We start from the raw sequence: 288358 nt of genomic DNA on the forward strand, positions 1-288358 counted from the left end.
CTTTTTTTCTATAAAAAATAAAAAATAGGAAAATAAAGAATTAGAAAGACTATGTGGCTCAACAAGATTCTGCTGGACCAATAAATCAGACTGGTCAGAAAGGGCAGAGTCAACTTGGACCTGATGATAATACAATGAGAGAACTGCCACTTGCAGTTCATTGGCTCACCACATGGAGCAGCCATGCACATACTCAGCCCTACCAAGCTATGAACATGATTCCTCTGCATTATATTTTCTCTCTGGAATTTTCTTTCTTCTCTTCCTGACTCAGTCACTTGAATGACCTCATTCTATCAGAGACACAAATGGAAGAGGATGACATCACTGAATAAAAGAACAGCCAAGCAAATGTGGCTAGATGATCATGTTAATTGAGGGCAGCTTTGAAAGAAATGAAAAGAAAGGAATGGAAACAAGTAAAGCTAAACCTTTTCCCCAAGACATTAATGATCAAAAAGTGAAGCATTTTACAGCACTATTAAAAGGCATGCACACACACTTGGGTATTTTGTCCCATCCCTATATTTCCCCCTCTGGATTGTTATTTCTAAATGAATGGGGATTTACAGCTTTCTTTCTCCCCCATCTTTCTCTCCCTGGCTCTTATGATGTGGACTGCTGCCAAACTGTTTCACAAGCTTTGCTGCTTTCTGCTGGAAAGTCCAAAGTGCTTTAAATACTTCATGGTGTCAGTTGCTATTAAGACGACGGGCCATGATTTGAACTTTCTTGATCAATTCTATGCTTGTGCATGGCATTCAGCCACATTTTTGCTTCTGTAAATACTGTGCTGCTATAAAATGTGGGAAATGAAAATTACTGTCCAGTGAACAAGTGGCTGAAAACCCCCAGTGACCATTTCTCCAGACTGTGCCTATTTAACCTGATGCTGCTGAATTAATAACCATTCTGTAGCTTAATCCAATCAGTACTTAATTTTGCCCTTTCCCCCACTTCAGGTTGATTGAAAACACACAGTGCAAATCACATTAAAAATGCAGGGATTTCCATCTGTATTAATATCACATTACATTTGTCTAGTGTTGGGGCAGAGGCATGGGTTGGATGCTTCTGTCAGTGGCTTGAAAATACTAGCATTTGTAAATATAAAAATATAATCAAAAATTCAAATTAATGGATAGAATGCCATGATTCTAAATTATCATGAGCATTACAGATTGTGGGGCTTTGAATCAGAACTTGAATGAATGAATGAATGAATGAATGAATTAATTAATTAATATCCCACCTTCTATCACAATCTGATGAGAAAGGTATATATGGTGACATCAAATGAAGATGGGGATATTCTATGGACATTTCACATGTCCAAAATTTGAAGTCTCAACGACTTGTGTTTCTGAGGTGTTTGGAAGTTGGTGCTCATCTCACTTTCGAAGCCGAAGAGCTGGTGTTGTCCAAAGACACCTCCAAGGTCATGTGGCTGGCATGACTGCATGGAGCACCGTTACCTTCCCGCCAGAGCGGTACCTACCTATTGATCTACTCACATTTGCATGTTTTTGAATTGCTAGGTTGGTAGAAGCTGGGGCTAACATTGGGAGCTCACCCCACTCTTTCGGTCAGCAAGGTCCACAGCTCAACAGTTTAACCCACTGCGCCACCAGGGGACCAGGCCCCTTCTACACTGCCCTATATCCCAGAATCTGATCCCAGATTATCTGGCGGTGCCGACTCATATAATCCAGTTCCAAGCAGATAAACTGGGACCATATCTTGGGATTTAAGGACAGTGTAGAAAGGGCCTGAGAACCTTGACATCGCCATTACAATTACAGAGAACAACAATGATCTCTGCATTGTTAGTAGAGACCTATAGATTCTCTGCTGGTGCAGGAATTTATAGATCTCTACTAACAGGAAACTGCCAAGAGATCACTGTTGTTTTCTTGGTGGTTCCCTGTTAGTAGAGACCTATAGATTTCTGCAGCAGCCCAGCTTTTCTTCATCCTATTTCTCTTTGTAACCTTGCTTCACTCTGAACATAATGCCCTTTAACAAAACCATGAATTGTGTGACCATTTTATGTATTTATTTACCCGTCCAGTTTGGGAAGGGACATGGGATTTTATTCTGCTTTGTTTACTTATTTGATCAGTCCCCCAAAGATTTAGAAGGCTGTCTAGAAATTATAATGTCAATATAAAGAAGTTATATTGGAACTTGATTTTGAAGCAAGACTAAAAATATCCAGGGCAAAAATAGAAATAGCAGTGACATGTAATCAAATAACTGTTCCAACAGACCGATCCCAGCCAGCCTATACAATAAGGCAATTTGTATGGAACTGTATACAGAAGCAGATCCATGATACATGAAGCAGATCCAGGGGTTTTCCAGGACCCATTTCCCCCATTTGGTGCCTTTTGCAAGGTTTTAGGGTCTCTTTAGGGTTGTCCAGGACCTGTTTGGCCCATTTGGTGCCTTTTACAAGTAATTTGGGGTCTCTTTAGAGTGTTCCAGGGGGTGTTTTGCCATTTTGGTTCCTTTTACAAGTTGTTTGGGACCCTCTTTTGGGTGCCCCAGGGGGCATTTTGCCTATTTGGTTCCTTTTACAAGTTGTTTGGGGTCTCTTTAGGGTGTTCCAGGGACCATTTTGCCCACTTAGTGCCTTTTACAAGTTGTTTCAGGCCTCTTTAGGGTTTTCCAGGGCCTGCTTTGCCCATTTAGTGCCTTTTACAAGTTGGTTGGGGCCTCTTTAGGGTGTTCCTGAGGGCGTTTTGCCCATTTGGTGCCTTTTACAGGTTGTTTGGGGCCTCATTACAGGAGTTTTTTGCCCATTTAGTGCCTTTTACAATTTGTTTAGGGCCTCTATGGGGTTGTCCAGTGTCCATTTTACCCATTTTGTGCCAGATATTTCCAGAAGACAACTCTATGAGCAATTCCTCTTTGCTCTAATTTCAAGGAAGAAGACTATAGTGATGACTAGGTTGTATCATTTTGATGGTAGAAAGAAATATTTTGGTCCAACAAAAACATAAAGGGATTATTTTTAGAAGATTCCCCTCTTTCAACCCCTTACTAAGTGAGTCATATTCTCCCTGAATGCCTGAGTGATTCCTTTCTTCTCTCTCATCTCCACTTCCAGCCTTCTGTTCTTCGGCTTCACCCAGGGGTGTTTCAATGTCACTTTATTAAGTGCACATTCAGTAGATTAACATCTTGACATAGTTTTGAACCATCTGCTGTTGAGAAACAATATTTGGGGCAATTGTCAGAGCAAAGATATGTCCAGGGGGATTTTTTTCTCCCTGTAATAGTGTTTGCACTGTTAATATTAGCATTGATCATATTACCATAACTAATTAAATGGAGATGACTGAGGAATGCTGCACTGTTGGGCTTCATTGTCCTTTTGTTGCAATTGTTTAATATAATGTTGAAGGGTATCAGTCAGTCCTCCTCTTTGCAGATTCAACAATTTATTGGAACTCTGGCTGAGGGAGGGAAAACAGTTCTCCCCTATTCTGACTGGGGCTTTCTAATGCTGAGCAGAATTCTAAGAAATTCTAGGAAATGTAATTTAGGGCAGGGCCCTTTGAATTCTCTGGTATAGGGCTCCTCCCCTTCCCAAATTGCGTTTCTCAGAATTCTGTGCTTTCTTTCCCAGTGAACCCTGCTTTCTCCCTGTTGCTTCCCTCTCCTAATGGCGAAAGCGGAAAGGCAGCCTTTTTGGCTTTTCTTTGTTTCCTTGCACTGAAAATGAATTTGTCTTTGGGAGGTTTTGTGTATAACCAATCACAATGCATATGCTAATAGATAAGACATTTAAACATTTAAATGTTGTTTACATTTGCATGCTTTGGCAAACTGGTATCTGGAGGATTACCCCCCAGTTCGGCCAATTCTGCAGAGTGCTTAATAAAAGCTGTTGAGTGACTTCTCAGGGTATCATTTTCTGAACACCAGTTCAGCTATAACACCATCAATAGCCCATGATTGTGATACTGGTGAGATGATCCCAGTTGCTCTGTGTTGGCACGCTTCAGATATTAGGAAGTAGGATTGCCCCCTTCTCCCTCTCTCCTCTTACTGTACAAGAAAGTTTTTTTTATTTCTACTTTATAGGAATTGGAATGTTTCTTTAAAGAGATTTAAAAATCATAATAAAACTGGAGAAGCAGCACAGCGGAGGGCGGAGTTATGTCACTCATATGCCACTGTGGCTACAGGACCTCAGAGTATTGAAATGTTGCAGTTGCATACCATTTGCAGCAGAGCAATATCAAGGGTCATCATCATGGCCACTTTTCCTGATAGCTCAAATGGTGTGAAATAATGCCATCATGTGATAAACTCCTAGATTTAAGAAAAAACTTGCCAAATCCATTTGTCTTTGATGCCATTTTTTAAAAAAATTGTACAGAGTTTTGTAACTTAATCACAGAAGAATATCTAGCATCAGAAATGCTAAGCTATCTAGGCAGTGAAGTGGCGTGAGATAGAAGTGGCATCAGACACATGAATAACTAGGAGATAAAAGAGGAAGCAATAATGCTGCTTCCACTCTGAATGCATGTGTGTCTAGTAGAAAATGGTTGTCAGTTTTCCTGTCTTGTATCCTGGTTTTGAGCTATTCAAATTAATTTAGATTACTTTTGAGTTCTGTTTTGGTTTCAGTAGTGAAAAATGCAAATCTCCTGGGTTTCTGGGCCAACAGTATGAGTCAATTTATATAGGCTACATAATACTCAAGGGGGCTTGCAAATGCTTATTCCAAAGTTACAACCAGTGAAAAATTACTATAAGCAAGCTGACAAATTAAATAGTGTTGTTTAAAGTTTACACACAATAAATGGACAGGTAGACCACAACAAAGAAGATCAATTTGTTTTAGTTGATACAGTTTTTATAACCCATTTTTTCATGCTTTGTAATACTGTTTGCTTTTGTGTTTGTAATTTTTTTGTAAATTATATTTTATCTAAATAGCCAATGTATATTTCATTTTATTATAGAAAAGAGGGATTACATCTTCAAATACTCAGGGCTAGATTCTCATTGGTTGAGTCGGTGCATTTTTTAGACTCTTCACTAGCTAGTGATCCAGTGGTGAAGGCAAAGAAAGAAGGTATAACTTCTTCTCCAGCCCATTCCTGAATTTTCTAACATTTTTGGATATCACCAATATCTTAAGGTTTATTTGAACCAAGTGTCACTACTCACTCAGTATGATCTTGGATTTTCTACATAATTATCTGTTTGGTTATCTGCATGAGTCTTGCAATCTGCAAACTATTCCTTCTCTCCATGCAACTGTACATGTGGCCCACCATGTACATCTTCTGCCATAAGTGAGTTACCAAGTGCCATGTTTGTTTCACTTTAACTATTAGCCAAAAGGAATCAGTTTGCTGAGATTGTTCATGAAGCTATCTAATTGGTGGTCTAAAAGACTATTAATAAAATCATACAGCCAGCCTTCTGTATCAATGGGTTGTACATTCACAGATTCAGCCAACCATGGCTTGAAAATGTTTGAAAAAATTCCCCAAAACAGACCTTGATTTTGCTATGCTTTGGGTGTTATATCAATCTGTAGACAAAAACTGCTGTAGCATCCCACCATTTCACAGATTGTCAGGCTCTCTAATTGTTCACTATTTTATACAAGTGACACCATTTTACTACACCATTGTATTGCAATGGGACTTTAACTGATTTTTGTATCCACAGCCAGTGCTGGAATCAAACTCCAGCAGATACCAAGGGCCCACTGTACACTTGTATCTTTAGGTTTCCTGTTATCAGCACTGGATTCTAACAGTATCTTTCCTACAAAATCCAAGTAAATGTACACACAGACAGACAGACAGACACACACACACACACACACACACACACACACACATATATATATATATATGAAATATGTATATAGAATTTGTACAAGTTACACCAGTTGTTAAAGGGAAAATGCATAAAATTGTCTTCATTAAATATATATGAGGGCTATCTGGAAAGTAAGATTACAAGATTTTTTTTTAAATACAAGGAATGAATATATTTTAATCAAACTTACATGGATTATAGCATAGGTATTACATGATTTTTCCACACAATCACCATTCAGTTCAATACATTTTGTCATCTGTGGGGAGAGTTTTTTTATGCCAGTGTCATAGAAATCTTCTGCTGCCTTTTTTTAGCCAGTTCATTACTTCAAGGAACTGCCGGATCCCGTCTGTAGGAGCTGGAGATGGTGAAAGAGGATGATGAGGAGGAAGAGGCAGCAACAGAGTTGGAGCTGGGAGTGGGTGGCAGAGGCAGAGGTGAGGTCGAGACTGCCTCTCGGCTCGAGGGGCTTCCCGACCTTTTGAGCCCCCTATGAGCTGTTCCATGGCCGAGCACACCCAGCCCAACATACTGCCACCATAGCAAAGAGAAGGAGGAGGAGGAGGAAGGCGATTGGGGGGGGGAATGAGGAACTGCCACTTTGGGGAACTTCACACTTGGCAGGAAACTGAATGAAGACGCTAACCTTCACCACAACACCAGTCGATGAGCTACTGATGACTGGCACTGCTCATTCGATTCTGCTGGCTTTCCACTACACAGCAGTGATACCAACTTCCCCTGCAAAAATTCCCTGTGAGAGCTATGTGCCTTGTAACTTTACTTTCCAGATAACTCTCATACATAAACATATTAGAAAAGTGTGTGCCAAAGTATTGGAATTTTTTAAGGAAGAAAGGACATGGACAATGGTCTCGCAATCCAGTAGACAATGCTGGTAAAATTCTGTGGAAAACAACAAAAGTAAAATTGACAGATTTTCTCATCAAGATGGTAGGCAAACATCAGATGTGTGTGTATGGATCTGACATCCGTCATACTGGAAAAAATGAGTTGTAGTTAAAACTTTGGAGAACACCTATTCTCAAATTTAAAATTATAAAAAGATTTGGAATGAGCAGGTAGATAAAAAGAGAGCAATAGAGTGTAAGAGAATGAATAAAAGTAACTAACAGATAAAGCAAATTTGGACTTGAAATAATGTAAGAAATTTGAGTATTGATTTGATTTGTCTTGAGAACCTTGGAAAAACAAAGCATCAGCCTCTGTAACAGGGAATGAAAAGATGATAATGCCAATCAGTTGTTTGGTGATGCCAATTGAGTGGATGATAAAGTAATGAAAACTAGAAAGCAGGCATCCTTTTGAGCAGGAAGCAGCACTCATGATATATGCATTCAGGATCATTCCTACTCTGGCAATCCCTGCCCATGTGGATGCCTGCTATCACACACAAATTGCCCTCACTAAACAAGATACAGAGGAAGGAACTTTTCAAGATAAGAATTTTATATTCAACCTTGTAACACTTGCAGTCCTGTTCACATTTGTAGCATTGGCACAGTCATACTGGCTGATGACATCTTAATGAATCTATGGCACTTTCCCAATTTCCAAATGACATAAAAAGATACATTCCCCCCAAAAGTCTGACATAGTTCATCAGAATGATAAAATGTTGTCATGCAGGAAAAATGTTGGTAAGGTTGCAAGCGATTTTCATTCAGGTGAAGTTGTTTATTTTCTAGCATTAGCAACCTTGTATGCAAGAATGCCTCAAGCAATAACTGCTCTTCACTTTCATTCTTCAGAGACCCCCCAGGGACATTAGCTTCCATCTGCAAGCATGTTAGGTATCCATCAAATGTTCCAGTTTAAACAAAAATTAGAAGTTTTTCCTCCCTTTGGCTTTCCTTCCATTTCTTCCCTAGCTGCTTTCTCCTCCCTTGATACATGATATTGATGTCAAATTAGGCTAGAAAGACAGACCTTCTGCAATTATCTCTTATATTCTTCAAGGTCTGAAATTGGAGCAAAGGTATATTGGTCTCAGATGAACTAATATATGCAAAGTGTCATCATGTCACTATACTTCTGAAGGGAAAGGCATGCATTGAATACTGCTGGGACAGGATTTGAGAACAATAAAATAGTTCTAGGATGTGGACTTTTATGTTGGAGAAAGACATCTCCAGCTGAAATGTAAGAGATCCTCCTTTTATCAAAGGTATTATGCACAGTGCTGTCATCATCATTACTGTAATCATAACCATGTAAGAACTTTTATCACACAAAGCCAATATTCTGTGGCAATCAAGCTATAATAGACAGCAAGTATATATGTAGATGAGCACCTTCGTTATCATATCTCTCTTCATCCATACAATTGTACTTCTTGGAAAATCCATGGTCCTACAATTGTATTCCTTCATTCCCTCACAATCCTGCCTTTTCACCCTCCTGCTGCACAATACGTTTTTGAGCAATTTCACAATTCTAGCAAAAAATCAAAAAGGTAAATATTACTGTGATTTTTTAAAAAAAGAAACAAAACAGACAGCTCAGGAATAGTAGGAGAGGGAGAAAGGAGGAGAATTCCATTCCCTGGCATGACTTTACTCCTATCGTGGTGGCACAGATATGGACCCACTGCCAAGGAAGATGATGGGAATATTGTGGGACAGTGAGTGATTTACTTTCTAATTTACTTTAGCACTTTATAATTCTGAGATTGAATACTGCTGTTTTACCTACAGCAATTGCTGTATTTTATTGACTTTACCAGGGGGGTATTGTGAGTTTATGGTGTTGTGTTTGACTGTTTATTGTCTATGTTTTGTTTTGCACTTGTTGTATTTTGTATGTCAAGCTTGAGTGTTTTGTGAGCCACCCCAAGTCCCTCTGGGAGATGGTGGCGGGATATAAATGAAGATGATGATGATGATGATGATGAAGAAGAAGAAGAAGAAGAAGAAGAAGAAGATTATTATTATTATTATTATTATTATTATTATTATTATTATTATTATTATTATTATTATTTATGGATTTTTTCCATCAATAGCACAGATTAATTACAGGGAGAAGGCAGACCAGCAGTGGGATGTGCACAGTATTGTGCCAGTTTATCCATCTTATGTGATAATGTTGTGACTGCGCCTTCGGGGATTATGGTTGATGGGGATGGAATTCGAAGAGGAAGAAAAAACCCTCGTGATGAGGGTTCACTGGAGGAGTTGCGCAGGAAGTGACTTAGAGAGCTATATGGGGGATCTTCTGAGGAAGATTCAGATGGGGAGATGGATGCTGAGGAACAGGTGGTGGCTGGGGAAGCGGGCACTGAATGGGCACAGCCACCGGAGATGTCTGGGGATTTGGGGTCTATGGATACTTCTGAACCTGGGGTTTCTGCAGGAGCTGATCCCAATTGGGATGCTTGGAGAAGGGAAGATGGTTCTTTAAGTGTTCATGGGGCTAAGTGTGGGCAGGATGATTGGGACTCCGACAAATTGCTAGGTACTCCAGATCCACGAGCTCTAGCTGTGTGGAGCTCAGACTCTGAGTAGATTTGGGACACCTGGTGTTTGGGTGTGAGTGTTTGGTCACCCAGGAGGAAGGGGAATAAAATGGGAATGTTTGGCCACTGCACTTTGTGTGTGGCAAGGTGTTGCTGAGGCGCCATTGGGATCTCTGTGTTTCCATGAAGACTGGACTTGGACTATGATTTGAATCTGCTGTTATCACCTAGCTTGGCTCTCGCTGTGTCTTATCGTGGACCTGTTTTGGATGACTGCACCCTCTTCAGACCTTGGATCGGAATTTGACCTTGCTACTGCCTTCGCCCTGTGATTGATGACTACTATCGGCTTTTGACTCCTGGCTTGTTCTTTGGACACCGCTGTTATCTCCTGACCTGACCTTGGAATCCCGGACGACGTCTTTTCTCCATCCTTTTGGAGCCTTCGGCTTTATCCACATTGTGGAAGCAGTCTACTGCATTCTTAGTTTGTTTGTTTGTTTGTTTCCTGACCAATTTGGTGTTTTCTTTTGGGAACTGTTCCTTTGAAAACTACAGAGCCGGCTGGCAGGGCTTGGACTCAGAAAGTGCAGTTTGCACTAAGTTTGTTTAGCTTTGTTTTTACCTGCTTGTGTTGCTGAATTATATTTTTGTTTGAACTGCTCTTGAAGCACTGATAGTGAAGTGTTTCAAGGTTTTTTCTGTGTTAACATTACTTTTTGGCTTATCTGCTGAATAAACTCTATTTTTGTTCGCTAATTGGCGTCTGACTCTTGACAGATAAAGTCCTTAGAATGACTGTAATTTAGTTATAGGTTGTTTATTAAAGTTTTAATACTATAGATAAAAATGGATATTCAAATCACTATATTAAATAGCTCAATTGCCCTTGCATAGTGAGGTATCTTTAAATTGACTCTTTGATGCTACTTTCCCTATTCCTTGCCCTTTGATACATGCAGGTTGTGGTTTGTTTGCCTTTTCCTTTGCTTATAAAGCACTTGACATGTTTTAGCTCATCACTGAAACAAGCAGTAGGGATACGTATAGTCTTACATAGTTCATTTCAAGCCAAGACTCCAAGGAGATCTGCAGACAGTCTAAATTGCTTAGTTCTACATTGCCTGCAGGCAGAGGTTTATCTCTGCAATGATATCATCATCTGCTCTGTGACATCTACCAAATTCTTTGGAGTTAGAAGTATCTCTTAGAAGAAACTGATCAAAAGCCTTATAAGACAACCTATTTCTGCTTCAGTCTTTTACATAACTAGTCTCAATCTAAACTTAATCAGTACCCCGTGAGCCAGCATTGGGGCTAAGTGAAGTGATGTCTTCATCTGCCTTAACTAGAGTCAGTGGAGTAATGTTTCAATCCATAGCATAAATGTTGAATAGTGGCAATGCCAGATACCTGGAAAGTTACTTTTTGGGCTATAACTCCCTGAATTTTCTAATGAATAATGTCTTCTCGTGATACGACAAAAATACAATTGTATAAGTTTAATCATGTTTGTGTCTAGGGACAGTCCAAGCTTTATCTGTTTTGGGACCTATTTCATTGTCTTTTTAGCAGTATTCATAGAACTCATATTAGATGTGATTTTCCTTCCTATCAGATTTCTTCACGGTCCAGCATGCACAGCCATGCATAAAAATTTCAGAGTGTTGACAAAATGAGACTTCTTTTTTGCCAGAGTCATGGTCATTATTTCATATGCATCGGCATTGTATTCATTTCGTTTTGGGTCACCATTCACCTGCTGGGGTCAAGCTCATATGTCCTGGCCTAAGAAAGATCAGGACATATTCCACCTCATACCTTTTCCTCTCTGATTCTCAGTAGTAGAGTACTAGGTACAAGATGGGAAAAGGCTCCCTATACAAATCAGACTCATAAAAAAATCACACACACAAAAACTAGCAACACGTTTCTAATGTATACTTTTTGATATTAAGTTGAGTAATGGTGAGAGAGAGGGAGGTCTAGAAATAATAATAATAATAATAATAATAATAATAATAATAATAATAATAATAATAATAATAATAATAATAATAATAATTGTTTAGGTTTCCATTGATGAGAGTGAGACAAAGCAAAAGGATACAGCCTGGCAGCAAATTCACAGCTTTCCCATAATCTTTCCTTATGATTGTCTGCTAGGCCTCCCTTTTAAAGGCTACTAAATCTGAGACTGGAGCAAAGGAGATAGAGACAGGAAAGTGCCAGTGGAAAATGCACAGTTTCTCTCCCCTTGCTGCCCAATCCAGGATATGTTTGCAGCTGGAACACAAGCTGAAGCTAAGTAAAGATCATCCTAGCTTCAGCCACCACCTAGACTTCCATAACCAATGCTGGGTTCAGGACATGTATTAAATCCTGTTTTGATTAATCTTTGCACACTAAATGGGAAATATCAGCATTTCCCCCCTCATAGTGGGTTTTGAAGGGCTAGTCTCAGTGAAAATTTGCACATTGGTGAACAATATTTTTGTGCATTTGTATAAAAACCGTGTCAGTGAAAATTGTTATATATTTGATTAACTAGTAAAAACAGTAGCATTGCATGGGTTATTTGTGGGTTTGTGATCAATCAGTCTGTAATTATTGTGTATGAGCCTACTTAGTTCAGAGACTGAAAGAGAAATAGAAGTTGTCCACAAAAGTTTTGCACAGAAATCAGAGCCTGTACAAACAGAGAAGTTCATGATGGAAAAATGATGTTTTGATGTTAGACTGCTAAGATCTGTCAAGGAAATTCTTGAATGCTCAGAGGGCATTGGCAATCATGGTATGTTGACGTGATTCCATTCACATAAAATTTCAATATATATGTGGTCCAGGAGCATTTCCAAACTCTGCGACTGAACCCTTCAAGTGGAGCATATATCCATTTAATACAGGCCATAAATCCAAGTACTTTCAGCTTTCACTGATCAGAAGTATTTCTGGATCATCTGGATCAAATTACAAGTTATTAACCCATATCTAACCTATCACAGTCAGCACACCAGCATTTTCTAAGCCTAACACAAGTATTTAACTTACAGAGAAGAGGCACAGGCAGGAACCTAAGTGGGCTCATATGAGGAAACCCCTTGTTAATTTCATCTGTATCCTTCCCATATCTAGAATGCTACAGACCATCTTTCAGCCATTGCCATGAGAATTCAGCTATGTAGATGTATAGAAGAAATGAAACTGATGAAGAATTTATCCATATTTTGTCTTGGCATCAGTCAAATTCAGCTTGACCCCTTTAAGATTAAGTGCTCTTCATCTTGTAGGCTGGTGTTCACAGTGCTCAGCAAATGATACTGTCATATGTATTGTTTCCACACACAAAAGCAGAACATCATTCTGAAAGCCAACCCCCATATCTATTATGCAACACTAAATATATGAGTAAATGTATGCTAATGCATGCTGCAAACCTCCCACTTCATAATTACAGATTGTTTGAATGTTTGCTTATTTCATTTCTCATTCCACACCTCCGGATGGCTTAGCTTGAGTTATAATAACTTAAACACCCACACCCACCCCACTGATATGAAATAATCAAAGATATTGCTCAAAAGACCAGTTTTCTAAACATGTTGCTGGAAAATGATTGCAGCAGAGACTGTATGGCACTCAGTTATTTACACTGCAGCCTCCTAGTAGTAGTACTTTTGTCTGAATATATTTTTAAATGACATTCATATAAACTGATAGGAGAGGAATGATAAATCATGATGGACAGCTTAAATGTGTACTGCAGACACTGACCCTTGGTGTACATGTCTCACTCTGTTAAAACTACTAGAGCATAGAGAATCCATCACAGGCATCTTTGATGCTGCTGTCCACAGCTTGAAGCAAAAAAGATGACTAGGCAGGGTTTCTGTGCTTCCTTCAGTTCCACTGCTTTGGAAACTAATGACCAAGTTACATTCTACGTTATCTGATTCTCCTTAAACTATGGGAAATAAGGAGTGGAGTATATGGTGCAACTTGTGTTGTTGGAGGGGGGAGTTATATAAATAAGTCTGCTTTATATAACATCAAATTAGTCACCAATATTATGATAGTGATATCCTTATGGTCTTCTCATTTTCCCAGAAAATCTATGGAGTCTTTGGCTAAAAAAGAAGTCCTGCCACCTTTCGGCACCACACAGAGCCAATACAATTACCACCAAATTTTAGAAAGAAATTTAGTAGCTTGCTATACAATGTCAATTTTTTGGGAGGACAGGAGTACCATCATAGCCCTATAGCCCAAATAGTAGTACATCTAGTGGCAGTAGAGCCCCAATGGTATATTAAAGTTAGGAAACTACCTAGCCCCTGATTTAGCTCTTGCCCAAACTGTACATTCACAGCCTGATTTTTAACGAACCTTCCTGATTTATTTATTTATTTATTTGCAATATTTATACCCCGCCCTTCTCACCCGAGGGGACTCAGGGCGACTTACAAAAATTGGCAAAATTTAATGCCCAAAAATGCAATCATAAAAACAAAACAGTACATACAGATCCATTAATAACATTGTTAAAACACATTATGATTGACAGCTGGTATTCTGTTTAGTATTTACAATTTCATCAACTAGATCTTATAAATGTTGATGTTCATATTTATGATCATAACACCACTGGTACAATCACAATTGCTCCTTAAAATGTACATTAAAACTCAGACAACTGCATCAACTAAAGGAGACCAGTACCACTGATAGTTGAGGAGCTGAAGGATGAAACATCCACACTATTCCCTCAAGGACACAGTGGTGTAACAAGGAGTTCAATGGAATTCCATGGGAGTCACTGCCACCGCTCTTCACATCACAGTTCACTGATGGGAGATGACTAAATGTGCAATGCCATGCTCAGCAGTACTGTGGAATTGCTTCAATTAATATGACTGTCTTGTTTTAATGTGGGTTTTAGGGGTCAAATCAGGAAAGGGGTCAGGATAGCTACATCCTTGTAGTTACATCTTCCATACAGGATCCTGGTTGATATTTCAGTGTTTTCTCTACCCCTTCAGAACATGATTTCTCCATATGTTCAATACAGTGGCTGTTAAAGAATATCTTACCACTAAAGTACCTAATTGGTACTGAAATTATTATTTTTATTTCTAGAAAGGAAATACCCACAGGCAGAGCTAAATCTAGTTCCATTGTGTGCTTGATCGGCAGCCAAACATCCATTCAAGAAATTCAAAACGTTTTTGCTTTATGTGGTTTGCACCAAAGTGCCTGCATTTTTAATCTGCCTTCACCACACATAAATTATTTCTTTAGAGATGTTGTGGCCATTTTACCATGTATTGAACATTCTTTGCACAAAGCTTAACAACAGCCTGTTGTAGACTCCTGATAAGGAAAAAATGCTGCTGATTGTGTGCAAGTATTTAATAGAAAAAGATGTTGAAAAGTAGGTACTACGTGAAACAGCCCAATTCCTAAAAAATATTAAATATTAAAGCCTGACCTTCTAAACATGTACTTTTTCACATCAGATATGCCAGTTTTTCAAAATCAAAAGTGGAACTCCACTCCTCTCTCTTTCTCCCCCCTTTTTTTGGGAATGTTTTTCATTTTTTGGGCATGTTTGGCTGCCCATACAGCAACTGGACAGGCTCACCTGCTCTTATTTCATGGAAAGTCCAAGGATGTGGAGCTGACATTTGCAAGATGCTATCTTATATATCCATGTACAACTTTAGAATTTTTTTGTCAAACAATCAAATAAAAAAACCTGTGTCAAGTGATCTATGGATCAATGGAAGAACTGAATCTTAACTTGCATAAAAAAAAAAGAACCATCCCCTTAGCTGAGCAGGGTGCAAAAGGCAAGAGCTTAGTTCATCCTGAGAGAACCTCACAGAAGCATTGACCCCTACCCTCACTCTCCTGTGTGATGTTGCTTCCTGCCTTTTCCAATACATCAACAGGAAAATGGCAGCAGTGGCCAGGACTGACTGTCCCCAACCCCTGAGGCAGCATGGGTGCTTTCCCCTCTCCAAGAAAGGACCCTTGACTTATCCATGGGTCATATCAAAATCTATAATTTTGGCCCCTAAAACTTCTCTCTACTTACAGATGAGTATGTAAGTTAAATTATACTCACTGTAACATCAGGGCAGAGCCATTCAATGCAGCAACATGCAGACAGCAATCCTAAAACTTGTGCTTGTCATTCTGAAACACTGACCACTAGTATTACTGTATGATAATTTTTCCAGTAAGATTAAGTCCACTTTTTTCAGGGAACGAGCCAAAGAGCTTTCCTGTGTGTCTATGTCAGGGGTGGCAATTGAGGAAGGCTAGATGATTGTATTAATGAAACCTTGAAAGATTGCATCCACCACTGCACCTAGTGCCACAAAATAGTTTAAAAAAAAAAAAAAACCTTCACATGTCTTATGTTTTGGGGCCTTCCTAGGTCATTCTAGACCCAGGAGAAGCCTTTTCAAGTACTAAAAGTGAGTAGAAATTATTCCCTGTTCACTTTAAATTTTTTAAAAGGCGTAAATTGGACATAATTTATCCCAGGGGCCCACAATATAATGGAAATACCCTCCATAACCTCATGAGAGCTTTTTGGATTAAAACAAGTCTTTTGAAAACTCTTGCAAGAAATATGTTTCTTGTCAGGAGTTTTTCAAATGTGGCGAAGAAGCCTTCCACACCCCCTAGAGGTAATTTTTTTTGCACATTTTGCTTCTTGAGAGGCACTGAATGACACACAACCTTGCATGAAGTCTGCATGCTGTACTTTCCTACCCCTAGTCTACACAGTTTATGCTGAGATTAAAACTCAATAGTAGAAGGTGATGGCGATGATGTCAATTGGATGTTGAATGCACTCTAGGTTATAATCTGTAAAGGAACTATCCAAGGTGCTGAAGATTTCTGAGGCATAGGATTCAGAACCTTGGATAGATCCTTTAACATTCAGATTATAACATCCCACTGACACTTTGAAACTTCCAGCATGGTCTTTCTGTAGTAATGGCACAGTAGCAACATTTCAGGTTCTATGAATATCCTCCCACACACATAATTCTCAATTTGATACCAGGGGAAACTGAGTAAGGCTTGCATCCAATTAATCAGAAAAGAACAATCTCTTGGGACTTTAATGGATTAATTTTGGCTAATGAGAATCCATTTTCCAGTTATCGTTTGGAAGAATTCTCCAGGCTCTGATGATTCATGCAGACAAAAATGTATGAAAATCAGGGGTAATGCAATATGAGAAGATAAAAAGTGACCAATGTACATGTTAAATTATATAGCAAACATGGTAAGGTAACATTTTGGTCCAAATCACTCTAGACTGTCCTGGGTTAATACAGTTGGGCATGTCAAAGATGTTTCTCCTTCAAATAGCATAGGTGGATTAAAATGCCAGTGGTCTATTTTAAAATCTGGTTTTCTCTTGTTTTGTTTTTATTTGAGAACACAAAATGTGGAGGATTGAGATTGGTTTGTTTCAAGATTCTGCGCCTATATTCTGAAAAAGCACAAACACCTGTTTCCTGCTTTGTGCAGTCGCCTCCCAGAATATCATATTTTCTAGGGCAGTATAAAATGTTTAACTGTGTTTTTAAACTTTAAAGAAGTAGCAAATGCAATATATATGAACATGTTAAATTAGTAATGACTTTGACACACAAAAATCTACATGACAATAATGTGGAGAGTGTGGCTTAGCCATCAACATGTCAGAGGATTGCACGCTATTAAGGATGAAACCTTGTCCTCGGTTCACCCTGTGGTTTTTCAGCATTAGGGCACAAAACATAACCTACTGTCCCAAATCTCCTAATAAAGGATCATATCAACAGATATAAATCTGTCTGTGTCAGGCTAGTGCTTGATAGAATCTGGTTGAAGGAGGCGAAGTGGGATAATACAGCTGTATTATATACAGATAATAAATATGGGACAGTTTAGTGGAAAGAAAAGTATAGGACACATTTATTTATTTACTTGTGATATTTATACTCTGCTCTTCAGTCCCAAAGGTTCTAAAGGGGGGGGGGGGGCTTGCAAATAGTTTATTTCACATGGAGTGGTTTACAAATAGTCCGTTCATCCTTGGGCTTACCATTTAAGATAGGACACAAGGAAAGGGGAATGTCAGTGGGGAAGAGGATTAGGTTCAGCAGATACTGCCTCTTCTTCTCTTCCTCCAAGGCCAGGGCAATGGCAGTTGGGGTGGATGGATAGTCGTTCATTTGTTTCTGAACATAGGGATGATGGAGATGTACCTGCTTTCTCCCCCCACCTCTCTCCCTCCCTAAGACCAGGGCATTGGCAGTTGGGATTGAGGTGGGAGGGTCATTCATTTCCTTCTAAACTTATATATGTTGGCACTGGGCCTACCTCTTTTTCTCTCCCTTTGTGGTCAGGGCAGTGGCAATGTGATGTATTACAATCCCAACTTAATAAAGTGTATACTATTGGTTTCAGTGGGATTCCCAATAAACATTAAAGCTGTGCATTAAAAGCTGTCCGAACGTATCACCCTTTATGAGTCAACTGGAGCTTTAAGATCTGCTGGGGAGGCCCTGCTTTCGGTCCCACCCACCCCCCCCCCCTCGCAAGTGTGACTGATGGGGATGAGAGACAGGGTCTTCTCAGTGCTGACCCCTCAGCTGTGGAACTCCCTCTCCAGTGATATCAGACTGGCCCCATCCCTCCTGGTCTTCAGGAAAAAGCTAAAGACCTGGCTTTGTACCCAGGCATTCAGGGAGTAGGGTAATATGGAATTCAACCTTGATCTCGCAGTTTGAATAATGACTATGGGAAAACCAAGACATATGGAAATCAAGACTCGACACTGTATATTTTTAATCTGTTTTATTGTATTTATATGTTTTAACTGTCTATATGTTTTGACTGTGTATACTTTGATATATGTTTATTGTTGCATGTATGATGCGGCATTGAATTTTTGCCATAGTTTGTAAGCCGCTCTGAGTCCCCTTCAGAGTGAGAAGGTCAGGGTATAAATACAGCAAATAAATAAATAAATAAATAAATAAATGACATAGAAGACCTATTCTTCTCTAAAGATCACTTCATGACTGGGTCAACCACATGTCATAGCAAGATTTATTTCTGATGGTTGTGTGGTAAAATTGTAGCAATTGGTACTCTCGTCCTCCCCTTCTCATTCCAAGAAGAAAGGACAGGATAAAAAAAATGCCACCAATGAATAAATAATGCACAAATGATTTTAATTTAAAGATGGCATTGTGATGCTCTTCAATTCTAATGTGCAGAAAATTAAGAGATAAATTCATCCAGCAAATTGCTCAGCATGTTGTTGAATTCACCGCCTTAAAAGTGTGTAGACAATGAATTGTAATCCAGTGGATCTGCAGTGACTCCTTTGAAAGCATGTATGAAGTGCCTTGTAAATCCATGGGGATGTATTTCCAAGGTGATTAGCACAGAGTTTTTGAATGGGTGTTTGGTGGGGGGGAAAGGTCTAATAGGAATGTTGACAGACCATTAACTAGAATATCACTAATGGGTGCACTAATAGATAGAGATGTTTTTTAATTGTAAGGAGGTTAATTGGTATGCTACATTTGCATTCTTTTCTTCTTTAGTGGTGGCAATTTCAGCGCAACCATTGATAGGAATGGCTATTATCTTAAGAGGATTCAAAGGATCATAACATTCTCTGAAAGAAACAAGTGGAACATTATACTATTAATGAGGTCTTCTTTAAAAAGATGCATTTCGTACAGCCTTATTTACACAGTACGGAGGGAAGGCTGTGGGAAAGTATGTCCTATTTCTGTTCTGTTTTGCATTGTTGCTATTAATAAATGTTTTACTAGTGTAAACTAGCTGATTTCTTTTACACTAAAAAACTGTGTCTCTAGAGATGTGCTAGAGAATGTGTTCTGTTAAATATGTGATATTTTATTTTATTTTGCTTAAAATCAAAATGTGTGGAGGAGACTTCTAGAACATCCAGCTCTCTGAATGACAATAACTCTTTGAAACAGCATATTAGGCATACTCTGGTTTCTCTTTGGATTATATAAATCTTTCACTTTTAACTAAACAGCACATTAGGATAGTGACAACATTAACATGATTTTATGCTTTTATTGTTATAGCCTGTCAGTCAGTTATTTCCAATGTCTTGAACAGGTTCAAGTGGAAAAGAAGGTGAACTGAAGAGAGTATGGAAATGAGGAAAGAGACAGAGGAATTAAAAACTTTTGCATTTATGGTTACAGGATATCATGTACTTGTCAGAAAAACAAGGGATAATATTTATGTGTATATTGCTGCAAACTATGGAGAATTTTTTTTGGCTGAGATCCCTTATGATACTACTGGACAGTAAGATCATTATAACATGGGCATGGACAAACTTTTGACACAGAAGATGGGTTGCATTTTAAAATTTGACAGATGGCCCAGGTCAGTGGCAGTTGGATGGAGAGTGTTTGTGTGAACTAATTGAAAAAAAAATAACAGATTCCTATGCACACTGCACATATCCCATTTGTCATGCAAAAAAAAGAACAATTCTGAAGAACAATTTAAACCAACATGAACTTAACAGTATTTCAATGAAAAACCCCAGAGGCCATCCAGTCCAACTTCCTTCTGTCATGCAGAAAAAGCACAAAGCATCCCCAAAAGATTGCCACCCAGCCTTTTTAATAATGATGATGATGATGATGATGATGATAATAATAATAATAGCAGAAACTCCAGAGCCATCCAGCTCAACTCCCTTCTGCAATGCAGGAAAAGCACAATTAGGAAACAGTGGGTAGGAAACAGGGTTTTGAAAGCAAAGAAGGCAAGAGGGAAATGAACTGGGCAAGTGAGGAAGGTGAGGAAAAAAGGCTTTTGGCAGCAAAGGAAGAGGAGGAAAGGCTTTTGGCCACAAGGGAGATGTGGAAAAAAAAGACTTTTAATGGCAAGGGAGGTGTAGGAAAGGCTTTTGACGATAAAAGAGGCAAGGAAAAGGCTTTTCGCATCAAGGGAGGCAAGGAGAAAATGCTTCTGGTAAGTGAGGTGAGGAAAAAGAGTTTTGGTGGCAATTGAAGCGATAAAAAGACTTTTGGTAGCAAGTGAGGCGATAAAAAGACTTTTGGTAGCAAGTGAGGCGATAAAAAGACTTTTGGTAGCAAGTGAGGCGATAAAAGGACTTTTGGTGGTAAGGGAGGCATGGCAAAAGGCTTTTGAGGAAAAGGGGGTGAGGGAAGGCTTTTGGCAGCAAGGGAAGCGATGAAAAAAGGCTTTTGGCAGTGAGGGGGAATGACGGAGGCAAGGAATGATTAGGGGGTGATTTAGTAATGAGAAAAAGCAAAGAAGTATGCAAACTCTGCCCTACTTGTAAAAAGTTTGCAAACAACACAAGCTTCACAATAAACTGCACCACCAGTCCACTTCCCCAGCTGGGACCTACTTCCTGCACCCCCTCAGTGGGCTCCTCTCCTCCTATCTTGGCCTCTTGGCCTGACATTAAGGCAGGCCTCCCTTACTCAGTGCCACCACTTTCCTTGTCTCAAGTTTCCCATCAACCACCCCTCAGAGAAGGGAGAGAGAGAGAGAGAGAGGAGCTGGATTCGCTCCTAGAGGGGGAAGGGTGTAGAAGCCTCAGAGGAGCCACCACTTCCACAGAGGAGCCCAGTTCTCATTGCCCTCCGTGGCTTGGAGGAAAAGGACCAAAGGGCCCGATTTGGGCCCCATGTCATAGTTTGCCCATACCTGCTAGAACACTACAGTGTTGAAGCATTATCAGTCTACTTTACTAGCCATGTCAACATCATGCACAAACTGGAATTTGTAGTTCAGGGAGGGGCATTTAGCCAAAGTGGTTCTGGGTCAGAGTGGTTCAAATCCTAGCAGTCCATAGGTTGTTGCTATGGCAGTTAAAGTGGAATAATAGCCCTTTAATAGTCTAACGTGGTAAGGCTACTTCAACTTTTTCTCCTCTATCATGCTGTGCAATGCACCTTGCCGCTGCCAGGACTGACAGCCCTTGTGTCCATTTGCTATCTGGAGAAGAAATTTTTGTTTGTACTGTTTTAATGACAGTAATATTTAATTCTATTTTAATGTTTATATTTTGAAGGTTTTTATATTGTATAGTTTTCAAAGATTGTTAGCCACTTTAGGCCATGGTTCTTGGAAAAAGGGTATAAAAAGAGGAAGGAGAATAAGTGGTGCCAAGGCAGCCTTTGCTGTGTTTCCACAGCCAGACACATGAAGAAGATGGCTTTCTCCCATACTTTTTTGGGTTCAGAAAATGGACCACCAGAGGTCTGAGAGGATGATATTTCTTCATGCATCTATTTGTTTCCTTGTTGTTGTTTATTCGTTCAGTCGCTTCTGACTCTTCATGACCTCATGGACCAACCCACGTGAAAGTTTCCTGTCAGCCGTCACCACCCCCAGCTCCTTCAAGGTCAAGCCATTCACTTCAAGGATACCATTCATCCATCTTGCCCTTTGTCTCCTTAAAAGGAATATTTATACAAATGTATTTCAAATTGATGTTGTTTTTTTAAATTCTGTGAAAGATTGGGAATGGGCCAGTAACATCGTAAATATATATATAATCTTTTTTCTTTTCTTCTTTTTTCAAAAATTAAAAAGTCAAATATAAATGAATCAAGCTCTATACTAACAACTTGCCTTTGTTTAATTTCAAAATAAAGCTAAATACCAATTGAAAAACAGATATAGGAAGTGGATGTATTAGCTACCAATAACAATTTAGATTTAAACATATTTTAAACATCGTGATGGAAAATGGAACACAGTGATAAATAATGTAAAAGCACCTCTTGGTTGCAATTCCTTTCTACAGTATGTTAGGAGAAGAAGAAAAAAATCTCTTCATGTCTGTGCCATCTACCAGATCGCCTGTTGGACAAAACAATTGACCTGGAGGGATTGAGCATGTGTCGTTGTATCAGAATTCCATAGCAGAGAATCTAGTGCTACAAAATATATCCAAATGTATAATCATGTCAAGAACAGTGGAAACATTCTTTTTGTTATTTCAGTTTTTGTAGATTCTTTGATTTGAAGCTGCAACCCAGTTTTGGTGAGGTGGATTTGTGTATTACTCTATATAGGTCAACCTCTGGAGCTAGGCAGGTTTATAGAAAATGGTATTTTCCTCTATCTTATTGGATATTATTGCTTAGGCTTATATGAATAAAGATGGTATTATAGCTTTCCAGAAATAATATCTCTTTATTTAACCCCTCTGATTAGCCAACATTTCTGATGTTTTACAACTGAAATAGTACTGCATTAATGTTCCAATCTGTCATCTACAAATTACTGCTATCTGCTTCCAGATAAATCCTTGAATCACTAGTGAATTTGGTAGGCTAAATTAAAGTAATTGTGATTTTATTTTTTGAACAAGCGGTAGTCTAGTTGAGGAATGCACTGCTTAACATCAATGCTACATGTTTTAAGTTTTATTTTATTGACAACACATGGTTGTTCAGGGGTAGTTTTGATAATCTTTTCTGCCTCGTTTCTTTTGTAATTTTTGTTTAAAATATACTTTATAAGAGTGTATCAGCTAGTCAATTTATCATCTATCCAGTGCAACATTCTGTATATGACAATATAAGATGTTTTTCTAATAACTCTAACACTACTGGTTTTTGATTGAGTCCAAATTATAACTAACCCAACCCTAACCCTATACTGCCAGAGAGCACAGACTTCACTCTCCTCATTTAGAAAAAAAAACAACAGTGTTGGTAGTTGCTGGAATTTGCCATTTTAATCTCCTCTCATCTCTCCCCCTCCCTGAGTTGGCCATTGTGTCCTGAAGAAGCAATGCTCTTATGATGCCACATCTAGGATGGACATCCAACCTCAGTTGGGGGGGGGGGGTGTTTAGTGGTGAAGAGAGGTTGTTCCCAAACTCTGGTGGGAGCAGCCAGGGTAGGCTTTTGTGTCACCATCTCCTTAGATCCCTGACTACACTGCCTCCTTCATAGCTGCTCAGTTGAATGCCTTTGCAATCATTTCCTTAGACAGACATTCTGATGAAAAGTATTCTGGACTGATAAGACTCACAGTTTTAGATTTGCTATATGCAATATTCATGTTTGCTTATTTTAGGCAGAAAAAAACATTTTCTATGCATAAACCTTATCTCTGTAGAAGAATATCATTTTCCATGCAGAAAGTGCTGTTCATGCAAAATTAAAAATACCAAGAGTGAATTTTATGCACAATAGGTTGTAAACCACACAATTTCTCATCGTGAGAAGAAAATTGCTAAAATTACTTCCCTCAAAATGAAAGTTAGTAAGCTTTTCTTCTTTTCCATATTTTCCTTAAATGCCTGTTCTATCCTGTCTGTTGCCCATCTAGTTGGGTGTCTTGTGCGGCCACTAATAAGTGGGTTTGCTACTGCTTCCTTCTCCACTTCTTGCGTGGATATTAGTTTTGGTCCCACCTCTTTCATTTCTTCCAAAAGCTGGGAGGTCATGCAGGGGGGCTGCTCAGAATCCCACCAACCACGGAATCTATCCTGAATATGACTGCGCTATATGGTTGCTTTCTTAAGCATGCATGCATAGAAATAGGTTCCCTGGACATATGCTGGATTTGTTACAAAGTAAATATAGTTAGAAAGAATTAGAGAAGCCACCTTGATTTAGCAGTTTATTCTAGGCTGCAATATTATTGCTTTTGGAATGAGATTTGGCACTTTGTGGAAAATTGTAGCTTTTACAAACTTTAGTAGATTAAAGGCAGGGGTTGACAGGCTGTAGAAGCACTTAGTTAAATCAGAACATTTTCATTTAGGTATACCATTCAGTAATTAAAGATCTTGGAAAGCTGCCAAAATCTTTTAATCTAATCTCCTTTTGAAGAAGCAGCCCAGTAACATTTCCTGAAGAATTAAAGTGGTGAATGCAGGTTAAATATTTGTGTGACTTATGTCAGCATCCAGTAAGACCACTTATAATTTTATATACACAGGTAACTTAAGATCCCATGTCAGAAGCTAATTCCTTGCTTAGTCACCTTTAAGCAATCCGTTTCACAGATCCTTGAACTTTCTTGCCTGAAGTGTGAGCATTGGAAAATGCAACTGTAAAGTGGAATGGCATATTATATTTAAAACACCATGTTTGACTTGCAGCAGTGTGGGTTAATTCACTTACAGGGGATGCCATTTGGCTTGGCAGGGGCAATTTCACCATGCTTCCTCCCCAACTCTTATTCCTGGAGAGGAGGGACTTTTTTCTCCCATTTGAAGAAAGAATAGGAAAGGTGCCAGTCAAAATTCTTTGGGAAGAGAGTTCCAGAACCCATGGGAAGCCACTGAAAAGGCCATTTCCTATATTTACACTTGATATCCAGTGTGTGGGGGGGGGGGAGTGTCAGAAAGAAGAGTTCCCCAAGAAACACCAAAATATGGGCATGTTCATAAGAGAGAATATGTTTTTTCCCTAATAATTTGAACAACATAGTGCTTGATAGGCCAAAACAGCACATTTAATTGTGCCTGGAAATGGACTAACAACCAGCAGAGCAGTTGCAACAAGGGAATTGTGTACTTCCTGTAGCCAGCACCAGTTAACAATCTGGCTGCAGGTTTTTGGACCAGTTGAAGTTTCCAAATACATCATGTAGAATGTGTTAACAGAACGTCCATTGGGATGTAACTAAAGCATGTGTCACTGCAGCCAGATGTAATATCTAAAAGAAAAAGCACAGCTGATTTACTAGCCTTAGCAGTATAAATACACTCCTGATCACTACCTAAATCAGAGCTTCCAGGATCAGATTTGAATCCAGGAGCACACCTAAATATAAACCTATTTCTTGACCTGCCTTTAGAGTAACCAATAACACCCCAATCTTGTCTGAATTGACTTTCAAATCATTTTCCTGCATGCAGTAAATGATTGCTGGAAACTCTGCAATGGCTTATTTGGATTGTGATAGTAGATAGTAGGTGTAACCTACATGTTAGTAGCACCAAACTCCAAAACTTCAGGCAATTTCTCCAGCAGGGCTCATGTACATGATAAACAATAGTTGGGACGGACCGAGCCCTGAGGTGCCATTGGCCAATTCTCAAGGGGTCAAACATGTGTCCCCTCAACATTACTATCACCTCTAGGTAGAATCAAAGCCACTATAAAACAGTACCACTAGTCCTATTCCAGCAAGGACAGAAGAATGCCTTAGTTGAGGATGTCAAAAGTTGCTGAGGTCCAGAAGAACCATCAGGTACACATTAGCCTTGTCTAATTTCTGGTGCAGGTCACCAAGGCAACCAAAGCTGTTGCTCCCATATTCAGACCTGAAACTAGTTTCAAATGAATCTAGAAAATCCATCTCATCCAGAATTCTCTAGAGCTGGGAGGCCACTACACACTCTAGAACTTTGCCCAAAAATGAAAAGTTAGAGACAAAGCTGAGAGAGATTACCAGCACCAGCACCACCTCATCCAGCCAAGCTGTGACAACCAGATATCGCATACTATTAAAGTCCTAGAAGACCCCAGTCTGCATTGCCAGTGGCTTTACTGGTTGGGGAATTCGACTGTAAAGAAGCTTTTCCTTGCTTTGGTTATTGAGAAATATCATTCCTATAATAAGGCAGGAAGTAATCTTAATCAAAGCCAGTTGAGATATAGAATCATAGAATTGTAGAGCTGGAAGAGACCTCGCGGGCCATCCAGTCCAACCCCCCTACCAGTGCCATAAATGTTTGGAATTTTTCCATGAATGGGAATGAGGCACAGTATAGAAAACACACATAAATAATTCCCAGTAGTTTAGATTGTGACTGAGATAAGGAAGATTCAATCAGTGAAGAGCACTATGGCGGTCTGAGCTGAGTAACCTCTCCGCTCTCCATCAACATCAGCCCCTAAACCTGAAAGCCCTGAAGAACCACCTTATCATCTGAGACCACATTAATGGAGCATGTGCATAGATAATTAGTATCAGGTTGAATGAGAGGTGATGGATGTTAGGTTCTAACCAGATTGGTCCTTGAAGCATGGTGAGAACTATTGTTTCAGAAGTTCAACTTGGGCTTTGTCAGAACAAGTTGCTTCCTGACAGTATTGCATAGCAAAACTGATTTGCTGAACCTATCAGTTTGTTTTGTTCTACTTCTGCTACTCATTTTTAAAATTTTGTTAGTCTGCTTCCCACTTTGTTGAGAAGTGGGAACTGAAGCTCTTGTCAGGATTTGGAAATTACCTGGCATTTTCTAAGTGATAGCAGAGCTAATACATCTGGCCTAACCACTTGTAAAAGAGTTAATCCACTGTAATTAGGGTGTTAATGCAATGGGAGTAGTATACAGGTTGTAGTTATACTGAGTAAGTTTGATGAGGGTTGATGAGAGATTGATGGTGGTTTGGAGAATTACTGCTGTGAGTAGTGAGGAAGAAAAAGTTGTAAACTTTGTATATTTTATATACACTTTGTATACTGCTGCAACAAAAGAGAAAGAAAAGCCTTCTTGCTTATTTGGGAAAGAACAAAAGTCTCTGCGTTTTGGTTATTTGAGTAGAAGTCCACCACAACTGTGTTTTTAGAGATCTGGTTCCTTAGCTGAAACTAAAGTCACCTCTGCATGAACAAGAGTGTTATGACTGCAGCTCTCAGACCTAACCAATTGGCAGGACAGAAACTAAACAATAACCAGACTTACGCCTACCCACTCCTCCCAGTCTAGTAAAGAAATAAGCTTAGTCTTCTTGGCTGTAAAATCAAACCTTGTTGTTGTTTATTCGTTCAGTCACTTCTGATTCTTCGTGACCTCATGGACCAGCCCACGCCAGAGCTCCCTGTAATCCGTCACCACCCCCATCTCCTTCAAGGTCAAGCTAGTTACTTGCTAGTTACCATCCATCTTGCCATTGGCCGACCCCTCTTCTTTTTTCCTTCCTTTTCCCCCAACATTATTTTCTTCTCCAAGGTTTCCTATCTTCTCATTATGTGATCAAAGTACTTCATCTTTGCCTCTAGTATCCTTCCCTCCAGTTAGCAGCCAGGCATTATTTCCTGGAGTATGGACTGGTTGGATCTTTCTTCAGTCCAAGACGCTCCCAGAATTTTCCTCCAACACCACAGTTCAAAAGCATCTATCTTCCTTCACTTAGCCTTCCTTATGGTCCAGCTCTCACATCCATAGGTTACTACAGGGAATACCATGACTTTATCTATGCAAACCTTTGTTGCCAGTGTGATGTCTCTACTCTTCACTATTCTATTGAGAATGGTTATTGCTCTCCTCCCAAGAAGTAAACGCCGTCGGATTTTCTGGCTGCAGTCTGTGTCTGTAGTAATGTTTGCGCCTAGAAATACAAAATCTGTCACTGTCTCCATGTTTTCTCATATATGTTTTGTCATTTATCAATCAGTCTGGTTGCCATAATCTTGGTTTTCTTGATGTTTAACTGCAAGCCAGCTTTTCCACATTTCCCTTTCACCTTGGTTATAAGGCTCCTCGGCTCCTCCTCGCTTTCAGACATCAAACCTATCAGCATCCTTACTGAGAAAGAATAAACATTATGTGATATCAGGAAAAATTGTAATAATCTTATGGACAAATCCTTGGCAAGAAGCCTGTTCTTAGGGAAAGGGGGGGGGGGGAGAAAAAATGGCTACAGCTTTGCATGATACAGGAAGAGAGCCTGTGTGGTAAAAGAAGCAGAGAATGTCAGCATAATGTAAACTAGCAATCAGTGAGTACAGACATGCAAAAGTTGCATGCAAGGGAAAGCAAGGAATTCCGTTAGATTTACTACTGTAGATCTAGTCCCATTTTAGCTCTTTAGGGAGATAAACTGTCCCAATAATCACATTTACCATGGGCCCAGATACTACTGCAGTGTGAATATAATAGTCCTTGGAAAAGCTGCATTTTGGAGGGACTACTTGCAGTCTTATAGCCTGACATACAACTAAGCAATATACTAAGCACCAGAGGTGATGTAGACAGTATTGTAATGCTTCATGTTTTGCCTCCACCAGAGTGGCAGCAGTAAGCAGAGTTGAAAGGAAAGTGTGGCAGATTTGGGTCCATAGGTTAGATATGTGTTAAGAGACAAGGGTTGAAAGAAGAGTCCTCTCAAGCTCAGATAACAATGGGATCTGAAGAAGAATTAGGAATCCTAATAGAACACTCAAAGATGAGTGCAGTATTACATGCCTGCTGATCTTTCTGAAGGAAGAGATGGAGATGTTACATGACTGTAAATATGCTTCACTTTGTTCTGAGGAAGAATGAAGGTGAAGTTGAAAGTGAGAGCATTTTCACTTAATAAACCCAAGAAGTACTTTCTCATAATGCCAGAGACTAGAAAATTTCTATCTACCTGACAGCTGATTTTCATATCTGCAGAGCTGGGTGACTGACATCTTATTTGGAATGCCCCTGTGTGTTTTTAAAAATGACCTGAGACATGGCATTGAGATTCAAACTGAAGGCTGCTTATTTCCCCAGATAAAGGACCTTGCCCAAGGTGAAGCAGCAATGTGCAGAGGGGAGGGGAGTCTGTGAAAATATACTGTTACACAAGTTTGTTTGTTTGTTTGTTTGTTTTTTTAAAAAAACCTGCTTAGACATATTACTGAGGAACATATCAATCAATCAATTTAATGCTCCGACCAATGGTCATATGCATTTACAGAAACAACATCAAAAAAAATCTACTGAGGAACATAGAAGCTTGCCTTATCCTGAAACAGACCATTGGTGTCTCTAGTCCAGTACTAATATCTCTGACTGGTGGCAGGATCATTTCGTAGCCATACTTGAAATCCTTGGTATTTCCTGGTGATATGGCATCCAAGTACCAACGAGGCCCAATCTGTATTACCTTCCAACAATCAGATGAGATTAGGTATGTTAAGGGTAATATTATGGATGTTTGTTAGGAGGCGTATAAATAGAGCGGAGGAAGTGGAGGCAGAATGAAGGGATTGTATCCCCCAAATAAGAATTATGCCCATCCCATTAAATTTTCCTCTAGTGTCCATGTTTCTACAACTGCCGCAATTTAGAACTTCAGCTGAGCATTTTAGAAATTTATTTGAAACATCCAGAGCAAATCAGAAGGTAAAGTTATATGAGGAATGTGAACATAGTAAATATCAAGGTTCAAGACAGGAAAAAAAATCCAGGATATTGCCTCCTGCAATTATAGAAATATGGGGACTGAAAGAAAATGCCATTTAGGGAACAGAAATATTGAATGGTTAATGCTCTCATTTTGCTCCCCTCTAAGGTCACCTTTGCTTTCTAGAGTCCTTTGTGCACAGATATCTATGAGATATTTAAAGATAACTGTGTAGAAGTTGTTCTGGATGGATTCCTGGAAAGTAGCAACTGGCCAATTATACCACTCCTTATTTCTCATTCATAATTGATAAAAGTATTATGCTATTTTACTCACAAGCATTTTTCTCAAACTGGAGTATAGATCAAACTGTCTTCTTCCCTGCATTGCACTATGTCTCCTGAGTTACACATCTGATTTGTGTTGTGATATATGATTTCATAATAACAAATCCATAATGAACCCACCCACTCCCTTTACTTTCTGATTTTAGAACTATCTTGGCACAAAGCAATGGAAAGATGCTATGTTACTGTCACTGCTAAGTCTGAAACCAACCTTAATCAGGGAAATTCTGGGAAAAACTTTCCATTCCTGGAGACATCTGGTGAAATCTTCTCTATTTATCTACAAAGTAAAGAGGCTAATTATGCACAACTGTAACACCAGGAAACAAACACACGAGGAACAACAGCATTATTTGTTTACCTGCATTGCCCCCATTCCCAGGAAACAGCATTTAGGTCCATCCTATATTTGAACATGTACAAACCATTGTGTGTGCATGGGCCACATGCCTCTGGCCAGTGGAAACCAAAGATGACACGAACACAGGGTTGGGATAAAACTAGGCCACAACTCGTTTATTGGTTACAAGAACAAGGGTTGACCTCCATGCATGGGTCCTGGATCAAGGATCGGGAAGCCTGCTGCTGGCCGATACTGCTAACCAAGCCGGGGTGCTACCGGAACCATACTGAGCAATGGTACCTGCGCACCCCAGGAGACCACCAGATGTTCCCCCTTCCTACCAATGAGGTGGGGAGAGAAGCAAGCTAGATCCAGGGCCCATGCCAAACACCACAAAAAGGGGGGTGAGGGAACCCACTCCCCTTGCTGCCAACCCTAGCCTCTTGCAACCAACAAACCAACCAACTGCAGAGTCCAGTGCCTGCAAGCTGATGCGTCCCAGGGTCCTGCATCCAAAAGTCCACACACAGTCCCGATTGGATAAGGGAAAATTCCAGTGATGTCCACACATGGCTAACATATTACCTTGATAGTCTGAGCTGTGATTTCATTTTAAAAGACCCAGGGTGCATTATATTTCTTCTGGTATCCTTAGAACAAAATACCATATGAGGAGAACTAGGAGCCAACAGGAACCTTTGCTGTACAGTAAAAAAAAGTTGTTTCCTGCCTGGAAAATAGAGGACAGGAGAATGATGTTATATGACTTCTCTCAATATGAAAGAATGGATTTTAAAGCATCCCTTCCAAAATAAGCTCTCAAGACATACCAAACAGTGTTTTAGGGTCTTTAAAATGAGAAAGAGATTTTCCAACTGTGCAAATGCCCCAGTACATCTTAAACAACATCACTCTTTCAAAAAGCTAAACGTATTTTGTGGTTTGCTCCTTGCTTACACCTATCCCAAAGCAGTGATACTCTCCCTACAGAAATTAGCAATATATTATATTAATGTGCCTTAGTCCAGTATAGGTCAATTTGAAGTTATTTAAGTTAAAACGATCTCCAACCCACCATGTAAGCAGTGCTGCTCCCTTAACACAGCCACACACATGACCACTTCCATGTTGTGAGAGAATGGAGTAATCAGAAGAGATCCATTTGTTATTTTCCTGTAGCTGAATGTGCTGCAAGAACATAATTTTCAGAGACCTTCTAAGTACCCCCAGGGCTCTTGCAGATGCCTGTTGCTCCCCATCCAGCTTCAAGAAAATAGATGAACGTGTTCCTGCCACACACACACACACACACACACACTCCCTGATAACATGGAAATGGCTGTGTTGGGATTCTGTGCTCTGTAGAAGATAAGATTTAGGAGGCAGAGCTATGAATGTGATACATGTATGTTTCCCAGTGCAAGATCTTGGCTACTATCTCAATTGAAGCACAAGCTTTTTGTTCAGGCATTGAGCCAACTCTGACTGATTTATAATTTGTGGCAATTAATGACTATGTGAGGGCTTAAAAACAAAATAAAGGTTTCATTTATACTTAACATTTTGAATGCCCTTTGAGTGGAATCTAACTGGATTGGTTTAATTGTTTGTTTGTTTTATGCCCCATACTTCTGGGAGAAATGATATTGTGGTAGTGAACAATGATAAATGATGATAAAGCACAGATTCAAAACAAAATTTCATTAAAACATAACCTATATATAAAAGCACAATTGAAAACAATTACAGACACAGCTGCCACCCAGCCTAATACACTCTTTTCAGCAGCAAGGAAGCTTGCATGTTAAAGGTTTGCCAGGATGTGAATGTCTTTGCTCTTAGTAGAAAAGGAAATGGAGAGGGAAATATTTTTGCCTTACTTGGTAGGGAGTCCCAAAGTCTGGGAACAAACACTGGGCCTTTTAACTTTGTATAGAGCAAGGATGAGGTAAACAAACCCCCTGAATCCCATTTTTTAAATTAAAAACCCCAAAGTCATCTGACAAATTACCCCAGGCTGTCTTGAGGTGTTATATTATTGTGATTTGTGGGCGTGTCTACATTTATGTATCACATGAAGACCTCACACATGCATGATGGTTTGATTTCTCCCCTCTCCCAGCAATCCCAAGACGTTTAAAATTAATTTTCATTTATTTATTTTGCTGCAAACCAATCAAAAATGGCAACCAGAGATGACATAGCATCACTTTTGGTATGCTGCAATTCATCAGTGTGGCCTGTGGGGGGCATTGGGGTGAAAAATGCTCTCTGTCATGTGTAGTTGTCCATCCTTAGTCTAAATCTGAACTGTGTTCAGTCAGTCAATTCTCATGTTCCCCCCTAAAGTAGTAAGGTAGTTTACAGAATAAGAAAAAAACACATATAGCTAAAATGTACAAAAGGTTAAGATTAAAATACAGTAGAGTCTCACTTATCCAACGTTCTGGATTATCCAACGCATTTTTGTACTCAATGTTTTCAATATATCGTGATATTTTGGTGCTAAATTCATAAATACAGTAATTACTACATAGCATTAATGTGTAATGAACTACTTTTTCTGTCAAATTTGTTGTATAACATGATGTTTTGATGCTTAATTTATAAAATAATAACCTATTTTGATGTTTAATAGGCCTTTTCTTAATCTCTCCTTGTTATCCAACATATTCGCTTATCCAACGTTCTGCCGGCCCGTTTATGTTGGATAAGTGAGACTCTACTGTAATATTAAATGGCCAAGATATTTAAAACCATGCAAAACATGAATTTAAAAGCATACATTAAAACCAATGCAGTATTACACCACAATGATCTTTATATAAAACAGTCACTTGTCAAGCATTTGCTGGAGTAGAAATTCTTGTATGTAGGAGCAGTCATGGAGAAAATCCACTTTCCCATTCCCACCAAACGTGCCCATGAAGATAGTGGGACAGAGAGTAAGTCCTGTCCAAAAGATCTGAGAGTTTAAATGTGCTAATACAGCCCTTCATATAGCATGGAGCAAAGCCTTATAGGACTTCATACATTATAACCAGCTCTTAGAATTCTGCCCAGGAATAAACTGACAGCCAATGGGGCTGTTTTTAAAAGGGATTTGAATGCTTCCCATTAACAATTTGATTGCAGTTCTTTGAACCAGCTGAAAATTTTGAATGTGCTCCAAACCAGCCCCATATAAATTGAATTACAGTAATTAAAAGAGAATGTAGTGTCTTACTGTGGCCAAATCAGATGTCCCAAGGAACAGACACAGTTGTCACATTACTTTTAACTGTGCAAATACACTTTTAATCACCACCAAAACCTGAGCATCCATGTTCAAGGCTGAGTCCAGGAGTATACATAAGCTTCAAATTTGCATTTTCAGAGACAGCATAACCCATTTAACACATATTCTGTCCTTGCTCCCTCTGTTACCTTGTGACTGACCAGGAGCACTTCTATCTTGTCTAAATTAAGCTTCAATTTGCCTTCATCCGATCCATTACCATAGATAGGTAATGGCTTAGATCTAAAACAGCTTCCTTGGAGTGAAATGGAAAGGAGAGCTAGAACAAAGCAATGGTATTGCTTGCCAAAACTATGGACAACGTTGTTGCACCCCAGACCTGAAGCCACCTATGACCAGAGCATCACACAGGGGGTCCAGAATAAAGGCAAACAGTTTATTGAAAGAAACACACAAAGACATAAAACCAGGAATAAGGAAAGCAGGTGTAAAATCCAAAATGTCAGCAATCAAATGTCTCGTCTAGATCCAAAAGCAAGGCAATTCAAGAATAGTCCCAAAATCCAAAAGCAACTTGAGTTCATAAGCAAAACTTGAACAAGGATACCCAACATGAACATGGAAAAACTCACAGAATACTGAAAACCCAAACCAAGAAAAGAACAAGAGAACTCAGGCCTGACTGTAAGTTAAAAGCCATGTTGCCTGAACTGAGGAGCAAGGACCTGTAGCTCCTAATTTATAGACATGAAAGCATTACGATTCCCTTGGAACTTTTGCTTCCCGTGAAGGCGTGTTGAGAGGCGTGCTGCTGACCTACGAAACGGGCTATCTGCTCGAGTTTGCAGGCGAGCCTCATGGCTTAGGTCAATGTCACCAGGTATGTCCCCATGATAATTTTTCTTCAATTTGCCTTTGTTAGACTCTTTATCTGGATAAGGTGATTCCAACTCTCAGGAACAGCCTTGGAGGCCTAGAGGACCAGAGGCAATTAGATTCTCAGGCCCCTTTTTGCCTGTGTCTAAAATAGTTTCACTTTCTGGCTCTGCATGAGAAGGGCCTTCTGCATGAGAATGAATCCCAGAAAAGCCCACAATCCTATCTGATTCTAATTCATAGAATCATAGAATCATAGAATCATAGAATAGTAGAGTTGGAAGAGACCACATGGGCCATCTAGTCCAACCCCCTGCTAAGAAGCAGGAAATCGCATTCAAAGCACCCCCGACAGATGGCCATCCAGCCTCTGCTTAAAAGCCTCCAAGGAAGGAGCCTCCACCACGGCCCCGGGGAGAGAGTTCCACTGTCGAACAGCTCTCACAGTGAGGAAATTCTTCCTGATGTTCAGGTGGAATCTCCTTTCCTGTAGTTTGAAGCCATTGTTCCGTGTCCTAGTCTGCAGGGCAGCAGAAAACAAGCTTGCTCCCTCTTCCCTATGACTTCCCTTCACGTATTTGTACATGGCTATCATGTTTCCTCTCAGCCTTCTCTTCTGCAGGCTAAACATGCCCAGCTCTTTAAGCCGCTCCTCATAGGGCTTGTTCTCCAGACCCTTAATCATTTTAGTCGCCCTCCTCTGGATGCTTTCCAGCTTGTCAACATCTCCCTTCAACTGTGGTGCCCAAAATTGGACACAGTATTCCAGGTGTGGTCTGACCAAGGCAGAATAGAGGGGGAGCATAACTTCCCTGGATCTAGACGCTATTCCCTTATTGATGCAGGCCAGAATCCCATTGGCTTTTTTAGCAGCCGCATCACATTGTTGGCTCATGTTTAACTTGTTGTCCACGAGGACTCCAAGGTCTTTTTCGCACACACTGCTGTCAAGCCAGGCGTCCCCCATTCTGTATCTTTGATTTCCATTTTTTCTGCCGAAGTGAAGTATCTTGCATTTGTCCCTGTTGAACTTCATTTTGTTAGTTTTGGCCCATCTCTCTAGTCTGTCAAGATCGTTTTGAATTCTGCTCCTGTCTTCTGGAGTGTTAGCTATCCCTCCCAGTTTTGTGTCGTCTGCAAACTTGATGATCGTGCCTTCTAACCCTTCGTCTAAGTCGTTAATAAAGATGTTGAACAGAACCGGGCCCAGGACGGAGCCCTGCGGCACTCCACTTGTCACTTCTTTCCATGATGAAGACGACGCATTGGTGAGCACCCTTTGGGTTCGTTCGCTTAGCCAATTACAGATCCACCTAACCGTAGTTTTGTCTAGCCCACATTTTACTAGTTTGTTTGCCAGAAGGTCGTGGGGGACTTTGTCGAAGGCCTTACTGAAATCCAGGTACGCTACATCCACAGCATTCCCTGTATCGACCCAACTCGTAACTCTATCGAAAAAAGAGATCAGATTAGTCTGGCATGACTTGTTTTTGGTAAATCCGTGTTGACTATTAGCAATGACCGCATTTGTTTCTAAGTGTTCGCAGATCACTTCCTTAATGATCTTTTCCAGAATTTTGCCTGGTATTGATGTGAGGCTGACCTGATGGGATCATCAGTGATCCCATCAGCCCCTGCCTGCTGTGACTGAGCTACAACAAATGTCTCCCAATAGTTTCATGCAGATGTTGCTAAACACATGAGCAAAACGGAATACTATGAGATCCTATGGACCTCATCACACTGATGAGGTCTCGTGGGCCAATTTGCTAGCCTTTGTGGCAAATCAGCAGGGTAGTGACCCTTCCCCTTCACATGTGGGGAAGCATCACCCCACTGCCTCCCCCCACAGTGGTCACGTAGTTTCTAATGGAACACAGGAAGCTTCCTGTGTTCTGGATGCAGTGTTGTAGGACGCTTCCGCCCCAGTTCACCAATGGAGCTGTAAGTCAGCCTACATCATGAGATGGGTGGTGTGGGGCTCCATCAATCAGCCATGTGATGAAGTGGCCAAGCAGTTGAATAGGCATCTCTTAGCACCATCTTCTATTCCACCATGTATTAAGTGGAAACATAATGAGATGATTACCTAAAGATAAAATATTTGGTCATTTTCATTTTCTTACCATGGTGAATTCCAGACATTTGGACAATCTCAGTAAAAAGAATGAGCCTGGACATTTATATACTGTAAATATATTTCTTGGCCAGTCTGCAGATATTCCAGAATTATTGCTGAGTGGAGCTCTCCCCAGTATGCAATATATAATTTATATTGTATGAACAAGTCATTTTAAAGGCAAAAATCAGTCCAATTTTGTCAGCACTGATTGGTACATTCATAATTCAGGCTCCTATTACCTACTGCATTAGGTTTTAACAGGTCATATGAATTAAAGTTTGAAGGACTATATTCTCTATCTTTCAGAAAGCTTTGGTTCCATTCTAATTTCATTTAGTGGAATGCAATTAAAAGTGGATAATAAAATCTATTGTAACACAGTTTGAGCCACAGTATCTTAATAAGCTTCTCTATCAGCTTATCAGAACAAAAGAAATAGAGAGTGAAATATCTGGGAGGAAACCTAATGCTCATATGTTTTGAACCTAAATTCCAGAGGAGGTACCATTTTGAGATGATAGCAGCTTTCCTAATCTTATATCAGAAAAAAGATGTGTCTCCTCATTCCCATTCACACAATTGTTGTCAATGTTTCTTCTTATAATTCCAGTGCATTGAGTATTGCTATTCAATGCAAAGTGCTGCTATCATTAGGTTTGCACTGAACTATATAATTTGGTTAACATGATCCAAATTATGAACAGGAGACTGGTGCCAACTGCATACGAAAGGCATTTATCAGAACATCATTTAAATTCAGGCCACAGCTGAGAAATGTTACTTTTTTGAATTACAAATCAAACATATTGACCGTGGGTTTTCTTAAAGTTGTAGTCTAAGAAACCAACTTTTCAAAGTTTAATTCTGAACATGCATTATACTCAGGATGGGTGCTTCTCTATACACATGCACATATATGTTCATACACACACACATTGAAAAATAAATAAACAAACATGCCTGTTCATTCTAGATCAATCTAATAAGGTAAGAACCATTGTGGTGTAGTGGCTTAACCATTGAATCCACAGGGTGATCTTGGAGAAACAATACTCTCTCAGCCACAGAGGCAACCTACTGAACATATCTTGCCAAAAACACTCTGTAGTAGGCTTGCTTTGTTCATCTTAGGGTTGAAACAACTTGAAGGCACACAACAAAACCTACGGTAATATGGGAAGGAGGCACCCTAGTACTTGGATAGAAGACTACCAAAGAATACGAGGTGTTGTAAGGTATATTTCAGATTAAGGCAATGGCAAGCCATCACTGAGTATTCCTTGCCTAAGAAAACCCTATGTGGGACATTGGACCACCATAAGACAACAAGTGACCTGAAGGTGTTTGCGCACATACACTCTCACACACAAATTAAAGGAGAGGTTACAGTTCATTTTGGAATTTGTTTTGCCCAAAGAACATCCCATTTTTGATCTCCAGCATCTCCTGGCTGTCCTGGGAAAGGTTGTGGGGCCGAGCAGGAGTCCTCCAGTGACACCATCTGGGACCGACCCTCCAGGAATGAGCGGAGCCACTGCAAGACAGTACCTCCAAGTCCCATTCCCATGAGGCATCCCAGAAGGATACCATGATCGACGGCATCGAAGGCTGCTGAGAGGTCCAGCAGAACCAGCAGGGACACACTCCCCCTGTCCAGCTCACGGCGTAGAACATCTACTAAGGCGACCAAGGCTGTCTTGGTACCATGCCCTGGCCTGAAGCCAGACTGTGCCGGATCTAGATAATCAGTGTCTACCAAGAATGCCTAGAGTTGTGCAGCCACCACACGTTCCATGACCTTGCCCAAAAAGGGGAATTGGAAATAGGCCGAACGTTCTCCAATTGAGTGGGGTCCAGTGATGGCTTCTTCAACAGCGGCTTGATCACAGTCAATTTAAGGCTCGCAGGAAATATGCCTTCCCGAAGGGAGGCATTCACCACCACCTTCACCCACTTGACCAATCCCCCTCTGGCTTCTCTCACTTTCCCCTCTTCTTCTTTGGCTTACTTCCGTTGTTGCAGAATAAGTTTAAAGTGAAAGAGTAGTTGATCACTCAGACCCCTTCTACACTGCACTATATCCCAGGACCTGATCCCAGATTATCTGCTTAAACTGGATTATATGAGTCTCCATTGTCAGATAATCTGGGATAAAAAGATAATCTGGCATCAGATCCTGGGATATAGGTGTAGTTGTAGAAGGGGCCTCAGTTAACTCAGCAGAGGAGAGAATAATGGAGGGGACAGAATTTTGTCCTTCCCAATCAGCTCAAACAAAAGCATCCTACTACAGCCTCTCCTAGCTCATATCTTCTTCTGTAATAATAGCTTTTACTATCTGATGTTCTAATGTTCCTTGGCCACATATATCCTAGTTTCCATCTATTAAATGTTAGAGGGTATAAGCTAAATGGGCCAATGATTTGAGTCGATATTGAACTGCCCCACTTAATACATTCAGGTATTTAAAGGCTTTGGGAACTTCTGCTTCCTTCATTGAGAAAACTTTGTGTGTTGAATAATACTTTATTACTTTTGCACATATATAAATAATAATAATACTTTTTTGCTGTGAATAACTAAAAAGAGTGATGTGGTAAAATACAGTGGTCCAAGCTGTAAACAGAAGCTTTCGTTTGTTTCATGCTTGCTGACCGATAGGAAGCCTTACTGTAGTCTCAAACACTTATTACCTCAGTATGAGATTGAATGTGATCAGAAATAATGAACACCTTTTCCCAATGCAGGAAGGCTTGGAAAAGGGTTGGTCATCACCAGGAAAGAATTGCAGGCAGAGGTATACATGTGTTATGCTTAAAAAGACATCTAACAAGGCAGGTAGTATAGAAGTCTTCATTTCTGTTGAGTATAGGGCATCTAACTGGTATTGTTCAGTGGATACTGAGCAAAATATTTTTACCAGATGTCACTGCCCCTCCCCCAAATCTCCCAGGCTTTGAAAGAGAAAAAATAGAGCTTGAAGCTGATGGAAATATGCCCACAGATCTGATTCCTCTATTCCAGACTTGTAAGAGATTGCTGTAGATACAGTGTGGTGTGGTGGTTTGAGTGCTGGATTAGCACTCCGGAAAACAAGGATTCAAATCTTCACTCAGCCATGGGTGACCTTGGCAAGTCTCTCAGCATCAGAGGAAGATAAGGCAAACCCCCTCTGAACAAATCTTGCCAAGAAAACCTCATGATAGGTTTGGCAGAAGGTCACCATAAGACCGAAACAACCTGTAGGCACACAGCAACAATCCTATGACTGTCTATTGGCGATATAAGATCAATTTGAGATTTTATGAAGCTGGGGAATGTGGACAAAGTGCTTGGAAAGATTTGGTTAATCACCTTGTCTATTTTGGTCAAAAATGACATCTTGTTAGAGAAAATTAACTGGGTGGGTTCAGGAGATAAAAAGAAGATGTTGATGTGCAACCACTATTTCATTCCTTCCTTATTCAGGGCCCTTCCACACAGCCATATAACCCAGAATATCAAGGCAGATAATCACAATATCTGCTTTGAGCTGGGTTATCTGAGTCCACACTGCCATATAATCCAGTTCAATGTGGATTTTATACAGCTGGGTGGAAGAGGCCTCAGAAGATTTTGGAAGATTGCAAGAGATGTTACTTGGTCAGAACTTTCTTGCTTTGTGCTAGGGATTTGAGAAGGTAGTAGTTGTCCAGGTCCATGGAATTTGCATGGCAGCATTTCAGTCTGGATTTGAGCAAGAGTGTGCTGCCAAAATCATAATCTTAGAATCATAAAATCATAGAGTTGGAAGAGACAATATGAGTCATCTCATCCAACTCCCTGCCATGCAGGAAAAGCACAATCAAAGCATCCCTAACAGATGGTCATCCAGCTTCTATTTAAAAGTCTCAAAAGATGGAGCCTGGGCTATCTAATGCATGATTTTTATAAGCAGAAATACAAAGAAAGTGCAGTTCTGTTTGTTGTCTTTGACATGTTGGTAAAACTCATCAGATATTCTAATTCATTGTAACATACTGGATTGGTGGCTTGGGTGGAGGGAATCTGAGTGGATCAGGTTCAGAAAGCACTGTGGAATCTCACAAAGTTCCATTTCGTCACCCATGCTTTTTAACATTTCATGCAATTGTGGCATCATTGATTTTCCCATTATAGTAAGCCGTGTTACTCTCTGTCATCTGAGTCAGATGAGGCTGTGCAGGAGATGAAACAATGCATGGATTGGACAATGGCTTGGATGCAGGCCAAAAACTCTGTCTGATACCTGACAAGATGGGAAGGGCTGATTCTTGGGTTTGAGAGATTGGTATTCAATCTGTTCTGGATGGAGTTTGACTTTCTCTGAAAAATGGGTACATACTTAGTTTATGGGACTTCAGATTTTCTCTAGTAATATCCCAGCTCTGAGACATACTAACTGGTACTGACATTACAATATTACCAGCATTTAACTCAGCCTTTTCTTTTTGTTCTGGAGTGTTAAATGATCATGTTCTCTCTATCAGTCTATTGTTTTGTATGTCTTTTTCCTGTCTTGTAGTCTGTACTTCTTATAAAGAATTATTTATTGCAAATGGATTTCTAAAACATATTTTCAAAAAGTATACCCTATGTATGACCCATGTACACTATCCAGGAATCCTATAAATTGAAGTTACGCTAAGCATCTTGCATAGTTTGGTGAAGCAGAAAAGAAAGTTCCAGTAACAAAATATACTTGAAATCTTCTTTAGAATGACCTAAAAGTTTAATTGTTTTGGTGTACTATCCTTGCTTTCAGCACTGGAGTACATTGATTTGATGTTGTGTATACCAATTCATCATTTGCAAGGTTTTCATATAGCTGGAGTATATAATTAGAGATCAAAATAAAAATAAAAAATATTTTATGATTTTCTGTACCTATGTATCAGTTGCAATTCATTGAAGTCAGGGTTTGTTTAGGTTTGTTTTTGAAGATGCATGCATGGAATCTCTCCAAATTTACATGTGTGTAAAAGCCACCCAAGCAATTCAACCACTATCAGCAAAACAGGAGGATAGGCTGGAATTAATCCAAACCACTGCTCCCTATCCCTAAGAGCCAATCAAACATAGCCCTCCTTGGTAGGATAGACAGGGAAATCTGGCTTACATCTGAGCTCAAAGCAGCAGTTTACATCCACTTCAGGATACACAGATGGATACCTGCTTTGCATGTGTATGGTCCCCATGAATGATCCAAGATATGCTTGTATGCTTGTGACATAATGGCAAAAGGCATCCCCTCCCACCTTAGTCAAGGTAATATAGCACCCAACCAGAGTATTTTAGCCATGAGGAAGAAAATCTTTGAACACTGATGACCTTAAGATTTCCCTTACATACGTTTGAGCTGTTGAGTGACTTCAGAACTACTGACAAAATGCCATGTTTGTATACAGCTATATTTGCCCTACATCAAACATTTGCCCCACGTCAAATAGTTGTTACACTTCTTTCATTTCTCCTATTTAGATCAATAAAGTGGATGAATGAGTTGTAGTTGTTCTTTGGAGGTGGATGTCTATAATACTATGACTTGGCTCACTTCCTAAATCTTTGGAAACTCTTACTCTTCTGGCACATTTTCTGCACTCCACCTGCTCACAGAACAATGTGGATGGCACAAACATGTATATGCTTTTGAGCGAATGGATGATTATGCCATCTACCAGGAGTGGCTTGGACTAGAAGAATTGTAGGTCATCTCTCTCTCTCTCCCTGTGAATTAGTAAAGAGGAATGAAATGGTTTGTACAAGAGACTAACGTGGCATCAGAGTCTTTAAAAAAATAGCAGGGCTGTGTCTTTCAAACCTTCCTGCTGTCGAACGATGCCTTCTCTGATGCTGCTTTGCCTTACAAATCACATTATTCTATGGGTATTCATTCCAAGGAGGGGAGATCTGTTCTCATGCAGTGGGAGCAGGTGGTGGGAGGTTGTTTTGATGAGGTTAAAAAGCTCCTCCTACCTTTCCCCAAGCAGCAGCCTAATCTGCGTCAGCAGTAATTGTGAGCCCGGCACGGCTTTTATGGGGAGGGTGAGTGCAAATGATACATCAATATGAGGTCTCAAACCGAGACTTAGATGTTCCCTCTAAGTGGCTCCTCATTTCCCGGAGCCATAACATGGGCTAAAGGTTAACTTGCCCATTCTCTGTGGAGGGACAATTCTTTTTTTAAAAGGGGTGTCGGAGGAGAAGAATGGAACAGGCTTGTTTCCTATTTTGTTCTACCTAGAAAGACTGCATTTGCTTGGATTCCCTACATTTTCTCTCTGTCGCACACACACGAGTGGATTATTTTGCTAATCAGACTTCAGTGCAGCGAAGATAAAAGAGAGAGAATCTGTTGCCTAGATAGGAGGCTTTAATGAGCAGCTGCGCCCCTGGGGACAGCAAGCTGAAGTCGAAGGCTGCTGCTTTCCAGTCTCTTGTCATTTCTTCACTCGGTCCTTCACCTCCTTTCCCCCCCACTCTTTCGCCTCCAATGGGCCTAAGGAAGGCAAACGGGAACTGTCCAAGGTGCTAGAATGCTGGCTGCTTGGCTGCTGGATGCAAGCGGATTGCAGAAAAAGAGGAGCACCAGATTACTGCTCATAGCTGAAGGTAGGCTTGCTCTTTGTTTGAGAATCCCTGATTAATCAACAACAGCAGCAACACAGAGAGAGAGAGAGTGAAGGAGAGAGAGAGAGAAAGCTCCAGCCTGCTTGTAGTCATGGGGAGAGAGTGAGAGAGACTATTTGAAACCTTCAGTGTCTAGGTGGCAATGAGAGTGAGCAAGACGAAGAGCATCTTTTTTTCCTGCTGCAAGAAGCCATTTGGATAGGATGTTTGCCATCCTTTCTTTTTCTTTCTTTCGCTCTTTGCGCTATTGACTCCAATGAGGCACCTTAGCCACTTCTCTGTCATTGCATATGTTGGTGCTGCAATCTTCTGCGTGGTGAAGTGGGGTGGAAACCCTCCCATTTCCTTGCTGTTGGACTTCAAAACAGGATGCCATTGGTGCCCCTTGATACCTTCACTGCCCTTCCTCTCCATGTGGATTGAAGATGCCCAGTCTCCTCTTTCCTCTGCTTAGTTCCATTGCATTTGTGACAGTCAAACTTTAAAAGGCTATTTTTAATCCTGTACTGAGAAGAGATTTCTTTCTTTCCTTTTTCATGGCAACCCACTTGTTTTGAGAGATACAGAATGCTACAATCTGGATATCTTTGCCAAGAAGATCTCAAGCACTTTAATTGAAGGGAAAAAAATCAAAACAAAAACAAACCTGAGCCAATCTGCAAAACCTGTTTTGTATGGTGCTGAAATATCCCTTCAGACTGCACTGAGATAAACCCCAGGGAAGGGCTTTTACAGACAAAAGTCACCTTTAATCATTGCACTTAGCAGTCCCTTCAGGACTTTAATCTTGGTATGTATGTCCATGATATTTTTTTTTGTTAAAAGAAATTCTAAGTCTGCTAATGAAATATCATGCTTATCCAAAGGAATATATCCCCAGATATGAAATGATTTAGAACCCATCAATGTCTGAAACGAACTTTGTTTTGGTGTTATTAATCAAATTGAAGGTCAGGGTAACAATGGTATTTCGTATTTGGAAGTATTTCATGCTCTTTTTACACATTAGACTACCAGAAAATAAAGAAAAGAATTGGTAGGGGTAGTTTTTGTTTGCAAAAAGCAATGTTAAATTATTAAAAGGCTGCTTGTTATTTTTCTGATATATTAATTGATAAAATACATAACAGCTGTGTTGGTTACTTCTTAGCCTGTCACATCATAAATATTTTATGACATTTAAATATTGTTTTCATAGCCAAAAGATCTTGACTGTATTCCACCACCCATCCCAAGCACACCTTCAAGAATGAGAAAAAATATAACTATATAACTAAAATATAAATATAACCCCTAAGTTAAAGCAGAAATTGAACTAGTACTGCTGTGATAACCTTCTTATCCCAGTTATGGGTAGTGATCATTAGACTATCTATTTTTCCTTCTGTCTATCATCTATCTATATTGGAAAATTTGTATTGAGGATCAAAACACACCAATAAAGATTTTCTAGCAAAAGTTACACTATGTCAACAAGCAGTCAACAACAATACCTGTAATCAAACTGCACATGTTAGCAGTTCTGAAAGGTCTACTCATCAGGAGTAGCCAATGTGTTCTAGCCAATGTGTAAAATCAGACCAGTTCATATTTAAAAAAATTGTAAAGTTCACATACTTTGTTCCAAATCCACCTTCATAGACAGGTCAAGTCAAGGGGTTTCCTATTCAGGTACACAGGGCATGCCCCTAATTCATTTGAAGGACCTGCTTTTACTCTTTGTCATGATTAAGATATGCATCTTTTTTACAGTGGGGAAGAAATGATGCCCATTTATACAGCACAAATAATGAACAACAGAGATAAAAGTTTCTGGAAATCTTGGTCCAGTGGAAAAATGCCAGAGGAGTACATTCATTCAGACTTGGCTTTAAACGTAAAATTGCCTTGGTGTCTATATTTAAAAAGCAAAGAACCTGTTTCTAGACATGTGGACCATGTGGAGGAGGGAACAATTTTATTTTTTAAAAAATAAAGTCTGGTTAAAAATTAACAAGGCTGGAGCCAGAGGTAATATGAGAGATCCATTGACAATGTGCCTATCTGAGAAATAATTTGTCTTCTAAAAGCCATTTCATAAAAGGCAGCAACTCTGGAGGGGGTTGGAGAGATCTGGTGTATAATACACCAATGCCATTAGGTTTTTCACAATGGTGCTGAAGTCAGCAGTCTGCAGAAATTGGATGTGGCCTAGCTTCTATGCACTTACTGTCTTGTGAGTAGTTCAGCACCAAAGGGAAAGGAAGCCCAGTTACTCTTACCGGAATGATGAGTAATACTTGTGGTTGAAATAGTGGATTTCTAAAAAGCTAATTCCTAAGACAAAAATGCACATGCTAAGGAGAAGACATAGGAAGAAACCAAGTCTTGTAAGGTTGAAATCTCATCACATAATGCTCTGCATGGCTCCTTTAAATTTTTCTGTATTGCTGAAACATAAGCCTTTGAGTGATGCTATGTAACCATTCAACTAATAGAAAATGTGTTATTTATATCAGTGAAATGGGAAAGGCACTTATCATTGTCTTTGTTTTGACAACACCAATAGTAGCACATTTTATACAGGAGGATTCACACATGCAAAATGCAGAATAGTAGACACTTGGAATACAACTATTGTAGAGATAGCAGTATATTCAAGTACTATGGATTATGTTCATTGTATAAATATAAACCTGAAGGAGGAGCAAAGAAAAAAAAATTGACATTTGTACTAATGCAGTGAGATAAAAATTACCAGAATATGTGTGGAGAGTTGTTTCATTCAGATAGGCACCACATTACAATTTGTATGTCTAAATTGAGTTTGAGGTAGAGCTTGTCTAAATTACTTTTATGGAGAATGAAGACAATGTCCAGCATCCTATTGTTAATTCCCAGTAGAGTAGACATGTTAAAGCAATGGAATTTGTCTATGTTTTGACTCACCATTTAATAATTAATTCAGTGGGTCTGCTCTTGTTGGGATTAACTGATAGAATTCAGGCCAATGACTTGCTAAAGTCATCTGGAAGTGAGCAGTCTAGGGGATGTTGGATCCCATTGCCACAAAGATGGCAAATAAGTTTTCAGTTATGTGGCTAGCATTCCCACCAGTTTTCTAAGGAACTCTCCTAGTGCTGAAATCCTATCCTGGAAAAGATTTATCACTGGGGCAGCCCCTCTACAAATAGGAGCAGATGTAAAATGTAAAACTAAGAGAGTATGTGCTGCTTCCATGGCAACAGATTGACCACTGCCCTTGCCTGGGTCAATCCAGACATTCAGAAAATTATGGAGTATGGTCCTTCTGGGACTTCAAAAAGCAGCAGAACCTTCAGGAATCCCTTTCACATAAGATCTAATGAACACAATTATGCCTCACTTATGAAGAGGTTCATCCAGCTCCTGCAGTGGAAAAGCTTTGCTTTCATATGATCCAGTTGATGAAGAATTTTCATTTTTTGTGAATCGAATGAGTAAGTCTTCACACATTAAAACTTTAGGAACCTACCAGAACATTCTCCTTCCTAATCTAACTATGTGCACAACATCTTAGAGATCAAATGGAAGGAACACCTCATCTGAAACCAGGGGAAGACACCCAACCCAGCTTGCTTCACAAGCCCTCAGTGCATTTCGCATATGGTTTCCATGATCTAGGTCAGTGGTTCCCAACTTTTTTTTGACCAGGGCCCACTCTCCAACATTAGTACCAAAAGGGGTAGGGCTGGTCAGCTCTGCAGAAAGGAGCAGAAATAAAATAAATAAAATAAATAAAGAGGAAGGAGGTTTGCAGGGCCGCAACCCACAGGTTGAGAACTACTGCTCTAGGCAAAGCATGAACAAGAATCCTAATAATCAACTTAAGAAAAAGGGGAGTGAAGTAATAATGGTTGATGTAATAACACAAAACAGCTTGGGGCATAATTACCCCCCCCCCACACACACACACACACCATCTACCTGCATGAGCATTAAGATCTGCCGTCACAAGCATGGTGCCCCCTCCCCGGGCTTTTGAATGCCCTCCCCAGGGAGATTAGGCAGGCCCCCACCTTGTCCTCCTTCCAGAGTGAATTGAAGACTTCAATGTTTAGACAAGCCTTTGAGAATGTCTAGCCCAATGGTCTGCAATTGTGATATAGCATAGCACTTTCATCCCATGCCCTTGTTCCTTAGCTACAACTTGCACTATCCCTTTTCCTTCTCCTTGTTTACAGTTGTCCATGTTTTTATGACAATTGACTCTATAGATTACCGGGCACTGTTCTGAGTTGAAATTGTTGTTTTAATACTACAGGTTTTATTTTGTATTGTACTGTGTATTTATTTTATGTGTTGTTTTAGGCACTTTGTGCCATATGTAAGCCACCCTGAGTCCCTTCGGGGAGATGGAAGTGGGGTACCAAATTAAGTTGTTATTATTATTATTATTATTATTATTATTATTATTATTATTATTATTGTTATTATTATTATTATTATTACCTGGTTAATCCTGCACCATAATATAACATACTGGAAGATGAGATCTGTGTCCACAAAGGCTGTTCCCAGTGTGGTTCCCTATCTGGCTAGGCATAGTACTAACTGAATCAGGCCATTGGGGAATTCAGTGAGGTTCAGTTGCTCCAATGTCATGAGGAAAAAGAAAACAAAATGTGGAATTCTGCAATTTTTTCAGCACAGTCAAGTGAACATTTGAAAAAAAAGGGTTGAGATGCTTGATTGCCTCATTGCTGGATTGAAAACTTAATCAATTATTTATCCTCATTTAGAGACATTATGTGTGAATTGTTATAATGATATTGCAGGTAGTCGTGGGAGCACTCACAGGAAAATAAACACCCACATCATTATTATTCTGTGAACTGTTCAAACTTACCACAGACAGAATAAACTGTCAGGAAGAGTAAAAGTTAAAAATAAAAAAAAATTGTGGCTGAAATTCATTTATTCTCTGTTGGAGAGATGATTGCAGACAAGATGATTCTAAGGTATTTTTGACTTTGCCACAACTGCATTTTGTCTCTAGCTGAGAGATGAAGAGAAAGTGGTGAGAATTTTAAACTGTGCTGTGCTTTAAAGAAAGGGATGACCTTCTCAACCTACAGAAACTGCTGACATTGCCATTTTTAAATGTCCAGTTCCCAAACTAATAAAACTGCAAGGAGGTTATGTAAGCAGTATGTCTTGTTTACCCCTTTCATTCTGCTTCAAATCCCAATCCTAAACCTTTAACCTGTACATGTTCAGTGTTATGGGTATATAATAAGTATTCTGTATAATAGCTAATTCCTGTGGTGAGTGTCACCCAAACTGTGGCCGAAATGAGGTGGTGGTGAGGGAGTGTGTTCATGAGAACCACTGAGGTTTATTGGAAACTTAAAGATTAAAAGGCTTAAGGTGGAGAAAGCCTTCCAAACACTCCACTAAGGACTCTTGAGGATTCATCATAGAATGCAGAGTGACAATTGGGATAGAAAACATAAAATATGATAGTGAAGAGGAGAAGGAAGAGTGGTATAGGCTGTTTGGAAGGGGTGAATGTTTGGAGTGTTGAATAGGAGTACTGTACTTATTTCAGTACGAAGGATATACTGCAACATTTTGGTGCACAACCCATTTTCTACCAAGTAGAAAGCAATATAAGGAGCCCCGGTGGCAAAGTGCGTTAAAGCACTGAGCTGGAGACCGAAAGGTCCCAGGTTCAAACCCCGGGAGCAGCGTAAGTGGCCGCTGTTAGCTCCAGCTCCTGTCAACCTAGCAGTTCGAAAACATGCCAATGTGAGTAGATCAATAGGTACCACTCCGGCGGGAAGGTAAGGGCGCTCCATGCAGTCATGCCGGCCACATGACCTTGGAGGTGTCTACGGACAATGCCGGCTCTTCGGCTTAGAAATGGAGATGAGCACCCCCAGAGTCAGACATGACTGGACTTAACGTCAGGGGAAAACCTTTACCTTTTTACTAGAAAGCAATACAAGATTAAATACAATAGCACATCAACAACAATTTGTATATAAAACACCTTAAAAGTCAAGTATATCTAAAAATAACATAAGTAGCAATTACTCTAAAATAAACCTAGATCATTAAAATAAACTGATTTTGACCCACTGAAATGTGTCTAGAGAAGGGTGACCAAAATGGTAAAAAGTCTGGAAAAAATTATGTCCTATGAGGAGTGGCTTAGGAAGCTGCATATTTTTAGGCTGTAGAAGAGAAGGTTAAAAGAGACATATTGCCATATTTAAATATGTGAAAGGATGTCATACTGAGAGGAGGGAGAAAGCTTATTTTCTGCTGCTTAAGATACTAGAACACATAGTAGTGGATTCAAACTACAGGAAAACCATCTAAACATTGGGAAGAACCTCCTGGCAGCAAGAGTTGTTTGATAGTAGAATGGGGTCTCTGGGAGTGTGGTAGAATCCCTTTCTCTGGAAATGTTTGAAATAAGGAAACAAGGCATCTATTGGGAATGCCTTGATTCCTGCATACAGAATGGTGTTGGGCTTGGATAGTTTTCTGGTCTCTTCCAACTATGATTCTATGTTATAGAGCAGGGGTCCCCAAACTAAGGCCCGGGGGCCGGATGCGGCCCTCCAAGGTCATTTACCTGGCCCCCGCCCTCAGTTTTATAATATAATATTTTTATATCAGTTTTAATAATATAATATATTGTATATACATATAATATTGATAATAATCTTATGTTATACAATATAATACTAATAGTAATACCATATAATAATATTAATTATATGTTATATATTACATATAATATAATAGTATAGTGGTATAGTTCAATATAGTAATATATAATGCTAATATTGTGTTAAGCTAATAATATAATATAGTGTATGTACATATAGCTGCTCTGAGTCCCCTTCAGGGTGAGAAGGGTGGGATATAAATGTAGTAAATAAATGCAGTAAATAAATAATTAATTTTAGACTTAGGCTAGGCCAAAGTCTGAAATGACTTGAAGGCACACAACAACAACAATCCTAATTAACTTGACTATCTCATTGGCCAGTAGCAGGCCCACACTTTCCATTGAAATCCTGATAGGTTTATGTCGGTTAAAATTGTTTTCATTTTTAAATATTGTATTGTCCTTTCGTTGTTGTTGTTGTTGTTGCACTACAAAGAAGACATGTGCAGTATGCATAGGAATTTGTTTGTATATATTTTTTCAAATGATAATTCGGCCCCTCAACAGTCTGAAGGATTGTGGACCGGCCCTTTGCTTAAAAAGTTTGGGGACCCCTGTTATAGAGTGTATAATGATTCCTATATTATATTTCAGAACTAGTGTAGCATAGCAACTAAGAGATTTAACTGAAGCTCCAGTTCAAACCTAACATTAACCACTAGGTAGGAAATATATACACTCTCAATCCCTCATCTGTAATATGGGTAATATGATAATATTGGCCTACTTTAGGTTAAAACTTGGTTGTGGGGCCAGGCTTTCGAATAAGAATCAGCAGCATTAATTACTATTATGTATACTGGAACTCAATTGACAGACCCAGTCTTTTAAACTTGAGCACGCCTATCTGTATTTTATAATGTGTTTTATGAACGTTTTATGTAAGTTAATTTTTTAAACTGATTTATAGTGTATTGTACAGTTTTTATATGTGTGTTTTATTGTAAGCCGCCCTGAGTCCCCTGTTGGGTGAGAAGGGCGGGATATAAATATTGTAATAAATAATAAATAAAATAAATACTTTGTGCCAAGTTAAGTGAGATAACTTGAAGACAGAAAGAAATGTTCCATATAAAGCCTATCTGTGTTGTTATTCTAGAGATAAGGATGCTACATGCATGAAATGTTTAGTGTTCAAGGTAAGGGATGCTATAGTTAATTTTGAATCTTTCTTCTGAGCACTAACTTATTGAGTAGTTACTGTCAATCCCATTGATCCCATATTTATTTCATCAAACTGATTGCAGTGAGACCTAATGGTCCAGTTTAGCTAGCACGCCTGAATTTATTGTTGCTTTGATTCTCACAGACTCAAGATCCCCCTTTTTATCCTCATGGAAATGGCACTTATTAGAACCAACATGCCATAGCAGCTTGAGTGAATCTCCACTTTACCAAATTAGGTGACACACTCTCCGACCAAAAAACATTATGCTGCCATAGGTCAGAAAATGACTTGAAGGCACACAAAACAAAATAACAACAGTGACACATTTTCTGGGAACAAGGCAGAGGACTTCTTTGGTGGCTGCTCCCCAGCTTTGAAACTCCCTCCAGAGGGAGGCCAGGACTTTGCAAGTCAAAACATTTGAATATATTTTAGAAACTGGCTGAGATGGGCTTTTATTAATGTGATGTATTGTTTTGTAGTTTGTATATAGTCTTTTAATGAAGTTAATGGTTTTATTAAATACACTGGTAAATTACCTTTTAAATAACACACACATATACACGTTTCATTGATGTTTTTGGCAGAGCTTTTTTTATTCCTTTTAACATGTTATAAGCCAGCTAGAGTCCCACCTAAAATATGGGATATAAATGAACTAACTAACCAACTAACTAAATAACCTGGACATAATCAAATTGGTGTAGGGATTAGAGGAGGTGGGAAAAAATGTTTTACTGCTACAGTTGCAAATTCTGCTTTTAGTCACAGTCATAAGATGCGGTGTAGGGGAAAATAGCAGCCTTAAATTAGGACATGCTCAGTTCGGTGTTATGTATATATGGATAACTCCAGAAATTTTATTCAAAGATTAAAAGAAATTGGGTTGACTTATCCACAGGTCAATGTGAATATTGTATCTCAACTCCTATAGAAAAAGGAACCATCTCATTCTCTGGGTAGTGTGGCAAATGGTAAACAGTCCTTTCAGGATAACTGAAAAGAAGCACAAACACTCTCTCCTCTGTAGTACCACTTCTGATCTTTTTGAATGGCTGGGTAGGGAATTGGTAGGGGCTATTGTTTCCTTAAGATGACATTGGTGCTTTCCCCTCTCTATGGAATCCTTGACATATTCTTGGTCATATTAAAGTCCATAATTTTGGCTCTAAAACCTGTCCTTGACTTACATATGAAGTTGACATATACATGAGTATATATGGTTCATTTTATGTTTGAATCTAGGACTCTGACCATTATTTGGAGAAAACATAAAATCCAGCAATAATCTAGCCTTAAGCAATATGATACTGGGAAAAAGTTGAGTTGTTTCAAATATATTTCTTTCATAATAAACTAAAAGTTAAAATAAAATTACTAATACACTTCAGTGATTGCTTTCTTCCAAAATAAAGTTATTTCACATATAACTCTTTCATATTGAGCTAAAACAGATAAATAAAACAAAGTAACCCATAAAGTTGATTTACGTGTATGGACTTCATTGTTTTTTTCTTTTGTCAACCTACAGGAAGTATTTTGCTCTGTTTATTATCTCCCACAAGATGATGGGTTCTAATCAAGAGGAGGTAACTTTGGGCACTTTTCTCCAGTATATTGAAGACATGGGCATGAAGGCCTATGATGGTTTGGTTATACAGAACGCGTCCGACATAGCCCGAGAGAACGATCGCATGAGGAATGAAACAAACCTGGCTTACTTGAAAGAAAAGAATGAAAAGCGCCGGAAACAAGAGGAAGCAATAAAACGGTATCTATCACAGCTTTTCTTTCTTTCTTTCTTTTAAAAAAAGTACAGGAAGCTAAACTTGTTGAAAAAATGGTGCTGACAGATATATGTAAGATGGGTTCAAGACCATACTTTCGCTTGTATCAGATTCATGTGGCTGTTTCCATAGATTGATGATGGATATGAGAGAAGGCAGAGCAATGAAAGTGATAGCTAAGAGAGCAGCTTTATCTTCTTGGGGAAAGAATGACTTCTATTATTCAGTCTGATAAATTATCCACTCTAGCCCTCCCATAGAATTCAATGGAAGAAATGAATTAGGATTCTGGGCATCAAAGTGGCAATAGATATGTTGCATAATGCATACATACCATGATATGAAATAATAAAAGAACCAGCATGGCATAATGAGCAGAAAATTGGGAAATCGGAGGTTCAAATTCCTTTTCAAAACCCACTGAGTGACCTTTGGCAAGTCACACCCTTTCAGTCCAAGAGGAATGTGATGGCTACCGCTTGCCCTCTGAGCAAACATGGTCAAGAAAACCAGGCCATAGATCTTTGAGTCAAAAATGACTCAAAGGAATGCAACAAAATCAACCAACTTATAAATTAAGGTTGTTCTGTTGAACTTAAACCCCCCCCCCCCCCCGCCCCAGTCCAACCAGGTGCTATATGTCACTGTTTACAGGGTTGAGTATCTGAAGATGAACAACTGGGACAGATTAGAAATTCTGATGGTGTATAATCCAAATCATTGCACAGCAATTTCCTTTCTTGAGATACCTAGGGTGATCTTGGCAGCGATGTTGGAGTTCCACTAGTATTGTTGTGCTGAATAACTGCAATATCAATGCTGAGGATGCCCTGCTGGAAATGACTCAGTACTTTATTTTTGCCAAGACAAGCAGAGGTCTATCTCCATTGATGCTTGGTCCCATTCATGCAGCTGGAAAAAGTTTGTTGTTTTGAGTGCTAGATCTTCTGATAGTGGTGTGGAAATGGAAAAATTTTCTGCAATTCTATTGCTGCGGTTTGGACATGTTGTGATTTAGTGGCTTTCTTCCTTCTAAGCACAATGTTGTATGCATACCAGTTTCTTCATGGAAGGAAACTAGTAGTTATTGTTGGAGGAATAAGTGAGTGAACATGGTTAAAATGTCCCTGCACTTGTCTAGCCAGAGGCATCATTCATTCCAGGACACTACCCAAATTTCACATCAGAGAAAGTACATTCTTATCCGAAATAGCAATATTTTGTTTCAAAAACTGCATAATAAACATAATACTGACCCCCAACTATGCCTCATTTTTTTTGTGAGATGTGGGAATTATATGTAGTTTAGTCTAATTTTACATGTAAATTAGCCCCTGCCCTCGGGCTAGTGACATATTTCTAAAATGGCCGTCACTGCTGAGGACATTGCCTATTTTGATCTAGAGGTTATGAATAATTGCAACTATCACGCTAACTGGTGCTTGGGCCGAGAAAGAAATCGCTTTCTCCCAAGCATATTGGAGAGCTTCGCTTGCTTTAATTATACTGAGGACATGTTTTTGAGAGCTTGATAGATTAGAAACAAAACAGCAAAACAGTCTATCTATTAATCTCCAGACACTGCTGTCTGGTGCACCAGTATCATTGTTTCCTATCCAGCAGCAATTCGGAGGGCGGAGGATAGAGAGGAATTAGAAAACCTCTTCTTTGACTGTAATAGAGAAAAAAAAATCTTGCAAGAATCTTTAGTAGCACACGGGCTTTATTTTACAAAGATGCAGAGTATTTATTTTTAAAAAGATATTTGTTAGGCTGCTATATTTACATATGGCTGTACATCACTCGGAGACTACAATGTCAAGGCAGATCTTCAGTCATGAAATAGACACCATGCCTGTAGCACACCATGAGTTCCATGTTGCATCACTTCACTCGGGGCCATGTTTACATGGGACAAATAACCCTCACATATTTTCAATGCTGAAAATGTCAAAGATAGGTTGACAGGCAGACACATACATACATACAAGCATTATGTTTCTTTCAATATATTGAAAAGACTGGTTTTTCTCTGACTTTACATAGTAGTAGCAAATGGTAAGATGAACATGATCAATTGTGACTTGGCCTCGAGAAGTCAGATCTGGCTATGGTGGTCCATGCCTTAGTTACCTCTAGACTGGATTACTGCAATGCGCTCTACGTGGGGCTGCCTTTGAAGACGGCCCGGAAACTGCAACTAGTACAACGCTCGGCAGCCAGGTTTCTAACAGGAGCAAATTAAGGGCGCGTTCAACGCCACTGTTTAAGGAGCTCCACTGGCTGCCGTTTATTTTCTGAGCCCAATTCAAGGTGCCGGTTATCACCTACAAAGCCCTAAATGGTTTGGGACCCACCTACCTTCGAGTCCGCATTTCCCCCTATGAACCTGCACGACCTCTTCGTTCGTCGGGGGAGGCCCTCCTCTCGCTCCCACCACCTTCACAATCACGGCTGGTGGGGACGAGGGAGAAGGCCTTCTACATCGTGCCCCCCCGGCTCTGGAACTCGCTCCCCGGGGAGATTAGGCAGGCCCCAACCCTCCTTTCCTTTCGGATGAGCCTGAAGACTTGGCTCTTCCGAGAGGCTTTTGGTGACTGATCTCTGTATGATCGACCTGTTTTCCATTTGACAGTGTATGCCTTCCCCAGTATTATAATGGCACTTTATACCCATCATAGCTGAGTGGCCACCCTTCCCTGATGACATGATATATTTGCACTTTTAGCACTTTGGCCTAGATCCTTTGAACCCAAGCCATGATTTTAACTCTTTATCTTGTATGTGGTTTTTTATGACTTGCTTCTATTGTCTGATTGATTGGTTTTATCGTTTTGTTTTTATATTGTTCTGTTCGGGCTTGGCCCCATGTAAGCCGTCCCGAGTCCCTTCGGGGAGATGGGGCGGGGTATAAGAATAAAATTATTATTATTATTATTATTATTATTATTATTATTATTATTATTATTATTATTATTATTAGATTTGCCCTCTTTGTTGAAAGAAAACTAGGGGGGAAACTACACATATGTTGTCCAAGTTTCAAGTGTATATCAGTAGAATTGGTTTTTGAGTCTCATAGCTGTCTGCTTTCCAGCTAGATCATGGCACAGATAAGATGTTTACAACCACAGCCTCCTACGTTCTTCAGAAGGACCAGACCTGGCATTTGTTGAGGCTCACACTCCAGGGGGCTTTTTTCTGCTCTTGCCCTTGAGCTTCCTTTCCCCACTTCTCCACTTTGTTATTGTTTATGTACCATTTCTAAACATGGTAAATTCTCACTGACTCTGCCATCCTGCAGAAGGAAGCAATCAATCTCATGTGATACCAAGTTGTACTGAGTCAATAGGAACTGGTGCCTACAAAGGGCAGGCAAGCTTTCAAAAATGTTGGCCTATGCAAAAATTGGACCAAGAGTGGCCCAATTTTGCTGTTTTGTTTCTAATCTATGCACACACACTCAAAACATGTCCTCAGTATAATTAAAGCAAGCAAGTCTTGATTCAGCACTGTCTGTCTAAGATGATCTTCATTGAGATCATATTGCACAAGTTTCTGCCAAAAATATCTGGAGCTGTCAGTGCTGTTTTATTAGGCATTCTTAGGGAGTTGAATACAGCTCAGCATGTGTTTTGGCTCATCCATTTGCCTAAGGAAGAGTGCCCAGCAATTTGTTTTTGTTTACTTAAAAGAATGATAATCACAATAGCCACAGTGCATCTCATGAACTTATTTCATTTTAATATGGATCTGGATAAGAAGTATTCCCCTGGTTTTGGCAACATTCCCAATCCGACTCCCTAAAAGTGAGCCTATGTGTATGACTTGTGGCCCTTGAAAGAGAGCAAGTTCAGTGGCAAATTAGAGGAAGATGGCCCTGCTTCTGATGATCCCACAGTTATGTCCCACTAGCCTCAGTTGGCACCAGCCACTATAGATTTATATGCATAAGATTGTGGCTAAGGTTTGTAATAGTACTGACTTTCTTTGATGTCAAAAATGTGTTATCCTTCAGGGTTTTCAAAAATAGATATAATGTGCTGAATCATACAATGACTGTCTTATGTCTTAAAGAGTAATTAAAATGTTTTAAGGCAATCAGAAATTCTCACAAGCCTCATGTGCAAGTAGGCAGACATGGCATTGCAGATTTTCCCCAGGAGGAAAATGAGAGTGCTAGGAATGCTTTCATTAAAGACAAGGGCATTAAGAATATTTCTGGTAGGGTGGAATTAATTGTAAGGGAAGAAATACTTGAGAGAAGCCATTTCCTAATAAGCATGTCTTAAGCTATCCCACCTGTGTGGATAGATAAGTCGCCTCTTCCTGGATGAAGTGAGCTGATGAATTCCTGACCTAATTTTTGGATAGCAGGCTACAAAGAATAGCAAGTTAATGTGGTGATTAAGAATAACAAGAAGAAATAATTATATTAGTGTTTAGCTGCATGTCTGTGACTAACCTATGACCATTTTACTGTTAGCCTTTGAAACGCTGAAGATGTAACAAAAAAATCAGTAGAACAACAAACATCATTACCATTCTAAAATTTCTTTGGGAGCAAACCCTAGTTTCACAGTACACCAATTGCTGGAGGGTTTTGGATGTTCATTTCATGGAAATCCCATCAATTTATGGTGCTGTTGGGAGGACTAATATTTTTGGCTTACCTATAGGCACTCACAGCAATAGATCTTTGTCTGCCAGCATATTTATGAGTGAAGCCAAATCCAAATGTTCCATTTTGTATTGCATTCAAACCTCTCAATGGTTCTCTTGCAAACATTTATCTTTTAAAGTAATGTCTATAAAACTTTCCCTCACAATCCAGTGAATGCAGAACTTATTTGTAGACGCAGTTCTTTGTGCAAAAAACATTATTGTACAGAAAATGTCATATTTTACATGAATTAAATTTTTTTAGCATAAACGTTAATTGCCTGAAAAACTTACCCTCAAATTATTATTTTTTGCAAAAGGTTCTGAAGGGGAAAATTTAAAAAAACCCACCTCTCATGAGGGAAAAATATATGAAATTATTTACATGTAGCAAAAGGACCACATTGTTTAAGGAGAGAAGCTAGATACTATTAAGCTGTCCCATCCAAACATGATTTATAGATCAGAAGCATAAGAAAGGAAATATAAGGGATTACAAATGCTTATCAGAAGTTACAGGCTGGGCAGCCAGCTAAGAAATCATGCAGGTCACCTTCTGACAGATCTCTCTACAATGTATTGAATTTCTATTTAAATCTTGGGAACTATTTCTAAATTTGCAGCTGTACATATGCAATATGATATACAATTTTATGTAAGCATGTGGCATTTTAAAAAATCAAACCTGTGTCTGCTTTGGATTATTCAAATGTGGTTTTGTTTCTACCACAGCAAGTCTTCTATTTAGGAAAAAAAAAAAACAATCCTGACTGGAGACTTAAATGAGGAATCTTTATACACCATTATCTGAAAGTACTTCTAGCTTTGTTCTACATAGGTTAGTCCTGTTTCTAGCCCTGAAATGGCTTTGCACACATCTTTGTTTTGCTCATTCCTGGGAATGTGTAGACAGATGTTGCCAAGTAGGTGGAGCATTTCTGTAGGGTTAGTTCTGTGTTGGAGCAAACAGAAATGGGCCAGCCGGGCAGTAGCAGAGTTAAGCTCCTTGTAAAGAAGGAGTAATTGTAATGAACAGCTGTCATCTCAACCTCTTATGATCTATGGTAAACCAAACACTGGAGACTAACTCTTCAGCAAATGTAAGAGCAATATTTGTTTTTGTGTCTTTTCTTTTTCAAAAATAGCTTTTTCCCCACGTTCTTTTGTGTATGCATTTATATGATTGTTTCCATATAGAATTAGATATAATATAGAGAAAAGAAGGGAGAGAGAAATATATATTGATGGAGAAATGTTTGGTAGGGGGGTACTAAAGAATACAGAGACAGTTAACACTGCAGTACCATATGCACTTCAGAGAAATAAGCCCAAATGAACTTTGTATGGGTTACTCATAAGTAGATATGCTTGAGACCATACTATGATTGTCTTTGATGTCTTGTGAACTATATTTTTAAGATATAAAAATCAGGATTGCTTGCAGCAGAAGTACAGTACTATAGTATGTAGATTTTTCTTTCAACAGCAATCCAAACCAAGATGTTGAGCATGCAGTGAGGTGTGCTCAAGTCAGAGAGGATGCATGACCCAGACTATTGGAATGAAAATAAGTGTAATAGCATTTGATCTAGAGATGATTCCTCATATCTTAAATGTATTTAATTATCACAGTATCTAAATCATGAATATTTTTATGGATATTTATTGATGTTTAGTAGGGGATTGCATCAGGCAAAAAACATAATAGGACAACAAGCATGATAAGGCAAGCCATCTTGTGTGTTATGGGGGGGGGGGGAATTTGACAAGATAGTCATCTAAATTTCTTTTGATATTAAAGATCTAGTTGGAATCACTAGTAAAAAGCAAAAATGTGTATAAATTGAGATGCTCCAGTTCTTTAGCTGTTGCTTTACCAATTTTATGCTCTTCAGGCAATATAATAGAGGATTTTCCAGTACTGAATAATAGCTGGCTTTAATGAAAGGATTTATTTGGGTCTATAGAAGAATGTCATCATGACGCAAATAGAAATGTTAAGTTTTTTAATGGTTGTCCTTGATATATAACAATATGGATTCTGCTATATGCACAGTAAATACTAAATGCATGTGCCATTATCTCATGATCTTGCTGTAGCCAGGTTAACATGGAGAGAGAGAGTGCCATTTTCAGCTTTTCTTTCAATTGTCAACAAAACGGTTGTGAAAGAGATGCCCTCCAAACACATTACAGTGTATTTATAAATAATGGAGAAGATCTCGACAACAAATCCTCCTTCACAAATGCTTGCATCCATATGGTCACCCATATGCAATGTAAAATGAAGAGCAGCAATAGTAGCCATTTCATCATAATTATATTCTTTGGATGCAGCCAAATTGTCACGGAAATGTACCAGCCTGGAAGCAACAAGCACTAACTAGAAACTATTTTTATTTATACAACTAAGGGAAAAAAGAAATAGGACAAGTAATACAATTATGTAATTCCTCAAGAATGAGTTAGATCAAGTGAATTTCAGTGTGACATGAAGAGTGTGATCATGGACTTTGTCTGTTCAGAATTTTTTTAAAAATGTATGAGATGATAAGCTAGTTCAGTCTCAGGAATATAGCCTTGCCTGATATTTATTGCAAGACATATTGTGCCATCCAAACCACCTTACTTTGTGCAGTAGAAAAGAGTATTTCTGATCTATACAATTTCAGGGAGTGATCTGGTAGAACTTTAGCATTTTCCCATTGGCTTTGCATAGAATAATGCAATTGTCAGGCAAGGTTAAGCATTATAAAATGTTTTATAAAGCTACATGATGGGTAACATCAACAGGTATTGCTGCTGAGCTGAAGCTTACTTTACAATATGAGTACTGATAATATCCTGAACTTTCAACTCAAGACACATTGTAATCATCTGTCATCATCATTCTTAGACACCACATCCCTTTTCTTTAATGATACCTGATAAAGTTACTCTTTAGCAAAGGTAGAAAGAGCAATAGCAAGTTTACAGCTGAATATTAAGAAAACAAAAATAATGATCACAGTTTGTGTTCGTAATTTTGAAGTAGATAATGAAGACATGGAAATAGTTCAATGTTTTCCATATGTTGGCTCAATCATCAATCACAATAGAGACTGCAGTCAAGAAATCAGAAAAATGGGACTTGGAAGGGTAGCTATGAAGGAACTAGACAAGATCCTCAAGTATAAATATTTACCCTTAAATACTAATTATTGGATTATTCATTCCATCATATTTCCAATTTCTATGTATGATTGTGAAAGATGTGAAGAAAGCTGATAGAAAGAAAACCAACTCACTTGAAATATAGTGCTGGAAAAGAGTTCTACAGAACTCTCATAGACTGCTAAAAAGACAAATACATACATCAGCTAAATATTTTGATTTTGCAAGAGTTAAGAGAAGAGAGTTGCCATAATTCATCCTAGAAGACCTTGTCTTGAGATCGCTCTTACCTGACCCTTTATTTTCGTTTCTGATATGATTTTACCAATGTGAATCAATACCACCTTTTGACCTCCATCTTTGCCATGCTTTTGCCTAACTTACTGCTTATTGTTTGAACCTTGCTGGATGAGACACATTGTCCTGGAGCTAACCTAGCTACTGAAACGGATCACTAACCAATTTGCCTTGAATCCAACTCTTGTGAGTGTTGAATTTAATGTGCTAACTCTGGCCTACAGTGAAAAGAGGCTGTGCATAAACAAGGAAAAAATGTTTGCAAGAGAGAAACTGAGTCCAGAACAAGCTTCAAAACAGGCAGCTTGAAGTGGAGAAATGTGAACTAAGGCATGCAATTTTGGTAATTTGTTAAAAATAAATAAATTAAAAGGTAGCAAAACTTCTTGATCACATTTTAAAAAATAAATATCAATTTTCTCCATCTCTGAAACACTTGGGTGAAATTTAATGGGCCAAAAATCTATACAGTAGGTCATTAGAAGCTATGCCTCCACTTTAATGTATGATTAGAATTTATAATGCTAGATGAAGGAGAAATGCTACTATAAGTATATATAGATCTCACAGAAGCTTTAGTACCTTTTGCATTAAATATATTCCCAAGAGGAATTAGGTTTTATTGACAGACTAGGAGGCCGAAGAAAGAATCTCAAAGGCTGACCAATGGGGTTCATTGAAAAGGTTGCATCTCATTAATAAGAGTTTCCTTCTAGCAACGTGGTACCATCCATTTGTTATGTACATTAGCAAAGCCTCCTCTCATTCCTTCTCCTTGTGAAATGTTGGTTTGCTGCCTTCAAAAATGCCACAGCGGTGCTCAGCAAATACTTTCATTACTTATGAGCGGCACGTTAAAGGTTAGGGGAAAGCATAGCATGACCCAAGGGAGTGATAGTAATGAAAAGGACAGGTGCAAAGAACTATGAACTCTATAATCCTGAAAATATGCCTGCAGTGACACAAACTCATAAACATGCTTTCCAAACACCAACAAATCGGTTGTTAATCTATATATATAAAAGAGTGATGGCATCACGGCAATTCACAAAACAACAAAAGTACAGGCCCCCCAACCTCAAAATTTGACAACACAACCCATCATCCACGCCTCAAGGTTGATACAACAAAAAGAAACGAAAAACAAAGTCCTAATTAGAGGGAGAGCAATAATTTTTTTTTATCCAATTGCTACCAGTTTAGAGGGCTAATCTCTGCCCACTTCGTTGCCTAGCAACCAAGGGACAGCCAGGTTTCAGTTCGGGGACAGGCAGATTTAGGCCTTACTTAAGCTTCTTCCACAGATTATCTAATTTGCACTGGATTATATGGCAGTGTAGACTCAAGGCCCTTCAACACAGCTATATAACCCATTTATAATCTTATATTATCTGCTTTGCACTGGATTATCTTGACTCCACACTACCATATAATCCACTTCAGTGTGCATTTTATACAGCTGTGAAATAGGAGCCTCATATAATCCAGTTCAGAGCAGATAATATAAGATTAGAAATATACAGTAGAGTCTCACTTATCCAACGTAAACAGGCCGGCAGGATAAGTGAATATGTTGGATAATAAGAAGGGATTCAGGAAAAGCCAATTAAACATCAAATTAGGTAATCGTTATACAAATTAAGCACCAAAACATCATATTATACAACAAATTTGACAGAAAAAGTAGTTCCATGCGCAGTAATGCTATGTAGTATTTACAGTAGAGTCTCACTTATCCAACGTTCTGGATTATCCAACACATTTTTGTAGTCAATGCTTTCAATATATCGTGATATTTTGGTGCTAAATTCATAAATACAGTAATTACTACATAGCATTACTGTGTACTGAACTACTTTTTCTGACAAATTTGTTGTCTAACATGATGTTTTGGTGCTTAATTTGTAAAATCATAACTTAATTTGATGTTTAATAGGGTTATCCTTAATTCCTCATTATCCAACATATTCGCTTATCCAACGTTCTGCCGGCCCGTTTATGTTGGATAAGTGAGACTCTACTGTACTGTATTTACAAATTTACCACTAAAATATCACAATGAATTTAAAACACAGACTACAAAAACATTGATTATGAAAAGGCAGACTGCGTTGGATAATCCAGAACATTGTATAAGCGAATGTTGGATAAGTGAGATTCTTCTTTAATATGAAATAATTACTGGGATAGAATAATGCAGAACAATATAATCTCTAAAACCAGGACAGTAAATAAACAGGGGAATTCCACACAGGAAACAATCAGGGCCAGCTAACACCTCCCAACCAAGTATTCCCATCATCAAAGTCTGGAAAATCCTCTATTTTCTCAGGGCCACAGACAGTAGAAGCACATAAAATATCGCAAACAATACCACTCTGAAAACAAGGGAATTCCAGACAGGAAACAATCAGGGCCAGCTAACACCTCCCAAGAAAAAATTCACTTAGGGAGGAAACAGCCAGGCTTTAAAGCTGCAAGGCCATTACATCCTAATCATTTTTCCTAATTGCAGCATTCATACTTGCCTCCAACAAACAAAAAAAACCAATCAGAAATATTGTATATTCACAACCTTTAGGAAATAATATCCCCTGATGGCGCAGCGTGTTAAAGCGCTGAGCTACTGAACTTCTGGACCGAAAGGCCACAGGTTTGAATTGGTGGAGCGGAGAGAGCCCCCACTGTTAGCCCCAGCTTCTGCCAACCCAGAAGTTCGGAAACATGCAAATGTGAGTGCATCAATAAGTACTGCTCCGGCGGGAAGGTAACGCCGCTCCATGCAGTCATCCCACATGACTTTGGAGGAGTCTACGGACAACGCCGGCTCTTCGGCTTAGAAATGGAGATGAGCACCAACCTCCAGAGTCAGACACGACTGGACTTAATGTCAGGGGAAAACCTTTACCCTTGACCTTAACTACCACCAATTCCTCAATACTTTATTTCCCAAACCACCATGTTTCGCCACAGCAACGCGTGGCCGGACACAGCTAGTCTATATATATAAAAGGGTAATGAAATTTCGGCCTAGGACAAAACAACAAAACTACACATCCCAGAAACACTAAACTTGGCAGCACAACCCCTCATCCATGCCTCTACGTTCATACAACAAAAAGCTCCAGCTACTCCAGAAAATGGCCAGGCTTTGAGACTGCAAGGCTATTCACTGCTATTCCACAAAGGATTCCCATTAAGCCACAGCAACGCGTGGCTGGGCAAAGCTAGTATTGTATATAGTAGGTAATGCACAGTTTGATTTAGGGGAATGCAGAGATAATGGTAAATATGAAAGCTGTTGGATTGGAGGGGAATCTATAAGTTTATTTACATAAAAGGATACAGCATATCATAAAATCTGTCTGTGATTGTTAAGATTACCTGTATTTTGAGAGGAAAATATGAATGAGTCAGTGGAGAATTGTTCTTTTGGTATTTATTACTTTATATTTCACAAATGTATATATCACTTTGCAACAGAGTTATGACATTAACAAGAAATAATAATTCTGACAGTAGGCCCTCAAGGCAACCCTGAGTTAATAACCCCTCCCCAGGGGTTGATTCCACACATTGGGATGGCTACTGCTATCAACATTGAACATATCTCCCTGAAAAATAAAGCAATAGCAATCATATTCCTTTAGAAAATATGTATATATCATACCTTTTGATCAAGGAACCCAAGCCTTATATAAGGCTTGTTTCCTCTGCAGGTAATGCTCACAACAACCCTGAAAAGTAGATGAGAGAGACTTGGCCAGCCTAAGGTCACCTGGTGAGTTTCATGGCTCATTGGCAATTTGAACTTAAATCTAGGTCTCAGCACACCATTAAGGGACAGAGCATCGGAGTATGAGAAAACAGGGATGAATGAATCAACATGTTTCTGGTATGAGTCGATAGTGCATATATTCCTTCATGTGCCTGCTTCATCTTGCTTATCATTCTGCAATTTGATCAATCAGATTGCGAAAAAACAGACTTAAATGAAAAGTGCATGTTATTGTGTGCACTTTACCTTAAACATGTATTTTGGTATATATCTTACATGATATGTATTTTAGAACGCTTTGTACCCCCAAATAAATACGTTGTAGGCATTTCGATACTTGTTTTTGAGTGGAACTCTATTGCAAAATTCAGAGCAGCGTGGAAACTGAACAATAAACTACTTTCTGCTTCACATATTAGTCACGAAAGTGCAAATCAAATTGGTTCACTTAAAAGGCAGACTGAATTAAATCCTCAGGAATCCCTAGGGAGAAAGAAAGATGCAGTTTTGCAGAGCTGTCTTGCTCTGGTTACGTTATCTGGACAGAGCATCTTACCCAGCAGCAAGATGAAATTATACAATGGAGGTTGATTCCAGAAAGGCAGTAGAAGCTGATGAAGCAAGTATGTAGGCTTAGATGCCTGTAGTAGAGCTGGAAGGAATGAGAAGCCTGGAAAAGATTGCATGGCAAGAAAGGAAATGAATAGTAGAAAGGGGCAAAGCAAAGAGCGGCATCTGTTTGCTGACATAGTCAATGCTTTGGTGCACAAACAGATTTTCCCCAACAGCAAATAGAAGGGCAATGACCAGTTACCTGAAAGGATGTGTGGAGCAAGGCAGAAAGTAAATTGAACTACTTTGATTCAAATGATTGATTGGATGTTACAGAGATTCAGAGCTACAGTTTGAACCTACATATACCTGATGACTGGCCAATGATACCTGGCTTAGCTGCTACTGAAATACATTAGAACCAGCAGGACGTTATCATACCATTCTGTTATACCAATTATAGCAGTGCATTAGTCCTATTTGTGCCTTATCCTTATCACATGATGTAGTTGCTCTCCAAGCATTGTTGTATTGCAGGGTCATTGTAAATGTTTTTCTTTTCTTTTCTTCACATGTGAAACAATATGCTAATAACTTTTTTCTCACAATAGTTCAGTAACCAGTTTGAGCGTGGATACTACATATTCCTTTTTTCTATGGATGATTATTTAGGTTTTTTAAAGTTTATTTCGGTCAAACATACACACACACACACACACACACACACATACATATACACAATTTAACAAAAAAGAGATACATAAATTTCATGTGTAATCATCCCCTACTTGTATCCATCCCTTTTCCACTATTTTTCCTCTCCCTCCTCCCTCCCCTGTTCACCCCCTCCATCTGGGAACAGTTGTGCATTTACTACTATTCATTCTGTTAGTAGGATCATAAGAATAATCTGGTTTAATGTCTTATATTTTCTGTTGCCCTTTGCCTTGGCTATCAGTTTTCTGATCTAAGAATACCATAGACTTGTACTGGGGGACCTTAAAAATGCCTAGAATTGACATATTTTGTCAGCCATAAATGAATAAAACCGTGGGCACTTGTCAGGCAGATAAATGAAGTTGTATGGTACGGATGAGCAAGTACATTTTATGCCTGTTCTATTAGAGGATCAGTTGTGTTGTTATAATAGTAAGTGGATAGGGCTCCTATCCATGGCATGTGCCCTCCCTCTTCTTGTTGCAGTGGTATTTCAGGCAACAGAGTTTTCAATTTGTGAAGTATGCAGCCAGAAGTGTAACTGGCAGTGTTCTCATGCACACTGACCTTCCCACAAAATGAACATTATTTCCTATTGTGTCCATCCATTTTGACTTCCAGGTATGAGTTGAATCATAATATCATAGTAGGGATGGCTGAATCTGTTAATTTCTTCTCTCCTATATTTAGAAGAATAAGTTTTTAAGGGCCGTGTACATGTGGACACAGTCTGACCATGAAATATTGTTGGCCATTCATGAGTTTCTAGCTAGATATGAAAGTGGTGTAAAACACTGACAACAGCAGAAGGAATAAATGACCTTTGGTAGAAATGAGATTATTCAAATCTCAGTTTTAAAAATATTGACAGTTGCCTGGTGTGCTGCAAATTAATATCATTTAATCCTTTCCTTTTTCTAGTAGATTATATAGGGCATCTCTCCTCTGTGGATTCTGTGCTGGCTGAGGGCACTTTCATTTATTAAGTTGAGATCACATGTTTGGAACCATTAAGCAAATTGTCAAGAACAGCCTTTCCTTGAACGCCAGGGCAAATGCAATATTTCATACCTTCTGTTAATGCTATGCCATAATTTAATTTCTGAAGCTCCGTTTTAATTGAAGCTTTATAGGCTATGTAATATCTGGGGTTGCAGATCAAATGGTGCAGTAGGATTGTTGAAAAATAAAATACTTCAAAAGAACTTCTTTGTCATACTGTTTAAGGCACATGTTGCTCTTACTGTCCACATGCTGCCCCAGAGTAGACAGCAAACTTTGTTGCTAGTGGAATAAAATGTGACATTGGAATGATTATTTAGCATACTTTAGTTTATTCAGTATTTAAGTCAATATTGGCATGTTTGACATGAATGGCTGCATTTGAAAGATATTTCAATCCATACAAGAGAAAAACAAATTTGTGATTTAATGCTTCTAGATTTTGAACTCTGACCCCTTCTTGTGTGCTCTTGGTGACTGATACCAGACAATGTGCAGAGGGTAGGTATACGTGATAAATCTTATAATTTGTGGCAGAAGCCTTTTATAATATCCTTCCCAGGGCATTTGTCTCTTTACTTTCCTGTGAACTGAGGTAGAATGTGGGGCACAGATTGAAGTGAGACAAGGTTGCTCTCTTCAACTCTCATTCCAAAGTACTCAAAAATCCAAAGCTGTCCACATGGATGGCTGAGATAGTTGCATCTTTGCTTTTGAATGGTACACAGACTTTGTTTCAAGCACATTACTTCAGTAAAATTAACTTCAAACTATGTATATAAGGTGCATAGGAAAGATCAATGGATTTCATGTTAACATTGGTTCCATCTTCAAGACATCTCATAATGTACATATATGCAAAAAAATTGTTTTCTAAAATCTGTGGGGGAGGTTAAAGAGTCAATGCACTTTTGGTTAATTTTGCATTTTGGGTAACGGATATTCAGTCTGTAGTCCTCTGTTGGGGTTTATTTGGCTGCCTTGGAGCTCAGATATTCACCAAGATGAATTGGTATGATTCAGAAAACTTCCTTTTTTCATACTGGAAAATCGATGATAGATAGATGATAGAGTTTTCATTAATGTATTTCCCTTTATTGATAATATAAGTTGTTACTGTTGCAGGTAAAGGAGCATATGCAGTGTACAAAAACATCTGCAGAAGGGTGTAAATTTATTCAAAATTTGTTATAAATGTTGTACAAATCTCTTGGTGTAGTGAGTGATATCAAACAACTGTTTTTCCTTTCATGTTGTTGGGAAATTGTAGGTAGACTGTGCATAATGAAGGAGATAATGTCGCAGTGTAGAATTAGGAAGGACATGATAAGTAAGAGACAAAGGGGAGGGATGTACTATAATTTCCATAGAAAAACCAAATCCATTTGAAATAAATTGATCTTTTGCCATTGCCTTCAAGACAGGCAATTTGAGCTTTCTTCTGTAAATGACAGAAAAGTCCAGTGGGAGCATCTCATTCTGTTGGGTTTACAGAACAAAATAGGAAGGGGGGAAAATCACAAGTTCTCCCACTGAGTCTTTCATACGGTTATTGTTTCATGCTCTGGTGGTAAAATTGTATGCTTATGACTCATTGTAGCTGCATGTATGATTACTGCAATCACAAAGATCAATACAGAAGAGAATACCCAGTTTATTAAGATCAGTATGTTGCAGCCCTATACAAAAAGAGCTGTACAAAGAGTTGTATATACTTCTGATTGTATACTGGTATGTGAAGGGGAGAAATGGGGGGGGGATCTACATTTGGGAATAAGTTATGGGGGCATACATAGTAACCACCCAGAAAGGAGCACACAGAAGGATGCAGCCTTTCATAAAATATATGCAGAGGTGAAAATTTCAGAAAAAAATACTGTAAAATATATCTTACCATCGACAGGAAGACTGCGGTCTGGAGATTTGTCTGCCTGCTCTGTTTGTTGCTCTAGTTGCCAAATGTGGATAGGCAAGGTTGATATTTCTTATGGTTCTTTTTTATCCAGAATTGGATTAAGCAGCTCTTTAGCTAAAATGCAGAGAGGATATTGGTCAATATGGCTGTCTAAAAGTGTCAGAGTTGTTAGTGTATCAGAAATATACATGCTTAAACAGTAATGGGCAAAGAGCAGCCTATGGGATGTATGTGATCATGAAGATGCCAAAATATGGCCCCTGAAGCCCTCCTTAACCCCACTGAGTTTCCAAGCGTTTTGTCACTACAACTCCACCAAGCCCTCCTAAGACTTCAAAAAAGACCCCCCCCCACACACACACCAATTGGTCAAAAATTGGCCTTCCACCCTCTATACAGTTGACCACCCCACTGCTTATCAAAGGACCTATTTGCACCCAAAATGTAATAACCAATATTTTTGGTAGTTCTGTGTCTTAGGTATATAGATAATGGTATATATCAGCATTACACATGGGGCTGAATGATCAAAAGTGTGTGTGCATTTTGTTGTAATAAAGTAAGAAAAGTTATCTTCATTCTTTCTGTTTGTATTTGTAGCTGATATGCCCAATTCCATAGTTACAAGCACAATACAATGCAGGACTCATAAATAAAATAAAATGAAGGAAAGCATAGATAAGAATTGGTACAGGACAAGAAAGGTGGATGTAGCATATCTTGATTTCAGTAAGGCCTTTGACATGGTCCCCCATGAACTTCTTTTAAACAAACTCATAAAATGTGGGCTCGAAAATGCTACTGTTATGTGGATTTGTAATTGGTTAAATGACCGAATCCAAAGGTTGCTCGCCAATGGTTCCTCTTCATCCTGGAAAGAAGTGGCTAGTGGAGTTCCACAGTGTTCTGTACTGGGCCCACTTCTGTTCAACATCTTTATAAATGACTTGGTTGAAGATTTAGAGGGCATGCTTATCAAGTTTGGAGATGAGATCAAATTAGGAGGGATAATACTCCAGAAGACAGGGTCAGAATTCAAAATGACCGTAACAAATTAGAGCAGTGTTTCTCAAACTTTGCGCCTCCACGTGTTTTGTACTTCAGCTCCCAGAAATCCCAGCCAGCTTACCAGCAGTTTGGAATTGTGAGAACTGAAGTCCAAGACATCTGAAGGAGCAGCGTTTGAGAAATGCTGAATTAGAGAGTTGGGCCAAAACTAACAAAATTAATTTCAACAAGGAGAAATGTAAGATACAGAAAAAATGAAATGCAGACAGAAAAATGAAATGTAGACAGAAAAAAATGAAATGCAAAGATACAGAATGAGTGATGCCTGGCTCAACAACAGTACATGTGAAAAAGATGTTGCAGTCTTCGTGGACAACAAGTTGAATATGAGACAACAGTGTGATGTAGCAGCTAAAAAAGTCAATGGGATTTTGGGCTGTATCCAAAAGGAGTAGAGTGTCTAGATCAAGGGAAGTCATGGTACCCCTCTATTCTGCTTTGGTCAGACCTCACCTGGAATACTGTGTCCATTTCTGAGTCCCACAGTTTAAAAGAGATATTAACATGTTGGAAGGAGGCCAACTAAAATGATCAAAGGTCTGGAGACCATGCTCTATGAGGAGTCTCTTAAAGAGCTGGGTATGTTTAGCCTGTAGAAGAGAAGGTTGAAAAGAGACATGATCACCATTGTTGAAATATTTGAAAGGATGTCATAAGGAGACTTCCTGACTGTAAGAGCTGTTCAACAGTGGAACTCACTACCTGGGAGCTCCTTCTTTAGATGCTTTTAAACAAAGGCTGGATAGCCATCTGTCAGGGGTACTTTGTGCTATTCCTGAATGGCAGGGGGTTGAACTAGATGGCCCATCTGGTTTCTTCCAACTCTATGATTTTATGATTCTATTAAATACAATGTTGGTTTAATTAATAAAACATAATCAATTATTTGGCCTTTCTCTTTCTCGTCAGCTAGCCTGACACCATTTAGCTTTTCCATTATATCAAGAGAACCCATTTTGAAAAGTGCCTGCACGCTAGAATTAATGGTTCCTGTGATTTGTGATGTAGCATTTGAACTTCAGGAAAGCCTTCTTTCGATTTCCAATTCAAATCAATGAAACTTTCATCTCTATTTCTCTGGCAATCACATTTACTTGCAAATGTCATTGAATATAAAGTTACCTATTTTTAGCCTGTTTATTTTACAGTACGCCACTTTCCTGTGTGTTGGATGTGGGAGAGGGAGGGTCCAAAGGGACAAATCTGTTTTCATGTTCCCCTAATTAGTTTGCAGATGAGATTCAGCATATGCAAGGTCATTTAAAGAGAAACAGTAGAATCATATTAGCCATTGAAAGAAATTTTAAATCAGAAACCAGGAATTATTGTCTATCATCCCTGTTCTGGAAGGGGGGGGGGGGGGGCAAGGAAGAGATATAACTAGTGTTTATAAAAAAAAAAGCTGTGATATGTTTAAGGTGATCTTTCAAAGCATGTGGGGAATGCCAAAATGGTCAAACTATCTGGATTCACTTACCTATAGCTATCTGCTAGATGGATATATTTAGGAGAGGGGTTGTTCCCCGATGACATTCAATTTCCAGATAAAACACTGGATTGAGCTTTTTTTAAACTAGTACTTCACTCAAGAATCTAGACTCACTCCCATTCTTCAACACTTCTTTATCATCACACGAATGACCAACGCTTGTACCTCCCTTGTGAGCCCCTCCCAAAATTTGGAAAAAATACTTTTTTGGCCAGGTTTGGGGGATTCTGATAGTTTTAGACTTAAAGAATAACTTTCCCAAGCTACAAAATCCCCTATATCTGTTAGGGCAGCATGCCACACAACAGTGTGAATACATTTTCTTTTTTCATCATACCAGAATGAAAATAATCACCCTACTATGGTATTTCTACCTGTATGTAGATTTAATAGAGTTGTGCTTCAGACAGACAACTTCAGAAATCCTGAATATATTCATCTGAGTCAAAAGACAAGTTGCATATCAGATGTGACAACATGTGAAAATTTTCTGGAGAAATATCCATGTCCAGAAAGGCTGCATCCTTGCCCTTACCTTGCCTTGGATCTCTCTAGCTGAGCATTTTAAAGTCTTTTCCCCCCTAAACTACAACCCCCAGAATTCTGCAGGTGGCACCCACAGGATTTCAGATGAAATGCATTCTCTTTGACCCCTTCTACACTGTCCTACACCCCACGATTTGATCCCAGGTTATCTGCTTTAAACTGGATTATATGAGTCTCCATTGCCAGATAATCTAGGATAAGGAAATAATCTGGGATCAGATCCCGGAATATAGAGGCAGTGTGAAAGGGACCTTTGCCTACTCTTTCGGCTCAAAACCTGAAATATCCTTGCCAATTAAGAACAGTGTGGCAGGGCTATGTAGTTATTCTAAAGTGAAACAAAACACAGCATGCTTTCTGGATGCTCCAGTCCATGTTCCTCTGTCACTTCATTGTTCCATTCATCACTGTCCTATTATTCTTACTGTACCCTTGATGCCAAATGGGCATCAAATATAATAAAGTAGCATCAGATTATGTTTATTAACTCTAACACCCATCTTTTACAGACAGCCTTCCAGAAATATTGCAGGAATTTGTTTTGGTTTGGTTTTTTTTGTCTAAGGTCATATCTATAAAGAGTTTGATCTCCTTAGAAAGGCAATTCTTCCTGTAAATTTAATCCAATGCAATGCTGACATTTTTAAAGCGATAGTTTCCCTTTTTATATAAAAATAGATTGTTTTAAAGTACATTGCACTCCCCCAGTGCTATTTGTCTGTTTTTATATGAATAAAAATATCATAAAAATACTAAACCTAATTCTGATATGGGGAGTAGGGAGAGTCATAGCTACATGCAAGAACTGTTAATAAGAGGCATGAACACCTGGATAACCAAATCAAATTGAAACATAGACTCATGTTAAATCTGGCTCTTTTCTCAATCAAGTTTCAATTCAAATTTTGTACTTAGATATGTATCTAAATATGAACATTTGTCATTAGACTATAGCAGGCATGGGCAAACTAAGAACCGGGGGCCAGATGTGGCCCGCTGGGTGCTTTCCTCAGGCCCTCATTTTTCCTGTCCTCTTAGCAGAAAGACATAGCAGCCTGCCATGTGTTACCAGATGAGTGTATAGCGGAATCAGTAGCGTCCAGTTAACACCATGTGCAAAAGACTCAGACCAGGCAGAGGAATTTAAAAGAACAAAGGAAACTTTACTCTTGCTTGTTGAGTTGAAATACAAAAACAGTTCTGCAATCGTACAATGTCCATGTAGTTGCATAAGATCAATAACCAATCAATCAGCATCAATATATACAGCATAGCATATTCAAAAATGCTACTTGACCGTAGCTAGAGAGAGCATGTCTTTTCTGTGCTCTCTCTTGAAACCCAGATTTCCAACTGACATTCTCAGCCACCTGCCATCAAACCGATACATTGTTTTAGGCGTGGCTTCTCTCTCTGCAAAAAGTCAACTCCCTTTTTGCAGAGCTCTTTCTTTGCAAGAATCTTTCAAGGGATTTCTTTTACACACACACATATAGCAATTTGGCGCAATACCATGTCCTTAAGGCAAAAAGATGGGGGAGGAAGGAGCAACTGAGAGTCCACTGGAGTGCTCTCAGCTACCATGTGTCTTGCCCTCCTCCCAGCGGAAGGACAGTGCAAGAGGCCCTATCGTTATGCCGGAAGGACAGCTCGAGGAAGGCACACGGAAGCTGAAAGCCCCCTGGAGCACTCTCAGCCACCCCCGTCTCACCCTTCCCCTGACATAATGCCAAGAGGACAGCCCAAGGATTGGGGGAGAAGGTTTGGTGCATTTGCTGTGTGTCTTGCCTTCCTCCTGGCATAAGGACGGGGTGAGCAGCCCTGTCCTTATGCTGGGAGGACAACCTGATGATGACCCAGGGCTTGCCCTGCCCTTCCTGGCTCCATTCTCTTCCGGACCTTCCCCACCCAGTGTTTGCCCAGCTCCTGGCCCACCCCTCCCAGCTGGGCCCACAAAGCAACCCCCAGGCAAAAAAGTTTGCCCATGCCTGGACTATAGTATAATACTGAGCTTGTACTTTTACAAAAAGGTATTCTTGGATTCATGGGGATTGTTTTATTGATTTAAAGTGCATTGTAAATGTTTGTGCTTGTGTTTCATGCATAGGCCTTTAAGAATAAAGTAGCACTTATTCATTAGTAATTTACTACTGTGGTTATATTTTCCTTTCTGAAAGCTTTATGGTTTGTTTACACTACATCAGGAGTGCCTATCTTATTTCAAAATTGCAAAATGTATATCCTAAATCAGGCTATGACTTCTGTCAGAATCAGCCTGCATGGCCAGATAGCAGAGATGATGGGACTTGTGGTCCAAAACTGATTCCACACAGGGGAAGCTGGCCTAAATCAACAAGCTGGTATGCTGTGTGTTTCTAATAACTAGCTATTTTAGAGCATTTAAATTTATAGTCCACCTCCTGAAGCACCCTGTGCCTCCTTCAGCTTCTGTGGATAATTTAAATCTATGATATTGAGCTGCTGATGGACTAGGAAGGGGCTGCTGATTGACTGGGAGAATCACCTCCAAACTGGGAGAAGTTTGCTTGCCTAGTTGTTGGTGGTGATAATGTTCTCTTTCAGATTGCTGAAAGCCAGCTGCGAGATGATGACTCGGTTATACCCTCAAACATTTCACTGATGAAAACCAAGTGTGTTCAAAGGGGGGGGGTATTAATGAGGAAGCAGAGAGAAATTAGGAGATGCTGCAGCATCTTGCTTTTGTCTGAGTTTATTGTGAGGGGTGAGATACCACCCCAGGTAATTGAGTGCAAACTACTTTTGGACTTTGAACTCACTTTGCAGCAACTGAATTAAACTGTGGTCAAAAAAGGAAAGTTGAAAAATGAGGGCAAACAAGGGACATTTTAAACACAACTACAAAGTGAGATGTAGCACAGGGATGAATTAGGCTGTTCTTACCAATTCAGAACATTGAGAGGATATATGTAACAGAAAAACTAATTATAATGGGGATTTTGTCTAGATATACCGTGTTTCCCCAAAAATAAGACAGTGTTTTATATTAATTTTTGCTCCCAAAGATGCACTAGATCTTATTTTCAGGGGATGTCTTATTTTTCCATGAAGAAAAATTCATATTTATTGTTGAACAAAAAATGAACATTTTTATATACTGTACAGTACTTGTCATCACAAACCAGCATAACCAGACAAACTGTGAATCCTATCAAGAATTTCTTGTTACAACCATTATTTCCATGTACAACAATCTATGGAACGTAGATTGTTTACCAATCCCGCATGCTCTGGTGTTCTGTTTGGCAGGCATGCTTCCAAACAAAAACTTTGCTAGGTCTTACTTTCAGGGGAGGCCTTATATTTAGCAATTCAGCAAAACTTCTGCTAGGTCTTATTTTCAGGGGATGTCTTATTTTCGGGAAAACAGGGTATTAATGTTGATATTATGGCAAGGGCAGGCAAGAGTTGGATACATCTTATTGGTCGATGCATCAGCATGGTTACGCAGCCTTTTTGCAGTAGAAATGTATCCATTTTGGAGTGGCTAGCAAGAAAAAGGGTGGAGCTAGCTGGGAGGAAATAGAGGGAACAGTGTGAAAATTAATCAGTCTCTAGCCTGGGAGCTAGAGTGGGGAGGATCTTTGTTTAAGATCAAGTTTTCAGTTGTAATACTGAAGGAAAATTTTGAGTCTAAGTCTTTAGTCAGGTGAAACTGAGAGACAGAGTGTCCTATGGGACTAAGTTTTCAATCAGGCTATCGATGGAAAAGAGTGATATAAGTTATCCAGCCGGACGGCTGAGGAGAAATATGCATTAGAAAGAGAAGAAAGTTGCATAACCAAGTTGAAATAAGTTAAACTGTTCTGGAAGTTATATAATAACAGTTTTATGTATTCAAAAGAGTGAAAGACAATAGCAATAATATCCAAGTGGAACTGAAGTAAAGTACTTTGTAACAAATACACTTTATGTACAAAAGAATTCATAAATAAACATTTCAACTTATATATTAAAGTCTCGTGTCAATTTACAGGACTGAAGTTACATATCTGAAAGTTGGCCAGAGATTATATTGATGTAACCTGTTAGGAGAAGTTGGAAGCTACCCTGTTTCCCCAAAAATAAGACAGGGTCTTATATTAATTTTTGCTCCCAAAGATGCACTAGGTCTTATTTTCAGGGGATGTCTTGTTTTTCCATGAAGAAGAGCTCACATTTATTGTTGAACAACAAAATGAACATTTATTATATACTGTAAAGTAGTTGTCATCACAAACCAGCATAACCAGATAAACTATGAATCCTATCAAGAATTTCTTGTTACTACCATTATTTCCATGTACAACAATCTATGGTACCTCTTGCAATTTAGGTTTCACAAGGTTTCCACGCTGATTTCTCTCTATTCTAGTTTCAATGTAGTCATGAATGATGAATAATATAATATACTATAATAATAATATGATAATATAATAATAATATAATTATATACAATATATTAATGAGATAATATAATATAGGATATAATAATAACAGAAAATGATAATAATATGGTATAAATAGGATAATATAATAATGGGATATAATAACAGAATAGCATAATAATATAATAATAATAGGATAATATAATAGAATAATAGAATGGAATAGAATAATATAAAATATATTAATAGGATAATATAAAATGGAATATAATAATAATAACAGAATATGCTAATAATAATAAAATAATAATAATATGATAATATAATAGAATAATAGTATAGAATATAATGATATAAAATATATTAATAGGATAATATAAAATGGAATTTAATAATAACAGAATAATAATATAATAATATGAAAATATAATAGAATAATAATAGAATAATAATATAATGATATAATAATAATAATAATAATAATAGAAAAATATAATATAATGATTTAAAATATATTAATAGGATAATATAATAATGGGATATAATAATAGTAACAGAATATGATGATAATAATATGGCAATAGAATAATAGTATAAAATAATCAGTTTCATGGCATAGGATAGGAATAAGGATGAGAGGAGAATCCCAATGCGTCCTGTACCTTTAAGGGCAGAAGCAGCAGGACGAAAGCCCTCTTCCTTCCTTCCCTCCCACCCTCCCTTGCCCGGGCTCCAGGAGCCAATCAGAAGCCTCTGGGAAGAAGGGAGCATGGCCAGCATGGCCTGGACGGAGAAGGAAGAAACGGCAGCGCAGGCAGCAGCCACGGAAGGTTTTTCAAGCCTCGGCTGGGGGACAGGCAAGGAAAGGCAAGGCAGGGAGGGAAGGAGGGAGGGAGGCACAGAAAGCAAGCACTTTCTCTCCCTCCCTCCCTCCAGTGTGTGTATGAATGAGTGCTGCTTCTGCCCTGCAGCCATGCTTCCCAATGGAACTCTGCTGCAGCCTTAGTTGCTAGGTCTTACTTTCAGGGGAGGCCTTATATTTGGCAATCCCCCCAAACCCCTGCTAGGTCTTATTCTTTGGGGAGGTCTTATTTTCGGGGAAACACGGTAGCTACATATTGACTACAGAATTAAGTTACACATCCAAGAGATATATACAAACATTTAAAATTGAATCCTGTAACAAACATATAAAGAAAGGTGATACAGAGACAGCATATTTCAGGCTTGAACTGCAAGTCACTGAGTTTGTGAGAATTTCCCTCTCCCCTTATCAGTTGCATCACCACACACACACACACACACACACACGGAATAGGATGGTGTAAACACACGTGTGTGTGTGTGTGTGTGTGTGTGTGTGTGTGTGTGTGTATATATATATATATATATATATATATATATATATATATATATATATTGGTGGCAGCGGTGGGATATCAAAATAAAGAACCCCCCTGCCTGAAAGGGTTTTCCCCATTACAGTATGCTATTCCTTCCTGAGCCAGTTATTCTATGGTGAAACCAAGCCAAGGGAATGTGTGTGTCCTCTTTTGATCTACCTTAAGAATGAAGACACTATGACACATCTGTTTTAAGCTCATCTGACAACTTTGAAATCTCTCCTGTAGCTGCTTAGTGCTATCTTCTCTCTTTTATTGTTACAATCTTTGGAGCATATAAACCTGGGTGGACTTACATAAAAACTTTTAATATAAAAATGCCCTGATATTTCACTTGGGTGAATAAACGAGAGTATATTTTCATTGTTTTTCACTTGACAGTTGTGGACAGAGGCCCCATCTACATATTGCAATATGATGCAGTTTGAAACTGTGTTATACTGTCAGTGTAGACTCATTGTTTAACTGCATTGAACTGCATTATAGATGGGGATTATCATGCTGGAACTATTTGGCCCCAAAGTCTATCAATAATGTAGACATCCAACTTATTCGGCATTCATCCAATGCAGTCTACATTTTCACCCCCTTTGCTAATCCCCAATCCTGAAAATTTTGTAATAGACAGGAACAACAGTGGATTTTTCATGTTTGTAGAATCCAATATATAAAGCCTGGATTATGCCTTGCTATACTATATTCCATTTTACAGATGTCTGCTTTGCAATATGAACTGGGGAAAATACTCATGCACATCAGTTATACTGGATGGACATCTTGTTTCTATTAAGTGACATCAGTTCAGCTTGGACAATGGCAATCCTAGGTGTGAGAAATGTCTAAGATCCTTTGTTATTAACGACCCTGGTCAATTATTGCAAGCTCAGGGCTATGCTTTCTTTGATTTAATCTATCCATCTGTAATGCAGTCTTTCTCTTTTCCTACTACTCTCAGCTTTACCAGGGATGACACTACTAGTGAGTCGTGTCATCTCATGATATGCCAAAGTCATCTTCCTCAGGTTAATCGTTTTAGCTGCTAGGAAGACTTTAGGATTAATTTGGTCTCACATGCATGGATTATCTTTTTAGCAGTCTATGGTATCTGTAGAACTCTCCTCTAGTACCATGTTTCAGATAAATTGATTTTCATTTTTTTTCCTATTTCTTCACTGCCCAGATTTTAAAACCATACATAAATATTGGAAATAACGTGATCTTGAAAGCAGTTATCTGTATATCTACACTTGAGGGTCTTTATCTAGTTTTTTTTAATTGCTCCCTTTCTGAGTCCTAGAGTTCTTTTGAAATCTTGACAACCATCTCCATTTCGTCACTATATTTCTTAGGTGTGAAAGCAGCCTCTTTGCCTTCACATTGATCATGGAAACACTGAAGGACAGCAGTCCAAATGCAACTGTAGTTTTATTGCCATTTCATATACTGTTTAGACCTTGGTGAACAACATGGTGGCAAACTTTAAAAAAACAGAGAGAAATCCACTTTGTTCTCACATAGGTCACATCAAATCTACATTAGTTTGAAGATAAAATAAATGAAGTGTATAAAAGAGGATTTGTCCTCATTTCCCTTCTTCACACAAGCTAGATTTCTTTTTTATTCCTTGCTGGAGAAGGAAGTTAGCTGAAATTCTAATTAAATCCATCTTTTTGATGGCTCCATCACAAGCGACAAAGCTGCAACTATGTCGACCCATTTTGTGTATAATCGTCTCTCTAACTTGTACTGATAGAAGCCCCAGGGTAGACTTAAACCTAAATAGCTGAAGGATGTGGTCCCAGCCGGCCTATTATAGTTGATGCCCACCAACTAAGTGTGTTGCGGCAAATTGTCTTGTACACCAAAAGAACTCAGAGGGGGCTGGTTAGACTTCTCTCTCTGGGACCTAGTCATCTCCTATCAATTGTTCATCTGCATAGGCAGGCACATAGACAAAATTGCCTACTGTGTTATATGCAGACAACAAAAAACAAAGATTCACCTAAAGATTGTTGAAGAAAAAAATATAATCAGTTACCTTGAATAAAATCTCAATACATGTTCCTGTGTAGATGGGGGTGAAAAAAAAAGGGAGAAACAGAGAATACAACAGTGGTTCTCAACCCGTGGCTCACCAGGTGTTTTGGCCTACAACTCCCAGAAATCCCAGCCAGTTTACCAGCTGTTAGGATTTCTGGGAGTTGAAGGCCAAAACATCTGGGGACCCAAAGGTTGAGAACCGCTGCTCTACAACAACCAGAACCAACACATATGCAGGAAAAAGTGTATCTAAATCTATAAGGTAAAGGTAAAGGTTTCCCCTGATGTTAAGTCCAGTCATGTCTGACTCTGGGGTTTGGTGCTCATCTCCATTTCTAAGCTGAAGAGCCGCTGTTGTCCATAGATACCTCCAAGGCCATGTGGCCGGCATGACTGCATGGAATGCCGTTACCTTCCCACCGGAGCGGTACCTGTTGATCACATTTGCATGTTTTTGAACTGCTAGGTTGGCAGGAGCCGGAGCTTAACAGCAGGCACTCTGCTCCCCGGATTTGAAGCTGGGACCTTTCGGTCAGCAAGTTCAGCAGCTCAGCGCTTTAACACACTGAGCCACCGGAGGCTCCCTCATCTAAATCTAAACACATCTTTTAACAAGATGCCAGCCAAAATACATTTGATTGAGAGGAAAGTGTGCTTTGAAAATTCATTTGCAGAGAATAATTGACAGGTCCAAAGATCATGAGGGAATCCTGATCTCTGCTATCCCCACATTTCTCAGCAATTTTGCATTGCTGGAAATGAGCTCTAGCTGAAATATGGGCTAGTTTCTTCCAAGAAATGTAGCAGCAAAAACATTAGAATTCCCTGCCCTCTTAAGGTAACAGATTGTTTGCCCTTACTGCACATACACAGAACACTTCTCTTTTTATTGTTTACATGTTTTTCAAAAATAGACAATAAAATAAAGTATTGGCATTTTAGGTCAAAAAATAATTATCACTGATGTAGCAATAAACATGATAGTAATAATGAGATGGTGCTCTGTTGCTTTCTTTTTGAACCTGTGTCCAAGAACACATGATTTTGTTTGAAGAACGCGAATGGAACTTGGAATATTTTTAAAATCTTATATTCAGTCACTGAGTTGAAAACAGCTTGGTTAGAAGCAGGAGTGCTAGTGGAGGGGTGAGGGGCACATTGCACCCTGTGCTCTTTCTTTCTGTGTAGTCTCTGCCCCTTCAAATGATGCTCTGTTGATTAAATGACATAGATACATAAAGTATCCTCCTTCCCACAAATAAGCTACAGTATTAACAGCATTGAGGGATGGGGCTTGGTCATAATGTGGCATGCAAGAAGATGAAAACAATCCTTCTCTCTGCACCTCCTTCCTAGTCAACTTTGCTGCCCCTTCCCCCACTTCATTTATTTTTAAAAGAATGGAATTTACATCCACATAAAGTACTATAAAAGCAATAGCAATAAAAGCAAGGGCATTAAACAACAGAAGTATGGGACCAGCATAAGTGCTACAATCCATTAAAATAACTTAGCAAATAAAGATCACTTGTTATGTGCTATCCAGTAGGCTTCAGTGTAACCCTATGAGACAGCTGGAAGAGCTCCTTTTGAAAGCATTCCTGCATAGCTCTTGCAAACTCAGAGCAGCTGTGGTCTCTTTGACTAAGGACTTCATCACACTAGAGCCTCTACCCTGAGCAGTTTAAAGACCCCTCCTTGAACTACAAACTCCAGAATTCTACATTAGGCAGAAACCAGATTTAAAGTGGATAGATTCCCTTGTGTGATGAGATCCTGAGTCTATCCATCAGTAATTCCATTTTCCCTTTGTCCTACTGTTTTCCTCTTTACCAAGCATTATTATCTTTTCTATGAGTCATGTCTTGTCATGATATAGCTAAAGTAGGACAATCTCAGTTTAGTCATCCTGGCTTCTGGGGAGAGTTCAAGCATGATTCGCTCTAGGACCCATTTGTTTGCCATTTTAGCAGTCCACAGAATCTGTAGAACTCTTCTCTAGCACCACATCTCAAATTTCTTTACAATGAAGCTTTCATATTCATACATAAGTACCAGAAATAGTCTGGCATGGATCATTCTGATTTTGAAATTCAATTAACTTTGCACTTGAAGACCCTATCTCCTGGTAGTTCCTTCAGAACTGGTTTTTCAGGACTTAGCATAAATCTGCACTATAGAATTAATGCAGTTTGATGCAACTTTAATAGATATGACTGAGTTATTTTTCCATTATACCACTTTTCTTCAGTAAAATTGAAGGCAAGGTCCTTAGGCAAGGTTCTCAGGCCCTTTCTACACTGCCCTATATCCCAGGATCTGGTCACAGATTAACTTTTTATCCCACATTATATGGTTGTGGAGACTAATATCCAGTTCAAAGCAGATAATCTGGGATCAGATCCTGGGATGAGGGTAGTGTAGATCCAGCCTCAGGGCCATTCCAGACAGGCCCCAAACCTGTGAGAAATGGGTTTTTTGAACCCAGTTCATCTCAGGTTTCTGTACTGAAACCCTCCCACAATCCTGGGTTTTCCCTTGGGCGGTGGAATCCAGCCCCTCTCCAGTCCCCCATTTTTCTTTTCAAAACTTAACCAAGGAACTTGCCGGCAGTGCTGGCCCCTTCAGAGAGTTCTCCTGATGCACAAAAATAAGATGCCAAAAGGTAGTGGGAAGAGGGATCCCCCCCACACACACACACACCTCCTGATGCATCATTCCTGCACATCAGGAGTACTTTCCAGATGGGCCTTCACTGCTGGCAGGCCCCTTGAGTATATTTTGGAGGGGAAAATGGGAGGTGGGGGAGTGCACCATCCTGCTCCTTCGGGCTCCAGGAACCTGAAGAACTGGGATAGCTGTGGGGATTGACTCCCAGGACTGCTTGCGTAGTCACGAGGGCCAGTCCCTACAGGGCCCCCAACTGGAAAGATCTAGTCCGGATCTTTCCAGGTGCTTAATTAGTCTGAAACAAACTGGGAAATCTCTGTTTTCTCCAGCTTAATTTGGTTTTACCTGTGGCATCATTTGAACAGGTTCTGCATTTTGGGCCTGCCTGGAAAGGCCTTCAGTAAAGATGTGAGATTGTTCAATTCAAGAGCTCATGTACTGTCTCTCACATTTACCCCCAGTACTCATCATTGCTAACTGGTAGGAGCCACAGCCTTCACTGTAGCATTTGTGGCATAATTTTAAAGGGAGCCATCTCATATGCCATTTTCAAAAGAAATGATGCAAGGGAACTGAAAGATTTAGCTTTATTGCAAAGACATTATTCCTAAGGATTCTCATAATCTGTGTTAAATGGAGCAAGTGGGAATAGCTTTTGGCAAAGCACTTCCTAGATATCATATGAGATCAGGTATCTGGATAATACATATGTTAATAGAAATGTTAGTTTCTGGTTCTTACAGGATGAGTGCCCGGAGTAGAGCCATTACAATCAATTGAACATCTATAAGTGATGGCTAGTAGGTCTCATTCATTTCAATGGGTCTACTATAGTAGTTAGTCCTAAGTAGCCAAAATGTCTCCATCCATGCATTGGAGTGTAAAAATATTGACAATTTTTAGAAAGAAAAACTCAATGCATGTGAGCAGAAAATTGCATGTTGTTGGCAAGCAGAAAGCAGGGCTGACAAATAAGATGGAACAACTTTCCATAAATTGGCTGCTTATAGAAATTCCAAGGAGAAATTAAAGTTGTTGTTTGTTTTTAATTTGACTATGACCTCCCTCTTTTGCCAGGTCTCAGCATTTTGTTTTTGGTTTCAGTGATATATACTTTGAATCATATTGTCAACCTAAAAGTTATTCTCTGCTGCTCTTTAGCCTTGTTCATTCACCTTCTCATTGTACTATTTAACCAGGAAAGGTTATTCTAGGTTTTATTTTCTTTTTAGACAAGATTCCTGGAAAAACATAATAATATTTCAGCTGTTTTTCATATTCAAGATTCTTACTTGGTTTCTCATTTACAAGCAACCAGATATTTAAATTAATTCCTTTGAAAAGAATTTTATTTGAGGCTTTCAAAGGAATTTATATGAGCAAAGTGAACCTTTCCTCTAGATTGACATTCATCTATGAAGGTTATCATTAAATGTTGCTGTGATCCAGTGATAAGCATTATACATGTGCAAAATAAAAAATGCCTCTACCTTTTTATAATCTATTACAAGCAGAAATATCCCAACCTTTGCATTTTTGAAAGATTCTAACATTGAAATACTATCAAATTACTTCTTAAGTGATCGATAAATATATGAAGGAGGAAGCAATAGCATATCAGAGCAAAAATCTTTTGTCTCTGGAATTCAAAGGAGGTCTTTTAAAAAATGTTTCTGTAATAGGTAGCATAAAATGCTTCATTTATTTTTACTGGATTGCACTATGTCATCTGAAGGAACAAGTGCACTTAGTGTTATTAAAAGATATAATGTAATTGAATATGGTTGGTAGAGTTTCTACAAGTATTGTTGAATGCAATTTCAAATTTGCTAGAATAATTGTTATAATCCTTGCATGTATTTGCACCTTCTGTGGAAAATTGGCAGATGATATACCACTTGAAAACTCCATATTGCTCTCACAGTTTTCAATCTTTCTTTATTATGGTCTATGACCAGCACAAAGTGGGGCACAAATGTCCTGGAAAGGGGAAACACAGTTCCTTAGCGAAGCAGTTATTTATTTATTTTTAAAACAGATTAGAAAACAGCTTGAAATCACAGTTTAATGTAGCAGGTATGGTACAGGGGGGATTGACAGGAAGGGTCAAAGCACTGGGGAAGGGCACTAAAGGGGACAGGAGGGGCACATTACAAGTCTAGTAGCATTTCAGTTGTAACAGGTTGCTCTAGCTACATTCCTGACTGAATATTGCCTTGCAGGGTCGGTCATCATCCGTCTAATTTTAATTGCTGCAGCACAAAACTTAGCATCACCGTAAATTATTGTAGTACTAGAGTTTGAAAGCACCAGGGTGGAGTAATATTTTTCAGCGTGCCCTGGATATTTTAGAAGCCATGATGTAATGAGATTAGTTCTAAAGTCAACATGCTCAGTTGTTTCTGTGTGTCTGGACTCACAGGAGCATAATCTCTCCTTGAAGGGAGCCTTCTGATACCTCCCCTCCAATACAGCCAATGGGAGGGCATGGCATCTTGCCAGGGTAAAAGCCCTTCAGTGTTTAGGCACCTCCAGGTTTGTTAGATAAGCCATGGAGGTGGTGAGGTATCTATTAGCTTCACTAATGATAAAGGCTGGGGCACAGGCTAAGTCCAATTGGTGCTCTATGTCCAGGATTCATTGCTTAATGAGATCCTTGGCTTGGTCCCATCCCATGCTTAGCAATTGTCTTTGGGAGACACCTAGTGTTGCGATCTTTCCTGCCACTGTTTTAGTCTGTGTGGACTGGATGTCATCCTTCATAGTTAGGAGGACAAGACCACGTGGTGAGAAGGACAGATATAGCCAGTAGTTGGGAATTGCTGTCTATACTCTCATCTCCACTTTCACGAAGCTTGTCTCCAATTGCAGTGTGGTATTAGAGCCACATCACAATTTTGAAACACATTCATAATTATTATGAATTTGACTTTTAATATAGCTAAGGGGTATAATTCTATGCATGCTTTCCTAAGGTGAAGTGTATTGGACTCTTTGGAGCTTACTTCTGAATAGAGATGTGTAGAATTGTACTTTAAGGCATATAACTATGTATTCATATTTATATTTATACTATTGAAGCAGTAGATACATGTGACTATCTAGGCTCAACTTGTACAATGAGTTGTGAAATATTTGCTTTTTGGGGGAAATTATAGATGCTGTAACCAAAAAAGTAATTTATCTGAGCTCTGATTCTTCTCTGTTGATTAGATATGGATATGAAAGATATAACTACATGTGGGTGAGTCAGGAATAATTTGATTTTGAGTTTATATTTTTTCTTTGTTGAGTAATGCACTGAAACTGAAGTCACTGAAACTGAAGACAATACTGGAAAATCCAGGAGTGCATCTATATAGTACAATTAATACAGTTTGACCACTTCAGCTGCTTTGGTTCAATGCTGTGGAATCATGGGCATTGTAGTTTTACAACACCTTCAGCCTTCTCTGTAATAGAATGTTGGTGCTTCACCAAACTACAAATCCCATGATTCCATAGCATTGACCAATGAAAATTAAAGTGATATCAAACTGCATTAATTGTACAATGTTAAAACACCAAGAAAAACTGAGGTTGAGAAATCTGCAGTCTAAATGCATGGGAACAAAGTTCGGTTAACTCAATGACATTGACTACTATCATCTACAAAGATTTATATTCTCACAGGATTGCATTTTTATATTTATATTATTGGGTTCTATCGGTAGTCACTTGTTAGGAACAAAGGAAAGGGTCTTCCCAGGAGGCTAGAGTGGCTCCCCTTTTTCTGCCCCTCCATGAACAAGTAAAAATCTTTCAACAGACTTGGAGGAATGCACTTCGGTTGACTTTTTTATTTCTGCTTTTAATTTAGCCTTGCTCACTAACAGCAGTACAACACCTACATACAATGACACATACTTTCTATTATTTCACAGATGAAAACTAGGACATGTGTGACTAAGCAACATCAGACTGTGGTCCAGATGGCAAAAAATGATTAATGAAGAATACACAAACTAGGAGAGGTTGCAGGAGTCTGTTGTTACCTGGTTGTAATGGGAAGGGCAGGGAGAGAACTTGCATGGTGTAAAAGCTTGATTGTTGAACTAGAACTATGGAGACTAAGGACCTCATCACACTAGAGTACATGTGTCAAAGGCAAAGTCAAAGCTTCCAGGAATATTTTCCCAGTATTTTATGTTCATTTCTTGTAGGTTCCCTATAAACTTAATAATTTTGGTGGGGACCTTCCATGCCTTGCCTAAGAATGTTTGGCGATTTGCTTTTTTATTCAATCCAACAACATATTTTAAAAAAGAAGAAGATATATTTTGAACATTGTTTAAAAAAACCCTTGTAACATAAGAACCTTTCTGAGATATTGGAATAAGTATAGGAATGATGTTATATGATGTTTTTAACTCAGTTGTTAAAAATACCATCTTTCTCACTAGCTCTCTAGAATGGAAAGAGCTTCTTCTCCAAAATAACTTTTGATGTAAAATTTGGTCTCAGTGATTCCAGACCTGTTTGTAGATCTAATTAATCTTATGATTAAAGCTTCTAATCTCCACTCATTATTCTGGTATATAATCTTCCACATACTTACCGGGGAGTAAGATCACTTAAATTCAAATATTAGACATGCATAGACTTGCATTGTTAGCACAGTCAGTAGAAGGGAGATCATGAGGAGTTGTCTTATTTAATTCAAAAGGATTTCACAATTCCCTTTTCTTTTTCTTAGTATACAAATGCAATAATGAGATAGGAATTTCATACCATGTTTTATCATAGGATTCTGAGTAGAATTTACCAAATTGTCACAGAAAATTTGCTATCAGCTTGCAAGGTATATATAGTAGGTGGCAAGGTATGTATATAATAGGCTTGCATATAACAGGACACTTTTCTCATGTGTGGCAGGGATGCCCCAAAGTTAAAACCTGTAAGATTAAATATCCACATTCTGTATAAAATCACAGTAGCTGGAGAGCTATTTATATTATCTCATATGTATACCCAGCTAGGATTTAAGCAGTACTCTGCTGATTTTAAGCCAGAATCTCTAATCCAATTCTTGATGCTGACTGTCCGAACTGTAATCATCAGAAAGAGGCATTAACCTTAATACACTGCTGTTGCCTAGATGAATTTCAAAAGCCTTTGCATCCCTCATGGTGCAAAAGTTCATTGACTAGACTTTTCCCCTGAATAGCATACTCTGGATCATCAAACAGTATAACAATAGCTAATTTTTATGCTTCAAGTGTCCTAGCCATAGTGAAATATTAACTAAGACTATTTCTATATCCTGGATAAAATAAAATTGAATTGCCACATTTTACTCATCTAGTTTAATTACACAAATATATGCTTTCTTTTACGTGCAGCACATCAATATCTATTGCATTTGTTTATCATAGATGATTTGTTCTATTCTCTTGAAAATATCGAACAATGCTTCCAACAAAGGTTTTTACATATCTGCTCAGATGTGTGTCTCACAGAGTACCACAAGGTTTGTGTCCAGCTTCGTTTGTGGTTCTTTTTTCCTCCTCTTATAACATGGGCAGACTAAGTTTTACTCCCACTAACATGAGGAGAGTGTGTGTGCTCCCAACCATTCAAGATGAAGTGTAAGTTATGTGTAAATTGTCACTCCTCTGGAGTCCTATACAATCTATGGTGACATAGCATCAGGACTGCTTACTTCTATGTAGACTAATTTTGAGTCAGGCACAAAAACTTTCTCTTATTTTGTTCCCACACAAGCATAAAAAACACCACATTTGCTTTTTAATGGGAAAGGGCATTTTTTCACCAAATTTTATGCAAATAAGGTACACTAAAACATTATCAATTTGGGCCCCCTTTTTGCCAATGAAAAAAAGGTTTAAAAATTGTACTTTGAGCAAAAATGACAAGAAGTTTGTGCAAAAACTTTGCATTTTGTACAAATGTAAATATTCTTAGCCTCCCTGCTGGCTTCAGGGTTTGGTTATTGATAATAGTTTAGTGTACCTTTTGGATAAATAGGAAACCTATAGGTCAATCCAACTTGAGTAGACTAATGAATCAATTGCTAAATGGTAAATCAACACATAGTTTATCCAAAGAATCTAATTCTAGTTTGAACTACTACTAGACTTCAAGCTAATGTCCTTTCAGTGGTAGTGCCATGCTTCTGATTCTTCTCCAGCTTTGACACCATATTAACGGCAGTCTCCGATGATGTAACACGAGCACCTGCTTGTCCCATTTTGATGGATTCTTTTCAATTGGTTCAGCCTGAGGATGTGGACAAGGTGCTTGGAGAGGTGAGGGCTACCACATGCATCCTAGACCCCTGCCCATCCTGGCTGATAAAGGAAGCCAGAGGGGGTTTGGCTGAGTGGGTGAAGGTAGTGGTGAATGCCTCCCTTCGGGAAGGCATTGTTCCAGTGAGCCTTAAATTGGCTGTGATCAAACCGCTGTTGAAGAAGCCATCACTGGACCCCACTCAATTGGAGAACTTTCGGCTTATTTCCAATCTCCCCTTTTTGGGCAAGGTCATGGAACGTGTGGTGGCCGCACAACTCCAGGCATTCTTGGTAGACACTGATTTTCTAGATCCGGCACAGTCTGGCTTCAGGCTGGGGCATGGTACCTAGACAGCCTTGGTCGCCTTAGTTGATGATCTACGCCAGGAACTTGACAGGGGGAGTGTGTCCCTGCTGGTTCTGCTGGACCTCTCAGCGGCCTTCAGTACCGTCGATCACGGTATCCTTCTGGGGCGCCTTGCTGGGATGGGTCTCGGAGGTACTGTTTTGCAGTGGCTTCGGTTCTTCCTGGAGGGTCGTTCCCAGATGGTGTCATTGGGGGACACCTGCTCGACCCCACAACCATTGTCTTGTGGACTCCCGCAGGGGTCAGTACTGTCCCCCATGTTGTTCAACATATACATGAAGTTGTTTGGAGAGATCATCCAGAGTTTCAGGGTGAGGTGTCATCTGTACGCAGATGATGTCCAGCTCTGTCACTCCTTCCCACCTGTCACTAAGGAGGCTGTTCAGGTCCTGAACCAGTGTCTGGCCGCTGTGTCGGACTGGATGAGGGCAAACAAATTGAAATTGAATCCAGACAAGACAGAGATCCTTTTGGTCAGTTGCAAGGCTGAACAGGGAATAGGGTTACAGCCTGTGTTGGACGGGGTTGCACTCCCCCTAAAGACACACGTTCGCAGTCTGGGTGTTCTCCTGGACTCATCATTGAGCCTGGATCCCCAGGTCTTGGCGGTGGCCAGGGGAGCATTCGCACAACGGAGACTTGTGCACCAGCTGCGCCCGTTCCTTGGGAGGTCTGACTTGGCCACAGTGGTCCACGCTCTGGTTACATCCCGTTTGGACTACTGCAACGCACTCTATGTGGGGCTGCTTTTGAAGACGGCCCGGAAGCTTCAATTAGTACAATGGGCACCAACCAGATTAATAACTGGTTGCCACAAATCCCATTAAACGAAGCATGACCCATTCCATGGGTTGTCCATGGGATTTCATCTCCACAGTGTGTAGAAATGGCTGGATCTGAAAGATGGTCAGGTCACCATAGTTTAATGCAATCTTTCCCAAGCTGATGCCCTCTAGATATGTTGAACAACCACTGTTTCCACTGGACTACAATCGCCATCACTATAGTTGAGTTCATTTGGGGAACACCAAACTAAGCAATGCTGATATAAATACCATTTGACAAATATAATGTAAATGGTTTTCTAACAGACTTCATTGTGGGGGAGGAGTATTAATTCTATTCACCTATTATTTTGAAAGAGCCACCAATAGACAAACTACATCTGATTCTACCACCACTTTTGAAATAATTATAATTTATCTTGTAATTTGCTGCAAACACTTTAAATGTACAAAGAAAATGAATAAGTTTCTTTTTTAGATGGGAGAAGTTTGTGTCACTATCAGATTCTCTCTGCATTTCCTTAAAAAAAACATTGCACATATCTAAATTTGCCATATACAGACAAATGTCTGTTTCCAATTATTCATGGCTTTATAGATTAGTGTATTATCCTCTTTAGATTTTTGCTTTTTAAGCTGTAGTTTCTAGCCAAGCTTCTTAATTAAAATGCTGAAAATAGAGATTTATTTTATTTTGATATGTTGTTGTAGTTCACTTTGCTATTTTTAAGCAAAGAGGGTTTTTTAAAAAAAATCTATACTCCGGCCTCTCCTTTTAAAAAAGAAGAGGAAGAAGAAAAGTAAAGTACAAATGTCACAAATACCTTAGGTTTCCACCAAATGAATTTTCAACTTCATTGAGACTTCATTAACTCATACCACATATGGTAGAAGTGTAGATCTTCGCTCCTTTTTCCTAATACGTCCTGCAGCATGGTAGAATTACTAATGGGTTTTGCACAGCACAGAGTCAAGGTGAAATTATACCTAGAGAATACCTCCTGCCTGATCTGATGCAGGCACCAGCTGCTCTGCATTTCATCTCCGTCTACATGCGACAGGCTATGAAAGAACAACCACAGGGACTGTTGACATTGCGTGCGATGGCCAGCATGATTTATGCATTGTTGTGTTGAGTCAGGAAATCATGAACATCGAATTAATGCAATGTGCAAAGCTTGCCATATGACAGAAATCCTAACCTACATCAACTCTTGTGCAGACAAAAAAGAAAAAAGAAAGTAAAGAAAGAAATCTGGGCTAAAAGGAACTATAAAAATCTTTGTGCATGAGGGAGGCAAGACTATACAGAAGTGCTGTGCTACATGTTTGCTTATTTCAGTTTTCAGGAGCTTAATATAGGCTTAGAATTTATTCCAGATTGCCCCACGCAGAACCCCTTTTTGTTACTATAGCCCTTATTCTTCCAGTCAACTAGTATTTCACTCTTGGTGACCAATCTTTTCTCCATCACAACACAATCCCAAACAGTCCAACATTGTATTTGGGATACCAATACTCCCCTACCTTCAGTAGTTACAGTTTTAACTTGCTAGGTCCTTCAGACAAATCTATGATACACTCCTGCATGAAATTAGCCTAGAGTTTTTTGGTTGGTTTTTTTTGGAGGATCTAGAACATTCCTGGAGAGAATATTTCTCTAGGAGTCTTCTAAATCCATCATGCAATTCTATGATATGTTCCAACTCTATATTGCCACAGACTTACAGTGGGACCTAGCAATTAATCTCATTGAGTATGATATGCCCGTGAAGGGTTAAACAAACTTTTTTAAAAAGCCAGAAATGATCTTCCTATAAGTTTCAGTTGCATTTGAAAGCCCAAAGGATTGTCCAGGTAGGAGCCATTCCTAGACACTCTGATGCTGCCAGTCCCTATCCTATAGTATGTCCAAGTGAATGCCACTTTCAGTCTCTTTTTAGAGAGGAAAAATGATATATACAAAACAATAATAACAACAACAATAATACAATCTGGGATTAATGACAGGCTAATACAACCAAGAAAGTAGTTCCCTCCATTGTATATATAGGGTGATGTTTTATGATTCCTTGCCAGGGTGCAGGAAAGAGAAACAAGGTGAAGATATTCTTTATACTCATTGCTCCTTTTTCTTGACTTCTGAGCCACAGTATAGTTGGAATGGTCTGACAGTGCATCAAGTCTTGGAAACATTACTGTTTTGATATACAAATTCTACTGCCATAGCAAAGGGAAAAGGTTCTGGTTGTGAATGAGTTTTGATACATTTTCTGACTTGCATATGTTATACATTAACACACTATTCTGCTTTTATGATCACATTACCTTTTAAAAATATATATCCCAGAGTCCCCATAACCTATATAACCAAGCTCTGCAGTGTGAGGACTATTTATTCTTCCAGTTTTCACACACTTGCACAAGTTTTATCTTTTTTTTTTAGCTTCTAAGCATGTGAGGCAGAGATGAGAGAGAAAGCATTCCACATTTTTTAAACTGGAAAAGATTTCTTTTATTTACACATTCTGAATGACGATTCTGTACTCTGGTAATGTTTGACTGGTGATTCATCTCTTGTATATATTTTGTACTTTTACTGTATGGTTGCTTAGATCCGTTGCTTAGCTACATATGTAACTAAGTAACATCTCCTGGCACAAACCACCCACAACCCACCTTAAGAGCCAGCTGATAGATTGGACAAAAGAGGTCTCTTCAGCTTCTAACGGGGGAAGCAAGGAGGAGGGTATTTCCACTCCACTCCTGCCAGTGCACAAAGATACAACAATTAGGTGGACACCTGTCTTAAGGCTTTCTTATGACCTTGGTCACTAGTGGGAGGAGTGTGGGAATATCATTCTCCTTGGAAGGTGAATAGATCATTTCCCCCCTATGTGGTTGCTGGTTCTTAAAATGGAGTCAAGGGGCACTTACATAGGATTCTAGCAAGATCATATATACTTACTGAATACAGAGTCTTGGTTGTGAATACTGAATACCAGCCCCTTAAAAACATTTAACTTACAAGAGTCTACAAACAAATCCACAGTTGAACTATATCTTCATGAGAAGTGACCAAAATGCCATCAACATGTGTAGGCTTTCAGGCCCCACCTATACATTTTGGTAGATCCTAATAAAGATTTTTCATTTCTGTAGAGTTTGACTTCACCCATGCATCAGCATGGCTCCCTTTGTTGGCTTAAATGCATAATAGGTGTTGGGGAGAAATTACTGGAGTTGCTTAATAGTGGCACTGCCATAAATAATCTTAAAATAGAAAAGAAGTATGTGAGTAGTTCCTGACAGCCTGTCTTTTCATGGAGCTAACATGCAAGTTAATTCAATGGCTTGTTGACATGATATTAACCGGTTTGAAAAGATATCCCATAAAATTTGGCATTCGTTATTAGTTACAGATCTAAGCTGGTAGCATTCACAGTGACGTGTGATTTCAGAAGTAGCACAGCCACAAAGGCACTTCAAAGCACCTGAGTCACATCCCCCCAGCTTTTGTATAATTAAACAAAAAGATTTTGATGTAGGCAGGCAGTTCTTGATCTTTTAAGTATAAAAACAAGGCGACCAAAGCTCTGTATTCTATATTCATCTTCTCTAAAAGATTAACTGCTAACTTTTCACATTTTTGCTATCCACTCAAACCAGCTTGGGAACTATGGAAAGTGCATGACTCTTTCTTGGTAGTGATAGTATTGTTGAAGTGAAGCTGGCATTAAACACTGCTGGGCTACAGCAAGGCCCCCTTCTGAAGAGATGGTGAATTCTTTCTCTCTTTTAGGATGAACTTTAAAGGAGTTGGAGCCCCGGTGGCAAAGTGCGTTAAAGCGCTGAGCTGCTGAACTTGCAGACCAAAAGGTCGCAGGTTCAAATCCTGGGAGCGACTTGAGCACCCGCTGTTAGCTCCAGCTTCTGAAAACCTAGCAGTTCGAAAACATGCAAATGTGAGTAGATCAATAGGTACCGCTTCGGCGGGAAGGTAAGAGCGCTCCATGCAGTCATGCCAGCCACATGACCTTGGAGGTTTCTACGGACAACGCCAGCTCTTCAGCTTAGAAATGGAGATGAGCACCAACCCCCAGAGTCAGACATGACTGGACTTAATGTCAGGGAAAACCTTTACCTTTACCTTAAAGGAGCTATCCAAGGTTCTGATTTTGCCTTTACATTCAGGGAAAAATATGGATCAGATTATTTGGCTCATTTTAATGGAAACTGCTAGATGTGGCCACTTATCTTACAATGAGATAAAGGGCCAAGGCAAGAATTGTTTTTCCTCTGAGCAAATAATTTTATCCTCCCATACTAAGCAGCCAAGTTAAATTATACGTGATAAGAAGATTCTACAAGCATTTTCCCCCGATTCATGGTATTTGTAAATTGTTAGAGAATGTAGTTTTGAAAATGGAAATTCACACATTAAATTATATAAATTATGATATATGTTTAAGTGATGTAAAAATAGACTACATGAAGTGCAAAGTAAAGTGAAATGTATGTATGTTTGTTAACAGTGGAAATTACATTTACTTTGCCTAATATAATGTGTACAATAACATAGGAAAGTATTGTAATAAATAAAACATTTTGTTTGTATTAAAAAGTCTATGGAGACCTCAACAGAGTAATGACTTCTGAAGGAGAGCTTATGAAGAGAGAAGCCAGGTTGGTGCCAGCTCAGGGAATGCTGTGAAAGTGGACCTATGGGAAAAGAAAAGATACAAATGTGAGACTTGCATAGGGAGAAAATGGCCCAGAGGGATGGGAAAAGATAACCTAGACATAGGGGGAAGCTGTAATAGAGATAGGACGATATATTGGGTGGGGGTGGGCAGTGGAGAATAGGGTTTCAGGATTAATGTTTGATCCAAATGTGTCTTAATAAATTTTCCCTTATTTATTCTTTTTTTAAAACTGTATCTAGCTGTTCTGAAGTGGACCAGAAGTCAGTCTTGGATGTCTAAATGATTTCCGAGGTGTTCCAGTCCTTAACATAGGATTAACCAGGATAAAATGGTTTAGCTTCACATTAAGTAAAGTCAGAGAATGCTCTGAGTTTCCCAAAAATTCTGGTCATGCGGGGACCTTTACTGATATCAATAAAAGTGATCAGTGAGACCAAGGAGCTCTCCAGGAGCTCTGCAGCCATCCAACACCAGTAACAATAATAGGAAAGGTAAAGCAACGATCCAGAAAGATTGAAACGTTTTGGGCTCTGGGAGCCATTTCTGTTCTGAACTGGCTCTGGTATATTTAGCAGGTGTAGATTATCCTCCTATTAAGTGTTGATAGAGAGTTTGATCATGCTTACCACAGAGAAACCACTGAATAAGACACTCCTTGGTTCATATACGAGGAATAACCTTAAGATCCAGTTACCCAATCCAGGAAAGAATATTGTGGGGCAAGGTGAATGACAAGAGTGGAACTGTGGTCCAGCCTGGAGAGAGGATATGTCAGATAACCATAATATGTGGCACCCACTATCTGCTTCCTAGGGCATCTACTACCCCACTAACCAGTTGCTCTGGCCCTGATTACATACTTTGTCCCTCTGTGTTTCCACCTCAGCCCTATTTTCTGTGGTAGTATGGAAAGCTCTTTATCATTGTAGCACAGTGAAATGTGAGGAAATCTTGGGTGCATTCATATTAAGCTGTTACAGAAATATGATTCCACTGTCACTGTCACGGCTGAATCCTGGAATTTGTAGTTCATTGAGGCACTCCTGAAGAAGGTTTTAGAATATATATAGGGTGAAACATTTAGGACTTTTTTACCAACAGCAACAACCGCAACCATCAAATGAACCCTTCGAGATGTGTTTCCAGTTTCCTCTACAAAGAATTCAAAGTACCCTTTCCTAAATTGCAAATCCCCAGGATTACATAAGGGTATCACAGCAGTTAGTGGAATCCTAGTGTTATAACTGTTTATTGTGAAATGGCCCCCTATGAGTTGAGACGGGCTGTCACGGCACAGAAAGGCAATGCTTTGAAGACTCCTCGGGAGATCTGTCCTCCATCCTCAGAGCAAGATGACAATTTCCCTTCCTTTTGCAATTTGCCCAAAATGTACCTTACACTTTGCATTAAAACGATAAGCAATGGAAGTCAGGAAAATCTGTAATTTCTTTCTGAGGTAAATAAAAAAAAACCTATTATCTTGGTATGTAGCCAACATCCCCTCGCTCAAGTTGTCTTGTTTACAAGGATGAAGGAAACCAGGATTTCCTTTCCTAGAACACATTTGCTTAAGGCTTCTAAAGCAGATTGTCTGAAATATATTTGTCCTGCCTTACAATGGATAAAAACAGCCAGGAAGCTACCTCTGTTGCTCCCTTTTTATCGGCTTACATCAGCTACTTGAGGTGACAGCCTCACTTTTACTAATGGCAGGGCTGGCAACAAATAACTGTTATGTATGCCTATTATTCTTACTGTCCTTGTGTTATGTATTGGCAGGATATTTTTTCAAAAACTGGATTTTTTTCTAGGCATTGAGGGATAAGGTTCACCTCTCAAAAGAAACACAACAAAAACTCTAAGAAAGAAAGAGGATCGGAGAAGACCACACTGTTTATTTGTAGTTTAGAGAGGAAATGAGTTTGTGTTATTGGCAGGTTAAAACAGGTGTATGTTTGGAAACAAAGAGTTGACATACGCATTGCTTGCTGCTTTGGTTGTCAGAGATGCATACACATCAGTTCTATGTTCTGATGAGAAGTGGTGTCCATCAAGAGATATGTTCAACCTATTAGTGATGGTGTTATGTACACACACCTAAACTACTTACATATCTTACAAACACAACACTAACAAAATAAAAGAAAAATGACTTGATCTATGCATTTAATTCATAGTAATTAACAAAACTAACTATCAACAAATCATAATATTTTTGTTTAAAAAACCATCGACTTTGATGAGGGCTTTTCAATTTCTTAAAAACTCTCTATGATTTTTTCTTCTTCAATCAAAGTAGACCATTTGTTCTGCTGAATTGTTTATTTTCAATAGCCAGTCCTCTTTAGTACAAGTCAGTCTTCCATTTCTGAGCGTACAGTATTCTTGTAGCTGTTATCAGAGAATGATAAATTATTCCATGGCTCCTTTCTAATTGATCATCTATGAAACCCCAAAGAAAAAGCTTAATGTTAATTTTTACAAAATGTTTTAATAATCCAGCAATCAGACAAGCTATTCCATCAATGTCAACTTTTGTTGTTGATGGTTTCCTCATGAGGAGCATGCATTGGAGCTCCACAGCTCCACAGCCAGCAATCCCTGGTGGAGCCATTTCTGAGAGCAGCATGTTTTCAGGAACATTTGTGCCAGACATCCTGTCCCCCAATAATATTTAATTTGATTTTGGCCCTATCTATAATGCCATATAATGCCATTTAATGGCACTAAATTGCATTATGAGTTTACACTGACCATATAATGCAGTTCCAAACTGTATTATACAGCAGTGTAGATGGGGCCTTAGAAAAACCTATTCTTGCTAAGTAATATTTTTTTTCTGAAATAAAGCTTTGTCTTGCAAGCTTCTTGGCTTCAATTGAACTACATCTGTACATCCCATGCCTATATAAACCTTAACAGCTCACAGTTTCCTGGTAATATAACTCCTGATGACAGGATAGAATTCAACTGAGTAATGCATTGAATAGCTTTTCCATTTCATAATGACAATAAATCTACTTTAAATCATTCCTCCTATCTTAAATAACATCATTATCTAGTTTTCTTTTAATTACTGATTTATTTAAAAATCCTGATGAATTTGCCACCATCCTGAAAGCTGAGAATTCCATATTCCTTGTGGCATTTTCAAAGGTGTCTGGAAAAGAATGCTGGACTCCTGGATAGAGATATTACTCTTAGGATCAATGAGGTAATGGCAAAGATCTTATCTTGAAGAAGAACGAAATCCTGCGAAACATTCCTCTCCCTCTTCCCTTTCCCTTTCTATGGGACAAATCTTTCTTCTGTTGGAATGCCTGCCTACAGCTCGTTAGAGAAGAATGGGGTGATGTGGCCACAGGCAATGTCAAAAATGGGTGTCATCCTTCCAGACCTCTCCGATCTTCCTGAAGATGAATTGCAATACAGGGTATCACTGTCTCCCAAAGCAGCTACAATACTTCCAACTCAAGAATGGAAAACAGAAAGTTGGTGGACAGGAAAAGAGATTTAAAGATGGCCTTAAAGCCAACCTTAAAAACTGTGGCATAGACACTGAGAACTGGGAAGTCATGGCCCTTGAGCGCACCAACTGGAGGTCAGCTGTGACCAGTGCTGCGGAGTTCGAAGAGACACGAATGGAGGGCTTAAGGGAGAAACGTGCCAAGAGGAAGGCACATCAAGCCAACCCTGACCGAGACCACCTTCCACCTGGAAACCAATGTCCTCACTGCGGCAGAACATGCGGATCAAGAATAGGTCTCTTCAGCCACCTACGGACATACCCCCAAGACACCAAGACACAAGATGACCATCATCCTCGGCCTACGAAGGATCGCCTAAGCCTAAAACAGGGTTGGTGACCTTGATCATACATAGTTGACAGAAATTACAAGTGGTACCTCACCCCTTGTGTGGGTTCCAGTATCTTCCTGTCCCCATTGATTTTTCAAGATGCCACACCACCTCTGGAACTAGTTTCAATCCTCATTCCTGTGAATTTGACTTGGAATTGAGCTGTAAATCCCACTTCTATGATGTGGTAGTCTGACTTCACTGTAGCATTTACTAGCATTCTGATAAAAAAAAATGTAGTGCTATTATTTTCCTTGTCTTTGAATTGTATTGTTTGGCAAGATAGAAAGGATCTGCAATACTGATCAACTGATCTCTTCTTTGTTGTGATATTTATTTGGATTGAGAAAGAGATTAATAGGCAGTTCTAGCCTAGTACAAAAATATCAGCATTGATTACCTGGAAATTAATATCAAAGCACTTGATCCTAATTAGGGATGCTTTTGCTATAACATGGCTCCTAACACAGCTGCCTCTTTGAAAACTAATCAAGATATTCTTGGCATGTCTCTTATGTGTAAATGAAGGATCATTCTATCACTAGAATTTCTCTAATGTAAAATGGGCCCCAGTGAGAGATATCTCTACTATCACTCCAGCCATTTATGCCACTTTCAAATTCAGTTAAAATTATATCTATTGCCTTATTTTAAAAAAGCACATATATACTATCAATCATTATTGTACAGTATACTTTATACTGTACAGACAGACAGACAGACAAAAAGAAAGCTTTGTAAAGAAATAAATAAGAGCCTGGAAAGGAACCAGATATAAATGTTAAAAACATGAAGGGAACCAGATTCAAATATTTTAAAGATGGACTTGAAGAAAGAGTGGGTTCCAGTGCATTGATGTCCTGCTTACAGACTACAGATAGGAAATTGTTTGGCCACTGCATGAACAGAATACTGGAGTAGATGGGTTATAGGTTTCATCAAGCATCAGGATGCACAGAATATTCATTGAAATTCATTTCCAGGTAGGAAAACAGGCTTCCTGAAAGTCAGAATGAATAACAGACTATCTAACATCTTGTGCAATTTTCTCCTGGTTGTTGAACATCCAGAAGTATCACACAGGAAATAATCTGCATTGAAAAAAGTTGCTTTTTCATGCAAAATAACTGTTTTCTGTGTAGGAGGTGTTTTCTCTGTACAAAAACAGTAGTTTTCCACACACACCATACAACTTTTCTATGCAGATCAAGTCCCCTGCAACGCTTTGGGACAGGCAAGATTCTGTGGATGGAATATTTATTTTCTCTCACAAAAGGGAAAAAAATCTTAGTGATTCATTCTTGAATGCTAGGGTGATACAGTGAAAAATGTATACCCTCCAACCAGCAGGGCTCCTTTTCAGTTCCTATATAAAAGTAGATTACTAAAGAGAGTTCCCGCCTACTTTCACGAAGATTAGACATGATATTGGCTAACATGATGTAGTAGATTGAGTGTGTGACTAGGAATTTGAGAGAATAGGATTCAATTCACATGATCTTAGGTGAGTCACGCCCTTTCAGCCCAAAAGGAAGGCAATTGTGAGTTTCCTTATTGATCACCAAACCCTATGATACCAATGGTCAGACACAAAGTAATTACATTTTCTTAAAATTCTTTCAGGATCCTTCAGAAATCTCAACAGCTTATGTTATCAGTTTGCATCAAGTTGTGGGGACCCAGCCAAAGGTTTCTGTGTTTTCCCACCACCACCGGATATTTGGGTGGATGAGAGGTTTTTGGAGATTTGGGGGTGTAGGTGGAGATCTTTGCACATTTTGCCATGGTAGTTTTAGGGAAAAATCATCTAAATTGTGCACAAAGGGGAGATTTAAATAATTTAGATGACTTTGTAGGACTGGTAGGGAACTAATGGCCCATGGCTTCTATTTTCCCAAACTCAGCTCTAAATAAACCATTGGTTGCTTTCTTTCATCAATGTCTCTACATTCTGATCTACCATTGATCAATCTATCTATCTATCTATCTATCTATCTATCTATCTATCTATATATCTATCTACTTATCTATCTATCATTCCACTATGACATCTGTTTAAATTACAAACAATTTAATAAGCACATATTAAATGTCAATGCATTTAACAAGTAGAAATATCCTGGCTTTCATTACAACAGTCGTATACTATTACACACTTGAATTATGGTAGTCTCAAATTGACATTAGCGCCTGGAATTCTAGGGCAGCTATAGGTTCTCAGCACATTGTCAGCTTTGAGCTATCCTTTTAATTTACACAATATACTTGTCCTAGTATTATTTGGGGACATGATAGGAAACTGAAAGGATAAATACACGGGGCCATATTGTGACACCAACTAGATAGGATTATCAGGATTAATTGATATATTAACTGACAGAGAAGAAGAGGATGCCCATCAGGAACATTTTGCGCAGCCCCAGTCCCCTAAACAGATATTTGTTCTAACTAACCTTCTAACCTGTAGCAGCCTCTGTTGAACCAAAGTAAGATACTTGTAAAAAGGAAATAATGGTACAATGCAGTTCTGAAATGGCTTGTATTGAACTCTTTCTTCATGGTACTTCTGTCCATCCTGGTTCAAGAGTGCTCCACTTCTGAATGCAAACCCATGCTGTTATAATTTTCCCTGTTCTCATCTTGTAGGTATATATCTACACATGTTTTGTGGGGAGGGAAGAAGCTGTTCTAAGAAGACTTTAATATTCATGTTTGTGACTGCTAATTAAACTTTAAAATTACTCTAAAATACTTGAAGGCATATGCCTTAATGCAGTATGCTGGGATTTATCTATGTGGGTCAAGTTACGTTTTAGTCTAAAATATATCATCAGCCTCTCCCACTTGGATTCTTTCACCATGAAGGAGTTCATACTAGGAACAAAACAAAATAAGTCTGTAAGGTTAATAGAGAGCAGGACTAACAGAGAGAAAGGGTATGACAGAAAACAGCCTTTAAAAAAACACTCAAGAGTAGAAATAAAATTTGAGATAACGTCATCGCACATGCTTTGGCACAAGTGCCAGCATTAATTTTACAGTTTTAGTTGCTGAAGATTTAGGCACCATTTTTGTAATAAAAAATTCAACACAAACCACTCAACACTTTTTGCATGAAACGTTTCCTGGAAAGTTACAATCATGTGTTAAATATTTATTAGTTACTTGAGAGACTGGACTAAATTCTTGGCAGCATTTTTAATTATTGAATCAACCTTCCAGTGAGGAAATAGTCATACTAGATGTTAGACAGTAAATGGCAAGGAATTGTGTGTCTCAAACTTGCATGACCCACATTATGCTAATGTTAGGAGTGTCAGGTGGGTCACTTACAGGGAATGTAGACTGAGGAAAGTCTCCTCTTCCAGCCAAGTAGACTGGAAGTCAGATGGAACCATGGCTGGTGGGGGCAAAATAGCCTCTGGGGTATTGTTTGCAAGAGATGAACTGGGAAAAGGAAAAAAAAAATAAGCACCCTCTCTCTTTCTCTCTCTCACGCACACACACACACACACACACACACTTGTTGACAAGCATCTCCCTCCCAGAATTTAGCAAACTGAACTTCAGGCAATGGCTGCCATAATCTGTTGGCTATCTTGGGAGCCATAATCCAAAAAGTAACTTTTACAAGCACTGCTCTAACACTGATCATCTTAGCAAACACGTATTTACAAATCCACACTTGATGTGGTTGCATCTTCATTTCAAGTTCTCTGATTGCCATAGAAGTCCAATTCATCTATCACCATTTTGTGGTTTTAAGAGCTGTTAACAATCAACTAGAAGATAAAAGGAATGGCTTATTTGTGCTTCTGAGTTTGTAATGCATTAGTTATAACAAAACTAGCTGTGCCCGGTCATGCGTTGCTGTGGCGAAGTCTGGTGGTATGGGAAATAAAGTATTGAGGAATTGGTGGTAGTTAAGGTAAAGGGTAAACGTTTTCTCCTGACATTAAGTCAGTCATGTCTGACTCTGGGGGTTGGTGCTCATCTCCATTTCTAAGCCGAAAAGCTTACGTTGTTCGTAGACTCCTCCAAGGTCATGTGGGATGACTGCATGGAGCGGCGTTACCTTCCCGCCGGAGCAGTACCTATTGATGCACTCATATTTGCATGTTTTTGAACTTCTGGGTTGGCAGAAGCTGGGGCTAACAGTGGGGGCTCTCTCCTCTCCTCCAATTCAAACCTGCGGCCTTTCGGTCCAGAAGTTCAGCAGCTCAGTGCTTTAATACGCAGTAATGCTATGTAGTAATTACTGTATTTATGAATTTAGCACCAAAATCTCACGATATATTGAACACAATGACTACAAAAATGCGTTGGATAATCCAGAACGTTGGATAAGCGAGTGTTGGATAAGTGAGACTCTACTGTAGTTACTACATGGCATTACTGCGCATGGAACTACTTTTTCTGTCAAATTTGTTGTATAATATGATGTTTTGGTGCTTAATTTGTATAACGATTACCTAATTTGATGTTTAATTGGCTTTTCCTGAATCCCTTCTTATTATCCAACATATTCAGTTATCCTGCCGGCCTGTTTATGTTGGATAAGTGAGACTCTACTGCATATTGATAATCTTATATTATCTGCTTAGAACTGGATTATATGAGGCCCCTTCTTCACAGCTGTATAAAATGCACACTGAAGTGGATTATATGGTAGTGTGGAGTCAAGATAATCCAGTGCAAAGCAGATAATATAAGATTATAAATGGGTTATATAGCTGTGTGGAAGGGCCTTGAATCTACACTGCCATATAATCCAGTGCAAATTAGGTAATCTGTGGAAGAGTGTGGAAGTGAGGCCTAAGTCTGCCTGTCCCCTAACTGAACCCTGGCTGTCCCTTGGCTGAGTTGGTTGCTAGGAGACCAAGTGGGCAGAGATTAGCCTTCTAAACTGGCAGCAATTGGATAAAAACAGTTATTGCTCTCTCTCTAATTAGGACTTTATTTTTCTTTTCTTTTTGTTGTATCAACCTAGAGGCATGGATGATGGGTTGTGTTGTCAAATTTCAAGGTTGGGGGGCCTGTAGTTTTGCTGTTTTGTCTGGTGCCCGAATTCCATCACTCTTTTATATATATATATATATATATATATATATATATATATATATATATATATAGAGAGAGAGAGAGAGAGAGAGAGAGAGAGAGAGAGATGGCACATTTATCTTATTTTAAATATGGGATTAAATTTGTGTGCAGTGTTACTTATTTTTCTCAACTAACTTTGCTTTCCAAAGTCCCAGTCTCTTGTCAGCTGTTTCTTCAGTAATTAAGCCCAGTAAATTCTTCCAGACTGCAGAATAAATACATTGCACCACAGTACATTAAATGAACTATTCCAGCTCCTGCATTTGAAGAGTTCTGGAACCATTGTGAACTAAACCCTTTCAGGTTTGATTCACACTGGATCTACAAATTGCAAGCTGCAACTGTCCTAGAAAAGTACATGGTTTAGGCAACTTATAGGGGACATAGGTTCCAAGAGGGAGGAGAAAGGAAGCAGAAGGCGAGTAGATATTAGCCACCTTGAATCCCCATGGGGAGAAAGGTAGGGTATAAATAAAGTTAACAACAACAACTACTACTACTACTACTACAATAGACAATATAAATGGTCCTAAAATACTTTCTCACCACTGTTGCAACCACCATCAGCATTAACACATCTGCAGCCAGATAAGTGCCAGATAAGTGCACAGAAACATTAAAGTGCCTTTACCAAGTCAGATCTTTTATTCAGTTTAGTTCAGAACCATCCCCACTGAAAAAGTATTCTTCCAGGATTCCAGTACTTTTTAACAGCTTTACCCAGAGATGCAAGGAATGAACCTAGCATCCTTTGCATGCAGATCATCCATCCAATCAATAAACTGCAGCCTTTCTTTGTAAAAGTAGATAGGAATGAAAAAAGAGAAGGAAATAATTTTCCAGTCAAGTTCAGGAACATCACTAAAAACAGTATCCAACAAGAAAATAAAAAGCAACCTGTGAAGAGGGTTGCACATAATGACACAAATCAGGAACATAGATAAATAAAAAGCCTGTTGGAATCCTAATTAATTTGCCGTAATAAAAATTAATCATAGAAAACTGGACCTTGGACTATAGGTTTAATGGGAAAACTCATTTGGTTAACAAAAATGAAGCTCATACTTTGAATCTAGATTTCATAATATTTTGTACTCATTTTTGTTATATTAATCACAATATTAGCTCTATGGTGCCTGAAAAAGCCGTAAACCTTTCTAGATTTGTGGAGAGATGTTATTACTGACTGTTTGTACTTCCCTTTCGATGTAAACAATAGAAGCCCCCAGTGATGCAATGGGTTAAATCCTTGTGCCAGCAGGACTGCTGACCGAAGGATTGGCGGTTTGAATCCAAGGAGCGGGGTGAGCTCCCATCTGTCATCTCAAGCTTCCCATGCAGAGACATGAGAGAAGCCTTCCACATCAAACATCTGGGCATTCCCTAGGCAACGTCCTTATAGACAGCCAATTCTCTCACAACAGAAGCAACTTTCAGTTTCTCAAGTCACTCCTGACATGAGAAAAATGTAAACAATGAAGTGAAAATGTATCTCTTTTTGTTATATTTTAGTTTATGTAGAACTATAATTATGTCCCATCCATAGTATTAATTATTTAATTTTTAGGTTTTTTTTCTTTTTATTGACAAAAGATTTTGTAAAATTGTTACCAAAACAATTAAATTAATAACAAATATTGCATTGACACTTTTTAAAAAATCCTCAACAACTGGCAACTTGGTATATAAAGTTTGGAAATTATAGTAAAAAAAAAATCAACCCCCAAAAACTGTATTAACTTATCATTAGTCTTTGTAGGCACCATATTTTAACTCTTATCAAAAACGAACATTCTCTGAGCGGAGAGGCAAAAGGCAAGAGCTCAGACCATCCTGAGAGAACCTAAAAGAAGCACCGTCACCCTCTATCACAACACTGCTTCCAGCCTTTTTGAATGCCTGGCCAGGAAAATGGTGTCAACCAGGCACTACTGGCCCTTTCAGGCAGTACCGGCTCTTTATCTTCTCTATGGAATGATTCATATCCATAATTTTGGGACCATAACATTCCCACAGCTCATATAAGAGGTTGACTTATTAACAAGTATATATGGTAAGTTATATGTTTCAGATGGCCATCATGTAAACATTTAGTTTTTAGGACTAATTTCTACGTAGATATGGATACTATAGACTATATTGCACAAAGTTCTAGTTTCCACCCAATATGAATGAGTGTGTGTATCAGTGCTTGTCTTTGTTTTCCTCCTGCTTTGTTCATAACAGTGATTTTTTCTGACTTTGTCCATCTTGCATGCATCCTGGCGTATAAGAATAAGTCAAAGGAAAGACACATCTGTATTGATTTATATGTACAGTGACATACTTTGTTTGAGAATATTCATAATACACACAAATAATTTGATCTAAAAATGGAGCCAGGTTCTCAGACCCAGCCTCAAGAATAAATAAACTGCAAAATAAAAAGAATAAACCCCAGAATGGGGACTGAAGGGGATGATGAGGATTTATACACAGCAGCAACTTTATGGATGTATTGATATGACTCCAGTAATGTCAGTCTACACACCAAAATGTGCTCCCACAAACATCCTCTCCTCACTGCACTAGATACCAGTATCATACCACATTATCACATCAGGGCTTTTAAAGTGAGCAGTTCTGCATTTCTGCTGCCTGCAGAGTTCTGGGAAATGTAGTTTGGGAAGGCGAGGACTTCTGTAGCTGAGAATGCAAAAGGCTCTGCCCTAAACTACATTTTCCAGAATTCTGCAGGTGACAGAAATGCTGACTTATTACCAGTAAATGTTTGATTTTTATATCTATTTTATATACGTAGGGTCACATAAAAATTTCTCAGCTAGACAGGGGTCTCAAGTGGAAAAGGGTTAAGAAACCTGGGCTTAGATAATGTAAATTCAGTTAGATATGTTTCATACAGCATTGAATCAATGTGATTTAGATGATGTATCCAGTAACTTGAATTAAACAATTTCCCATCCAGGTCACTCCAATCATGTAAAGGAATTCTGCTATGAATGGCCAGAAAATATAATCCATGGTCACAGTGGCCTTTGGGAAAGAGGCAGGCAAACCCAGCTAAGCAATGGCAGCCAACAATGCTACATGTCAATGATGAAAAGAATCCAAGTGCTGAATAGATATACAGTTGAACCAAATCAACCAAAGCACTGAGGCTAGAATCGTGTTGGTGTCTTATAGATGCATCACTTCTCCTATGGAAGCAATTGGGCATTCTTATCTGATGTGAGACATCTGCATTCATTTCAAAACCACTAAAATGAAATTGTATATGAAGTGCCAGTGCATGTGCAGATGTACTCTGTGCATAGATGTGCGTGTAAATGGATGTTCGTGCATATTTGGTTATGCATTTGCTTGGCATCTTGTTACAGTCGTACAATGATGCCATTCAATGGAAGGACTGCCTAGCACAATCCAAGTGTAACTCTGAATGTGGAGATTTCTACTCTATAACTCAGATGTAAGACATCTGTGAGAATTTTGTAAGACAAAGATTATCCAGTCTCTCCCCCTTTAAAATGTAGTATATCAGCTATAATGCTAGCATTACAATATCAACAATGTGTATATAAAGATCCAGGTTTTAATGGCTTTGTAGTTCCAGCCAGTGTGTGAAAATATTTAGCATCATTAATCTAGCAAATGGCTCTCTTTCAGTTCTTCTGTAATACAGCGAAATAGTCTTCCATCCATGAAGTGCTTCCTAATTTGTGTTCTCTCTTTACTCCTTCTGATGTTTTTACCTTCATTTATCTTTGTGCTCTGCTGCACGGGCTACCTTCATTTTGCACTGCCAATTCATCTTCCAGGCTTTCCGAGTGATTTATATATTTTCTTGAAAGCCTAGCTTTCATGTTATGTATTTCATCTAGTAAATTCACAGGTGTGGGGATTTTTTTTATTAAATTCAAGTAATATGTTGTTCTGATTGTTCATTTATATAGTAAATACAGATTTTACAGATAATAGGGGGGTTAGGGTTTTCTTAAACAGTAAGGGGCACATCTATCACAGCCATCATGAGGTGGGATGACAACCAAAAATATATTTGCCACATATAAATTAACTTTGAGGAAACATTTTATGACATTTATTAAAAGACATGAGGCAAACAAAAGTGTAGTTAGGGATAGAGGATGCATCTATACCAGGCATGGGCACACTTCGGCCCTCCAGGCTGTTAGGAATTGTGGGAGTTGAAGTCCAAGACACCTGGAGGGCCAAAGTTTACCCATGTCTATTCTACACTGTAATTTGGTGAGCAATCAGCACTATTTGACAGAAGGTCAATGTTAGGTTTTACTGAGTCATGCACTGCTAATGGGCTTCTATTGGGAATCATTTGGGGAATGTGTTTGGGCCTACTCTAGGTGATTGTCAATGATGCAATCCTGAGTTTGGGTTGGGTTAATTAGTTGGTAACCAATCAGTGATTACTATGTGTATGTATTGTATATAAGGAACCATGTTCAGTGTATTTTCCCTCCCCCATTCCTTTTCCTTTTGATGTCGTGACGTCTATATGTAATTAAACCTACTACTACTTGGACAAGATACTACGTTCTGTGGTAAGTCTGTAATATCATCTAGACTAGGGGAAAGACAGTAGTAAAAACTGACAATGGCCGGGCATGTGCTCAAGAGTCTACTATGGAAGCAGACTGAAAGTACTGAGCAGATGTAAGCTACTGGAAGGCGCTGAGACTCTGCAAGCATAAAGTTAAGTCTTAACAGGTTATGGGCCCAGAAGAACCAGAAAAACCAGAAGAACCAGAAAGCTGTCTCTGCTACTATGGTCTCTGCTGCAAGTCCAGGTGGAATCTCTTTGGGCTAGATTGTCTGTGTTTTGTCAGTTTTTCTATTTGTTTTTTTTCCTTTTCTAGTGGTATTACATTCTGCTCAGACAAGCAAATATATTATCTTGTCTAGATAGGGTTGTTATTATTTTTTGTTACTAACCTTATCTGACGATGGCGTTACCAAGCCAAGGAGGGGCTGGAGCTGCTCTGTTTTCTTTTCAAAAGCTGACTTCGGAGAATTACCTGTTGTGGGCTGAACGGATGCAGTGCCTACTGATTAGAGAAGGATTATGGAAATCTGTTCAGACCAGACCAGATCCAACCAAGGAAGAAGAAGTCGAGTTGGATGAAAAAGCAAGAGCTACTATTATTCTCAGTTTGAGTGATCGAATGCTCTGCCATGTGAGAAACTTTAAAACTGCAGAGGAGACCTGGAATGGTTTAAAGGAGCTGCTACAAAGACCGTCAGCTGGAGCAAAAGTTACCTTGTGTAGAAGGCTTTACAGCATGAAGCTAAATGTTGGGGAGGATGTGAAACTGTTTATTGATAACATGATGTGTTTATTTAATGACTTATCTGCTAGAAAACTAGAGTTTTCTGAAGAGCATAAAGCTATGGTGTTACTTTCTGCTTTAAACAAAGGCTATGATACGCTTGTGGGTTCGTTAAGTGTGCTGCCAGATGATCAACTTACACCTAATCTGATTGTAAATAAACTTTTGGAATTTCAAAGCTGCCAAGAGATGAAAAGGAAAGACTTTTCTGGATCTAGTTCTTCTCAACAGTGTACAAACACTTGTGCTGCAATTAAAACTTGTTATTTTTGCAAGCGTCCAGGGCATTTTGCCAAAAACTGTCCGGTAAAAGATAAGGGGAGAAGAAAAACTTTTGTCAAACCAGCTGTAGAGGATAAGGATGCTTCGCGTCAAGGTTTTTCAAGGCAAAGACTAATGTTAATTGATAGGATGAACAGTAATCAGAATGGTCTCATTTTCATTGTGGATTCTGGGAGCTGTTTTCACATTGTGAATAAAGAAAATGTTTTGTTAGATGCTCATTCACCCAGTATCAATTATGTATGTTTAGCTGATGGAAAAATTTTAAATGTTCAAATGCAAGGCAATGTGTTTGTGAACAGTTTAAAGACAATAATTTCTGATGTTTTGTTTGTAAAGGAGATAGAACACAATGTGTTAAGTGTTTCTCTGTTACTTAAACAAGGTTTTGATGTGATTTTCAAAAATGAAAGTAATCAAATTGTGTGCAAGGATAATGGAATTGCTACAAAGTTGGTTGAAAAGAATGGTTTATTTTTTACTAATGGGGATTTTGACAATGATTTAAATTGTTTAAAAAATGTTCCTCTGCATATGAATTGTATACATGCATTCCATAGGACGATGGGACATGTGGGTTACAAAGCTCTAAAGAACACTGTGCTTTCATGTGGGTTAAAGCTGTCTAACTGTGATAATTTTCTTGATTGTAACATTTGTAATAGAACAAAATTGAAGAGATATTCTGTGACTAGAAAAAGTTTAAGAAGGACTAGTGACATTCTTCAGTTAGTTCATTGTGATGTTGCAGGCCCAATGCCTTTGAGCTTGGGAGGGGCTAGATTTTTCCTGATAATAGTGGATGATTTTTCTCGGTTCAATTTTGTTTATGTGTTAAAAGGAAAACATGAAGTTTTTGAAAAGTTTAAACAGTGGCTTAATCTGGTTGAACGGCAGTTCCCAGGTAAGCGTGTGATGAAGGTGCAAACTGACAGGGGAACTGAGTTTGTTAATGAAAAAATGGATAAGTTGTTCAAGGATCGTGGTATGATTCATCAAAGGAGTAATCCGCACAGTTCAGCAGAAAATGGAGTTGCAGAGAGGTGGTTAGGACTCTTGGAGGGGATGATGAAGCGGATGCTTGAAGATGCTCAGATGAGTAGTGGTTTTTGGGCGGAGGCCATTAATACAGCTAGTTATGTTCTGAATCGTGTGTGGTCTTCCAGTATTAATGATACCCCATACAGTCTGTTTTTTGGGAAGAAGCCGGATTTAAAATTTCTTCGTGTGTTTGGTAGTTTTGCACATGTGCTTGTGCCAGTGCAGCAGCGTGCTAAGAGGAGCCAAATTTGGAGAAAAATGAGGTTTTTAGGGTATGAAGCTTTTACTAAAGGGTACCGTTTTTTGGGTCCTGACAAAAGAGTGGTTGTTTCAAGGAGTGTGAAATTTGATGTGCACTCAGGATGGGATAGGATTCATGCGAATGAAGAAGTGTTTTTGCCCATGGGGCATCAGTTAACCACAAACATGGAGAATGTGAAAAGAGAGTTGATAGATGCAGAAGATTCATTGGAAGGTGGCAGTGATGTTTCTGAACAGATTAGTAAGAGGAAAAGATATGAAAAGGGTGAAAGTTCTTCCAGTGAAGAAGACGAGTCTTTAAATAAAAGGAAGGTTGTAAAAACAGAGAAAATTGTACCAGTGGTTAGGCGAAGTGAAAGAAAGAATAAGGGAGTACCGCCTAAAAGATTTCAGGTTGGTCAGGTATCAGGACAGTGGACTGAACCTCTAAGTTATGCTGAAGTTTTGGAAAGGTCTCCAAGTGAGCAAGAGTTGTGGAAAATGGCAATGAAGAAGGAGTTTAATTCGTTAAAGAGACTTAATGTGATGTCAGTGGTGGAGCCACCAAAAGACAGCAATGTAATTGGCTGTAGGTGGGTTTTTCGTAGAAAGGTAGTGGAAGATGGTAGTTTTGTTTATAAGGCTAGACTTGTTGCAAAGGGTTTTCAACAAAAGTTATTTGAAGATTATGATGAAGTGTTTGCTCCTACGGTCAAGTGTGAGACACTCAGGTTGGTTTTGTCTGTGGCCTGTGCCAAGCAGTTAGTGGTAAGACATTTCGATGTCGAAACTGCATATCTAAATGCAAACTTGGATGAGACAGTGTTTATGTCAAGAATTCCTGGTTTTGAGGATGATTCTCCTACTGGTATATACAGATTGAACAGAGCATTATATGGATTAAAGCAATCAGCGAGAAATTGGAGCCATCATTTGCACGGTTTGTTGTGTGGTTTGGGTTTTACAAGAAGCTCTCAAGATGCGTGTTTCTATATACGTGGTTCTGGTAATGAACAGGTGTTGTTAGTTGTGTTTGTTGACGATGTACTTGTGTTAGCACAGAATCACGATGTTGTTGACGAAGTTCATAGAAGTCTGAGTAAAAAGTTGCGTATCAAAGATTTAGGAAATGTCAGCAAATATTTGGGCTTAAGTGTAGTCAGAACTGAGCACAGAATTTTGCTAAGTCAGTGTGATAAAATAAGCAAGTTGTTGGAGAAGACTGGTTTGTCTGATGCTAAGTGTGCAGCCACACCAATGGCAGTGGAGTTTTTAAAACAAGTTGCTGGTGAGAAGTTTAAGTTTCCTGAGTTATATAGGTCTATCGTAGGGAGTCTCCAGTACATTGCTGGATTGACTAGGCCTGATATTTCTTATGCTGTATCAGTTTTGAGTAGAAGAGTTCAAAGTCCAAGTTGCACAGATTGGAATGGTTTGAAGAGAGTGTTGAGGTATTTGAAAGGATCGATCAATAAGGTTTTTGAGGTGAAACCTTTTGATAAGAGTGTTTTGTCGGTCTATAGTGACAGCAGTTTTGCTGATGTAGAAAATCACAAATCTGTGAGTGGTTTTGTGATTAAGTTAGGAGATTGTCTTTTGAGTTGGAAGTCTAGAAAACAAGCGGTTGTTTGTTTGTCAACTTCTGAAGCTGAGTTTGCCAGTTTGACAGAAGCATGTAAGGAAATGATGTGGATCAAGAAGTTAGTTGAAGATGCTGGTATTAGTTTGGAAGATAAAGTTCAAGTTTTTGTAGATTCACAAACGTGTATAGATTTGGCAAAAATGGAGAGTCTGAAAGCTAGGTCTAGATATATTGGTGTTAGACATGCGTATGTAAGAGAATTAGTTAGCAATGGTGAGATGTGTTTGAACTATGTAAGAAGTGAGGAAAATTTTGCAGATGTGTTGACAAAAGCTTTAGGTGAAGAAAAGTTTCTAAAGTTTTCAGAAATGTTGGGTTTAGTCAGTGCATGAGGAGGGGTGTTAGGTTTTACTGAGTCATGCACTGCTAATGGGCTTCTATTGGGAATCATTTGGGGAATGTGTTTGGGCCTACTCTAGGTGATTGTCAATGATGCAATCCTGAGTTTGGGTTGGGTTAATTAGTTGGTAACCAATCAGTGATTACTATGTGTATGTATTGTATATAAGGAACCATGTTCAGTGTATTTTCCCTCCCCCATTCCTTTTCCTTTTGATGTCGTGACGTCTATATGTAATTAAACCTACTACTACTTGGACAAGATACTACGTTCTGTGGTAAGTCTGTAATATCATCTAGACTAGGGGAAAGACAGTAGTAAAAACTGACAATGGCCGGGCATGTGCTCAAGAGTCTACTATGGAAGCAGACTGAAAGTACTGAGCAGATGTAAGCTACTGGAAGGCGCTGAGACTCTGCAAGCATAAAGTTAAGTCTTAACAGTCAAAGACCTTGTAAAACTACAACTCACATGTTTCCATAGTATATAGCCATTTTGACTATTGCCCAAGTTTTTCAAATATTTTGTTTCATCTCTAGTTCAGAATGTCTCCAAACTGGCTTACAAAAAGTATATCTCTCCAGTTCCACCTATATGATATACTTTCTCATCTTAGTGAACCAGCAGAGTTATAATGAATACTGTGCTTGACATGCCATATTTTGTGCTAACATCAGTGAAATGTATGGGAATTCAATCACTGTATTCTGGAAACAACTGTAGTTCTTTCTTAAACTTTCTTTTTCAGCCTTCTCACCAACATTATAGAATATTTCTCTGTGTCTGTGGTGGGAAAATGCAACATGCTCTTTTCTAGAACAGAAATAGCTATACTTACTGAATTTGGCCCATTTAAATTGACAAGAATTTTCTTTCAGTTCATTTTTGAAGCATTGGAAGTATGAGTCATAGACTTAATTCTGTTGCTTTCAAAGCAAAGTTTGGGTTGCTCAAAGTGAACCACAGCTTTCCTGATTTAGATACAGCAGCAGAGTATATCTTCCTCCTCAGACCTTAGAAATGTGACTACAGCTCCTAGAATTGCCTCATCATCCATGATGGATAGTAGATTCTGGATACAATAGCCTAAAAAAGTAAGTTCCCTAAGTTCAGTACAGACCAATCTGATGTGAGAGTGGAAATAAAAATACAAGAGAAGGAAAGAAGGAATCGTGGGTAGAGAACTGAAAAGAGCAAACATGTAGCAACATGCTGCTTTGGTGTTAAGTCTAAAACTATACAACTTTTTCCAAGGTTTTAATGTTTTAATTTTTTATATACAGTTAATTACAAAAAAAATGGATTTCAGAGAATTTGGGAGTTTAGAATTTCGGATAAGGCATGCTCAACCTATGCATTGAGAGAGAGCAATATGCAATCTTATGCATATTTACCCAAAAGTAAGACCTCACTATGCTCAGTAGAGTATACTCTGAGCTAAATGGGGATAAGATTATAGTCTGTTAAAATGTTTTCCATATTCTCCAGTGATGCATATGATTGCTGACACAATTCCAAATTTGACTTGCGGGGAAGTCACCCATGACAAGTGAACTGTCTCAGTAAAAAAGAGATTCTGTTTCCTTGTTTATAGATATTTGGGGCATCTCGGAGATACTCTGTCTGCATATATTTTCATAGCACAGAAACTGTAGAACCAGGCTTGGTGTTTGTCTTACTTTTTCTTATTAAGCAGTACTTGTCAGTCATTTGAGTGACACTAGAACTCTTCTATGAAATCTATCATTGCATGCTATTCTTTACCTGACTACGGTGACTGAACAATAGACATAAATTTATCTTGACATGCAAAATGCAGCAAGAGGAACAGCATCAGAATCATCTACAGAGATCAATATCCTTATTATTGACAGGGATAATATTTATACATGTGTGTCATGAAATCCCACTTGTCTAAGCAATCCATGCTCATATGGTTAGAAACCTTCAGTATTAAATCATAGTTATAGCTGCAAAACTGCTAGACTCAATTATCTGATAGTAAGTTCCACTGCATGTTACTGAATCCTGGGCCAGAGGTTTAAGGCTGAGATTCGCCATAACGGTAAAGGTAAAGGTTTCCACTGACATTAAGTCCAGTCATGTCTGACTCTGGGGGTTGGTGCTCATCTCCATTTCTAAGCCAAAGAGCCAGCGTTGTCCATAGACACCTCCAAGGTCATGCGTCTGGCATGACTGCATGGAGCGCCATTACCTTCCCACCAGAGCGGTACCTATTTATCTACTCACATTGGCATTTTTTTAACTGCTAGGTTGGAAGAAGCTGGAACTAACAGCAGCCACTCACACCGCTCACAGGGTTTGAACCTGGGACCTTTCATCATGGTAAATCCAGTGGGGCCCAGAGTGGGGGCATGGGGAACCCATAGCCCCGTGCTCTGCATCACCCAGCTTCCCCCTTACCTCATCCCCTGTCATCACCTGGCTTCTCCCCGTTGTTTCCTATGCAACACAGGAAACCTCCCATGTTACCACCACTGCCTCCTGCAACACATCAACTTCACTTGAGGCACAGAGCCCCGTCACAAGTAGATTAACATCATGTGATGGGAGCCAGTGGTAGACTTGATCCTGGAACCATTTTTAGCCGATTCCATTGGCAAATATGACTCTTTCATTTTGATCTGGTATCCATAACAGCAAGGGCCCAGATGTCACAGATTCCCATCCAAAAATTGCCCACATGGCAGCTGATCATGGCTTCTCCTCCACTATTCGACATCACAGTTTTTGATTTTCCTTTATTTTCCTGATCCTTTTTATTTAGTGGGACTCACTGGGAGTTGGAAACCTGAGGAACAGTGGGTAGGGTGCGAGCTTGGAGAGCTCTTTTAGCTTCTTTTTCTCCTTATAATAATAATGCTTTATTTTTCTATCCCACCACCATCTCCCCGAAGGGACTCGGGGTGGCTAACATGGGACAATGCCCAAAACAAAACAGAGTAAAACAATTGCAACGAATATCAAAACAAAAACAATAATAACATTGTAAGGATGTTATGAGTTAACAGAAATTATTAATATGATTTTATTTGTTTGTAAAAAAGAAGAAGAAGAAGAAGAAGAAGAAGAAGAAGAAGAAGGAGGAGGAGTTCTATATTAACGAAGGCAGGCCTTGCATAGAAGCCAGCTGGAAACAGTATACAACAGGTTGCCATAGCAACATAGCCTCTCTTTGGAGGAGAAGGGGGCGTGGCTTAGTTGGCAGTTAAAGCTTAAACCCTTTTAAAAAAAGTTAGTTGCTCTTCGACTTTTGAGGAAGTTAGGGGCTGTTTGAATCAGCTGAAGAGAGGTTGCTCTTTGACAGCTTAGAAAAGCTGGGAAATTGAGGCTTGTTCACACAAGCAGATGGCAGCTTATTGTCATTCAGGGAAAGGCTAAGGATACAAGCTGACCAGGAGTTTAGTCTAGAGGGAGTCGGTTTAAAAAAGAAAAAGAAAAAAAAAGAAGATCAATCCACGGCTTGATTGTTAAAGTGATAGTTAGATCACTGGTCTTTGAAGAGAAGGTGTTTAAGAAGTATTCATACAAATAAGACTGCACTGTAACTCAAGATCCTGAAACGTCTATATATATTGCAACCACAAGCTTATGTACAAATAAACTTGAACTTTGTTGTTGTTCATAAAGATCAGTCTCCTTGCCTCACTCTGCGCCTGGGGGAAAGCCATTACCATTTACCATTTACCATTTATCATTTACGTTAAAAGACATTACCTCACGTTGGAGGCGTACTTTCTTATATAAGTTACCATATTTACTCATATAAATTCCTCAGTTCTGTTATCCTTCCTTATCTTCCAAATCCTCCTGATATATATACTCCCTCCAGACATATTTTCCCTCCATATTTTAAGGACAGTTCACAAACATCAATCAAATTAAATAAACAATTTCAACATTTTAAGAAATACAGTAAAACACATAAAATCAGAACAAATGACAACATCAACCACTACAGATAAAAGGAGTCGGGCAAATAAAAACACAATATCGAAAGCTTTTAATAAAGTGCATAAACAAGTGTCAGAGAGTCAACTGGGATAATATGGGATAAAGTAGGGTAGGAAGGAATAAAGTGCTAAGAAGTAATGTCTCGGTAAAAGGGTCTATTATGCTGGTGAATTATTCAAACGCACACTGAAATAGCCATGTCTTCAGCTGTTTCACAAAGGCAGACAGGGTTGGGGCCAATCTAATTTCCCTAGGGAGGGAATTCCAAAGCCGGGGGGCCATCATAGAGAGGGCCCTCTCCCTAGTTCCGGAAAGCCGAGCCTGCGATAGTGGAGGGAACAAGAGGAGGGCCTCCCCTGATGATCGAAGGGACCGTGCAGGCTCATAGGGGAAAAGGCAGTCGCAAAGGTAGACGGGTCCCAAGCCGTTCAGGGCTTTGTAGGTAAGTACCTGCACCTTGAATTGGGACCAGAAAGTGAACGACAGCCAATTGAGCTCCTTAAACAGGGGGATTGACCGCTCCCTGTAAGTTGCTCCAGTTAGCAATCTGGCTGCCGATCATTGGACTAGTTGTAGTTTCTGGGCTGTCTTCAAGGCCAGCTTCATGTAGAGTGCATTGCAATAGTCCATCCTGGAGGTAACTAAGGCGTGGACCACCATGGCCAAGTCAGACTGGCGCACAAGTTTTAATTGTGCAAAGGCCCTCCCGGCCATCGCCAACACCTGAGCATCAAGCATCAGCGATGAGTCCAGGAGGACCCTTCCTTCCCTTCCTCTCCTTCAGAGGAATCAATCCTGAGGATCAATCCTGACAAGACAGAGGCCCTCCTGGTCAGTCGCTCGTCTGATCGGGGTATCGGGTGGCAACCTGTGCTGGACGGGGTTGCACTCCCCCTGAAATCACAGGTCTGCAGTTTGGGGGTCCTCCTGGACTCAGCGTTGACGCTTGAGGCGCAGGTGTCGGCGGTGGCCGGGAGGGCTTTCGCACAACTAAAACTCGTGCGCCAACTGCGACTATACCTCCTGAAGTCTGACTTGACCACGGTGGTCCATGCCTTAGTTACCTCTAGACTGGACTACTGCAATGCGCTCTACGTGGGGCTTCCCTTGAAGACGGCCCGGAAATTACAATTGGTCCAGCGTTCAGCGGCCAGACTAATAACTGGGGTGAGTTACAGAGAGAGATCCACTCCCTTGTTCAAGGAGCTCCATTGGCTGCCGTTTATTTTCCGGTCCCAATTCAAGGTGCAGACCATCACCTATAAAGCCCTAAATGGTTTGGGACCCACCTACCTTCGTGACCGTATCTCCTATCATAAACCTGCCCGATCCCTTCGATCGTCAGGGCAGGCTCTCCTGTCCCCACTCCCGATATCTCAGGCCCGCCTTGTGGGAACAAGGGAGAGGGCCTTCTCTGCTGTGGCCCCCCGATTGTGGAACTCACTGCCCGGTGAGATTAGGCAAGCCCCCACATTAGCAGCCTTTAAGAAAGACCTGAAAACATGGCTCTTCCGTTGTGACTTTGGAGAGTAATCACTACATACATCCCTTTTGCTGCTCTCCTTCAATATTTGTCCTCCAGATTGCACTGCCACTTTATGACCCTGTCCTCTGTGGTTTTTACTCCTACTTCCTTTCTCACCCCGAGTTTTAACCTAGTGTTCATGTGGCCTTGGTTTTATTGTTCTTTTGATCTTGTTTAATGTAGTGTATATTTTCTTTTATTGTGTTGTTTAATGTGCTATGATTTGTTGTTCTATTATATTTTGTTATATTGTATTGTTCTGGGCATGGCCCCATGTAAGCCCCCCGAGTCCCCGTTGGGGAGATGGTGGCGGGGTATAAATAAAGTTTATTATTATTATTATTATTATTATTATTATTATTATTATTATTATTAAAATCATGGTTATAGCTGCAAAACTGTTAGCCTCAATCGTATGATAGTAAGTCCCACTACATGTTACTGACTTCTGGGTCAGGGTCAACTTCAATCACTTGGACAGTTTCTTTAAGGCAGAATTTGTCAAACTATGCTCATCCAGATGTTTTGGATTTCAACTCCCACAATCCCTATCAGCTGGTAAGATGGCTAGGATTTTTGGAAGCTGAAGTCCAAAACACCTGGAGGAGTACGGTTTGAGAAACAGTGCTTTGAGGCATTGAATTTAATCCAGGATGGATTCACAGCTCTGCTGACATTGAAGTCATCAGCTTCCAATAACTAACAAATTCAGCCAAATTAAATGGTCCAAAACTTTCTGTTCCAAAATGGATGGATGGATGGATGGTATCCTTGAAGTGACTGGCTTGACCTTGAAGGAAATAGGGGTGGAGTGGCCGACAGGAAGCTCTGCCGTGGGCTGGTCCATGAAGTCACTAAGAGTTTGAAGCAATTGAACGAATAAACAACAAAACATTCAGTACACAGTACTACCCCCCCCCCCAAAAAAAAAACCCAACAGTTCATCTGGCTGTTTTGATATCAGACACAAATTCCTCCATGGTCCTGAAATGACTAACAAAAGCCCTGCTTAAGAATGGAGGGGGGGGGGGGGCTGAAAGAGATCACAGGATCTCAACACAGCATACAAATCAAATCAATTTCGATACCTTAAAATAATTTTTAAAACATAACAACAAAAATAATTTTAATAGATCAAAAACATACTAACAATTAAAATGTTAAGAGGTTAAAACCAAGTTCATGCATTCTAGAAGAAATCGAATCAACTCCGAAGTCTATGATAAAAACAATGTCTGACATTCTGTTCAGAATTTCTGGTGTTGTAATTCCCATTCATAATCCTTACACTTATCCAAGAGTACCCATAAAATCCACCTTAGAAACCAGGAACCACCATCAATGTAAGGATTTTAAAGGTCTTGGGCAATGGAGAAGTGAGTGGAAAAGCATCCGCCTCATTCCTGGCAGTGACATCATTTCTGACAAGCAGTTGTATAACACCCTTCTGCTGCTTTTGAAAGGTATTTCACTGCCAGGAGAAAGTTAGCTACTTATTCATTCATTGCTCCACTCGCCAGTGCTCCAGAAATCTCTTAATTTGTGCCACTATCTAGCTTCTAAGGTGGCTATGACAATGGAGCCCATAGCTATATCTCCTGATACAGGATATCAGTCCATGTTTTTCCTGGCACTAGAATGAAGCCAACATCAGTGCAGATCAGGTGTTCAAGGGAAGAGCATCTCACAACCAGCAAAACGCAAAAGGTGCTTTTCTATGTTTCATGTCGTCAAACAATATACTTTTCCCAGTGGTAGAGGATGATGTAAAACTGACCCCTTTCCCTTATCAGACCTTAGTCCTCAGACAGGGAGATACATTTCTTCAAGGATTAAGCCACTGAAGGCTTTGAATGTCAACACCAGCATGTTGCATTCTGAATAAAGGTTTCTCATCAGCCACAGATGACTTGTCACCTCTTTGACCCTTCTTCTTGTAAACCTCTGAGAGGTTTGATTGTGATCACTCAGCTGAAATAAAAGCTTCTTAGTCACCAAGTCACTACCACTCTAGTTATCTAGGTCCCTTCTCACAGACCTATATTGCAGTTAAACTTCATTATATGAATCTACACTGACCATATGATACAGTTTCAAACTGTATTATATGACAGTGTAGATGGAGTCATAGTCAGCCTTCTGTATCATGCAACCATCCATGGCTTGAAAATATTAAAAAGAAAATACAAAAAGCCAACAAGAATCTTGCCATTTTTATAAGGAAAACCATTTTACTACAGGATTGTATATAATGGGATTTGAGCACCCATGGATTTTGACCTCCATGAAGGGTCCTGGAACCAAACCTTAGCAGATGCAAAAGTCTTTATTTTTCAATTAATTTTTAAATTTCTTTTTCATTATAAAGTTCCTACCTTTCTTGTATTTGTTTATTTAATTCGAGATTTTTAGTTTAAGTATATGCTTGATAGCTCTGGTGCAATTACTTCCACCCATCAAGAAAGATATGTTCTGGATCTAGATTTAAGCATAAAGGATTTAAATATTCCATTGTAGCCATAACTATGAGCATTTTGTTATGAATAAAGATGTTCTATAAATAGAACTTGAGTGAGTATTTCAAAGGGAAATTTGAATGTTAGCGAACAAGACCCTGCAGCCTTTTAGCATGGATGAAAAGCAAGTCTGAAAGCTGCCAATATTGATGTACAATATTTGACGCACTTGTTTTATCACACTGAAACCAGTCATAGTGAGAGAGTGAGGGGTGCATGACTAATATTAGAGGGTTGTTATTCAAAGCTTTATGAATGATCTCCTGAAGCCTTTCATTATGTATGATTGAGGAATATATGAACTTGTGTAACATATGATCAGTTTTCAGAAATTGCATGGATTTTGGAGACATTGGAAGGACTGGATATTATGTATGAAATATGGTGATATGTTGGGGCTGTATGATGGATTGTTAATACTCCAGTGGGTGAGAGAACAGATGTATGTTGTTTTCTTTTGGAGTGTAAAAAGGAGAAATGAATCATTGTGTTTCAGAATTGCCAAACTAAGTGTTTGCCAGGCCAAAGATATTAGAAGGTACAATCTATTTCCTGTTTCCAAACTCCAGGAGCTGGGAGCATGTGGGTGATGTTAAGTCACTTAATGGAGTCATGCAGACATGAATCAGGACTTTACAGTTACTGTACAGGACTGTACAGTTAGTAGATTGATTTGGGGAAATGGGAATAAACAGTGGAAGATACTGTGTTCCCATCGTTCACCATAGTGTGGGAGTTTTCCCTCTGAGTGGGGAAATAATTGTTGCGCACTTGCGTTCGGGTGCTTTTTTCAGTTGACACACTGACAGAGCTATGACACAACTCTTTCTTATGAACCCAATTTTAAGGAATGTGCAAGAATCCCAACAAAGGACAACAGACTATGTGCACTCAGACTGTTCCATCCTCAACTGTAAAAGGTAACCCATTCCAAGGTCATGAAGTTTCCTTTGAAACTGAGGACTGCAAATAAATGACAGTTCTTTTCAGTCAGACCAAAGAGACTTCAGAAAGTCTCCCCGTTGGGATGATTGTTTTTGTAAAAGGCAGCTATCCTACACTGCTCAGGAGTAAGAGTATAAAAAAAATTCTTATTGTTTTCTTTCATGCAAGAACAAAATAAAACTAGTCTGTTCCCCAATCCATGTCAGGGATGCCATGTGTGTTAACTGGAAAATCAAATGCATGAAGCTGATTGGCTGAGTTTGCAAGGACCTGGGGAATTGGTTTGTAACTGTTGCTATCCTGCTGCTGGAGAACAAGTTTGAACAGGTTTCTCTCTGTGTGTGTGTCTGAATCTATTGAGTACTGGCTGGGAAGAAGATGACTCTGTACTCAGAGAGGCCTGACTATTTCTGAGGCCTTGTTTGCTGCTAATCTTCACCGAAGTAGATTCATGGACTAAGAGAGGATTGCCTATAACTGCAATCCTGTAAGCAAACAGAGGGACTATTTCTGTAAGCAAACAGAAGGGACTATTGTAAATGCCACTGTTCTGTTGATCTCTTGGATTTAGTAAAAGTTCCTGTGTTACTTTGTTCTGCAAAGCTGAGTGGCTCATCATTCTGCAGGGTATCTCTGGGCTCATGGGCACACATAAGAGCTTCCATGTATCATCTACAATCCCCAACAATCCACCTCCATTGTATGAGATTATGAAAATTTTTACACTTTTTCAATGACTTTTTGGTATTTGAGGATTTTCTTTGCCAAACATTTCATGAAAAGTTATTTTGTACAGAAAAACATTTGTGAATATTTTTGCTAAATGGAAAAATTCTCCAGGAGGTTTACAGTGTTAACACTTTCTTTTCAGTTTTCAGTTTTCTTTCTTTTCGCGAATTTACAAATTTACACACTTTTAAAGAAAACAATCTCATACTATATGTTAACATTTCTATCCCTAGGTCAGTGGTTCTCAGCTTGTGGGTCCCCAGATGTTTTGGCCTTCAACTTCCAGAAATCCTAACAGCTGGCAAACTGGTTGGGATTTCTGGGAGTTGTAGGCCAAAACACCTGGGGACCCACAGGTTGAGAACCACTGCCCTAGGTCTTCCAGTCCTTTCCTAATCAGTTCTTGAGGTGAGCTTTGGTGTACTCCTGAATTTGGATTTAGTCTCCACATAGATTTTTTTCTCTAGTTGTATTCTAATTATCTGTTTGATAAAGCAAACCATGAGCAAAAGAAACATTTCCTCTCTCCCTATCAATGAAGAACAGGCAAACTACTTTCCATCCAACTAAAGTGAAATATCGTTAACAACAACAACAACAACAAGCTTTATTTGTACCCCCACCCCTCATCTCCCTAGAGGCACAAGATCCTGTCTGATCTTAGAAGCTAAGCAGGGTCAGGTCTGGGTAGTATTTGGATGGAAGACTACCAAGTAATGCCAGATTATATATTTCAGAGGAAGGCAATATCAAAGCCACCTCTGAGTATTCTTTGCTTAAAATGATCCCATAAGATTAATAGGATCGCTATAATACACATTCAGAAAAGGAGAGAGAAACACTTCCCATCCAAAGTCCACTAGGAGATTATTTTTAAAACGTGCTTCCAATGGACAACAAACCCATTCTGTAATATCTGGTAGAGACTGGAGGAGTTAGACTGCCATGAAAGATGTGATGGGCACATACTCATTGCAAATATATGTGTTTAAGTTGGAGAAAAAATAACTAGGGTCCAGTGTTTCATCCCCATCCCAAAATCCATTTTAATGGCTTTAGGCAGTATATCCCTTCACAGTTCAGTCACTAAAATAGGAGCATTGGTTAGATATAATCTTAATCCTGTGTAGGATGTCACATCATACATAATACCATTAAAATAACCTAAATTAAGCTGAACTTAAATTATGGGTCTAAGCACCATTCTTTGTCACTGAAAAAAGATGAAGTGTGCATTCTCTACATGTGCCAGTCTGCATGCATATGTGTCTGCCTGATAAAAGTTGTAATTCACTTTAGAATACAGTTGTAATTTATAGCACAATTATATTTTATAGTTGCAGTATATGTGCAGCTGGTAGGACAGACATCCTCTTTATTTGCATCCTCCATCTTCCATTATTAGATTTCTTCATGGGCTGAGGAAATCTTATTTGAGTGGATAAAAATAGTATAGCTTCAATCTTTCAGCAAATTCTGATTTACAAATCCAATTTATGCTAATCTTGAAAGCACTTTTTAGATAGAAAGTGAAAAATATGTCAGTGTATACATGTGTGTGTTTAATTTATTCTATTTATTCTTAGGTGGAACAGAAATTCAAAGTCAATTCAGTCCTTTATCCTCAGACGATGTGACATAAAGGGGTGTGGGGAATGTGGTAATTAGATGACATAAACATCACATGTGGTTAAAAACTCTAAACTGAAAAATGCTGGGCACAATCCACCAACACATTCTGTATTCTTCAATGAGTTTCTGTAGGGTCCACACAGAAAATTTTTCGAATGGATTGTGCTCTTTGTCTTCTGAAGTGTGAATGTGCTAATTAGCATGGATTAAAAAATGCTGCTTATGGCACTTCTCTCATTAAAAAAATCATAGTGCATCAAGTAAGGATAATTTAGCATGTGTGTGTCTGTGCATGTACAAACACACACCGATTCCTTTCAAAAGAACCATAGTTTGTGTTTCCCTTTTACACAAGCATTAAGTAAACAGACAACTTGTCTTTGAGAGATCTGGTGCTGATAATAGATATAAAGCAAACCTTAGTGGTCATCATCATGCTGAGAAAAAAAAAAAGGAAAAGGAGGGGGAGGCAATTGTAATTTTTAGTCTCAAAGAACACCGTTTCCAAATTCCAATTTGACAGGGATAGTCTCAGATAATCCACTGTTGTCCCACTTTTGTGCCTGCTTTTGAAATTTGCTAGTTTCTCTCTCCTAATTCCATTTTCCTTCTTTGCCCTTATCATACTTCAGTTCCCATACTGAGTTCAAAGTGCAAAAGTAGTTTGCACTCAATTAACTGTATATAGGAGAAAAAAGGAACGGCAGAATTTAGCCTTCCCTAGTTGGAAGAAGCAAAAGCAAACTGCTGCAGCCTCTCCTCTGTTGTGGGTTAAGGGTAGGAAATGTTGATTGGAGTCTGTTTTATGACATTGTCTTGTTGTTGTTGTTGTTTTTTTTTCTTAACCATATATCTCCATGGATCCAGGCAGGGAGCAAAGTATTAAAATACAACATATACCATTGGTTAACAACACATAACACATAAAACAGTTAAAATATTAGTTTACACTGCCCAGCACTCAAATCATTGTACCATGTTGTCTCTACCAAGATTATTCCGTTGACTGTTAAGGAAATTATTTTAATATCTTTTTGTTGTTATTATTGCTGTTATCATCAGGGCATAATGCAATCCAAAACAGAATTTGGGAAATGTGCTTTTTTGGATTACAGCTATGAAAGAACTTTTCCCAAAGCCAAAACTGATCCCAAATCAGATGCACAAGAGTAGTGATCAATAAGATTACTTTGAAGTATCCAGCTTGAAAAGTTGATACGATTACTTTTCCATTCTGAGACATAATTTTATTCCTCTTTCCCTGTTCAAAACAACTTGTTTCTGTGCTGTCCTTGGTGAATGTGATATAGGCTGTTTAAAACTGACCAAGCCCAAATGGAAACCTCTCAGGAGAACAATCCAAATGTGTATTTCTGTATATATTAATAAGTTGTGCAGCATTTTTGACAACTCATATAATAGAATTTTGAAATGAGCTTGAGCTTATCATCTGAATAGTGAAGACCATATACTCCTTTGTGTCAAAAGTAATGGGATGAGATCATCTCTACAATCACTTTTACTAGCTATCCACATTTTCATGTACAGAAAAGTGCTCATAAATCTTGCCCTGTCTCCTGTTGTACAAAACAGGCTAGAACCAGTCAGACCTACTATTTACTGTTGGGAGTTCAGGTAAATTCTTTGCATCATCAGACAAGAGAAAATATATGCTATAAAAACAAAGGATATTGCACTTTGCAGAACTCAGTTTGACTCTTACTGATAACTGTAGGAAATGGAGTGAAATATAAAAATATCAGATAATATAAACAACTGGAAACTTGAGGAAATAGGAAAAAACAAAAAGAATTCTATACTAGAAGAAAAATCTGGAAGCCCACGGGAAGAATAAAAGTCAATAAAACCAACCAAAACAAATTCACTAAATATACAGAACATAGATACATTAGGAGAGACCTTTTAATTATCTCCACTGGCTGAGGATGGCCAAAACTGCAATCTAACCACCTTATCACACGGGAGAGGGGTCCTCCTGCAGTTTCGTCAGCATACATGGTGAAACGGCGTGAGTGGCGCCTCCATTGCCCCACATGCTGCTTTGGCATGGCAACGCTTCACCTATCACATGGAGGAAGTGTCGCTGAAACAGGACAGAAGTGTGCAACACGGCAAGGCTCTCATATTTGGGAGGAAGCATCCAAGGATGCTTCCCCCCCCCCCCCCGGTTGGGGGCAGGGCCTCTGCCAGAAGTCACACAACATCGTGTGTTGTCTGGTGTGGGGCTCCATGCCCAAAGAAGACGAAGCATCATTGGATGCTGAGTTTCGTAAGTGTGAAGAGATAATAATATATTTGAAGACCACACCTAAAACTCATTTTTTTCCAAAATAAAGGGAAAACTGCAGAGAAACCAGTGTTGATTTCCTCCTTGCCAATTCCTCAGTGCCCAACTTTCACCATTTCTTTCTAGCAATTGTAATTTGTTAAATTGATAGGAAAATACCTGTTTTAAATAAGAGTTTATCTTGGATAACATGGAAATTGTGACTTTTAGGCCACCTGCAGCCCACCAATATCCCCAGTACAACTCCATACATCCCAAAGCCACATTGTTAGGGAAAATATCAGCCTGAAAATGGAGAATGACCACGTCAGACAGCCCCAAGAGGCATACCTGTCTATTTGAAGGCCAGTTTTATCTAGTGTTACTGCAAGATATTTAAAAAATCTATCTTGACTGAATTAGTAAATGCAAGGTGTAACTACAGTAGAGTCTCGCTTATCCAACGTAAACGGACCGGCAGAATGTTGGATAAGCGAATATGTTGGATAATAAGGAGAAATTAAGGAAAAGCCTATTAAACATCAAACTAGGATATGATTTTACAAATTAAGCACCAAAACATCATGTTATACAACAAATTTGACAGAAAAAGTAGTTCAATACACAGTAATGCTATGTAGTAATTACTGTATTTACAAATTTAGCACCAAAATATCACGATGTATTGAAAACATTGACTACAAAAATGCATTGGATAATCCAGAATGTTGGATAAGCGAGTGTTGGATAAGTGAGACTCTACTGTATTTGTATCTGAAATAGCCTTTTCCCAATACTATAAGTGACTGTCCACAAAGCTCAAGGGGTTTGAAAAATAACATAAGACCCCTAATTCTTTGCAGTTTCCCTCTGCAGCTCTAGTAAAAAGATGATATTTCAAATGTGAATCAAAGGATTGAAAAGGTTGCCTTCTTCTGCAGCTACATATCCCAGAATTCTCCAGGCTGATACTCTGGGAGTTTATAATCCAAGATGTGGCAGTGTCTACATGTTACAAAATCCATCTCACTACCTATGATTCTCACCATTCAGTTCCATTTAGTCAATGATTGATGGTAATTGTTTCAGACCACTGAAGGGTAAGGCAGAGAAAAGATAAATGACTGTGCTTAAGGTTTTTATTCCATGTTGGCCCCTTTTCATAAATATGTCACATTTATATAAATAACATCTCCTTTCTAATATTTCACAACGGTTAGATAAAAGTTGCCACAAAGGAATCATATACACATTTTTAAAGTACTCTATTTACATTATATGCATTAAAAACATGTTAGGAAGAAAACTGAACTATATTTTTTGAACTGAATAATATGCATTTTTCCTTCTGATGTATCATTAGAGAGAAGACATAGATTTTGTTTTGTTTTTTTGAATGCACACCAATACAGACAATACAGTATTGTATCTCCCTCTCAATATATAGTCAATAGAGTCAAAAAAAGTCCTTATTGACCTATGAATTTTGTGTATGTGTGTGTGTGTGTATGGAGGGAGGGAGGGTGGAAATGTACTTGTGAATTCAGTATTATTGTATTGTATTCCTACATTCCATGTTTTGGGAGGGGTAGAAATAGGAGATGGGTAGTTCTCTTTTAGTCCAGAATAAGTAATGTTTGGGGATTGTATCACTTTGAGACAGGAATATTCTCAAATTCGACCCCGGGACTGCAGTTTTTGCTTAAACTGAAGGGTACAAACAACTTCAGTTATGCCTTTGAAGCTAAACATTACCAATTTTAAATAAAATAATAGGCATTTAAGTGAGGATTCCACTTGTTTCTTTCACCAATGTAGTACTGGTTTGGGAAAACATGAGATTTATGAATCTACTAAGTCTAGACATCTCTTTCAGTCAATTTGCCCCCGACCCTCAATCTGTGTGTATGTACGTATGTTTTTAATGTATGATATATACTGTATATATCAGACTGAAAGGTCACAGGTTCGAATCCGGGGAGCGGAATGAGCACCCGCTGTTAGCTTCAGCTCCTGCCAACCTAGCAGTTCAAAAACATGCAAATGTGAGTAGATCAATAGGTACCGCTCCGGCAGGAAGGTAACGGCGCTCCATGCAGTCATGCCGGCCACATGACCTTGGAGGTGTCTATGGACAACACCGGCTCTTCGGCTTAGAAATGGAGATGAGCACCAACCCCCAAAGTTGGACACTACTGGACTTAACGTCAGGGGAAACCTTTTCCTTTACCCTATACTGTATATATCATACTGAATTATTATTCTATTTCTAAATAACTATAGAGATAAGACAGAGCACTGATCTAATCTCATTTTATCTGACTTTATATCCTGAATTAGTTACAATACCATACAGAGCAGGGAATATCTTTTTAAAATTCCATAGCATTGCTAGAGTACACATCTATTACATTATTCTTGATTATTTCTAAAGCAGCCCCCAAAGACCAGCATAGCCTCTGTTAAAGTATTTCAAAAATGCAAAACCTGAACCTACATATTACTTACGTATAACTAAGTAATGTCTCCTGGCCCAACTCACCCTCAACCCGCTTAAGAGTCAGCAGCCAGAGTGGGCAAAGAAAGTCTGTTTAATTTCTGAGTTCAAGGGGAATTATGCTTACATCTCTTTCCACCAGTAAGCAAGGCTATGACAAGGACTTGTGGTGGGGTCTTCCTCTTTGTGCTTCAATTGGAAACTAAATGGACCTCCTTCACCCTATCTGGATGCTGGCTCTTAAGTTGGACTGGAATGGCATGTATGTAGTCTTACAGAAAGACTACGTAAGCTCATTGAGTACAGAGTAGTTGCAGATCTGAAACTCTATGTTATGAATCTGTAACTGAAATATTGAATGCCAGTCATGCCTTATTAAACTATCATGTGCATATAAATAGACCACAATGATTGTTCATATGTTGTTCTTTAATAAGCAAGTTTTTAATGTAAAAATGTAGTAAACTGGAACTATTTATTTTCTTACCAAGTAGCAAAACAAATATTATGAGTGGTTTAAAACTATGTCTTGTAAACACCATTACATTTCTGAGGCAGAGACTGTACTCAAGCTGTCAAAGCAATTCTGTAATTAAGAATTGGATCGCATTTGTTAGCCATTCAAGAGGTTCTATATTTATACGTATCTGTTTACTTTATTTACAGCTTAGGTGGTGAAGTGGTGAGAGGAAATGAAGGAAGCTACGTGAGCAAACACTTTCGTATGGGATTTATGACAATGCCTGCACCTCAGGATAGACTGCCGCATCCTTGTTCCAGTGGATTTACCGTGAGATCCCAATCTCTTCATTCTGTTGGAGGTACCGATGATGAAAGCAGTGGCTGCTCTCGGAAACAACCACCACCAAAACCTAAACGAGACCCCAATACCAAACTAAGCACATCCTCTGAAACTGTAAATGCTGGAACCACCAGTAAGAGTGGAAAGCTACCAGACAGGACTGAAGGTAAATGTTCTAGTTATATTTACTTTTACAGATTAATACGAAATGTTCGGATTCAGTGCAACATCTTTATTAGGACTTGAATGCTCACAAGATTTTGTGTCAATTGATCCTAATGAAGGTATTGCTCCAATCTGTTATTTTGACTCATAAACTGCGTGCCTACTTCCTTACATTAATGCTTCATTAATGCTACATTCATTCAAGTGCAGCTTGCTGTTATACTCCTACTGAAAAAGACAATGAGTGTATGCTGGGCATGACATGTTTGTAGAAGCTTCTAATATGGTTCATCTTTGTATATATGTGTGGTCTTGATCCTATAGGAAGGTTTTTGTGGGGGATGTCACTAGAAAAAAAAGGAAAATTACTTGTATGTACCTTTAATATATGATGAGTTTGTTGAGTCTCTTTATTGGAGAATATAGGTGATGTTAATATTCTTTAAAAACTAGGGCATGAAATTTGATCAAAAGGCATTTAGAGCACTGGTGTGACTGAAGTCTCCAATATTCCTTCCTTGGGCATTGTTTGGACCATGTAGTGGCCTCCCAGTGATTTCTGGAAGATATTTTAATTTGATCATGTTTTAAACAGTTGGAGGCTGCCTTGGATGTAATCATGGAAGAAAAGTGAGGTATAAACTCAACACCAAACAAACAAACTAACAAATAAATAAAGTTTTCATTTATAGTTGGAGGGTTCTACTCCATGAGCAGGACTGTGGGAATGGGAGCTCCCTATCTTCATTAACAACTTTAGTTCATGCCTCTCAGAAGCTTGTACTGGATAGATGAAGAGAAAGAAAGTGAATATAAGGATTTGAGGTGCTTTGATTTATAATTTTGATTTATTATCTATACATACTATTCTGAAGGTTTTTTATGGGAGTCAGTCAGGAATAACAATGCAATAGAAATGGAAAATGCGTATTCAAAAATATTTTGAAAATGCTGAAAATGTGTTTTTCTAGTGTTGGGAAATTATAATGAGAAGAATTCTTAACCAATGAGAACCTTCGCAATTTGGAACTTAATTCTGCCCAAAATTTGCATGTGGTTGTTTTGTGCAGAAATCAGTACTTCCTACACAGAAAACAGTATTTTCTGCATAAAAATAATATTTCAATGCATTTCAATGTTTTCTGCACAAAAGTACTATTTTTATGCAAATCAACCATGTGCGAATTTCGCACAGAATTGATCTCCAATTACACCCCTTTTGTGCATAAACAGTCTTTTCTGCATATAAATTACTATCCCTGCATTCAAATATTGCTTTACATTCAGAAAAGACTGTTTCCTGCACAGAAAATGCTATTTTTTGTGCAAAAATTCCACATGAGATTCCACCCCTCCCCCCCAAAGAATACCCTGAATTGCCAATAGCCTTCAAAAACAGCAAGATTTTGAAGACATTCCCACATAGGGAAGATAATTGCTGAAATTACTTGTTGCTAACTTCAAGAAGAAACTTAGTGAAACATTAAATTTCCAGAGAAGCACGTAATTAGGCCAAATAATTTTGGCTCAAATACTAGATTTATAGTCCTGGATTTATTTATTTTTAAGTGACATTTTAAGTGCCATTACCTCATTGCGTGTGATAGTTTAAATATGTGCTGTGCACATAAGTCATTTCTTCTACAACTTCTTTCTACAAAATGTGAACTTTTATTAAACTCACTCACCCCTGACAAAACCAAATAAAATTATATGCAAATTTTGAATCTTGTTTTATTTTAAATCTTATTGTTTTACTGATAGACTTCAGTAGTATCAGGAAAAAAGCAAAAAATAAATTCATTAAATGATTGAATTTTCCAATTTTGTCAATGCTGTATGATCATATATTACTGTTCTAATCCAAATCTTGATTTTATATGTCTTCATTGGATATGTTTCATAACTGCCAAGATTTCTTAAAAGGCTCTCAATTCAGTATCATACAATAACATTGACTTGGTGTTGACTATGAAGAATTTGAAACCCCCTCTCACCATGCCTCTTGATGCTTAGTAGGTGACCCTGGGTCAATCTGTATCTCTCAGCCTCAACTAATTCACAAGGTTGTTGTGAGAAGAAAATAGGAAAATACCCCTCAAATTGTCAAAGAAAACTGCTTGTTCAAATGTGAAACATTTGCAGTGAGAGTGACAGAAGTTTTTAAAGAATGGTTCTTGTTGGCTACACTCTGATTTGGCAGATATCTTTACATATTTTGGTGGGAATAGAGATGGATCAATGTAAGCTTCTTGCAATGCTTTCACATACACATTTCACAATCAAACAGTAACATCTCATCCAGTAAGTGAGTGACTGCTATATATGCCTCTTGCCCAGTTTCAGTTTATTTCAACAGGACTTGTATTGAAGCAAAATCTTGGTTACTTTTACTCTTTGTGCAGTCTCTGGTGAGCTTTCTTGCTGCTCTGTAATTCTGCTGCACACAAAAGCATTTCTCCTGCACTGTAATCTCCCAGAGTGGCTGACTTATTGAGGGCATTTACCTTTTAGGAGAAGCAATTACTATACCAGTAATTGCTGTTTTTCAGAAACTGCACCTTTTTCTCTGAAATCACTGCTACAAACCCACCCAGGATGCCGAATGCCCATTGTGTGAGCTTGCACTTTTGCCACAGCAGTGAAATGTGAGTTAGATAAGAAAAGATTTAAAGCTGTCGGTACTGGGGTAGAGAGCAATTTTCTATCCCACTTACGTTTGATACAGTCAAATAATATATTTAGAGATGAAAGCTTAAAGGACTTAGCTTTCAGTAAAAGTCAGAGTTCTTCATGTTTATCAGCAGTTTCTGTTAGAAGTAGTAGGCATATTACTTATAGGTCTAAACTTGATTTTAATGGGCAGACTCAGTGCAAAGAAAGACCTGAGGCTTATGAAATTGCTTCCCAAATTATTTGGATCTGTTTCGCTTCTGTTCAGTGCCTTTACTGGTAAGTGCCCTCACAATTACTGAAGATTTCTTTATATAATCCAGCTGTTCAAGGACAATATGGCCATTATAGTAGCATCTTCATTTATATATCCAAAATAGATCTGGATGTGCCATTTTGCCATAAAGCCAAAATAGAGTGAAAGCAATATTTATTGTCTTCACTTTATGTAGGACAACCCCAGTTTGTATCACACTCCTCTTCCTTCTCTCACCATTATAACACAAGGTGATGATGCATTTCATTGCAGCTCAAAGCAGATTGAAATACATATTTTGCAGAACTTCCACCTCCTTGCTTCATATATATGAAGTATGATACCAAAGAAGTGAAAAATCTGCACAAAACATATGTAATCTTTTCATTGTTGTCTACCATCACATTCCTATACACACTTACTTGAGTTACCACCACTGAACAGAGTGGGTCTTACAAGTGTTTGTTGTATGTTACCTGTACTGCCCTGTTTTGCTTGTCTCATAGAATAGGGATGGGCACCTATGGGGCGGGTCAGGGGACAATTTCTCCATGCAGACTATTCATAATCATGACACACTGCTCAGAAAACTGAAATGCCACAATTTTCTACTATCATACCTCTGGAAATGGTAACCATCTCCTGTCACCATTTTAAAATCAACAACAATGAGGGTAAATTGAGGTATTTGGGATGGCAGAAATCCCGAGAAGCTTCTGTGAGTGTTTTGATTTTCTTTCACAAGGAGTTGTACAGTTCTCAGGAAAAACAGGTGCCAGAAAACAATGCTGATTTTTTGTTTGTTTATGGAAAAGCTTTGGAAGTACAGAAAGGAACTTCAGAGGTTGCAAAGGTCAGGTCCAGGAACTGCATGTGATCCATGGGTTGCATTTCCCACTGCTGTCACGGAACAGCATACCTGCAAACAGTCTCAGTTTGGCATGGGCATACTTGGTTAATCTTCTGCTTTCCCATTTTTTCAGATGCTTTTAAAATGTTTTGGTTTCTCCTTCTACCTATTTTTTCTTATTTGTCCCCAGCTTATTCAAGTATTACAAATATGGTTCAAAGTGCAAAAGTTATTTACACTCAGTTAACTCAGCAGGAAAGAGGAAAAAGCAAGTGTGATTATCTTTTCCTTTCCAGAAGGCACAGGCAAAAGCACACAGCTACAGCACCTCCTAGTTTGGAATAGAATATCATATTCTGTGTGACTCCAAGTAGTTTCCTGAGATAAAGGCATGGAAACATCTTGTAAAATATATGGGAAGAAACGTCCCTTGCCAGTTAGGGATTTTCCTCAAGGGGACACCCCCCCTGATTTACACACCCCTAGCATTGTGTAGATATGCCCATTGTCCAGATGTGAAATGTTGCAGGGCACAAAACATATATTGTCACATGCTGAGTCAATTTGATGATCAACCTAGTTCAGTATTCTGTACTTGCTTTGGAAATATTTCTCCTGCATTTTTGAAAGGCATCTGCTGAAATTTTTCGATATAAACCTTTGTGTTCTCTGAGATCTTGTAATTTCAAAGCATATGCTTTACAGCCTTTCTCCAAACACATTGTCTCTGATTAAACAAATGTATTATTATTTTCTGTAATTCTTATTATTAAAATTGTGGAATTCATGCTGGGTTTTGAGCTGTATCCATTGCAAGTTAAGTTCAGAATCCTGGCATTATAATTGAAAATACAATTTTGAAGGCTTTAGAAGAGTCACTCAAGGTTTTAATCGTAGTAATGATACTTTATGGTAGACATTTTTATTCTTTCAAAATTACCCAGGAAGCCAATGTTTAACATCAATTCTTCAGAAGTGATTTGAAGCTACATACATGACATCATTTTATGGGGCCATCTTTTTCCTCTCTTTGTATTTTTAACAGTTGAAGTTCTTTGAGGTCTGTATACGTATTTATCAGTATTCAAGGAAATTGCAAGCAATGTGCAAAGAATTATCTGTGCTGTGTTGAAATACATGATATGTACTAGTTAATAACTTGGGAATTCCGTTGTACTGGGAAACTGATAGTGCTTAGTCAAGTTGTACAAATCTGACTGAGAAATTGTGTTTAATGATGCTGAAAAGAGGATAACAATACACTTTACGTGGTTCACACCTCAGTGTGTGATAATTGTTCAGCTATATAGATTGATGTATAATCCGCGTTTTCAATAACATTACTTTATCATCGCCAGGCATTAATTCAGCTCTCTTGATGTGTTAGCTCCACATATGGAGGAGTTACACATGGGAAGGCTCTCAGTTTCTTGCCAGCCTCTATAATAATTTTATACCTTGGAGCCTAACATGTCTTTCCAGTCCCTTTCTGATCCCATCCCATTGATCTATGTATACTTGTTGAAAGTTTGAAAGGGGAATCTAGCAACACTAGCACAGACTTCTCCATGCATTTACGGCCACCCTGTAGTGCTAGACTTCCGACTGTATTGCACCACACTTTCCTCTGTGGCTCCTTTTAATGAGCTTATCAAGGATTTGGAGAAAACAACATGTACAGTTTACTCCTGCCAACCATATTTGATTATTGTGATGATTTTAATTCAATTTTTTTCTTTTAATGAGTTTTCACTTATGTTGGTTACTCACCTTGAGCAAATACTTAAGTGGAAAGGCAGGATGACATTACCAATAAATAAAGAAATGCATAAATAAAGTGCACACTTGAAACAGAACCAATGGTAGAACCTTGTTCTTATTTTATTTATGCCCTAGCTCTACATGGAAACCTGTAGCATGTTTTATTGTTAGATTAATTGCAATTCCTCTTAGGTTTTTGTCAATTGTGTGTTTGTGTTTTTTTAAAAACAAACAAACAAACAAACTATAGAATATGAGAAATACAGGATTCAGAATGGCTTGGTGTGATTTTTTTTTTTAAAAAAATGTTGAGCTGAATATATCAGCTGAAAAGAATAGACTTTACATCTAAAATAATTTCTAGCTATAATACAGAAAACATGCATCTCTGGACAGAAGGAGCCAACTGGACGGCTGGAGGGGAGAACTTGAATTCTCCCACAAAGACCAGTCGGTTCCGGCTAGCGTTCCTGCCAATTGGCAGAGGGGATGAGCCTAAGGAACCTTCCTGCAGGTAGCCAAGTCCATTCTGCATTCAGCCTTCCTGCAGTGCAAGGAAGAGGACGTGTATGGAACATGGGTTTGGAGTAAGGGGGTGGACTGGGCCCAAACTTTTCCCTTTGGGGGGTCCTGATTATCTCCTTACCTCCAAGGTTTTCCCCTTTGGGACTCTTATTTTAGCTATAATACAGAAAAAAGGGGATTTACGGATTTATAATATTTGCATGCTTCTAACAACATGAAGTGTTTAAAGTAAATGTACTTGGAGTAATTAATACAAAATAGAACATAAAGGCATAAAATCACTGGTGACCTAGATTGAACAAAACACACAATAGTTTAATACTATTTAGAGGCTTGAGTGAGGGGACGCACAAGATAAAAGCTGGGATTTCAGATACATCTCATTTTAGGGTTATTTTTACAATATAACTGAAAAATTGTTCCCTGGGGAGGCAGCGCTAATTTTTTTAGCTAAATAAGAGCGAAGAAAATCCTTGGGGTGCTAAGGAAATGCAAAAGACTTCAGGAAACACTCCTGTAAGAGTAATCCAGCCAGAATGAAAAGTGCAGCTCAGTACTAAACTGCCATGGCTGCTTAATTTGGGGAGTAGTTCTCTGCTGGATATAATATACTGTAGCAAAGCTGTCAGCCATGCAATTACTATGGAAACAAGAGTCCAGAATGACACATTAAAAAGAGCACACTTTTCCCAACATTATGGAGGCTTTCTTTTTATTTCATCTTTCTGTGCTCATGGTTACAACAGATATTTTAAAAGGCATATGTGTTTTGATGGCCTTCAAATGACCTGGTATCAAATGGTTTCTAATTGTTGCATTTATAATTGATTTTAGTTCAGTGGGGTGGGATATAGATTATTAGAAAGAAAACTGGTTATTGTGTCAACGCCTTCTGAAAATTGGATTTTTCTCTCACTATCCTATGTTAATCCCAGATGATTGATCATAGTCAAAATCATTTCTTAATATCTGATATTAAGCTGTGACCTATTCTTGCAAAGACCTGCTCCTGTTAAGTGAGTCATAATGGTGATCCTTCTTGGGCATCAATTTTCCTTCCTACTCTCAAACCACAGGATGGTATGGATCAGCAAGGATTTTAAAATGGAACATAATGCTGCATAGGTAAAAAAATATATAGCAGTGCTGGCTACAGCCAAAGCCCATAGCTTATATGGCTATTTGTTGTGTCTGTGTGGCTATGTGAGAGAGAGAGGGAGAAAGAAAGAGAGGCTTGGGAAATGTCAAAGGTACTAGTGGATTAGTATAATAGATGCATGAAATCGACAAGGCAGAAGCTGAACAACCAGTCCCATGCTAACCCACACAAACACAGCATCTAACAAAGAAAAGAAGTGAGATTAGCTATATTTATTTAATAGCCTAAAAGGTTTTACTTACAAATGTTGTTTAGAATAAATTGTCTAATGGAGGGCACAGAAGAAAGAATTACTGCAGAATAGAGAAATGACGAAGAGAGAAGTAGGTATGATAAATCAAACCAAAAGGAAGTGGCATTAGTAATTAGGGAGTATTGTAATGGTATGCAAAGGATACAAACTCCAGCACACACAACAAAAGAACCTACAATCCTCTCTCATTCTTATTGATCAGTGGCAGAAATCCATATGATCATGTGCTTATGGGCATTCACATAAGTAAAAGCAGAGCTGCATGACTGTGCCCCAGACTGTGGTGGAGGCTCTTTCTTTGGAGGCTTTTAAGCAGAGGCTGGATGGCCATCTGTCGGGGGTGCTATGAATGCAATTTCCTGCTTCTTGGCAGGGGGGTTGGACTGGATGGCTCCTGAGGTCTCTTCCAACTCTATGATTCTATGATTCTATGAACTATCATACTGGACAGATGTTTCTGAAATAGCTTGAATTGGAGCTCTAGACTGATATTTTGTTCTAACTTTATGAAATACTTTTGTGAAATTGAGCTTATTTGGAAAAGTACAGTTAGGACCCAACAACGTGGACTGGCCCCAGATTTTCCTGGATGCTTTCATTCCTGAATTATAACAGTGATGGGAGAGGAGTCCTGACTTTCCAGTTGGGCCTAACCTGGATGGTCACCCTTACATTTCTTGTCATTTGTCACTGCTGCAGTGGCCACAGAGCTTCAGGGAGCTCCTGGACATTGCTGGACACCTCAGCAAAGTTGCAAGCATGACTTGGAGAGAGGAGAGGGGAAAGAAGAGGGTGGTGTCCCTCTTCTCCCCAAGATGTGTGGGTCCCTTAACTGACAGCAGCAAAGGTGCTCAGTGGTGGCCAGGACCTCTCTGGAGCTCCATGCCTGGTGCTGCTGCTGCTGTGATGAACAATGCAAAAGATAAATGCTATCCCTTTTTTACCATCTCATGGAGCTCATGGAAAATAGTATGGCAGCACTGAACCAACAGAACCAGAATCAGAATTAGACTATCTGTCCACGCAAACTCTCAAGTGCAGGTGTCAAGAGTCAGACGCCAATTTGAGAGCAAAACAGAGTTTATTCAAGAGATAGCCCCAAAAAAATAGACACAAACACAAAAGATGGCTTTAAACACTTAACTTTCAGTGTTTAAAAGCAGTCCAAACAAAAATATATCAAAAAGTATGCTTTAGCAACCAAACCGGATTATCCAAGGAAATAATCCAGATTAAACAAAAGGTGCTTCAATTCAGCTCTAAACAAACTAAGTTGGCTTGGAAAAGCAGCCAAAACAAAACAAAGACTTGGAAACTCCCAAAAAACTCCCAAGAGTCACAAGCTAGCAGTTTTAACACAAAGCTCTAAACAGAAACAAAAACCGGGCAAAGGAGCTTGTAAACAAACTTGGAGCCAGTGCAAAAGGGAAAGTATGGTTCCAAGCCCTTACTGTTGCAAGCAACAGGCTTTGGGGATTTAAAGGGAAAGTGCAAGAAGATGTCGTCAAACCGGTCCGGAGTCGAAATAGCAGGAACAGCAGCAAACTGCTTCAAGAGTGCAGGTAATGCCAGAAGCTCAAGGGACAAAGCAAAGAGACGTCGTCAGGTTGATCCAGGGTCAGGACAGGAGACAGCAGCAGGGTCAGGAGGCAAGCCAGAAGTCAAGAGCCGTGGGTAGACTAATCAGAGAGCGAAGGCAGAAACAGGGTCGAATTCCAGTCCAGGGTCCAGAGGTTGTAGTCATCAATTCAAGGTCCACGAAATGGCACAAAAAGCCAAGGCAACGGAGGCAACAGCAGATCTGAAGCAAAGTCCCAGTCCATTCTTCTTTAACACGTACAGGAATCCCAATGGCGCCCAGCAACACCTTGCCACACGCAAAGTGAAGTGACCAAACATTCCCAATTTATCCCAATTCTCCATGGGTGTCCAAACACCAACACCCAAAGAGCAGGTGTCCCAAATCCTTAATCTGAGTCAGAACTCCACACAGCTAGAGCTTGTGGATCAGGCGTGCCTAATTCTTCATCAGAATTCCAATCATCCTGCCCACACCCAACACCATGCACACCGGAGGATCCATCCTCCCTCCTCCAAACAGACCAAGTGGGATCTGCTTCTGAAGATACCCAAGGTTCAGCAGTATCCACGGGCCCCAATTCCCCAGGCATCTCCGGTGCCCGTGCCCAGTCAGTGCCCACTTCCTCAGCCACCACCTGTTCACCAGCATCCATTTCTTCCACAAACTCCCCATCTGAATCTTCCTCAGAAGACTCCCCATTGAGGTCCCTAATTCTCTTTATGTACAAATCTTCCAACGAGCCCTCCTCGCGAGGGTTTTTCCTTCCTCTCCTGATCCCACCACCATCATCCACAGTCCTCGAAGGCGCAGTCACAACAGCAGGACTGCTCCAGAATTTCAGAAAATTTCTGGAACATTCTGCAACTTCTACTAATGCAGGGTAAAACTGGGTTAACTGATTTTACCCCACTTTCAGGTCTGGAAGGCCATGGATATCATCCGGATGCCCAGACTTCTGGCCCAGTTCAATATTGTGACTCGTGTAAATGAGACCCTTAGCTGGAATTACAATCATGGAGACATGTTTGCAAGATAGGTATATGGATCATCATTTCATCTCTACAAAGGTATTTCTACAATGTATCAAGCTTCCGTTTTTGTTATTTATTTAAACCCCCCTGAGCTTTCCAGCATTGTAAACACATGATTAAATTAATGCATTGGTGTCTTATTTTAGATCAATAGTATTTATATCAGGAATGGGAATTGTATTGCCCTAAGTAACAAATAATTGTCTCCTGTGCATAATTCCCATAAATTGTTTACAGTGTTGCAGAGGTAAAGAGTTAGGCAAATTGTTTTCAGAGTGCAGCTTTCATGAATCCAAACCAACATAGTCAATAGTGATATGAGTTAAAGTCTAACAATGGATCAAAATTAGAACTTTTCTGAAACCAAATAGCACAAAAAGACAAGTAGAACAGTTCAAGTTTCTTTTACACCAAAAGATAATTATTTTCTTTTGTTTTGTATTATTTTACTATGTATAGATTTGTTTTCTCCAGGATGGGACCCAATGCAGATAGTTGTCAATTGAATTGAATTTTAAAAAATCCCTCTGTATACCTACAAAGATGCTAAGAATGATCAGCAGAGGCAACAGGCCTTCACCAATGTATAAGGGAACAATCTCTACTGATTGTAATAAACTTTACTTCTTGGTAAACATACATAGGCTTCTTTCCAGCAACAGGGGCCGGTTGTGGACAAAACAATGGTCTTGGTGTTTTTCTATATGGCAGAAAGTATGCTTTCCTATCACGAAGTTGAATAAGAGAGAAAAGCACTACCTTAATTCTTTCCCTTTGATGTCAATGGGATTTGAAAATGCTTAAAATCAGTTGCTTGAATGAAGCTGGCTGTCATGACAGTCATAAATATTCATATCTAGCTACAATAACAGATCACTGATTATATTTATATGTATGTAAGTCACTTGGATTTTTTTCTCACTGCTTTCTTCTTTTATGTAGAAAATCTGGGTTTAACTGCTTTAGAATAATCATAAAGACCAATTTACACAGGAATCCTACCAGCTGGAATGAGAAGATGTGAGTCAGAGCCTCTGGAAAAATCCAATGGGCCCTTGAGTAAAATTTGGGTAAATCTGTAGGAAGGAGAGGAAGGTTGCTCTAGGACTGATGTGTCGCTTTTCAGCTAAATTGTTTAAGCACATGTTCCTCCTATTGATATCAGTGGGAGGGAAATGAAGCATACCTACTCAATTTCCACTTATTCCCTTACACTGGAAGCTTAGAACAGTTGTGCATCCTTTGAGGACATGCCCATAATGTTCTCTATCCTACCTCCTTTTTGCCTCTGTTTGGTGGATTGAGTTGGTTTGATTTTTCTCTTGACTTTCTCAAAAAATGGGACTGAAGGTAATTCACAACAAACCAGTGCTATCAACCCTGGAACTCTGACATGAGTGAGATAAGTGCTTCAAAAACTTTCACAGATCTTGGGTTTGAGGACACTGATGGTCAGATCTTCTCCCTCGAGTGTAGACTTCCCTGATACTCTTGTGCTAGGAAAAGCAAATCCAAAAAAGCATATGGCCCCAGGACACTATTTAGAACATCACAGAATCAAAACCTTCCTGGGTTTGGTAGTATTAAATATACAAATAGGGCATTGTCTACTAGGTTGGGCATGGGTAAACTAAGGCTCGGGGGCCAGATCTGGCCCCCTGGGTCCTTGCCTCAGGCCCTTCTCATTTTCCTTGTCTTCTTGCCATAAGGATAGTGGCCCGCCACATCCTTATGCCAAAAAGATGACGGAGGGAGGCATGCAGCAGCTGAGAACCCTCTGGAATGCTCTCAGACACTGTCTTGTCTTGCCCTCCTCCTGGCACAATGAGAAGAGGAAAGCCCAAGGATCAGGGGATGAGGAACAGGGACGTTGTTGCGTGTCTTGTTTTTCTCTCAGCAAAAGGATGAGGTGAGCAGCCCCGTCCTTTTGCATGGTGAACAACCTGAGGATGACTGCTGCCCTGCCCTTCCCTGGCCCTCCCCATCCAGCATGTGCCCACCCACCCCCCTCCTGGTCTGGCTTCCTGGCCGGGCCCACAACGCAGCCCCAAAACAAAAAAGTTTGCCCATGCCTCTATTAGGCCCTGTAAGCATTTTTGGCACTGTATGATAACATTATACAAAAAGTAAGTCATAAAACCATATAACATGAGGAATAAAATAAATTACATGTAGGTTTGTCCTTAAGTAGAATTTGTATGTAAGTTGGGACAGGTACATTTTTGAAATGTGACTAGTCAAAACATTTTTTAAAAGAAGTTTTGGATAAAACAGGAAAGCGTTAACACGCCTGTAACGTCTGTGTTCCTGACTGTGCCCCTAATCAGAAAAGTTCACCCCATCTTCTGTCCCAATTGGATTTTGAAAATTTTGAGTTGCCATGGAAACAAGGATTGGTGATAAAGCTTCAATGGAGACATCCCATGATAACTCTTTCAGGAGTGAATTTCCTTTCCTAGGGGTAGATTTCCTCTCACTTCCTGTTGTCTCACCCCCGTTCTTAACTAAGATTCAGATGTAAGTCCCATGATTGTAACTCAAGGACTGATTGTAATAGCATTGTGTGTCACTATCCACTTACAGCACCTTGCAGAAGACCAAAAGTTACCCATGTCTATATAGGTTTGTAATTAGAACTCTTCTGAAAGTTAAAAAAAAAAATCACCCACACCCAGTTACAAGAACAAAACAGAACAAGTCACATCTATGAACAAACTATACATGAGCTTCTGTAATTCAAAATGACTTCAGATAAAAAATGAAGTTTCCAAAAGGTGATTGAACACGTAACCAAAACAATTGTTGATGTATACAGTCCAGACAGACCAGATGGCAATAAGAGTACTTCTTTTCATTATGCTTAGGTTCAGCCTTAACTTACAGATCAATTTCTGACAGAGAATAACTGATCTTACCAAAGTGCATATTTACTGGTAGTCTTTTCAAGTCTTTTTATCTCTTTGAAATTTCCATTCTGGGCACTGCTCAAATGTATTACAATCAAATCTTTGTGTAACATCAAAAACAGTGGCTCAGCATGTTTTCCCATTACTTGCTCATGATCTCTTTTGTAAGATCAGCCCAAACATATCACTGAAGGGCATTCCAGCCCAAAATAGATAAAGCAGCCCCACCATCAAGTTCTCTTTGAATCCTGGTCTCCCAGAAGTCTAGTCAAACATAAAACTACGATAGGCCTTTGGAAAATAACTTTTTAAAATGAAGCTATTACAGCCACATATACAAGACACCAGTAATTAGTTACTGTAATGGTTACAATTTTAAAAATTAACTCACTACTTTTCACTTTTTCAAATATAGTAGTCTCGCTTATCCAACATAAATGGGCCAGCAGAATGTTGGATAAGCGAAAATATTGGATAATAAGGAGGGATTAAGGAAAAGACTATTAAACATCAAATTACATTATGATTTTACAAATGAAGCACCAAAGCATCATGTTTAAAACAAATTGACAGAAAAAGCTGTTCAATACACGGTAACGTTATGTAGTAATTACTGTAGCCATTAATTTAGCACCAAAATATCACAATGTATTGAAAATATTGACTTCAAAAACATTGACTACTAAAAGGCAGACTGTGTTGCATAATACAGAATGTTGGGTAAGTGAAGGTTGGATAAGCAAGACTCTACAGTATAACTAAAATCTTTACTTGTTAATTGTTCTCTGAAAGCATTAAAAGGACATGAGTGGCTTGCAATAAAGGCCATCTCCCTGTAACTGTACAAGTAATTAAAACATTTACAGTTGCACCAGAAAGGGGCTGAATTTATCGTTCATTGAGTTACAAACATAAAATACCTAGTTACGTTTTAATCATAGCAAAAAGAATTAATTGCAGGTAACTTCCTATTTTTAACTTTCTGTTTTCATATGGGTTTTCTGGTTTTATAAAGAAACATAAATGACTGATAATAATTCAGGGCAATTAAACATTATATTGAAAATCATGTAATATCTCTTTGGTTACATAAATAATAAGGTAAAGGTAAAGGTTTCCCCCAACGTTAAGTCCAGTCATGTCTGACTCTGGGGGTTGGTGCTCATTTCCATTTCTAAGCCGAAGAGCCGGCGTTGTCTGTAGACACCTCCAAGGTCATGTGGCCAGCATAAATAATACACACTTATATATAGAGTAAAGGTTTTCCCCTGATGATAAGTCTAGTTGTGTCTGACTCTGGGGATTGGAGCTCATCTCCATTTCTAAGCCAAAGATCCAGCGTTGTCCATAGACACCTCCAGTCATGTGGTCGGCATGATTGCATGGAGCACCATTATCTTCCCACAGGAGTGGTACCTATTGATCTACTCACATTGGCATGTTTTCAAACTGCTAGGTTGGCAGGAGCTGGGGCTAACAGCAGGAGCTCACCCGCTCCCCGGATTCAAACCGCCTACCTTTCAGTCAACAAGTTCAGCAGCTCAGCGGTTTAATCCACTGCACCATTGAGGGCTTCCACACACACCATGGTTATTAATTATTTCTCATTGAAACTTCTCTATAAAAGATTCTTTAAAGAGGTTTTGATGAGAAATCATTAATCACATATAGGTGGGTCTTATTTATGCCAGAGCTGCATTACATAGGATGCTGAACTTATTTTAGGAATAGGGTGCAGCATCTTAAATGGCTCTTTTAAAGTTCAAACTAAAACACAGCAGATTCACTGCCCCATTGATATGGAAACCACTACTTGAAACTGCAAAAGTGTCTCCGCTTTTGTGCCATTGGCAAGCAAAATGCCAGAGCTAGTCAACACTGGCATGACTTTCAGTCATTTGTGGCATCATGATGAATGCTTATGAAATATTCTTCTGCCACTTTGTTCCTGAATAACCATGTGCCATGCTGAAAAATGTCTTCATTATCTCTTTATAAAGCGATGAAGCTGTTAGTTGAAGAGGCCTTCAAAAGTGTTGACATTACCAGCTGCGAAATTTTAGATTCAAATCATAGTCATTTTTAAATTGGGGAGGGAGGGGGAAAAAAGAGTACTGAGTGGGACTTGAGGGTGGAATTACTGACAGCATGAGCCAGAATGGACTGTGGGAAGAGTTAGAGTCAGTTGAGAGAATTAGTTTTAAGTGAAAGTTGACAGAGACAGCTGGTAAAGATGTGAAAATCTGTTAATTTTACTCTTCTGGGTTTCTTAGAATACCACAGGCATTCTTCTCCTATCAGGGCTATTCTAGACCATGTAGGATTTTAGGTAAATGTCAGGGCTTTTTGTTTCAGGATACTACGCCTTGTCATGGTTATTTCTTCCCCTGGATCTAATCATGTTCTAAACATGGGTCCTGTTTTGTTGCTGCTTGTAATGGAGTTTAGCACTTCCCCAGTCAATGTGTTTCTTTTCAGTTATTTATTTATTATTTATTTACAGCATTTATATTTCGCCCTTCTCACCCTGAAGGGGACTCAGGGTGGATCACATTACACATATAGGCAAACATTCAATGCCTTTTAACATAGAACAAAGACAGACAAACATAGGCTCCGAGCGGGCCTTGAACTCATGACCTCCTGGTCAGAGTGATTCATTGCAATGATTCATTGCAGCTGCTCTCCAGCCTGCGCCACAGCCCGAGCCCAAGAAAAAGTTGTTGTTTTTCTTCCACACGGTGCATATTTTCCTTATATACTCATGTATGCGTCTAGAATTTAAGTCAAAACCCAGCCCAAAAAACCTAGGTTGACTTATCCATGGGTCAATATGAGTATTGTACCTTAACTCTTATTTTAAAGAAAGGAACCATCCTTTATTCTAAGTAGAGAAGCAAAAGATAGGAGCTGAGTACATCCTGGGAGAACCTAAAAGAAGCACTGATCTTCCCTAATCTCTATGCTGTCACACCATTTCTGACCTTTTTCAATGCTTGGGTGTGAAAATGGTAGTGGCCAGGGACTGCTGGCTACCTGTGGTGGCATTGGTGCTTTCTCATCTCTGTGGAATGACCCTCAATTTATCCATACTCATACCAAAATCTATAATTTTGGCTCTCAACGTATACATTAAAGGTAAAGGTTTCCCCTGACGTTAAGTCCAGTCATGTCTGACTCTGCGGGTTGGTGCTCATCTCCATTTCTATGTCGAAGAGTCAGCGTTGTCCGTAGACACCTCCAAGGTCATGTGACTAGCATGACTGCATGGAGCACCGTTACCTTCCCGCTGGAGCGGTACCTATTGATCTACTCACATTGGCATGTTTTCAAACTGCTAGGTTGGCAGAAGCTGGAGCTAATAGCAGGCGCTCACTCCGCTTTCGGTCCTTTCAGTCTGCGACCTTTCGGTCTGCAAGTTCAGCAGCTCAGTGCTTTAACACACTTCACCACCGGGGCTCTTTAATGCATACATTAGGTTAACTTATACATGAGTATACAGTAAGTTAGGTCAGGTTTTCCTAAATTTCTTGCCATTCACTTAATACTTGGAACACCTCTAGTTGATTCCTCCCCAAGAGTCCATGCTCCCTGCCTTGCACATTTTGGGGGTGGGGTGGATTCTGTAGTGTTAAACTACTATGCTGTAACTGGGGGGGGGGGGGGAAGAATAGAAAAGAAGTGTTGACTCTGGTAACTAGAAATGTAAAGGAAGAATGAATGCTCGTGGAAAAACTCCTTGGCAAAGGTCATATCCCATTCTAAACATCATCAAAGGTCATACAACCATTCCAAATAACATCAAAATTGTGCAAAGGAACAGTGGGAGGAACCAAGACAAGATACAGAAGTGTGACATTTATACCAACTTGTATCAGAATCTCCTTGGACAGAAAAAACAACAACAATGATCAGCAATGGATCTGAAAAATGGATCCTTGGAACAAAAAGGATAACAATAACAAAAAAAAAATCTTATCTGCCTCTTCCCAAGGTTCGAGGCAGGGTACAACAGACATTAAAATACAATGTATAACTAAAATACACAAAACCATGTCAAAATAGAGATTTAAAGACATAAACATTAGACTAAAATACTAACCATTAACAGTAAAATAATTATACATACTTTTATAATGTCAGTTTAAAATGCATACTTTAAGATCAACTGGTAGTCTTGCTGGAAGAGATAGGTCTTTGATGCTTTATAAAATTTAGATAGCATGTTAGCTATAACATCTTCTCCCCTTCCTCAAACAAAAAACACTACAGGCATCACTCTCCCAAATCCTACGGGAAATCTGGATGGGCTCTTAGTTCCAAATCAGGGTGCAATTTTTTTCCTTGTGTGGAAGTTAGTATTTTTCCACATTTTAATACATTTCTCAACATTTCTCCCCCCAATTTTTATTTTTTCCTTTTTTTAAAAAAGAGAAGGATGTATAAAAAGAATGCAGATAAAAGCAATGTTACATGGAAATGGAGTGTGGGTAAATTTGAGCACCAATGGAAATTAAATGTAAGCAAGGTATTGTAAAAATTAAATAATAAAAATATTGTAAAAAAAAAAAAGAATTGAACATATTCATGACAAAGAAAGGCAAGTGTACCATGAACACACACAAGAAAAATTACATTGTTTTCATAATTTGAAAGGGAAAAAACTACACAATAGCGTTAATTTGTGTTTAATGGTGTGTACATACATGTGCATGTGCAGAAGGACATATGTATTTGCTATTTCATATGTATCTGTGTATGTATGCATTTAGGAATAATGAAGGGGAGAAAGAGTACAGCACTAGAAGAACAGAAATTGAGAAAATTTTGAATAATATTGTGAAAGTACAGTATATAATTATGAGCATGTGGATATTAAGTGTGATAATTTTCCCAGATGACCTACTCCATATGGGTTTGTGCTCTTGGCATGTATATAACATTTTCCTTGTTGGCTAAATTACACAGTACTAATGATTCTTTCTCTCCTGTATATAGGTTGCCAACTAATTCCTTTTTATTGCCTGTGAAACACATATTCAGATAAGAATGGTCCATGTGTAGTTTTAGTTGCAATTATGTGCATTAATATTTCATGATTTTTTTTCAGTGTTTATTGTTTTCAGAATTTTGCCTTCCTAGTATTTTTATTTGCTTTTTAATATTCTGGAAAGGTTTCATCCAGGACTTGAAATGATATTAAAGTAGGTTCTTTTACACAGATTATGTTATAAAATATTTACAGTTCATGTGGGGGGTGAGGTGGGGTGGAAGGCGTTCATAATACATTTTTTTCTTCTACTGTATTTAAATAGTTTTATGTATTACCAAAACACATATAAGAGTCCTGCACAATAATAGAGGAGTCCTCCTGCAGACATTTATTTTCCATATTATGCACAAGGGTGAAGTTGGATGACCTTTATGCCTCTAATTGAATTTTGTTTTCTATATATGATATAAAATGGCAACATACACGAGATGAGTAAATGCCAGGCTCTACCATACTGCATTTCGAGCCGTGATATCTTCCTTTTCTTCAATGTATAGCACAGTGCAAAATGGAAAGCACACATAATGACTGGATTATTGGTGGGGTGCAGGGAGAATAAACGGTGAAGGACCTTTCCACTGAATGAGAAAAGTGCAGAATTGGAAAGGACCTGAAGGTCACTTTAATACAAGCTTCTTACCCTAAAGCCTACTCTCCATGTCAAAAAGGCTAGTAGCTTAATCTACACTGTCCTTTATGTCATTATAAACAGCATGGATCTGAAGCATATAATGCCTCTGGCACCTATCAAAGTTTACCCAGATGGCTCTAATTTCCAGTCCTTGAAATTCAGACAGGGAAGAGTTTTAACCTACACAGGACCTGCAATGGGTCTACACACAATTGCACACAATCCAAAAAACCTGCATGATGTTACCTAAATGCAAGATGTCAGCCATCCCTATGTATTTCTAAAGCCTGTTTTCCCCCACCAACTCTGATGTGCCCTATTACACACACCTATGGGACTAATCAGAGCTGGTGGAGAGAAATAAGCTTTGATATACATGGGGATTGGTGCATGTCTCTAATTGAGGTAAGTGGCAAAAGAGTGTTTAAATAACAAGACCACTGACATGTTCAGGATAAGTGGGCTTGAAATCTCCACATTAACTGGGGGGACGCAAGTGGAATAATCTACTTTGTGTGGCATTTCATGGAGTTCCATCATTTAAGAAGATGGAGAATTTACTCACCCCTATCACATAGGATCACATCCTCCCCTGTCTTAACCATTTCAAGGATACCAGTACATTTAAAAAAACAGGCATCTTTTTTGAGACACCACTTTCAATGGGGTCATTCCCCTGAAGCCCCTACACTTAAAGAGATAGGCACACTTTAAAACAAAGGGACCCATACCATCAAGGTACATTAGCAGACCACTCACATGAATGCCCACACTAAAAAGTCACAAAGTAATCAGACAAATCCACCACTACCTATCACAAGGAAAAATACCCGTTTTAAGCATTTCTTTGCACAGAAAATTAAATTGAGTCTATTCGTCTTTGAAATTCTCCCGTTTCTACACTCTGTGGAGACAGAGTTCCAGGAGCAACTACCAGAAGCAGCTCTGCATCATTTCATGGGCTGTGTGGGTGTCCGTCTTTCAAGTGTGTAGAAATGGGTAAAAACTGAGAAAAAACTCCATATGATGAGGTACCATCTAATCCATGTGCCTTATTTTCAAATGTGTGTTATTGGGGACAGTCCCAAATCCCTTTCCACCTGGGACAACAACAAGAAGATTACATGCTCCATCCTGTGTTCAGAAACTCACTGGACTGCCATTTGAAACTCACTTTAGCACTAACTGTAGGACCGTTTCTCCACCACATTGAAGGACAGGAGACTAATTTAGCAGATGCACGCCAGGCTATTTGGCACACACAGCTCTGTCCTCTAAGCCAAAATAAAGTTGGAGAAGGACTCACAAGAGACAGCTGCTGTCCCCTTCGATAACTTTTCACTTGAGGAGATTGTTTCACTCTGTTTAATAATAGGGCTGGCCTGCACTTGATCCGTCAACAACATCTCACAAATAATTGTTCCTCTGGCATTTTTATGTTCAAAATGCTTTCTAAGCTTCACCTCATTCTTCCTCTGAGGCTATCTGTAAGTTCTTGCCATGAACTTGATGTGTGCTTTGTTGCTCAACTCACCTGTCTATATACAATAAGGTATATTTAAACACTTACCTACGCAATCAACCTGAGTTCTGTGAATTAGTTCTGAGTCAGTATGGCAGGACAGATGGTAAGTAGACATCCCTTAGGAAACATCTGAAACAATTAAAAAAACACAGACAGGAGACTTCATAACAACCAAGTTCCATTAATTCCCACATCAAATGAATAATTTCAGACACATGCTGTGAGGTTACATGGGTCTCGCTCCAGAGCAATTTCAAACAGATTAGTAAAACAGGGTAATCCAGACAACCAGACAAAAGATGTGACACTACTGACTTTGACAAGATATTTCAGTCTGGATATGTAAAAAGGATTCTTTCAATCCTCAAATGCTATGTTTAATATTAGAAAATATTCTGATTTTTTAAAGCATAGGCAGAAATTACCTACAAAAAGGAAAAGCTTGTAAATGCATACTTTGCAGTCAAATATGGGTCGTCTTCTTAATGAAATGGAGCTCTCACACAGAAATTTATCAGTATCTTCAGACATACCGATTGGGTATCTTCAGACATACCGACTGGGAGGTCTCAATGTGGGAACATATGGATGGACTAGTAGCAAAACCTTTTCAATGATGCCACATTGTCCTAACAAGGCAGCATTGTTTCTAGAAACTGTGGGTATCACTCAACTTTTAATGAAATTATGTGCAGTTATCTTAGAAGTGTTTTACAGAAAGCTTGCTTTCAACTGTACTGTGGTGTTATGGGAAAACAATTCTTTTAAAATATATAAGAATAATATGCAGATTTAAACTAAACATTATTTTAATTAATTGTCTCATCAATGTATATTTTTGCTTCCTCCACAGTGTCAGGCAAACCAAGGCCTCACAGTGATGAATATACAAAGAAAGTTCCTCCTCCTAAGCCAAAACGGAATCCAAACACACAGTTGAGTGCATCTTTCGATGAGACGTACATAAAAAAACATGGCTCCTTAAAGACAACGCTGAGTAGAGATGGCTCCTTATCACAGGTCAGCAGTCCTGCTCCTGATACGGAGGAAGACGAACCAGTTTATATTGAAATGGTTGGAAATATACTTAGAGACTTCAAAAAAGATGAGGAGGATCAAAGTGAAGCAGTTTATGAGGAAATGAAGTATCCCATCTTTGATGAGGGTGGCCAAGATTCAAAGTGTCCATGTGAGTATGACCATCACAGCTGTTCCTCTCAGTGTGCTACTCCCACAGTGCCTGACCTTGATTTCACCAAGTCCTCTCTGCCATCCACTCCCAAGGGTGTGCTTTGTGACATACCCCCACCATTTCCAAATTTGCTTTCTCACAGACCTCCACTCCTAGTGTTCCCGCCTGCACCAGTGCAGTGCTCCCCAAATTCTGATGAATCTCCTTTAACACCACTGGAAGTGACTAAGCTTCCTGTATTAGAAAACGTGTCTTATATCAAACAGCAAGCTGGACCTTCTCCATCTTCACTGCCACCTCACACGCCAAGTCATCAAAAACTGGAGAAAGACCAGACAGCATCTCATGGAACTAGTACTCCAGGGCACTCCTCTTCACCTCCTCATCCTTCTACCTTATACAGAACACAGTCTCCACACGGCTATCCAAAAAGCCACTCTGCCTCTCCCTCTCCTGTGAGTATGGGTCGGTCACTTACCCCCTTAAGTCTCAAAAGACCTCCTCCTTATGATTCTGTACATTCAGGAAGTCTCTCAAGAAGTTCTCCATCAGTGCCTCATTCAACAGCCAGAAACCTATTGCAAGAAGGAGGGAAAATGGTAAACGTCACTGTCAATACCTACGGGTCATCTTCGCAGAGTAGTTCACGATCCAGAACACCAACCAGTCCTCTCGAGGAATTAACCAGCCTTTTTACCTCAGGCCGAAGTTTACTGAGGAAATCCTCCAGTGGGAGAAGATCTAAAGAGCCTGCAGAGAGTAAGTGTTTCTAGTAATGTTTTGGTTTTTTTTGTTTTTGTTTTTAATGCTGAAATTGAAATGTTATGAAAATTTATGCAGATAGCTAGATCACTCCTTGCCCCGAATAAAACATAAGGTAGTCCTAAAATGGAAACATAACCATTAAGATTTGCATTTTGCATATTTCATTTTGCAGATTTGTTTATGAAATAGAATTGTACCTGGGCACCTTTAGAATTAAAATCTTTCAAATAATCTGAATATTTAAAGAAACCAACATTAGTGGCAAATTAAATGATGTTAATGCTTGGGACCTTGCTGAATTATAACAGTGTTGAATAAATTCCAGGACTGTTGTGGTGAATCCTGTTTGTTAGTCCCAACCAGAGGAGATCCACTGACTCAATTGCTGAATAATAATTCAATACATAAATAAATCCCATTAATTCAATGGCTATTTTCTAATCAGGGCTAACATTATGGTTTAAGCTATTTATTTCTTTAACACTTATTTTCCAAAAGCTATCTCATGTTTCATAATGTTGGATTATATATATTTGTTACATGTACACATATGGAATTAAGGAAGAATTGTAGACCTGTTACACCAAGCCAGTGCTCACATTAATGCATCAATCATGATCAACATCTATGTGGAAACCCAAGCCTGACCACGAAAATAAATCCAACATTTGATCAATAACAAGAGAGTGTTTTTGATGTGAGAAATGTGAAAACAAAATGTATTTATAACAACTGTTTGCAGTAAATGATAAAGAATACGCTAACACTCCCTAAACTCCTCTGCAAGGTAAATTATCTCCATAGTTTACAAAGGAAGAACCGCCTTTTCTAAAAAAAAAAACCCTAAAAAAACCTATAGGAGCAGTGGTTTATCTTTAAAATAGGCCTTTCCTTGTTTGGCATTAAGGATCATTTTTTAAAAAAGCAGAATATACATAATTCTGGGAGAGAGGATTGCATTTCTGGAAGATCTATAAGCAGAAATGTGTCCCTTGATGAGGTTATATAATCCAGTCTTCAAGATGCAAGCATCTTTATGCCAAGGATATATGTTCCTCAGTATCTTGCCTTCTCTGAATTTAAAATAATCTAACACCATTCACTTGTAACATTTACCTGAACAACATTTTCAACAATGGAAGGAATTGATTATTTAAGCTTCTGGCTATAATCCAAGAGCAATAAATGCTCCCCCCTCCCTATGTTTCCTTTGGTTAAAACGTTTCCATTTGATCTTTAGAAACCCTGTGCCTTGAAATTACTGTTAATTAACAAGCATCTTTGCTGACTTCCTTCCTCCTTACCTGAGCTACTATTCTGTACCTCTTAATCCTTTCAGGAAAGATAAAGATAGAATTGCACCTGGGCACCTTTAATAGCATTTGTTGTTGACTTCATAAACACTAAGTCAAAATGTAAAGATCACTAAAACGGGAGAGGTGAGTAAGTCAGCAGTTCAGTAGGTGAAATGTTGCACCATGAGTCAGGAAGACTGAAGCAGCTAGATATAAATCATTTCCATGTATATTTTCATGTATTCCCCTCGGAGTTTGAAAATAATGCATTGTAAGAAATAATACTATCTGTAAGGCATTACTTTTGAGGTAAGAATAATATATCTTTAAAAAATAACACTATGACTCATAATGCCATTTTTGTTACTTCTAAAATGTTTTTCCCCAGGGATCATTTGAACGTTTTCTTAGTCATCTTGTATTTGTAGATGTTCAAAAAATAATGTAAAATATTTTAACATATGAAAATTATTAAAAGTAACAAATAGTAACACCTTAATAATACATGACTCTAACATTTTAAAATAATCAATAGTAGATTGATATTCTGAGCTCTGAATTTCTTAACACTTCTGACTATATATATTTTAGTAGTAATAAGAAAATAGCTATTTCATGACAATAAAAAACAGTTCCAGTAAGAGTAGTGGATTAATATTTCAGCATTTATGTTGTAGGATATTTCAGAGGAGGGAACTCCTCCTCTGAAACCTTTGAGTATTCCTCACCTAAGAAAACTCTATGATATCAATTGGGTTGTCATAAATTGACAAGTGACTTGAACACATGTCCACATACCTAGATATGAACACATCTCTAGGGACCTCATTTCATGGTGGCGGGGGGGGGGGGGGGAGCCGGCAGGGCCAACCATCTTCTATTGTTGCATTGTGTGGATTTCCAGGTATGGAGAATTGCTGTCTCCCCATCATACGTACCATTTCAACAGCAACCACCACTCCATTTACTACCATAAAACAATAAAATGGAGACATCAGGCAGGTATCATCACACGTTAAAGTGTCCACCTTTCTCCACTTCCAAGCAAATTCAGAGGTCTGGAGTCAGATAGAGATTGACTGCAAATACACCCATTTATAGACTCTTTAAAACTTCCACTGGACGTAGTCTTGTGTCATTTGATGGCTTCTGTGGGACTCCCTTTTTAAAGAAACAGAAGGAAGCCTGCATGTGATGAGGTCCTAGAACATAGGTAGGGAAAGTGAGCTGCATGAGGCCCTGGATCCTACTTTTACAGTGGGATAATAAAAGCAGGTATCCAGCTGATGAGCTGGGACAGGGTATGGAAACTAGGCTGATCTCAATGCAATTGTCCAACCCAATCTAAAAAGAACTATTGTTGGACTTTTGGTCTCCTGCCTGCACATTCATACAACCTTACTAAAATCCTGACAAGACTTCCATGGAAATAGCACTTCATCTGGGTAGTGTGCCCTTGGCCAATTAATATGCTAAATTATGTAACTGCAAAGGGCAGGGTCTATGTGTGTATGTGTGTATTATAGGAATGCAAGATATGTAATTTTTCTTATCCTGTATGAGAAAGAGTTCCTGACATATCAAGCAAGAAAATAGCCAATTGTTGCAAGGTGTATCACAGTGTTGAGTTTTGCCCCCAAAACAATTTTCTAAGCAAAAGGGGAAGAAAAGGGGGGAAAAGAGAGCTATTTGTACAAATGAAGTTTTTACAAACATAAAGATGCTAATAATCAGTTTTAAAAGGTGAAACAGTAGGAATCCTTTCAACTTACATGGAACAATGAAATACATTTCTAATGTAAATGGCTTTCCAAACTCATGTAAAATGACCTTCCAAAATGCCATCTACTTTCTCAGGCAGAGGTCTTTTCCAAATATCAAGATCTAAATGCAGGATTCTGGAGTGAAAACATCATTATTCACTCAGTTGTCATCACTGAGCTATCCTCCCTTCCTGGTTGCTTTGCTCTGGTTCTGAAACATTTAATGCACAGTATCTTGTCAAGGACATTATTTAAAGAAAGTACAAAGGCTGGACATTTTTATTTTAAAAATAATTGTGTTGCCATGCTGAGAAGATACAAGACCTATTATTTTAACTGCAGTTGCTTGCTAATTCAGCCTTGGGGTTCTTTGGCCTCCTAGATAGGTTATGAAAGAATAGAATAGTTTTCGTGGTAGGGAATAAGAATTAGCAGGCACAAAGCTTTTAGACTGATTTTAGTCCTTCCTGCTTCTGTATTATGTTGTCTCTCCTTTGCCTTCAGCATGTCAGAAATGCTTTCAATTCAGTTCCTTGGGAAAATAAATCAAGTGCAGGCAGGAATTCTATTCTAAACCTTTAGTAGTTTAGTGAAGTAAGTGAGCATGATACACTTTCCCCTCCAGGTCCTATAAAATCACTTTATGGGTGAGTTTAAGGTATCTGGAAGCTTGTATAGCTGAGATGCTTTTTATTTGAGAAAGGTTTATTTTCTAGTTCCAGGGTTTATGTAAGTGAGCAGCAATAAATTATGCCTTTGGGGAAGAACAATACCGTGGAGAAAACCTTGGGCCAAACATACCTGATCGCTGTTCATTTATGGCATCATTTGGAGAGAGACATGAGCTAAAATGTGGATGCAAATTGGAGGGGAGGTTTAAAAGAGACTTAAATTTCATAGCTTATATTCCATAGCTGCCTCCTTTAAACTTTCCTTCCAATCATTTGCAACTATGTAAGAGTTTTGCTTCATTTGTATGGGGCTGTGGAGTGGGGACCAGTATTGAACATAAAGGACCATGTTCTTGAAAGGAACACTGTTGATGGAGCTCAATATTGACTACAGGAATTACAAACACCCAATTTACAAATAACTCATAGTTAGAAATAGACAACAGAAAGTGAGAGAAATCTATCCCTGGGAAGGAAAATTCACTCTTGAGAGAGTTATCATGGAGAAAGGGTATCTCAACTGAAGCTTTATCACCTGATCCAGAGTGGGGTACTTCACGTCCACACTGCTGGAGTCTGCATGGTCAGTCACTGAGCTGGTTCAGTGGCTGGTGGATGTCTGCACTACATGGCACTGAGCAGCTGGATAGTGTCCACAGGACCCGTGGTGCCAAACTGGGTCTTGCACAACCAAACCAATACCCTTGTCATGCTCATGTCATTCTGGGCTTAACCATGACCACTGAGCATGAAACTGGTTGTGGTCATCACTTGTCTCATCCATAATGCTAGCTGGAGCAAAAAAAAAAAAAATACAAGAGAGAGGAGGGGGAAAGGAGAAACCACTACCTTACTTTCCCCTTTCCATCTTTGATCACTTTGCCAGTGGTCACTGCTAAACCCAAAATGACACAGAGAAAGTAAATGCCACCCCCTATTCCCAGGCTGATCAAGCCTGGGGAAGGCAGGATGACTATGTGAACACAAAGTGTGGAGAAGCTCTGGAGAATCTGACAATTTTTTTAAAAAAATGTGGAACAAGGCTTCCTTAGGATGAATGGACTACGGCCCTCATCACAAAAGCTAAGTGTCATGCTTCACCTGGCACTGCGGCAAAAGGACAGAGGCAGCGGGGCAAATCTATTGCCCTGTGTACAGCACCCTCTTGGCAACATTTTCCCCATCACACGGAGGAAGTGTTACCCTACCAGAGAAGCGTCCTGTGTTGTGGGGAAAGCCTCTGGCAACACTTTCACCCCGGTTGGGGGCGAGGCCTCTGTTGGAAGTTACATAGCAATGAATGGTGATCAGCATGAGGCTCAGTCCAGAAGGTGGAGTAAAAGCATCCTAGGATGCTGAATTCCCCCTGAGTGATGCGGTCGCCTGTGTGTCCTATGGATGCCACAGAGTCCATTCCTCCTTGCCTGACTCATTCAGCCCATGTAGATAGACCCAGAGTGCAGATGGCAGCAAGTATTAATGAAGAAGAACACATAAGATAGAAGAAATTGCAGCAGTTTGCTTTCACTTGAGCCTACAGGGAAGGCAGCTTTCTGCTCCCTACTCCCTTTTTTCCCAGTGGATTGGTTGACTACAAAGTGAGCAAGCTCATTTTCTGCTGCCCTGGAGACTAGGAACAGCAGCTTCAAACTGCAGGAAAGGAAATTCCACCTGAACATTAGAAGAACTTCCTCACTGTGAGAGCTGTTCAGTAGTGGAACTCTCTGCCCTGAAGTATGGTGGAGGTTTCTTCTTTGGAGGCTTTTAAGCAAAGGCTGTATTGCCTTCTGTCGGGGGTGCTTTGAATGTGATTGCCCTGCTTCTTGGCAGGGGGTTGGGCTGGATGGCCCACAAAGTCTCTTCCAACTCTGTGATTCTAATTACCTTTTCACTTTGAACTCCATTTGAAGGAATTGAAATGAGTTAGGATTAAAGGGGAAAGCGTGAGAAAGAAACTGGGACATATTTAAAGCAGCTGAAAAAAGTGGTATAAGAGAAAATTAATTGGGACTGTTCTGGTCAGTTTGGGGCCATCAGCAGCTTTACTGAGTGGCAAGCAGGTGTGATTTGTTGCATTTAGCAGTTAGGTAACTATCTCAGTCAGCACGTGGCATGGAAAGATGAAGGGATACAGCTGTGCATCCTCACTGACTCTTCTGTACAATGTAACATGCTGTCTTCCAGTGTGGTAGAGAACACTGTCTCAGTGGCACAATTGAAGCAAGGTTCAATTATTACTCTACTCAGTTTCTCCGTGGGAAATAAATAGAGTAGTCATTTTATCCTTGCCTCAGGCAGCAAAATATCTTTAGTTATGTGGGCTCATGCAGAGGACAAGGACATCATATGCTGCTCAATTCTCGTTAACTAAATATGCCAGGGATTGAAAAAAAGAAAGAAATGCTCTCTTACTTAGTAAGAGATCTTTGCCATCAAAGGAGATTTCCTCCTTGAAGAAAGAAACCCTGGTCTCCTATGTGACAGGCAAGGATTCTGGGAATTACATTAATAAGGTTTTAGGGAAAGCACCATGGAAATGAGCGAATTTATCCTTGTGCTTGTGAAGGGGGTGAATCAAGCTGCAAGAGTGAGTCAGTGAAAACATTTGCTTCATCTCTGTACAGGAGCTTGGCAGCTTGCAGTCCATTCTGCAGAATTGTCATTCCACAGTTCATTTGTGCATGTTTTACATAAAACAGTATGGCAATAATAACAAAAACAACACCAGCTTTTTGTGCATGTGTGGGATGCAAGCAAATCTGGATTTGAAATAATAAATGGTACTTATAAAAAGGATAGGGCTTTTTTGTGTGAGGTCTTTTACAACATTTAGCAAAATTAGAATGGAGTGGAGAAGATATAGTGAAGAAAGACAGATGGCAGGAAATATCACTGAAAACATAATTTGTTAATAGGCAAACACAGGACCACTGCTAATGAAATATGTGGTGGTCTGACAACATCCAGGGATTTTTAAAAAGAGATTTCAACACTGATGCCTACAGACTAGAGTTAAATCATTAGGAAGTTCCAGAATGAAAGTGGGTTTGATCAAATATTATATGGTTCATGCAATTCCCTCTGAATGGGCGACTCTATAGTAGAATCATAGTTGGAAGAGACCTCAAGGGACATTCAGTCCAACCCCTGACATTCAGGAACACACAATCAAAGCATCCCTGACAAATGGCTATCCAGCATCTGCTTAAATATCTCCAGAAAAAGAGACTCTACCATACTCCAAGGCAGCATATTTCATTGCCAGACAGCTTTTATTCTCAGAAAGTCTTTCCAAATGTTTAGATGGAATCTTTTTTCCTGAAATTTGAATCCATTGCTCCATGTCCTATCATGTCCCTTTTCAGCCTTCTTTTCTCCAAGCTAAGCATTTCCAGCTCCTGAAGCTGTTCCTCATAAGACTTGTCTTCCAATTGGTTTCCCTTCTCTGGACACATTCTAGCTTGTCAATATCCTTCTCTTCACCTATCCAAATCTTTTATTCCAACAGCTGATACAAACACTTGCACCTGACAGATTGCCTTCAGATTGGTATGAACACCTCCCAAATGACAACTTATCTCACATTTTTAGCATTCTTAAAATCTTCCCAACTACTGACTTTTCATGCTTCAAGTAGGCTTCCCTTCTCTGATGAAAGTTACTTTGCTCCCTTGTGTCCCATCCCAACTGCAAAGACCTTAAAGGGATCTTGAGTGTCATGTAATGAGCACAACAGTTGTGGGTAAGTTGTGCCCCCCCTCCAAATATTCCCAAAACCACATTGCTCAAATTTGTCAGCAATCTTGGAAAATCCTATTTAAAGCAAACACTTTGCCTTGCTTTAAGTAGCTTATCGTGGTCTTTCAGTAGGAAACCACTATGAGCCATTTACACCTCATTTCAGTGATGCTGACACAAACATTTAAAGCAAGTAAAAGATTTGCTTCAAATGAGGTATTCTAGTTTGCTGGTAGAAATTTGTGGTATGGTTGGCTGCACAATTTCAACAGCAAAGTTTTTTGAAAAAAAAGTTCAACGTTTTCTTATCTCTAGACAAACCTCCTCCAACAACAGCCATATGGTACATTAGCAACAACCCTCACCTACCCAGAGACCTTTGGAAAACATGAGATTAAAGATCTCTGCTTTCACATACCTTCAGGAGTTCTGCTTTTGCATATCTAATTTTTGACTTCCATATCCCTGGCAGTTGACAGAGGATCTTAATATGTAAATATATCCATTTTTAATATGATCAGTTGCTTTCAACTAGCCATATATGTCACTTGACAGATAATTAAATTCCATAACACCCAAGATTCACTTTGCATCCAGAAATGGAAATGTTGAAGTTACTCAAATCTTCAGATGCCTAAGAAAATCCTCAAATCTTCTGAAAATGGGAGAATATAGTAATCCTCCCTGCCACTGAGGAAAAAAACATGTGGGTTTTTTTCCATATAGGGAAGTGTTTCAGCCTTTGAGAGACCCCTGCAGGGAAATTAAGGAGAGTAGCATTATGATTATTACTCACTGCAAATTAGGATCTTAGGGATTATGCTGGAACTGACACAGCACACTAATCATTCTAATGGGCCTTACGGTAAAGTCCATTAAAAAAAATTCTGGTAAGGGGAATATTTGCATACAAAAAATGTAGGTTTGTGAATTCTCCCAGAAAAAAAGATTATGAACAAAAGTATATACAGGCAGTCCGCAAGTTATTAACAAGATAGATTCTATAGGTTTGTTCTTAAGTTGAATTTATATGTAAGTGAGAACAGGTACATTTTAAAGTCTAACTTCATCCAAATATATGGATAGTCTAGGGAAGGGTTAACATCTCTGTTGTGTTTCTTTTGCTGTCTGCGCCCATGTTGAGAAGATTTCACCTCATTTTCTGTGATAATTGGATTTTGAAAAATTTGCTTGTTGTGGAAACAAGGATTGGTGTTAAAGCTTCAGTCGAGACACCTTTTCCTCATGAAAACTCTTCCAGGAGTGAATTTCCCTTCCTAGTAGTAGATTTCTCTCACTTCCTGTTGCCTCGCCCCCGTTTGTAACTATGGGTCATTCATAAGTCAGATGTTTATAACTCAGGAACTGCCTTTATATGGTTATGCATATCACGGGTTTAGTTTCCTTTGCAGAAAGAAGTCTAGAAATTTACAGTGCAATGTTATTCTCCCTGAGACAGCATCTCCTAAACCAGAAATAGTTCTTCAATCCCAGAGAAGTGGACAAACAGGATGTAGGTTTGGGTTCACAGGATCTTCTGGCTATTCCAGTTACAGCATCTTTAACTATTTACAAACTTATGCACAAGTGAAGATATCCTGCAAGCACACGCTTATTCAAATTTTGCCAGAGGGAGAAAAAAAGGAGAGAAGTAAGGCATGCAACATACACGGATTTACCACATAGGTTGCACATGACTACAAGTACAGTCATACTAGCAATAATAACATATAATGAGATCTCCAAACAGTCCTATCATGGATATTGCAGCATCTGTTATGTGATGCAGCACAATAGTATAGTTGCTCTCATTGGTTTTTGTTTTTGTTTCTGTTTGATAAATTTGATGAATGAAAAAAAATCAACTTGAGTCCATATTGCAAGATAGAACCAGAGAGGGGAGTATAATTTCACAACAAATGTAATCTTGGCTTTCTTTCTATTTATGATGGTTTAAAACAACTGCTGTTTGACAAGGAGGCACACTGACTTCTTTATTTTTCTCTTCCTTTAATCATGTGCTATAGCTTGAATTAAATTTTATCTCATAGATTTCCATGAGTTACAGTCGCAGCACAAGGCACGACTTAAAAAACAATGTATACACTTCCCTTTGGCAAGATGGGGTGGAAACTACCAGGCATAATGGGGGCAGGCTTGGCCTTATGCAGGACATCCTTATTACATTGCCCTGAACTATTTTCACTTTTAAAAAAGTAACACCCCCACTCCAAATATATTTAGCTGTGTTTTTAACCTATTGTTTAAGTCATCTTCTGATTCTTGGACCCATTCCACACCCACTAAAAATGAGAATGATATCATGATCTACATAAGAATATCAGACTTTGGGTCCTTTAGGAAGATGTCTTCAGTAGACCATCCTTTCAGCAATTATCCATTTGCTGCCTTTTCTTCTGGGTCAAATCTGCACCAGTGCCAAATGACAATATTCTTGCACACATGTTTATTGAAGGAACGTGACTTTAAAGAGGTAGAACAAGGTCAATGGGTCTGGGATATGAATGCCTCATCACACCCGAGCATTTTCCCACTTTACTCCACTTTAAATGTGGTGACTGCCTTCTGCAGAATTCTGGGGCTTGTAGTTTAGGGAGGCCCAGGTCATCTCTAGATGAGCAGTTTAAAGGCTCTTCCTTAATATACAAACCTCAGAATTCTGCAGTGACTGCTTCCTGAGGAATTTTGGAGTTTGGAGTTTAGGGAGGGGCTTTTAAACTGCTCATCCAGAGAAGCCCTGGGCCTCCCTAAACTACAAACCCCAGGATTCTGCAAGAGGCAGCCACCGCATTTAAAGTGGATTAAAGTAGAAAATGTTCAAGTGTGATGAGGCTCCAGGAGTCAGGGTCTCAGAAGCTGTCCAAAGTTCCTGAACAATATCTGTCTTAGAGCCAAAAAAAAAACTGTGCAATGTATCCCATGCCTGCTTGAATGTTTTGGAATTGAGCTCCAAATACCTTGTGGCAAACCCATATCTACCAACCTCTTTGCCAGGCATTGTCCCAGTTCATTCTTTGTCATCCTGCTTTCCATTTAGTTTTAAAACATTCTCTCTTCCCTTACTCTTTATCTTGCTCTCAGTTTACTGCAGTTGCTGCAAACTATGTTCAAAGTGCAAAAATAGTATGACTTCAACTAAGCAGCAGAGAGAAGAAAGGAAGCGATGGATCCTTGCTGTTCTCAGCAGGCTCATTTGGGCTTTTCTCTTTTTTTTCGGGCTTTCCTAAACTCTGAATAAATCCCAAGGTTTCTCGGCTTAAAACAGTATGTTTTCTGTTTAAAATAGTTTATGCATTCCTCCTCAATATTTGCTTTTATCCTCTTATTGCTGGTTCACACCCATCTGAGAACATTTTGGTGTCCGTGTTTTCATCTGTGAAACTTATCTGAAACTGAATGGAGTTTTAAAAATAACTTTTCCTTTTTTTCATTGCATAGTGGGTTATAATAAAAAGGTACAACAAAACTAATAGAAGATGATGTTGATGATGTTACTTTGTGGCCTACATTACCTTTTTGAATTCTACCTTGTACATCTCTCTTGGAATCAACACCATTTATTTTGTAGTGTACAACACCTTTGCCACTGCTATTAAGAAATATCATAATTAAAAATTGAATATTATGCTGGAAAATGTGGCTTTAGACCCTCATCTCATTCCCATGCCTCAGCTTAGATAATAAGGCCTGTAACACAATTACTATATCATGTTAATATTGACAATTTAGCTCTTTGCATTTGTTTTATTTTTCTTTCTTTCAAATGATATTTAATATCTGCAAATGTGGATTTAGACATTTTAAGCCTAAACTATGATGTGCATCTGGATGCCACAGAATCATACATTTGATTTGCAGCTGGCACATAAATCCCTGCCAGTTTGCTAATGAACACAGATGCTCTTCAATACCACAATCAATCTGTATTATATAGAAAAAGAGCTGCCATAGTTTCTTTACAAAAGCCATTTAAAATATATTGTGCACATATGGCCTGGACAATCCAACAGAGTTAAGTACACTTGAAATCTTTTGACTTGATTCAGTTATTCATTTTTTTCTTTTGCTGGGATTATGACTCATATGATCTGAAATGTATCTTCTAAATAATGATGGGATGGTAAAATGATAACCAACAGTAGGTAAAATGTATCACCAAGAGACCATGGAAAAGATAGCATGAAGCTGCAGCTGGCATTAACTAGGAGCTAGAAAATCTAAATAGTTATTTCAAAATTTTGTCCAAAATCAGTCATTATTAGGGTACATTTACCTGAAGCTGCATATGCATTATCTGATGAGAAATAGGGTGCATTTCAAAACTCAAGGGAAATGTTTCACTACTTGTAAAATGTCTCTGCACATTTGGTTTGACCGATTTTTCACAATTCTTTGGGAAAGGGGAAGGGATATTTTGCAGGGAGAAGGAATGTGTATCCATTGCCAAGGCAGCCAATGTGACAGTCCTTTCACCAATCCAGCTGAATGCAATTAAGCAGCTACAAAAGAACAGGCAAGCACATGCAGATAGCTATCCCCTTGAAAGCAGTGCCATGTTAATGGATGAGATCCATATTCAGATGCAAATCCAGATGTGGATCTCATCCATCTATACTGCATTACTTTCAGTGGGATTCTACTTCCTTTATAGAAATATTTGTATACCATCCTTGCATGTTTTCCAAAATGTGATATTCAATTGTAGTGGTACTTTGATGTATGATTTTAATTTGTTCTGTGACTGAACTCTTAACTCGAAATGCTCTTGGCTCAAAGCAAATTTTCTCATTGAAATGCTATTAAACTGTTCTAGCCCCCCCCCCCCTCATTTTTATGTAACATATTTTAAAATAAGAAAATAATAAATGCACATTCACATGGAACAATTTTTAAAAAGAAATATCAACTTTAAAATTGTAGAAGTACAAAGTTGTGGCAAGGGAGCACAAAGCACATGTGAAGAAATAGAAACATTATTTTCTTCGTACTGTACTCATTCCAGCCTCCCTTCCTCCCTCTCCCTTTCTCTCTTCATGAAGCCAAACATATCAGGAATAAGAATCACACAAATCAACTAACCTAAAGTTCCTCAAAGCAGACAAGAGCCAAGCAGGCAGCAATATCTCAAAGTGGATAAGAGCACTAGGCATGGAAGCTGCTCCCTTAAAGCCCTAAACCAGTGGTTCTCAACCTGTGGGTCCCCAGATGTTTTGGCTTTCAACTCCCAGGAATACTAACAGCTGGTAAACTGGCTGAGATTTCTGGGAGTTGTAAGCCAAAACACCTGGGGACCCACAGGCTGAGAACCACTGCCCTAAAGCCTGTACTCTGCTCTAAACTCAGAATGCTACTCTTATGTCAAAGCAAAACCAGCACTTAGCAACAGCTCTCAACTCAAAACTATCTTAAGTTGGGATGCTCTTAAGTAGAGGTTTCTCTGTATCAGTATTCAGAACAATCTAAAGATCTGGAAAAAAATAATTCCCTTTAATTAAGGGATAACAATGTGGCACATGTCAAATTTTTCCTGGAAAGAGATTTCCACAAGTGGGGCATCACAACCTAAAGTGCCTTTTTAAAAATACTTTTTCCACATTCATTTTTCAAATCATATTTTCCCACCATAGTTATGAAGAAGTTTGAAAATGTTGACATTAACTTGTGTTAACCTTCTTTCCTGGCCACCATACATATCTTTTTTCTTTCTAAAGTAAAGGCTCATGAGAGGTCTACATACCCTGATGGGCTCCATGGAGATTTCTACTATTGTTTGCCCTTGAAAAATAACCATGCAATATTTTCTGGCTGAAATGCACTGGGATCTTTTTAAAAAAATAATCGGCTTTTCTTTCTTCCTCCCCTTGCTTTTATTTACATTTTGAGACTTAATTTATTATTGTGAGCACCCCTTTCCCCCTCAAAGTTGTACCTAAAGTGGTTTGTAAAAATTGAAACACAAGCAATTTAAAAGAATTACAAAATGAGAGGTAAACTGTTATTTAAAAGTATTTAAAATGCGTAGAATGAAACCCATTAAAAAGAAAAAGAAAAAATTAGGACAACAAACCAGAAATAGAACACCAATGAAAGCCCTTACACTAAGTTTCTAAAATGCCTGTTAGAACAACAACAACAACAACAACAACAACAACAACAACAACAACAAACCGTGTGCTGATGGAATGACAAGAAGGAAGCTATCCCAGTCTCTCTAGGGAGGAAGTTCCCAATGGGATTGCCAGAGTGAAAACCAGAGTTTGGTCCTGTACTTTTATGGTTCTGTAGAAGAGAGAGCTTCAGCAGATGTTGACAAGCAGTACCTGAGCATTATAGAGCTTTGTAGCTCAGTAGCGTATGTACCTGGTGTTGCCCAGGTATGCATTGTCTATATATAGGGTTCTATAAAGTTCTATGGTACTGAACTCAAGTTTTGTCATCTCAAGGACTCCCTTCTCCCTTTTCCAGCTTGATTCCATCCTTGCTTTTCCCTCTGAGAAGAGCTTTCTTAGAAAGTCACCATGGAAACATTTGGTCCCTCTGAGAGACTCTTAGAGTGTCATACTGCCAATGTTCTAGCCCTCTTCCATTTGTCATCTCTCCCTCTGAATCTATATACAGCCCTCTTGTCCTTGCATCTGAGCACTGCATACATATACACCTATTTATTTGTTTTCGGGGCCCTATCCCCAAACAGGAGACTTCGTGCTTTTCCTGCTTGGCAGAGGGTGGACTAGATGGCTCATGTAGTCTCTTCCTACTCTATGATTCTGTGATTCTCGTTGAAACCTGCTAGCGTTTTAAGTTGGATAATGAAGGGTATGTGCATCAAGTTTGGTCCAGATCAATCAAGCCATGTAGGAGCCTTTGCAAAACAGACACAATATGTACATACATACTTTCATTTTGATATATATATAGATAACCAGCACTTTGAATAGTGCCTGGAAATGCACTAAATAGTGATTTTGAATTGGGTTCAACTGATGGTTTACTAGGGATGTGTGATTCATTTTTTAAAAATGGTTAAAAAATCATTACAAACCTGGGGAATTGATGTTTTGTTTCTAAAGTGTTTCTAAAATATAGTTAGTGAAAAATTCATTATTATAACAAGAGTAATAAAATTTCGTTAATATTTCGTTATAGTAATTGTGCATAATAATTACTGTAATTGGGGAAACTTCAGGGGCTCCTCTCTCTTATTTTAATAGCTATTGGGGTGAAACTCACAAGAATCGTAGAACCCATTTACCACTCTTAGCCTACCAAATTTCAGAATGTTTCACTTATCCATGAATTTTTGGAGAATTTTCAAAATTTTATAAACAACATTTTTAATAATAAAGAAAATATGTTCCTGATTTAAAAGTATTATTTCCTGATTAATTGTATAGTCCTTATTTGAAAGTAGAGATTCTACACCAGGAACTTTGTTTTTGCACTAAAAACTTTGTTAAATGGGTGGATGATGATGTTAAATTGGTGGACTGGAGACTACAGCAAAATGTGCTATAATGTCAGCTCACTCCAGCTGCCTCCAAAAGAACACAAGAGACTCGCTCTGTTATCACTGAAAACTTTACTGTAGGATACTTTGACACGCATAAAGCCGAGATTGCTGGTCGGCCCAGAAAGACTCCCTTATATACACTTCCCCCACATTCAAAGTAACAATTCCCGCCCAGAGAAAACCCCGCGCAATCCTTCCCGCTCACACGCCAGCCGTTTCCCTTCAGGGCTGGGAACCGCAGGTGCCTTATCAGTCTTTGATGTCAGCGTCCTTGATTTCTGGCGCCAGAGTACAGGCCCAGAAATTATGGTCCTGACACTATAACACAATGTCCCCCACATGAAGACAAAGTTTTTGCAGTTTAATAAACTTTTGCCATGATTTTATGATATAACCAATTAGTAAATGACATTTATAACCCAGGAACAAAAATCATAATTTATTGGAACTCTGGCTGGCTATGGACGGGCAAATCTCTGATTCTGAGAAGTGCACTGCATTCTGGGAGATGTAGTTTAGGGCAGGGCCTTTTGAATTATCTTGCATAGGACTCCTCCCTTCCCAAACTACATTTCTCAGAGTTCTGTACTTTTCCCAGAAAACGTTGTTCCCAGGAAACACTGCTTCCTCTTTTCCCTGCTCCTAATGCCGAGGCTCCATTAATTTACAGAACCACTAAGGCATCCTTTGGCTTTGCTTTCAGCTCTGCTTCCTTGCACTGAATATGAAACTGACTTTGGGAGCCTTCTAAGATTTACAAAACCAAAACAAAAATGTATGAGTAAGTTTCAATTCTTAAATTTTTGGCACCAGCCACACCCACATATCGGATATCACCTCATGAGTACTAATTGAAAAAATTTGATCCCAATTATGAGGACTAACAAAAAAATGCACCTCTATTATTTACACTATCTTTTGGTCTTTATTTGGGACTCGAACTTCTTAATCAAAGTGTAAATCAAATGTTATATATGCAATTGTAACTGTTTGTTACTATCTTAATTGTTGTTCCTCCATTCGACAGAATATTTGGATTTGTAGTTTTGTTAGGTATTTAGACTTCTTTGCAAGAGAGCCCCACAGTCTTAGTTCAGGGGAGTGATCTGTCACTCTTTTCTAGAGAATTGACACTGCTTTCCTAAACCAAAGTGAAAAGATTCCATTATATGGAGCCGTGACAGTAAACATGTATCACACTGTAAGTGTATAGTGTTCCAGTTCATTGTTTTAACCACAACACTACTCTAAACATAGCTTCGCCTTACTGCTAGGTTATGGGGTGTTAAGTAAAGAGGGAAAGAATTGGAGGGTACTCGTGAATAGCACAAGTTGAGTTGAAAATGAAAAGCCTTTCTTTCCCTTTTCTAGTGGGAATGTGTTTAACAATCTATTCATAAGACATGTAGGACTAAGCACTGATTCACTAATTATACTATACCTGTGTTGATTTATTATAGAATTTGGAAGATCAGAGAATCTGACATATGTCAAGGTCTGACAACTGAGGCATTATGAATCATGATAGTGACACAAAAGTAGCATTTAGAAGCCTGGTTTTATCATGCATAAATCCATAAACCTTCGAAATACGGTGATTTGCCACTTTCTGAATGGTTGTATAAATCTGCTCCCAGAGGACGGCTCAGAAACCATTCAATTAATGACTTGCGAATGCACTGGTTTTACAGTTTGTTAAAGTTCAATTGACATTATGCTAAAGCTTGGGATAGTATGACCTTGTTTTCCTGCAAGCACTGTGCAGAAATACCTTTAGTATTATTGATGTATTTTGGGGGGGGGGGGGGCAACCCCTCATTGTAACCCTATCTTTTTAAAAACACGTTTTCTGTTAGTATGATGTGTGATTTATTTAGAATTAACTACAGGTAGAGGGAGATGAATGAATAATACATGCATCATTATCTGATACATTTTGGACTACTTAGAGAAGACTCGCTGAGAGTTGCCCTCATTTACAGTCCCTCCAATTGTGCCCTGTTTGCCTCTTTAGAAGGAGTCTGCTGTTTGTCACTCAGCATTATAACAACCAAGCTCTGGAATTAATATGTGCTTAGGAGACTGGTGCCAGATTGAATTGGGAAAATATATTCATTTGAATGATAGAATTGTAGATAAGGTGTTTCCTCTGCTCCAATTTATCAGTTTGATTTTGATTTAAAGAGCTGAGCTGGGATTTATTAAACGACACATCCCCAATCTCCCATGGTGAGGTGAAGAAAAGTTAGCCTAGCTACTCAGGGAATTTTCTTGATACATTTTCCAACAATTTGGGGGTGGTAAATGCATAACCTTCAATTGTTCTAATTTGCAGGGATAGTCCTGATTAATCCTCTCCTGTCCTACTTTTTAAGTGTCCCAGTTTCTCTCTCCTCTCATTTTCTCCCTTTACTATCAGCTTACTTCAATTGCTACAATCTAAGGGCCCTTCCACACAACTGTATAAAATCCACATTGAACTGGATTATATGGCAGTGTGGACAGATATTCCAGTTCAAAGCAGATATTGTGGATTATCTGCCTTGATATTCTGGGTTATATGGTTGTGTGGAAGGGCCCTAAATTTAGGTTTGGATTCAATTAACTCAGCAGGGGAGAATAAAGGAGAAGGGAAGTCTTGCCCTTCCCACTAGGGTTAGGAAAAAGCAAATCACTGCAGCCTCTTTTAGCTTGTCTATTGCATTTCATTAATAAGTTTTGCTATCTTTAACACATTCTGATGTTGCTTAGCCACATGTGTCCCAGTTTTTATCTATAAAACATTAGGGGTGTGCACGATTTTATTTTTGTGTACCAGATTCGAATGATTCTGTGGATTCCGTTGCTGAATGCATGAAAACAAGCCTGGCATGGGGCAGCTGAAGCCTTATCCAGTACAGATTACAGCAGACAGATTTTTCAGCTAATGGGGGATAATAATGGGGACCAATGGGGCTGAGTGGCACTCTACCAGAGGCGGAAGTGGCAGAATGTGGGCAGGGCAACCTCATTCATCAGGAAAGCTGTGGCTCCTCCTTTCCTTTCTTTTCCATCCCTTCCTGAAGGCCCTCCCCCTGTGCGCCTGCTTGAAGCAAATGGGAACTCACTTTCCCAGCAGCACATTATGCGGCGCAAGCATTGAAGGAACCTTGTGCTCCCTCCTGGGTCATGAGGTTTTTCTTGCTGTTTCTCACTTTCTTTTATTTATTTATTTATTTATTACATGCATTTATACCCCGCCCTTCTCCCCGAGGGGACTCAGAGCGGCTTACATTCTGCCACGAGGGCCAGCAACAAATATACTATAAAAACAAAACAATTAAAACATGATAAAAACATGATAAAAACATGATAAAAACATGATAAAACATGATAAAACATGATAAAAACATGATAAAAAGTATACAAAAATTAAAACGCTACAAAGCAGCGATATTGCACCATCCTCAGTCATTTACTACTGCTACAATTACAGATTTGCGACCTGATTACAACAGCCAATGAGCTTATTCGCTGAATGCCTGGGTGCAGAGCCAAGTTTTTAGTTTTCTTCTAAATCCTAGGAGGGATGGGGTTTGCCGGATATTGCTGGGGAAGGAGTTCCACAGCCGAGGAGCCACCACTGAGAAGGCCCTGTCCCTCGTCCCCACCGGCCGCACCTGCGAGGCAGGTTGGATCGAGAGCAGGGCCTCCCCGGAAGATCTTAAGGTTCTAACGGGCTCATAGGAGGAGATACGTTCGGATAGATAGGCAGGACCAGAACCGTTTAGGGCTTTGTAGGTCAAAACCAGCACTTTGAATTGGGCTCGGTAGCATATCGGCAGCCAGGGGGGTTGTACGCTCCCTGTAAGCCGCTCCCGTTATTAACCTGGCTGCCGCCCGCTGCACCAGCTGGAGCTTCCAGGCCGTCTTCAAAGGCAGCCCCACGTAGAGTGTGTTGCAGTAATCCAGCCGGGATGTGACCAGAGCGTGGACCACCGTGGCCAAGTCAGACCTCCCAAGGAACGGGTGCAGGTGGCGCACGAGGAGGAATTGTGCAAAGGCTCTCCCGGCCACCGCTGAAACCTGAGGCTCCAGGCTCAGCGATGAGTCCAGGATCACCCCCAGACTGCGAACCTGCGTCTTTAGGGGGAGTGCGACCCCGTCCAACACAGGCTGTAACCCTATTCCCTGTTCAGCCTTGCGACTAACCAGGAGGACCTTCGTCTTGTCTGGATTCAATTTCAATTGATTGGCCCTCATCCAGTCCGACACAGCGGCCAGACACCGGTTCAGGACCTGGACAGCCTCCTTAGTGACAGGTGGGAAGGAGTGACAGAGCTGGACATCATCTGCGTACAGATGACATCTTACCCCGAAACTCCGGATGATCTCTCCCAGCGGCTTCATGTAGATGTTAAACAACATGGGGGACAATATCGACCCCTGCGGGACCCCACAGGACAATGGCTGTGGAGCCGAGCAGGTGTCCCCCAGTGACACCATCTGGGATCGTCCCTCCAGGAAGGACCGGAGCCACTGCAGAACAGTGCCTCCAATGCCCAACCAATCAGAGGCCTGGTCATCTGTGTCCATCCATCCCCTCCCCCATCTTGTGGTGCGCACTTGCAACTTCAATTTCCAGAACCCCCTCTTGTGGCTTTTTTTTAATGTTATAAAAACTTGCAAGAAATTAGTGGATTGGTGAAACATTCTGAAACCAGGCAGGCTTGCAGTAGAAGATGTGGCTTAGAGGTGAGACAACGTTCATGCCAATAGGGTTAAAAATAACGGAGAAATGAGCTTCTAAAGTTTCCCCATTGACGCCAATGGACGAATCATTCTGGAATGAAAACCGAAACCCCTCCTGAAATTAGGAAGTTCCCTAAAAATGGAACGGGGACAGTTGAAAACCATACACCAAAAACAGCATGGGTTTTTGCTGAATTGCACACCCCTAATATGATTGTCATCCCTTGTTCCAGGAAAATGCAAGTTTGTCTTGAAGAAATGCAGATACTTCACTCAACCATTAGACATCTCCTAATCACATATGTGGAGCATAAGTTAACACTGATGTCCATTTTCAACTTTTGGACCAGAAGTTTGTTGATATCTGCATACCAGATGCAGCCTATAAGGTTGGCTGTTACTGGACACAAAATACTTGTCTGTATTTGATAGCTCTAACTGTTCCATCTGGGCTGAAAGTTGGAAACGTGTATGTGCTGATATCCATGGCACACACAGCATACATATATTTGGCAGAGGTAGGAATAAACGTAACTCAGAAAATAAAATGATATGGCAATTTCAAAGCATGGGCACATCAAATCTCTTTCTTATTTATCTGAGAATATTAAAACTGAGAAAAGTTCACCACTACATGTACAAACAATAGAGACCGTCTTAATGAGATTCTCTGAAAATGTAATTTCCCCTGGTTTGTGTTTCCCCCCTCTTCTTTAGAGGATATATAAAATAGCTAGTGCTTAAAAAAAAAGATTGTGCTTTCGTGTTCCTGATACCTATCATCTAATAACAGTGTTCTTTGGGCAAAGAATGGACTGTGTGAGATGCCAAACTGATCCAGACTGTTTCATTTCTTTTAGCTTTTATCAGTTTTTAGATAACCTTAGAAATGAAGCTCACTATGTAAATATATTAACTGTTCTGTCAACTGCAAACTGCTTTTATACTCAATAATGGATTCACAAACTGATTAGCTGAACTGGTTAACTGAGTGTAACTGGGGTAGGTTACTGGTAGAAATCTTGCCCCTTACTCTTTTTTACATTGCAGATCTCATTTCCCCCTCCCCTAGCTGTCTGTGTGGCTCCTTTTAGTATTGGTCATTCTATCTCTTTCAACATCTCAGCATCACCCTCATCCCCTTCACCTATATTTTGGTTCAGTTCTCCAGCCTGGGATTTTTTTCTTTTTTGGCAAGGCTAATGAAGCAAATGCATCAGGTAAAAAATGTACCCATTTCAGAAGAACTCCTTGTATTTCATTCTGCAGCCAAATATTGTATTGCTTTTAAAGTTAAACTTGAGCATAAACTAAGGGGTCATTCTGGCATTAGTTCATAAGATGATAAATACCTGTTAAGCATTATAGTTACCTTTCCAGAATTCCCTATAGTTTATGTTTCCCATCCATAAGAAAATCTGAAGTGCGGAATATCACTTAAGGCTATTAAGACACAATTTAGATCATTAATCTAAGTCTAGTTTAGTTGCAGTAAGCCCTGTTTGATTCTGAATTCTTATCTATGCTGTTATGATCAGTCAGAATAAAGTTCAAACTAAGTGCTACATCCCACCCTTATTGCTGAAATACCTGAAAAGTGTAATAAATAAATAGCTAAATAAATAGCATGAAAAATTCAAAAGTTTGCTCACAATCATCAGTAGTGACCAGAAAACCAGTTAAACACTTTGATCGCTTACACACAGGCATGTAATCGGGGGGGGGGGGGGGTGAGGAGCTTCAGCCCCCCTCCCCGAAATTCTCAGGGTGGTCTACGAGAAGGCCTTACATTTATTATTTAAACTGTTATGTTTATTCATATCATGATCGGATCACCATGCTCAATATATCCCATATGCATGGGGGTATTGGGATAATGATACAAAAGGTGTCAAGGACAGAACGCCACAAGATTCAAAGTAACAGAGTTTATTAGATTACAGAACTCAAAAATGCCCGTAACACACAAGGGCCAGGCAATTTTTGCCTTTAGGAGCAAAAAGGGGCAAAAGTAAATGTTCAAAAGATAAACCGGATTAAACCGGAGTTTAATCCGGGTAAAAACAAACTGCTTTCTTCAGCCTGGGTATAAACAAAACGAAAGGCAAGGAACAAAAGATACAAAGAATGCAACTAATTGGCAGCAGATTCCTCTCTGCTGCCAACACTGTGTTTAGAGTAACTTGCGTCGCTCCCACACACACAGCAGACAGGATTCCAACACGAACAATTCCGCCAGGGATTTTAGCAGTAGAGTAGACCAGTTCCGTTCCGTAGATCAAAGCCAGAAGCAGACGTTTGTAGTTTTTCCAAGTCCAAGAAGGGGGGAAGACAAGCCGTGGTCAGTTCAGTCCGAGTTCTCAAAGCAGGAGATGGCGTCCGTCAGGAAGACGACGGAAGGTCAAGCTAATAAGAGTAAGCACAGGTTTGCACAAACAAATGCCCACACAATCCCTCCCGCCGTCTGACCCTGGATTCCAATCAACTTACGTCTCAGCACAGGAAAGTACACAAGTCTTCAGGGAAGCGTCCCACACACACACACGAATCCCAAGCGTTTGCCCAGATTACCTTGCCCGACGCAATTTGCAATTGCTCCCAAGCCCCATTTTATGCCAGTTACAAATCTTCATCACTGTCAGCTGCCCTCCTTAACCCGGGCGTTTCCTCATCACTTTCCTCGTCAGAGCTGGAACACCTCTGACTACGCCCAACAGCATCTCCAGCTGTGGATCCCGTCCCATCCCTCCAGCTACGCCATGGGTCTAATCCTGAAGGTCCCCATTCATCTTCTGCCCCATCATGGCCAGTGGCCCCCAATTCCTCCCTTACCCGAGTCCAATCCATCTCATCCTCCTCTGAGCTAACCAGCCCTTCCTCCATTCTCTCCGTGAACCCTTCGAAAGACTCTTCGTCAGAGGGTGCTGCAAATATGTCTCGCAGTCTTTTTCTCTCTCGCTCCTCGAGAGTATCCGACTCTCGAGGAGTCTTACGCCCACGCCTGTCAGAAACAGAGCCACGAGGCTCAATCATAACACTATCCCCTCTCACAAAGGCCTCCTCCCCCGATGGCGGAGAAGTGGCAGTGATACCCTCCGCTATAGCACCACGACGACTAGAGGTATCAAGTTTCAACAGCGAACGATGAAAGACTGGATGGACCTTTAAACTAGACGGTAAACGCAAACGAAACGCAACAGAAGAAATCTTTTTAACGATAGGAAAGGGACCCAAATACCGAGGCGCAAACTTTCCCCCAGCCTGTTTAATATGTTTGGAAGATAACCACACCAAATCCCCTTCTTCCAACTCCTCCCCTGCCTGCCTGTGGCGGTCAGCCTGAGTCTTCTGCGTTGCCTTAGCTTCCAACAGTAAGCGACGGGCAACATCATGCAATGCAGCCATTTCCGTAGAGCGGTACACAGGGTCCGAAGAGACCACATTGGTCGACGGCGCCACACCTCCCCGTGGGTGAAAGCCATAAGTAAGCTCAAACGGCGTATGCTGACTAGACGTGTGCACCGCATTGTTGTAAGCAAATTCCGCCACCGGTAACCACTTCACCCAAGCCGTGGGTTGATCTAAACAAAAACAACGCAAATACTGCTCTAAGAGCCCATTAACCCGTTCCGACTGTCCATCCGTTTGCGGATGGAAGGCGGACGACACGTTTAACTTAGTCCCCAAGCACTCATGGAAGTGTTTCCAAAAGCGTGACACAAATTGCGGAGCCCTATCGGAAATAATCACCTCGGGTGCTCCGTGCAAGCGATAGATGTGCTTTGTAAATAGTAAGGCCAACGTAGGGGCCGCCGGAATGGTTGAACAAGGAATAAAATGAGCCAGTTTACTAAATAAATCCACCACCACCCAAATACAAGTATAACCCCCAGACTTAGGCAAATCTGAAATGAAATCCATGGAAATGATTTGCCATGGCCTCTCCGGAACAGGTAAAGACGACAACAACCCTCTAGGGCGCCCAACAGGCGTCTTACTTTGCTGGCAAACGGCGCAGCTGTCACAAAAGCGCAGAATGTCTTGCCGCATCTTTGGCCACCAGTAGCTCCTGGTGATAAGCTGTACGGTCTTGAACCTGCCAAAGTGCCCAGCCATGGGTTCGTCATGGTGGGCTCTAATCACCTCCAACCTGAGGGCCCCCACTGGTACGTAAACCTGCCCCCTACGCACCAATACCCCGTCTTGATCTTGGAGATGCGGCAGTATGGTACGGTTACCTGCTGAGAGCAACATCAGTTGCTCCTGAGTCCACACATCATCTTTCTGAGCCTCAAGGATCTGGTCATGTAACCCGAGCTCATTATCTACAACACACAGCGAGGCAGTAGGCAAGATGGTCTGACATACTACCTGCTCATTGGTCTTAAATTCTGGCTTGCGGGATAAAGCATCGGCCCGCAAGTTTGCCTTCCCCTCCACGAACTGCACCTTGAAGTTAAACCTGGAGAAAAACAAAGCCCAGCGGATTTGACGCTGGTTTAACTTCTTTGCTGTTTGCAAGTGCTCTAAGTTCTTATGATCAGACCTGACCACGATCTGGTGCCGTGCCCCTTCAAGCCAGTGCCGCCACACCTCAAACGCCACCTTAATCGCCAACAACTCCTTCTCCCATATGGTATAGTTCTGCTCGAAGGGTGTTAGTTGCCGCGAGTAAAATCCACAGGGACGCAAGGTCCCTGAGGAATCCTTCTGAGACAATACAGCCCCCAACGCGTAGCTAGAAGCGTCCGCTTCTACCACGAACGGTTTGTCAACATCAGGATGGGTTAGTATGTTGTCCGATTGAAAACTAGACTTAAGTTGTAGAAATGCCTCGTGAGCTTCCCGCCCCCACACAAATGGCTGTTTCTTGCGCAGAAGCTGCGTCAAAGGTACCGTGAGCTTTGCAAAATTCGGAATAAACTCCCGGTAGTAATTAGCGAAACCTAAGAACCTTTGTACATCCTTCTTAGTCTTCAGCTCCTGCCATGAGTTGACGGCGTCAACCTTATGTGGGTCCATTTTAAGTTCCCTACCTGACACTACATGACCTAGGAACTCCACTTCAGGCACATGAAAGACGCACTTGGAAGCCTTGGCGAAAAGCCCATTAGCCCGCAGTCGGTGCAGAACCTGCTTGACATGTTGACGATGTTCTTTCTCGTCCTTAGAAAAAATCAAGATATCATCCAAATAAATCACTAAAAATTGGTCAATTAGGTCCCTGAACACATCGTTCATGAACCTCTGGAAGACCGCAGGAGCATTACAAAGCCCAAAAGGCATGACTCGGAACTCGTGGCATCCGAAACACGTGTTAAATGCCGTCTTCCATTCATCCCCTTCCCGTATACGGATTAAATTATAGGCCCCCCGCAGGTCAAGCTTGGTAAAGACCTTAGCCCCTTGCACCCTTGATAACAGTTCCGAGATTAAAGGGAGCGGGTACCTATCCCGAATGGTGTATTTGTTTAGGATCCGATAGTCGCAGACCAGCCTAAGTTCCCCAGTCTTTTTGGCTACAAAGAATACTGGTGCCGCAGTTGGAGAACTAGATGGGCGAATAAACCCCTTGGCTAAATTTTCATCTAGAAACTCCCGCAAAGCTTGCCTTTCCGGTACAGTCAAGGCATACAGCCTCCCTGCTGGCAGTTTCGCACCTTCTGCCAACTTGATGGCGCAATCATATGGCCTGTGCGGTGGTAATTTGTCCGCTTCTTTTTTACAAAATACATCAGAGAACTCCCCATACTCAGCAGGCACTCCCTCCATATCAGAATGAGTAACATTTAGAGTGCAACAGTCCTGCCTCTTTAAAATCACTTTACGTGTTGCCCAATCTACTTGTGGGTTTACTACAGCTAGCCAATCCATCCCCAGGATCACATCATATCTAGGCAAGCTCGTAATATCCCACACAAACGTTCCCGTTACTCCCTGCACCTCCCACGTTACTGCTGAGGTTTCATGGTTAACCACCCCAGTCTCCAGCAGTCTCCCATCTGCTCCTTCCACCCACACGTCGCATGCCTTGCGCACTCTAGGAATGCCATGCTTCTTAGCAAACTCAGTATCAACATAAGAGACCGTAGCCCCTGAGTCCAGTAGTGCCAAAGTAGAAACAAGTTCCCTTCCCCCAACAGATAATGTAATGGGTACGAAAACATGCTTCCTCCCCTCAGTTGATTGCTTGAGGAGCCCTAGTGCATTGGTCTCACGTCGCACTAGGGCTGGCCTTTTCCCGAAAGTTTTGGAAGGTTTCACATTACAATTTTTGGCAAAATGCCCAGCATTCCCACAGTACAAACACAAGCCCAGCTGCCTCCTACGGCTCTTTTCCTCGGTAGACAGCTTTTTAAAGACCCCAAGCTCCATAGGCTCTTCCCCCATTACCACAGGTGCCCTGGTTACATGCATGGGTGGCGCACACATTGCTTTTGAGTGCTTACGAGCCTCGAACCTTGCGTCTAAGCGCAGCACCTTAGCAACTAAGGTATCCCAACTTTCAGCCGGCTCCAAACGTGCTAATTCATCCTGGAGCATATCACTTAACCCAGCAGTAAATAAAAGCATGAATGCATTTTCCCCCCAATCCAGCTGGTGGCGATACAGGTTAAACTTATTTAAGTAATCCAAAACAGTCCCCTTTCCCTGTTTCAACCGATACAGAGCCCACCCAGCGTTCTCCGTGCGGAGAGGATCCCCAAAAGTATCAATTAACAACTTTCTGAAATCATTCAAATTGTCCTTGACTGGGTCATTGCCCAAAATTAAATTAGTGGCCCATTGTCCTGCGGGACCGGTCAACAAACTCAAAATAAAGGCCACCTTGCTAGTGTCTGTAGGATAAGCATGAGCACTGAGCTGAGAAAAATAAAGCTCCACTTGTGCCAAAAAGGTTGGCAACTTGCACCTGGTTCCGTCAAAGCGTTCAGGAGTCAAAACATGTCCTTTCACGGCATGAGCGGTTTGGCTAGCGGTAAAAGCCGTTTGCAATTGGTCTAATTTGACCCTTAACTCATCCATCGTCTTCCTGACGGGTTTATTGCTGCAATAAACCTTTTATGGGCGTCGGGCAATCTGTCAAGGACAGAACGCCACAAGATTCAAAGTAACAGAGTTTATTAGATTACAGAACTCAAAAATGCCCGTAACACACAAGGGCCAGGCAATTTTTGCCTTTAGGAGCAAAAAGGGGCAAAAGTAAATGTTCAAAAGATAAACCGGATTAAACCGGAGTTTAATCCGGGTAAAAACAAACTGCTTTCTTCAGCCTGGGTATAAACAAAACGAAAGGCAAGGAACAAAAGATACAAAGAATGCAACTAATTGGCAGCAGATTCCTCTCTGCTGCCAACACTGTGTTTAGAGTAACTTGCGTCGCTCCCACACACACAGCAGACAGGATTCCAACACGAACAATTCCGCCAGGGATTTTAGCAGTAGAGTAGACCAGTTCCGTTCCGTAGATCAAAGCCAGAAGCAGACGTTTGTAGTTTTTCCAAGTCCAAGAAGGGGGGAAGACAAGCCGTGGTCAGTTCAGTCCGAGTTCTCAAAGCAGGAGATGGCGTCCGTCAGGAAGACGACGGAAGGTCAAGCTAATAAGAGTAAGCACAGGTTTGCACAAACAAATGCCCACACAATCCCTCCCGCCGTCTGACCCTGGATTCCAATCAACTTACGTCTCAGCACAGGAAAGTACACAAGTCTTCAGGGAAGCGTCCCACACACACACACGAATCCCAAGCGTTTGCCCAGATTACCTTGCCCGACGCAATTTGCAATTGCTCCCAAGCCCCATTTTATGCCAGTTACAAATCTTCATCACTGTCAGCTGCCCTCCTTAACCCGGGCGTTTCCTCATCACTTTCCTCGTCAGAGCTGGAACACCTCTGACTACGCCCAACAGCATCTCCAGCTGTGGATCCCGTCCCATCCCTCCAGCTACGCCATGGGTCTAATCCTGAAGGTCCCCATTCATCTTCTGCCCCATCATGGCCAGTGGCCCCCAATTCCTCCCTTACCCGAGTCCAATCCATCTCATCCTCCTCTGAGCTAACCAGCCCTTCCTCCATTCTCTCCGTGAACCCTTCGAAAGACTCTTCGTCAGAGGGTGCTGCAAATATGTCTCGCAGTCTTTTTCTCTCTCGCTCCTCGAGAGTATCCGACTCTCGAGGAGTCTTACGCCCACGCCTGTCAGAAACAGAGCCACGAGGCTCAATCATAACAAAAGGTTTGCTAGGGTAGATCCTCTCTCACTCAGACTCAGCCCCCCCTCCCCCGAATCAAAATCCCAGCCCTCCCCCCCCCCCCCCCCCCGATTCAAAATCCTGGCTACGGGCCTGCTTACACACACACCCTGACAACATTTAATACATCCCAATGGTTGAAAATGTTCAGCATCATTTTGGTTGCAAGACCAACATGATATAATGGTCTAAACATTAAACTACAACTCTGAAAACCACTCTGAATCTGTGCTTAGCAATGGAAATTTACTTGGTGATTATGGGCAAGCTACACTTGCTCAGGCTCAGAAGAAGGCAGTGGCAATTCACCTCTGAACAAACTTTGCCAAAAAAAACCCTTTATGTTAGGTTCAACTTAGGGTCATCATAAGTTAGAAACAACTAGAAGACATAGAACCACCTCTGCTTGCTTTTATTAACTTGGTATTCAATATTTAGAACATGTTTTCTGTTTGTCACTAAGAACCTCATCAGATAGGGGTTTTCCCCATCCTATCGCACTGCCGAGATGGAGCCTAGATGGAGTCTGCCGGAGTCCATCATATGATGCAGGACTAATTCCGGCAGGAAGAGCAAAGTGTTCAATTCCTTCTTTGGGGAACAAACATAAGGAAGACACATAACTTCCCTTTAAATATATTTCCTATTACTACCTTCCAGATATAAACAAAAGTTTTCATTAAAATTATTTTGTTTATATCTGGAATTCTTTGAAGTGCTCTCAACTATTCTGACATAGAGTACACATATCATATGTTATAAAATGTGTTTTAAATCATCAGTTATTACATCCCTGCATTATTTTATTCATTCAAAATTGGGCTCAGTTAGCAACATGCTAAAATGGGAGAAAGGACAACGAGTGTTGACCTCATCAATGTTCACTATGTAATGGACTGTGACCGTTGCTTATTTTGCAGAACCATTAGATGAACTGAAGATCAGGAGCCACAGCACTGAGCCACTACCAAAGCTGGAAAACAAAGAAAGAGGTCACCATGGGGCATCTTCCAGAGAGCCAATAAAAGCTCAGGAATGGGATGGGACACCAGGACCACCACTTGTATCTAGCAGACTTGGAAGGTCTTCTGTTAGTCCAACCATGTTGGCAGGAAATAATAGTTCGGGTAAGTATGAATGCAGAAGAAAATGCAGAGGAACAAAATAAGTATGCATTCCGTTTCCTACAAATTATTTTCTTGCAGGTTATGACAACATATCCAAACATTACAATTACTGCCTTTATAGTTTCTTTCCCTTGTATGTTTATGTGAGTTCATTAGGTTTTGGGATACAGATAGACTGTAGAATTAATGCTATTTGACACCACTTTAATTGCCATGGCCCAATACTATGTATTCGAAATGGTAGTTTTGCAAGGTCTTTAGCCTTCTTTGCTAAAGATTGCTGGTGTCTCAACAAACTACGAATTCCAAGATTCTGCAGCATTGAGCCATGCTACTTAAAGTTGCATCAAATTGCAATAATTCTGCAGTGCAGATTCACCTTTAAGGGGAAAATGTCCTCTTGTTATTATGATGATAGTAACTGATGATTTTAAGCACAGGCCTAAGTGCAGGCGAGCAGAACGCCCATAGTATTTTACAAGCATCAATTCTTACTGGGGATCACCATTAAAGTTCTTTATAATTTATGGATAGAATTTAAACAAATGCACTGTAGTGGTGAATTATTTGTCCCTTTACACCTCAGTATTAATATTAGTTCATTGCAGAGTGTGTTTTCATATGAAAATCTAGGTATTCCAAAATCTGAAAACTCTGAAATCCAAAACACTTGTAGTCTCAAGTATTTCAGACAACGAATCATCAACTTTTAGTATAGCTGTTAGCTGATACATGGCTATTTGCCACATACTCAGTAGCCCATTTTGCATCAACAGCTATGAAACTATGTGCCCACTTCATGAAAGACAACAGTAGATTAACAATTGATTTTACAATTTTAGTTGTTTTACATGGGTCTGTTTTAAAATGTCTAATATTTTGACTATTTTTTAAAAATTCTGTTTGTTTTGTTCCATTCATTGCCAAGAGCACTGACTAGATACAAGAAACATGATGATGATGAATAATCTGGCAAGAACATATTTTCAAGCCAAGAAAACTCACCAGTCTTGGAAATTTGCTCTAGCAGCTTTATTCTAAAGAAGAGACCAGTATCAAAAAACCTAAAATTATTGAATCTTTATCTCAATTTACCCCTTCAATTTTTCCATTTCATCCAACTCCTGGTTTCTAAAAATATTTTCTAGTTCCCAACTGAGAGAGAAATAGCAAGGACAGTAATCTTGTGTCTAGATGGAAAAGTGGAGATCTTTTGCTCTTTCCAGGTTGCCCTTACTACAACAGGCCCAATCATTTCAGGAGGACTTTCCCCCTTTTTGTTTTCTTTCCTCACTGGCACACCTCTGCTATTGCCCCAGCTTGATGTATTTATAGAAAATTGAGGAAAGAGATTGGGGGAAGGGGAGGAATAAATTAAAACACTATTTCTGAACTGTTGTCCTCCTTGTTTAAATTAAAATTTCCCAATCTCTGACCATTGGTCATGCTGGTAAGTGCTTTGGGGAATTAAAGTGTCAATTATCTTAATGGCTAGCCATTGAGTTAGATCCGTGTTTCTCAAACTGTGCCACTTCATGTGTTTTGGACTTCAGCTCAAAGAAATCCCAGCCAGTTTACCAACTGTTAGGAATTGTGGAAGTTGAAGTCTAAAACATCTGGAGGAGCACAGTGTAAGTAACTCTGAGTTAGAGAATGAGCAGGAGAGGTTTATACATTTGGAATTGGCATGGAAATGTGTTGAACTATTTCCCTGGTTCTGAAAACATGCCTCATTAAATATAGGAAAGGGTATTTATATCATTAATGGGATTATTTTAGAAGAGGGAATTTCAGCAGGTCTAGTTTTCATTCAGTTCTACCTTCTACATAGCCATTAAGCACAGTTATTATGCAAAAGTGACTTGCTGAAATTCTGTCATCTAAACAACCATTACAGATATAGGAACCCTGTTCTAGTTTTCAGCTGACAAACCTATTGGAAAGAGGAAGTTTGCCTATCTCCAGCAATCAGGAACTTGCCTATATGATTGTATGGTGGAAATAACCAGGACTTGCATGTAAACGCTGCTATCAAGTAAATTTTTTGTATCAAATCTCTATTCAGGCAAAAACTAAGTTAAATCCAATTGCTACTCCCAACTAGACCAATTCAATCAGGGGATTTATGCAAGTGTTGACTTACCATTTAGGAGTAGACTTGGTGGGTCTGCTCTAGTCTAAATTGCATTTAGGCTTTGAAATGTTGAGGAGTGAAGGGGTGGTCCATATATGTTATCTAAGGTTCTGTACATAGATTAAAAAGATAAAGCTTTTCCCCTGACATGAAGTATAGTCATGTCCGACTCTGGGGGCTGGTGCTCATCTCCATTTCTAAGCTGAAGATCCGGCGTTGTCCATAGACACCTCCAAGGTCATGTGGCCGGCATGACTACATGCAGTGCTGTTACCTTCCTGCCGACCTATTGATCTATGCACATTTGCATGTTTTTGAACTGCTAGGTTGGCAGACACTGGGGCTAACACCAGGAGCTCACCCGAATCCTGGATTCGCACCACCGACCTTTCAGTCAACAAGTTCAGCAGCTCAGCAATTTAACCTGCTGCAATAAAAATATAGGAGTGCATGTGAAATATTACTTGCTTTTGCTCTCAATAGTTACATATTATTATAAAGGAATCAGCAAATCAAACACAATCCAGAGTAGTTCTTTCTTCTCAATCTCTCAATATTGTGTGAATGTTCTTCAGCTTTTCCCTAAAACCAACTGGAGTCTTTTAACAAGAACTTGGATAATCTCTGAATTGAGGGCCAAAAAATATTTTTTTCAGGCTCTGGTTTGAGCATTTGCTTTAATTTCAGATGGCAAAACTAAAAAATCGAGCTGATTTGGGGTGTCCTCTGTATTCCTCAATGTAAAGCAAGGTGTGTGGGGGGTGGGGGGAGTAGGATGGTAATGTGATTTAATTTTTGTCTTCACATGCCTTACAAAGATTCTCCTGTATAGGATATTTCCCATTGTTCAGAAAAGAGTCTAGAATGTTTTTTTTAAAAAAATTGCAAAATAGTTCAGAACGTTAAATTTTGAGATTCCTTCCCTCTTTACAATATTTCTTTTGGGCTGGAGGAGATTTTATCAATTTTATCATTAGTTGCTCATGATATCCATTTCAAAAGCAAATCCATTCTTGGGTAGAGTAGACATTTAAAAGAGCAATCAGTGATACTGAATCCTAGTAAGTTTAGACTAAAACCCAGAGAAGATTCAGTGCCCCACTGACATGGAAGCCACCAGCCATGACTGAGTATTAACTGCAATTAGGACACAGTTTTCTAGCTTCTCAGAGAATGTTTGTATTGGGGCTGGAGAACATTTGAGTTCCATAGAGTGAAACAGAATAAATAAGAAAATATGCCCACTGTGTTGAACAAAATTCTCTTGTTTGTTATATAGTGCTACTCCTGTGCTGGTCCCAGAACACCAGAGACAAAATAGGTAAGGTGATGCATCTTGCTAAAGCGATTTCTACCTAAATTAGAAGACTGAAAGCTTACACACACTCATCAATGGGAACTGATCCAGTAAGAGGTAAGTGCTTTTCTTACGTTGTGTGTCAGTTCTGTTGCTGAGTGTGGATAAGCTCCCTATCTCATAAGGACCCTTTTACACAAGGCAGTTCCTAAAACAGAATGCAAAGTAACATGAATCCTAAATTTACATTTCATGACAGTAAATGGATTCAAGTTGAAATCAATGAGGCCATAATTCAACACTCACTGTAGTTTATTCTGAACCATTCATTGCTCCCAGTAATTTCAAGTGCCTCAACTCTGGGTAGAATGTGCTAGGATGCTAAAACAAAGAAAACTGCATTTAGGATAACTAGGAATCCTTCCTGTTTCAAATACTGAAACAGTTAATTGCTACCATCTGGATACAGGAGCATAGAGTTAACATACAAGACAATGACCTCAAGGCAAATAAGTTCATTTTTAATACACTTTTGTTAGTTGGCTGGAATTCAGAAATATATGCAAGCAAAAAGTGCTCTATTAACTGAACAGTAAACAAAATGGAACAAGCATCATCAACCTCTTGCCTTTTTGTAGTCCACATCATGATCTGTCAGAGCAAGGTTTAATTGTTATCAGCCAACCATCCACATTCACTGTGGTCAAGGCCACAAGATTTCCATGAAAATGAAAAACCACAAATAAAAAAAATATTTTTCCGTATGTTCTGGTCGGGCCCTACATTCAGAAAACACATGAAAGCTTCGCAATATCTACCGGTACTGCATGTTGGAACTCCCAATAAAATCCAGAGTGTGGAAAGCAATCTTTCAAAAATTGAAGATACTGTGATAGTTTTTGGCATTTTTCACGCTGCCAAGTCTCTGCAGTTCGCCCTGCTTGCTGCATGGAGGGATGTCAGGGACTCTGCAGCTGAGCATTGTAACAGCTCAGCAGTACCCAGCTGGTACTAGTAGTGCACAGCATGATACAGGCCATTCATACTGGTTCGCTTGTTATCTGTAACATGAAAACAGGGCACACATCCATACCCTCTCCAAATCCTCTTCCATTGCGAGGCACAGCTATCCATTGCCAAGGGTACAGCTACCTGGGGGGCAAAATGAGAGTGGTGCCCCAAATAGCAATTCTGTCTCCCAATGAAATTGCCTCCAGTCTTCACATTTCTATCATTGCAGTGAGTGACACATCGAAAATCTTCCTCACTTAAGAACTTTTATATTCGCCATGTTTGCATTCCTCTAGTAACTTTGCCGGTCCTAAATGTTTCTAAATATTCAACTGAAGGGCTAATTTATTGCAGTGCAAGAAATTTGGAGATAGAAGGGAAATTTCATGGAGGCATACAGTATTTTTACTGGGGAATGCAGTCCTCTTATTTCCTTAACACACAAACACTTACCTATTTTCACCTTCACCCTTCTTTTATTGAATCTATTGCTAAGACCATGTAATCCCATTCAGTAGGTTCAACTGTTCCTAAGTATATATTGCTATAATTTACCATGTCTTTGTAAATAAACCCATTGCTCTCTGAGTTTGTAAATATTACTGTGACCTTGAATAGGATATTTATTATTATGTTCCATCGCTCTCTGTGTCATTCCCACATATCGGATAATTTCTCAGGGACGTTTCTCATCCTCAGTCATTTTGGGCTTTTTTTAGTGGAATAGCTGTGAGGGGTTTTTACACCCAGCAGCCTTGAAAACATGCTACCGCTATTTCAGTGAAGAACCACAGGGGGTCTGCAAAACAGGAAGCATCATCCAGTTTCACTCTGGGTGTTTCAAAGCACATTTTCTCGAAGGCTGCTGTTCTTATTTCAATGAAGAATTGTACATTGCCATCTACTGATGGAAAGATGCACTACATCACATTTTTAACAATTACACCTTTTGGTATTTCTAGAGGATTTTATTTTTCATTTCTCAACATCACACAAACCTGATGATTTCCCAAATCATGTAGCAACCAGGCAGATAAATGCTGCAAACAGAATACAGCTTCATACTTAAAAGATTATTTGGGTGACAGACAGAGAAATGATCTTAATATATTACTGAGGTACTACAATTGTCAAGAAAAGGATGCTTGAGATGTTGACTCAGTTCACTCACTCTTGTAGATCACAAACAAGCCGAGTAAATTGGGTGGTTTCATTTAAAATACAGAGGGAATTGTTTGTCCTCATTTCCTTCTCTGTTACCAACAGATTTGGTTTTGGCTTCTGTCAGTGCTGTCAGAGTGAAAATTGGAGAGGGTTTTTGAACCCTGAATGCTTACATAGAAGTGGGTATGTTAGCAGGTGTTCTTCCCATGCTCAGAGAGGCTAGTCAAAATGCCCAGTGAAGAAATTAGCTAATGGATCATGCCAGCTATTGCAGAATGAATTCATTCCACAAAGAGACCACCCTTGGTGGTATCTTGGATAAGAATTTAGATCTGCTCCCTTGATTTTCCTCCATTTCATTTGCTCATCTTCATCATCATAGGTTATCACTCGTGGCTGAGTATGATTGCCTTCCAAGTGCAGAGTCTTCGTGGAGAAATGTATATGACAGCTCCAAAGCATCAACTGCTCTGTCATGGAGTGTTCTCACCTTCCAATTTCAGGGAAGCCCCATGGGACACAAAGGTGACAAAAGAGGAAGCCCATCATTGTCATTTTGGCCAGAGTGGCCTCTAACCTGGAGCCAACCCGCCCACCATATTATTTCCCTTTATTTCTATTTCCCATTTATCGTCTGCAAGTGACTAACTTTTAGGCATTAACATGTAGGATTTACAAGGAAGATTTCCAAAATGTGTGACCACAGAGTCCGATTGCCTCATGTTTGGATTGTGGGAAGCTATATAACTACTATACAATATATTCAGAAGCACTTAACCCACAGCAGTGAGGTTGATAGAGCCACTGTTGAGATCTTCTAAATCAAGATAAGAGTGGAATAGACAATATCTTTCCATTAACTTCTTAGGTAACTGGAAATATTTTTTTGCATTGGCCAGAGGTTGAGAAAGTTCTACTGTTGCACCATAACTCCCAGAGTTCCTCAGCCACTATGTAGCCTGAAGATTCTGGAAATTATAGAGGAAAAAAACTTTTCACATACTTTGTTATAGGCACAACCTTTCTCTCATCACTGCTAGAAGATTAAGAACACCCTTGTCATAATGGCATTGGACAGATTATAGGACTTTCAGTGAAATTTTCTGAAACTTTTGCAGCAAAAAAAAATCCTATTTTCAATTACCTTCCCTCATATTTGTGGGAAAGAGCTCACAAGTAATGGCAGATTGATAGCTGATCCGATGAGTCTTTGCCCATTAAGCAGTGAAAGTTATCAAAATCTTGGCAGTTGCCTCCCTCTGCTGGCAAGACAGCAAGGCTCTGCTCTTTTAAATAAGGAGACATAAATGCATTTTTGTCAATGAGATGGATCTTCGTGAGAGAGGTTGCACTGTAGGGATGGTGCTAGGGTGCAATATAAGGCACTAAGATCAGTTTAAATTTGGAATTCATTTTCTAAAGGTATTTTGGTAGCTCACTGCAGAATTTTGTCTCTGTTCAAGTGTCTGTTTTGGAGTGGCAAGACTGTTTCAGTCTGCATATGACTTACATACAAAACAAAGGACAATAAATGCAAAATGATTAGATAAGAGAGAGCATAAGATAGGAAAAGCAAGTATTTCACTACTTGTGAGAATACTTCTTCTAAATGTGTGCTAAGCCTATCATCTATTTTAGTCTTCTCAAAACAGAAGAGAAAGGCATAATGACAACTTTTTAAAAAAATTTCTGGGAGATTAGATGGTAAATATCTCTGTGTCAAGGTATATAGTTGGCCCTCCAGATTTGCTGGTGTTTGAGGCACACACACAGAGTAAAAAATTTGGATAATCATATTATTAAATGGTGGTGCACATCACCAACATTTAGGAATGGGGCGTGATGATCCACAGTCAGATCAGGAACTCACAGACTGGGATCACCCACTGGAGAGTCCATCCATGGCTATATTGGTAGCATGCAAAGCTGGTTGTGCTTATGACTAAAACATCTTCTTTGTTTATTCATTTATTCAATTTATATCTTACCTTTCTGCCCCAACTTTTTTATCTGGATACATTTGGGAGAAATAAATAATGAGGAACAGATAGCATACTGCTTCAGTCTACAGAGACAGAATTGACACTAGTTCTAACTAAAATCTTCCAAGAAATATGGAAAACAAAACAATTACGCACAGACTGGAGGTGAAACCTCCAGCTCCTGATCAGCTTTTTGCTATGTTTGGCTTCCAGGTGGGTCCTTGAAGCTAAAGACAGTCTAGGGAGGCTATATTGGAAAATTGCCTAGGCAGGACTGGCAGTTTTCCAAGACAGACTTCCTACTTTGAGGAGCTACCTCAAAAGCAAATACTTCAGAGATTAGCCTTTTCAGAATTTAGAAGCTTTGCATGGTAGTGAGACAAATTTCTCTGACTTATCACCATTATACAAACTTAAAAAGAGCTCTATGCCTGTGTAATAGATTATTAGGTCAGTAAGATATGACAACAGGATGCCGATGTATATTAAGCACACACACACACACACACACACACTCCAATGCAGTATATTGTTTCTGGTGAGCTACAAAAAATCTATATCGACAGATAAATCTGTTGTTTGGGACATGACGTTCCACCTGTAACTAGAACCTGTCTTCTTTTGCAGTGTGCTTTATCTCATATAATGGCCTTTTGATCACCGTAATAAAATCAACAGGGCATAGAGACTACTATTTTCATTTGCGCTCTACCTGTAGCCTCTCCTGTTGATGCCAGACATTGTCTCCTAAGGTCTGAGAGGTCATTTGAGGAAAAGCCTGGCAAGCCTGGCAAGCCAGTTGCCTTTGAGTTCAAGCAACATCTGCTAACATTGTGCAGATCGCAGGTGCAAGTGAGCTATTGCAAAATTAACTAACCTAGCATGTTTTCAGGCTACTTATAAGACCTTTGACCAGCATTGCACTGCCTATTCTTTATTACATACAGTTGAAGGGATTATAGCACACACATTTTAGATATTGAATGGGAGTGAGCCAACTTGAGATTGTTGCCACAAGGAAAGTGTAGTTCTTCTTTCTATCCCAAAGCACTAGCAATAACTTTATTTCACATTATGTTTTAATTTTGTATTATTATAATTTATGCCTTTAGAGAGAAATCGTATTAAAAATGAGAAATGAAAGTCACATCCAGTTCTTAATGTACAGAAGAAATTGCTGTGATTATGCACTAGATCATTAAAGGGAGACATCTTAGATGAGGAAACTTATTAGCCTAGAAACTCCTGCTTATTTCAATAGTCACATCATATTGGAGATATAAAGCAACACAGGTAAAAGGAAACTCACACTGTCTCTGAGTGTGGTGTATGCTATTTCTTTGATGCCAGATGAAAGGAGTTTTGTTGGTAAATATGTGATAATCTTTCATGATGTTGCCCATGCCCCACTGAAAATGACATTTCCTGCTTTTCTTGAAATGAAGAAAAACAACTCAGAGTATACAGTTATAGTAAACAAGGCCATCTAGTTTTTGCACATCAGCAGTTCTCAAGCAAGACATATTGGCCTAAATTCAATTAGTCCCAGTTTGAATAAACACACCAAAGAGATAGGAACTTTGTGAGTCAACACTTACGAAAATTCAATCGATTCAATGGGCTTACATGAATTTAGGCCACTGTCTGCAACAAATATAGCTATGGAATCCACACTCAATTGTGTCAAGTAACTATAAATAGCTAAACCATTGAGTCAAATTAAGATTAGGATTTACAAAACAGATCTGAAAGGATTTAAATCTATCACAGAGGTGGAATATGTGGAAATTATTTACATTCTCAGAGAGCTTTTCTTCCACTGACTAATGGAAAACATTTAGCTATCACCCTTTATCTTAAAGGATTTACTTTTGACAATTACATAAAGCATGTGCATGTTGGCAAGCAAGAGCTACTGAGTAAGTATGTGTGGCAAGAGGGCTTTTTAGGTAAATGGAATGGAATAACAGCAAATCTGAAAAGAATGGATCCCCTCTGTAGTCAAAAGATTTTCTAAGGTTCTCCCTTTAAAAGAGAGGCTGAGATCTGTTGGAGTTATAGAATTGGAATGGACTGCAAGAGCCATTTAATGAAACACCATGCCATGTAGGTATTCACAACAAAAACATTCCTGATAAATGGTCGTCTAACTTAGGTTTAAAAATTTTCCATAGAAATTATTGTTATATTTATTTATACCCTGCTTTATCTCTCCTGCAGGAGATTCACAGCGGCTCAATATAAAAGCATTAGTATACAATTTAAAATATACCAATATGTAAACATTAAAACAGGATATAATATAAACACCAGTCTTTAAAAAATTCCCATGTTCTGTGGCAGAAAACAAGCCGGCTCCATCTTATAACTGACATTCCATCAGATGTTTGCCATGTCACCTCTAAATATTCTCTTCTCTAAAGTAAACAACTCAGTTTCCTAAGCTGCTCTTTACAGGGCTTGGTTTCAAAGCCTTTTACTACATTGGTCATCCTTCTCTGGATTCATTCCAGCTTCTCTATGTTCATCTTAAATGGTGGTGCTCAGAACTAGTCTAAGTATCGCCTGTGAGATCTGACCAAACTAGTCTAAGTATTCCCTGTGAGATAACAAACTAGAGTGGTGCTATTACTTCTCTCCATCCAATACTCTACTCCTGTTGATGCAGCCTAGAATTGCATTGGCTTTTTTGACCATCACAGCACACTGTTGAATCATTTTTGTCTTGTGGTCTACTAAACCCCTATATCTTTTGCACATGCACTGTTGTCTAGTCAGGTGTCATCCATCCTATATTTGTACATTTCATTTTTCTTGCTGAAACATAATATTTCACATTTATCCATTTTGAAAATGATATTAGTTTTGACTTAGACTCTGAGCTTTTTAGTAGCCTTCTAATTTAGTGAAATCTGCAAAATTGATAATATGTCTTCTGTTCCATCATCCTTGTCATTTATAAATGAGTACACTTGAGTGCCCCACGGCACCCTACTAGTCACTTTTTTCCATGATGAGAAGAAGCCATTGAAGAGCACCCTTTAAAAACCTACAGACCTTATAGTCTTAAAATTGCTATATGCTATAATTGGGGACTTTTCAAGAGTATTGTCAAAATCAAGATGTCTTTCTAGAAAAAAAACCTCTTAACTGCTGTTGAGAATATAGGGAGAAAAGGAAGTTGCGGACATCATGAAGAAGTAGCCATTCCTGTTTACTCTAAGCTTAGAAAAGAGATAGTGGGATTCTTTCTCTAATGCACTGCTTTTCCTTTCCAGAGCCGAAAGGAAGTTGCAGATTGGGGCGATCTGCATCCACATCAGGTGTGCCTCCTCCCTCCGTTACTCCTCTCAGGCAAGCGAGCGATCCACACCCGAGCCAGGTACCATCGTTAGCCAATCGTGAATGACTTCCTGTGGTGCAACATGCCAAATTTTCACACCTCTGTGTCTGTCTATCATCTGTTAATGTAAATTGTTCTGCGTGTTTTGTTTGATTTCTGTTTGTATGCCTGTGCTTATGTGTGTGCGTGTCTCTCTTTCTCTCTCCTGCCTCTTTCTCATAAGCAAAGAAAATTTACTCATGGTATCCTGGTAGTCTGCCAGGCTTTCTTTGCTGTTAATTTGTCTAAAATCACTGTTTGTCTCCTCTTCATTCTGTAATATAAATGTTGTAACCTTTTGTACTCTTATGTATTTGCTGAATTATTATTATTTGATCCTGTGTATTTTTTCCTGAATTTAAAAATTTATCGGCATTCGATAAATTCTGACTATTTTCTTTATACAGTAATACACATTTCTTTTAAATGTCTTCTCAGTAATGTTTTTTACTATATTTCTCAGTGACTTTGTATATACAATTTAAACTCAAGCCTCTTTGTATTGTACCATATGTGCATCTATTTATTTGTGCATGATTGAAATATGCATACATATATATATATACACACACACATATATATAGAAATATAAAGGAATAAGCATTCGTAGCAAAATATTTTGTTTCCTGCACACAGCATTTTCTTCATCCCTGGATTATATGTAATACTATAAGAATGAGTAAATAATAACCCTCTGTTTTTATAAAGTAGCAACGTGGTTACAATTAGCAGGGTATCTACTGAGGGAATTGCCATATACTGTGAATGACTTAGAGTGCAATGTGGTTTCTGCAAGCGGAGATGCACTCTTGCCTCATTAATCGAGCTCCTGTTGTTGGTGGCAGGCCATCCAGTGATGGGGTGCTGAGTAGACATATGATTCTTCTCACTGTATTTTAAGGAAACTCTTTGTCAAGAGTCCTTCATCAAAACTTGATTCCTAATCAAGAGTGTTTGAGATAACTTCTCCCTTCTTGCAAACCAAAGCAATTCCTAAATGGTGGAGGAAATGAATTGTTCCAGAACTTGGAAAAGGTACATTTTTGGTTTTCAACTCCCTGAATTTTCCCAGCCAACACACCCAAAAGAAATTGTCATAAAATAACTTTCCCAACTTTGTCATGAGTAGTTTTTGCTAAGAAATATTAACTTTATGTTGATAAAGACTTTAGAAATTGTATCTATTTGTGTATTCCTTCCTTCCTTCCTTCCTTTTTTTGGGATGGGGGGAGTCTTGATCTTTTGTATAGCCATTTTGATTCTTACTACAATATTGATCCAAAGTGCAGCACCTTAATTGACCCAATATAAGGGAGCTTTTCTAAGAGAAAATGAAGGATGCAGTTAGGGAATGTTTTTTATCTTGGACAGTGGGCAGGTTCTTTCCAAACCTACTTTTCAAACCCACATTTTTAATCCTATTTATAAGAATACCATATCTATCCTATCCTGGATTCTTCTTTCAAAACGTCATACACAGATGCAGTAGAATGAAGTGACAAAATGCAAAACAAGTTACATGATTCAAATCTTAGCAAACTCATCACATGAATGAGATCACACAGGGTGATTTGCCAACCTCCGTGGCAAATCAACAGGACAGCTGGGCAATCCCGGTGCCCTTCCTCACCTGCAACGACGCTTCCCCATCACATGTGCTAGCCCTCATGGTTTGCAATGAAAAAAAACAAAGGAACCAATGTAACTGTGGGAAGAATGAGAGTGTGGCACTGATCCATGTGAAGAGTGGCCTCAATTCTGAATAAGGACCAGCCCAGCTGTTCACACACACACTAAGTTAGAGGCTGCTCCTGAGCTACAGGTACACTTCAAAGGATTCCCCATTTTTTCCTAATGAGGGGTGGAATTTGGTTAATTGATTTTAACTTGTGTTAGGAACTGGAAGTCATCTGGACAGAATCTGGAGGCCCAGGAAAGACTTCTTCAATGTAGACAGGTCTACAGTCTATGAAAGCTGATTCTACAACTTCATCTGCTCACTCTCAAAAGTGCAAGTTGAATGGTCTTCACTATGTTATGACTTCATCAGACAGGCCAAGATTCAGCGGCATATGCCAGTTCCCCTTCAGGTTTGCTATGGTGCCTACCGGCTCCCATCCCACGACATACAGCTACTTCCAATGAGGCTCCACAGCAAAACTGAAGAGGAACCAGCATATGCCGCCACAGTGGCAATATGGGAGGCTTCCCATGTTGCATTAGCAACAACAGGAGGAAACCAGGCGGCAGATGCTTCTTCCTGTGGGATGAGGTTAGGGGTAAATCGGGGGATGCAGGGCATGAGGTGATGGGTTCCCCACGCCCACTGCTGGTCTTTGCCAGATTTGCCAGAATCCATGGTAATTCCAGCAGAAAATGTGATGAGGCCCTTATAGTATTTTTTTAATGCTGTTATGCTCAAAATGGAGAACTACCACTGCAGATGAAGGGCTGAGCTTCAATCTTTTGGCCTGTTTCTATTTTCCTAGTTGAAGTGGGGAGGCTGTGTTGAAGGGAGGGAGGGATTCAAAGCACTTCATACCAAGAAGAAAAAATGGCAAAAGCATCTCTTCCATGAGCGGTTCAAGCTATATGCCAAATACGCACTTGCGGAAGGCGCAGTCTGCTAGAGGGTGCAGTTGAGGTGCCTCGGAGAGCAGGGATGGGTGCTCTTTCGCACTTTCCTCCCTTCCCAGCTTGGAGGCTCCCATCGCCCCTCCAAAGTCGGGAGGGGGGGGGAAGAGCAATTCAGTGATTGGTTTGGGGGGGGCACCAAAAATACTGCTCGCTTACACTTGAAAATTGCCTAGGGCCAGCCCTGATCTTTTCACACAGAAAATTTTAAAAGATAATATCTCTCACATACACCCCTTATTTTAACCTGAACTGTTATTCCATCAGTTCTTCAGTTCTTCATAATGCCATCTTAATGTCACACTATGTGTGTAGACGACACACTAGAGAGTGCAATGCAATACTGAGAACTGACAATAGGTGGATTGGCAGGTAAATAGATTTTTTAAAAAAATACTACCCACTTCAAATATAGCTATTTATGATACATTAAAGATTTCCCATTTGCAAAAGTTGCAGAGAACAAATGAGAACACTTTTTTCTAAATATATTACTTGGAGAAAATTATGAAGATACAACTATTTAGCAGTATTAGATGACTACTGAGGACATATGCAATGTTTTGTTAGACTTAAACTATAAAATGGTTTCTACAGAGATCCAAAACATATAGTATGTTTAGGAATGAAGAAATGTATTCACACGTAAATGTAATTAATCAGTTTCCCCAGACCCAAGTTATGGAAACAATATGTGATTTGCCTTCTTTTCTGCAATTCTCTTTTATTTTTATATTTTTTCAAAAACATATTTTTGAAGGCTACAATAGTGAAGGAATCTAAGGAAAATCTCAGCTGTAGCTGAATTGTGGCAAAAACATTTCGATGAAAGGGAGTCAATAAAGAACATATCAAGTAACCTGCTGTCCCTCTGTACTTCTGGTTTATGTACCATTTGGAAGGATTACAGAAGAAGTACTAGCAAGTTTTGGATCCTAACACTATAATGCCTGCAATTTTTTTTTCTCTTCCTGTTTTTTCTTTTGTAAGAAAAAGAAAAGTAGTGGTGTGTGGAAATATTGTATCACAAATTCAAGGAATATTAAATAGTAATACAGGGTTTCATATGCAATTCTGCACTGGCCTAATCTGTAAGGGCCATCTCACATGTGCATTCATTACATATTGACTGGTGCCTGTTGATAGAAACATTGAAAAATAGTTATATACCAGCTTCATTAAAACTATACAGTAATTTTTAGTGCAAAACAGAATTAAAAGAAACACATGTACAGTTGATTTTGAGATAGAAGTTTGAAATTAGGAGCGAAGTGACATAATTACAGAAAACATGCATTTGAAGGCAAGTCCTCTACTCTGCCATATGATCCACTATCTTGCCTACTATCTTAGGATAGTAGTAGTTAAATGTTGTATATCTATCATTTTTGAAAAATTCAAAGATAATTATTGAAGAAGGAAAACATTATAAAATGCAAAATAAAAAACAGTTTCAGTTTTTATAGAAAACAAATGTGAAAGGAGTATTGCACTTTATAAACCTTTCCCGCACTCCCTTAGTAATCAGTTAAATATATACAGGCTGAACATCACTTACCTTAATCTCTGAAATCTAAAATAGTCTACATGGGTAGTTGATATAGTGACACCTTTGCTTTCTAATGGTTCAATAAATGCTAACTTTGCTGCATGCACAAAACTATTGAAAATACTGTACATCACTGCCTTCAGACCATGAATTTTTTGCTTAGTCTTAGATCCTATCTCCAAGATATCTCATTATTTATGCATATGCAAATAATTTCAAAATCTGAAGAACCTAAAATATTGTTCCCAAAGGATGAAGGATAATTAGTCAATCTGAATAAAAAGAACAGTTAAGCACATGTGAAACTATAATGGAGAAGAAGTTTTGTTTCTTTGAGAATAAATACATGCTTTACCTCAATTCAGGTATCTGTCTTTAAAAGCACATCCTCCCCTCCATTAATTGACACTAAATATTCAAGGCGTGTGGCAATATTATGGTGAATAACACAGTACCCTTCATCATAGTTTTTTCTTCCCAAAGGATGAACAGACTATGGTCTCATTTACTCTGCCATATAATGCATAATGTGGTTTAACTGCTTTGAACTACATTATATGACAGTGTAGACTCATATAATGCAGTTCAATGCAGTTAAACTACATTATGTAACTGCATTATATAGCAAGATAGATGGGGCCCATGAACTAAACAGATACATTTACATCCTTGTCACTTTCACAAATCTCAGTGCTGCTATCCATGGAATACTGTTCCTATTCCTTTTTAGCTATCTTATTTCCCACCTCCATCATTCCCACCACAGTTCCATCCATACCTTTCTCTTTAGATTATGGCCCTGCACATTATTATCATTTGTTCTTTTTATATTTTGATTGTATACCATCAAGTCATTTCAGACATATCCATAGAATATTCATAGCAAGATTTGTTCATTCAATGATTGCATTCCTCTGTGGCAAAGAGAATGCCCCCATGAAGAAACTGTGTGTGAGCTTTCTTGTCTTCCGCACCTAAACATTCATTTCAGTTATTGAAAATGGTGCTAAACAAGAAGGGAACATTTACAGGAGATGAAATCCTGCAGATTCAAAATTTGCTAGAAAGTATCTCCGAATGGTTGTATAGTGCTGCTGGATTGGGCTAATGGTAAATACAGAAAGTGTAGCATCTATTATTTTTGACTTGAATCTGAAGATATATATCTCCTAGCTTTTCTCAGTGGAGTACCTTTCAAATATATTGAATCTCATGCTCATTACACGTAGCCATCACAACCTATCTGGTTGCGGATGATGGTAGTTGTAGTTTAGCACATCCCCAAAGGCAATATATTGGGATGCTTATGTGAGAATTTTTTAAAAATCATGTCAGAGGCGAATTGAGGCAAGTAGCTTCTGGTGAGAGATAATCAGATGTGTTACCATCTTGTGGGGAGCTTCTCTCATGTCCCATACCCTTCCCACTGAAATAATATTTCTTGAAGATCTTGAACTGAATCTTTTTGTAGAATTTTTTAATTATTTTTTTAAGAAATAGAAATTTTATTGGAATTTTTCCAACTTCCAGGGATTACCTTCACTTAAGACTTTACATTGTGTTAATGTTGGCTAGCACATTAGCTTAATCACACATCAGATAATCAAACATGCCACATATGTATTTAGAGCTTTCTGGACTTAGCCTTGCTGGCCCTGGGATCTATTCTACAATCACTTGCAAAGTATTTTCCATACTGTTTGCACAACTGGTATGATCTTTTTTATATGCCACTCACTTCCAGATGCCCCTTTTCCCTTCTACATTCAATCATTGATGCTATTATTGGCAGATCAGAGTATTTTGCTACTATTGCAATATCTATAACTGTTTCTGCCATTGATTTCTGAGCATAGTACATGCATTGGAATGATTAAAAACCCTCTCTAATTTATGCACTTCAGGCTGTGAGTCTTTCCCTGTCATTTCATCTTCAGCATCAAAATACTTATTGCACAGAAGATTATGAACTTGATAAGGATATTCTAATGGTCTCAATTCAATAATCCTAAATAGAGTAGACTTCCTGAATTTAAAAAAACAACAACAACATAGGTATATGTTAATTTATCAAATCCTTATTGATTTAATATTTCTTCTATGGTAAGGGATAAAAGTTGAATTTAGATCAATGTTTGTATGGGATGGATACGTTTATAGGAAATATAGGTCATCAATAGCTACTAGTCAGAAAGGCTGAGGAATAAGATGTAGATGTATTTCTGTCCTGCTGGAGTCACGGCCATCATGGAAACACCATTTTAAATTGTTTTTTCTTGTGTATGAGCATCATAATAGCAAAGCAGTTCATCCCTATGTTGGATTAGTTAGTTCTCTACTTTTCTCCAGTATAGATCTTCTCAGGTTATAAGTACTTTAATTCAGCCATGGGGCTAGTGCATACCTTTGATTAAAGCAGAACTGCTTGCAAAGAAGAGTATTGAATCTTTTCCTCCTTTCCTGATATCCTTCTCAATCATTTTAACATCTGAGACCAAATGCAAGCCTGTGACTGTAACACCAATACTTTCCTTCTCTTGTATGATTTTAACATCTTCGCCTGCTGAAAAAGCCAGTGAAACTTTGAAAGCTTACATGATATTTTTTCCATTTGGGTTGATAAAGGTATCACTCCTTTATAGATTTCCCTCCAGAAAGTTTGCAGATCTAGATGCTTACAGAAGCTGATATTAACCCCCTGCCCTGAGGAAGGAAAAGCCCTGTGTCATTAATACTTTTTGAACCTTTAAAATATTTAATTTGTTTTCAGTGGGACAGAGTAAATCAGGCACTTGCAGAGAAAGAAGTAGCCACACAGATCCCAGTACTGGTTTTATAATAGCTAGCTATATTGGTTACACAGACAAAGAGGAAACATCACATATACTCAATATTCACACACATACCTTCAACATTCATATTCACCATCCCTTCTCCATTCAGGTTTGCTGCTGGGAGAAGAGAGGAGGGAGGACGGAGCTGCATCCCTGCAGATCTGGCACACATACACAAAGGAAGAGGGTTTCCTTTTGTAGTGATTTTGGTTGTCCATTATTTGATTGTTTAGATAACCTCTGTCATTCAGATCAGACCTGCTGGAGTTTCATTAATCCCAGAACTGTTAGGTTGTTTAACTGAAAGCTATTGTCTTTGACTATGTAAACATGTGTTGTCTGCACACAAAGTTCTCAGTTCAGATCTGCAGTTTTCTCATTAGCACTCTTCTTGCCAAGAGTAATGAATTCTTTATCTTCTTTGTTCTCCAGAATGTAATTGTCCAGGTTTCATTTTTGGGATGGTGTCTTCAGCTTTGCCAGACCTTAATAGGCCCCAGCCAGACCCCAAACATACAATTCATTTAATTATTCATCACACCTGTGGTGCAAAGATTTCTACTGGGGAAATGGCACTTGGAAATGGTTCAATACTTATTCTTCCAGTTGGAGGACTAATTAATTAATTAATACCCTACCTTTCTTACAATTAGGTAACTGAGTTTACCAATTTCTTCTTTTGAAATAAAACTAGAAATAGTGGAACAAGGTGAGGTTTTATTGTTTGTTTAATTTTGGAGGAGGAGCACAATCAAACTAGAAACAGTAGAGACTTGGAAGGTCAACATGGGCTTTCTCTTCCTGGCTCCAAGTACAGCTGAATCCTTCCTGGGTAATTCATATTCACCTCTGACCAGTAAATAGTCATAGCAACAACATGGAAAACTTCCATTCTGCTTTCCAGGGAGAACACAGAACTCCATCCACATGACATATGATTTTATCTACAAATTCCTTTTAATAATACTAGCTTTTAAAATTGCCCTGTAGTTTTCAAAGGCCCCATCTTCACTGCTGTATAACGCAGATTGAAACTGAATTATATTGTGAATGTATACACCATATACATACATTATATGACAGTGTAGATGGGGCCAAAAATGCATAGACTTTGTCATGAGAAAAGTTGACAGCAAATGGGGCAAATGAACGATAGCAGTGTGTATGCGTATGGGTAAAGGGATAGATACTAGTAGCACCCTTGCATTTTAAAGGAATCTTCTTAGGTTAGATTTTAAAAGCTGCCCTACAATAGAAAGATCACAGAATTTATTTCGTCCCTGACTTCTCAAGGTCACTAGCTACTGTTGTATTCTTGCAGCAAGAGGTAGCAAGCTAACACACATTGGGATTTTATATCAACATATATTTTAAAAACAACATTTTTCATTACGTAAATTCACAGCAGCCGAATCCTTAATCATCAGCATTGCACACTAGATACAAACAGGTTTTCTACCTTACTGCATCAATCTGCAGTTTATGCACATGGGTATAGAATTTGCCCATCCATCATTTTCAGCTCCTACTTCATATGTGAATTTGTTTTGATGCAACATTCAGGTTAATAGCCACTAGATGGAGCTTGAAGACACATTATTCTTTCCAGGAATATCATGCTTCATTTTTAAAGGGCATCCTGTTTCTCTGCTGTTTTCTGACTGCCATTGATATATGTGTCAGTCAGTGGCTACTGCAAACAAAATAGCTCACCAAATCTGCCAGGTGCTTCACTGAACAGCATAAATATTATATCAAAGAAGTTCTGGGAGATGAAGAAATATTCAAAACTCAAAGCCATCATAAAAAGCAACAGTTGTAATGTGAAAGTAAGCTACGAGGAAAAAAGAAACCATATCAAAGCTGCTATTGCAGCAAGTGAATCTATGTGTATTCCATCACCACACCACTCACCAGTATATAAACTCCCCCAACTGAAATCATTGCCAATTTCTTAGCTCGATACTAAGTCTTCCCCTTACATTGTTACAAATCCCAAAAGTTTAGCTTCCTTTGCTTAATGCTAGAATCAATAGAATATTTCAATTTGTTTTCAGATCCAGAAAGGTACTAGGTATGATGTGTATGGACTTACTCTAGAGAATGTACCAATGCTAGAAGGATGGCAGAAATAGTGCTTTGTTTGCTGGTTTTTATACCAGGCATATGTTGTAGGAGAGAGATTCTGGGAAGAGAAATGTGACAGTAAGGACGGAAAGAAATGGAGACAATAGTTAGGCAAACCTTTTTTAAGGGGGTTAAATATGTCATCCAGTGATGTCACAAGAAACAAAGAAATTTATCAAAGCACTGAGATGAGACATATAACCTGTTACCCATTCATACAGCACAATTAAAGCACTGTTATTCCACATTAATTTCCACAATTCCTTCCTATGGAATCCTGGAGTTTGCAGTTTGGTGAGATACTAAAGATGCTCTGGCAGAGAATTCTAAATGCTCCAAAACAAATTGTCACTTTTGCATGACAGAACGATGACCATTAAAGCAACATAATAGTGGTATAATTGCATAGCGTGACTAGGCCCTGGTATCCTCGATATATAAATCTTCCTAGATTCCTGATATTTGTGACTTTTCCAACCCGGAACTGTGATTTGCCTCATTTACCCATCTTTCAAAACTACAGAATAGCACTGCAATCACTGAAATTTAAAATATGATTAATCTCTCTTTAAATCAGTGGTTCTCAACCTGCAGTCCCCAGATATTTTTGACCTACAACTCCCAGAAATCCCTGCCAGTTTACCAGCTGTTAGGATTTCTGGGAGTTGAAGGCCAAAAACATCTAGGGACCCTAGGTTGAGAACCATTGATTTAAATGAATCATAAGGTTGGAAAAGACCACAACCTGCCTGGCAGGAATAGACAGAGCACTCCCAGAAGATCCAGTCTGATTTTAAGTAAAAGACACTCTGTTACATTCTGAGATAGCAGTGTATTCCACTTTCAAATAGCTTACCATCAGGAAGTTCCTCCTAAGGGTAAGGTGAAATCTCTCCTCTGTAGTTTGAATTCATTGCTCTGTCTCTGGAACAACAGAAAGCAATCTTCCTCCATCTTCAGTGTGGCATCCTTTAAAATATTTAAATATAGTTATCACCTCATGACTTGATGTTCTCTTCTCCAGGCTAAACATTCCTAGCTCCTTAAGCCACTCCTCATACTGTTACTGTTTTGGTCACCCTGATATTCCACCTTGTGAATATCCTCCTTGAATTGTGGTACCCAGAACTGGATACAGTAATCCAGGTTAACTCTGACCAAAGCAGAATAAAGTGACACTATTACTTCCCCCAGTCTATATAGTATACTCTTATTGATGCAGCCTAGAATCACATTATCTTTTGTAGCAGCCACATCACATTGCTGAATAATGTCCAGCGTATGATCTATTATTAGACCCCTTCCATGTCTACAACTCTTAATCCCTTCTCCCTGGGAGGATGAAAAGCAATTGGTGAGTACCCTTTGGTTCAGATGTTCAGTCAATTACAAATAAACAAGTAGTATTGTTTATCCCACATTTTATTAGCTTATTTGTAAAATATCACAGGAGAGCTTGTCAAAGGCCTTCATGAAATCGAGTTCCATTCTGCTGAAACTTCTCCTATTGTCCAGGAATTCTCAAAGATTATTGCCAGTGGTTCTGAAATTACTTCGGTCAGTTCTTTTAATGCACTTGGATGTAGTTCATGTGGTCCTGAAGGCTTGAATTCATTTATAGTAGCCAAATATTTGTGTACTGCCTATTCTGTGCTGCATTTCCCCTACTGCATCAACTGCTCCATTATTCCCAGGTTGAGAACTATTTACCTTTTGCCTTTTCTGTCTCATGTTGGCATTTCACCATTATCTGTATGCAACTTCCCTCCCATTTTCTTGACTTTACTTTTTATACAGACATAACCAAAAAGTCATTTATTGTTTTTAACCTCTCAGTTTCTTTAGATATCCCCATTCTTCCTTGTCATTGAAACTGTTCATCCAATGTCTCACTTGAACTTATCCACCATGAACTCCCTTCTCTTTTAGTATTCCTGACCACATGATTACAAGTATTTCCCTAAGGTGAATAAAATCAGCATTCTTCAATCTAGAATGAATGTCTGACTATGCTTGACTTCCCTTTTCCTCTGTATAACAAATTCCAGGAAAACATGGTAACTCCTATGTGAGGAACCTACCACCTCCAGTTCTTAACCAAGTTATCACTGTTGGTTAGAATCAGAGCAAAGATAGTTGGTCTCCTTGTTGCATCTTCTACTTTCTGGAAAATGTAATTGTCTAAAAGGCAAGTGATGAATTAGTTGGACCTTATGTTCTCTGCAGAGTTCAAGATAGTTTAGAGTTTTTGTTTACTTCCCGTATACTATGCCTTATCATAGAGACTTCTAAGACCATGGATCATTGCCTTCAGCTGCTTATTTAAGGTATTTTTTTTCTCCCACTTTTGGATGCTTGTACTATTTGTCCAGTTCTCCTAGTAACATTTGGGCTATTATTTCCAACAGTTGAAAACTCCTGGCCTCTAGAATACTGTTTTTCTCCCTCACATAACTCAGTTAAAAGCTCAAATTTGTGAGACTCTTAGAGAAAAAAAATGTTTCACCAACTCCTGTAAGGTGCATTTCATCACTTACCAGGAGAAGTGTTTGTTGTTGCTATTGTTGTTTGCAAACTAACAGCCAGATCTTAAGCTTCTAATGGGGGATTACATTTATGCTTTTTTAGTCACACAGAACCAAAGTATGGTAGTGTTTTATTTTTTCAGAATATTTTGCTTTAGTTAGTTAAAATTGAAATTTGATTATAGCATGCTATCTTTTAGATGACCACAAGAGGGGGTTCTTGATCTACTTTGTGTTTTGATTTTGTGTAGTTTATGCCATGCGCTTAGCCTATCATAACAAGAAACATTATTAGGACAACCTAGTGTTTCTAAATCGTCTGTCAAGAAGCTGGAAGAATACAGTAGCAAGGGGGAATAAACAAATCTGTCAATTTCATTTTCTCCCACATGGTTGTTGTTGTTGTTTTTTTTTAAAAAAAAAACTCAACTTCTATCTGTTGAATTTATGAAGGCATTTGCAAATTTAGTTTAGTTCATAATGAATTAAATTCTCAATCATCTTCACTGCACAAATTTGCTAGATATAGGTGTTTTCTAGTTTAAAGATTGTACATGGAGTCCATGTAGCTGTTTAAATATAAAAATCCTATTGGTGAGTTTGGAGAATACCACAAATATAGTTAGACAACAGATACACCAGGATTGAAATACAGATTTTTAAATAGCTAAATGCTCAAAACCCTCTACATGAATAGATAAATCTGACAGTTTTCTTTCACCAATATTTTTCATTACTTGAATGCTCTCAAATTATCTCCACTGAATTTATGTAGAATTTTGAGAGAAGTTTAGTTCAAGTTGTAAGGTAACAGATGAATTTTTTAAAAATGTATCCTTTATGGAAAAGCCTTAACTGATTTATAATAGATTATCTGCTCAAACAATTGCTCCAAGACCAAACCAATTTCTCATAAGGCTAAATATATCAACACAAACTTGATTCTTCCTTTTCCTCTTTCCTGATAATATATTGCTATTGGCCGAAGTTATAATATTGTCTTCCTATGGAGCATTGGGTGACCTCTTAGTTGAGCCACTTTCATATTACATAATTATATCACTATGATTCCATTTCAACTGCCATGGCAACATCTTATGGAATCCTATCCTTTGTAGTTTAAAGTATTATTTGTAATTCACCAACAAACAACTCTGGTCCATCACCAACATACAAACCATGGTAGTTATGGTAGGATCATAGTGAAAGGACTCGTCTTATAATGTACATGGAACAAATTACTGTGTCTCAAATTACATCATCCAGGTTTTGGGAGACTGCTTGGTTCATGTGACTCTGTTTTACCATAAATCCTGGCCATTTTGTAAAAATCAAATTCCAATCTATTGTCAAAGGCTTTCATGGTCGGAGTCACTGGGTTGCTGTGTGGCTGCCAACAGAACCTAGGAAGATGCTAGCCACAGATGCAGGCAAAACGTTAGGAGAGAATGTTGTTGGAACATGGCCATACAACCTGAAAAGCTCACAGCAACCTAGAAATTCCAGTCTGTGATGACATTCATATGCTACATGTCATGGATACATTCTTAGCGCTTCCCCATGCAGCATTATTACATGAATATGATATACTACTGGGAAACACATCCCTGTAGATCTTAGGCAAAGTGCATATGCTAGCCCCAATTATATATCAATACTTAGGTGAATTCCACTAATAACAACTGGAGTAAACTCAATTATGTTCTTCCCTATCCTTCAATAAACTTCTTGGAAAGGCTTATTATGAGGTCATTGCATCACCTCAAGTCTGTAGCAGTAAGCTGTATGATGATAGAACTAACATCCATGAGTTTGTCAAAAAAAATGTTCACACCATTTTTAATTTAGTACTTCTTTGAAATTTTATCTCTTCACTCAACCTTTATTTGGATTTATAGAAGAAATCTCATAGTCCCTATGTAGTGCAATGTCTATTTTGGTCACATTTGGGCCAAAAGTTAAAAAAAACCCCTGAGTTAAACTTTATTTCCTCTGCAGTTCTACACCTCTGTGGCAGAATATGCTGCAAATCTAGGCAGATTTTTTCAAAAGCAAACCCAACTGAATTAAATGAGATTGTAACCTTAAATTGCATTTGAATATATGATGGTGCTTTAAGAATTACAAAGTACAAGCAAATGCAGTCCACAATTGACTTTCTTGGGAGAATCTTGTGTTACATTAAACACTTTTAAATAGATGTGTTTAGAAGCAGGATGTTAGTTTTTTCTACTACTATACTATCAGCGTATATAAATGATCTTGAAAAGTCAAATTGTATCATACGACAAAGAATGCTGAGTCAGTTTTCAACAACGGCTAAGCAAACCATGGTAACTAATGGTCAGTATGTGTTGCTTTATTAGTTTTTTTTTTCATGTCAGAAGCAACTTGAGAAACTGCAAGTCGCTTCTGGTGTGAGAGAATTGGCCATCTGCAACGACATTGCCCAGGGAATACCCAGATGTTTTTGATGTTTTTCATCATCCTTGTGGGAGGCTTCTCTCATGTCCCTGCATGGAGCTGGAGCTAATAGAGGGTGCTCATTTGCGCTCTCCCTGGGTTGTATTTGAACCAGCAACCTTCAGGTCAGCAACCCAGCCTTCAAGTCATCAGTCCTGCCAGCATAAGAATTTAACCCACTCTGACACTTTATTAGTCAATTAAACTAAAACTTTTGGGGCTTGTGAATTTTGACATTTATAGGACCACATTTTTCTTGCTTACTAAAATAATCAAAAAATTAACTGGAAATGCGTCTCTCACTTTTTAATTGCTCTTAAAAATCACATGGGATACACTTTAATATTTATAGTGTATTTACAGGGTCTACCATATGGTGTAAATAAATTGTATTTAGAATCTACAACAGGCAGTAGGCTGTTAGGAATTGTGGGAGTTGAAGTCCAAAACACCTGGAGGGCCGAAGTTTGCCCATGCCTGGTCTACAATCATAGATTTTAATAACATATGGTCAACTTAAGTATATGAATAAATGGGCTATAAATTGATTGTATTGCAAAAAAGATTTTCCTGGAGCATTGTTTTTCAACACTCCTTCTTCCTGAATTAGAGAGAGAATTGTGTCTTTAAAAACGTAGAAATTGGTTATTTGGGATTTTTAAAATCTAAACAATTATTTCAATTAGGCTGAGAAAATAAGCGATCAATTCCTTTCCTGTGATTCTTATGCACCTACTTACTGTTGAAGTTCCTGTGCCTTCGTTGGAAAACAACTCTTCTCTTCTTTGGTGTCCTTTTTATTTTTGACTCAGGGTAAAACAGTGTGATGTCATGGGTTGGGAATTACTTGGTCTTCCCAAAAATTTTTTTGTTGGATTGCAACTCCCAGCATTCCTCACCTTTGGCTGTGCTGGCTAAAACTGCTGGGACTTTTAGTCTAACAATATCAGGAAGACTGCAGGAGTCCCATCTTGTTATCGGTTGTGTTTCCTAAATGAATAGACAATGATTAAAAGTAGCATGAAGCAAACCTTCTGAAAGTGTGGGACTATGTATCCCTCCCCCTTAAAATTACGAACCTATTTATAATATGCCATAAATAGAATATCACTTATTTCATTTCACACACATTTCTTCATGAATGCTTCTTCTTTTTTGTTGTTGCTGTTTAGATCTATCAGTTCTGTGGGTATTAATGCGCTTTTTTGTTTAAGCTGTGTGCCTGAGAGAGGGAGACACCACACAGGACACTGTGGAAAAGTTACATTTTTAAAAATCACCATTCCTTTTGTTACATCACAGACTGCTCTATCTAGCCTTGTTACCATGGTGACCATGATTTTTTTTTTATCAGATTCCCTCGGATGTTTGTATAGCCTTATGAAATATATTGCACTTCCTGCACCTGTATAGTATCTTGTCTGTATACTGTATGCCCATAAATATGTATATTTATTCACCCATGTATGTATGTATAGTTTGTTTATATATCTGTATATGTACGTGTGTCTCTTCATAGTCTGTCACTGAAATGTTTGACTTCCTCATATTTACATTTGATGTATGCAAGTTATGACAACGTATGGATGCCAGCACTCACTTTTGATAACTTATTATAACCTTCATTTTGTCTTGTTCAACAATGAAAATAAAAACTTCATGTATTTTAAATGAGAATTTTTAAAACAATGGTTACATTTCTTTGCTTTTGCATTAGTTCTGGGTGGTGATCATATGCTTTAGGAGCAGTCGCTTGGGATACGTTGGTTCAATTGCCCGAGTGGGTTGTGGAGTCATTCCCTTTTAAGAAGAGGATTTCAATGAATGGGGATCAACTATTTATAGTTGGGGAAATGGTTTTCCAAGATAAGATAAGAACAAAGTTGGGAGGTCCATCTCACCGTACACCATATGATGCTAAGATATAGGTCTTTCGCAGTGATTGCACCTGTTATGCCCTCCAAACAATATGGTGTGATGCTAACATTCATCCATTTAACTGGGAATTTATGACCAGTTAATTGTTGCTAAAATGAATCTCATTGCTGATTATTTTATTGGTTTATTTATTGTAGTTTGTAACTGTTTTATTCTTGTAATTTAGCACTGTTGTCACTTGCCCTGAGATTTTTATGGAGAGTGAGAAATAAAGCAAAGAAGCCAGAGATAATAAGAGGAAAGAAAGCAAGGCAATTGAACAACTTAAATAATGTCAGCGAAATATACTAAAGAGAATGCTTTAGCAAATAGGATGAGAAAGAAGGCATTTTTCATTGCTGGTCATCCATGGCAAAGCATATTTGAAAAATCTCAATACATCATTGGCTCTATCATGACATTTCTGCCTCTCTATGGATAAAGGGAAAATACTTACATATGAAAAAGAGACCCATTGAACTTTTGATTTCCCTATGGTATTTAGCCATTTTCTTTGTTCTCCTGAACTGAGTGACTATAGAGGGAAATCTACAGACTCTTTTCATGCTTCAATATATTAAAATCATTGCTCAGCTAGGTTGCTTGACTGCTTAAGCAGTTGTGGGGAGTGGGTGCTGTAACTTTCTGTAAATTAAGATTTCAGCACCACAGTTTTATTCTTAAATTTATAATCATATTTTCTAAGACTTCTAATTAGGTGTTAAATATCACAACCTACCGGCAATGATGTATATTACAGATCATTAGAAGGAAGACTCATTAAGATACATCATGACATAATTACTAGCATCCATTAAGAATAGGCATTAATGGTATTCAGTTAAATTAAAAGATTATTAATATTTGGTTAGATTTAAACAGCCAAGAGCACTGATGAATTAAATATAATCCTGAGCTGATTTCTGTTCCATCGGGCTGATGATGATTAATCACACATTATAATCTATAACATAACATTCAGAAGAACTTTCTTGAATTGCTTCATTGTTCAAGTGCCCCACCCACTTTCTTACAACTTGGTGAGTTGAAGGTTTCCATCAAACCAGGACAAGTAATACAAGAATCCATAGCTCTCAAAATACTGTCTACATCACTTAAAACGTGCAGCTCTACTCCTCACTCCCCTGACAGTTCAAGGGGCAGGGAATGAAAAAATGGCAGCAGGCCACCTAAAGGCTCAGAAACTGAAAAATGAAAGGGAAAAATCTGAAACTGACCAAGTCACAAAAATCTCATTATTTCAAAGTTGAATCTGTCGTGTTATTTTTGGAATACTTGCCAGTATTCTTTTGGGTGGAATAGACCGAAGTTGTGGATCATATTCACCAAGTAAAAATGTCTCTAATGTGATGGAATTTGTCACAGTTCTCAACACATCCATTTTCACAGTTACTGGTTAAGTAAATAATACATGGAAACTAGTTGTTGCCCTCTAGTTCATAATATGTTTCCATAGTGATGTTTGGCTCTGAGTACACTCTACAGCTCTATTTTAACATCCTATTCCCAAAACTGGACACCTGCCACAAAGAGTCTCCAGATGAAAGTTTGGCCAGCTTCCATCCTGCTCTTGCTGGACATCAAGATGATCAGTAACACCAGACCTTGCATTGGGCACATAAGTGCTTTGCTGGATTATAGCCTCTAGTAGGAACTGCCTGTGCTAACATAAGGCGTATTGGCTGTAGGCTAATAACTTCCATTCAATGAGTGCTATTATTATTATTATTATTATTATTATTATTATTATTATTAATAATAATAATAATAATAATAATAATAATAATAATAATAATAATCTTTTTGGATTTTGTCCAGCTGGATTGATCTAATTGCAGAAGAAATAATTTCATTCTTATGTGTTTTCTGATGGCAGGAGAACAAATCCTCACCAACAAGAGTGGATTTAATATACTTTTCTGCTTTAATCACAGCTACCTTTCTGGAAGATATTCCTTCTCCAGGAAGACTTTGTTTCATAGGCTTGGTTGTTGTAGAATGCAAAATATGGAATTGAGGAAAAGAGAAGAGAGGGAATAGTATAGAGTAATAGACTCTGAAAACCAACAATGGCATCATCAGCAAAATGTGATGAGGACTTGGTCCACAATGGATGATTTCTGTGTTAAGGCATGGTAAAGCTATTTGTCAAGTTAATGAAAGTCATTCCAGTGCTTAATATGCAGCTTGACATAAGCCTTGAATCAGATTAACTTCACTGGGAAGAACATTGTGTAATGGTCCTAGCACATGGGGCCTCCAGCTTGCAAGCTTTGCAGGTCAGATGGATCAGTGTCTAGATGGGAGACTGCCCAGTATCTCATGTACACTCCCTTCAGTTTCATACTGGAAGAAATACACACACCTACTCAAACCCAATTTAATTAATTAATGGGAATCACAACACAGAAAGTTTTTAAACAGTTACCATCCAACTGTAAAGGAAGAAAAACATGTATAGATCAGGTAGATCACTGCTTCTAAGGACCTCACATCACAACACAATAGAAATTCAGCATCCTAGGACACTTCTGCCCCAATTGACCCACACCGCCCATCACATGATATAGCCTCACTTCCGGCAGGGCTCTGTGGGTCAGTTGGGGCAGAAGCATGTAGGACACTGTACTGCTAATATGGAAGCCACATGGCAATGCTTCCCCATGTGTGATGGGGAAGCATCAGCTGGTGGTGAGGGGAGTGGCGAGTACAAGAATTGCCCTGCTGCTCACTGATTCACCATGGAGACTAGCAAATTGGAATGCTAGACCTCAGCAATGTGATGACATATCTGATGTGGGGTTGCCTTTGAAGACGGCCCGGAAGCTCCAACTAGTACAATGGGCGGCAGCCAGATTAATAACTGGGGCAGCTTACAGGGAGCGTACCACCCCCTTGTTAAGCCAGCTCCACTGGCTGCCGATATGCTACTGAGCCCAATTCAAAGTGCTGGTCTTGACCTATAAAGCCCTAAACGGTTCTGGCCCAATCTACTTGTCCGAACGTATCTCCTCCTATGAGCCAGGAAGATCCCTAAGGTCACCTGGTGAGGCCCTGCTCTCGGTCCCACCTGCCTCACAGGCACGGCTGGTGGGGACGAGAGACAGGGCCTTCTCGGTGGTGGCTCCCCGACTGTGGAACACCCTCCCCAGAGAAATACGGCACGCCCCAACCCTTCTGAGTTTTAGAAAAGCCCTGAAAACATGGCTATGTGCCCAGGCTTTCGAAGATTAAATGGTAAAGACGACCCCAGACTGATTTACAGCTACAGCACGAGGATTTTGGAGGAATGGATTTTAATCATATGTTTTATATTTTTATATTGTTTTAATTGTTTTATTCGATTTTCATTGCTGTTTTAATTATGTGTAGGCATTGAATTGTTACCAATTTGTACGCCGCCCTGAGTCCCTTCGGGTGAGAAGGGTGGGATATAAATGTTGTAAATAAATAAATAAATAAATAAATGTATAGATCCATATGTGAGCCTTTGCCTTGAACACAGGTTCTGTAGAGAGACCTGAAAAATGTTGAAGTGAAGGTTATCATGATGATGATTCTCATATTTTTACTCCCAAAGAAAGTCCAAAAAGTAAGTCTTTTAAGCTTGTCAATTCAAGACTAGACAACTCAAATTAGTAAAGTGGATCTGCTGGGGATTGGTTCCAGAACTCCCTGTGGATACCAACATCCACGAATTCTCAAATCCCATTATATGCAATGGTAAATATACAATAGCAAAATCAAGAATTGTCTTTTGGAATTATTTTTAATACTTTCAAGTTGTAGATGACTGAATCAATGAATACAGAAGCCATGGCTTTAATGTATTGTATATTATGGCATAGGTAACTCGCAATGACTGCTAGGAAAGTTCAGTTTCCGCTGCTACTGTATATTTGTAGCTAAGCTCTGAGGAAACAGGAAAGCATGATGGGCAGAGTAGATGAAGTCATTGTCCCTCATAACCAAAAAGAAATCTCCTTATTCTGACCCCTCTGAGCCCTGGATCCACTAAACTGTTGTAAATTCATTTGTGACTGCTCAGAGGGGAGGTTCATATTCATGTCATTAAACCACAACACAGACTGTTTTATTAGTGAAGCAGAAAGATTCATATTTCAGATTGCATTCAAATTCTATGTTGAGAGAAATATTTCCACTCCCTTTCTTTGAGCAGAAGGAATAAGAATTACTCTAACAGAACATACTTTCCATGTTGGAAAATACCGCTGACCTCTAAAGACAACTTCCAGATCCTGTCAGTTCCTCCTGTCTTCCAGGAGTCTCTTCGCAGCATAACTTGGAGACTTCCAAATGCCAGTAATCATCTCCTTTTATTTTGTTCTGATTGAAGACTGGCATTATTCCAATTTGCTTCAATGTCCAGGAAGGAATTAAATTTACTGGCAGCAGTTTACCTTGTGCTTGAGTCATGGCTGCTTCTTGGTGACTCATGTCTATGTCAACAATCTGTAATTTGGGAATAGTGGGCAGATGGGTTCCTTTTTTGCCTAATCTTGCACCACTTTTTCATCAGAAAACATTAATCTTGAAGATTGTGCCCAAAATCACATAACTGGCCAAGAAGAACTTTTTCAGAATAATTCTATGTGCTTTTCACAGTAATCTTATGCAGAAAGAAATTCTATGACACATGAACCATGAAATGAAAACCACTGTCTGATTGATGTTGGAATAGTAGTAAATGTAGGTAAACAATGTTCTTCTTATGTCTTCCTCTGCCTTTTTGGTATACTTTTGCCACTTCCATTTTCCTATTGGTTTCAAGGAGAAGGAAAATAAGAACTCGCATTAGCAGTTGCAGAAATTGAAAAGGTACTATTTAAAAAGTAATTCAGTCCTGTAGGTCATTATCGTGTTTAAACAGTAATGCATTGCCATTACTCATTATAATTTGGGAAGTGTTACTCCTTCTGAAATCCCATTGTTCTCATGAACCCCTCCAAGATTTCCTTAATTGAAAAATCACATATAACATCCTGTCACCCCCTGGATTTGGCTTGAACACAAAGGAGATAACATTAAACATGGCAACGGTTTCTTCTTTCTCTAGCGCATTCAAAACCAAGTTGAAAACTCCATAGGCAAACATCATATTGCTCTAAGGCAAGCAGGGGCAAACTTCAGCCCTCCAGGTGTTTTGGACTTCAACTGCTGGTAGGCTGTTAGGAATTGTGAGAGTTGAAGTCTGAAATACCTGGAGGCTGAAGTCTGCCCCTGCCTGCTCTAAGGCTTACTTGTGCTTAGAAACCAGGTTCTTTCCTTACCAGTCTTCTAGCTGTAGATGGTTACGTCTAGATAAAGAGCCAAGAATTTCTACCTGTGGAGAGTCCTACCATGATTGCTCAATGCTACTAAAGAGAATGCCAAACTGGACTTGCCCATCCCATCTTGAGTTGATGTGAGTCTGGGACCTGCACCAACTACACTGGATATGTCCTTGATGGATAGACTATCCTGCCTTCTTCCTGCTACCATTCTTTTGATATTCATTGATCCTCTGGAACAGATGACTGACCTGTCTTTGAGATGGTATGCTAGGATATATTTGTGTAAGGGCAGATATATGTGTGAGTATTTTTGGGGAGCCTAGTTCCCTTATGCTGATTGGGCACAGAAGTGGATGGCTGGCTATACCCTTGTCTTTTAAATTGCACTCATTCTAGACACAATGGCTACAAACATCTCCCTCCTCATCCAAACAGAAAGAGAAGTGGTCGGTTGGTGAAAGTGTGGTCGGTTGGTGAAAGACTTCTTAACAGGATGATAACCATTATCTCTGCCCATTTTTGGATGCCTATCTCTTTCCACGATCAATCAACTTTGCTAATACAGTAGAGTCTCACTAATCCAAGCCTCGCTTGTCCAAGCCTCTGGATAATCCAAGCCATTTTTGTAGTCAATGTTTCCAATATATCATGATATTTTGGTGCTAAATTCGTAAATACAGTAATTACAACATAACATTACTGCATATTGAACTACTTTTTCTGTCAAATTTGCTGTATAACATGAAGTTTTGGTGCTTAATTTGTAAAATCATAACCTAATTTGATGTTTAATAGGCTTTTCCTTGATCAGTCCTTATAATCCAAGATATTCGCTTATCCAAGCTTCTGCCGGCCCGTTTAGCTTGGATTAGTGAGACTCTACTGTAATAATAATGCTGGGTTGTTGTATGTCTTTCGGGCTGTGTGGCCATGTTCCAGAAGTATTCTCTCCTGACATTTCGCCCACATCTATGGCAGGCATCCTCAGAGGTTGTGAGGCATCCTCGGAGGTCCATACCTCACAACCTCTGAGGATGCCTGCCATAGATGTGGGCTGTATATAACCAACATCAACAACATCACCTGGGACACAATGGCTGATGTGGAGAATCAACCAATTAGGAAACTGTATGCCTCATAGTATACAGAAGATGGCCTCTACCACACCAAGCCATTTGCCAATATTGGAGGCACAGGAAAGAAACTTATATGAAATCTGTTTGGAAATTGTATATGCAGACTAAGCTTCCCTTCATGAACAAAAAAAGGCCTCTTATCCATGTCATCTTGAAAAAGAAAGCGTAGCTGGAGGGGAGGAGTCTAATTCCAAACTGTCAAATGGAAGCCATAAGGGTCAATGCCACCTGACACAAGCCTCTTGTAATTTGGGATGTTGCCCAAATTACAATCCAAAAGCTGTTTTGTCATTCCAGACTTCAATTCTGCATTCACCGCCTCCATTGTTGGTGCTTATCTTTAGCACTGACAATAAGCCAGGAAGGCTGAAGCTGAAGTTGTATACCACAGCTCCCCAAGAATCTATTGATAGAGTAACTTAAAGCTTCAGTTGAGCATTCAGAAATATAGTTTAGGCATTCAGTGAAAAAGGAGAAACAGGAGAATGTGACCACTTCGAATATATAAAATTTAGTACAGAGGTTGCTGGAGAAGACGGGGTACAAGTGGGTCTCTCAAACATATGTGGTTAAAATGCCCAACAGTGAAACGTTTAAGGGAGCAAATACTAATCAGAATACAAATCCGCAAGGAGAACTGCTGTTATTGGCAATATTCACCATACAAAATTATCACCTTAAGCATAAGGAATTGATTGGATTTCTCCTTGTGCAAGCTAGGACTGAAATTTCACATTTTAAACTTTAAATGAACTTAATCAATGTAATTGACTACATTGAATCTGGATAACATCACTATTACAAATTGACAAGTAAATCAAAATATGTGAAAGAAGAGTGACATATGATCAATTTCAATGAAATTCAATTCCCCTTCATTCTACAGGCAGTCTCTAAGTTACGAACAAGATAAGCTGCATGTTTGATCTAAGTTGAATCTGTACATATGCTGGAACAGGTACATTTTTAAAGTGTAACTCCAGCTATCTATCTATCTATCTATCTATCTATCTATCTATCTATCTATACACACACACACACACACACACACACACACACACACACTTTGGATAGTATAGGGAAGGGTTAACACCCCTGTGGTGTTTGTTTTGCTGTCTGTGCCTCTATTAAGAAGATTTCACCTCACTTTCTGTATCTTAATAGGAATTTTTAGCCAAGTAATAATTTTTGAATTCTTTTATTTTATTGTTTATTTTATTAAGTTGATTTAGATTGTTGCACTATTTCAACCATTAATTATGGTTTGTTTTTGTTATTCTTGATTGTTTTCATTTTCTGACTTGTTCATTTTTATACTTTTGTTGTTATATATAATTCTATTCTAAAAACAATGTATCCATTATTAGTTTATAGCAAAGAGAGTAAGCAGTGTTCAGTTAAAGATTGTGCGTCAGCTGTGCCCATACCTTGGAAAGCCTGATCTGGCCATGGTAGTACATGCCTTAATCACATCCAGGTTAGATTACTGTAATTTACTATATGTGGAGCTGCTCCAAAAGAGCATTCAGAAACTGCAACTGGTACAAAGGTTAGCTGCTAGACTGCTGTGATGACCCATGGGCAATGTAGTCCCATTCCTGGCACTGTGGTGCCAGATGAAGAGGAAAACTTGGGTTTTTCACCGTTCCAGCCAGAATTGGAACTTTCCCAGCCAGATTTGGAAACCTTGCACCTGCAAGAGATTTGTCTTCCTGAAGTCTGTCAAACAAGCCCCGAGCCACAATCTCCTACGTTTTCTCGCCATGCTTTTTGTAAACAACAGAGGGGAGTTCAACAGGCGTCCCGCAGGAGTGCTAGGATAGCTGCTAAGCATTCAGCTGATTAAGCCTGCTTTCCATGGGAAACTTTAAGGAGTCATGCATCTGGACTCAGAGAATAGCTTTCGTTTCTGGTTCTCCAGGGAACTGCTTTTTGGTGGGAAAACTAGATCCTATTTAGGTGCTTTGCCCACAAAGGGATCTTGCGGAGTCAATTCGTCAGCTACCGGAGCAGCGTGTGTGGACAGCTACTCCTGTTTTCAAGCCTTTGTTCCTGTTCCAAGCCTTCGTTCTCAGCCTTGTTTTCTCCCCGGATCTTGCCTTGTTTCCCGGACCACGCCAAGTAATTACCACGGATCTTGTTCTTGCTCCTCGTTTCCTTGTTGCCTTGTATCAAGCTTTGTGTGCCAAGATTCAAGTTATTTCCTAGCCTTGCTCAAGTTCATGGACTAAAGGACCTTGTCATCTCCCCTCACTTGCTTGGCAAGTGAGTGTTTCGGTTATTGGATTACAACTTTGGACCTTAATATTTCATATTGGACATTGCTTTTTTGGACTAATTTTGACCTTTCCTGAAAGGTCTATTTCTGGACTATTTCCTATACTTGTTTTTATTAACTTTATATATTTCCTTAATAAAGATATTAGATAGATTCTGGCCTCTGTGTATGGTTATTGGTGCTCTGCAGCCTGGGTCGTGACAGTTTGACTCCGCCACCCTAAGCACCAATTAACCTAGGCCAGAATGTCTACCGGAGCCGGGCCGGGGGCCCAACCACTCAGCTACACCGTCGATAAGGATGAAGTGGACCGCATCCGTGATAAGCTCAATGCGCAGGAGGGAGAAATAAGGGGATTGAAGGAACGCGGAATCCGTCTCCCGGCCCTGGCGCTGCCAACCAAGTTTACTGGAGAAGCTTCTAAGGTTCATGTCGCCAATGCCAGGCTTATCTAGAGGCCCATAATGCCGAGTTTCCCCAAGAAGACATCAAGGTGGCGTGGATCTACAGTCTCCTGGACGGGCCAGCGGCCAACTGGGCGACGGCACTGTTCGACCAAGACTCCCCACATCTAAGATCAGCGCAACAATTCTTGGATCACATTAAGGCGACTTGGGGGATTGAGGACAATTTGGAGGCAGCCGGCCACAAACTCCGGCGCCTCTCCCAAGGGGACAGACCCATGTCCCAGTACATAGCCGAGTTCCGAGTGCTGGCCCATAACACCGGATGGAACGATATAGCCCTCAGAGGACAATTTCGGGAGGGTCTCAACATCGAGATGCTGGAGGAAATCTCCAAGGTGGATCCTCCACACTCTCTTGAAGCACTCATTGATCAATGTTTACGAGCTGAAGTCATGATTGCCAACAGAAGACAATGGATCCGAGGCCAGAGCGGTAGGACCGGAGCGAGACCTCCCGCTCCCACCGGCGTCCAGCCGCGTCCAGTGTGGAGACCCCCGCCACCAGCCCCATACCCCAGAGGAAGCGAGGAGGTGCCGATGCAGTTGGGCAATGTGCGTCCCAGATTAGATGCCGCCGAGAAGGCCCGCCGCCAACGCCTAAATCTCTGTTGGTACTGCGGAAACGGGGGCCACTTTGCGAGAGAGTGTCCAGCCAAAGGGAAGCCCGCCGCTCGTCTGGCGGCGGCGTCCTCCACGGAGACGAAGACGTCTGAGGCGGCTGGCGCACAGCCGGCGGGGGAAGCCAGCGACCGGGCGTAGAGAGGCTCGCCAACCCGGTCAAAAAACCCACTCAAGAGCCGCCAACCGGGGTCCTATTTCTTCTAGTGGTCACCTTGTGGTCAGCAAAAAAAGGACCCGTCATGGTCCATGCCATGATAGACTCAGGAGCCACAAACAACTTCATTGATAGAGAGTATGCCGACTCTCTGGGATTACAATATCACGACTTCGAGAACGCCCGTGTGGTGCAAGCCATCGATGGCCGCCCCCTCAAGACAGGTCCAGTAAGCCAGTGGTCGGAACCCACCAGAATGTGGATAAGGGAACACATGGAAGAGATTTCCTTCTTTGTTACCGAGGTTCCCCACTTCCCTGTGATCTTGGGAATTCCATGGCTGACACTCCACGACCCAAGCATCTCCTGGTCCAACAGAGAACTGCAGTTTGCTTCAAAATATTGCCAAAACCATTGCCTTGTAGCCAAGGTCTGCCATGCCACAGACGCTGAACCCATCATCACCTTGCCCAAGAAGTACTCAGAATATTGGGATGTATTCAATGAAAAAGAAGCCGAGAGACTACCCCCACATAGACCTTATGACTGTGCCATTGACTTGGTGGAGGGGGCCCCGATTCCGCGAGGACACCTCTACTCCCTGACTGAACCAGAGCAAGAAGCTCTCAGGGAGTTCTTAGAGACAAACCTACGCAAGGGGTTTATCAGACCCTCTCAATCCCCAGCCGCTTCCCCAGTGATGTTTGTGAAAAAGAAGTCAGGGGACCTACGCTTGGTGGTGGACTATAGAGCATTGAACAATATCACTAAACGAAACCGGTATCCCCTGCCTTTGATCTCAGACCTCTTAGACCGGCTTCGAGGGGCTAAAGTTTACACCAAACTGGATCTTCGAGGAGCTTATAATCTAGTTCGCATCAGGGAAGGGGACGAGTGGAAGACTGCCTTCCAGACAAAATTCGGTTTATTCGAAACCCTGGTCATGAATTTCGGTTTATGTGGAGCTCCCGCAACGTTTCAACATTTTGTCAACGATATCTTTCAGGATTATCTAGACCGGTTCTTGATCATCTACCTGGACGATTTTTTGGTGTTTTCTAGATCGCAATCAGAACATGAGAACCACGTCAGAATGGTGTTACAACGATTGCGGGATCATGGACTTTATGCCAAGCTGGAAAAATGCGCTTTTGATCTACAAGAGGTAGATTTCCTGGGTTATCGTGTCTCGCCACTAGGGCTCACCATGGACCCGGCCAAGGTAACAGCAGTATTGGAATGGCGGGCGCCAACCAACAAGAAAGAGGTGCAACGCTTCTTGGGGTTCGCGAACTACTACCGCAAGTTCATTCCAGACTTTGCCCGCTGGTCTGATCCAATCACCAGCTGCATCCGAGGGAAACAGCCTTTCCGCTGGACAGAGCAAGCTGAGAAAGGATTCCAACAACTAAAGAAATTATTCACGTCACAGCCAATCCTTCAGCACCCAGATCCTGAAACCCCTTTTGTCGTACAGGCGGACGCCTCCGATGTGGCAATTGGAGCGGTACTCTTGCAACCAGTGGGAGAACACCTTCACCCTTGTGCCTTTTACTCTCGTCAACTGACTGCCCCAGAGAGAAACTACACTATTTGGGAAAAGGAACTTTTGGCCATAAAGGCAGCCTTTGAAACTTGGAGACATTGGTTAGAAGGGGCCAAATTTCCCATTGAGGTCCACACTGATCATCGGAATCTAGAACATCTAAGAACTGCTCGCAAACTAAATCAGAGACAACAACGCTGGGCTTTATTCTTTGAGCGTTTTGACTTCCAAATCCATTATGTAACCCCAGCCCAGACCAAACAGGCAGATGCTTTGTCACGAAAACCGGAATATGCTGCAGGGCGCAAGGAGACCTTTGAGTCCCAATTGCTGCAGCCCGAGAACTTTGCCACGCTCACAGTGGGAAACACTAAATCCACCCCAATTGAATCTACTCCCTCAACTCCAGGGCCCCTTTGTGCTCAGGAAATCAGGGCCAGTCAACAAACAGATGCCTGGGCTCAGGATCAACTTCGCCAAGGACTACATTTTCCCTTCTCGCTTAAGGATGGGTTACTTTGCTATAGAAATCATGTCTACATTCCCCCAGGACCGGGCAGAGAAAAGGCACTTCGTCTGTGTCATGACTGCAAGCCAGCAGGGCATTTCGGACTATTTAAAACCATGCATTTGATCCTAAGAGATTTCTGGTGGCCTAAGATCCGCAAGGATGTGGAAAAATATGTCAATACCTGCCCAATATGTCAGCGCTCCAAGACAAGACGGGAGAAGCCCTCAGGGCTTCTGCATCCCCTTCCTACTCCATCTCGCCCATGGGAAATAATCTCTGCGGATTTTATCACTGATCTACCACCTTCCTGCGGATTCACCACGATCCTAGTGGTGGTGGACCTTTTTACCAAGTTAGCCCATTTCATTCCCTGCGATGGCCTTCCCACGGCCAAAGAGACTGCAGATTTATTCCTTCAGCACGTTTTCAGATTGCATGGGTTGCCCAAGAGTTTGGTCACAGACCGTGGGTCCCAATTCACCTCTCGTTTCTGGAGAGCACTACAAAAACTATTGGGCATAGACTCTCGTTTATCTTCGGCTCACCATCCACAAACGGATGGGCAGACAGAGCGCACCAATGCCACTCTGGAACAATATCTTCGCTGCTATGTAAACTATCAACAGGACAATTGGGCTTCCCTGTTACCGCTGTCAGAGTTTGCCTATAACAATGGTGTCCAGGCTTCAACTAAAGAAACCCCGTTCTTTGCAAACTACGGCTTCCATCCACGCTTCTTCCCTCCTGTTATTGAAACCTCAGAGGTTCCCGCAGCAGAGGACTGGCTGCAAGAACTCACAGCGGTGCAACAACTTTTGCTCCAGCAATTAGACCAAGCCAAGGAGGACTATAAACGCCATGCGGACAAACATCGCCAGTCGGGCCCCGAAATCAAGGTAGGAGATCGGGTTCTTCTGTCCAATCGCTTTTTGCCCTCCCATCGCCCTTGCCGGAAGTTAGATGCCCGTTTCATTGGCCCCTATCCAGTGGTGGCGCAACTTAACCCCGTGACTTTCAAACTCCAACTGCCGCGCTCTATGCGCATTCATCCAGTGTTTCATCGCTCCCTGCTCCTTCCGGCGGATGGTGTGCGCCCTGATGCAGACCGGCCGGCCCCCACTCCTGTTTTAGTGGATGGGGAGGAAGAATTCGAGGTTCAGGACATTTTGGATTCTCGCTTTCACCGCCGCCGCCTGCAATATCTCATTGACTGGGCGGGTTTTGGCCCCAAAGAACGCTCTTGGGTAGACGCTTCCGCAGTCCATGCCCCCGATTTAGCCCGCCGCTTCCATCAGAACTACCCTGCTAAGCCGCGGTCCCGCACTTCGGGGAGAGAGCCCATTTTTGAGAGGGGGCTTGAGGGGGGGATAGTGTGATGACCCATGGGCAATGTAGTCCCATTCCTGGCACTGTGGTGCCAGATGAAGAGGAAAACTTGGGTTTTTCACCGTTCCAGCCAGAATTGGAACTTTCCCAGCCAGATTTGGAAACCTTGCACCTGCAAGAGATTTGTCTTCCTGAAGTCTGTCAAACAAGCCCCGAGCCACAATCTCCTACGTTTTCTCGCCATGCTTTTTGTAAACAACAGAGGGGAGTTCAACAGGCGTCCCGCAGGAGTGCTAGGATAGCTGCTAAGCATTCAGCTGATTAAGCCTGCTTTCCATGGGAAACTTTAAGGAGTCATGCATCTGGACTCAGAGAATAGCTTTCGTTTCTGGTTCTCCAGGGAACTGCTTTTTGGTTGGAAAACTAGATCCTATTTAGGTGCTTTGCCCACAAAGGGATCTTGCGGAGTCAATTCGTCAGCTACCGGAGCAGCGTGTGTGGACAGCTACTCCTGTTTTCAAGCCTTTGTTCCTGTTCCAAGCCTTCGTTCTCAGCCTTGTTTTCTCCCCGGATCTTGCCTTGTTTCCCGGACCACGCCAAGTAATTACCACAGATCTTGTTCTTGCTCCTCGTTTCCTTGTTGCCTTGTATCAAGCTTTGTGTGCCAAGATTCAAGTTATTTCCTAGCCTTGCTCAAGTTCATGGACTAAAGGACCTTGTCATCTCCCCTCACTTGCTTGGCAAGTGAGTGTTTCGGTTATTGGATTACAACTTTGGACCTTAATATTTCATATTGGACATTGCTTTTTTGGACTAATTTTGACCTTTCCTGAAAGGTCTATTTCTGGACTATTTCCTATACTTGTTTTTATTAACTTTATATATTTCCTTAATAAAGATATTAGATAGATTCTGGCCTCTGTGTATGGTTATTGGTGCTCTGCAGCCTGGGTCGTGACAACTGCTGACAGGAGCAGGAAGATTAATTAATACAGTATTTATATTCTGCCCTTCTCACCCCAAAGGGGACTCAGGGCGGATTACAATGAACACATACATGGCAAACATTCAATGCCAACAGACAAACAACATTCAGTTTTAGACAGACACAGAGGCATTTTTAACATCTTTCCAGCTTCACGGTTCCGGCCACAGGGGGAGCTGTTGCTTCACCGTCTGTTCTTCCTCTTCTTTTCCTCGTGAGCAGTTTTATGGTATTGTAGATTAGTTAAATTAGCCTCCCGCATAAAGCGTACCTTAAATTTTCCCTAATTGACAGATGCAACTGTCTTTCGGGGCTGCTAGGTCAACAGCAAGCCGGGGCTATTTTTTTTTTTTTATGGTCGGAGGCTTAACCCGACCCGGGCTTCGAACTCATGACCTCTCAGTCAGTAGTGATTTATAGCAGCTGGTTACTAGCCAGCTGCGCCACAGCCCGGCCCCTGCTGGTTTTGGCCTATAAAGTCCAAAATGGTTTGGGCCCAGCCTATCAGCTCACACAAGCCCTGAGATCATCAGGAGAGGCCTTCTTCTCGGTCCCTCCACCGTCACAAGTATACTTGGTGGGAACAAGGGAGAGGGCCTTTTCAGTGGTGGCCCCATGGCTCTGGAACTCCCCAAAGAGGTACATTTCCATCTCCCAATGAAGACCTTATATGGAAGCAGGCCTTCCTCAATAACACACAAAACTAGTCACTTTGGCCAGATAAGGCCTCAAGGCTCATATGGTCAGAATTATGGAACTCTGAACTGTTCATATTTTGCTTTAATGTGTTAGGATAACCTCAGTGGCCAAAGGTGTAGAGTTTTAAACTGATAATGATATATGTGGGGGGTTTTCGCTTATTTATATTTTTGTAATTTGGGTTTATACAATATGTGATTTATTGTTCATATGTTAGGCTGTGGGATAAGGGGTCTTGTATTATGTACTTGTGGTCTTATGTATGCTGCTTTCAGTCCCATTCTTGGGGGGAAAGTGGGATAAAAGTAAATAAATAGTAATAATAATTCTGATTTTAAAGGGCTTGAAACCCATAATCTTCAATTTCAGCTATGCATTAGGTCAAAACCCTGTGAGAAATTATGTAACTGTGCTATACAGAACAAATGTAAATAGTGGAAAAATCTCATATTTGTATAAAAAGAAATTTTCTACCACAAAATATCTATCTCATCGAGATGACAGGACAATGCATTCCTATACAAAGTCCCAGAATACTTGTAAAGTATCTATACACACAAACGATTGTCTATGTACAAAGAAAATGTGTCCAAATGACATATATTGTTACAGTTCCCCGTACAAAGCTCAATTTGGCCGTACCCGACAAAATGAAAAGGAGCAACAGCTCTAACACAAAAGTTGTTCAAGTCTGGTATTGGTTCCAATACATATAGGCTTCAGGGATACAGTCAATGAAAACATCTTCCAAACAGATGGTTGGTCGTGTTGCTGTATACTGGATTGAAGAAAATAATGATGGAGCACCGCTCTCAAAAAAGTCTTCAAAAGTAAAGTCCAAATAAAGTCCCAAGTCTACAGGGGTCCCGGGTATTTTTGACCCTGTTTCAGGGAAAAACCCCTTCTTCAGGAGTTGTTAAACTCAGCAACAATGAATTTCTATCTAAAACAAAACATAGAGTAACAAGTATTTTACCAGCAGTATTAACAGAAGTAAAGGTAACCCATATAACAGTATTATACTTACATAGTGCTAAATGCTTTCACTGAGTGACTCTGCTTGTGGTGATTTCAACTGCGAGTAATTCTGGAGATTCATTCAAAGGTTTTTAAAGAGTACTTGAAGGTTTAAAGGAAACAGCTAAAATTAAGTGATTCATTAAGTCCCTGAGGGGAAAAGGTTTTAAACTTAAAGATCCAGTACATTTCCCTTTGGGATAATAGTTTTTCCAAGTCCATGAAAGGTTTTTGAGAGATGCATTCCAGAGCACAAAATTTAAATGAGGTAGATGAATGTTTGTATTGGGTGAAGTGTGAATATAAAAGAGATTCTGTAGATAAATTTTTGATTCTGGATTTATGTTCAGAGATTCTGATTCTCAAGGATCTGGTTGTTTTTCCGATATACCAGAGATCACAGTCACATGTCAAGAGGTAGATTACATTGTTGCTATTACAAGTAGAAAAATGTTTTAGTGTGGTGCCCACTTTGTTCCTATGATTATATATCTCCTTAGTCTTCCAAGATTGAGGACAACACTTACAGTGACCACAAGGATAATGGCCTCTCAGGGTGCTCTTCGGTGTACTAATGGGAGTGATTAAATCTGTATGGATTAAATATTCTCTAATATTTTTAGTACGCCTGTTTCCAAAAATAGGTAATTTATCACAACCTGAAATATCTTGAAGAAGATGCCAGTGCTTTTTTATAATTTGGATTATGTGTTTGGAGTAATGTGATAATTCTTGTGTCCAGATAATTTGATTTTTAGTTGGTTTAGCAGATTCTTTCAGTAGGGTGGTTCTATCAGTTTTTTCAGCTTTAATTAATGCCTTTTTGATGACATGTTTAGGATAGCCTCTACTTCTAAACTCCTGGCTTAAGGTCAGGCTTTCATGAATGAAGTGTTCATTAGAGCTTGAGTTACGCTTTAGTCTAAGTAGTTGTGAAAATGGAAGATTGGTCTTTAAACCAAAGTGGTGGAAGCTGTTATAATGAAGAAAAGAATTTTTATCTGATGGTTTTCTGAAGTTCTTGACCAACAGTTTGTTATGATATTTATACACAGTAACATCTAAAAAATTGATATGTGACAGGTTGAGATGACTGGTAAACTTAATAGACGTATGTATAGTGTTAATCCAATTAGAGAATCCTACTGCGGCCTCAGTTGTTTTAAATACTATGAATATATCATCAATAAATCGGCCATAGTATATTATATTAGCATAGTACATATTTAAAGATGGATTAAGCAATATAGTGTTTTCTAAATGTGCCATGAATAGATTGGCAATCGATGGGGCTAACGGACTTCCCATAGCGACACCGAAGGTCTGAAAGTAAAATTGGTTTTGAAAATGGAAATAATTTTTCTCCAGTACTATATCTAACAGGTCCATCAAGAAATGTGTAGGTGGTTGCAATTTTGTTCTCCTACGAAGGATATTCTCTATGATGGTACGAGCCTCATCTAGTGGAATGTTAGTATAGAGTGAGGTGACATCAATCGTAACTAAAATGCTGTCCTCCTCAATTTTGAGATTTTCTACGATATTAATGAAGTGCTTTGTGTCTTTAATGTAGGAATCACAGAGAGGGACAAATGGTTGGCAAAAGGAGTCTAGATATTTAGCAACTGGTTCCAATACAGAAGATGAACCAGAAATAATAGGTCGGCCTGGGGGTGGAGTGATGCCTTTATGAATCTTAGGAAGAATATAAAAGATAGGTATCCTGGGGAAGTTATTTTGTAAGTATTTAAATGTAGAAGAAGAAATAAATCCCATGGATAATCCCTCTTGACACACCACCCTAATAAGGGACTGAATGTGTTTAGTGGGGTCTGTTGCAATAGGTTGGTAGAATTTACTATTTGATAACTGGAGGTTGACTTCCTTAATATAATCTCTTTTGTTAAGTAATACTATAGCTCCCCCTTTATCTGCTGGTTTCCAGACTACCTCTTTGAGGTTGCTCAATTTGACCAGAGTGGTTCTTTCTAATTCTGATAAATTTGAGTGGTATGGTTGTCTACGAGTAGTTAGCTTGTTAAAGTCCCTCTCTACAGCTTTTTCAAAGCATTTAATGTAAATGTTATCTGTGGAAGGGCAGAAGGTACTTTTGGGTTTGAAAGGATCTGTGGTTGTGTTGGATATGCTGTCTTTAAACATGTCTCTTAAGCGGATGGTTCTAAATAGCTTGAATAAATCTATTCGTGCTCGAAATGCATTAAATTTAGGGGTGGGAACAAATGATAGACCTTTGTTTACTACTGACCTTTCTACATCAGATAACTTATAGTCAGATAGATTAACAATCAGGTTCGGTGTCTCCGATTTCGGCCCCTTGGAAAAAAAGTGGAGGATGAGGATGATGGTAGAGTCCTATTCTTATGTCTAGAGGATCTTCTTAAAGGTGGTGAGTCAGAGACTTCAGAGCTGTAGAGAGGGACTTTAACAAGCTAACTACTCGTAGACAACCATACCACTCAAATTTATCAGAATTAGAAAGAACCACTCTGGTCAAATTGAGCAACCTCAAAGGGGGAGCTATAGTATTACTTAACAAAAGAGATTATATTAAGGAAGTCAACCTCCAGTTATCAAATAGTAAATTCTACCAACCTATTGCAACAGACCCCACTAAACACATTCAGTCCCTTATTAGGGTGGTGTGTCAAGAGGGATTATCCATGGGATTTATTTCTTCTTCTACATTTAAATACTTACAAAATAACTTCCCCAGGATACCTATCTTTTATATTCTTCCTAAGATTCATAAAGGCATCACTCCACCCCCAGGCCGACCTATTATTTCTGGTTCATCTTCTGTATTGGAACCAGTTGCTAAATATCTAGACTCCTTTTGCCAACCATTTGTCCCTCTCTGTGATTCCTACATTAAAGACACAAAGCACTTCATTAATATCGTAGAAAATCTCAAAATTGAGGAGGACAGCATTTTAGTTACGATTGATGTCACCTCACTCTATACTAACATTCCACTAGATGAGGCTCGTACCATCATAGAGAATATCCTTCGTAGGAGAACAAAATTGCAACCACCTACACATTTCTTGATGGACCTGTTAGATATAGTACTGGAGAAAAATTATTTCCATTTTCAAAACCAATTTTACTTTCAGACCTTCGGTGTCGCTATGGGAAGTCCGTTAGCCCCATCGATTGCCAATCTATTCATGGCACATTTAGAAAACACTATATTGCTTAATCCATCTTTAAATATGTACTATGCTAATATAATATACTATGGCCGATTTATTGATGATATATTCATAGTATTTAAAACAACTGAGGCCGCAGTAGGATTCTCTAATTGGATTAACACTATACATACGTCTATTAAGTTTACCAGTCATCTCAACCTGTCACATATCAATTTTTTAGATGTTACTGTGTATAAATATCATAACAAACTGTTGGTCAAGAACTTCAGAAAACCATCAGATAAAAATTCTTTTCTTCATTATAACAGCTTCCACCACTTTGGTTTAAAGACCAATCTTCCATTTTCACAACTACTTAGACTAAAGCGTAACTCAAGCTCTAATGAACACTTCATTCATGAAAGCCTGACCTTAAGCCAGGAGTTTAGAAGTAGAGGCTATCCTAAACATGTCATCAAAAAGGCATTAATTAAAGCTGAAAAAACTGATAGAACCACCCTACTGAAAGAATCTGCTAAACCAACTAAAAATCAAATTATCTGGACACAAGAATTATCACATTACTCCAAACACATAATCCAAATTATAAAAAAGCACTGGCATCTTCTTCAAGATATTTCAGGTTGTGATAAATTACCTATTTTTGGAAACAGGCGTACTAAAAATATTAGAGAATATTTAATCCATACAGATTTAATCACTCCCATTAGTACACCGAAGAGCACCCTGAGAGGCCATTATCCTTGTGGTCACTGTAAGTGTTGTCCTCAATCTTGGAAGACTAAGGAGATATATAATCATAGGAACAAAGTGGGCACCACACTAAAACATTTTTCTACTTGTAATAGCAACAATGTAATCTACCTCTTGACATGTGACTGTGATCTCTGGTATATCGGAAAAACAACCAGATCCTTGAGAATCAGAATCTCTGAACATAAATCCAGAATCAAAAATTTATCTACAGAATCTCTTTTATATTCACACTTCACCCAATACAAACATTCATCTACCTCATTTAAATTTTGTGCTCTGGAATGCATCTCTCAAAAACCTTTCATGGACTTGGAAAAACTATTATCCCAAAGGGAAATGTACTGGATCTTTAAGTTTAAAACCTTTTCCCCTCAGGGACTTAATGAATCACTTAATTTTAGCTGTTTCCTTTAAACCTTCAAGTACTCTTTAAAAACCTTTGAATGAACCTCCAGAATTACTCGCAGTTGAAATCACCACAAGCAGAGTCACTCAGTGAAAGCATTTAGCACTATGTAAGTATAATACTGTTATATGGGTTACCTTTACTTCTGTTAATACTGCTGGTAAAATACTTGTTACTCTATGTTTTGTTTTAGATAGAAATTCATTGTTGCTGAGTTTAACAACTCCTGAAGAAGGGGTTTTTCCCTGAAACAGGGTCAAAAATACCCGGGACCCCTGTAGACTTGGGACTTTATTTGGACTTTACTTTTGAAGACTTTTTTGAGAGCGGTGCTCCATCATTATTTTCTTCAATCCAGTATACAGCAACATGACCAACCATCTGTTTGGAAGATATTTTCATTGACTGTATCCCTGAAGCCTATATGTATTGGAACCAATACCAGACTTGAACAACTTTTGTGTTAGAGCTGTTGCTCCTTTTCATTTTGTCGGGTACGGCCAAATTGAGCTTTGTACGGGGAACTGTAACAATATATGTCATTTGGACACATTTTCTTTGTACATAGACAATCGTTTGTGTGTATAGGACAATGCATTCAACAGTCACATGGAAATCAAGAATAAACATGTACTTCAGCTTTTCAGGTAGAGTGGATAAGCAGAATAGTTGTGTGCTTGCTTACTCCTCCTCCTAACAAAAATGTGTGATTTCTTCAACTGGCCTTCCCTTTTGGTTTGATTTATAACAGCTTGTGGAAAATTTCATACTACTGAAAGCACCATTCTTTTCAAAGAACCCATATACAATTGCTTTATTTGTGGATACACAAACATAAAAAGTGATATTTTTAATTAAAACATTTTCCCATGCCTCCCTTCATTACAAAGAGGTTAATCCAATTTTTCTCTATGTAGCTATTGTGAAAATGAATGTTGTTTTGATACAGAATATGATCCATGATCACACCAGTATTACTTTATTTGATTTCCCCATACCTCCTGTAAATGTAGAATCAAGCACACTGCACACCCAGTAGGAGAGGCAAGAAACCCACAAGAACAAGGAGAGAACAACCACTTCCACAGCCTAGTAGCGTATACAATAACAGTAAAGTAAGTGTGATGATGCAATTCTGGAAAAAAAATTATGGAAACGCTTTCTGAAGCACTGACATGTCTTGATATGGCTATGGTTGCAAATTTTACCATATTTTTTGCAAAGACAGCTTTTCTGCGGGAAACAACGAAGGATGATGCCACAGCATGGAGTGCACTTTTGCAGGGGGGCACCATAAACAGATCATCCTCATCCATCATAGAGCCTTCCAGTTCTACTGGATTAAAACTCCCATTAGTCCCAATCATCATGGGCAATGGGCAATACTAATATCTGTATTCAACACATCAGGGGAACACTACATTGCAAAAGTTGAATTTCATGAGTTTTGCATCTTGAAGGCTCAGGTTGATTAAATGGTTATATATCTATATATATAAAAGGGTAATGAAATTTCGGCCTAGGACAAAACAACAAAACTACACATCCCAGAAACACTAAACTTGGCAGCACAACCCTCATCCATGCCTCTACGTTCATACAACAAAAAGAAAAGAAAAATAAAGTCCTAATTAGAGGGAGAGGAATAATTGTTTTTATCCAAATGCTGCCAGTTAGAAGGCTAAGCTCCACCCACTTGGCCTCCTAGCAACCCACTCAGCCCAGGGGACAGGCAGAGTTAGGCCTCACTTAGGCCTCTTCCACACTGCCTATAAAATACAGATTATCTGATTTTAACTGGATTATATGGCAGTGTAGACTCAAGGCCCTTCCACACAGCTATTTATAATGGACTTAATGTCAGAGGAAAACCTTTACCCTTTACCTTATCTACCACCAATTTCTCAATACTTTATTTCCCATACCTCCATACTTCGCCACAGCAACGCGTGGCCGGGCACAACTAGTATAAGATATAAATTTAAAGAAGGGATCTGACAACAATTCACCCATTGCATTTTTTTAAAATGAGGAAACTTTGCAATCCCCTGTATTGTTATAACTCACAAAATAGGAACAGAATTTAGAAATTGCAGGAATGGTGAGGAGTGGAAAAGTAACTTGTTCGAAAGCGTCACACAAATGTGATCATAATTCATATTTAGGTAATATTTCCAAAATCCCACTGCAATGAATGGGGGCTGCACACATAGACCATTAACAGTAGTCCGTGTTCCCTGTCGTTTCCTAGTGTCGATGTAAGGCATTTTACTGGATTAGGCTCCATTATCCTACCTGGAGAAAATGCAGCTGAAACAGAAGGTCCACACTTATAATAAAATGGCATTTCATGCTATTATATATTAGGTTCTTTCTATAGACCTGGAACACTAAAAATATAAAAAAAACAGCTAAAATGGAAGGACCACACTCACAATAAGGAGACTTTTCATGCTATTATAAGACCCATCTTCATATTTCCTCAAGATTTTCAATCATTCACCTTTTATTTCTGAAAAGACATTTTGTTTGGCATGATTTAGAAGTGTTTCCATATTTTTTTCAGTTGTGTTTGTGTATTTATTTATGAACTCTTGTCTGTACAGTGTTAACTCATTTTTGTGATACATGTTCAGTCATTTCAGTGCTGAAAGGTTATAAAGAATAACCACATCCAGAAATCCTAGTGTGATTGCCTATAAAAAGGCTAACATTTCACTGAAACATAACTAGTAATAAATGGCTGCTTAGATATGAATAGTTTAATCAGCCATCAGTGAATACAACTGATTAGGTATAGATTAAAATGATGAAAATACAATCAGAATGTGTCCACTGCAAGGATACTGAACGTGATAGCATAGTTGCAGACAAGCTCTGTAAATCTGTTGATTGAAGAAAATACGATTTCATTTAATTTTCAACCGTCAGAATTTATTTATTCTCCATTCATAAGAAGCTAAATTATTGTACCATACATTTTAATTGGTACATGAAGGAATTAATTTATTCAGAGACAACTCAATCAATTTATTTTAAGGTCTTTAATTTGTTGATTTTGCAGAGGCTGGCATTATTAAAGGCTTGTACTAATTCACTGAAATCTTGTTTAGCTTTTTCAAGCATCTGTAGTTTTAGTGTGTCTTTTCCAAAATACAAATTATTTTGACCTAAATACACTTGCTCTAGTCCCAACTAGAATAGATCCATTGAATCAGTGAGTTTTATGCAATTATTGTCTTAAATGCAAGAATATTTATTACTGTAACTGTCTCATGGTTATTGAAGGCATGGACTTGGTTCTCCCAAGCTGGACCTCTTACCTGTGTACCATCAGCATACCATAGTTTGCAAAGTATTGCATGGACCATTACTTTTAAACAAATACTATTGCTATGGTGTTTCCTCACCTCTCATCTTTTAATGAAGCAAAGTGTAGGCTTAAACAGTAGAAAATGATTTCTCAGGAACTAATCTGATAATTCATGGATTACCTATTTCTGAGGCTCATGCCATGTATTCAAGGAACAGTTATGTCATGATCCCTTTACCATCACACAATTATAGCACTTTAGCTACTAAGGAATTTTCCATTTTGCATCAAAAAAAAAAACCAAATGGAAGAGGGAGCATTTAGCGTTTGTGTAACTCACAAACTCCAGGATTACATAGAAGGCAGACATGATGGTCATAAAGTGGGATCATAGTGCTATTCTTGTGCAGTAAGAAAAGGCTCAGGGCATGGCAGACAACTAGGTAAGGCCCTCAAGTCAATATATGTATTAATTAATACAATGCTCTCAGTTTTGACTAGCCTTACAGAAGATATTTGCTCCTTACCCTTGTTTTTCATACAACATAAAGCCAGCCTTCAGCCCTGCTGATAGAAGACAGACTGTTATTGGTTATGTGCTTAATTTGGAGCATGTTTGCTAGACAATGGTAACTGAACATGTCTCTTGTTCATGAAAAATTGCCATCTCTTGGTTGCATCCCAGAGTTGGCTTCCATGGTAGGTGAATGTGCCTTCAGTTGTCTGTAACAACATAGCTGAGGGGAAATTGCAATTATCACCAAGCCCATATAGTATTCATACAGTATAAGTGTTTTATACTCTATTCAGTGAACTGTATAAATGCATCTATCATGTTTCATGTGTATGTGTTACAGATATGCATTATTTTCAGACTAAGTCTGACTATGGAATCAAACAGGCTATTTCAGAAATGTTGGGGGCTCTTAAAAGTCTTCCCTCAGAGCGTTTTAATTTGTGCTGACAGAAGAAAGTACATACTGAGAATCCTGTCCACCCAAAAGTCCTCAAAAAAGCAAGCTTCATTTGATTCGCAAACAAACCAATTGAGACAAATGTCCCTAGGCTGCACAAGGAGCATAGGGCATTATTTATTTAGAAACCTGTACCCTTGAAAATAATTTAGGGAAAGGGGAACTACCTCTCACAATGCACTTGATTTTTTCAAGATCAATTGTCGTCAACAATGAGGAGATGGGTAAATGTCAAAGTGGAGGCATAACAGCTTTGCTTTTTTCTAAAGATTTTACTTTATACATTCTAAGATCTTTGAACCATCTTCTCATCAGAATTGCCAAATATGAATCCAAACCATTATTCTGCACAAATTCCTAAACTTTCTAGCTTTCTTTTACTGTGATTTAGCACCAGGTGGCTTTGTGGTTGTAATTCAATATTTGCATAAGAAAGATCTCAGGATAGATATCCAGTAGGATTAGCTCTAAACCTCACACTGACTGGGTTTTACTTCAGTTTGCCTGCAAATTCATTAACTGTAGATGCGCTGAACTGACACACACAGGTAAGAAAATTCTTACAGTGCAAATGAAGCATATCAGGAGAAAGTTTATTCCCAAAATCTAGTCCTCCAGGTGTTTTGAACTTTAACTCCTAGAAACTTCAGCTGCTTTGGCCAATGCTCAGGGATTCTAGGAGCAGGCTCATCAAGGAAACAGGGCAGCTGTTTCACAAGTTTAGAACCCAAGAAACAAAAAAGCAGCTCAAATTGAAACAGCTGGACAGTGGAGTGTTGGAGAAGAAGAGCAAAAAAAGTCTTTGGTTCCTTATAGAATCAAATGATTGCTCCAAGACAGAGCAATCTGGAGAGGGAGGTGTTGTGATTCTCCATGATGAATCAGGGTGGCAGAGGGTCAATCCCGATACCCCAGCCAGCAGCTGATGCGTCCTCATCACATGTAGGGAAATGTCGCTATGTGGTTTAATCCCATGGTGGCCCCATTTTCCTAATGTAACACAAGGAGGCTACCGTGTTGGTGGCACAGTGTCCTACCACTCTGTCGCCCCAGTTCACCCATGGAGCCCCGCTGGAAGTCAGCCTATGTCATCTGATGGGCTGCATGGGGATACATGAGTGAACTGGGGCAGAAACGATGTAAAATGCTAATTTTTTTCATGTGTGATGAGGTCATAGGAGCTCTAGCTGAGAAACTGTGAGGTTCCAAGCCTATTCTGTGAGTGTTTTTATCTATGATATAAACTCATGCTGTGCAAACTGCAATCCATCACCCCTTCAGCATAGTGCCAATACCTGCATACAATACTATGATGTGCTAAGCTAGATACTCTGCCCCAATTTAATGAAATGCCCCTAAAGCCACTACTCACAGCCATCCTGTTTCATAACATATAGATATTGCCATAGCCAGATACAAAATCATTATATCAGTGCTGTGACACCCAGAGGACAACAGTGAATCTCAGCACTGATGTCATAATTTTACATCTAGCTAGGGGACATAGCCAGATATGTCTGTAGTCCTGCCTCCTTGCCACAAAGTTTGGAATGGTTGTGTAGAGCAGTTTTAATGTAACGGGGTTTTCTGCAGAGGAAAGGAGGGAATGCTAACCTTCTCTGCCCCCCTAAAAGGATGTTTTGTGCATAATACAAACTTATGTATGCATATGTCCCTACTAATATGTGAGCCTCATCACAACCTTATCAGATGCAATCTTCTCTGCATCTTCTCCCCGTTTCTCCATATTGCCAAAACAGAGTCCCACAAAGTTCATTAGACAACACAGGGCAACTTCCAGCGGGACTCTGTGGGGCTCCATTTCGGCGACGTGGACAACAGGAGGTAAAAATGAGGAAGGCATGACAAACCACCTGGGATCGGACAGGGAAGACGGTAGGGAATGAAGGAATACAGTTCCTTCCATTTTCTCCTGCTCTTCCTCTGACCGTCTGATGAGGGCCTTATGTGCTATACTTTAACTACTATAGTGAAGATGCTACAAAGATGGCTTGAGAAGAAAGGAATAAATCAGAAGAACTCAAAGACCTATACTGGAGCATTACATACCTGCTATAGCAAGTAAATGAAATAAATGCTGAGAATTTCAGTGTCAGAAAAGTGGGCATAAATGTACATTGAAAGGTAAGTCCTAGTTCACCAGTTATCAGAAATTAAACAGATTTATAATGTTGGATAATGCAATGATACAATATTAACCAATGTTCTTGAATGGCAAAAATGATTGTTATGGGTTTTAGTAAACCCAAGTGCCTCATTAATAGCAACCACATCTTTATTTTGATTGTTTATAGGCCAAATTACCAGAATAAAGTAAAAGGGGAAAACACTCCTTCTCAGTATTCCTTTCATTAAAAAAATTCAAAACACAAAAACTGGTTTAAATTTTTATTTTGTTTAATATCTGAGCACTGAGAGTTTATTTAGGCAACAGAGACATTTCTTATGGGGTTTTAAAGAAAAAAACCCATAATGTTTAACCCATTTAGCAAAAAACAATATAACAAGCAATGGAGTTCATCATTATTGCACTCCAAAAACTACTTGTTTTAACTGTTCAAGAATTTTTGAAGATGGAGGAAATGCAATACCATCACAACAGACATGTAGAATTTTTAGAAGAGAATAAATGGCATACTGTACAAACAAATCTGACTGGCATTTGAGGAATGCTTGGAGATTTTATAGTCAGATTTTTTGGTTGCATTGGAATAATTTTCAATGAATCTATTTTGGATGGAAGTTTGTTCTCATGTGCAAAAACTTTTTTTAAAAAAAAAAAATCTCCCCATTAGGCTACATTATTTCATAATGTTGGAAAGGGGGAATTGTTTGCAGAAAAAACTAGAGCTTTTAAAAAAATAATAATAGAAAACATTTTGCACAAAATGGGGATTTGTCTGAAATATTTTTTCCTAAGAATTCCCCAAATGTAAATAAATCTTGTGGTGTCTGAACATTTTGGACATGGGTTTCAATGTACAGAGATACCCTTTTCCACAAAGGATGAAAGAAATTGAGCAGTATTTGCATCCATAGTATTCACCGAAGAATTGTTTCAACTTCATGCCAAATTGGCCTAAAAGATGCATGTGAGGAAAGTGATTTGCCTTATGCCAATAAAAATCTGGCATACATAAGAATAGAATTGGATGACAATGTCATTGAGACCCAACAATGAATTTATTGAATTATCTTTCATTTACAGATGCACAAAATTCTAATAAAAGCAGGTGGGGCCTCTGAAACTGTTTTGGAAATATACTGTAGAATTTTTTTCTACTTAAGGGAGTTTGCTCTCGGATAAATGGGCAGTGGATGGTAGATAGAAACACTGTCTAACTGAAATAAACTGTTTATCACATGGCAAATCTTATTTATTTATTTATTTACAGTATTTATATTCCGCCCTTCTCACCCCGAAGGGGACTCAGGGCGGATCACATTATAACACACATAGGGCAAACATTCAATGCCCATAAACACATCAAACAGAGACTGAGAGACACACGCAGAGGCATGTTAACCTTCTTCTGAGGGGATGTTCGATTCTGGCCACAGGGGGAGCAGCTGCTTCATCATCCACACTGACGGCACTTCCTCATTCCAGGTCGTAAATTAGTTAATCTTGCCTCCCCACTTTATAAGTGGTACCTTATCTCCTACTTGATAGATGCAACTATCTTTCGGGTTGCTAGGTCAGCAACGAGCAGGGGCTATTTTTTATTTTTAATTGACGGGTGCTCACCCCGCCACGGGCTGGCCTCGAACTCATGACCTCATGGTCAGAGTGATTTAAGGCAGCTGCTCAACAGCTGCGCCACAGCCCGGCCCCTTGCACTAGTTACACATGGAAAATTCTCTTTTATATGCAGCTCTGCACACTTTGGAATTTTAATAGTAAGAGGAAGGCTTTTTAGCTTACCCTTCTCTTTGAAATTTGGTTCTTCACCCAAAGTCTTACATGGGTCAACGTAGTACTGATTTAACAATAGAATGAGGTATTCATCTAATGTTTTGGGATGAGGAGCTATAGGAGCTAGAGGAATGTAGATTTGAAAAGAATGGTTTGTATGATGCCACAAGTATCTCATTGAGTCTATTTATTAGTATTAGGGTGGAAATTAGATGTTCCATATTACAATCTGTTGAGTGATGTGGTGTTTGTGTTCTGTTCCTCATATTTTTCTTCATCAGTTAATAATCTTGTTGCTCTAAGACCTTTGTAAATGCTTCCTGATTCTCTCAAGGGTCTAACATTATACTTCATCTGTGGTTAAATTCTTGTACCTTTTAAAATAGATGGCGTGTATGCAGTGGTTACATGGAGATCATACAATGCTGGAAATGATTGAGAAAAAACGTTGCCTCTGCAAGGAAATCAAGGCACGACAGAAGTCAGAGAAAGGACTTTGCAAACAGGACAGCATGCCAATCTTACCAAGTTGGAAGAAGAACACAGGGTCTAAGAAATACAGTCCCCCTCCATATTCCAAGCAACAGACTGTTTTCTGGGATACGGCAATATGATATGAACATGAGCGTTTATCTTCCAAACGTTGCAGTGTGCACTGTCAGCCTATCTTCCTCATAAGGCAGTATCTGGTACCTAATTTCAGGTGAAGGTCTACCTAGGAATAATGCTTACTAGAGTGGTATCCACATGTCAATCAAGAAATAAATCTATGTCTACCACGGAGCAAAGTCATGCACATTTTTGAGGATTCTTTGCCTGAAGAAAAGTAGTAAAATGTAAATATTTTGCCAATCTCCTTTGGGAAAAAAACTGAGTTATTATACTCTTTATAATGCAAACATGTAAGAAGAGTTTTACTCATATACTGTTTTAATTGTTTTCAGTGTGTTATCTTTATGCTTTTTTAAAAGAAAAGATGTTGTTTCACCTGCCCAGTTTTTCGGCCTAAATCCAAATTGCCAATTCCAACTAGAGTTGCCACATTGAATCAGTTGCTAAATGGTACAGCAACATGTATATGTGACCCACTGAGGAGGGTTTACTCAGATTGGGACTAGCCATTGGATTCAGGCCTTTGTGTCTTTACAAAAGCATGTGGTTGTACATTTTTGGTTTAACAGTAAGTTGTTTGAATCAAACTGGTGCTAGGGCTATAAATATATCATTTGTTAGAAGAATTTTCTACAAACGCCTTTCAGCAGGGGGTGGATAGAACTGCAAAGAATGCAGGATAAACAGTATTCACTTGGATATCCAAATTGCTTTTATATAATTGTATTAATAGGACATTAAAAATACCTGCAGTTTACCAAGTATGCTCTGCCACCTCCTATATCAGCTTCACCCACATAGCTTGCTATTATTGTTTAACTAGTGTCACCAAGAGGCTCCAATCCCAAAATCCTTGTATAAGGATCTTTACTACCTAACAGCACTTGGTACCTCTTAGAGGGAATATATAGTAAAAGATGGTTCTTACTGATCCCACCCTCCAAAAAATGTTACCAGAACTGTCAACTATGTTTAATGGTCTTCATTTCAGGTTATGGGGACATTTGAAATCTTAAGTAACGTTAGTTTGTATAATATAAAGGTTAAAAAAGGTGAATGTCTTGAGTGATGCTGATAAACTAGGCTGGTTTAACAAGCAAACTAAATTAACTGCAGAAAATTTTATATTCAGTGGAGTACTTTTCTTTCTTCTGTTCAGATGATTTGTGGAGACCAGGGTTCACTGTGACTAAGGACTGTACATCACATGATTCATTTATTTTTTATTCATTTAGCAGGTTGAAATTGTGGTAGTGCAGCTATATTTTCCATCCTCATTTGTCGTGGTCCCTGAAAGTAAAGGTAACAATCTGTTCACAATGTTCATATTACTTCTGTAGTATATTGTACTTCGTGTCCAATTAGAATGAGTTAATGTTAAGTCTCACTAAAGTCAATGGGAAAGGTTGACTTCATCTTGGAAAGTTTGACCCTTTGAACTGGGTCTGTAAAGCACATTTCTCTCAAGTGATCATTGTTGAATTCCTGGTTGATTCTGTAATTGGGTCATAGTCCTCTGTGACATCACACCCATCTTACTAGACAATATAATGTCATGACCAAAGAATTATGACCTCTTGGTTTTAGCAGGAGAAAGAGATGGTTTATATGCTGTACATGAGGGTGAGATCTGTGCATTAAAGTATCTTCCAGAAGGCACTGTGTAGGATAAGATTTTGAAAAAAGATCCATATTGCAGTAGAGTTGATGTGATCACGTATATTTTATATATTTAAATTTTTATCTATGCTTCTAAAAAGTTTGGTAGCATGAAAAGGTTTCTCTTTAAAAAATCATTTAAAAATATTATATTCTCAGAGAAGAAGAAAATGTGTCATTTGAATTTATTGTCATATTGGCTTTTTCTTTTAAAATAATATTGACAGCAATGCCACAAGGCTGATGGCTGATCAATAAAACCAAATAAATAGATAAATTAGTGGGTTATTTTGTAATCTATATTGCTACAATTGACTATTACTTTATCAATAGTAGTTTCTTTCCAGACTGAAATAAAAAATAAAGTTTTTAAATATTTTATAACTAATGTATATTTTGATGTCCAAATTGATGATTTCTGTATCAGATTTTTTAAAAAGGTGGAGGTTTATAAGTGTGTATAGTAGCTATTTATGGAATGTTATTTATGTTTTATCAGTGTAAGGACACAGGCACTTGTATATGTTCAAATTGCCATGATGTGCATATGCAACAGCTGAAATGGGTATATTGTTCAGTTGCTAATATACAGATGCTCCCATGACTCAAGTAAGAAAATTAAGTACAAACATTATGACAGAAATCTTTAACTTTTGAAGGGAAGAGTTATATGCAAAAGAAAAGGCCATTTTTAAGAAAGAAATATGCTGAAATTGGAGATTTTGCAAAATTTCTAGCTCTCCAATCTTGAGACTTGGCTGTGTGAAGTTTAGGATAAGGCAGAGTTGTCAAAGGATTGATCTTTTTAAGAATAATCCTATTTTTCTTGCTGCGCTTTGGAATTCAACTATGATGAGATGTACTTGAGCTTTAAAAGTCCTTGAGTCAGGATGCAAATATCCATAGTTTGTAACAGTCACTTCAAATGCAAAGCTAGTATGGTATTGCCTGGATCCTTGCTGTCTTGGATTTTAGTCTCAGTTACAAATATACTCAGTGCTCCATCCCTTCTTCTACCCAACTGCATGCTGCAAAATCTATAATCTCTCCAACATTTCTACTTTCCCCTCATCCACTTCCTCCACAACTGAACTTCTATGGCTCTCCTATTAGGGATGAAAATAATCAAAAATATTTGCAAAATGGTTGAAAAATCATATTTTTAGAATGTGGAGAAAACTTGATGAAATAAATCATAGGCTTATGAGAATCTTTTGCAGTTCAGGAATAATTTTGCACAGATTTGCACATGGCTGGTTTGTGCAGGAAACAGCATTTTCCACATAACAAATAATATTAAATACAGGAAATAAAACAGCCATTTGAGATTTTGTGCAGCATACCCTTTGCACAGATTTCAAAGACTTTCACTCAGCGGGAAGAAAAATGTTCAAGTTACTTGTTGCTTCCTTTAAAGAGGAACTTAGGCCCCTTCTCCACAACTGAATAAAATCCCACATTTTCTGTTTTGAACTGGAATATTTGGCAGTGTGGACTCAGATAACCCAGTTCAAGACAGATATTGTGGGATTTTCTGCCTTGATATTCTGGGTTATCTGGCTGTGTGGAAGGGACCTTAGTGAAGATTTATATCCCTGCCTCCTATTCACTCCCACATGGTGGACGGGAGTAGGCCTGGGAGAAAAACACATCTGTATGCATCAAAGATGGAAAGGAGAAATGTTTGTTTCTTCACACTCCCTTCTGTAGCAATTGTCTCAAATCATCCTGAAACAAATCTATGTTCTGTAAGACCTCACTGAACCCACAAGCCAGATGCCTATTTCACCTCTTCACTATTTCCTGCACATCTTGTTATCAATGGAACTCTGTTGGCAGAAGGGAGAAGGTTTTCTCCCACCATTCCTCTGTATATGGTGCTGGTATTGGAGAGAGAATGACCAACCAACAAGAAGCACTAGAAAATGTACTATTATAAATGCTCATTATATTGATCAATAGTGAAAAAAACTACCATTCTTGAGTATTAGTGGCTATGTCAAAAACACATATTTTCTGCTACAGAGAGACCTCCCTCTTTTCTTCTCACTAGAAACCGCCAGCCATAAATTGGTTTGATGGACTGGGATTTGGAAGATTATACGAGAAGATGATGGGTTTGGGCTACGCCATTCTCCAGGTCAATATTTGATGGACTCCTTTATAGCACAGATTTGATTCAGAATAATTTGAGCTATTTCCCAATTCTAGAAAATTCAAGGCAGTCTGAGATTTAAAAATGTAGGAGCACATCTACCCCTTCATAAATACATCCCTTTGGAAATATTACCAAAGTATTTCACATGACAGAAAGATATAGGTAGCTACTCCATAAGCAAAGGGATATTACTACTCATGATTTTACAGGTAATCTCCCATCTAGCATTGTTGGTAAGTAACCGAAGAAAAATCAGCTAAACTTTGAACTTTTCTTTAAAGAAAATTAAAATTACTTTTAAAATGCCACTGGTTGTGTGCTTAACATCATAAATTGTTGAGTCCTGAGCTGCATGAAGCAATTTTTGTTTAAGCGCATAGAAAACAAACAATGGACAAGCCTTGAGTAGGTCAGTGTTACCAAGTGTCTTATACTAGCAGTGTAACCAGCACAAAACAGTATAATCAGTTGATACCAGTTTTATTATTGTGAATCCATATAAACGAATTCTGGGATTTTTAATTTGGTGACGTATTTAGAATTATTTCCAGTAGAACTCTAGATAACTCCCTCGATCTGCAATTCCCAAGACAGTGAGAAAGAGGATTGAATCAGGGTTCTTGATTCCTTTATGGAATAGGACAGGTAAAGTAGTAACACATAGATGTAACCGTGTAGCAAAGATATACTTAGGGTTTCCAATGTCAGGCCTAAAATGTCTAATGAAACAAATATTCTCTACCACTAGTTTGGAAAAGATCCCAATGACCAAGTCCACTGACTAAACTAGCAACAGTATTTTGTTATTCTGAGGTTATACAGTTTCATCTTTGTGACCGTCTGTGATATAGATAAGCAGCACCCAAGTTGAATGAGCATGGCTGGTCATCACATTTAGCTGCCAGAGGCAAAAAGGCCAAGTGTTGCCTCCTCTCGATTGGTATACAAAAGCTAAAATCAAATATTTTAATAGTAGTAATGGGACAACATTCTTCACCATACCTGAAGGCAGCAAGGTAGGTTAGGAGGCTTAGGACCTAGCTGTTTCTTTCAACAGCCTGCTACTACTTCACAGCAGATAATAGGAGAGTCAGCACTTTCAGTCTTGTAGCTGTGTGAACATTCATCATTACTTGTTATCCCCTCTCATTTCCCAATAACTTCTTTTTTATTGAGAAGGTCAGGGAGCACATTTGAGTCACTGAGGATTCTCAGGTATTCCTGTCAAATGCTCGAAATATCCTAGGAGGTCTTTCAAATGTCTAAGAGGAACACTTGCAAGACTCAACAGTCATCAAAAACCCAGAAATGGGCTGTCCCTCATTTAAGTGATAGTTTTGTTCCAAGAGACATGGTGTGCCTCTGGCTCTGACCAAATGTTATTTCAACATTTTTTGATATTCTCTGCTACTTTTGCAGGGGGAGGATGCCAGGAATTAGCAATGGGAGCTCATTAAGGATGCAATCCCATGGACATCTACCTGGGAGTAAGCCCCATTGGATCCAGTGGTGCTTTGTTCTCAGTACCCACACATAGGATTGTACTGCAAAAGCTGTATCGAAATATGCAATCTCTATAACATCCAGGTCATGCATAAATACATAATATATATACCCACGTGCTTACTGACTGTATATATGACCATGTTTGGTATGCACTTACCTTTGCTTTTACATTTCTAAAGTTCAAACATTCTAGCGTAGCAATTTGTGTCAAGTGCACTGTGATTTTAAAAAAGCACAGTAAGGTCACAGGTCTTGTTAATTCTTGCACTAAAAAGGTGTTTACGTATATTGGCAAATGTATGTTTACTTTATTGCGCTTCCTCCTCCCCTTAATTTATAGCTCATCTTATTAAATAGAATTTTTTAACAAAAAAAGTGGCCAGTGGCCCAACCTATAACAGTGACAGGGTTTTTAAATGAGATGAAACCATAACATGTCCATTCCTATGTAATATGTTTACCAATATTTTAAAACTGAATGTCATATTGCTTTTTCATATTTCATTAGAAATGTCAGGTACGTGCCTGAACTGTGTATGGAGTAGATAGATGATAACTGTAATCATATATTAGCCATTTCTATATACACAATGTGAATACATATTAATTTCATTTCTTTTTTTGTACTTGATTTTTTTAGGTAAAATGTAATTAAATGTACTTTGATACTTCTGAAGTAATAAGATGTCGTTTGACTATCAGTTTTGCTTTCTTTAGTGCATTGACAATATTTTACAATAAATTAGTGCTTATTTATTTGTGCGCCAGTGTAATTATAATAAAAGCAATAGTTTAAATATTCAGCCTTTTATCTCTGATTAATGATGTCAAAATTCAGGCTGGGTCTGGCACAAACTATATAAGAGATAAATAAAGCTTTGGTCGTTTTACATATAGTCAGGTGTGATATTTATCTGAGAGTAATATTAAAAGATATGTTTCTCATGGTTTATCATGGGATTTTTGTAACTTACGTACTTTACATTTAGTATGCTTTGTTTTGTGATTGGCCAAAGAACATAAATACAAGTCTGATTTTGTTTGTTTAGATCCTGGACAGATTATATTTATTGGAGACTGTTTTTAAAAAAATACAGAATTGACGTGGGTTGGTCCATGAGGTCATGAAGAGTCGGAAGCAATTGAATGAATAAACAACAGAATTGCAAATAGCCATAAAGCATTCATATGATTACTCCGTGTCTTTACTTCCCCATTTCTTCATGATTTGGGTGGAAGAATTAAGCTGGTTTCAAATTTAGTTTAAAATTTGACTAACTGAGATACATATGTATGTGTACCTCCATGCATGTATTTAAGTACATATACACTGTAACATATCACGGGATCTCAGGATAGCATACAATAAAAGCAATTTAACTCATAAAAAAGTATTAAAACAATCGAATATCATTTTTAAAGGTTGAAAAAAAAACCCAAGCCAGGACACTGTCTCCAGAGTCACAGTAAACACTGAAACTACATCACATGGAAATAAAAAAACAAAACCAAAAAACAAGAAGTCAGACATCTCACAGGAGGAATCCAATGAATTGTATAAATGTAACCTTTGAATGCTAGCCATTACACCCTCTCTCATGTATCAAACTGAAAATAAGCCATTTATGATTTTAGAAGGTAAAAATTTCCTCATTGTGTATGATCTTTAAAAATGTTTTCACCCATTTATTTGTGATATTTCCTATCCACTATGAAGCAATCTGGGTGCATCTACATTGTAAAGTTAATGCAGTTTGACATGACTCAAACTACCATGGGTCAATGCTATGAAATCCTAGGAGCTGTAATTTCACATGGCCTTTAGCCTTTTCTGCCAAGGAATGACATTTACTACCAAACAACAACTCCCAGGATTCCATAGCATTGACCCATGGCAGTTAAGGGGGCATCAAACTGTATTAATTCTACAATGTAGATGCACCCTCTCTTGTTTTCTTTTATATTCTTTTATTTTCTGGTATAAAATGAAAAAGCATAGTGTATGAATGTATAAGAATCTTCCTGAAATCCTCTCTACAGAATGATCCTCGATTTATACACGTCATACTGAAATCTATATTTTTTTTGCCCCAAAACTTGCCCCTGAATTGTATATGAGACAATTTATTCACAAGCATATACAGTTGCTAAATCCAATTGCAAATTATTGAAATCAGGAAAAAGAGTAAGGAATGCCCAATCTCTTCATAGTATAATAAGCTTTGGTTAGCATCTTATTCTGTGAAATAAAATTTTGGGAGAAATCTACTGGTAGTGGGGATTTCTCCTGTCTAAAGCTAATTTTACTGTTGTGTAAATCTTATTTCCATGGGGATCATACAGAAGAAATATTCTGCTGGATTGTGCTCTTACACTCAAATTCTTCAAATTATGTGCCTACATAAAAATGTTAAATATAGATATTTGGGTTGGTTTTATATTATTAGATAACTAATTGAATTTCATGCTGGAGACAGAAATTGCTATTGGCAGTGGAGGGAACATGTCTTGCAAAAATGTATATAAGAGACTTGAGAAGAAGAGGCATGATCCAGTACTAATAATCTAAATTAATGTTATATAGTCTTAATTGTATGCTGAATTTGCTTAATAGAACAACGTGACAGGTTTCCTGGAAACTCTGCTCATGGAATACAAAGAGACAAATGACAAATCTGAGGGTAATAACCAGATCTCTGCACATCTTCAAGCAAGGTAACTAACTGGCATATCTCCAGGTGATCAAAGGATATTTTAAAAGGAAAGGAAAGAAAAGGTGCTTTGGGCCTTTTAGATAGTCATTTCATGGACTGGATATCTTATTTCACTTTTCTATAAATGCAATAAAAGGCGGGAAATGACAAAAACATGTTGCTTACAATGTTTTGTAAATATCACATCAATAAGTGGAAACATTCCTGCCTGGTTCTATACAGCTTATTTATTATATTATTGCATCCTTTGGTCCCCGAGAGTATATCTCATGGTTCATAAAGGGTGTGGACTCCTACTTTGGAAGGCTGAATTCCTCCAAGAATTGTTTCTGATATCATTGTCAGATTTCTCCTTACAAAATGTAGTTGTCTAACTTCAATATTAAACTTTTTCTTTTTAAATAAAAATGGTGGTAAAGGACCCAGACAGAATGCTGACTCTGGAATTTCGATTTGACAAGGTGTTCTCTGTCCCATACAGATCATCCCTTGGGTTACAGGCACTGGCTAATGTGAGAGGAAAGAATAATCAACGGAGCATTTGCCGTGCTACTAAGCTTCGAAGAACAACCTCTTCAGATTTACCTTCGACAGAGAATATTATATAAGGGGTTGATTTATCTCTGAATGAGACTGTGTCGGCTGGCTCAAATTGCCAGAGATAAATCTCAGCTTTAATGAAAATTCAGTAGCAACCAGCCCCCATATTTTACCAACAATTGGGATATATCAGAGGTCTCGGTGTTCTGTAATATCTTTTTTCAGCATCATAATTACCATTTTCCACCCTTTGCCTGTATTATTGATGAACATTATTCAGTATTCTGGTGCAATATTTTAAAGCCCCTTAATAGGCACAACATTCTCATTTTTTTCACTCTCTGAGGAGAACCAAAAGGATGAAAAGACTCTGACTTTAATTATTTTAAGCCAATGAAGGAAAACAACCATAAGTATGCATCTTTGTCTGAAACATATTTTTAAGACTGAAAGTCAGCAGGACATAGTTGTTTGAGCATTTCTGGAGACTGAGGTTTGTATCCCCCCTCAGCTATGGAAACACATTGGCAAGTTGTACTCTCTCAGCCTTAGGCAAGGGCAAACCCCGTCTGCACCCGATTGCTATCGGGTGCAAATGCCTTGAAGGCACACAACAGGAGCAATAGTCTTCAATTTTCTGGGACAACACAAAACAAAAGATGAATTGGGGACTTATGAGGAAGTCAGGAAATATATACAGTGTTCCCTCACTACTTCACAGTTCACTTTTTGCAGATTTGCTGTTTTGCGGTTTTTCAATAAACGCTAAAAGACTATTATAAATCATTTAAAAATTACAATTTGCAGCCTAAGGAAGGGAGGAAGGAGAAGCCAAATGGAGGGAAAAGGAGCCCAAGCGGCAATGGGAGAAGGAGGTGATTTATAAATACACGATTGGTTGATAAAGACTTAAAATAGTGTATAACTACTAAAATAATGTATAAATATTAAAATAAATATAGTGTCCCTACTTTGTGGATTTTCACTTATTGCGGGTAGTCCTGGAACCTGACCCCAGTGGTAAGTGAGGGAACACTGTAATATGAAAATTCACCTAACAGAGAAGTAGGGTTCTCCCCCTTCTTTTCCCCTTCTACATAATATTTAGTAGGCAAGCTAGATGTTACAGCACTAGAGCTCTTCAGAGCCCCTTCTCCCAAAAGGTCCTGAGGGAATCCAGCCTCTAACAAGATACTGAACACAATATCATCTGAAATCTTGGGGTATGACACTGAAAGACTTTGGGATATGGGAAAAGTGAAAATGATGGACAAAGTGACACAAAGCTGTTTCTAGACCAATAAATTATTGCCTGACATTTTATGAGACCAGTCCATTATCAGGTGCATAAAATTTTATCTTCAATTGGGATGAATCTACACATGTATTAAGTAGCTGGATAATAAACTGACCAAGAATTCTTCAAGAGATCCAGCTATTTCACATTGCTTAAACTGGGACAAAAGAGAGACATATTATCACATAAATGCCATTTTGTTAATTGATAAGACTTAAGGGCATTAGATATTTCTAAGCTTTCCCATTGCCATAAGGTTCAAAGTGCCTCATAGGCAAAACTGTCATCATAACGCCAAAGAGATGAATGGGGACAAAAATTCCTACTTAGTCCTGAAGAAACTATAGCCTACACTGCACATTAGAGCTGGAGGGGGAGCCAAATTCACAAGAAGGAAAGAAACCTGCTCTAGAGGAGAGGGAGGTTGTTTCTTTCTGCCACTACAACCACCACCCACAGCACTGGCAATATGGTGGTGCAGTAGAGTCTCACTTATCCAACACTCACTTATCCAATGTTCTGGATTATCCAACGCATTTTTGTAGTCAACGTTTTCAATACATCATGATATTTTGGTGCTAAATTTGTAAATACAGTAATTACTACATAGCATTACTGCGTACTGAACTACTTTTTCTGTCAAATCTGTTGTATAACATGATGTTTTGGTGCTTAATTTATAAAATCATAACCTAATTTGATGTTTAATAGGCTTTTCCTTAATCCCTCCTTATTATCCAACATATTCGCCTATCCAACATTCTGCCGGCCCATTTATATTGGATAAGTGAGACTCTACTGTAGTTGTTTTGCCTCAGCAGTGTCTCTTTATCTGGAGAAGAAAGCAAAGCTTGACCACGATAGTTATGGGATCTCTTCATACGGTCCAAAATTCAGCGGCAGGTTTCACCATGGAGCCTGCCGGCTCCCATCACACTCTGGAAAAGTACTTCTGGGATGGCTCTGTGGCTGAGCTGGAAAAAAACCCCTGTTGCTGCTGAAAAATTGCCTGCGACGGACAATGGGAAAACTGAGTTACACCAGCTTAAACAGGCTTCCCCCCTATGTGATGAGGTAATGGGGAAACCAGAACACTACAGGTCCCCACGCCCCCTTGGCAGGAACCACTAAAATTGCTGCTATCCGTGGTGATACTAGCCAATTCCGGCAGCACGTGTGACAAGGTCCATGGAGAGCACCATGAGAAGGGGGCAAATATATGTTTTATAGATACAAAAATACCTTGTATTTTTCAAGATGCCCACTTTTTCCTGAGATCTACCAGGTAATATACAGTATATCAGAGAGCTTCTCTAATAAAAATTGTCATATTGAGATGTTTGATATTGTGCAAGATTGTTTTATACTCTTACCGTCTGGATGTTCATAGATATAGGTTGTAGGTAAGCTAGCAGTTAATATAATAAATCTCGAGATGTTTGGAATAAACACAGACATACCTTTTGGGTGTGATAATAATGCCTCATGTTAAAGTTTGCAAGAGCAATATATTTTCTGCATGTTACAGTTAAAACTTTAAACAAGCTGAATCTATTTGTGGAAGATAATGTTCAGCACTCTGTGTGGTTCTTTTAATATTCAAACTAAAATCCTGGAGCAGATTCACTGTCCAACTGATATCACAGCCACCAGCCACTGCTGTGCATGGTTGAGTAGCAAATGGCTTTGCATGAGACAAAGGGCAGCCAAATACTCTTTTCTGCTTTGAAGTGAAGCTGGATACCAATCAAGATGTCACCACCACTCCATGCATACTGATGGGATGCATATTCTTGGCCAACTCTTTAAGCTCTAATGCAGGGGTCTTCAAACTTTTTAAGCAGAGGGTCGGTCCACAATCCTGCAGACAGTTGAGGGGCCAAATAATCATTTGAAAAAAATACAAACAATTTCCTATGTACACTGCAAATGTCTTATTTGTAGTGCAAAAAAACAACAACAATGAGAGAACAATGCAATATTTAAAAATGAAAACAATTTTAACCAACATAAACCTATCAGGATTTCAATGGAAAGTGTGGTCCTGCTTCTGGCCAATGAGATAGTCAAGTTAATTAGGCAAGCTGCCACCTTGGAAGTGTTCAGGAAGAGCCTGAAAACCTGGCTCTTCAAACAGGCCTTTGAAGAAGTACCGCCCACTGTATACTAAACCCTGGTACTAGCGGGTTCTTCTGACCAGTTGTACCTCTTGGTTAACTCCTTGACATAGCCTCAGTGTTCACCCGAGTCTAAGGCTCATCCCATGACCTTGTAGCACCTTAACTTCCTTCTTGTTTACAAGTTCCACTCAGTGCACTTTGCCCAGCTCATTTTATGTTTTTATTGCTGTGTTTCTCAAGTGTTTTATAATGACTGTGATTTTTAATGCCTTTTAAATTTATTTGTGTGTTTTTGTATTTGATATTATTGTATGTTGGTTTTATATCTGTAAGCCGCCCCGAGTCCCTCTGGGGAGATGGTGGCGGGGTACAAAAATAAAATTATTAAATTATTATCATTAGGATTGTTGTTGGTGTGTGCAAGTCTAAGTCTAAAACTGAGGGCGGGGCCAGGTAAATGATCCACCCATGGGCCTTAGTTTGGGGACCCCTGCTCTAGTGTGATAACCACCACCTGCAGTTCATTCTGACCTGGGGTTCTCAAGATTCTTCTCTTGGGGAAAAGGTCAATATTTCATTTCTATCTTTTTTTTCTATTGGTTTATTTCTTGGTTCTTACTGTTTGTGGAAAGTATGCATTCTTGATTGATATCCATCAATTGAGGGGGGTTTTCACCCAACCACCAGAGTAGCATAAATGCAGATGTACCTTGGTGTGCATATGCATGCATGTTTTTTCCAGATATCTAAAGACAAATGTCAAGTTATTTCTTCATTTTTATCATTGTTCAAATGTTGCCATAAATCTATATACAGTGCCATCACTTCACTCTATAAAGGAAAACAATCTGATGCTCTTTGCCTTAACACCAAAGTTTGCCATTTAGTATACTTCATAAGTTCATGGGTTTAATTAAAATGAAGCAAACAGATTTTGAAACTCAAACTAGAAAAATTATTTCAGAAAGAAGCAACCATGATACAAATACAATAAACAACCCAATTTTCTCTTATTGGTAAATTTAATTTCTTGTGGATGTTGACAAAATTAAGGTATAAAAGATCAAAATTAGGAAGTCAAGTATATAAGGTTTAAGGTTTGATAAATAAATGGTTGGACTAGATGGCCCTTATGGTCTCTTCTGATTCTGGTGTTATGAAAACATGTGCATGAATACGTAATAAAAGAATATGTATATTTCTATATAAGGAAATATCTAGCCAACCCAAGACAAAATGTTGTTACAAGTACAAATTTTAAATCCTGAAGCTTGCACAGATATTAAAGGTACTGGGTAAATCATTATGGTAAATACTTTAGGAGCCAAAGTGGAGATTGCACTAGACCTCTGAGGCACCAAGCAGGCTTTAGGAATAGATGTATTGCTTCAGAACAAAGATTCTGTCTTGGCATATTGAGATTAAAAGATCAGATGAATAATATAAAGCAAGAACGATGTGATTTTTTTTTGGTAAAACCTGTACAAGTCCAACTGAGTTCCATAGCTGATGTAAAGAAAACTCTCAAGGGTTCTTTGTTTATGATGCTCTTGCCATATAAAATGATCCTATAAAGGTTTTACCTGCTAATCTTTAGACATGCCATCGTTCTTTGATCTTTGAAATTACCTATGTGGCTTGAGATTTTTAGTTTGATAGTTGTAATCTTCTTGCTGCCAGATCAGACCTTTCCCAGGAACTTCAATAGGCATTTTTGTCCTCTCTAGACTTCGCAACAGAATGTTCAAACCATTTCACCTTCTATGAGTGAGTCACTAGTCATCTGTCAGGTTGTCAGATCTCTTTCAGAGATCCATACAAAATGAAGACTAGACTTCCTCATGATAGAAATATGACAAGAATATGACTAGAATCCAGCAATCTGGGAAACCTGTATTCCAAACTGCAAGGGGAACCTCTCAGTGTAAAAGAGGCACTGACCTTCACTCTGGACATGAGCAAAAACAGAGAGGTGTGGAATTACCACTCTCCAATTATTCACATGTTTCACTAGAATTTGAATGCCTGAAGTGTTTCTCCGTTCATTATCCCTGCTTCTACAGGTAACATAACAAAGGAAAAATGGACTATTTGAGCTAGGGTCATTTTCCCCATAGACCTTAGAGCATGGCAGTAGATATGGAATAGGGATCCTGTAACTTTAATTGTGAATATATTTTGGAGTAAGATGTGGTAACATCAAACTTTGTCAGATAGGACAAAGGTTCCTGTCCACTCTCCTTCCACATTTCACCTTTCAGCCACAGTGCTCCACTCCCCAGTTGTACTGTTAACAACACACGTAACCCAGCTCTCCATTTGGCATATGCAGTTCAATGATTTTTTAAAAGAGTTTTGACAAATTTCATACCTGTGATATAAGTACATACAGCCACACAGTAGCAACCGGACAACTCCACCCATCTAACTTAACTGGCTACTTGTTGGACTGAAATGTATGCCATAAAATTGTCAACTGGCTCACAGCTATTGCCCTTCTCTACTTCTCTTAAGTATATTGCTGCAGCTTTATACTCTATCTGCATTAAGTAGGATCTTGGTCCAAGTCACCTATGGGAAGGGTTCAGTCTGGGGGAAAAACAGACTGAACTGCTACACATAATGCTTGCTCTATTGAATCAAAATCTTCCTGTCCAGAACCTAATATCAGGAAACACTCAACTAAAATTAAGTTGTTTTTTATGTTGAAGCCCAGGTATATCACTTCTTTGTATATATATTGGATGGTTAGAGGTTTGAAAGACACATCATTCAAAATCAAAGAACAGCTTCCATTTTGATGGCATAATTCTCCAGATTGAATGCTTCCCTTTAAAGAATCAAACACTAAATAAAGGCAGAAGTCTATTGCTATAGTCAATAAATCAAAACCATAATCAAACAAATGATGGAACTCACGTATGTGAGCAAATATCCATACAAATATATTTTGACAGAAGTTATGGGCAAGGGAAGTAACAGTTCCTGAGCATAAAATAAGTATTTCTTTGAAATTAAATATATGGATTCCGTTTTTCTTGGCATTATTGAATTATATAGCAGTGCCAGTGAGATGTAAACACGACAGGAGTTTTATACTAGGTTTGTTAAACAGCTGTATTTCATGTGGTGTCAAAGTTTTGGAGACTAAAGTTATTTTTAACTGGAATTGATCATTTATTTAGAATTATAAATTACCCAATTCAGTGAGGCACAGCTATATATAAAATGTTTAAGGGATTACAGTGAATGAATTTTGGTAGGAGAGGAACTCCTCATGTTCCATCCATAAGTGTTGCCCATTGTCAGGGATCACATTTCTAGAACAGTATCAAAAAACAGTTACCATCACTCTTAGGTAGAAGTAAGATCACTTCTTACTTCTACCCATGAACCTCTTCACTAACAAGAATTTCTGGATCCATAACACAGTGATCAAATAAGACATCTGTGCTTATCAAAACCATATAGCAAATGATGGTAGAGGTGGCTTATTCATCACTTGATATCATATTATGACTGACTAGCTATTTGTCATTATAATAATGTGAACTACATGTATCAGGTGAGAATAGCTAGTCTTTCAGAAATTCTGTGGTGGCTTGAGTGCTGTTAACTTGGAAACTTCCTGCTGCCTCCACTGCTCCTCTTCCTTCCTGGTAAGGATAGGACTTACATAAAAAAGTCTATCTCCAGTTTTAGGACTCTTGGTAGCATTACACTGTACCAAAAACTCATTGAGATAGTAATTATGTTATTATTTCAGATGTATTTGAGAAATGAATGTGATCAATATATGTTGTACCCTCTGTATGAAATCAAACATTTCCCAGATGCTTCTATGTGACTGGTGTATGTTGGTTGAACTAGTTCTATGTGTCTCAATTTCTCTTTGTCACCGTGACTAAGGAGATAAGTGCTATTGGATAAAATCTAATGTTTCATGAGCATCGATCTTTTTGCAGAATTCTGCGGTTTTACTTTAGGGAGGGGCCTTTAAACTGCTCAGCCAGAAAGGTCCTCAACATCACTAAACTACACACCCCAGAATTCTGCTGGAGGTGGCCACAGAATTAAAAGTGGAAAGGGATTTAAAGTAGATCTAGTGTGATGATGACTTGAATCTTACTGGGCTACACTAGGAGAGGGAAAACAGCTGGAACGGAAAAAAAGTCAAGAGCAGTAGAGAGATTCATCAGCCTAATAATTATATATTTTATTTCATTTTAGGACCAGGCTGTGGCGCAGCTGATTAGTAGCCAGCTGCAATAAATCACTACTGACTGAGAGGTCATGAGTTCGAAGCCAGCCTGGGTTGGAGTGAGCTCCCGAGCATTAAATAGTCTGGTTTGCTGTTGATCTATGTAGCTCAAAAGACAGTTGCCTCTGTCAAGTAGGAAATTTAGATAACTCTTTATGCGGGGAGGCTAATTTAACTAATTTACGACACCATAAAACCTTCCAGCAGTGTGCGGAAGAATGAAGTACTCCATCAAGGACTCGGTGTCACAAATGGATGATGAAGCGCCAGCTCCCCCTGTGGCATGAACTGAGCAACCCTCATGACTCTGGAAGCTGGAAAATGTTAGATTGTCTCTGTGTCTGTCTATATATGTCGTATGTCTAATGGCATTACATGTTTGCCATGTATATGTGCATTGTGATCCGCCCTGAGTCCCCTTTAAGGTGAGAAGGGCAAAATATAAATACTGTAAATAAATAAAATAAATAAATACTGTACGATGCCCATATCTGCAGGATCAATACTCATGATTTCACCTATTAACATCCAACAAAATGTGTGTAGAAATTTTAGATCATCCAAGTAATTCTGTGATATGCTTCCACTGGAGATTATCATAGAATTGCCCTGGAGAACCTAGAAGTCATTCATTTCAATAGGGTTCACTATTATCCATAGAATCATAGAGTTGGAAGAGACATCATGGCCCATCTAGTCCAACTTCCTGCCATGCAGGAAAAGCATAATCAAAGTACCCATCCAGCCTCTCTTTAAATGTCCCTAAGGAAGGAGCTTCCACCACAGTTTTCTTGTTTCCACACTAACTTCAGGAACGTATTTCCCTTGGATATGGGGGTTATATTGTACTGTATTTTTATTTGTTGATTTCATATCCCACTTTTCTTCCAAAGTGGGATACAATGCAAGTCAGATGATATTAGCATCCAGTTTCAATTGCTGGCCAACGGCAAAGGCTGCAGGGATGAGAAAAAGAAGAAAAGGGTTTTTTTCCTTCTCACTCTGGAAATGCTGAATTTCTCCAAAATTTTCCAGGCATCTGAAAATAATCTCCCCATGGAGAACTGGAGAAGATAATCTGAATGTCAAGGTATCAGCACAGGTTCTGGGCAACAGCCTTAAGAAATAGACTTCAGGAAAAGAATACACCTATAAGAGAGAAGAGGTGGAAATGATGGGGTGTAGTAAAACTTTGTCCTCTAACATTTGAATATTAAAGTCATTCATAGTTTTAAAGATTTAAATCAACTTCCATCTATTGGCTATACTTCTAAGAAAATATATTCTTTTCTTCTGCCATGAATGTGGAATAAATTACAGTTGCTAAACCTTTTCCTAATACCTCCAGTTCATAAAATGTAGGATTTCTGTTTGAGATACAGGCATCCACTTAGAAACATTGTGGCTTTGAGTTTGTTTGTTTGTTTGTTTGCTTGCCCTGTTTTGTTTTGTTTTTGGTTCATAGAATTAACAATACCAGGGTTGACTATTGACTTTTGTGAAAATAAAGCTGGAAAGACAATCCCAGTGCATTTAAAATAAATAGCTTTATGCCGCTAATCTCTTTCCAAAGCACTAGATGTCAGAGAAAAACAGTGTTCATATTGCAGACTTCCTTTTATAGTATTAAACTATTTCCTCCTATGGTTATATATAATGTCATGCTCCAGACAACTGATACTATTTAAGAAATCATTATTGTCAGTTGTTTATATCATAAATGATCTCACAGCTCTGTGGCTATTCCATACTTCCTTTCTTTGGGGCCTCAACAGAGATTTATATCTGAGGACAGAAAATCAAGCTTTGATGGTTTCTGCACCACATCTGGATGGACTGTTACTCTGTGAGCTAAACACTTAGTTATTTACAACTTTACATAATTCTGAAAGTGGTTTTGCCAACTTGTCCACTTGAGTGTCAGAAAAGGGCTATTGCATGCTTTCTTGTGGTTCCTGTGATTGTTGATGGATAAGGCAGCTGAATGGAGGAAATTGGGGATCTGGTTTAAAATTAAAAACCTGAAACACATTAAAAATTTCCTCTTATATATTATGTATCAAAGATAAGGAAAGACACAGGCATGCACGGCAACTCACAGTAAAACTGCAGATGTTTGGGCAAGCATACTACATTCCAAGAAGAACCACAGCCAAATGCTCACTCCTGCACCGCTTTACCTACTGTTAATATTTGTTGTTGTTATATGCCTTGAAGTTGTTTATTACTTATAGTGACCCTACTGGATGATCTGAGAAGGATTATTTAGAGATCTCCCATTCCTAAATTGACATTAATTTCAGCAATCAATAACAAGGAAGAAGAAGAATTTATCATGGGGTTTTCTTGGCCATACTTGTTCGTAATGTATTTGCCTTTGCCTTACTCAGAAACTGAGTGTGTACGACTTGCCCAAAGTTACCTGGTGGATTTGATTCCTAGTTTCAAGAGTCCTAGTCCAACACTCAAACCACTTCACCATGCTGGCCCTCTACTTCTCATATATACATACTGCCTCTATTTCAGTTTCCTTATGAGAATGTTCAGCTGAATAAGTATAATTGGAGCAGAGAAGGTAGAGGTGGGTGCTCTGTAGGGAGAGAATTAAGGTGTTCAGTTGAAAATTCAGGGCAGGCATCAACATGATTATTCTTCCCTAATGTGATTTCCATTCCTACATTCCATAATGGAAATCTTCATTTTATGAACAAGATATTTTCCCAATTCACACTTAATATACTTAATATATAGTGATCCCAATTGAATGTATTATGACTTACTTAGATATGGTCTCAAGAATGGACTGGAGAATGGAGAAACATAGGTTTCACCAGTATCTATAAAGACTACTTAACAGCAATTCTTTGCTCATAAAAAGTAAAGAATAGAGCCATGTGGAGAAAGCAGGAGCCTGCTATTGCTGAATTATGAATTTTGTTCAGGTCTAGTTCTATATAATCTGGTACTCTGGTATTGTACAGTGATAGTAAAACCTTTGTTTATATGACCATTTCACCTAGTTTATGAGAAACTTGTCACCAAAGTGACAGTGAGCACTTGGGTCCTTCTGGCATATTGTTCTTCAGGTATCTGATTACTAAATGGTCTCCTTGATATTCCTAAATATACCTTACATTATATTTTCTTATAATTAGAAGTATGGGGAAAGATCAATAAAGCTAAGAGTGAAGTAGAACATAAAAACACTTCACTGCAGTGAAAGGAGAATATGGTGTGCAACAACTTGATCTGTTAAGTGCCTCAATAAAGGCAGCATAAACCTGTTCATAGACTCTCACACTGGAGACAGACTAATTATGAACAGCTAGTACTACTCTCACCATTATTGTGGATAAAGAATAGCATATGCTGTATATACTCATGTCGAAGTCTAGACCTTTTAGTCAAATAATCCATCCAAAAATGTGTTTGACTTATCCATGAATCAATGTAGGTAGTAGTACTGTACATTAATTCTTCTCTTTTTTTAAAAAAAGGGAACAATCTCCTCCTCTGAATGGAATGATAAAAGGCAAGAGCTCAGCCCACCTTGGGAGAACCGGAAAGAAGCATTGATCTCCTCTACTCTTTTCGCTGCATCAGTGTTTCTGGCCTTTTTGCATATCTGCTTGGGAAAATGTTGGTTGTGGTGACCAGGAATAGCTACTCCCTGAGGTGGTACTGACACTTTCCCTTTTCTGCAAGAATGGCCTTCAACTTATCAATAGATAATATCAAAATCTATAATTTTGACCCCAAAACCTGCCCTCGATTTACACACGAGGTTGACTTATAGAAAAACAAGTAATTGAGACCAAGATCCAATGTGACTCTAGCAGACAGAACAAGAAGTTATTGAGCATTGACATAGCACACACAGTCATCACATTACACAATGGGTTGGCCAGTGGAAAACTGTCCTGAATCCCACCCTCTCTTCACCAGTTCTAGAAAGTGCCTTCTGCTAGTGAAGGAATAAATACTATGCAGCTCATTGCAGCCTAAATTTCCTAGGATTCTTCTCATTGCTTTAAAAAAAATCTTCAGACCCACAAGGAAGCATCACAGCACCAGAAGCTTCCAAAGGGTATGGTTCTTCAAGCTCATTGGAAAATGAGGTCAAATGAGGGACCTCATCATGTCGACAATTGGAAAGTAGGGGAAAGCAGAGGGAAACATCTTAATCAGTTCCTTATTATGTCTTCCTGTCTTCTGGGATGGCCTGCCATTCTACATCCTTCCCTATCCTTCCTTTCCCCTCTTCATCCTCGTTTTACTGAGTCAGGAGTCGGATAGCAACCAAAATCTGAAAACAGAGTTGTCTCTTCATTTTATCATGCTGGCAACACAGATTCTCATGGGAAGCCACCAGAAGTGGCCATGCATTGTGGTATGGCCTTCACGGGACTCTATTTTGCCAGCATGTTAAAATGGCATCAAACAGCCACCAGCATCACTCCACTTGGTAGAGGGGCATAGGGAATCTGGCACCACACGGCTTACATTGCTCGGATCCAGGTGAGGGCGATCAGATGGGGAAGCATGAGTGCATGTGGATTGTACAGATACACGGGGTCCCTCCCGTGTTGCTCTGGTGGTGACATGCACCGGATCCACCCTTCTTCACCCACAGAGCCACGCCAGCGTCATGTGATGGGAGACTTAAAAAGTTCAAACTTGCATGATTCCACAACATTGCACCATGGCACTTCAAAGTGGTGTCAGGCAACATTAATTTTACAATGATGATGCACCCAAAGTCATTTTAGCTTTATGTTCCCTGGTGAAAGGAAGCTTCACAATTCTCTTGGCAGGGGAAGCTGCTTCTCCACCTTGTAAGTGTAATATGTAGCCAAGTTCTTCAGCTGTATATTTCACATTTCTTCCTATGGCTTGCATTTTTTGTTCCTGTAAGCCATGAAGTATGGTGCCCTATCTCCAGATAAACTAATAGATTGGAAAAATATGGATTCATATCTGTGTGAAAGATATTTCCAAATTCAGACAAAGGTTGATTAAAAATGTCAATGGTAGCAAAAGTGCACCTCACTGGAATGGATAATGTTTCAAACCATAAGCTAAAATGGTGTAAACAGCTGCAGCTCTCTTTTTTATTGAACATTCTCATTATAAACACACACAGAGGACTGAGACCTTACATTCAAACACAGTGCATTCATACTCAGTGATCATTTAGAGAAGAATCGAAACCCTGTGGCTCGCCAGATGTTCTTGTATTTCATATCAGGCCTAGGCAACACAATCAATTAAAAAACAGGATGAGAGCGGTAGCTCTTGAAAATCTGGAATGGCACAATTTCTTCATCCTATAGAAGCAGAACGATTTCATCCATGAGTAAATGGAAAGTCTTTCTCCATGTCTTAAATGGGACAAATTTAAACATACCTACTTTGAGTGCTATCTTTTCTTTCAGTTCTGTTTTATTGCTAACAAATTATACACGAAAGTTTAGAAAGCGTCTGTAGGCAAGAACATTTGCTTAAAATGTCCCTTTTTGACTCTTGAAGCACAATGTGTTCTTTACAAGGTCAAACTGACATGAACATAACAGTCTGAATGAGTTATAAAAAAAACTCAGATTCCTCCCTGCAGCATGCCAAATTCGACATTATGGAGCTCAAAAACAAAAATCTAATTCTTATTAGCTGTAATTAAAATATTTTATTTATGTCAGTTAGGTACATAATGCCCCTTAGAGATGTTATCTTAGACTTGAGAGAGGTTGATCTGTCTTTACAGTTAAAACACCAAAGTTTTTTAAAAGCAGTGGATCCCACTGAAAATCTGCTGTGTATTATTTTGAAAACTCTGAAACTCCTTATAAAGCAAGCATCATTTTTCTCTTATTTTCAGTTTGAATTATGCATTTGAATCTATCAAACAGACAGTCCGACCCACAACCCATCTAACTCAGACTACTTGGATTTATTTTTGTCAGTTTAATTGTTTTGAAAGATAGGCTTCCCATGTTCTTTTGGCAAACATTTAGGGCAAAATCCATTCCCTTTTTGATCCTATGAAATTCTCATGGGGGGGGGGGGCTTTTTCATTCGGCAAAGAATCGGCCCATTGACCACAATGGGGAAATTTTAGAGGCTCAATCCTCAGTCATTTTTACACCAATCTGTTTGAAAGCTTCCTCAGTTTTAGACCCCATTTTTGATTGTAGGCTTTTTAGAATTATTTTCAATTTTACCATAACAATTTAAAAAATAAAACAAACCACAAGAAAGGGTTCTGGGAATTGTAATCACTGGTTTTGTTCATTCTCAGCCAATCAGAGCAATCTCTCTGTTTTCAAAAAAGCCCTGCGATCAAATGCTAACCCATCAGGAGAATCTGGGAGAGCCGGCACTGTTTCAAGGGCGTCCTTAATTGGTGCTGGCTCAGCAATGTCAATAGAAGGCATCTGGAAAGGAGTTGAATCTTGCTGACGTGAAAGAAAATCAAAGTCTTCTTCGTCCTGGTCAGCAATGGCCACAGGGTCAGGGGCCAAAGGTGCCTGAGGTATCACAGATAGTATGGTTGCCATTCAGTACAAATACTGTATGCCTAGTAGTAAGCCCCACGTAACTCAATGGAACTTATTTCTGAAGATATACATACAAGTTTCCATTGTACAGGTAGTAAATAAATCATGGTTGGATCCAGGCCATCTAGCCAGCTTAGTCACACTTCCTTTGGCTGCAATTGATTTCAATGGGACTTGAGTAAAATAACCTACTATGAATTAAAACCAATGTCTCTGTTCCGTTATTGTTAAGCACATGATGAAAGAGTAGAGTTCTATAGTAAGAAACACTTGTAAACAGATTTTAACAATGGTGCCCAACACAAAATTGGAAAGGAATTATATATAGGAAGACAATGTGATATGGGGGATTACTTCTGAGGTGTTATCTAATGCACAGCACATCAGCTTTCTGTGAATACTCCTGACAGCTGAACCAAGCCTTATGAAATCATAGATACATATTAAAGCTATATTAATTTTGGCACAGGTTTCTTGCATGTGATAATATTTATTATTATAGAAACCCCTCGAACATCAGAATCACACTTGGGAGTTTGGTGCAGGTTTTCTTAGCATGTTTACAAATGATAGCATACATTTAAAAATATCTTCCAAAATGGTAAAAAATGTGTATCCAAGTCACAAGAAGAACTTGAGTCTCTGAACTGATAAGAATCTTTATGACTGAAAACATAATCTACACATGTGCATGTGACTCTTTTGTGCAAAAATAATACTACTGCTGAGAAATATTACTTTTCCCATGCCTCTCTTTGTGGGGAATAAATATTTGTGTCACATTGTGTCCATTGCATACTCCATAAGTTAGCAGCCTGACCCTTTCTAGTGTGTTGGAGAATCCTATCCCATTGCCAGTTCTGAAGCAAGAGCCAGTTGTCCCAACATTTTTATATGGAACGGAGAGCATGACATATTGACCTTTGGTACCAAAATGTCTTAGGCTCACCCTGTCAAATAGTTTATTAATTTAGGTATTTATCACCTTGAAGTACTAAAGAAATACAGTCAAGTTGTGCTCTTTAATAGTCACAGTTGGAAGGAAAGCAAATATGCATGCAACTTCTATGAAAGTTGAGATAGGACAAGAGACAAAATAAATAACTTGAAGTATTGGATGTTAGTTACCATCAGATTTTCCTTACCTGAACCAAATGAAAGACTTCTATTTTTGTATTAACAATGTTTGAATGAGTGAAAAAGGACATGCCTTTATTATTTTACATTTAACTAAATGTATTATTTCTTATTTTCACTATCTTCATGTTATATTTTGCACCATTTTTCCATAACTCTACGTAACACAATTTTTGCTCCTGAGTTATAAATGTCATTTCTTAATTGGTTCTATTATAAAAAAAATGGGGGAAGTTTATTAAACTGAAAAAACTTTGTTTTTGCAGTCTACACAAAAGGTTAAAAATGGCATATGAAAAGTTAAAAATGGCAGCCACAAAATCAAAGTTTCTGAAATATAACAGGTACTTTCAAAGTAAGTACCACATAATTAAACAGGAAATATCCAGGAACAGAAAATATTTCAAATTTTGTTGCATAGCATAATGCAACAGTTACCTCAAATTTGGTTACCCTATCTTAGCAAAATCCACCTGATGTTGCTTTAATTCCATTAAAACTTCAGTGTATAATATAATCAAGCTCACCCTTTAAAATCATTCTTATATTCATGGTCAACTTGGATTACATATTCTTTCTATGCAGAAGGATGCATGTATCATAGCAAATATACGTTATAGGAACAAATGCTATTGCTATTCACATAATCATTGCTTTCAAGTCCAGAGAATTATGTTGTATCAGAAAATTGCTATTAAATTGTACTGCCTGCCTACCAAGTGAAAAAATTATCATCCTTAACAATATTGCCTTTTATTTCAGTTAGATTTATGAAATGTTTGAGTGTATACAATCCTCTGTCTCTACTCAGTTATGGATGGCTTCAGTGTGTCATAATAAGTTTTGTTTTTTTCTGATAAATATTTTTCAAGCTTTGACACAGAGTTTGAATCTGAACCAGGCTAAGTGACTATAGTTTGCTTCTGGAGGGGGAGAAAGTTTTGTTTATTGGTCCTGGTAGAATTTTGTAAATGTAATAATTAGTGGAACATATTAATGATTGACAGAGTTTACAGTTTCATGGTGATAGGTCTTTCCTTACAGCCACACTAATGTAGGATGGATAGCTAGAATACAAAGCAGAATCCACTGCCAAGAAGAGCTTATTAGCTGTGTCTCTTCAGCAAATGTGGGAACATAGTGTTTCTATGCACATGGGTGTCTCTGTGACAAGACAATTTCCATTCTAACTACAGCTTGCCAAAATTACTTTTTTGTACAACTCCACCAAATCCTCAGCCAGCAAAATCAGTGCCCAAAATCAAAGTTGCTTCTGGAAATGTAACTTCTTTCAATGTGTAATATAAATTCTGATATTGCTTCCAGACTGCCAGTTGGTGAATATCTGAGGGATGCAATCCCAAACAGTAACTTTTCTATGCTCTGATTTGAATAATCACTGGAAAATCACTTGGCCACGGTGGTCCACGCTCTTGTTACATTTATTTCCGATATTTATATCCCGCCCTTCTCACCCGAAGGGACTCACCCCGAATAGATTACTGCAATGTGCTCTACATGGGGTTGTTTTTGAAGACTGTTTAGAAGGGAGCATACAAAGCCCTGTTACGTCAGCTCCACTGGCTACCAATCAGCTACTAAGCACCATTCAAAGTGCTGGCTTAAGCCCATAAAGCTCTAAATGGTTCCAGCCCAGCTTACCTGCTTACCCTTCACAGGCATGACTGGTGGCGATGAGAGACAGGGCCTTCTCAGTGGTGGCCCCTTGCCTATGGTACTCCCTCCCCAGGGAAATTGGATCAGCACCCTCTCTCCTGACCTTTAGGAAAAAAACAGCTGGTGCCATTTTCCACAGTGTTTGAGAGGAGTTGCCAGGTCCTGCTTGTTCAGGCTCATAGTCTAACCCCCTGAAAGGCACAGAAGTTAAGCAGTCATGCTCTCTCAGCCTTAAAGTAAGATACACTCAGATTAAATATAAACCTTCATTATATTATTTATATTCATAAATGGTAAGTATCCTCACAGTGTCTTTCAGGGTTGTGCTTTTGTCTTATGCCAAGCCTCATCAATCCCAAAAGACTCCACAGGAAAAACGTAAATTTAAATACGATTTATAATACTTCCAGGTACCTTATATAACAACTATGATAATTTGTGCTTGAAGACCAAGAAGGCAGTAGGTTGAGAACCATTGCACCAGCTGGTACTGATGAAGATCCCAGAACACGCACACCTGGTCTGCAGGTGAAAACTGAGAAAACTGTGGAAACTGCAGTGTCTACCACTGGTTCATCTAATCTAAGCCCTGCCAAAGAAATCATGGAATGGGAGCAAAGACAAGAAGCTGTGTCATTGTTAGACTTGGACTTTATATGAACAAAACTGTTTCTGATGACCAGTTGAAAGCTCGGTTAGCTCAAAATCCACAGACTTGCCAGAATATGTATTTCCTGTGGATAAGAAGAGATATCTAAGTTTTCAACCAAAGTAGTTCAGCAGATTTCCCTTGTTAGCCAACTAATTTCATGTATAAGGTTCATTCTATAAGTACTGTGAGGTATTTGGAGGAGATGTTGGGGGTAAAGGTGGTCATCAGCAGCTTGGTGCATTAGGTGCTAAGTCATTTGTATGATTGAAAGATGCAATAAAAGACTTCAGTTGACACCAAAAATCAGAACTTGTGCTTGGCTGAAAACTTCTTACTTATTCACAGTGGAAAACATCCTGATGTAACCCATCATCATGATAAAGAAAATAAGAAGCAGAAGAAAACAGAAAGAAACTTCTGCCATTTGTGGAAACTATTGTCCTTTGTGGCCGACAAGAACTGGCTTTAAGAGGGAGCAAAGATTCACGTATTACCTGTGAAGAACTTTTGCACAATAAAGGTACGGTAATTTCAGAGCCTTGTTGAGAACTTGTGCCAGATCAGGAGACACTGACCTAAAAAATAATCTCAAAACTGCAGCTATGAATGTCCAAGATACTACTCCTCAAATACAAAATGAACTAATAAACATTTATGTTGACAAGATTGTCCAAAAATTGTTGAAAGATGCAATGCAACAGTGTTTCTGTTTTGGCAGATGAAACTTTGGAAGTGTGTTGACACAGTTTTCAAGTGTTTCCAACATAAGTTGTGGTATTCATTTGGAACTATAAATTACTAATTAAGAGTCATTTTCAGGTTTTTTTAAAGACTTGAAACTTTGTAACTAAAATAGATATTTTTATTTAATTAAGTCTATATAAAAATATAGAATGAATCATATAATTTAATTTTTTTGTGTTATGGACCTATTCTTCATTATTTGCTTTAAAAAATTCCACCACCACCCCCGAATTTTGGCTATGGCCCTGGTTTTAGCTCTACCATTTTGTATGTTGGTGTAAGTGGTGTGTAGGGTTTTATAGCATTTTAAAATTGATTGTTTGTTTGTGTTTATGTTGTTGTGCTATTTTGCTTTTATGTGATCACTTTCTATGTATATCATTTATTGTATCCATTTGTTTGATTGTAAACCGCCCTGAGTCCCTCTGGGGAGATGAGGCAGGGTATAAATAAAATTTATTATTATTTATTATTAAGCAAAATTTGGAATTCCTATATTTCACTAACAGCTCTCCATTGTTCTCTGGTTCGAAGGAAACAAACACTACAAAACTTTTGTGGAATGAACGTTCGGGGGGGGGGGATGTAGACAGTATAAAAATTGTGTGTGTCTAGGTGTATGCTGTCAAGTTGTTTGCAACTCATGGTAAGCCAAGACAATCCTAGTATTGAGGTTTTATAGCAACATTTAAGAGAGGGGTTGTCATTGCCTTCCTCTGAGACTGAGGGAACATCCCTTGCCCGTCCAGTGTATTTCCATGGCTATGTGGAAATTTGGACATGGCATCCCAGAACTCTAATCCATCACTATGACCACTAACTAACTATACTGCATCCTATATAAAATTAATTTCAGTCAATAAAAATTGACTTTTCTAACCAATTTTATATCAATACACAGACTAAAAATAAAAATGGATGTACCCCATGACCCTGGTAAGATTCCAAAAAAAAAAAAAAAACAATTTCTGCTTTTTCATCAAACACAAAAAAATCAAAGCAATTTTCTACTACTGCTGCCCTTTTCTATTTATTATTTATTTATTTACAACATTTATACCCCGCCCTTCTCACCCGAGAACCAAAAAGGCCAAAAATATCAAAGAAGATATGGACTGAGATTAATAGGCAGTAGATTTGTTGAAAGCCAAGCAGATTTAAAGATGTCAGAAAAAATGTTTTATCAAGAAGTTAAGCAAAGTTGAATCTATTACCTTCAATATTTTACCCTTTCTTTTTCTTCTTACATTGCCTAGAATGGATCAAAGATCTAAAAAAGGATCAAAAATAATGCTGTAGGTTGTACATATAAATTATTTCTGCATGCACACATTAGCATTATTAATCCACCCACTTTAAAATTGTGAGCTGATGGCAGAGTTCCACTTTATACCTTTGTAGCATTTCAGCCTTCAAGTACTTACTGTATGTGACTTTCCCCAAAGGAAATTAACTCTTTTCTGACTTGCACAGAACATGCCACCTGACAATGAATACCTTATGAACAAGATGCTCAAGTGTTCACTTGAGACTGCCTTCAGAACAACGCTGTGCAAGTGCATCTAATAGCAACTCAAATTGTTTTGACTTGTGATACCAAGTGCACAAAGGAGAAATAGATCTTGGCATAAAAAGCAATTTGCTGGTACAAAAGGATAAAAATTCAAAAGGACTTCCAATCTAGACAATTAGCAGTGAATCATTTCTAAAGTATTCATTGAACATTTTGTTCTATGTGTAGTGCTATTCAAGTGTGAGGGGTGAACCATTGTATCAATGGTGTGAAGCAGGTTTGCAGACTTGTCTGAATTGTCTCACAACCTCTGAGGATGCCTGCCATAGATGTGGGCAAAACGTCAGGAGAGAATACTTCTGGAACATGGCCATACAGTCCGGAAAACATACAACAACCCTGTGATCTCGGTCATGAAAGCCTTCAACAACACCTTGTCTGAATTGTCACTCTCTCAGCGGCATATACATTACTATCTGTCTCAACAGTGACTTGTCCAATGCTTGTCTGTTTCCTAATTTGTCACTGAGCTCCTGTTTGGCTGCATGACATCAATGGCAAGGGTCTCATTTGGAAGGTGTCCATGGGTCCTAATTCACAATGTACAATTCTCCATTTGAGGGTATCCTTTGTTTGAAGGGCTGGCGCTGATAGCTTCCATGTCAATGGGGTAGTGCATCTACTCTATTGAAACAGGTATGATTCTTCAGCCCTGTCTTTTTTGACTGAGGGATCGAAGGTCCTTTGCTGCATGTCATTATTAAGTATCTTTATGTAACCTTTTGGCAACCAGGGTGTCCAATTTAAGAGCAAAGAAAAATACAGATAAGCAATTAATACTTTGCATAAGCATTCTTAAATACGGAATTTTTGGGATAGGTAAAGGTTTTTCTTGACATTAAGTTCAATCGTGTCCTACTCTGGGAGTTGGTGCTCATCTCTATTTCTAAGCTGAAAAGCCTGCCTTGTCCGTAGACATCTCCAAGGTCATGTGACCAGCATGACTGCACGGAGCACTGTTATCTTCCCACCAGAGTGGTACCTATTGATCTCACATTTACATGTTTTCGAACTGCTAAGTTGGCAGAAGCTGGTGCTAACAGGGAGAGCTCACCTGCTCCCCTTTCGGTCAGCAAGTTCAGCAGCCCAGCTGTTTAACCCACTGCATCACCGGACGCTCAAATCTCGAGATATTATTATTATTATTATTATTATTATTATTATTATTATTATTATTATTATTTATCTCCTTACTACTATCAAACTTGTATAGAAATGTAAATAAACCTGCATGTATATATGTATCCAATATGTATACCATGTCAAGGTTCATCCTTCTAGAACAGAATCCAATAGATTTTCAATCCCTATTCTATCCCCCTCCCCACCTTAAAAGAAATAAGATGTGAGGAGTGGATACATGCTACCACCACTTCCTCCATCACATCACCATTTCTATTAATTTCTATGCATGGATGGGAACTCTGTGAAAAACAGAACTATTGCCACCTTCAAGGCTCTCTGTAATTGGAAACAGGTAAATCACAGTTCCAAACTGTGTAAAGGAGATTCTCCCCTTCAAAAAAATTATTGTATTAAAGAGACTACAGAAATACGCAACAACAAAGCTCAGCTTATTATTCATACACACAAAGGGAACATTTGGACAGGACATAAGATTTCATGGAATAGAGATTAGGAAAATAAAAATGTTGTGATTCTTTGATTTTGGAAAAATGGCAAAATTCATTTAACAAGCAACATATTTACCATAAGCCAAGTGAAAACAAAAGCATGGTGGTGTGGGGGGAGAGAAAAGAAAAGAAACAAATGTAATGCCTTAACATAAAAGGCAAGCAAGTTGGTAAAGACAGCACATTCCTAATACTATCTCTGGTAATTTAAAGTCTTGGAACTCTTTTAAACTGAATTCAATTCTATGTTCATTGTCCTTGAAGGCTCCCATTTGTATTTTATGACATCTCCCACTTGGTACCCAAGAGTACCGTATTATTCCTTGATCGGTTATTGTAGATCCATTAGGAACATATTTTTTAAAAATGTTAACACTGGGAACCATGGTCATACTGCATACTCTCCATGTCAAATTATTTAAGTATTTCACATTACAGTACAGGGTTTCTATTCCATGTATCTTAAGATATTCTAGACTTAATTATTTGCAGCTAAACCATGTGGTAAGACCTAGACATAGTTACACTGCTTTGAAATATGATTTCTGAAATAGTAGCGATCTATATATTTCGACTTGTTTTGATTTTTAGATCAAATTTGTGATCAACAGGATTATTTTCACTATCCCTCCCTCATCTCTTATTATCCTTATCAAAGGCTCATCTTTTTGGGTTTTATGCAAGAAATTGGAGCCCCTTATGGCACAGAGGGTTAAACCACTGAGCTGCTGAGCTTGCTGACCAAAAGGTTGGTGGTTCAAATTCGGAGAGCAGAGTGAGCTTCCACTATTAGCCCCCGCTTCTGCCAACCTAGCAGTTCGAAAACATGCAAATGTGAGTAGTTCAATAGCTACTGCTTCTGTGGGAAGGTAACAGCACTCCATGCAGTCATGCTGGCCATATGACCTAGGAGGCGTTTACAGACAACTCTGGCTCTTCGGCTTAGAAATGGAGATGAGCACCAACCCCCAGAGCCGGACACAACTAGACTTAATGTCAGGGGAAACCTTTACCTTTACCTTACAAAAAATTAGCAGACCTCCCTTCCCCATCAGGTGAGATTGTGCCAAAAAATACCAAATACTGTAAGCTAGTTTTCAGAGGAAGGAACTGATAAACTACACCTCCATTTCCTTTGCCTAAGAAAATCTTACAATTTTTTAGATTGCCATACATCTACAAATGACCTAAAGGTACATACATAGATAGATAATTGCACTGCCATTGAAAAGTTCTCAGAAGGAATGGACAACTTCTACAAAACACAGAAGGCAGGGTGCTATACAGTCTGAACCAACCATACTAACATAGAGGGTTTTTGGACCTCAGTTTTAAATGCTATTTTTTCATCAAGGCACAGTTTTGTAACCCCTCCTTCCCTGAACTTCCTTGAACTTCAGTGGGTAAATAAATTCATTATCTCTCCTTCCCCTGAGAGTTTAGATTGATAAGTACATAACAGCAAATTCTAGCACTGAACATCATCTACAGCACATGTGTCAAACTCAAGGCCCATGGGCCAAATCTGGCCCGCAGTGTCATTTTATATGGCCCTTCAGATCCTGGATTACAAACTCATAAGACATCATGATTATAGCTGATGGGAGTTGTGATGCAGTAATGTCTGGAAGGCTGCAGTTTGTTCTGTTTCACCAGGATACTGGGGTTTGATTTAGATACAAGGCTTGTGGATATGATGTCCGACTTTATAATGTCCATTAACCTATCCCCAACTTCAGAGTCACAAGTGTTGTTGGGTTGCAATTCCCATTATCATTTTATTGTCATTCAATAATACCTGGCAACCCAAACTAGGTAAAAACTAAAGAACACCAACCACTAAGTCAAAAATATAGTTTGTCCTCTGTATCCACGGATTCTCTGTTCATGGATTCAACTGCCCTTTGAAAGCAACCATACGGCTTATGTGGCCCTCAATGAAAATTAGTTTGACTCCCCTGATCAACAGTGGAAGAACTTGGTGTTAAGAATGATCAGGCTTGCACCATTCTTCTCAACTTTCTCAACAGGTCTTTGCCATCTAAAATTGTCCTTAGTCTGTTTTCAAATAATGTTTTGTTTTGTTTTTATATTATGGTTGTATTGTTCATTGCTGTATGGGCCATGATGGATATAATAACTTTTTTGTGAGTGGATAATACAAAAAATTCAAACTTTCTTTGATTTGTCTGAAAAGAAGAAGGAGAAGATGACAGAAAGGAAAACTCAGGTATAGTATGAATTTAAGAGATGACTGTTTTCAGCTCTTGATCTCAATTCATTCTAAGCTCTCGGGTTCTTTAAGTTTAGATTTGGATTGCATATTTCTGAAAATATGCCAATAAAATTACTGGGATTTGCTTCAAAATTAGTGCATTGTATTACTGCTGTCAAGTATCTGTGTTGGCCTCTAGATGGCTCACCTGGAATTTTCATTGCAAGAAACTTTTCATAAGAGAATTCCCTTGAAACATATCATCAAAATGCTATAATTATCTCCATTTTCAGCAGCAGTCACAACAATGATATGGAATATTATCGTAATTCTATGCAAACATGTTGCCAACTTGTACTGCTTTCTTGTATGTTTCTTTGTTTTTGCAGGGCCAAAAATAACCTATCCTCTGGAGCCAAAATACCTTGAAGACTAATGTGATTTTCTATTAGTAATTCTTGTGAGTCACGTCTTAAAATATATTTGCAAGGCAGGTTTTAATAAACACTTTGCAGAGGCTGTCTCTGCTGTGGGGTAAATGATATATGAAATGATTATCTTCTAAGCACTGCCCTATAGATTTTTCATCTTGTAAATAATAGATGAAATGTTCTGAAGCATAGGTTAAGCTACTGTGTAACTACTAAGGTTCATTTTTAAAAGAAAGTTTGATCTGCTTTACAATGATTTAAGTACACATGTGTACACAGAAGTAAGGCAAACAGCTATGCAAATTGCTGCTTACCTTCTAAACAAAATGGTTTGCCGTTGACCCAACAGATGTCAGATTGTTTCTGCTTTCCAGTCATGTTCATAGATATTATATATATGATGGATTTTTGAAAATCCATCAGCCAGTCATAAAATGGGAAAGGCAATACAAATTCTGAAAATATAATTTGAAATCATGCCATGAGATGCTCAAATTTAGAACCCGGATGCTACTAAAGGCATGTTCATTAGACTATTTTTTTAATCATGTCAGAAGCAACTTGAGAACATACTGCAAGTCTTTTCTGGTGTGAGAATTGGCTGTCTACAGAGACAGCCCAGGGGACGCCCGGATGTGTTAGCTGGGAAGCTTCACTCATGTCCATGCACCTGCAAGCTAGAGCTGATAGACGGGAGCTCACCCAGTCTCGCGGATTTGAACCAGCAACCTTCAGGTCAGCAACTCAGTGCTCAGATCAACAGTTCAGCCAGCACAAGGGCTTAACCAATTGCACCACTGAGGCTCCTGTTAGACTATTACAAGTGTCATATAAAAACATAAATTGAAAAATATTATTTTATTTCAAATTTATGAATGAACTACAGCAATTCAAATATGAGTCAAGGTTATCATTCCAGCTTTTAATTTCAAAACAAGACAAGTAGGGATGTATATGGTTATGGATGGTGTGAATGAAAAAAGGCGATACAGATTTTTTTCCCTCTCTTGTTTCATACTACAATCCATTGTGTCAAACTGAATTTTCAAAACAGAAAATTATAAGAGAAGCCATAGTAGATCAGTTCAAAGACCTATCTACACCAGTGGATAGATAAATGCTTATGGAGTAACCCACAAGCAGTGTGTGAATGTGCTACTTCTTTCTTGTTCTTGGTTCCAGTAATTGGTATTCTGATGTGTAATGCTTTTGATACCATGCTGTCACGATCACTAGTCATTGGTTGCCTTATTTTCTATGAATGTAGCCAACTGGCAGCCATAATTACATCTTTTATTGTAATAATTTGATATACTATAATGTCAGTGTATTTCTGCCATTGTGTTGGTGGAGGTTTGCTCAGAGTGCACTTTTTTCCCAGATGATCTACTTTCACAGGAAGGAAAGACATTACTGTTAGCCATTCTGCTTCTCTAGCACCATTAATCTTCTCATAGGAAATCAGCTATTTTATGTGTTGGTTCTTTCCTTGTGCTCTTTGAAGAAAATACTGTTGATGTTTCACACAAGATATATGGGTCAAATTAAGAGAGGTATGCTCAACATCATCTCCTAGGCAGCTAGGTGGGTATGTCTTTGGTTGCATTGGTATAACAACTCACCATCAGTCACCACTGCAGGATATTTTCTGTTCCCTTAAAAGAGTTAACTCTATGATTCTATGGGAAGATGTCTGTGGATTTATCAACTATGGAACTAGATCTAAGAAGCATGTTGACCTATCTACAAACGATACATCTCGAGGAAGAAGATTGACAAAGTTGGATAATATGTGGTTTACAAAACTTATGAGTTCAATATTGTTCAATGTAATATTTTAGTAAAGAAATGTACAGGCAGTCCCTGAGCTACAAACACATGACTTACATACAACTCCTAGTTATGAACAGGTAGGACAACAAGAAGTGAGAGAAATCTATCCCAAGGAAGGAAAATCCATTCTTGAAAGCAATCATGGGGGAAAAGTGTCTCAACTGAAGCTTTATCATCAATCTTTATTTCCACAACAACCCAAAATTTTCAAAATCCAATTGTCACAGGGTTAGAAATCTTTTGAACAGAGACACAAACCGCAAAACAAACATTACAGGAGTCTTGACCCTTCTCTGTGCTATACAAAGCTTAGATAGGGTTGTTGTATGTCTTTCAGGCTGTGTGGCCATGTTCCAGAAGTATTCTCTCCTGACGTTTCGCCCACATCTATGGCAGGCATCCTCAGAGGTTGTGAGGATAAACTAAGTAAGATGGGAACCAACACTCTGAGGGCAGAGGACAGCTAATGACTGAACAAAGGATGCCTCCAGGCAAGAGACAAAACCTTTCCAATGCTAATTAGGGTGATTAACTGAAACATTAATACTGGCTTCCCAGTGACAAAGGACTCTTGCCACACCCTGGACTCTACACAGATATATATTCTTTCCTTTCCTTACTTAGTTTATCCATACCTCACTACCTCTGAGGATGCCTGTCATAGATGTGGGCGAAACGTCAGGAGAGAATACTTCTGAAACATGGCCACACAGCCCGAAAGACATACAACAACCCTGTGATCCCGGCCATGAAAGCCTTCGACAACACAAAGCTTAGATAGTTAATTATGTGATAGATAGATAGATAGATAGATAGATAGATAGATAGATAGATAGATAGATAGTTGACTGGAGTTACACTTTAAATGCACCTGTTCCTACTTCCATAACAACTCAACTTAAGAACAAACCTACAGAATCTATCTTGTTTGTAACCTGCTGATTGTCTGTAATAGGTGTCTCCTTAGGTCAGTGGTTCTCAACCTGTGGTTCCCCAGATGTTTTGGCCTTCACCTCCTAGAAATCCTAACAGCTGGTAAACTGGCTGGGATTTCTGGGACTTATAGTCCAAAACACCTGGGGACCCAGAGGTTGAGAACCACTGCCTTGGGTTAGAATAATAGCCTAGTAGAAAAGCCTTTTCTATGGTTCTTTGTGCAGCTGACTAAATGTACAAAACAAAACTCTTTTGGTTTCTATAGATTTGCTTCCCAACACCCAAACAAAATAGCAACAGAATACATGATTGCTGAAGAGAAGGCAACAGGATATCCAGGGAGCAGAATATGCATTACATCATCCTAGATGAATACAGAGTGGTTCCTCACCATTTGCTGCTAAGATCTCTTTTATTCTTTGGATTATCTATCTTTGCTCTGGGATCTCTCAGATGCTTGTCAGCCTCACTTAATTTTAGATCTGTGTTTGTTTGTAAAGTTAAGGTTTGGGGTGTGGGTGCCCTTTCAACAGGAGTTATTTCTTAAATGTAGGTCAATGCAGTAAAGAAGTTAAACATGCAGACTTTGCTGACATTATAGCTTTGCTTTTCAAAAAGCACTTAATGCTTCTCTTTTCTTTTTTAGGACACCAATTTGCTGACTTTTGATTGATGCTGGGTGATGTATTTTTCTGACCAGCTCATCAGAGACATTACAAGTGATGTATGGAACTATGTTTATATTTGGCATTAAATATACCCTTAAATAGGATATGTTGTAATTTTACATTGCATTTTGAAGGAGCTTTCAGCACTATCAGGCACTCCCAGGCTAGAAGCAGCTCAGCAGCACTGCATTTTTAATCAAATATAACTCTGAGGCCACTGCCACAAAATTGCAACCAAAATGTTTGGGTACTGTTATGTATCTAAGGAAACAAATCTGAACTTCTATAATTATCTTATTCACTTGTTTGCAACAATAGCCTTTCCAACAAGAATTCCGGAAAAAATACTGTATTGCATGTATTTGTTCCTTTCTTTTTTAAAAAATATATAGATAAAATTGCATTCTTCCCTGATTAATGCAGAAGATAGCTCACTCTTTCTTATGAACAAAATATTGCTATGATTTTTCCAGATTCCCTCTCATGGAAGAAAGCAATATGCTGGCCTACCAGCCTCATATCGTTTTAACAGTGCAGCTATTAGACATTAAATGAAGTCAATTTGAGATTAGACTCACTTCAAAGGAGGGCATATTTAGATTAAATGTATTTAGGAGAGAGTAAAAGACTTCAGATAATCGTTTGAGGTTAAATCCAAATGAACCTTACTAAGGGCAAACCCACTAAATGTGTTGGAGCTTGTTAGTTAAGGCGAACACAAATCCCACTGATTTAAATGGGTTTACTCTAAGCAATACTAGCACTGGATTTAGCCCTATGAGAAATTTATTAAAATTGAAAATAGCCGAGTTTAGCAATATAGCAAGTTATTTGGGAAGAGTAGGCTTTTCTAGGTTTACCCTCAATTGAAGTCTTCAGATAACAACAACAACAACAACGACACTTCATTAATATTCCGCCCTATCTCCGCAAGGGAACTCAGGGCGGGTCACAGTATACCTACATGGCAAACATTCAATGCCTTTTGGACAGATAGACAGAACAGACAGAAAGGAGGTATGTTGTGTCGAGGTCCAGCTTCGGTGCCTTGGAGGTTGTGCTCAGATTCAGCCACAGGAGATGCTATTGCTCCATTCTCAATGACAAAGAGCCATTCTTCCTTCTTCCTTTTAGTCACTGGCATTTCTGGTCTTTTTCTTTTTTTTATGGTGTCGTAAAATACCTCTCCCGCTTAATTAGCGGTACCTAATTTCTCTACTTACAGCTCTAAGCTGTTTTCGAACTGCATAGATAAACAGTGAGCTGGGCTTGACAGTCGGGTGTTCATCCTGACCAGGCTTTCAGTTGGTAGATCTTATTACTGCTGGTGATTTACCAGTTGTGCTAAAGCCCAGCCCAAATAGCAAATCCCAATCCTAAAAATACCCCTCCTGTTTCCTGGAAATAAAACTGTGATAATAAAATAATAAACACCTTATACTCTAGTCCTTTCAGGACACCCCATAAATACTATCTTGAAATTACCACTTCACTCTATCTAATGAATAGCACTGGCAGAGTGTCCCCATAGCATCTTCAAATCTAATTTATTGTAGTGTGTTCTTTCATCAAGTTCATCTGATTTGTAAAAACACATACAATGATGAAACCGCCATAACTTTGGTCATCATGGCTGAAAGCAGCACTAGTATTGGTTCAATGAAGTTTCACTTTATTTTCTAAGAAGAATTTTTTGCAATCTATGTGATCAGTTCAAAGAGATGTACACGCTAAGTACCTCAAACCTTTCAGCCTCCTGGTGGAAGCCAGGAGTTCATATTTTAAAGTACCTGCTGATATCAGCAGAATGGTGCTGAAGATGTGCAATCAGTTATTGATCAAGGCGAGAATCAGAAGAGATTAAGTTCTTTATTTGTTAAGGGAGCCTAATCTCAATATGATTTCACTTAGCATCAGGAGATGCCTTTCTCTTCTGTTTTTGCTGACATTTTTAATTATTAGTGAGTGACATGTCTACAGTAAAGATGCATCCAGGCTAAGTGGTTTTCCTGACTGGACACATTGTCAATGCCCCACTCACCCTTACCTTCTGTAACCTTCAGACAGATTATAGGAATTCTCCTTTACTGCTGGTCATTGACCAAAATTATATATAATATGTAACAACAAAAAAAATCTGTCCTTGATTTGAAAGTGTTTAATAGTGTGATACTTACTTTGAAAGTAGTTATATTCCAGAAACTTTGTTTTTGTGGCTGCCACAAACTACTGCATTTGTGAAGTAGGCATTTAGAGGCTTCATCCAGTTCGCCAGGCTATAGTGTTGGATATTTGATGACTGATTGTTATTGGTTGCTTTACATTTGCTTGTGCACCAGCTGTGCCCATACCTTGGGAAGCCGGACTTGGCCACGGTGGTCCACACTCTGGTTACATCCTGCATGGACTACTGCAGTGCTCTCTACGTGGGGTTGCCTTTGAAGATGGCCCGGAAGCTTCAACTCCTGCAACGAGTGGCAGCCAGATTAATAACTGGAGCAGCATACAGGGAGCGTACCACCCCCCTGCTAAGCCAGCTCCACTGGCTGCCAATATGCTACCGAGCCCAATTCAAAGTGCTGGTTTTGACCTATAAAGCCCTAAACGGTTCTGGTCCAAACTACTTGTCCAAACGTATCTCCTCCCATGAACCAACTAGGGTGTTAAGATCATCTGGAGAGGCCCTGCTCTCAGTCCCACCTGCCTCGCAGGCGTGGCTGGTGGGAACGAGGGACAGGGCCTTCTCGGTGGTGGCTCCCCAGCTGTGGAATGTCCTCCCCAATAATGTTCAACAAGCTCCAACTCTCCTAGGCTTCAGGAAAGCTGTGAAGACATGCTTAGAAACAAACAAATTTTGGAAAGAAGTGCATGAAGAATCACAAAAAAAAATTGGGAAATTTTTTTCCGATGAAGCCAGAATTTTATCTTCTAGGCCTAACAGAAAGTATAAAAACCTTCAATGAGAATGATGACATTATTTTACCTTTATATCAACAGCTGCAAGGATAACCTTTGCTCGATATTGGAAATTGGATAAAATACCAACAAAAGGCCTCTGGCTAGAAAAGCTAGATGAAATCTATGACATGGACAGACTTACATATTTGATGAAAGAGAGCAGAGGCAAACCAATAGGACTGATTGGAAAAAATATGAAGAATACAGAAAATTAGAAATGGATTGAAAGGAACAAAAAGGGGAAACTGGCAAACTGAAATTATGATGGTGACCAATAAACAAGAAAAGACAAAAATTTCCAAATATAACCAGGAAAAGTAGAAAACGGAAGACCAAATCAAACTCTACCCTCATTACCCTTCCCTAACTAATTTTCCTTCTAAATCTTTTTTTTCTTTTCTCCCTTTCCCTTTTCTTTTTCTTTTTTCCTTTGCCCACTCCTGTCCCCCTTCCTCCCTTTTTTCCCCTTTCTTTCCTCCCATTTCCCACTTTTACCCACCCATGTTTTTGTCACGACCCAGGCTGCAGAGCACCAATAACCATTCACCGAGGCCAGAATCTATCTAATATCTTTATTGAAGGAGTATATAAGGTTAATAAAAACAAGTGTAGAAAATAGTCCAGAATTAGACCTTTCAGGAAAGGTCAGAATTAGTCCAAAAAAGCAATGTCAAATAAGAAATATTAAGGTCCAAAGTTGTAATCCAATAACCGAAACACTCACTTTGCCAAGCAAAGTGAGGGGAGATGACAAGGTCCTTTAGTTCATAAAACTTGAGCGAGGCTAGGAAATAACTTGATACTTGAAACAAGGCTTGAACGTGGAACAAGGTAACTAAGAACAAGAACAAGGTCCGTGGAATAACTTGGTAAAATCCGTGAAACAAGGCAAGGATTGATCCTGGGAAACAAGGCAAGGTCCGCAGGTAAACAAAGGCTGGGAAGCAAGGCGAAGGCTGGATAACAAGGCAAGGCTTGATCAGGAGCGAGGCTTGAATCGGAGCGCGCTGTCCAGACACAACTCGCTCCGTAGGCTGACGAATTGACTCCGCGAAGTTACTACGCGGGCAAAACACCTATATAGAGTCTAACTTTCTCACCGAAGCAGTTCTCTGGGAATCAGAAACGAAAGCTAAACTCTGAGACCAGATGTTAAACTCCTTAAAGATTCTCACGAGAAACAGTCTTAATTGGCAACATTCTTAGCTGCTATCCTCGCACTCCTGCGCGAAGCTGATTCCAAACTTCTCTGTTGTTTACAAAACTCCCGGCGCAAGAACACGGGAGAAGTAGGTTCTGGGGTTGTTTGACATACTTCTGGGAGACAACTTTCTTGCAGGTGCAAGGTTCCCAGATCGGCCTGGGAAAGATCTGGCTGAGAGGAATCCAGTTCAGACTGGGAAGGTAAAAAACCCAAGTTCTCATCTTCATCAGGGATTACAATGTCCTGAGCAGGACTACAAGGCCCATGGGTCATCACACTATCCCCCTCCTCAAGGCCCCTCCCAAACTGGGACTCTCTCCCCGAGGCGCGAGGTCGCGGCTTGGCGGGATAGGTCTGATGAAAGCGGCGGGTTAGATCAGGAGCATGGACTGTGGAGGCGTCTTCCCAAGAGCGTTCCTCAGGGCCAAAACCCACCCAGTCAATGAGATATTGTAGGCGGCGGCGATGAAAGCGAGAATCCAAAATGTCCTCAACCTCGAACTCCTCCTCCCCATTCATCAAAACAGGAGGGGGGGCCGGTTGGTCTGAATCAGGACGCACACCATCCGCCGGAAGGAGCAGGGAACGGTGAAACACTGGGTGAATGCGCATTGAACGCGGAAGTTGGAGTTTGAAAGTCACGGGGTTTAATTGCGCCACCACTGGATAGGGGCCAATGAAACGGGCATCTAACTTCCGGCAAGGGCGGTGGGAGGGCAGAAAGCGAGTGGACAGGAAAACCCGATCTCCTACCTTGATTTCGGGGCCCGGCTGGCGATGTTTGTCAGCGTGGCGTTTATAGTCCTCCTTGGCTTGGCCCAGTTGCTGGAGCAAAAGTTGTTGCACCGCTGTGAGTTCCTGCAGCCAATCCTCTGCTGCGGGAACTTCTGAAGTTTCAATGACAGGGGGGAAGAAACGTGGATGGAAGCCGTAGTTTGCAAAGAACGGCGTTTCTTTTGTAGAAGCTTGAACTCCATTGTTGTAGGCAAACTCAGACAGTGGTAACAGAGAAGCCCAATTGTCCTGTTGATAGTTTACATAACAGCGAAGATACTGCTCCAAAGTGGCATTGGTGCGCTCCGTTTGCCCATCTGTTTGGGGATGATGAGCTGAAGATAAGCGAGAGTCTATGCCCAATAGTTTTTGTAGTGCCTTCCAAAAACGAGAGGTGAATTGAGATCCACGGTCTGTGACTAAACTCTTGGGCAATCCATGTAGTCTGAAAACATGTTGAAGGAATAGATCCGCAGTCTCTTTGGCCGTGGGAAGACCTTCACAGGGAATGAAATGGGCTAACTTGGTGAAAAGGTCCACCACCACTAGGATCGTGGTGAATCCACAGGAAGGTGGTAGGTCAGTGATGAAATCCGCAGAAATTATTTCCCATGGCCGAGATGGGGTAGGAAGGGGATGCAGAAGCCCTGAGGGCTTCTCCCTTCTTATCTTGGAGCGCTGGCATACTGGGCAGGTGTTGACATATTTTTCCACATCCTTGCGGATCTTGGGCCACCAAAAAATCCCTTAGGATCAGATGCATGGTTTTAAATAGTCCGAAATGCCCTGCTGGTTTGCAGTCATGACACAGACGAAGCGCTTTCTCCCTGCCCGGTCCGGGTGGGATATAAACATGATTTCTATAGCATAGCAGTCCATCTTTAAGCGAAAAGGGAAAATGCAGACCCTGGCGAAGTTGGTCCTGCGCCCAGGCATCTGCTTGCTGACTAGCCCTGATTTCTTGAGCACAGATGGGTCCTGGAGTAGGGGAAGTTGAACCAATGGGAATGGATTTGGTGTTCCCCACCGTGAGCGTGGCAAAGTTCTCGGGTTGTAGCAGTTGGGATTCAAAGGTCTCCTTGCGTCCTGCAGCGTATTCCGGTTTACGTGACAGGGCGTCTGCTTGCTTGGTTTGGGCTGGGGTCACATAATGGATCTGGAAGTTGAAACGTTCAAAGAATAAAGCCCAACGTTGCTGCCTCTGATTTAGTTTGCGGGCAGTTCTTAGATGTTCTAGATTACGATGATCAGTGTGGACTTCAATGGGAAATTTGGCCCCTTCTAGCCAATGTCTCCAAGTTTCAAAGGCTGCCTTTATGGCCAGTAGTTCTTTTTCCCAAATGGTGTAATTTCTCTCTGGTGTGGTTAGTTGACGAGAGTAAAAGGCACAGGGATGGAGGTGATCTCCCACCGGTTGTAAGAGTATAGCCCCAATTGCCACATCAGAGGCGTCCGCTTGCACAACAAAAGGGGTTCCAGGATTTGGGTGCTGTAGAATTGGCTGGGAGGTGAATAGTTTCTTTAGTTGCTGGAACCCTTTCTCTGCTTGATCAGTCCAGCGGAAAGGCTGCTTTCCACGGATGCAGCTAGTGATGGGGTCGGACCAGCGGGCAAAATCTGGAATGAACTTGCGGTAATAGTTCGCGAACCCCAAGAAACGCTGCACCTCTTTCTTGTTAGTTGGCGCCCGCCATTCCAATACTGCTGAAACCTTGGCTGGATCCATGGAAAGCCCTAGAGGCGAGATGCGGTAACCAAGGAAATCTACCTCTTGTAGATCAAAGGCGCATTTTTCCAGCTTGGCATAAAGTCCATGATCCCGCAATCGTTGTAACACCATTTTGACGTGGTTCTCATGTTCTGATTGTGATCTAGAAAACACCAAAAAATCGTCCAGGTAAATTATCAAGAACCTGTCTAGATAGTCCTGAAAAATGTCATTGACAAAATGCTGGAACGTTGCGGGAGCTCCGCATAAACCGAAATTCATAACTCGGGACTCGAATAATCCGAATTTGGTCTGGAAGGCGGTCTTCCACTCGTCCCCTTCCCTGATGCGAACTAAGTTGTAAGCCCCCCGAAGATCCAGCTTGGTGTAAACCTTGGCTCCTCGAAGCCGATCCAGTAGATCCGAGATTAAGGGCAGGGGATAGCTGTTCCGCTTGGTGATATTGTTCAATGCTCTGTAGTCCACCACCAAGCGTAGTTCCCCTGACTTCTTCTTCACAAACATCACTGGGGAGGCGGCTGGGGATTGAGAGGGTCTGATGAATCCCTTGCGAAGGTTTGTCTCTATGAATTCCCTGAGAGCTTCTTGCTCTGGTTCAGTCAGGGAGTAGAGATGCCCTCGCGGAATCGGGGCCCCCTCCACCAAGTCAATGGCACAGTCATAAGGTCTATGTGGGGGTAATTTTTCGGCTTCTTTCTCATTGAATACATCCCAATACTCGGAGTACTTCTTTGGCAAGGTGATGATGGGCTCGGTGTCTGTGGCATGACATACCTTGGCTACGAGGCAATGGTTTTGGCAGTACGGTGAAGCAAACTGCAGTTCTCTGTTGGACCAGGAGATGTTAGGGTCGTGGAGAGTCAGCCATGGAATTCCCAAAATCACAGGAAAATGGGGAACCTCGGTAACAAAGAAGGAAATCTCTTCCATATGTTCCCTTATCCACATCCTGGTGGGTTCCGACCACTGACTTACGGGGCCCGTCTTGAGGGGGCGGCCGTCTATAGCTTGCACCACACGGGCATTCTTGAAATCATGATATTGTAATCCCAGAGAGTCGGCATACTCTCTATCGATGAAATTGTTGGTAGCTCCAGAGTCTATCATAGCGTGGATCATGACGGGTCCCCTTTTTGCTGACCATAAGGTGACCACGAGAAGGAACAGGACCCCGGTTGGCGGCTCTTGGATGGATTTTTTGACCGGGTTGGCGAGCCTCTCTACACCCGGTCGTTGGCTTCCCCCGCCGGCTGTGTGCCAGTCGGCTCAGACGCCTTCGTCTCCGTGGAGGACGCCGCCGCAAGACGGGCGGCCGGCTTCCCTTTGGCTGGGCACTCTCTGGCGAAGTGGCCCCCGTTCCCGCAGTACCAGCAGAGGTTTAAGCGTTGACGACGGGCCTTCTCGGCGGCATCTAGTCTGGGACGCACATTGCCCAACTGCATCGGCACCTCCTCGCCTCCTCTGGGGTATGGGGTTGGCGGTGGGGGTCTCCACACTGGTCGTGGCTGAACGCTGGCGGGAGCGGGGGGTTTTGCCCCGGCTCTACTGCCCTGGCCTCGAACCCACTGTTTCCTGTTGGCAATCATGACTTCAGCCCGTAAACATTGATCAATGAGTGCCTCGAGGGTCTGGGGAGGGTCCACCTTGGAGATTTCTTCCAGCATTTCAATGTTGAGACCCTCCCGGAATTGTCCTCTGAGGGCTACATCGTTCCAGCCGGTGTTGTGGGCCAGCACTCGGAACTCGGCTATATACTGAGACATAGGTCTGTCTCCTTGGAAAAGGCGACGGAGTTTGTGACCGGCTGCCTCCAAATTGTCCTCGATTCCCCAAGTCTCCTTGAGGTGGTCCAAGAAGTGTTGCGCTGATCTTAGGTGTGGAGAGGCTTGATCGTACAGTGCCGTCGCCCAATTGGCCGCTGGCCCGTCTAGAAGACTGTAAACCCACGCCACTTTGATGTCTTCTTGGGGAAACTCGGCATCTCGGGCCTCTAGATAAGCTTGACATTGGCGACGGAAGACATGAACCTTAGAAGCTTCCCCAGTAAACTTGGTGGGCAACGCCATGGCCGGGAGGCGGACTCCGCGCTCCCGCAAGCCCTTTATTTCTCCATCCTGGGCGTTGAATCTGTCGCGGATGCGATCCACCTCTTCCTTGTCGATGGTGTAGGTAATCGGCTGGCCGCTCGGCCCAGGTACGGCTCCGGTGGACATTCTGGCCGAGGTTAATTGGTGCTTAGGGTGGCGGAGTCAAACTGTCACGACCCAGGCTGCAGAGCACCAATAACCATTCACCGAGGCCAGAATCTATCTAATATCTTTATTGAAGGAGTATATAAGGTTAATAAAAACAAGTGTAGAAAATAGTCCAGAATTAGACCTTTCAGGAAAGGTCAGAATTAGTCCAAAAAAGCAATGTCAAATAAGAAATATTAAGGTCCAAAGTTGTAATCCAATAACCGAAACACTCACTTTGCCAAGCAAAGTGAGGGGAGATGACAAGGTCCTTTAGTTCATAAAACTTGAGCGAGGCTAGGAAATAACTTGATACTTGAAACAAGGCTTGAACGTGGAACAAGGTAACTAAGAACAAGAACAAGGTCCGTGGAATAACTTGGTAAAATCCGTGAAACAAGGCAAGGATTGATCCTGGGAAACAAGGCAAGGTCCGCAGGTAAACAAAGGCTGGGAAGCAAGGCGAAGGCTGGATAACAAGGCAAGGCTTGATCAGGAGCGAGGCTTGAATCGGAGCGCGCTGTCCAGACACAACTCGCTCCGTAGGCTGACGAATTGACTCCGCGAAGTTACTACGCGGGCAAAACACCTATATAGAGTCTAACTTTCTCACCGAAGCAGTTCTCTGGGAATCAGAAACGAAAGCTAAACTCTGAGACCAGATGTTAAACTCCTTAAAGATTCTCACGAGAAACAGTCTTAATTGGCAACATTCTTAGCTGCTATCCTCGCACTCCTGCGCGAAGCTGATTCCAAACTTCTCTGTTGTTTACAAAACTCCCGGCGCAAGAACACGGGAGAAGTAGGTTCTGGGGTTGTTTGACATACTTCTGGGAGACAACTTTCTTGCAGGTGCAAGGTTCCCAGATCGGCCTGGGAAAGATCTGGCTGAGAGGAATCCAGTTCAGACTGGGAAGGTAAAAAACCCAAGTTCTCATCTTCATCAGGGATTACAATGTCCTGAGCAGGACTACAAGGCCCATGGGTCATCACAGTTTTATATGTAAGCACTTAAAATTTGAATGAAAATTATTTTTTAAAAAGATCATCTGGAGAGGCCCTGCTCTCAGTCCCACCTGCCTCGCAGGCGTGGCTGGTGGGAACGAGGGACAGGGCCTTCTTGGTGGTGGCTCCCCAGCTGTGGAATGTCCTCCTCAGTAATGTTCAACAAGCCCCAACTCTCCTAGATTTCAGGAAAGCCGTGAAGACATGGCTATGTACTCAAGCGTTTGAGGAGTAACATCTGAGGTCGATATGACGTGAATCAAGGTGTATGCAAAGGTGTTAGTGGGCGAACTGAACTATATATGCATTTTAAATTTTATAATTCATGGTTTAACAGATTTTAATTAGTTTTAATTAATGCGGTACTATTTTATTGTTTATGGATTCTGTTACTGTTTTATTGAATGTATTTTGGGCAATATAATTGCCGACTGTTGTAAGCCCCCCTGAGTCCCTCTGGGTGAGAAGGGTGGGGTAAAAGTGATGAAAATAAATAAATAAATTTGCTCCCTAATGCGCAAATTACATTGTCTAAAGTTGCATCAAATCTTTGACCATGAGTGAGTGGATGTCAAACCATGCAGAAGCAAAAGCATTTGCTTTGTCCTGCTCTTCCCAGCAGGCACCCCTCCATCCTGCCAACGCATAAGGAACTTTCTAGTTTGTGGTTTCACAGACCAGACCAAATAGAGGAAAACAAGTATTTCTTCCCCAGTCACTCATCATTCTCATTTAACAATACAAGCACATTTTCTCTGTTCTAGAGAAGGATCTTGGGCTTGTTACTTGACATTGCTTGGACACACTACCCTTCGAAACTAACAATAGATATGTTTAAATATAAGGAAATAATTGCTTATAATTAGGCATGATCGACAGTTTATCCTCAGGGTCCATTCCCCCCACCCATCCCCACAATAGCAATAGGAATTGAAAACCTGTGTGCATTACAAAGTTTATTCCCAAATGGGGTGATTCCAGTTAAAGCAACTGTGTGTCTGGACTAGACCATGAACTTAAGACCCCGAAAAAACAGTCATAAATTTTAAAATCAAAATAACCCTTCAGGATGTGTCCTAGGATTGGGGCCTAACAGGAACAAAATGCTTCTTCCCAGCTGAGTCTTGAATATCCTACAGTGAAAAGGGTTTTTGTATGTCTTCTTTAATATGGTCGATTATAAATTGCCAAAGAAAACGCCGGCAGCAGTGTTTATCTACCATAAATTATTTCAAGTACTTTTTTTTTTTACTAATGCCACACTTTTAACGTTGCATGTAATTTTATATAAATATTTTATTTATGCCTGGAGTTGAAATGGAAGCAATAATTCTGAAAATTTGAACTTTTGAGGAAAGTAGCTTTTTAGTTTATACCAATTCATTCTAAGTGAAAGTGTGATACTTTCATTTATTTGTTAAATATTAATGCAAGCATCTGTAATTGCAAGCTGGGACTTAAAGGGCTTAATATTCAAGTTCCCATGGAATCATAGAACTCACAGGATGGCCTTGGGCTTCTCTTTCTGTCTTATATCACAAGATTGTTCTGGGGAGAAAATGTGAAGGTAGGTTCTTTAACACACTGCTAAATACATTTTGCTGAAATCTGTCATTTTGAACTTTTTTCTATTAAATTTATAATGGAAAGCAGCAGCGACAATGAAGGACTATTAATACTCCAAGCTACAGAAACTATTTTCTACATCCCTTTTGAGCATCTGTATCTTTTTATCCACAAGGCAAGTAGCACATTGGGGGAAATTTGATCAAAACACAAAGGCAAACCCTTCTCCTCATGGTATTGTTGCAAGAAAACTGGCGGACATAACAAATACATTTCTTTTCTTGTTTTACATCAGGAAATCCTATTGTGTCTCCCCTATATCATATATGTATTAAACAGTATTCTTATTCAAAAGTACTTAATGCTCATCAGAATCATATAGGAAATTCATAAAAGGGCCAGCTAGATGAAGTAACACTTTCCCCCAGAGTTTTCACAGGTATTGCATTGCCAGAGTGATATGCCTTTGTTTACTTTCTGATCTCCATTTCAGTTACAGCACAGTTTAATTCCCATTGTTGACCAAATACAGTAGAGTCTCACTTATCCAAGCTAAACGGGCCAGCAGAAGCTTGGATAAGCGAATATCTTGGATAATAAGGAGGGATTAAGGAAAAGCCTATTAAACATCAAATTAGGTTATGATTTTACAAATTAAGCACCAAAACATCATGTTATACAACAAATTTGACAGAAATAGTAGTTAAATACGCAGTAATGTTATGTTGTAATTGCTGTATTTACGAATTTAGCACCAAAATATCACGATATATTGAAAACATTGACTACAAAAATGGCTTGGATTATCCAGAAGCTTGGATAAGCAAGGTTTGGATAAGTAAGACTCTATTGTAGTAGTTTCTTTTCTGTATAGAATTAGCTTATTAGGGATGCATTTGTTACAAGAGATTTTGTTTCAGGGTTCACTCACCAAGCAATTTTCCCACCTTAGGGATAATTTGTGGCAGTAGACTTTGAAGCCTTCTGAAAAGAAGATAGCTCACAATTATTGTATGCTTGGCCATTTACAAGAACAGAGTACACATAGAAGCTAATGACAAAGACAGATTTGAAAAACTGAGGTTGAAGGAACATAAATCAATCACACTTCATTTTATGGGCTGAGAAGTTAAAGTTAGGACTGCTCCTTCCACATAGGCTTTAAAGGTTTCCAAGGCTAGAAAGAACCAGACTTAAGTACTACCGTGTTTCCCCCCAAAATAAGACACTGTCTTATATTTATTTTTCCTCAAGAAGACGCACTATGGCTTATTTTTAGGGGATGTCTCTCTGGGTTCAGTAGCAGATTTCTTGCTGAAGCTTTCCCCCATCCCCTGGTGTTTGTGGAGGGTGAGAGAAACCCTCTGACTGTTGCTGGTCAATGATGGGGAGCAGCAGCTTTACTGATGTTTGTGGGGGGTGAGAGAGACCCACAGACTGTTGCTGGTTGGTGCCGGGGGAGAGTAAAATGGCAGCCATAGTTTTACTTCTTCACCCTGAGGACACACAATACACAAAGCAGAGCATCCTGCTCCTCTCTTCACTGATGAGACTTTTACTTTCACTTGCTATGTCTCCCTTTATGCTTCAGCTTGCAACACACACAGAACGACCGGGACCTGACGAGGGAAGCCAACCTTGAATGCTGCATAGCCATGCCTATCACTATGTCTTATTTTCAAGGTATGACTTATATTGCACAAATGTTTGGAAATCCTGCTATGACTTATTTAATGGGCATGTCTTATTTTGGGGAAAACTGGTTAGTCTGGAAACAATAAGCAAAAAGGAACACTACAGAACAGAATGCACAAAGTTCCCTCTAAAAACAATACTATGAATAAAATTGTGGGGAAAAAAATAAATTCAAGGTGTTTCTAAGACAAGAAAGTGATGGAACAGTTTACGTGTTCAAGATGATACATTGAGCATTGACTGTGGGCAGGTACTGGCTAGGATTTATTCTCTCTGTCTGTTGAACAACAGTAAAGGCCTGGTTGGATACGGAATGTAGGATTACTTGAAAGTAGGGGTGAAAAATGGCCCCCAATATAGGCCAGATCCTGGCTTTGTAATTCCAATTTGAGCCAAATCAGACTAGATGTATCTGCACCTAATGAAATCACAAACTTGAATGAAGATTTGGAAATCTGGATTATTATTCAGCCCTCAACCCCACTGGTTTGCATTTGAAATGACTTGTGTTAGAAAACCAAAAATAGCTATTAATTCTACTTTTTCCGCACAGTTGCACACTATAGAGACATGTAAATATTAAAGGGAGAATGAAACCAGACAAATTTTAGACATATATCTCTAGATTTTCTTGTACTAAACTTCTACAAAGTTTGTTGTACAGTATTTATGGAATTCTTGGTGACCCAACACCATTTTGGACATTGGAGAGGCACTTTTTAAAAACAGTAAATGACCTGGAAGTCTCCCTGGCTAAATCTTGCGGGGGTGCTAAAACTGTGGCAAAATTTCCTAAATGACTTTTGGTAGTCATTTAGGGCAACAGTGGATGTGCCAAGTGACTCACAAATGTCCTTCAGGGACCACAGGCAACCTGCAGGCCACAATTCCCCAGTCTCTTGCCAGAGGGATGTTAGATAGGCTTCACAGGCTCAGTGCAAAGAAGAAAAGTATCTTCTTTGATTTCCTTCATGTTACCTTGAAGAAATATTTTTACAGTAAGAAGAATTCAGTCTTTTCAATAGTTCATTGTAATCCTTTTCATTTCACAGTAGTATAAATCACTTTCCAATTTTACTCACCATTTTGTACTTATACTTTTTGAGTATTTTATTCTAGAAGGAGTCCATAGCTTTCATCAGTTTCTCAAAGAGGCCCATGATTCAAAAAGATGAAGAACCACTGCTTTATTCTTTGATTTAGGAAGGCTCCTGCTCTTGACAGGTTTAATGTACTTCCCTTTACTATGATGGAGGGCAGGAACATGAGTGTGTCATATCATGAACGAACTAATTTGTCCATAGCTGAAAGTAGATTCTGGTTCCTAGCAGAATATTTCTTATCTTATGAAAGACACTGTTTCAGGGGAAACTAATTTTGTGGAAAATTACTATGTTGTGCAATCACGATATGGGCAACTACATATCCACCCAGTGTTACGTTCTTTTAATTGTTTTTACTGTTTTATACAGTTTCATATTGCTTGATCGGATTGATCTTGAGCCAGGTTTAGTAAACTGTACTTTCTATTTTAAAGTTTGTGACCCAAATAAATGCATTGTCCAAATGTATTTGTTCATTTGCTGGTTTGTTCCTTCATTCCCATCCTTACTAACAGAAGAGATCAGTGCATGCTGACCTGAGAAATTGGATGCTACATGATGACATAATCTAAAATAAAGTTGGATAAAACTGAAAGTCTCCTTTTTCTTTCTCTCGTATTCATTTTTTAAAGAATCACAAGTTCTTTCTGCTTCATTGATGAATTGATGTGAAATTTTTAAAAACTTCTAATCAAGAATGAATCAAACAAAATTCTTGCTAGACATTAATCTGAAAAATAGTCTTTCTGGATGCTTTGCTTAGAAAATGTGAAGGAATTTCACC

The 288358-nt window shown here is 39.3% G+C and overlaps 3 protein-coding genes and 1 long non-coding RNA gene across 8 annotated transcripts; 3 read left to right on the top strand and 1 right to left on the bottom strand.

The window, feature by feature from the left end:
- Nucleotides 1–42384: 42384 nt before the first annotated feature.
- nyap2 (neuronal tyrosine-phosphorylated phosphoinositide-3-kinase adaptor 2) lies at nt 42385–239048 on the top strand. Of its 5 annotated transcripts, none has more exons than XM_008106258.3 (9): nt 42385–43022; nt 52443–52682; nt 129183–129484; nt 150542–151639; nt 180544–180750; nt 184164–184205; nt 191617–191720; nt 229175–229276; nt 236772–239048. In XM_008106258.3, exons 2-9 carry the CDS (start codon nt 52477–52479, stop codon nt 236997–236999), a joined length of 2289 nt encoding a protein of 762 aa, XP_008104465.2. In that variant the 5' UTR covers nt 42385–43022; nt 52443–52476; the 3' UTR covers nt 237000–239048. The 5 variants fall into 5 exon arrangements, with proteins under 5 accessions (XP_008104465.2, XP_062832662.1, XP_008104464.2 ...); XM_008106257.3 differs by having other exon boundaries at nt 42386–43830; XM_062976592.1 differs by lacking the exon at nt 184164–184205 and having other exon boundaries at nt 42385–43830.
- LOC107983904 (uncharacterized) lies at nt 223391–226241 on the bottom strand. Its single transcript, XM_016999351.2, has 2 exons — nt 223834–226241; nt 223391–223749 (listed from the first exon to the last, which is right to left on the bottom strand). The coding sequence occupies exon 1, from the start codon at nt 225981–225983 to the stop codon at nt 223935–223937; it is 2049 nt and encodes a 682-aa protein (XP_016854840.2). The 5' UTR covers nt 225984–226241; the 3' UTR covers nt 223391–223749; nt 223834–223934.
- Nucleotides 226358–228713, top strand: LOC134297847 (uncharacterized). Its single transcript, XM_062976595.1, has 2 exons — nt 226358–228270; nt 228355–228713. Exon 1 carries the CDS (start codon nt 226505–226507, stop codon nt 228167–228169), a length of 1665 nt encoding a protein of 554 aa, XP_062832665.1. The 5' UTR covers nt 226358–226504; the 3' UTR covers nt 228170–228270; nt 228355–228713.
- A 33071-nt stretch (nt 239049–272119) lies between the features above and the next one.
- Nucleotides 272120–276272, top strand: LOC134297845 (uncharacterized). The gene is made up of 2 exons (XR_010004724.1): nt 272120–272491; nt 272523–276272. It is a non-coding gene; the product is annotated as an uncharacterized LOC134297845 (long non-coding RNA).
- Nucleotides 276273–288358: the final 12086 nt, after the last annotated feature.

Source organism: Anolis carolinensis, chromosome 3 (genome assembly GCF_035594765.1).
Source record: "Anolis carolinensis isolate JA03-04 chromosome 3, rAnoCar3.1.pri, whole genome shotgun sequence".
Taxonomy (NCBI): Eukaryota; Metazoa; Chordata; class Lepidosauria; order Squamata; family Dactyloidae; genus Anolis; species Anolis carolinensis.

Coding starts and splice junctions, on each gene's coding strand:
- nyap2 (XM_008106258.3), top strand. CDS start 52,477: ATGATGGGTTCTAATCAAGAGGAGGTAACTTTGGGCACTTTTCTCCAG. Junction 180,751..184,163: donor GGCAGGAAATAATAGTTCGG/GTAAGTATGAAT, acceptor TTTGTTATATAG/TGCTACTCCTGTGCTGGTCC. Junction 184,206..191,616: donor GAACACCAGAGACAAAATAG/GTAAGGTGATGC, acceptor TTTCCTTTCCAG/AGCCGAAAGGAAGTTGCAGA.
- LOC107983904 (XM_016999351.2), bottom strand. CDS start 225,983: ATGTTTAAAGACAGCATATCCAACACAACCACAGATCCTTTCAAACCC.
- LOC134297847 (XM_062976595.1), top strand. CDS start 226,505: ATGGGATTTATTTCTTCTTCTACATTTAAATACTTACAAAATAACTTC.